The 288,358-nt window shown below is 40.5% G+C and overlaps 1 protein-coding gene and 1 long non-coding RNA gene across 5 annotated transcripts; one reads left to right on the top strand and one right to left on the bottom strand.

The window, feature by feature from the left end:
• Positions 1 to 21,835: 21,835 nt before the first annotated feature.
• Positions 21,836 to 187,723, bottom strand: ASIC1 (acid sensing ion channel subunit 1). Of its 3 annotated transcripts, none has more exons than XM_075199123.1 (12): positions 187,684 to 187,723; positions 181,391 to 181,756; positions 139,285 to 139,480; positions 65,200 to 65,350; positions 64,992 to 65,119; positions 59,735 to 59,885; positions 54,994 to 55,050; positions 52,910 to 53,063; positions 29,121 to 29,212; positions 27,542 to 27,621; positions 27,324 to 27,428; positions 21,836 to 24,437 (listed from the first exon to the last, which is right to left on the bottom strand). In XM_075199123.1, exons 2-12 carry the CDS (start codon positions 181,747 to 181,749, stop codon positions 24,333 to 24,335), a joined length of 1,578 nt encoding a protein of 525 aa, XP_075055224.1. In that variant the 5' UTR covers positions 181,750 to 181,756; positions 187,684 to 187,723; the 3' UTR covers positions 21,836 to 24,332. The 3 variants fall into 3 exon arrangements, with proteins under 3 accessions (XP_075055224.1, XP_075055223.1, XP_075055222.1); XM_075199122.1 differs by lacking the exon at positions 187,684 to 187,723 and adding an exon at positions 187,096 to 187,203; XM_075199121.1 differs by lacking the exon at positions 187,684 to 187,723 and adding an exon at positions 186,560 to 187,071.
• An 8,866-nt stretch (positions 187,724 to 196,589) lies between these two features.
• LOC142140116 (uncharacterized) lies at positions 196,590 to 204,658 on the top strand. 2 transcript variants are annotated; one of them, XR_012688298.1, is made up of 3 exons: positions 196,590 to 196,697; positions 203,045 to 203,219; positions 204,104 to 204,658. It is a non-coding gene; the product is annotated as an uncharacterized LOC142140116 (long non-coding RNA). The 2 variants fall into 2 exon arrangements; XR_012688299.1 differs by lacking the exon at positions 196,590 to 196,697 and adding an exon at positions 198,371 to 198,462.
• The last annotated feature ends 83,700 nt before the right edge of the window (positions 204,659 to 288,358 follow it).

Genomic DNA, 288,358 nt, shown 5'->3' on the forward strand with positions numbered 1-288,358 from the left:
CTGTATTTTGTATAAGGTTTAATATTATTGGAATTGTACAAAAACAGATGCACTTGCTATTTTCAGATAAAGCCACATGTAAAGTCAAGGCCATCTTTAGAATTCACTATAATACTCCATATGTCTTGCTATTATTGTCTGGGAAGTAAAATGTATGCCAGAAAAGGAATATATTTATGATGTTAAGTCTCTATGTTGGAGGTGGTAAAGAGGTGTTCTAACATGCAGCTCCATGAATATGAAGGAAAGGAGACTGTGCCCATGCTGGTGACTCCAACTGATTATGCCATAGGCACTCTGCTCAGGCTAAATAGGCCTATTTCCCCCAAACCAATAGGCCATGTCCCCCTCACATATTACATTAACCCTCTTCCCCCATCCGGAGCTGCACGCTATGTTGTAGGCAGACTCGTCTGTCAACCTCCTTGTTGACTGCAGATGTGGAGCAGTGCCTAAATCATGAAGTTCATGCCGAAAAGAGAAGGTGGGCACACGAAGAGAGGAGGGAAATAGAGGAACGAATCAGGGTGATTCGGGGCCACATACAATAAAATAGATGATCCTAGGGTAGGGTCCAGCCCCAAAAAGCTTGGGTCACCCGTTTCATGGACCGGAGTTTAAAAATTAGGACCACCAGCCTACTGGAAAACTTCAATGAGGTATATAGACAATTCAGCCTTGCAGCCAGCTCAGTTGAGAGCATGATATCACAATAAATGTAATGTTGCTATTGTGATGAGACTGGGTACAGTGCATTACCCTCCCCTATCCTTTTACTGATGACATGTGCCCCACCCCTGTACGAATAAAAGGCTCAGCAGAGACCCCACCCTAAGCTATCACTGAATGACTAGTGGAAGACATGGAAGGTAAGTGCCATAACGTAAAGACAGTTTTAGTGCATGAACTACAAGTTCACAATGCAGGCTTCTGATTGTCTCTGGGTTTATAATATGAAATTACATTTACTAGTTTAAACATTTTGTGATTTTAGAAGAGTTTTTTAATGAACCTGACAAGTTTTTCAAAACTCTTGTTATGTCACTCCTTTCCCCACAATGCACATTCACAGTTCTACCAAATGCACTATCACTCACATTCATGTCTTTTGGAGAACATGTTACGTGGAATTACTGTGATCTATTGTCCCCCAATAATTTTTTTAATATTTTTCTGCCGAGCTCCCTCATTTCTCCCTGACATCCCCACAATCATCAACATTCCCACTGATAATCTATATTCTACTTGTGCCTCTGTGTCTCTGACTACCTTGGCCTCTGTCAGTGGACTGAATCCTCTACTCATTGTGATGGTCACTACCTTGATCTTGAATTTTCTAGACTATGCCCAGTTTCTTATTTCCTTAACACCCCTTTTCCCCTCTTGGATCATCACCTTATCACCTTCAAGCTCTCCTCCAGTACTTTAACCTTACTGCTGTTTACTCTACCAAGCCTCCTCATAATCTTAATTTTATTAAATGTCAGCAGCTTCCTACTTCTCTGTAACAACATCACTCCCCAATTTCTACTCTCCTGATATGACAGAACCTCATCTTCACCAAACCCTAGCAACAGCCCTTGATCAAGTAGCTCCAGCGACTCTTCACACTCCACGTCATCTTTAATGTCAGTCGTGGCACACAAAACTAATACAACATCTTCAAAAACTTCCTCATAACGTAGAATGTCATTAGCGTAAATCTCATACTTCTGTTACAATTCCTAGTAAACTCAGCAAGCAGCCACGGAAGTATAATACAAATGTCTTTATTCCAACAAAATATATAAGCAAGGGTTCAGTTCAATGAACATGCAGGTTTTCATAAACAGGTATAACTCCCAACATAAACATGAACAGGTGTGGCAGGAAGGTACACAGAAATAACAGGTTCCACAGAATGCTAATGTAGTTTGAATGCAGGGATAAGAATGGTGAGTTACCCAGTTCCAGGATGCAAAAGTCTGTCCAGGAAGCAAACAGAGTCCAGGCAAAGTAACTGACAAGCAAATAATCAAGGTCCAGAAGTCAGGTCAAAAGGTCAGGGCAACAGGCAAAACAGCGTGGTCCAAGGTACAGGCAAATGATTCGGGGTCTCAGGCAAGTAGGCAAGGTCCAAGGTACAGGCAGGGATCATACACAGAAGTTCAGTCCAGCAGGTATATATCAAATAACACAGGAGCAGGTTAGCAGCAGCCAGGAACAAACAGGATGAACTGCACAGAGCACAGCTTGAGGCAGGTATTTAAAGCAGTGGGACAGGTGCAGTTCTAATTAGGCCTCAGGCAAGAAGATTAACTCCTTCAGGCATGCTGAAGAGTTTAGGAACAAAACAGCAGCACCTCTGGTGGTATAAGGTACTGCTGCTAGATACAAAACACAGGAAGAGTTGTAACAACTTCTAATGATTTCCTCACACATTTTGCTATCTGTCATCTCTGCTCAGACTTCTTATCCCAAACACCTTTTTAATACATTTAAATCTCATTTCAACTCTTTCATCCCAAAACCTCTGACTATTATCAATGCCCAAGATCTTGCCTCCTACTTCAAGGACAAGATAGATACGCTTTGAGGTGAAATTATCTAATTTTACTCTACAAACAACCTTCTCATTTAATTCTCAGCACCCTCTGGTGCTTTCTCTTCATTTGATCCCACTGTGGCAGCGTGTGAAACTGCCACTTCTGAGGAAAGCGTTAACCTCCTGGGAGTCAGGAGGAAGTCCCACCCATTCTTCAGAGGGGAGGAGCTACTGCCTAATTAACAAGTCAAATTCAGTCTAGGCTTGGCTGGTGTCTGAGGAGGGTGGAATTCTCTCACATCTCCACTGATGGAGCCTGTATATGCTGAACTATCTGCATTGCTTTGTGTTGTTGCTCAACTGCATTGCTATGTTACGATATGGATCCTCAAATAAAGTTACTCTAACCCAACTCAAGACTTTGGCTGGTGACTTGTTGTTAACCCACTACACCCACAAATGAAGATGAAGTATCTACTCAAATCTAATCTTCCTACTCCTTTACCTGTGCTCTTGATCCTATACCCTCACAAGTTAGTTGGTCTCTGTCTTCTGTGACCATCCCAATCTAAACTAAAATATGTAATCTCTCTGTTGGTTTATTTTGTCATTATTCCAGCAAGAAGTAATTATTCCTATTCTGCAAAAAAAAAATTATGACCCAAACACTGTTTCAAAACCTATTGGACCCTTTTCAGTCAGGCTGTCATTCCCAATACTCCACATAGATTGCACTGACTAAGGTGGTCAATGATTTGATCACTGCTAAACACACGTCATTACTCAAACTCAATGTTTCAAAAAGAGACAATAATATTCCCCACATCCAATATGTATCTAAATTGTGTTACAGATATCTAAGAGACATTTCTGTAATACGCACATATCTCACATGAGACACTGCAAAAACTTTGATTCATACACTCATTATCTACTACATTGACTACTGCAATATCGTCCTCACTGGTTTTCCCTGAATCAGACTCTGACCTCTACTCGTCAGTCCTGCACGCAGAGGCTAGACTGACTTTCTTTGCAAAATTTTCTAACACTGCTGCTCTGCTCTCTCAGTCTCTACATTGGTTGCCTGTTTTTTACCAAACCCAATATAAAATAATTCTACTAACTTACAAAGCCATCAACAAAATTGTACCAACATACACCTGTTCACTTGTCTCCCATCTTCTGCACAAAATCTGCATCTCTCATCCACACTCATTTCCTGCTCCCATTCCTGGTTACAGGACTGTTTTGGACTGCACCTATTCTGTGGAATTCCCTCCCTCGCACAACAAGGCTTTCCTCTAGCCTCCAAACCTGCAAACGTTCCCTGAAAACCCACCTCTTCAGACAAGTTTATTATATTCCTTAATCATCCTTTTAACATCACTAGACTATTCTATCACCACCTCACTATACAATTCAGCAACACTGTGTGACTGGATAATATAACCCAATAAGCACCTTTTTACCCTTGTAATCAGGTTGGCCTAATATGCAATATGTAGAACTTAACATCATGTATCAAACTCCTAAGTATGTGTTACGCACAGAAGGCCAAGCACAGGTTGCTTTACTGTGATGTATCCAAAGACCGTGCAAGTAGGCGTGCGTGCTCTATGGCTTTTAGTTAGAGCTGCTGGGTCAGATCTCTCCTGCTGCTGAGAGACCGGAAGGTAATTGGCAGAAACCTGGCGTATATACCGCAGCACAGCTAAAGGGCATGGCATGGGTAATGACATTACAACAAAATATGTTACTATTTCTCTTTTAATTTATAATTGCCTAATTCCATGAATAGTAAATTGACACATTACACTTGTACTGTGCAAAATGTTTTTTTATCTGCAAAAACTGTTAGGGGCATATTCAATTGTCTGCGTTTCTCGCGGCGTTAAAAGTATTATCGGTATTACGGTAATTCTAAGCCAGATTTCAGCTCGCAGCTCCCTGAAAGCCGGAGGTAAAGGTACTGTAATACCGGTAATTACGTGCACTATTACCGTAATAACAGTAATAGTGCGCAAGCCGCGTTACTTTTGCGAGTAACGCCGACAATTGAATATGCCCCTTAAGCTAGCATTTTACCATAGCGTTTCATTGATGCATGGACTACACTAAATAAGTTCTTGAAATTCAGGAAAATAGAGTTCACGGTACTACAATTTACACAATGTGGGTTTGGAGAGTATGTATGTATGTATATAAATAAACTATAACTGACACTTCTCTATCAGTTTGACATAGCTGTAGGCTGTCCATTTCCAGCTCCTGACACAATGTTACCAATCTACTCCCTCCACATCCTGCCTTGCCCTAGGAAATAATCTTGTGAATTCTCAGGAAAAGTTTTACAGCTGAATAATTACAGAAATTGCAAGCAGTCCTCTAGTGAAAAATAACCACACACCAAGACCAGCTTTCTCTGTTTTCCTTTAATTGGTAATCTGATTTTTATGTTCTTTCAGTGAAACATGATCTAGGTGTAATGACATTAAATGATGTAGTGGAAGGAATATAAACTTGTTGCTTCTACTTACATGAATATGTTGTTATTAATGCAGCACCAATATGGGCAGATGGAGATTATATTTCTGCAACATATGTCCTCAGTGTATTAACTAAGGTTTAGGCCAAAAGCCATTCAGGACTAAGACATCTGAAGAAACAGTAAAAAGAAAATGTATGCTCCACTTTAGTATATGTTGTGGGAAGGAATGGTATATATATATATATATATATATATATATATATATATATATATATATATATATATGTGATACTGGCAAGAAAGACTTTATTAGATTCTGGGAATATTGAGGAACACACTAGAGTTAGATCGAGATGGTGATATCACCACATACAGAAGGTTTCATGAGGGAGTAATACTATGTATAGGGCAGTATGGTGGCTTAGTGGTTAGCACTTCTGTCTCACAGCACTGGGATCATGAGTTCAATTCCCGACCATGGGCCTGATTCATTAAGGATCTTAAATAAAGAAGTATTTTATTTAAGTATCCTGGACAAAACCATGTTACAATGTAAGGGGTGAAAATTAGCATTCTGTTTTGCACATAAGTTAAATACTGACTGTTTCATGTAGCACACAAATATCAACTTTAAATTTCAGTGTACAAATAAGCTATCAAGTATTTGTGTGCTACATGAAAAAACAGTCAGTATTTAACTTATGTGCAAAACAGAAAACTAGTTTTCACCCCTTGCATTGTAACATGGTTTTGTCCAGGAGACTTAAATAAGATACTCCTTAATTTAAGATCCTTAATGAACCAGGCACCATGGCCTTATCTGTGTGGAGTTTGTATGTTCTCCCCATGTTTGCGTGGGCTTCCTCCGGGTGCTCCGGATTCCTCCTACACTCCAAAAACATACTAGTAGGTTAATTGGCTGGTATTAAATTCAACTCAGTCTCTCTCAAAATGTTTATGTTAGGGAATTTAGACTGTAAGCTCCAATGGATTGATGGGAGTGAGTTTGCTGTACAGTGCTTCAGACTTAGTGACACTATATAAATAGTTGATGCTGATGATGATTGTAAGCATGCTCTAGAAAATGCAACAGTTTAGAGACAGTCTGGTTAGTGGGGATTCTTACCACGCAGACCCAGATTTACCTAGTCTGAGGCCTTATAGGAGAAAGACTTACTTTCCAATTCACCCAGGTAAATCTGTATCAAAGACTGAGTTTTATTTCATAGTGACTAGCACCGTGTTCCTGTATGTGCACAGCCAAAATACTGTCCACACCATTGTCAGTGACATGTGTTATTAGTCAGACAGCATTACACTGGAGGTGTGTGTGCTATTTCTTTATTCCCCAAAGGGTGTACAAAAATGAAGCTCTAAAAAACCTCACACAAAAATAGGGTATTTAGGCCGACAGGCTGAGGCGTGTGCATCGCAGGATGCTCTGCGTTCTGCGTCAGTAGCATATGTGCCAGGGTTACGTCATGTATACATACAGCCAGATATACTTATACCCACAAATGGATCATAAGCGCAAAGAACGTATTTTAACATTCGTTTTGGTAGTGAAAAAATGCATTTGCTATTTGCTTTGAATTACATACAGCACATATAATATTCCTTCTCGCTTGCAAATGAAATTAGCAAAAAAATGTATTTTAAAATACACTAACAAAGTCATATAACATATACACCGTCAATGAAGAAAGCACCAACCAGAAGTGGCTAGCTAATGCTGGCTACTGCCATCATCATCAGTCTGTATTTGCACCAGCGCTCTGATACCCATAATTGGTAACGGGCAGCATATTGGCTTAATGGTTAGCACTTCTGCCTTACAGCACTGGGGTCATGAGTTCAATTCACGACCATGGCCTTATCTGTGTGGAGTTTGTATGTTCTCCCCGTGTTTGCGTGGGTTTCCTCCGGGTGCTCCGGTTTCCTCCCACACTCCAAAAACTTACTGGTAGGTTAATTGGTTGCTAACAAATTGACCCTAGTCTGTGTGTGTGTTAGGGAATTTAGACTAAGCCCCAATGGGGCAGGGACTGATGTGAGTGAGTTCTCTGTACAGCACTGCGGAATTAGTGGCGCTATATAAATAAATGAATATAAATAAATGGTGATGATGATGATGATGTGTATTTGAACACTTTATGAAGCAAACATTTTTAACTGATGAAAGCTACTGACAGGCATAAATGCATTTCTATGAAGGTCTGCTTCTGTTCGCAATTACACGAGCAAACCCATACTGTACTCTGCCTAGGTTAAATTGCCCATTTACCCTGCAGTCCTGTCTCTATAGTCCCATGCATGCACAAGTGTCAGATGCAAGCTGTATGTGGGCGACTTTGGTGTGGGCGTGCGCGGTACAATTTTCAGATTTTATGCTACACAAATGTCCAACTCAGCATCAGGCCGTAAGTGTCCTAACCAGGATAAGTTTGTGTTCAATAGTATGTTCTTCACTCTTAATTTAAGATTGACTATACAGGGAAAGTTAGTTGTGTTTAATCACAATGCACAGAATGGAGTTTGTTTTACCATATGCTTTCCTTGTAATTGATTAGCAAACTCACCTTTTGCCCACTACTATTTTACCACTATTTTCACGCTATCGCATACATACTTCCCTACAATACATATGCCCTCTTACCTTGTCCTTCCTACACCTGTCTAAATAATCTGTGTATAGCAAGTCAGGTAGGGATCCTCCCATGATGACCCCAGGTGGAATGAAGATATCACTATCTGCTGCAAACCTTTAGAGAAGACCCAGGAAAAGTCAGTGGAGCCACCAGTGTGTGACTTTCAAATGATATTCTATGCCCTTGTAGCAGTAATGTCCAAGGGTTACATAATTAAATTAGACGTACACTTGTACTCTTCTGGGCCTACAATATATCACCATATCAATCAGCTGCTTGAATACAATAGCACTTTGCAACCAGCACTTTGAATACAGTCCCTTACTACTGTAAAGTCTAACTCCACTTTTAATATTAGTATTAAAAAAGCATTACCTACTTACCAGACCGTGGATAATATATTACAAATAAAACAAAAACCATTTAAGGCAATCAAGTCAGATTGAACTATGTTGCAAAGAGATGCCAGGGTGTCAGAGTATCAGGTCCCCTCATGCTCCAGCACTCCAGGTTCTGTTCCTGCTTACTGACTGATCTTCCGGCTTCTGACTCGGCTACTCCCGACCCTGATCTTAGATTCTTACTTGGGCTGTATTTGTCTCTCTTGATATCTGACCCCTGGCTTTCTGATTACTCTTTTGGTTTAACCCCTTGTACATCGCATCCCGCAAGGCTTGACCTCAGGCAGTATGACTACGCCTATTCACCTGCTACTTCATTAGTGGTTGGCATGGTGAATTGCGACCTGCGCGTCTCTTGCAGCAAAACCCATATTCCCTTGTGAGGATCCCTGGCGAAGACCTGAGGTGCGTTAGACTCTGTGCCTCCAAGTTTAGCTGTGTCAATACCAGCAAGTAGCCATCAGTCTAACCAAGCTCATGACAGTATTCTCTGGCCATGTCTATTGATGGTACGGGTGAACCTCCTGCTCACGAACTGCTACTCCATCTAGCCAGCTGTGTTGAGCAACAGGAATCCAACCAGACTCAGCTTCTCCAATGTGTTCAAAGAGCTGTCTCTCACTTAGAATCACTACAGGCTTCTTTAGCGTCTTCCCAGTCCGTGGCCGTCACTTCCTCTGGTGTGAGCCTATCCTCCTCGGTTCCTAAAGCCGCTCCACCCTACATATCCCTCTTCTGGAGAAGTTTGACAGTGACCCTAAGAAATGCCGGGTTTTTTGAACCAATGTACCACCCAGTTTGAGTGCAATCCAGACTCCTTTCCCTCCAAGTGGACTAAGGAGGCATTTATTATCTCTTTACTCTCTGAACAGGCCCTTGCCTGGGCTTCTCTCGTATGGGAACATAATAACCCTCTTCTACAGAATTCCTGGTCATTTATTGAGGCATTTCGAAAGATTTATGACGAGCCCAGACGGGTTTCTTCTGCAGCTTCCAGCCTTTTAAATCTGCATCAAGGTTCTCATTCCATCTGACAATATGCAGTCCAGTTTTGCTCCCTTGCCTCAGAACTAAAGAGGAAGCACTTGTGGTCACCTTCTGGCAGCCCCTGTTTCCAGAACCCTGTGCTATCTCCGGATGAACCAATGCAGATTGGGCGATCCCATCTTTCCCCCGAAGAATGGGAGAGGCAATTTAAGCAGAACCTTTGTTTATTTTCCTGAGATTCCAGCCATCTTTTGTTTATGTGCCCAAAGAGACCGGGAAACGCTTCCTCCTAGCTGTTACTAGGGAGGCCGATTTAGGAGTTAGGATTTCCACTCCTTGTACATTGTCCAAGTCAAACTTCTTGATGTCTGTATCCCTGGATTCTCCTGTCTGCACTTTAGTGACGCAACAAAATGACGCCATTTTTGGAGCCCCGCCCCCTGCACGCCCACCTTCCCCGGCCGGCGAAGGTGGGCGTGCAGGGGGCCGGATCATACTTGCCATAAGTTGGCAAGTATGATTTATATTATGTGTCTGTATGTGAGGGGCCAGTGTATTTATATTATGTGTCTGTGTGTGAGGGGCCAGTGTATTTATATTATGTGTCTGTGTGTGAGGGGCCAGTGTATTTATATTATGTGTGTGTGTGAGGGGCCAGTGTATTTATATTATGTGTCTGTATGTGAGGGGCCAGTGTATTTATATTATGTGTCTGTGTGTGAGGGGCCTGTGTATTTATATTATGTGTGTGTGTGAGGGGCCAGTGTATTTATATTATGTGTCTGTGTGTGAGGGGCCAGTGTATTTATATTATGTGTCTGTGTGTGAGGGGCCAGTGTATATATATGATGTGTGTGTGAGGGGCCAGTGTATATATATTATGTGTGTGTGTGAGGGGCCAGTGTATTTATAATATGTGTCTGTGTGTGAGGGTCCAGTGTATTTATATTATGTGTCTGTGTGTGAGGGTCCAGTGTATTTATTTTATGTGTGTGAGGGGCCAGTGTATTTATATTATGTGTGTGTGTGAGGGGCCAGTGTATTTATATTATGTGTGAGGGAAGGGGGGGGGGTCTTAATATAATGTGGGATGTAGGAAATGTATTTAATGGTGGAGTGCAGGTGGGGGCAAATTATTAAGTGGTACTTTATTTGTAGGGCCATCAATTTAAGATGGGATGATTGGATCTTAAATTTATTGCTGGGGTGGTTTGGGAGCTATTAATTGAATGTGGGGCTGTTTGGGGAAAATGAGGTGTATTCATTAAATTTGATTCCAAATTTTTTAATGTCTGGGATGGTTGTGTGAAATGATTATATATATTAAACGTAAATGATATTTAATTAATTACTGGGGCTGTTTAGAGGGAGGGAAATAGTTTATTTTTTAAATGGGAACACTACTGATTTAATGTAGGAGCTGGTTGGAGGGAACTAGGTCTATTTATTAAATGTGTATGCTATTAATTTAATGTTTGGGCTGGATGAAGGCCTACTTATGAACTGTGGGTTCTATATTGATTTAACTCCGGGGCTGGTTGGAATTTTCTAGTACCCATTTTTTTCCAAATAGGGCCCCCAACATTCTAGCATCCAGACAAGCAGCAACTCATCTAAAGATATCAGAAGCCACAGGTGTTGAAAGTGACGAGAACAGGTAGGAGAAAGCAGCACAGTCTGCCAACTATCCTGAATATGGTGGGATTTATATTATGACTTGTTTAAATGCTGCACTATGGGATTCATGCAGAAGACTGACATGTAAAAGTGCTGGAATGTATTAATCCGTGTTAATATGTTTCTGTAGGTAGAGGGCTGCAATCAGTAACTATAGTGGCGGACAGTCTGTGAAATGGCAGCGATAGGAGACTGCTGTTTTTTATTACTGGGCTTCCTAACCCTGAACTGCAGTTTCTTGACATGTTTATTATGATTAATTCCTAAGTTTAGTTAAAGATAAGGTACAATTTGTGTGAATTGAAAGGTAAGCAGTGGTGGAAGTAGGGTGTATATGGTAGTAGGCCATACCGCTACTTCTCATATTGTCTTCATTGTAGAATTATCAAATTCCATTCACTTGTTTACATTCCCATTACATTTTTCCTACCGTCAGTTCTAAATTTCCACTTCAACCAATGAGCTTAATATTCATCGCATGGAGTATATGATTAGTATAATTAAAAATTCTGCTAAATCCTTTGACAAAATATGGGGTCCATGGTCATTATTGTTTAACTGCCGGGACCACAGTGTGATGCAGTGTAATGATAAAGGAGGGCACAGTGTGATGAGAGGGACAATAATGAGGGGCCACAGTGTGATGCACTCTAATGGTAAAGGAGGGCACAGTGTGATGAGAGGGATAGTAATGAGGGGCCGCAATGTGATGTAGTGTAATGATAAAGGAGGGCACAGTGTGATGAGAGGGACAATAATGAGGGGCCACAGTGTGATGCACTCTAATGGTAAAGGAGGGCACAGTGTGATGAGAGGGATAGTAATGAGGGGCCGCAATGTGATGCAGTGTAATGATAAAGGAGGGCACAGTGTGATGAGAGGGACAGTAAAGAGGAGCCACAGTGTGATGCACTCTAATGGTAAAGGAGGGCACAGTGTGATGAGTGGGATAGTAATGAGGGGCCACAGTGTGATGCAGTGTAATGATAAAGGAGGGCACAGTGTGATGAGCGGGATAGTAATAAGGGGCCGCAGTGTGATGCAGTGTAATAATAAAGGAGGAAACAATGTGATGAGAGGGACAGTAATGAGGGGCCGCAGTGTGATGCAGTGGCCGAAGTGTAATGCAGGGGGAGCAGCATGATGTGCGGCGGCACATATCTTACCCTTCTACTTAACTATAGGAGTATATGCTATGCTAAAAAAATATAGTGCTATAGATAGTTTCAGGGAGGGGGGACCCAAACCAGTATCTTACCTAGGACCCCATGAGGTCTAAATCCGGCTCTGAGCCTAGCAGCCTGGTTGAGAGAATGTTACAAACTAATTAATTAATGCTCTGAAAGAGCTAGGATTTTATTTTCTGTATACTGCATGGTTCCTTGTGTTACAATATATGTAATAAACAGGCCTGAAGCCATCCACCTGTACTTGCAAGTCATCTTTTACCCTGAGGGACTGTGTGATTTACGATCCTTAAACAATGCATTACCCAGAATAAAGAGTCTTTGTCACAGCTGCTCGATGAATAGACATTTCACTCGTCCAAGAAAAAATTCATAAACTCCTTTATACCTACATATGTAGGATATTTTATAAGTTAAAGTGGAAATAAATCTAATATATACTGAATATATACACACGCACACACACATATCTTCAAAAACAACCAAAAGATAATGTGCAGTGTTACAGATTGCATGACAAGAGTTAAGAGTTCGCAACTGAACTGTATCATGAACTCTACAGAGCTGTGTCCTGAGACTGAGCTCTCTACTGAGCCATATCCTCTCTAGTGAACTGTGTCCTGAGCTCTCTACTGAGCTGTATTCTGTGCTCTCTACTGAGCTGTGTCCTGAGCTCTCTACTGAGCTGTGTCCTGAGACTGAGCCATATCCTCTCTAGTGAACTGTGTCCTGAGCTCTCTACTGAGCTGTATCCTGTGCTCTCTACTGAGCTGTGTCCTGAGCTCTCTACTGAGCTGTGTCCTGTGCTCTCTACTGAGCTGTGTCCTGAGCTCTCTACTGTGCTGTGTCCTGAGCTCTCTACTGAGCTGTGTCCTGTGCTCTCTACTGAGCTGTGTCCTGAGCTCTCTACTGTGCTATATCCTGAACTCTCTACTGAGCTCTCTACTGAGCTGTGTCCTGAGCTCTCTACTGAAATATATCCTGATCTCTATACTGAACTGTTCCCTGAGCTCTCTGCTGAGCTGTACTCTGAGCTCTCTACTGAGCTATGTTTGGAGCTCTCTACTGAGCTATCTACTGAACTGTATCTACTGTGTGATAGTAAACATGGTTATCACTCTAGCAAGCTGGATCAGTTGCCTAGCAACAGTGGTCAGCATTCTCTTTCTGTCAGGCAGTAGCGGGTTGCATCTTGATGTGCTATGTGATCACCTCTGCATACCCGATTGAAACCTATGTAATTTGACTATCAAGTGATTATGGATTGCGCTCTATTGTGCCCAAGATCCTTTGATCACCGCTACCTGTCAGATCATATAACCGGCATTGCCTCCTGACACCCGCTTACAGAATGTGCCCTCACATGTTTGTCATGCGGTAGTCTCTGCCGCTGGACCAATCAGATGCTAGCATTCTCCTTGCTAAGAGGCAGTAGTTATGCTAAGATCCGTAAGTCCACCACTGCACTTCAGACTGTTTTTTAACAACCACACTATCGTCATCTCAGCTCATGCACTCGGCGCCTCAGTGATTCAGTTGGTTGCTGTAAATAGCAACCAGCATCTCTTCAGCTCTCAGTCTGGCAGCATCAGCTGTAAAATTACTTTAACACTCATGCAGCTAATAACCATTCAGTTTTGATTGGTGCTCCTGCCTTTATAAACCTCTATCTGTCTTCATTCCAATGCTGGTGATAGTTCCTACATGACCTAGTGTGCCTTGTATCCTGACCTGTTCTGTTATCAGTGTTTGACTCGGATTGTTTAAAAGATTCTGTCTTCTCCAGTTCTGACCCTTGCCTTGCTAAACGGATCTGTATATGTATCTCTACCTGCCTTGACCCCTAGCTTGTTTAAAGGATTCTGCTGTGTTTTCCACTCCTGACCTATGGCTTGTTAAATGGATATGCATATATACAGTATATCTATCTGCCCTGACCACTGGCTTGTTTAAAGGAACTGTTGTCTTCTCTACTCCTGACCTTGGCATGTCTGTTTTTTGCATTAACCCCTGCTTGTATGATTCTGTTTGCAACACTACACCATCTAGTTGCTCACTAGCTCCTACCATGTTCTGTCCACTCCATTGTTAATCAACAACTACTACTTTCTGAACTTAAGTCCTGGGGGCAACTTAGTATTGTGGAATAAATCAAGTTCCTTGGAAAGAAGGCTGCTATCAGTGAACATCTCGAGAAGCAGTTCTAGTAGTTGAGGACCACATATATATTGCCCTTAACACTTTGCTGCATCCTGAGCTTTCTACTGAGCTGTACCCAGAGGTCTTTAAAAATGCTCCTTCTCTATCCCTTCATCTTATTACAATCTTGCCCCACTGAATGCACAGCTCTGCAAAATGAGGAGCATCGATTTTGTCTGGTTGTCAATTGTTCAAGACTCACCTGAAAATCACTTGTGATGTTAAAAATCTCAGGAAACATTATTTTTAACCAATTTTAGGCAACTTTTTGTGAATTTGGGTTTCTATACTGTCTTCAGTCATTGCTAGTGAAGACAAACGTATGAGGATTTTACATAGCAACAGTCCTAATGTTATGGGTGTGGACTTTACAATTTAGGAATGGAGTTTTCATGAGTTCAGGGATATATTGGGTGGATCGATATGTGACCAGTATGGGGGTGTGTTGTAAAATGTCCTGATTTATAAAGCAGGGATATTGCCTTATGAATTCCACCTGGAAAAAAAATGCTCCTCTCCCAATTTTTACACTTATTTTCCAGTTGCAAGACATAACAAGAAGCAATAAGTGGTCAAAACCCCTCTAATTGGTTGAGTGGATATTGGCCACTCCACTTTCACTCATCGTTGTCTTGGCTCCACTAGGAGTATATTGTATACGTCTTGTATGGTTTCTATTTTCTTTCTCTATCGACTTTTTAAGGAAGATGATTTTCTATGGATTTAGGCCTGTAATAAAAAGTTAAACAAGGTGGTTTGGGGGTGTTAGTATTTTTTGTTGTTAACTGGTTAGCTGCATGTTTGTGGTTTTTTAGGTACTATGTAGAACTACATTTTCCAACAGACCTTGGCTTCCAGAACCTAATGACACCTTTTGCTCCACAACCTACAACATTCTCTGTATGCCCCCCCCCCCCATTGCGGTCTCCATTACACTATGAAGCGGGGGGACCTCATGTTTGTTGCCCCCCCTGCTTTAGTATTAACCACCCTGGGTTTTAGTGCTCCGATATTCATTGATATTCTTTTTTTTAACAGTAAAGATATGGAAATCCTTTATTATTTGGTTTGTGATGACTGCTGTGATCTATCTTAAATTGCAACTCAAAATTCACACATAAAATGCACCCAATCATACAAATCTTTGCATGTCCGTTTTGGGTCGCATTTTAATGTATAATTCTATATGAGTCCCTATATGTTTAAGGACTTCCACTCTATTCCTATGACATTGCTCCATTTACAAGGATATCCACAGCACTGCTGTCATTTCAAACCTTTGAACTGTGGTATTTATATGGAATGGAGCCCCTTCAATGTTCACTTGATCAATCATGTCATATAAAAACCCTTTAAAACAGCCTCTTTCCAGGATTCACACAGTCAGGAATTGGACCTCCTTCCTACCTAACAGAAGCAATAAACATTATGCAAGGTTTAATAAATTGACAAACACGCTTTGCATTTGGAGCTGCAAGGGCATGGGTCTCTTATCACATCTGCCTCATCCTAATGGAACACTCATTGACTTTCTGCCCCAGGAGACCAATTCTACATACTGAGTATTGAATGAGTTCTGCTATGCAGCTCAACAGAAGGATTCATCTTAACCCCTTGAATACAAAGGTCTACAGGCTTGTTGGCAAAGGGTCAGCAGTTTTATGTTCTGTTTTCTTGGTACATTATTCCAAATGCTTGATATTATAATGAGAGATAACCCATAAGAATCCATGATTTTTCCTTAAAATGTCACATTTTTGTGATGCATTAGTTACCAATAGTTGCCAATAAGTCATTTTATATCTTTAGTGTGCCATATACGACTATTTGCACAAAGAAGCACAATAATACATCTCACACATGAGAAGGAGCATACCAAAAGTACACCTTTGTAATTTTTTGGGGGGGTTGCAAGTTCAGATGGATAAGTGCAAGGTCAAAAGCGTGAAATTGTCACTTCGAAGTTCATACTACATTAATGTTTTCAGTTTTCTCCTAAAATACTGCTCTGCTTAGCCTCTTTTACATTACTCATGAGAGCAAGGGGACATAGGGACTATATTACATGTAACATGTATCTTTTGTGTGCTTGAATGTTTTTATGATGTTGTTTGTAATGCACCTATAAATGCACTTTTCTGAATACAGTCGTCTGGAAGGTTCGAAATTCATCACATTGAAAGTTGAGGACAATGGTATTATAAAGTAGGAGCACTGTACTTAACTCAAGGTCACAAGCAGTCACACTACAACTGCACTCATTATACCCCCAACCTTAAAGGTAAAACTAGGGCCAAATTTTGACTTTGTTCCCAATACATCCAGCCATGGCCAAATTTTATCAAACCCACATCCTGAGGGCAGCAAAAATCAGGACTATACTATGAAAATCTGCAGATATGCAAAGCACTTACTGTAAAATGGCTATTATAGGGAGAGAATGTCTGGACAAGCGCGGACAAGCATTAGGAAGTTGTCACCAATATTACTGCCATGTTATTCAGGCACATGATCATGTCTTGTGGCCCCTAAGCCTCAACGTTTCATAGCAGGAAAGCATGGGTAAGGACTTTGTTGCTCTCTGAAATTCTAAAATGAGTATTCAATACATCCATATTGAATATTGTAAACTTGTGGTGTAAAACAAACACAGTATTATATTTAACACTTTACAGTGGGAACCTGTAACTGGATATTCTGATGGACCCTGTATATCCCAGTCCAACATTTCACCGGAAACCAGCCATTGTGTTTCTACATTTACAATACGTATTCAATTGGACACTATATTCTATCAATTTGGAGGAAATAGAGAAAATAAATTAGTTCCTGGGCACCATACTGGACCCTTCTCCTAACAGCTAAAGAATAAAACAAATGTTTTTTCAATGGCACTATATCCATATGTACCCACTGGAGTGGGCAAGGTATATGTCTACAAAATGCAGATATATTTGGCAATCATATACAGTTGTGGCCAAAATATTGACATCCTTGCAGTTTTTTCTATCAATACACCATTTTTTAGGACAATTATTGAAATGAAACAATATTTTGGCATCCACATAAGTATTTCTTGGTGTGCAGTGGAACGAAACACAAAAAGCAGAAACATTTTAGTAAGTCATAGCTTTTTCCACATGGAAATCCTTAAATGCACCATACAAAATTATTGCCACTTTTTAGAAGCAGTTAGAAATAATTAGATTTCAAGCAGATGATTCTCTGTCACTTTGGAACTGAACGCACCTGTGGTAAGCAGCTGGTGCCTGCGATCATTCATTAAACAACCTGGAATAGAGAAAAGGACTCATTCTCCTGTGTTGTGTCACTGTGTGTACTGCCATGAGCATTGAGAAGAGAAATAAAGTCAGAGAATTGTCTGAGGAGGTCAGAAAGAAGATTATAGCCAAGCATGGACAATCTCAAGGCTACAGATTAATCTTCAGAGACCTTGAGGTTCCCGTTTCCACCGCATGTAATGTTATTAGGAAGTTTATGGCCCATAGCACTGTAACCAACCGACAGAAAACTTGATAGAACATTACAGTGCAGGATTGTTTGAATGAAGGACAATGCACCTTGATCATCTTCCAAACAGATTCAATATATAATATATTCAAATTATATAGTTTAAAGGCATAGAAAGGCTCCACTGCTGAGAAAAATAGCAAAGTTAAAACACACCTGAACAAAATGTCTGTCTGTCTGTGTGTATATGATAGGGAATTTAAACTTAAGTGGTTAGCACTTTTGCCTTACAGCACTGGGGTCATGAGTTCAATTCCCGATCATGGCCTTTTTTTTCCTCGGGTGCTCCGGTTTCCTCCCACACTCCAAAAACATACTGGTAGGTTAATTGGCTGCTAACAAATTGACTCTAGTGTGTGTTAGGGAATTTAGACTGTAAGCTCCAATGGGGCAGGGACTGATGTGTGTTCTCTGTACAGTGCTGCGGAATTAGTAGCGCTATATAAATACCTGATGATGATAAATTCCTTCTGGGAGAATGTCCTGTGGACAGATGAGTCCACATAAGAGCTTTTTGGTAAAGCACTATATCCCTGTGGTTACAAAAACAAAATTCGACTTTCAAAGACAAACATCTTCTTGTCAGGCGCCATCTCCGCACCTTCCATGGGTGCCGGATTGCACAAGAGTGGACCAAACTATGAGTAGAGAGGTGCAAGAGGCTCATCTATGGCTATAGGAAGCTGCTGATTTTAGTTATTTTGACCAAGGGCTGTGCTACCAACTGTTAAGTCTAAGGTCAATCATTTAAAATAGAAAAACAAAGGTTCTGTAATATTAACAGAGAAAGAATTGTGGAGACCAAATACTGTTGATGAATTCACCTTATGTTTAGAGGAAATTATTAATTATTTGAAAAAATTGTTAGGGTGCCAATATTTTTTGCCACGACTGATATGGTCTTGAGAACTCCTGATCAGCATGTAGATTCATGCGTACACCCTTACATGATTTTACATCATTTACATTTAAATCTGTGCTCTTTATCAACCATCTGCTGAAAAGACTGTGACTCTGTAAACTCTATGGAGATCTGTCGACACTGTTGGTCGTGAATGCGCACACATTGCAGAGTTTGCCCGTCATCGTTCTATCGTTTGTAGAGATTTTTAGTCCGGTTATACAATGAAACGATACGATGTGCGTTGGTACAATAAAACATGATCGTGGGAGTGTACACACTGATCCATTATCGGACCTAACAGTCGTTTATCGTGTGATTGGTACGATAATCAGGTGAAAAACTTGAGTGTGTACCCAGCTTTACTCTTATGTCTCAAAATACTCTCTTCTGGTTTGTTGAACCCTCTGAGCACCTGAAAGCTCTATCTCCTGCAAGGATACTATCAAGGCCCGTACAGAGGGTGTCCAGCTGTGAAACATTAATTCTGGTGGAAACAAAATTAATTAATTTCTCCTGTAAAATGGTGTCTATAATTTTGGAGTATTACAAAGGGACGAATTAAATTAGCCGCAAGCTACCACCGGACATTGCCTCGATGTCCGGCTTCGCACATTGCTGGCCAATGCAGTACAGAATCTCTGCTTATTTTCTCTTCATATCTATATGGTATCTGTGGGAAAATAAGCAGAGAGTTTAGTAAAAATTCAGACGTGATAAGTCTCTGCGGACTGTTCTGGAGACAGACCGCGGCACCTCACGCCGAATTGAAATCCCCCAAAGAGTAGATCCACAAATGTTTCCATCTGAGTAGTTAGGCAGTACCACTGGGGTCATGACCTGTGGTGAACACTCTGCTGGCTAGCCATGGTATAATGGGGATGTTTATACTGGTATCATGGAGCTGTTGTGGCGGCATGAGGTTATACATTGTGGGCAAGGACTGCTGGATATTTGACAGGACTATGTGATAACCACATACCACTCATATTATCATTTGCTTTTTTCACTATATCATAATTGTCCTGTACCTGCATTTGTATCGCCTTGCTGTAAAGATGTCTTGGCTTGCTGCTTATTGGGAGTACTGCATTTACCAGCATTTTGTTAAGGGAAACTAAAAGAAAATATCCTGTGATATTACATATTCGGTAAATAAGATTTCATGTTAATATTTTTCTCTAGGTTTTTGTTCATTTGGATTCACTGTGCGTGCAGCCCCTCTGTCTGTACTAGAGTCTCTCAAAATAGTCAGGTCTCATTTGATGGTATCTTCTGCTGGGGCTCTTCAGAGCTCTCTGAGACACCCCAAATGGGGTCTCCATTGGATGGGAGGACACAAATCCTATTGCTGTCTCGCTGGCATGACCTCATCAGATTTGAAAGTGTCAAAGTAAATAGTATCCTACATGGGACCTTTCATAAAAGAGGGGACCTGGTGGCATAAGTTGAATTGTTCGTTACGGGACAGGGCAGAGCGGACTAGATAATTATTAATGGCCACTTCAGGCTGCATGAGATCAGTTTTGGACATGTGTAAGACATTGGATGAATAATAGAATATGGTAGATACGGCACAGCATCATAAAATGACACAGGCATTCATTAAAACACATTTTTGATACTTTTTAACCTTTTAAATACACTGTGAAACCAATCCAATTGTTTCATTGAAAATCAGTTATTTAACTAATTCTATTTTACCAATAAACATTCTCAAACTTTTATTTGTATGATAGAAGCCCTGTTATGAGGTGTAAGGAAAATACAAATTGTATCTGATACAATGCTGTAATATTCAGCACTTGTCATATATAAAGTTACTTTGAGTAGTACATTTTCTCTTGCACTTTCCTCTAAAGCTTTCTAAGGAGAGTTTTCCTGGGAATCTGCAAGAACAGGCTGGAAGTGACATTCCAAACAAGAGCTGGAGGAGAATAGCAATTCTGTAGGTATATCTGTTACCGTCAGTAAAAGTCAAGTCATGCGTATTACAAAACACAAATATTGTGTTGCTTTGAGAAGGGTCAGCACAATAATATACACACTTTTTTCCATAGTAATATCGTTCTTTATGTCAGTTCTGAGGAGTATACATTGTTTCGCCATTTTGTGCTCTGTATGTAATGTACATATATACCTGTGTAGTTAACATTCTTCACAGGGAAACACGGAGCAGCGCCCCCTAGCCCATCCCGAGATTATATACACTGAATTTTATACATAATATATATACATATACACTGATTTCATCTATTCATATATTTATAAGTGATGGAAAAATATAAAAAAGAATTATAAAATAATGAACTAAAAACAGAGACTCCTCTTTACCCCAAATAACACACTCTGCATAAACACAGACTTATTTGCATTTACACACAGTTTTTCAGGATATGTTTTAGTTAGGCCACGTGAAACAAAAAACATTTTTAACAGCTATTCCTGTACGGTTTTACTGGATGAGGAACAGGATGCATATGTGTGTAGGATGTTGGTTTTGTAGGTGAATCACTGTCTGAGACTCTGCTTTGTCCTGAACTGGATAGTGCATCTCCACTGTACCATGTAGTTTTCAAATGAAATATGTGGGTAAAAGCTCCATTCTTCTTCTTGTCCCAATATAGTGAGAGGTAGAGAAAACAAGTTACTTACACAAGGTGATCCGAATAATGTGGTCTGTTTCGTCTTCATTAACCAGTGTCCATTCCATTATAGAACACTTTCAAAGCAAATCATAAGCTGGACAGTACGTGTTAGGCCTGAGTATACACAGACAGAGAGATGACTAGGGCAAGTCCAAATGGTGGTTGTAGCCTTTGGTAGAACTCACTTACAAAAGGACAGGGGTGTCAATACACTCAGTGCCATATTTAGAGTTGATGTTGGCCTATATCTAAAACTCCTATTTTACTGGGAAGAGGTATTCAAAACCAAGTAGTAATAAAAGGCATTTTTAAAAAAAATAAAGAAAACAAAACTGAAAATTTCAGTGTTCCCCTTAGACATGTCTCTATGTTGTCTAAATGGTAAATATGGGTATACCCCTTGTAAGGGCTGGGTGTTTATGGTAGCATATTAATTAATACATTTGTCTGTTTTACCCAGTTTGTTTATTAGTTTACTATGTTTGTCCCCAATTGTAAAGCGCTACGGAATATGTTGGCGCTATATAAATAAATGATGATGATGATACATATTACTTTTTGAATAAGGATTTATGAAGCAAAACATTTCACACCCCTGCTTCTCGTGACAGTGACAATTAATATTCTTTGGAAACTGAAAATTAAGAGAAAAGTGTAAATAAGGGATTTATTTGTCATCATATGTTGGGTAGCAGAAGCAGGGATGTACTGGGAGTATTCAGAAACTGTGGTCCAAGGCTAATTTTATTAAGAATGAGGATCAAGAACCCATTTTAACAAAAGTTTGGGGGCCCAGACAAGCTCACTTTGACTCTCAGATACAATAGACATGCCAAGTTGCCAGTCTGGGCCTGAGAAAAGAAGCGACTAATGGCACTGATATCACCCAGCCCCTAGATCTACATGTGGATGTACCATGGCCAAAGACCAGCTAGTTTACAGAAGGTATCTGTCATTCCTATTAAATAGATTCAACTAAACTGATGATATATTTGGTGAATCTCAAGGACATTTATTCTGCTCTTATTAGACTATACTATATATGTACATAAAATTGGAATAATTTTAGACATGGCACCAAACCTTGCTTTTACAATCCGTGGCTAACCAACTGTTGAGTTATGTTATGATTTGTAGTTCAATGATGGCTGAAGACCAACAAGTTTTCTTATTCTACACTACAAATATTATTATTAACTAGTGATATGTTGTTATGGGAATACCTATCAATCAGTTGTATGAAGAAAATGTATATAATTGTGTTTGGATTTTCATTTTCTATGGGATGAGGAGGTTCCAGTGATGAGCATGGTATAAAGAAAGGCAAATCGAAGGTTCCTAGTCACAAGAGAAGTCCCAGGCTTCTGAGTAATCAATTCTGAGTCCACTGAGCATCAGCAGTCGAAGGCTGCAGCCGTTGAACCACGTTTCTGATCCCCAGCGTGGTCAGTGTCTTTTCACATTGTGGTCACAGTGATCAATCCTTCGAGGATCAAAGATTCATCTTTCTGGGGTTCATAAGGTCTGGACTCCAGCATGGGTACACACTGACTTCTCATAGTACAATCAATGTGACCATGGATAGTAAACACATATAAAGTTATGTTGGCTCCCAACTTTAAGAGTCCTTTAAAGTACTGAAGTAATAAATCTTTGTAGCACCCCAAGGTCAGGCTCAAAGGCCACCATGTTCAACAATCATCTGCTCTTTCTACAGGAAGGAGAACTGGAAGTGATTGATTCCTCTGGAATCTTGGTATCTCTCCACTCATTCAATCTGCTGTGGTACATGATCTGGGATTATCCTAATCTGACAGTTCACCTTCACAGAGTACTGACAGCCCCATGGATGTCAAAATTCTATGGAGAATGAACTTCCAAGATTAAGGGTCTTTCACTTCCAGAATATAGGGAAATGTATGTTTTCACCGAGTCAGTAAACTGAGAGCAAGGCAAGAGAGAGCGCGAAAATCTCATACAACCACGAGGAGCCAGAATTGGAAAATAACAAGCCCAATAGGCATCGATATCAATCAGCTAGGCGTAATAAGATCATGTCCCTGGTAATAAATTACTATAAGCTATTGCCATCTGTAGAAAAATACTACTATATTGGGATCAGCTAGGCTATCAATTTTGACAGAAACTATCTAAACACAGACTAATAGGGCAAACTTGGCCAATATTGGATGATATCCTATGTAGGTAAATTGTTACAAAGTTTGCTAGTGTTACCTGCTCGCTCTGTTATATTATATATGTAAATAGATTATGCTATTAGCAGTGACTACCAAGTAGACTGCACCTTGGGACTCCCTAAAATTGTCAGATATAAATAATGTTTCATATTTTCTTCTTCCCAAGCGTTAAAGTAATTGTTCTGTTGTGTGTTCTTATTCTTCTGAGAGGCAGTGTTCATAAATCTGAATTCATATCTTATCCCAAACACTAGGCTTTCTCATAGACTGATCCGGATGTAGAGTTATGCCCATTCTCTTCGTATTCCCATGAATTCGGCTCAGTGTGTGTTGCTTAAATGGTTTGTCCCTGTATTACTGATATGGCATCCTGTACTGTTTTATATGTGAACCTGTGCAGTTAACACACCACTTAAGTGGTGCCATCATCTTCTCTAGTTTTAATTCCTTTTGAAGTAACATGACATTAGTGAGACACCTTTTCTATCTTCTTAGTACTTATGACTCTCTTGGATAATGTTGAATTTATGTTATCTTTTGAACACATTCTTCCCTTTTGAATGGTCTCTAGGTTAGGGATGTTTGTATTTTATAAACTTTGAATATGTCTGACTATTAAAGACTAGCTCTCATTAGCTGGATATAATTATATAAGGTTTGAGTATTGCTCAGATTGTTCCTCTTGTCTTTAGCACAACTAGTTTTCTGTGTCACAGGGAGGAGAAGGGTTCGAGTCGGACTCCATCTTTCACTGCTCAAGTTCTCTCACACTCTCAGGGCAGATTCACATTCTCTGTACAGTTTTTCTTGAATAACAATGATGCCGTTTTTGGTTATGTAGATTTTCGTCCAGGCTCTTGTGCTCTCATCTCCACACCTCGTATGCTCTTGTTACTTTCAGTAGTTCATTTTGCTCTCTCAGCTGTTTCAGAATGTGGTCTCAGCATGTGAAGTCTTCAAATGCTCCACGTACCGCATGGTGGGGGAGAATGTTAGCTGTGTAGCTCATTCCTGCTGGGTGCCCTCTCACGCCCTCACACGGAGCCTGTAATGAGAAGACTTAACACTAGAGAAAACATATAAAGCAGTAACGGGGAAAAATGCAAAACTATATCTTCTATACACTGCAATAGTCATTCTATAATACATTTTTTTGTAAAGACTGAACACAGATCTTCCCGGCTGGCAACCTTTATTGAACCATTGTGACACTTAGTACTACAATCCTGTACTAATATCCTTAGCAATCAGAGAGACAGGAACACACATGAAGAAGTGTATAGACTAGTAATGTATGGTTTGTGAGGCAGTTTGACCCTGTTCTGATCTCTATCCCAATGGAATAAAGAGGAATACATTAAGGGTCATGATTACCACGTCTAGATTCACTACCTGTATATACTATCGATCTGCGTAGCATGTTAACAGAAATGATCTTTCTAAAATGAGCGACCTCAAAATAAAAGAGTAAAAAAGTTTAACTAATAAAAGCTCAAATCTGACACTAGGGCTACAAAATGTGTAGTCACGGGATTAAATTGGATGTCACTGATCGCATATAAAAAACCCAGTAAGACCACAAGCAATTGTATGTGATTAGTCACATACAACCTTTTGTTTTCTTCTGTGTTATCAATATATTTCTGTTGGGAGATTGAATATGACAGTGTTATTTTGTTATTTCCCATCATGGGAATGGGGGGGGTCTAATTGCAGGCCATCACTTAATGCTAACAGTGGGTGACTGGAACATTGAGGAAGGGAGGGATGGAGGAGGTGACAAGACCAGTTTGAGTTACAGTAGGTAATAAACCTATTTCTGGTTCTCCAAGAATGGTCCTGCCCTAGATAAGGTTCTAACCTGGCCTCATAGGAAGAATGGTCCTAAGCACACTCCAACTGTGTCAAGTAATCCTACACTGTGACTAAGGAACAGTGTGTTATAGAACAGTGTGTTATAGAACAGTGTGTTATAGAACAGTGTTTACATGGAACAGTGTGTTATAGGTTTTGAAATCTGCAATTAATCAATCGGCTACTAAGATTGAATTTGTACAGCCTATCCCTGAAGGTCTGCTTTAAGGGGCCTGTAATTTTTGTGGAATTGATGCATTTTCAAGTTTCAAGGCTATTTATTAACATAGGATCGTAGTCTCTTCCATTGAAAATCCAGTCCCCATAACCAGGTGCGTAGGAATTAAAATTATCATGGGGTGGGGGGGCAAAAGGCCAAGGAATCCTATAGGGTTAGGAGCTCCTTTTCTCGCGTTTGGTATCTTGTTTTACGACACCTGTAACAGTGACTGCAGATATACAAAGACTCCAAGCTCCCAATCCTATGTTAATTTTTGTCAGTATTTCAGGGGTTGGCCAACCCTAGTTTCAGTGTTTATTTTACTATAAAAAAATATTTATAAATTATTAAATAAATATTATTAACTACCTCTAGTACAATAGCTGTTAGAAAGGTAGATAAATTCAATTTCTCATCTTAATTTTTTTTTATAGTCCTTAACCTAGTTTTTATTCAGATCTCGTTGACAGCCTAATCTCATTTGATTGGGAGTATTTTTAAATATATAGTCACTGCCTCACTGGTTGTGGTATGTGCTATAAATCTAAATTGCTATATCTCATGTTTGTTACTGGAAGCACCACACAAAATTCAGGGTAAACGTAAGTGAATAATTATTCATCATCAAAACAGATTATATATTAAATGTTTATGAACGGAACAGTTAGAGGTTTTTTTTAAATAAATAAACAAATCAATCAATCTGTATTAAATCTATACTATGGCAATCTATATTAAAGAACATTTGGTAGTTGTACTGAGACAATCTAAAATGAAAAAAAGTTTCACAAATTTAGAAAGTAGCATGAAGGCTTTTGTGTAGATGCTCATAGGGGGGGGGGGGCGAAACACAGTCTTTGCCCACCCAACATAAATCATAGGGGTGGCAACTGCCCTCCGGTTCCTACACCCATGCCCATGGGTGTCTATGGGGACTGAAATGTTGCCCTACTTATCAAGCTCTGTAATTCGAAGCTTGACCCCGACAGATAACATAGCGTATCCTATGGGGAGAGCATCGCAAGAGAAGAATCTTCAGATCTCTCCCGCGCAGGCTTCATGCTGCCCCCATGGCAAATTCTGTCTGGCCATAAAAACCTGTTAGTAATGTGATCGTGATTGCAAATAACTTTACTATAGATTATTTGCTGGGACAGGCAGCCGGTGTCCAGCTAATCAATTTTAATAAATTGCCATGTCAATTCATTTCCTATCAATGTGATAAGAAATGATAATTAACATGAGCGATTTGCGATTGCAACATTTAAAAATTGCTGATCTCAGAGGGAACCTTGGGGGTCATATCTGTGTCCCTATATCCGAGAATATAGTATACCAATGAAATGGATTCCACTCAATAGATTTTACATTTTCCAGTCTATTTCTATTGAAGTAGTCTACAGTTCTCACTATTCATTTTTCAAGGGACTATATAACACTTATATTAGAAAAAAGAAAAAGACTATTATATTTAAAAAACTGTTTCAGGGTAAATGTGGTGCAAAATGTAGTAAAAACTGAATGAAAATCTGGGGCACTGAGCCTATGGAAATACATTGGGGAATAAGAGGATGTGGGAGGATGTGTAACTCCAATGAAATATTAAATCCAGAAGAGTTGGGGTCCGAGAGTGGGAGTTGGAGTACAAAGAGGTGGCGTGTACATTGATGTGTGCTGTGTACACCATCCAGGTGCACTGATGTAAAACCGGTAAGTCTCAGGAGTGCCTCATAAATGACCTGAATTGTATAGTTTCATTTGGTCACCTGTGAGATCCTCCAGCTGCTGAGGGTTAGGCAATCAGTTTTATTCATCTATTAATAACACTGGCTTTCCAAAAATGACTTTTTTACTTACGTGACGCTTCACATCATCCATACTTAATGTCACTCCTTTGTCATTGTTATTGCGTTTTGAGTCTTTCCCACATTTTGCACCTCCACACAGCTTGTATTTCAAGATCTGGAAAAAAACATCAGCATTAATTCCTGCATTGCCATAGGAACAAGATATAGATGACTAGCGGAGAAAATAAAGAGCTTTCAGTAAGAGTTTCTGCCAGTCAGTAAGCTTACCTCATAGGCATAGTCAAAGAGTTCTAGAACCGTTAGGATACTTGCTCCAATGAACAGGCCCATCTGTCCCCCTATATCCCCTATAAGAATAAATCATAGCACCGATAAGACGAGAGACAGAACAGGCTGCAGGAGACAACGCTGCAATCATGTCAAAAACATCAGAAAGAAAGGACCCCTGGCTATAAGGGTGAGGAAAGGATTACAGCATGGTACGAGGAACACAAATGCAAGCTCTCTAAAAATGTAAATGAGGAACCGGTGTTGGGGTCAAAGCATTTTGGAAAAATGTAGGGGGAGATGGAATAGTGAATCTAATGTAACAGCGGTCAGGATACGACACATGCAGGTGGAACATATTGCAAATATATTCTATAAAACAGGTGAGAGGAACGGTTCCCATGCTGTTGAACTACATATCCAAGAATGCCCTGCCATTAACAAGTGTGTACCAAGGCTACACATGTGCGCTTGTGTATTGTTTGCACAGAGTTCCTGTCACTCATAGAATCTATGCAATGCAGCTTCTCTCTTAACAGGAGAACCATGCTCATAAAGTTGGCAGGGCATGCTGGGATTTGTTGTTCCACAACGGCTGTAAAGATACAGGTTGCCTAAGCCTGGTCTATGCAGGCAAAAAATTGCATTTTAATTACTACCAAATGTTAGGACTGTAGACGGAAAAACTATACCAGGCGTTTCTATGTAACGCTGCTATAAACATATAGGGCCTCATTTAGAGTTTAACGCATTGATGGATTTTGTGCTCTGGATGTATGCGTAAAAATTCTGTCACAAAAAAACAAACGTGTTTATGGTGAGTTGCGTACAGTATATCTCAAGATATATCTGACCCAATAACCAGGGGTGTACGCAGGGGGGGTTTCTGGGTCTCCAGAAACCCCTCCCCTCCACTAACGAAGTGCCCCACATAGCGGCACTGTACTTTATAGCAGCCGTGGCGCTGTCAAAGAAGCGTCCGCGGCGGTGCTGTATTGTATACAGCACCGCGGCGCTGTCAAAGAAGCATATAGTACAGTGCTGCCAAAACGGAGCTGCTGCGCATCCGCAGCTCTCTCGGTTTTTTTGTTTGTTTTTTTTTGGGTGGGGGGGAAAAAAAATTCTGCGTGCGCCCCTGATAACAGCAGTATTTTTGTGTCAGGCAGCCAAATGTGTATAGTTACGCTCCACTATAGAAATGTGGTGTTATTAATGAATGTGAAACTTGCATTTTTCATAAAAATATATACACAACCACATGTCCACCATTTACCGCTTTATACATGCAATAGGAATATTCTTTCTTGCACTAGTCCAAATAGAAATGACAAAGAAGTATATTGCTTCCAAGTCTCAATAGGTCACATCTCCAGGGGGTGTGCTACACTTGCATAAATGCACCCTTTTTGTGCTCAACTAATGCTCCCCCAAGTCTAAGATACCTTCAAATCAATATATAGATGCATGCGCAGTACAGAAATTCATATATTTACGCCACAAAAATCGATGTATGCCCAACACTAAATGAGACCCATAGAGTGAAGACAAGTTCTGATTTGGTTAGTTGGAGATATCTCACCAAGAAGTCCCGCCACCTCGTAGGCCTTCTTCTGTTCAATAGTTTCATAGTTTAGAGCTTCAAAGAAAATATCCAGAACCAAAATATTCTCCCTAGTAGAGAGAGAGCAGGGTGCTGAAAGAGTGCACTGTGATAGCATAGTGAGAGACAACGGGCCATGTTTAGTAAGTAACACTAGCCACGAGACGTTCTTGCTCAGTGACTTCCCTTGACTGATACAAATGGGCTTGCAGTTTGTTCAGAGTCTGTGTGTGATAGCAGAGAGAGGACCTGTCCTAGCTAGTCAAGCAGTTACAATGGGAGTGAGTGTTGTCTGCAGCAGCTGTTTGGATTGGCTGTGGCTTTTGTCCAATCAGCTGTCACATAATGTACATGCCCACATAGATGGAAGTTTCAACTCTCTCCTCCATGAAATTGATAAGTGATTTTCGTGGAGATAAGAAATAAAATCATCCAGTGCTTATTGCGGCAATGCAGGGTATGATGTTAAACAGCCCCCTTAATCTTGCAGCAAATCATGCTTTATGGGGTAGCATTTCTTAGTCAACATGGCCCAATTTTGTCAAAGTCTGTATGAACAAAGATGTACAGGTTAGTGCAGAAAGACGTAACAAGGGATATGAAAAAGTGATCTCAGATTATTCTAGACAAAAGCAAACAAACCGGGTGTGCAGATACTTGGAGAAATAAATGCTATGGGCAGTTCTGCAAATCAATGATTAACAAGTACTTCATACATTTTATAAAATACACAGTTATTTTACAAATTGTTATATTGTAATCATATAGAAAGCCATCTCCATGAAGCAAATCAATTGATTTATAACACATTGGATGCATTAATCCTCATATTGCTAATCTGTTCTGCTGGATTACCCTGCTCCTTTCATTAATGCACTTGCCTATATTCCACTCTTCACATCAGAACACTGCCTGTGTCACAGGCAGCCTTGTCTAACACAACCACTCCGGCAGGAGTGTAACTAGATATTTGTGGGCCCCATAGCATTAGCCCCGTGTACATGAACCGTTGCAGCCTTAGCACAGGGCCTGCGTGACTGGGGCAGGGGAGAGGTGTATAATACAGGCAGGTTGGTCGGCAGCAGTACCTAGCTGGGAGGGGGAGATAGCAGGGATAAGGAACATTATACAGGAGATTTTGAGATTATATATATATATATATTTATATATATCAGTACTACAGATAGGTAATGAGTGACACTGATGACTCACAGTACCACGCATGTCCACTGCCCAACAAATTCAACATCTACCCTCACCTAAAAACACTGTACCCAAGTAACACTGCAGTTCCCCATCAGCACCAGCCCATCCCACCACTACAGCCACCTCAGATCCAGGGCTCTTCTTCACACATGGCTGGCTGTGCTCTCACACTGCCTCAGTTCTTCCTCCATCTCCTCCCACCAGTACGGAAGTGCACACCAGGGTACAGATCACTGCCTTCCACTAAATCACACTCTCTGTCTACTGGGAATAGTCTGATGATCTGATTGGCTACAGATTGTTTTATATCTGTCCAATTAAAAACTGGGTGCACGCAGATAAACAGGAGATAAAGAGTGATAAAAAGAATGTGCTCAGACCCTAGTCAAACACACCTTAAAAGGAATGCTATAGCTTTGCATTAATTATCTAACAAAGATATGGCTCTCCCACTGCTGTGAAACTACATGTCCCAGCATGTTTGGTCAATCTGCTGGGACTTGTAGTTCCAGAACAGTTGGAGAGCCATAGGTTCACAAGCCTGGCATACATAAATATTTAATTTGATCTAAAAATGTAAACCCCAACACCATAATCTTGGCACTAACAAACCACTCATGATGATGCTGGCACATTCAGAGTCAGATATACTGTACTTGTTTAATTACCTGTAGCTGTGAAGGTTAATGGGAAAGTAGAGCTTAATATATTTTTATTACCAATCACAGCGGTGACCATACAGAGTCAATCTCTCAATGAGCCGGTGATGATGTACCATTACTACGGGTGCTCACTTTACTGCTCAAAACAAAAATTAAATTAGATTTGTATTTTAAAGATCATGTGTCATCTAAACACTGTGGAGGCAGCCATTTTGTGGGTTGTATATTTCATGTTCATAAGAACACAATCTAGTCACAATTGCCTTTGAAATGTCTCATTGAACTAGTAAGTGGAGCGGAAGGTGTGGCATTTACTACTAGAATGCCGATGTTTAATGAATACTGCTGTAAATGCCTCAGTGATGTCATTGGTTCCTAGTGAAAGTATAGGATAAATCCTCATAAATCTGTTCACATACATTTGATACCTCCAGAAAGTCTCATTTACAAAAGTGCAAATCCACAATGGAAATCCTCTTTTCTGACACTACCTTTGTACAAATGTGGACATCTGCATGGGTGTGTGGACCAACACGACAGCTTTCACGTAACGATGAGAGAAGTTGGGCCGATCAGGTGCACCTAAATATGCTCAGATTGGATTCACGAGGGAGCCTAAAGTCATGGCCATAAGTTTTGAGAGTGACACAAATATTATTTTTCACAAAGTCTGCTGCCTCCGTTTTTATGATGGCAATTTGTGTTTACTCCAGAATGTCATGAAGAGTGATCAGAGGAATTGCAATTAATTTTAAAGTCCCTCTGTCACGGTTCCGGAGAGCGGATCCTACAGTTTGCTTAGATTTGCACTACTCAAGTAAGGTGCGGAGTCTAACGAGGAGACAGTATTCACCAGGGACCGCCGCAAGGCAGTTTGGCCTTTGCTGCGTCTATTTCGCAGCAAAGGAGTACGAGCCAAAACCCCTTAGGAGAATCAGCAAAGATGGTCAGCAGTGAGAAGGTTACCACTGGAATGGCAGTGAAGGACTGAGAAGAGTATCAGTTCTGTGGACAACAGGTTACCACTGGAATGGTGGCAGGAACACTTGGAAGTGTCAGCTCTGCAGATGACAATTTACCACTGGAATGGCAGCAGATACACAAAGAAGTGTCAATACTGAAGTCAGCAGGTTACCACTAGAACGGAGGAGAAGCGTAAAGTAAAGCGTCAGCTCTGCAGTCAACAGATTACCACTGAGATGGCGGCAGGTACACTAAGAAGTGTCAATTCTGAAGTCAGCAGGTTACCACTGGAATGGAGGTGAAGCGTAGAGTGTCAGCTCTGTGGACAACAAGTTACCACTGGGATGGCGGAAGGTACACTAGGAAGTGTCAATTCTGAAGTCAGCAGATAGAAAGGAACCACGTTCTAGTACCTAGGAGGTAACTAAAAGAACAGGCACCGAACATCCAGAGGAGGTGCCTTTTAAACTTTGGAGCCAAAATCTCTATCCAATAGGAGAGGAGCAGAGTAAATTAATAGAACGTGTCTGTGCATGCGCAGACCCGAAACGAAGATGAAGGCGGTCAGGACAGAGTGAGCGGTCGGCGGGACCAGGTAAGAGTGCCGGGGTCGGGTGTGCAGTCTGATCACCCACGCGTGACACCCTCTTTGCCATGACAATGAACTTTATCCCGAAAACAACATTTCCACTGCATTTCAGCCTTGCCACAAAAGGACCAGCTGACATCAGGTCAGTGATTCTCTTGTTAACACAGGTGAGTGTGTTGACGAGGACAAGGCTGGAAATCACTCTGTCATGCTGTTTGAGTTAAAATAACAGACTGGAAGATTTAAAAGGAGGGTGGTGCTTGAAATCATTGTTCTTCCTCTGTTAACCATGGTTTTCTGCAAGGAAACATGTGCAGTCATCATTGCTTTGCACAAAAGGGCTTCACAGGCAAGGATATTGCTGCTAGTAAGATTGCACCTCAATCAACCATTTATCGGATCATCAAGAACTTCAAGGAGAGAGGTTCAATAGTTGTACTTCAGGGCGCCCAAGAACATCCAGCAAGCGCCAGGACCGTCTCCTAAAGTTGATTCAGTTGCATGATCGGGGCACCACCAGTGCAGAGCTTACTCAGGAATGGCAACAGGCAGGTGTGAGTGCATCTGCACGCATTGTGAAGTGAAGACTTTTGGAGGATGGCCTGGTGTCAAGAAGTCCAGCAAAGAAGCCACTTCTCTCCAGGAAAAACATCAGGGACAGAGCAATGATTTCAAGTAACACCCTTGTTTTAAAGCTTTCAGTAGCTTTCAGTTTGTTATTCTAACTCAATCAGCATGACAGAGTGATCCTTAGCCCTGTCCTCGTCAACAATCCCACCTGTGTTAATGAGAGAATCACTGACCTGATGTCAGCTGGTCCTTTTGTGGCAGGGCTGAAATGCAGTCGAAATATTGTTTTTGGGGTAAAGTTCATTGTCATGGCAAAGAGGGACTTTGAAACTAATTGCAATTCCTTTGATCACTCTTCATGACATTCTGGAGTATATGCAAATTGCCATCATAAAAACTGAGGCAGCAGACTTTGTGAAAAATAATATTTGTGTAATTCTCAAAACTTTTGGCCATGACTCTACATTATCCAGTGAAAAAAAAGTGGCTTGCAAGTTAAATGCACTAAGCAGACAATTAGGTGCACAAAAGCATTGTAAAATGAGTCCATATGTCACAGATACTACTAAATGAGTGGGGAAAGAGATATATTTAGAAATTTAAAAGTACCTCAAAATGTCCTAGCTTACTACCCAGGTTCTGGAATGTTTTTAGTTCTGACTGTAATAATGCAAAAACATTTTTTTAATTATAATGCACAAAAATCAAGCCATACATTAGTCATTTGTTGTTTTTTTTAATCTTGCTTTTACCTATATTGCTGTAAAGTGTACCAGCCATACAGCTTTCGTACCTGTCATGTAGAGCAAAAGCCTAATTGCAATGTCCAGTGATTAAAGGGGTTCTCCATCATGACAAAACTGGGTACTGGCACTATCAAAAAATGCCCACACACCCCTCTACTGTGAAGTTATAAATATCCGTCTGTTTTTTGTAGTAACCCTTCCCCCTCTGTGTTAAGGTGGGACATTATGTATAGGTTGTATGGACAAGTAGCTACATTCCTACCTTAAAGGAGAGTATTCTTGTGGTCTTAAATAATTGTCTATGTAACTACAAATGTTTGTCAAAGCCTTGCAGTATCATGTGTGGCCACAAGATGCCCTCACACCAGGAAGTTAGTTATATCCCAAATAGCTGATAAGTCCAAGGGGTTTATTTATTATTAATTCCAACATTCTGGTGAGAAATATGATATTTTTCATTGCTGCTTTTTACGGTGATACAGCTGTTTTCTTTAGATTTTTTGTAACATTGTAACTATAAATAGGTCCCAAATTCTTGTTTCTGCACTTTAGTGAAAATCTGGGCACCTAATGCGCACTTAGCAGTGAATGCCCTTGCTCCACCAAACGCCTCCCATCTGCCGATACAAACATTTGCATACAGGAAAAAAAGTCTTCAGTTATTCAATTATGCCATACCTGTCAACATAGTTAAAAAGTCCCCATGAAGTCAAAAGTGTGCGAATCATGTGTGCACTACGTGACCAGACATGTGTGGCCATCCAGGGCCGTCTTTCCGACTGGGCACGATGGGCAGGTGCTCGGGGGCCCAGGGGGAAAGGTGGCCCAAGGCAGGACTCAATGAAAATAAAAAAACCTGCAAAAAACCCCAAAACAAAATAAAAAACAGGGACTACACAAGTTTTTTCAAACAGGAAATAGGAAGCAGGAAGAGCTGTGCGAACGCACACCAGAGTTCGACTGGCACCGCCGCTCTCTCAGTCTGTCTGCTATCATTCACCTTCCAATCGATGTTAAGAACTTACAACAGCTAACTGCAAGTATATTGAAAATCAGCGCGCCCATCTATTCCCCACATCTACAAGCCTTTCACTTGAGTCCCTTTTTTAGAGACTATACTTTTTTCTTTATACCTGGCATGCACAGATATGGATGGTTTTTCTATTCATTAGATAGGAATCCACCTTAGGATATCATTGGACTGTGGTTTATGTTTAAATTATGCTATCTTTATTTTTATATATAATTCAATGTCCTTGATTTTATTTTATTTTCACATGGTTGATTTTTATGTTATTATTACCTTGGGCCTATATCATTGTGCTTATATGAATAAATTGTCATTGTTTATTTTATACTCTTAACATTATTCCTAATAGATTCTGTTATTTAGGAATCATCATGTCACTAAAAAATTTAATTTATCCCCAATTCACACTATATTTTTATCAGCTTACAATTTTCAACCAGCACAATTTTTATTAACGTATAATATTTAGCTTTTTCTATGTTTTAACGCTGGTTTACGTATTGTATATTTGCTATCTGGCAGGTTAAGGTTACCCTGCTCACTACCTAGCCCCTCCATAGATTAGCATTTGGTTAGTGTGCAGTTCTTCCTTTATTTTACAATAAAAAACTGACCTTTTGCGGTCACCTGATCTAATCAGGTGGTCAGGTCAGGTGGTATATATATATATATATATATATATATATATATATATATATATATATATATATATATATATGGGCCCCGGTGCAGTGCTTTGCCTGGGTGCCCATAATGTCGTTAAGATGGCCCTGTGTCCATACTATGTAGTAGTTGTGGTCATGTCACACAGTTGGCCTCCCTCGCCTAGGTATTAACATTCCCCCCCCCTCACCTCTGAAGTAACATATTCATCCCCCTTCACTGCTGTAGTAACAATCCTCCCCACCTCTGTAGTAACGCATTTCTTCCTCCTCTCCTCCTTTAATCCTTTAAAACACCCTACTCCTCAGCTCTGTAGAACACTGTCCCCCCATCACCTCTATAGTAACACTGTCCCCCATCACCTCTATAGAAACACTGCCCCCCCATCACCTCTGTAGTAACACTGTCCCCCCCATCACCTCTATAGTAACACTGTCCCCCATCACCTCTGTAGTAACACTGTCCCCCATCACCTCTATAGAAACACTGCCCCCCCATCACCTCTGTAGTAACACTGTCCCCCCATCACCTCTGTAGTAACACTGTCCCCCCATCACCTCTGTAGTAACACTGTCCCCCCCATCACCTCTATAGTAACACTGTCCCCCCATCACCTCTGTAGTAACACTGTCCCCCATCACCTCTATAGAAACACTGCCCCCATCACCTCTGTAGTAACACTGTCCCCATCACCTCTGTAGTAACACTGTCCCCCATCACCTCTATAGTAACACTGTCCCCCCCATCACCTCTATAGAAACACTGCCCCCCCATCACCTCTGTAGTAACACTGTCCCCCATCACCTCTATAGTAACACTGTCCACCCTATCACCTCTGTAGTAACACTGTCCCCCCCATCACCTCTATAGTAACACTGTCCCCCATCACCTCTGTAGTAACACTGTCCCCCATCACCTCTATAGTAACACTGTCCCCCATCACCTCTATAGTAACACTGTGCCCCCCATCACCTCTGTAGTAACACTGTCCCCCATCACCTCTATAGTAACACTGTCCCCCATCACCTCTATAGAAACACTGTCCATCCTATCACCTCTGTAGTAACACTGTCCCCCCATCACCTCTGTAGTAACACTGTCCCCCCATCACCTCTGTAGTAACACTGTCCCCCATCACCTCTGTAGTAACACTGTCCCCCATCACCTCTGTAGTAACACTGTCCCCCATCACCTCTATAGTAACACTGTCCCCACATCACCTCTATAGTAACATTATACCATCACCTCTATAGTAACACTGTCCTCCATCACCTCTGTAGTAACACATCCCCCCCATCACCTCTATAGTAACACATCCCCCATCACATCTGTAGTAACACTGTACCCACATCACCTCTATAGTAACACTGTACCCACATCAACCTCTATAGTAACACTGCCCCCCATCACCTGTATAGTAACACTGTTCCCCATCTCCACTAAAGTGAAACATCCCCCGCCACCTCTGTAGTAACAGATCCCCCCCATCACCTCTTTAGTAACACTGTCCCCCATTTTTGACAGATCTAGAACATTTCTTCTATTGATAAATAGAGCACTTAGTTCTACAAGGACAGGCTGGCTGTGAAACAGTGAAGCTCATTCATTGTGATACCCCTCAGCCATGATGATAGTGTGACACCTGGTAAAATGCAGGACAGATACAGGCATACTACTGCAACAGTATTACTATCCTGGGTTTCCCTGTAATTGCTTTCAGTGAGCCACAAAAATGATCTTGTAGGCCTTCTGTTGTGCACTCCTGGCTTCGATGGACTGCTAAACACACTGAAAGGTGCATGTCTACTTTATGGGTTTTGTATGTCTCTACAAATTATGAGTGTTCATAGTCTGCAGGGAGGTGGAGAAATCTGAAGAGCCGCACTAGGCAAATTTGTATAAATCACATCAAATTCCAATTTCCTACCACGTTATAACCACCCTGTTATATAAATTTGTCCAAAAAAAATTGCTTGGTTTAGTTTTCTTTATAGTTTATATGAATCATGAGAATGAGGGAATGTCAGGACTATAATAATATATTACATGTGACACCTTTGTGTGCTTGAAGATGTTTCATTTACTTTCTCAAAGCAAAAAGAAACAAGTGTATAGATCAGTCCTGAGTTGGTTCAATAAGCAAGTGTTTTGTGGAGTGACAATGGCTATGTGCCCTTCCACAGAGCAAAAAACACCCCTAAAAATGCACCTTCTTGACCCCTTTTAATAATCACACTCCACAAAATGAAATCTTGCTCTAAAGAGTTGACGTCCTAGTGCACCTCACACACCCAATTCCCCCCGTTGGCTGGTACAGACTGCTGCTCCTTCCACAAATACTATAATCTACTTCCATAAATCTCGCTTCTTAAATGACCGCTTTTATTTGCAGCTATTATTTACACTTCCAATTCCCTGCATCTTACCCTTTTTTCAATAACTGCTCAAGAGTGTGATGAAACTGAACAGAAGAAAGCGTGTTTTAAACAAATAAATAGCTGACCTTTTCCTCTATGCGCTTGATTACATGGAAGCGGAATCTATCTGACCAGAGATGCTGATTTGCCATTCCACATCTACATCTAATAGACATTTATTTTTGTAGGAGAAAGAATTTTACATAGCAATGTCTCCGAATCCTATTATATCAATATTCATGTTTAGTTACACACTAATATATGGGAGACATCACAGTTGTTGGAAAGAAGTATTTTATTGTTGTTATCATCTAAATGCATAAAGTATTAAGGGTCAGGCTTTTTCTAGAAAAAATTGGCCTTTACCTATCAGTCTTTGGAGAAATATTCCCTTTCTCATATCAGAGTATTCCCATCAGTTCATACAGCTCTGACAGCCAGTCTAAAACTCCATGGTGCATAATTCATACTTTGAAGGCTCGTCTGCTGCCCACAGCTATAAGCGAACTATTAGATGGTCCATGGTTGATAAGGCCATTGAGGTAGAGACTAGGTTCGTTATCTGGACATGGGCATCACACAGAAACTTTCATACAAAACGGATCAGCTTCTTCGATTTAAGCGGTTAGTCCCTCTGGACTTCGCAATGAACATTCTCCTTGTAACAATCAGCAGGGGATCTCTGATCAGTAACTGAGGGAGAACGGAATCCCAGGGCAGAAACAAACATGAATAGACACGATGCGTAGGGAGATTATACAGTGAAGGTCTAATAGCAAAGACAGATTTAGCACTCAAGGGTAGGATCATGGTAAGACTATAATGAGATAGGTAAGGGTCAGGATTCCATAGTGGGGACTCATACGACATAGGGTAAAAACCGAAATGGGTATTCAGCCAGACAGGCATCAACACTGTCACTGCAAACATAAACAGGACACAAACAAACTAACTAATATCCAATACACAATTTACATAGGTCTCACTAGTTTTATACCACTAAGCTCTATTATAGTTACTTTAACTTTGCTAACACAACACACAAATTCAACTGAATATAAGACAAATGTATACCATCATGCAGTCTTTGTTAATAGGCACTTCAAATACAGATCACTTCTTGTCTTTCCCAGGTGATTTGATAAAACACGCTCCCTTGTTCATCTTTCCTCCAATTTAACACAAATGCAAAATACAATTACATCCCGCTGCTCTCTCTTATTCTTAGGTATAAGTACACAGTCACTTTAATAAAAGCTGGCTCCTCAACACACAGTGATAGGCTTTCCCACAGATAGCAGATAATGCCAAAGAGCTGCAGTTTCTCTCAGATTTAAACTCAGTCTCTGTCCCCAATCTGTCCCTACATCATCCTTGTTATTATATCACAGTCCCACAAAAGGGTATTATACAATATTCTTCAGGTCTCCCAACCTGTTCCCTACACGATATTCAGTCCAAGCAAATCAATAATAATGCAAACATGGGTTTCTTATCCCCACTACTCCCCAGTATCTGCATCCAAGACGGCTCCTCTCTGTTCAGGTGAAACTCTCCCCCTGGGAAGCCTGTTCCACTCTCCCCTTGCGTCACTCCCTCTCTGGAGTCTCACTGTCACTCAGAGCTCCGTTCAGCTCTCCAGTTATCTTGCTGCAGAGGACTCCCTCAGGATGTCTCCCTCCCTCAGACCCCCTCAGAATTACAACTGCCATTTTTAACTGCTCCTTCACAAGCTCCCCCCTGCATGCTGGGAGATGTAGTTCTTTGCTTTCAGGGGAGAAATCCAAAAGCACATATGCGGCCTGCTTGGGTTGCCAGCGGCACACTACAAATGGAAGGCACAAGACCACAGACTGGGACTAAGACTAAAACAAGATTGAAGCACAGATGAAAAGACACAGGGGAAGTCAGAACATGTTCCAGCCACCTCCAGTGCACTAACATTCCTTATTTACTACTAGTGGTTGCTGGAAACTCACGACAGTTGGGCTTGTTAGAGCTTAGAGGACAGACACAAGAATCCAGTTCCTGTGAGTCCTTGACATTTTCTGTGAGGCTGCAGGAAACTTGCAATGTGCAGAAGAAGACACATTCTACAGAGTGCATTCTATCCCTCTGCCCGTTGCATTCCTATCACTGGGACTGGCCTCACTGTTTACCCTTCATCATTTCCAAAGGAAACTTACGGTTTTCCTTTTATATTGCCATCTTATCTGGGTGCTTTCATTCTGCCTCCATTAAATTCTTAATTGTTCAAACATCTGGGAATGACTTTGGCGCTCAATCTCCCTTCTGTTAATTAGAAATAGATGTTCATTTCCTCTCCTCTATGACGGCCCTGACATGCCTGGCCACCTTCTTCACTTTCTCCAATTCATCAATCCATCTAAACTCCCCAACTTCCTGATACAGATCCCAGTAATCACAGCATCCGCTTCTTGGAACAGAAAGGTTTACAAAAAACAACAACAAAAAAACCCCAAAACAGATAAAAGGAAACCTTCTCACCTTTATTCCTGAGTGTAGGAGAGAAACTTCCACTGAGGTTTGATGGTAGGGAACTCTCAGACTAAAATGAGAGGCCTATAAGAGAGCTAGTATATCTAAATGATATGAAATTGGAATGCTGCTGTAACTTATGTGAACAATTAAACTGGGATCAAGAGAGAAGACTAAATACTAAAAGGTGAATTTGAAAGTTTAGGGAGATTAGAAGAGAGGGAATTATGGATTTGTGGCTGATATTGAATCAGTGTTGATGGGTGAGCGTTAAGAGTTACACAACATCCAAATGGGATCTACAGGTGTCAACATAAACATAGTATATATGATATTATGATACTGATACGTAAGTAAATACACTGTACCGCATGGTTGACCCATATAACTGAAGTTTAATGAATACCCTATTAATGGTTATTTTTATTTTTATGATTATATGTTATATGTTATATGATTGTTCATTAGATATAAATATTCAGTTTGGAATAAAAAAATGCTCTGACTGTTTCATAGCTAACTTCTAACTAACTGTAGTCACACAAAAAAACATGACAGCTACACCATACCAATGACTCATGTGATTTTTTTTATGTAGCATGAATTGTGTTCCTATGGAGACTTGTTCTATTCTATAAATTTAGGTCTCAATGACCTGTGACCTCATTTTGCAAAAAGCAACAACAAAGATACTCACAAACTCTCTTCAGAACTTGACTATATAGTTTACATTTTATACAACATTTTGAATACATGAAAACAAGAGTGATTTGTGATTTATGACTACTCCTTTACTCTGATCATCACCTGCAGGTTACATTGGTAATACAGTACCTCTTAAGATAGTCTGTCCACATGTTTGTCCTCAGACTGTCTCTATAGATTCCATCTTTAAAAAAAACTGAACCTGACTTTTACATATTTGTGTTTCAGTTTTTTTACTAAACAGACTAATGCCTAACCCTAATAGACATAGCAAGAAACAGGCTTGTAATCTGCTTTCAGCAGCCAGAGCAACTATTGCCTAAAATGTCAACAACCCAAAGTACAATCAATTTCTGAATTAAGCAACAAAATCTGGTTCATAGCACAAATGAAAAAATACTGATTTGCTTCATCAAAATGTGTTTAAAAATTTAAATTTTTTTTTAAAAAAGTTAAGATTCCTGGTGTCACTATTTTACGCTGTAGAACTTATTTTTGGAAAACATACTTATTTTGTAACTGTCTTATATTTAATTAATTTCTCTGTTACACAAATGTTATTATCTTGCATATACTGTACGTGCATCATGAAATTGTCATACTAAGCCATTGTGTTAATGGCCTCCTTGCCCTCCCTTTGGCCTCCTCGTCTCATATTTCCACTTCTTCATTGATACATTTTTGGTTTCATTGATCTATATTTTTCCCTATGTTATTAAACTTATTAATATAAATAATATTTCCGTAAAAAAAAAAGTACAAAAATCAAGAAATATGTGTCCTCCAGTAATACATCATGGGCCGGATTCATTAAGGCACGCAAGACTAAATTGCATTTTTTTTTAAATACACATAATTCAGTCGTTTGCACGTCCGTATTCAACAAGGAGCAGATCTGAAGAAACGTCTCTTGTTGAATACAAGTGTAGGTACACTCTGCTCTGTCAGACAAGATATTGCAAACACACACAAAAAATAAAAAAGTATTTAAGTAATGTTACCAGTTAATATAGTCAATAATGGTAAAACCCAGCATAAAATACATTTATTATGATGCTAAGAATGTCTACTGTACATAAAATGCATTTCTACAGTTGCTGCTGATTATAATCACTAGTCATCAGCATGTACACCTGCCCTGTTGTATACCATTATCACTAGTCACCAGCACATACACCTGCCCTGTTGTATACCATTATCACTAATCACCAACACGTACACCTGCCGTGTTGTATACCATTATCACTAGTCACCAGCACATACACCTGCCCTGTTGTATACCATTATGACTAGTCACCAGGGCCGGACTGGCCATCTGGCAGTTCTGGCAAATGCCAGAAGGGCCGATGACCAGATGGGCCGGTTACTAGCTGGCCGACCCCACTGCTCAGCACACAGACTGTCATGACGAATTCCAGCATGACAGCCTGTGCGCTGAGCAATGGGGCCGGCCCTACACTAACTTCCTTGTTGCTGCGCCTCCCCTCCTCCCCTCCTCCCCTATGAAGCTCTCGGCGATCAGTGTCACATGGGATGCGCACAATGTGATCGGTGCCGTCCCATGTGTTAAAGGAGACTACAGAGCGCGCCGCGGAGCAGAGCAAACAAGGTGAGGGAGGGTAGTTTGTGTGACAGTGCATCTAAAGAGTGTTTTATGTGGGACAGTGCATCTAAAGAGTGTTTTATGTGGGACAGTGCATCTAAAGAGTGTTTAATGTGGGACAGTGCATTTAAAGAGTGTTTTATGTGGGACAGTGCATCTAAAGAGTGTTTAATGTGGGACAGTGCATCTAAAGAGTGTTTAATGTGGGACAGTGCATTTAAAGAGTGTTTTATGTGGGACAGTGCATCTAAAGAGTGTTTAATGTGGGACAGTGCATCTAAAGAGTGTTTTATGTGGGACAGTGCATCTAAAGAGTGTTTTATGTGGGACAGTGCATTTAAAGAGTGTTTTATGTGGGACAGTGCATCTAAAGAGTGTTTAATGTGGGACAGTGCATCTAAAGAGTGTTTAATGTGGGACAGTGCATCTAAAGAGTGTTTAATGTGGGACAGTGCATCTAAAGAGTGTTTAATGTGGGACAGTGCATCTAAAGAGTGTTTAATGTGGGACAGTGCATCTAAAGAGTGTTTAATGTGGGACAGTGCATCTAAAGAGTGTTTAATGTGGGACAGTGCATCTAAAGAGTGTTTAATGTGGGACAGTGCATCTAAAGAGTGTTTAATGTGGGACAGTGCATCTAAAGAGTGTTATATGTGGGACAGTGCATCTAAAGTATGTTTTATGTGTGATAGTGTAACTATAGTATGTTTTGTTTGTGACAGGGTATGTTTTGTGTGTGACAGTGTAACTATAGTATGTGTGTGTGTGTGTGGGGGGGGCCGGTGCGACTATAATGTGTGTGTGGGGGCCGGTGTATGACTATAATGTGTGTGTGTGTGGGGGCCGGTGTATGACTATAATGTGTGTGTGTGTGGGAGCCGGTGTATGACTATAATGTGTGTGTGGGGGCCTGGTGTATGACTATAATGTGTGTGTGAGGGCCGGTGTATGACTATAATGTGTGAGTGTCAGGGGGGGGGGTCTTAATATAATGTGAGAGGTAGGCTATTAATCTAATGGTGAATTGCAGGTGGGGGGCTAATTATTGGGTGCTATTTTATTTGTGGGGTGATGGTGGGGCAATTTAATTTAATAGTGGGGCCTATCAATTTAAGATGAATTGGAGTTGATTTTAAATTGATTGGATTTTTAATTTAATGCTGGCGTGGTTTGGGCGCTGTTAATTGAATGTCAATTTCTAGCTTGGGTCGTTTGGAGGGAGGGAAATAGGTTTATTTATTAAATGGGAATATTATTAATTTAATGTCAGGGTTAGTTGGAGGGAAATAGATGAATTTATCAAATGTAAGTACTAGTATTTTAATGTTGAGGCTGGAGGGAGGCCTAATTTTCAAATGTGGGTGCTATATTAATTTAACAGCGGTGCTGGTTGAAGTTTTCTAAATTTAATGTACTCATTTTTTTTCCAAATAGGCCATCCAACATCCCAGGATCCAGACAAGCAGCAACGGATCTAAAGACACCAGCAGCCACAAGTGGTGACCATGACAAGACAGGTAGGAGAGACCAGGACTGTCTGCCAACTGTCCTGAATTTGGTGGGTGACTGTCCCGCTTAGTCAGGATTTGGTCTGACTACAAGAACAGTTGGGAGATATGTCCTGCTTCACACTGTGCTGCTTGTGAAGGTAGAACTCCGTGCACCTAACAGTAGTGCACACAGTATTGCCTATGTATTTGTCGAAAATGTGTCTAATAGCCAAATTGCATCATAGGAGCCCCCCTGCCTTAAGTGTCCTGGCCCCCCGAGCCTTATCCAGTTCTGGTCAGCAGGAGGAATCTGTGCTCCCAGTCCCGGACAGGGCACAGACTGCAGAGCAAGCTGAGGAGCTCTAAGTCTCATGAGATTTATTAATCTCGTGAGACTAAGAGAAAGTTCCCACCCTGACGGATCAGAAGCATAGATAGGTACAGTGGACTGGGGGTGTCATAATGTGTCTGAAGGGGTGGTGTGATGTGAATGGGGAGGGCCTGATATATGTATTGTTTTATTATAATGTATGTATCAACACACCATTTTGACCACGCCCCCAACATAATGTAGCCACGCCCTTGGCGGCGCAGCAGCGCACGTTTTTTTCCCTGCTCATGAACAGAGGTGGGCCTGTGCGATATAAATGCCAGGGCTGATTTTTAGTCCCAGTCCGGCCCTGCTAGTCACCAACACGTACACCTGCCCTGTTGTATACCATTATCACTAGTCACCAGCACGTACACCTGCCCTGTTGTATACCATTATCACTAGTCACCAGCACGTACACCTGCCCTGTTGTATACCATTATGACTAGTTACCAACACGTACACCTGCCCTGTTGTATACCATTATCACTAGTCACCAGCACATACACCTGCCATGATGTATACCATTATGACTAGTCACCAACACGTACACCTACCCTGTTGTATACCATTATCACTAGTCACCAGCACATACACCTGCCATGTTGTATACCATTATCACTAGTCACCAGCACGTACACCTGCCCTGTTGTATACCATTATGACTAGTCACCAACACGTACACCTGCCCTGTTGTATACCATTATCACTAGTCACCAGCACATACACCTGCCCTGTTGTATACCATTATCACTAGTCACCAGCACGTACACCTCCCTGTCGTATACCATTATCACTAGCCACCAGCACGTACATCTGCCCTGTTGTATACCATTATCACTAGTCACCAGCACGTACACCTGCCCTGTTGTATACCATTATCACTAGTCACCAGCACATACACCTGCCCTGTTGTATACCATTATCACTAGTCACCAGCACGTACACCTCCCTGTTGTATACCATTATCACTAGTCACCAGCACGTACATCTGTCCTGTTGTATACCATTATCACTAGTCACCAGCACGTACACCTGCCCTGTTGTATACCATTATCACTAGTCACCAGCACATACACCTGCCCTGTTGTATACCATTATCACTAGTCACCAGCATGTACACCTGCCCTGTTGTACACCATCCTCAAACTAGACACAGATTGATTTTGTTGAAGTAAATCCTTGAACTGTGTAGTGGGTGTGCACTATAAAATGCACTAGCCAGACAATTGTAACCTCTTGCGCACATAAAGGAGCTCTGCGGGTTCACACTTTTGTGATTTGTAAATGACCATTACTGGTGATGTATTTTGCTGTGTTGCATCACAACGTGTAGTGTCCATATTTAGTTTTATCACCCACTCTAATTCAAAAGCAAACTCTACTTTATGGAACAGTCTGCGGAGACACAGTGGCGCATTGTTGAGACTGAAATCTCCACTCATTTTTCCTTGCGTCCCATAGAAGTGCACAGAAAATGAGCGGAGATTCTCTTACCATAATAGGTGCTTCTGCGCCACCTCGCTCCCAACTGAATCTCTCCCTTTGAGCCATAAAAAATGTTAAGTAAAAATATAAAATGTTAATGTTACGTAAGCCTGACAGTTTGAAAAATCTACTAATCATCACTGTTAATAATCCAGGATGGATAGCTGAAGTAGTAACCAATCCTATTAACAACGGGTCATATGCGTTCACACATTTTCTACCTTTGTGACTAATAAGACAATGACATGCATATCAGTCAATTGTGAATGACATTTCCTTATACCTATTAAGTGAATAATACTGCATAAATTCTGTCATATTAATCTATGTAGTGAACCTTGGCTCCACATCTGCTGGCGATCTCCAACAACTGGGGATTATAGAAATTGCAATCTATCAATCGATGGAATGTTGCGGATTTCAATCCCTACATTAACCTGGGAGCAAACAACAGCATTGTTCTTTAATCATGTGTTAATCAGTCTTCTGTGAACTGATGATGTTCCATGGCAAGACACATTAATCTTGCTAATGAATAGACACTATTAAATAATATTAATGAGTTTATGTTTTATTAGTGTTGGCTAAGCACAGTGTGAGTGTCTACTGGGACTGTGCATGAAAAGTTGCTTGTAAGAGAATGTAAACGTATAGTTTATACTTTGTGAAAGATAACTAACCAAAAAATGTGAGCTGCTTCTATAATAGCCAGTATATATTGTATTTTGGCATGTAAACAAATGTATGCGCCTCACCGAAGAGGCAATGCTCCGCAGTGATCCCTTATTTCTTTATCCTGATGGTGACACTATTGTGAATTCTTTGGAAACAAAGGGGCCTATTAATAATACTTCTTGTTATCGAGATGATACTAAGTTGCTACGGTGAAAGATACCCAGAAATGATGTAATGCTGTGGAGACCCCTGTTCTGCACTACTGAGCATGTGAGGGGCTGGTGTATGCGTGAAACTGCCCAGTTTCCATTACTATTGCAAAAAGATAAGGAAACCTTCTTCAGGAAACTTAATGCTGGTGGGCTTATCTCCAGTGCTAATCTTTTTATTATGTAGGGTGAAGCAAAAAGAGCCATTTGCCTTACTAGTGCAGAAAATGAGTTTTCAGGTGCCAATAGGGCTTTTCACCCTTTGATAAATTGGTCCCAATGTATTAATTGAAAACAAAGTAGGTAATTGATGAAGAGCAAACTGGCCAATCTGCAGTGCAAAGTACTTTTTAACTCATTGTAAGCTTTGATTTGTCCAGTTGTGCCAAGATTTTTGTCAGGGTTCATAGCTTTGAGGGCAAGATTGGAGCATTTCTGGATAAGCAGTGTGTACAGGCAGAGGGGGCAAAGTAAAAGAGTTAACTATGGAGTAGGAGCAGTGCAGAAATGAGACTTCAGTTTATAGAACAAGATTACTGAAATGAGATAAAGGATTGGAGGCTGCACACGGCTATTTCTACTACGCAAAAAGACTTGAATTTTGCACCAGCTTAGAGCATTTCCAGGAGCATTGTAATACAACAATGTAATAGAAAAGGCTGTGTGTGCTTTTTCACTCCTTTATTTCATTTTAATAGTTCCATTTTTACACAATCAAACCTTACTCTACCTTGCTCTGCATCTGTATGCCTGCTCTGCGCCTGTATGCCTGCTCTGCATCTGTATACCTGCTCTGCATCTGTATGCCTGTTCTGCACCTGTATCCTTGCTCTTCACCTGTATGCCTGCTCTGCACCTGTATGCTTGCTCTGCACCTCTATGCCTGCTTTGCACCTATATGCCTACTCTGCATCTGTATGCCTGCTCTGCACTTGTATGCCTGCTCTGCATCTGTATGCCTGCTCTGCACCTGTATGCTTGCTCTGCACTTGTATGCCTTCTCTGCATCTGTATGCCTGCTCTGCACCTGTATGCTTGCTCTGCACCTGTATGTTTGCTCTGCACCTGTATGCCTGCTCTGCACCTCTATGCCTGCTCTGCACCTCTATGCTTGCTCTGCACCTATATGCCTGCTCTGCACCTGTATGCTTGCCCTGCAAGGGATGTCCTTACTCCACCCAACTCCTCTCATCAGTGCAAACTTCTGCTACTCTACAAATGCTGCCACCTGGCTCCACAAACTGATGCACTATGGTGGAAATCAAGGCGTAAGTGTGCATATCAAGGGGTGCAGTACCGCCAAAGAGAAGTCTGTGCTGCACCTTTGAGGTTAGTAAATCATCTCTATAATGATGTCTTCCACACAGAGGGCCTGATGCTGAGTTGGACGCATGTTGGACGTAATTTACTTTACAAAACAATCATCAGTAAAAATAGCGTATTTACACCTATAAGCTGCGTCGCATGCATCATAAGATAGACCCAATCCTGCACATGCAGCGTATGCACCAGGTTTACGTCAGGCATATATACTGTGCACCCACATACGCGTACACACAACCAGGTCATAAGCACAAGAAAAGTTTAACATTTTTTTTGACGGAAAGAAACACATCCGCTATTAGGCTTTATATAACCCAGCAGATATAATATTCCTTATCGCATGCAAATGAAAGTAGCAAAAAATGTTTTTCTACATTATGCCCACAAAATCGTATAATATATGCACGATCGGTGGAGAAAGCCCCTATCGGTTTCAGAGGTGATATTGCAATCAGACAATCAGAAGCAGCTAGCTAGTGTAGACGACCATTATAATTATCAGCCTGTACTGGACTCTGCTTCTGTCAAGTGTATAGATTGCAAGCTTGCGAGCGGGACCCTTTTACCTCTCTCTATGTATGTATTACCCAGTATTTTCATTACTGTTTGTTCCCAATTGTTAAGTGCTACGAATCTGCTGGCGCTATATAAATAAATGATGATGATGATTTGGATCTCTGTGCTGGTTTGCCTGAGCTGTATTTACATAAACACACCTGTCACGAACGACCAGCCTGCCTCAGATACAGGAATCTGAAACAGCTGGCATTGACTGGAGTCACCTTAGTCACTTACCAATAAATACACCTTTTCTGCTACCACAAAGCATTTACTATGGAGTCTTTGGGTTCACCAAAACCACTAATTAATATTTCACACTTTAAATTACAAACACATGTAGCATGAGCCTCACTTGGCTTCGTAAATTCACAAAGAATCATGTAGAATATGCTAGATTAAATGTATTTAATCAGAAAAACGTTTCCAATTTTTAAGTATAAAACAGTTAATAACAACACATACAGAATAAGTTGCACAAATAAGTTTCAGAAATAAAATAGGAAATTAAACCAGAGTCACTAACTTAGTAGTTTAAGACCTGGCATGAGAGGAGTACACTTTAAGACAGATGGCACACTCCAACCTAGACTGGTCATCTCATAGAATGAACAAGATTACTGGGTAGGCAGTTGATTTTTAACCTTCTCACATTGCTCTCACCCCCACCTTTGTAAATTACCTCTCCCAATGTCAGAGCAGACTTGTTCCTAGAATAATACAGGGCTTTTGAAATGAGCTATCTCTTTCCTGAGATATAGGTCTGGCATCTCAAAGGGCAGGATTTCTCATCTCTGCTCTGCCCGGCTGGCCGTACTGTTTACACAAACTCCGAAAAGTCTCAGAGATCTTATCTGTCTGGTCTGGTTACTTCCTAAAGACTCTTGACACTTGCAAAGGTCAAACTTATGTCATTCAGCAAAGCTCACTGACATTATTTTACAAGTTTAGCATTAAGGTTACATACAAAGTACACATGGTCATACATGTAACAGTGATTAGGTGCAATACATAATCGCCACAACACCCTTACTGTACTCGGCATACGTTACCCACCCCATCCCTCCTCTGTTCTGCCTATCCAGTCGTAAGGAGGTATCAGATGATGCCATTCTGCATGCACGTATATTTAGGCGCTCTCGTTGTGTGCTTGCAAGCTTCAAATTTTCATAATTTATGCTACAAAAAAGGGTGCACAGCCAACTCAGAATCAGGCACGGAGTATTTAAATTGTCCATTCCTCAGCTAGTTATCTGATAGAATTACTTACGCTTATGAGTTTATTGAATAGAACTGAAGCTTTGCTTCACTGTTCCACTAGCTCTGCGCATCTGCCCACAATAAAAGCACAAGAACAATGTAATGCCTATTTTATAACGTATAAAAGCATTATTAATTGAAAGACCATTTCTGCCACTGAGAGCAAACTCGCATTCTTTTATAGTCAATGGTTTATCAACTGACAATATGGTAGTCATGGAGAATTAATATTCTGCGCTGAGTACATAAGGTAACTACGCACTCTGTACGGTACATTGTCTACAGATGATAGAAATCTCCTATACGGTGATTCTTTAGTGCCAGGTTAATAATTGCCTGCTTCTTTCAGCTTTAGGCAGAACAAGGTTTATGTAGTTCTGGCTGGCCACAAAAAATGCCAATCTTAATGCGAGGCAATGTAAGCATAATAATTATAACTTGTCAATCAAACTTATGATCCATACTGTAGAGAATAATCCCTCTGCTAGCTTTAAAAAATCCAGAGAGGAACGTTATGATCTATAATAAAGTGTGACTGCTCTGCATGAGAACAGATTTCAGACATAAGTGGCCATTAGTATGTTAATTCTCTGAAGGGGTTAAAGATACATTAAAGTAAACCATTATAAATTAAAATAAACAACATGATAAAACAGTAAATAGACCAAATGGCGCTTAGTGAAATAATGTGCAAAAAAAGGGTGTACAATAAAGAAAACAACACATACAGTAGGCTGCTGCTTCACGTCTATTAGCAACTATTTGCAGATGAAAACCTAAAAGCAAAAATAAAAAACAGAAGAGCCAAACAAAGTGTGAAATTGTAAAACAACCAATATATGTAAACGTGAATGTGGTTGGCCACGTACCAAAAAAGAAAATTTATGAGGCTTATCTTATAATAGGGTAGGAGAACATCACCAACTTCCCAGGCAATGATCTATAAAGGGGAAGTCCATATGATTACTCAAACAGATGGAAATCCCATAGTGTATTACTTAAATCAGAAGCCAGGAATATCTCAAATATAAAATAGTACATCAAGTATAAAGAAGAAAGTTTATCTGGAAACAAAATGTCAGCTGCAAAAGGATAAGAACTCCACATCCAGCTGATGAACGCCAAACTTCCAGAGAATGCCCTTGATGCGTTTCTTCTGAAGACTTTATCAAACGGGTTGTAAGTTATAAGCACAAAACTAGCAATTAGGAAGGACATTCAAATCAAATGCACTGATCACACCCAGGTGTAACCTGTTCCTAATCACCCTGGACTATAAGGAGGGTATTCAATTGTTAGCGTTAACGGAAAAAAACGAGCGCTCAAAAAATATTACCGTTTATACGGTAATATTGTGCGAGAAAAGCGTTAATACGGTAGTTTACTCGCGAGCTGAAATTCCGCGAGTAATTACCGTATTAACGCTAAGATTTTTTGAGCGCTCGTTTTTTTCCGTTAACGCTAACAATTGAATACCCCCCTAAGAATTTGGAGTGGACATTTTACAATCATTCCTTGAAAAAGTCCAGTCATGGACGAAACATGTCGGAAGACATCAAAGTAGCTGCTTTACTAAGAGACAGACATCTACGATCTGCAGTCCTACCACTATTATACCCATACCTGTTTATATCTATCAAAGTGTAAGTGCAACATTGAGGGCCTGATCCATTAAAGAAAGTAAAACAAAAACAAAAAAAAAGAGTAACTTTGCACCTTGGTAAAACCATGTTGCATTGGAGGGTGAGCTAAATTTAAAATATGAGAACAGTTTTATAGTTGGGATGGGGTATGTCTTAGACCAACTTTAAAATTCAGTGCAAATATAAAGCTATCAAGTATTTGTGTGCTACATGAAAAAACAGACATTATATATTTTATGTGCAAAATAATAAACTAATTTGCTCCCCTTGCATTGTAACCTGGTTTTGTCCAGGAGAAAATCTACTATTTTGTTTTGCTTTGCTCTCCTTAAAAAATCAGGCTCTGAATGTTTAAATAAAACAAGTGCTGTACAAACTTCACTATGTAGCATATCTTTTACTTGAGCCGGTTATCCACGCATGCTTGAGCAGCATTACTCGGGATAGGAGAAACATACTTCTCCTACATCTGAACGCGCCCATCATCCCTCCTGATCGGGAAACCACAGACCGACACATCAAGCCTCCCACAGGCATATGTGTAGAGCACGATCTACGCAGACCGCAACAAGTAACAGAGCCAGGGACTGGAGCCAGACATCTCGCACAACTGCGCTCAGAAACACTGACAAGTGCGTACACCATACTGTCCAGGTAAATGCATACCCCTCACAGCATACAGGATTATCCATTAAAGCGTGAATGCCAAACCGGCCACTCACCGAAACCACACAATTGTTCTGTTCTAATACAAGCAACACTTATATACAGCATTTTGCTTAGATGAATTGTTATTTGATATTTGCTATTGGTTATGTTTACTGAATTCACTCTAACCTCTATGCACGAAAATGAAACTCATACATCTGCATACCTTTCATCAGTTTATAACCATATACCCCAGGTGATAAATCATCAAGATTGCTTTTGTCCTAAAGGTCATTTACATCCCAATACAACTGAAACACAAGGTAGTTGAAAGTGCCCACAGTTATAGGGAGATTTGCATTACATCTATCCACATTTAGAACACCTGACCGCATTAGAGCACTGAGTGTAATTTATACATACTCGTGTACTGGAATGCTTGAACACTTACGCTATATACTGCTCGCTTTTGTTATACTTCTTGGCCAGATATCGTGCTGAAGCTTTGCTGGGGATTTTCACCATGGACAGCTCCTTCCCATATCGTGTCATGTTACAAGGAGTCTCGCATACACAGTAGTCATTATCCTTTTCCACCAGGAAATCTGAGGCAGTGGAGAGGAGAGCAATAGAAAAGAATTAAGAGCAAAAGAAAGCTAAATAAGCACATTCAATGAGAGATAAAAAAGAAAAAATGTTCAGAGGATAGCAACACTAGAAGCAGGATGCCAGCAGTTGAACTACTAATGATGATAATAAATAAAAAAAAAAAGTAATCATTTAACATTTAACATTTTATAGTTTATTTTAATTGCTTTTGTTTTTTTTACAGCGAGCTGTGAAGTTGGAGCAGTGAATTCAGATAGGGCATTCATGATTATACTGCCCCAATTTTGAGGCCCTTAGACTTTCCAAATTTGCTAGAACTTCAAATCAGTTGGAATAATTTGATTATTTCTATAGGGTCATTTACAAACTGTAAAATCTGCATACCTGCAATGCTTCTTTATGTGTGAATCTACTCGTCCACCAAGCGAATTTTAAAGTGCACACCCACATGACGGATTTTGGAAACATGCCCTGTAAAATCAATCTGCCCCTAGTTTTCTGGGTCGGCAGATGCTTCGCAAAAATGCGCAGGATGAAAAGAGTAAAAACGTATAAAGTTTAAACCAACTATCAATTTAGGATCTGCCTCTTAAGCCTTTTAAATTATGTGTTTTACTCCTAACATAATGCTGGGTTTAGCTTCTTCCATATGGGGGGCATCATGGTGTCTTATTACATCTGCTAGTTCTGTGTGTTTGAAGCGTCTTATTACATTGGTGAAAGTAGTGCCAGCAATGTGCTTTCCTGTAGAAGTGCAACTGTTAGTGCACACATTGAAGTATAAGGACAAGACCTGATCTCCGGCACCTCAGAGGTGAAGGGGAATTTGATTTATGTTGAATTTGGGAATTCCCCTGTAAATGCATTTGAACAATCCTTCATCAAAATTAATTCTCACTTCTGCATTTCAGTGCAAAACTAGTAGGATCTGTGTGCCTAATCTTCTTTTATCAGGGACTACCTTGATCTGCCCGACTAATCCTATCAGGAGGTGCAAAGTTTTGCAGCCCCTGGAAATATGCCCACAAAATCATATAACAAATGCACTTTCGATTAAGAAAGAACATATGATCTTCAGAGGTGAATTTGTAATCAGAAGCAGTTAGCTAGCGCTGTAGCGTGTATTTGGACCAGCCCTCATGCACCCCCAATTGATATGGCTACTGACAGGGGTACTTGTGGCTCTGCGCGGGTCTGCCTCAGTTCCCACACTCTTACTGTACTCGTTCTACATTTACATGATCCTTCCCCCCACCATCCCATCTCTACAAGCATAAGACACAAGTACCAAATCTGCATGTGGACGTAGTGACGTGTTATTATTTGTGAACATGTGCGGTACAAATTTGCGTATTATACGCTGAGCTTACACCCAACTCAGCATGCACCCCAAAGGGGTCTATTTAACAAACTACAATAGCCCAATAAAGATTGGCTGTCACAGGTCTTCACTCGATTTCTGAAGGGGTTAACACAGAAGAAACTGGAGCTCTATGGGGATTGCGATGCTAGGGATCTAGCAAGCAGTGCATTGCTTTGCTGTATACTAATGCCATCTCAGGATGGCAGTAGCCTACCTCCTCCTATGGGGTCCAGTGAAGGCAGAAAGCTTCACTTGATTCCCGGCCTGGTAAAATTCATTGCTCATGCACAGACTTTAGCTAATTATTATCTGTACTTGCTTTGTCTATCATTGCTGCATTCGAATTTTTACTTTTAGTCCATTTGAATAGACTACAAATTTTTAAAGAGATAAACTATTCATGTTTCACATCTGCCTGTGCTCCAATGCTGCATGTGCACCTCTATGAACATGTTTTTAACAAGGATATAATAATAACTGCTGAGGACACTACACAGACTCTTCTCTGCATATAACAATCAATACATGGCAAAAAACTGAGTAGAAATTGAAACACAACTTACCCAATGCCGGGTCTGCACATTCCTTGTATAGCTCTGGGGTGCAATATGCAGCATCTCCTGAGTAAAATAAATACAGACAGTCACACTTCTGTATATACTATATGGAATGGTACACTACCGATCTATATCATACAGAGGTGCCGGGATAGGCCAACCACATTATAAAGCAGTTTATGTGTGAAAGTGTTATTACCAGCTAAATAGTAAATGATGTCAAATGTTACATTTTGAAATAGTTAATGGCATTTACAACACTGATGGCTTCTTTCATGCCTAATTTCTACTCTCAACACCTCAACTTAATCTCAGTCAACCTGGTCTGTGGGAGCCAGTTTTGGTATAGGGTGATCTTCTCTCCCTACGGCCATACTGTGCAGTGACGTCAGCTAACTCAAGAGAAGAGGGCATAATAAAACCCGTCATCTCTGCCACCAGCAGAACTTCCACAGATCAGAACAATAAAGGAATTTATATATAGCATAGTCTGTATATTTTATACTGACAAAAAAAACAGCCGTTCGCGGACAAAGGGGAATGTGAAGTGTCCCGGGACACTGGCTCAGATGGTCGGCTAAATGAGGTTCAGAATAGGAAGATAATGCGAGTAGAATTTAGATATGTGGGGAGATATATTTAAAACAGGATAGAAATCTAAACACTGGCATTTATAATGCGCGTGGGAACACAGGCTAGTATAATGTCTGGGGACACAGACTAATGTTATGACTATGGGCACAGGCTAATATAATGTGTACGGGATAAATATGTCCAGACAAAGGCTGGATGTTATAAAGTTTGTGGGGACAGAATGCCATAATGTATAGGGGCATAAGCTGATATCAAACACGAGGAGAACAAGCAAACTCTACACAGATAGCACCCTGGTTGGAATTGAACCGATGACCCAAGCGCTGTGAGGCAGCAATGCTAACCACTGAGTCACCATACTGCAAGGTCAACTCCAAGCATTGAGTAGACAGATCTAGGTCCAATTTGGTGCCACATGTGAAAAGAATTGTCTCTTTTGTCTCAAATGTTGGGAGATCCTACAGGAACACCATAGTAATGAGGATTATCAGTCCGACTGCATTTTTAACACCCAGAGGTAAATTTACTAGGAATCGTGTTTGGTGGCGGTGTAAACCGCCACACACATCGCCGGCGGTTTAAGTGCTCCAAACCGACATATTTACTATAGGGCGGTTTGATGCTGCTACGTAAAATGCCTGGCGATGTGAGGTGGATTGAAAACAGCTAAACCTCCGGTGGTTTAGCAAAACCACCATCACAACCGCCAGGAAACAGACAGGTTTTTCTGTTACTTCTTCTTCGGATTGACTTGGTAGCTCAAGCATGCTGTCTGAGTTATCTTAAATTGAGAACATAAGATGAAGCCCCATTGACATATAAATTATGTGGCCAATCATTATTTATTGATTAAAGCACAAAATTAATTTATGATTAACATATGTGAGCAAATTTTATTTTTCATTATATTAAGGGAACAGTATTACTGTATTATTATATCATGGGGGCACATGTGTACATCATAAATAATTACTGCCCCCATTAGCATCAAATAGTATTGTCCAATTATTATAATTATATATTCATACTTCCCCCTTAATTTAACATAACAACATAGTTGATGAGTTTGAAAAAAGACAGCAGTCCATCAAGTTCAACCTATTTTGGGACTCCTGAGATCCCTCTCTTATATTTGAAATTGATCCAGATGACGCAATCGCCAATCTGTTTCAGTCCAGTAAAATCCCTCCTGACCCAATATTGCAGACCTATTGCTCCCTGGATCTACCACTTTCCTTCATTTTAATTAACGGTCGTAACCCTGGATACCCTTTTCTGTTAAAAATGTGTTTAACCCTTTCTTATACATTTCAATTTGCATAATACATATCAATTTTCATAATACAATAACTCTTTTCCATAATATAATGAAAAATAAAATTTACACCATAAGTTAATTATAAATGAATTTTGCCCCTAATCAATAATGATTGCTCCTAATTTATAATTTATATGATTTCGGCAGCATGGTGGCTAAGTGGTTAGCAGTTCTGCCTTACAGCGCAGGGGTCATGAGTTCAATTCCCGACCATGGCCTTATCTGTGAGGAGTTTGTATGTTCTCCCCGTGTTTGCGTGGGTTTCCTCCGGGTGCTCCAGTTTCCTCCCACACTCCAAAAACATACTGGTAGGTTAATTGGCTGCTAAAAAATTGACCCTAGTCTGTGTGTGTGTGTGTATGTGTGTGTTAGGGAATTTAGACTGTAAGTCCCAATGGGGCAGGGACTGTAGTGAGTGAGTTCTCTGTACAGCGCTGCAGAATTAGTGGCGCTATATAATAAATGGTGATGATGATATGTCAATGGTGCTTCATCTTATGTTCTGAATGGTAAAATACCTCAAACAGCAGCAGTTTGGGCAATATCGCCTCTCCCAACCACCTCTTTTATTTTGTCTGTTTGTATGGCGGTTTTGCAAACCCCAACTTAGTAAATCCGTCTGTTTGTATGTTCATCATTGTTAAAATCGGGACGGCGATCTGTAAAGTGGTGGTTGTTAAAAATGTTCATTCTGGCCGTTTTAATGGCGGTTTGGCCTTTATTGAATCCGGCGGTTTTAAAATGTCTACAAATTGGTGGTTTCATCAAGCCGCCCTTTAGTAAATCTAGCCTCCAGTCTCAATTAATATCTGGGGGTAAATGTATTAATCTCCAGATTCTTGAACTCCTGCGAGTTCAGCGTTTTCAGCGCTTAAATTTAAAGCGGCGCTGCCTTGTAAAGGGAAGTTTCCCTTTACAAGGCAGGGCCGCTTTAAATTTAAGCGCTGAAGACGCCGAACTCGCGGGAGTTCAAGAATCCGGAGATTAATACATTTACCCCCTGATCTCAATGATGGCACAATATATGTTGGTAAAGTTTATGTATGTTTGCCCAGAGTACGTTCATCGTGGGTAAACCTGTTTGAGCCATAAAAACTGTAGACCAAACACAGGGTAACAATAACAGCAATTGCTACCAATAATGATATTTTGATAATGACTTGACTTAAATGCTGTCTGACAGTTCCCATAGCAGTGCACTAGAATATCTTATTGCTGCCGGCTCATATCACAGCAGTGGTTCTTTATACCTCTGACACTGACAGAGTATTATTGCGGCATAATTAAACGTTTATAGCATAGCTGCCAATTTAGGAATCCATGAGGTTTTGCAGTGGAGGAGCTTTTCTTTAAAATTTGGAGGTTGCAATGTTTAGTGTGATCCCTGGTTTTAAGGGATGATCAGGGACGAGCAGCTGTTGCTAAATAAAGCAATCCTGCTATGTCCATCTTAGAAAACTGTGATAGACTGTTCATCTGCTGATGCTGGACAGCAGGATAAAAAGTATAAAACAATAGAAAAAAATAAACAGCAAATTAGCTCTCTCGTCACAGCACTGGTCCTTATTTTAAAAAAACAATGCTGCTAAAAATAAACAGCCCCCTACATATTTTAAAAATCCAGCCCCAGTGCTAGTCAGCCTGGGCTCACTTATTACTACACCGGAGCAGTGGCACAGTGGTTAGCATTGCTGTCTCATAGCACAGGGGTGATGGGTTTGATTCTGTTCTAAAGCATGGGCTGATGACAATGATTAAATATTCTCTGTAAAGCGCTATATAATAAACTGCTTTGAAATTATTTTGCTACATTCGAACAGACATAAATATAGTGAATTTTTACCCTTAATGCATAACCTCTTTAATCAGTTTGTGGTTTACAATGAAATTCATTTAATAATTATTTAGTACAAATCAGAAAATGCAGTTATATTGAGTGTATATGTAATAAGTGTACATAATTGTACCAGAATTATAGTCTGTAGAATATGTAGCTATTACATTACATTTTGTATAACTTGTTTGTTAGAACAGCTCAAATCTATAATTAGTAAATATTAATCTCATCATTAAGCTGCCAAGATGACTGCACGCTTGTTCTTCTATTTATTCACTTGCAGTTCTTTATTCCAAATTCTATTCTTATAATTCAAGAAATTGCTATATTCAGAATATTTCTCTGCTGCTTGCAAACGTTTTTTTCATTAGATCCCTAAGCTCCTGCTATGACTTCTTAACAGGCAGGAAAGAGCCACATTTTCCTTCTTAACAGCCTCCATAAAACAAAGCTTCATTTGTAATGTGGATTATTTTAAATTTAAGATTTACCTTCCATCCCATAAAACTACTACCTATCAGGTGCAACTCCTGATTAGCTAACAACTTACTATATCTCTGGAAGACCCGAAATGGACCTGATGAATGGGGCCCGCCCTTCTCTCTCCATTCATAATCCCAGGGACCCTTATAACTGCTTTCGCTACAGCTGAATACACTCTTTTGCAAGCTCCTTCGCAAACACAAACAATCTCCCTGGGGTTTTAAAACTAAATTATTAAATTATATTAAATCTATGGCAGCCATTACATTCTAGCACCCTGTCAGTGTTATTGTGTGCTAAAGGATGTGAGAAGATGTAATTATTGATATTTCAGAATCATATAGTAGTAAGATCATCCATTTTGATATGTGAAGGTAATCGTTGCAGTGTAGTAATTTTATCTAATTGATGAACAAATATGATGACGACAATGAAAAACATAAATTGTTGTGTAGAGACCCTGAACCAACACCTTGTATTATTAATGGAGAAGACTACAATAAAGCATAGATTACCTGGCATATGCACCATGCGACAGTTACAGTTCTCCACCAGGTAACGTGTTTCGCAGTCGATCCGACATGCAGAAATACTGTATGTGTCAAAGAATTCAGAGTCCATGGTACTAGATTTGCAGTCTCCCCAGGGTGGGGGCAGGTATGTGAGCTAGAACAATCACAAGTAGGACAGACAGAGTGAGAGGAAGGAAAGAAAAGTAAACATTGAACATGCTTCTAGCTGTGATAATTTTTATGCTTATTAATTGTGTCTATGTCTACGATGAATGTAATACAACATTTGCTCTGCTACATGACATAAAAGCAGGGGGTGAGCAAGCGATGTTAAGTCACATATATACAGTTATGGGTTCAGGGGTAGGCAATAGGACACATGCCCCCCGAACGGTCATTACTTTCCGTTGGCTTGCGCACTCCTTCTCACTGATAATTGGGCATGATGCCATCATCACATCCCTGATGCACACAAAGAGGAGCAGCTGCCAGAAGTAAAGAAGACCACAGGAAGGTAAGCGGAGAATGGGATAAGAAGGGAGCTCAGTGTGGGGATGAAAAGGGGACATAGTGTGGTGAAGAAGAAGAGGGCACAGTGTGGTTAAGAAGAAGGGGGCACAGTGTGGTAATGAACAAGTGAGAACAGTGTGATGGAGGGGGAGCAGTGTGAAGGAGGGAGAGCAGTGTGATGAAGGAGGAAGAGCAGTGTGATGAAGGAGGGAGAGCAGTGTGATGAAGGAGGGAGAAGAGTGTGATGAAGGAGGGGGAGCAGTGTGATGAAGGAGGGAGAGCAGTGTGATGAAGGAGGGGGAGCAGTGTGATGAAGGAGGGGGAGCAGTGTGATGAAGGAGGGAGAGCAGTGTGATGAAGGAGGAAGAGCAGTGTGATGAAGGAGGGAGAACAGTGTGATGAAGGAGGGGGAGCAGTGTGATGAAGGAGGGAGAGCAGTGTGATGAAGGAGGGGGAGCAGTGTGAAGGAGGGAGAGCAGTGTGATGAAGGAGGGGGAGCAGTGTGATGAAGGAGGGAGAGCAGTGTGATGAAGGAGGAAGAGCAGTGTGATGAAGGAGGAAGAACAGTGTGATGAAGGAGGGGGAGCAGTGTGATGAAGGAGGGAGAGCAGTGTGATGAAGGAGGGGGAGCAGTGTGAAGGAGGGAGAGCAGTGTGATGAAGGAGGGGGAGCAGTGTGATGAAGGAGGGAGAGCAGTGTGATGAAGGAGGGGGAGCAGTGTGATGAAGGATGGGAACAGTGGCATGAAGAAGGGGGATAAGCATGATGAAGGAGATGGAGCAGTGTGGTCATAATGACAGGGGCACAGTGTGGTTATAATGATGGGGGCACAATGTGGTGAAGAAGAAGGGGGCACAGTATGGTTAAGAAGAAGATGGCACAGTGTGGTTAAGAAGAAGAGGGCACAGTGCAGTAATAAACAAGGATGGACATTGTGATGGAGGGGGAGCAGTGTGAAGAAGAGGGAGCATTGTGATGAAGGAGGGGGAGCAGTGTGATGAAGGAGGGGGAGCAGTGTGATGAAGGAGGGGGAGCAGTGTGATGAAGGAGGGGAGCAGTGTGATGAAGGAGGGGGAGCAGTGTGATGAAGGAGGGGAGCAGTGTGATGAAGGAGGGGGAGCAGTGTGAAGGAGGGAGAGCAGTGTGATGAAGGAGGGGGAGCAGTGTGAAGGAGGGAGAGCAGTGTGATGAAGGAGGGGGAGCAGTGTGATGAAGGAGGAAGAGCAGTGTGATGAAGGAGGGAGAGCAGTGTGATGAAGGAGGGAGAGCAGTGTGATGAAGGAGGGGGAGCAGTGTGATGAAGGATGGGAACAGTGGGATGAAGAAGGGGGATAAGCATGATGAAGGAGATGGAGCAGTGTGGTCATAATGACAGGGGCACAGTGTGGTTATAATGATGGGGGCACAATGTGGTGAAGAAGAAGGGGGCACAGTGTGGTTAAGAAGAAGAGGGCACAGTGCAGTAATAAACAAGGATGGACATTGTGATGGAGGGGGAGCAGTGTGAAGAAGAGGGAGCATTGTGATGAAGGAGGGGGAGCAGTGTGATGAAGGAGGGGGAGCAGTGTGATGAAGGAGGGGGAGCAGTGTGATGAAGGAGGGGAGCAGTGTGATAAAGGAGGGGGAGCAGTGTGATGAAGGAGGGGAGCAGTGTGATGAAGTAGGGGGAGCAGTGTGATGAAGGAGGGGAGCAGTGTGATGAAGGAGGGGGAGCAGTGTGATGAAGGAGGGGAGCAGTGTGATGAAGGAGGGGGAGCAGTGTGATGAAGGAGAAGAGCAGTATGATGAACAAGGGGTAGCAGTGTGAAGGAGGGGAGCAGTGTGATGAAGGAGGGGAGCAGTGTGATGAAGTAGAGGGAGCCGTGTGATGAAGGTGGGGAGCAGTGTGATGAAGGAGGGGGAGCAGTGTGATGGAGGGGGAGCAGTGTGATGAAGGAGGGGAGCAGTGTGATGAAGGAGGGGAAGCAGTGTGATGAAGGAGGGGGAGCAGTGTGATGAAGGAGAGGAGCAGTGTGATGAAGGAGGGGGAGCAGTGTGATGAAAGAGGGGGAGCAGTTTGATGAAGTAGAGGGAGCAGTGTGATGAAGGAGGGGGGAGCAGTGTGATGAAGGAGGGAGAACAGTGTGATGAAGGAGGGGAGCAGTGTGATGAAGGAGGGGAGCAGTGTGATGAACGAGGGGGAGCAGTGTGAAGGATGGGGAGCAGTGTAATGAAGTAGCGTAGCAGTGTCCACAGTGTGATGGGGGGCAGTGTGATGAAGGGGGACCAGTGTGATGAAGTTGGGGGGACAGTGTGATGCTCTTACCTGCACCAGACTACATACAGTATTGGGTGTAAAAAATTTAGAAAAGTAAGATTTCTTTCACACCTACAGTGTGGTTAAGAAGAAGAGGGCACAGTGCGTTAATAAACAAGGATGGACATTGTGATGGAGGGGGAGCAGTGTGAAGAAGAGGGAGCAGTGTGATGAAGGAGGAGAGCAGTGTGATGAACGAGGGGGAGCAGTGTGATGAAGGAGGGGAGCAGTGTGATGAAGGAGGGGGAGCAGTGTGATGAAGGAGAGGAGCAGTGTGATGAAGGAGGGGGAGCAGTTTGATGAAGGAGAGGGAGCAGTGTGATGAAGGAGGGGGGAGCAGTGTGATGAAGGAGGGGGAGTAGTGTGATGAAGGAGGGGGAGCAGTGTGAGGAAAGAGGGGGAGCAGTTTGATGAAGTAGAGGGAGCAGTGTGATGAAGGAGGGGGGAGCATTTTGATGAAGGAGAGGGAGCAGTGTTATGAAGGAGGGGAGCAGTGTGATGAAGGAGGGGAGCAGTGTGATGAACAAGGGGGAGCAGTGTGATGAACGAGGGGGAGCAGTGTGAAGGATGGGGTGCAGTGTGATGAAGGAGGGGGAGCAGTGTGGTGAAAGAGGGGGAGCAGTGTGATGAAGGAGGGGGAGCAGTTTGATGAAGGAGAGGGAGCTGTGTGATGAAGGAGGGGGGAGCAGTGTGATGAACGAGGGGGAGCAGTGTGATGAAGCAGAGGGAGCTGTGTGATGAAGGAGGGGGGAGCAGTGTGATGAAGGAGGGGGAGCAGTGTGATGAAGGAGGGGGAGCAGTGTGATGAAAGAGGGGGAGCAGTTTGATGAAGTAGAGGGAGCAGTGTGATGAAGGAGGGGGGAGCAGTTTGATGAAGGAGAGGGAGCAGTGTGGTGAAGGAGGGGGGAGCAGTGTGATGAAGGAGGGGAGCAGTGTGATGAACGAGGGGGAGCAGTGTGATGAACGAGGGGGAGCAGTGTGAAGGATGGGGAGCAGTGTAATGAAGTAGAGTACCAGTGTCCACAGTGTGATGGGGGGCAGTGTGATGAAGGGGGACCAGTGTGATGAAGTTGGAGGGACAGTGTGATGCCCTTACCTGCACCAAACTACATACAGTATTGGGGGTAAAAAATTTAGAAAAGTAAGATTTCTTTCACTTACTAAATTAGATTTTAAATAGCATTATCTATATAGTATTATTTAGAAATGAAATAAAGAAATAAAAATATAGCTTATCCTCACCCTAACCTAGAAGGCCCTCTTCACTCCACTGCCCCATATATCTCCAACCTCCTATCCATTCACACTCCCACCCGTTCACTGCGATCGGCCAATGACCATCACCTCACCTCCGCTCTGATCACCTCTTCCCACTCCAGAATTTCTTCCGGGCTGCCCCCCTCCACTGGAATGACCTCCCACCTTCTATCCGACTGTCCCCCAATCTGTGCACCTTCAAATGGGCACATAAAACTCATCTGTTCTTCAAAACCTACCAGCCATCCACCTAACCATCTCTCCGCGCTTGATCTCCTCACCTCTCTCTTCTTCTGTCCCCTTACTAGCTCCACTTGCACTTGATCCCCTCCACTGACTCTCCATATTGCCTGCTGTCTGTTTGCCCTCCCTTTACAATGTAAGTTCTTACGAGCAGAGTCCTCTTCCCTCCTGTCTTTACACCTATTCTTCTGCTCCATATTCTCTGTACTAGCTATGCTTGGAGCATTTACAGTCTTGGCATTATTTATTTATTGTTCTGGAATGTTTCACCCTGTATGGTCTACTGTTTGTACTTGAACGACGCTGCAGAAATCTTGTGGCACCATATAAATAAAGGATAATAATAATAATATTAATAATAATACTGCATTAGTCTCACTTATCAATAGCTCTATACAGCATAATAAAGTCAATATTGAGGCTCCCATTCATTAAAGTGCAGTCATCACACACTGCTACATGGATGAATATTGGTAATGTTGCTAATGATTTTGAAATAAAATCTATTTTCGATGCGTTATAACTTATTAAAATGCACAGTTTTACATTTCTTTACTTCTCAGAAAATCCTTATTAACGTAGAAATTCAAGTCTCTGACTTGAGCTGAATTCATCAATACTCTTGCTGCTGTCTGGTGATAATCTTCAAGTTTATGCTACAACAGATACTATCACTTGTATCTAGCTTCTGAAAATCAGAGTAAGCACAGTCACCATAGACAGGAACTGCTGAGTTTTCTGTTGCCCCTAATCCTATAAATACTTACTATTAATTACACTTTGTTACTTAAGGTCCCAATACATGCCACAATTTTGCTGAACAAATGGAAAGCATGAAAGTCTATAAAATTAAACGTTCTGCTGCTTTAAAAACTATAGATGCATTCCTTATTTCTGTGAGTTTAGATAACAATCTAGTTTTTCAAAGTAAGAATTCAAAATACATATACTCACTCGCTGCTCCTGGCAGGACACAAAAGTCTGGAATCCAGGTGCCACCCCAAATCCGAGCTGGTCAATGAAGGGAGGTTCATCTTGACTATGAATCTGAACCTTGATTCCTGCTTCAAATGAGGTCTCATCTAGAGTATAAATAATAAACAGTAAGTCAACTGTCTCAATGTGAATTGAGGTAAATGGGAGAAAAAGTAAATTTACCAACCGGTTTCTCCCCAGACCGGCAAATATTCATCTTGTTGAATATCCAGCATTAGCTCCAAGCCATTTCCTGTGCCACCTTTAGTAGTAATAAAGGGAGTTCGTCCATTCTGACCAGAGTTAAAAGTGTAACACTTGCCATATCTTGTAAAAACCTGTTAGGAAAGTAAGACAGAAAAAAAGGTTCCAATGAGTGATTTTGTGTGTGTGCCTTAATGAAAAAGAATAAACACTTGGGATTTTGTCATAGTGTCTACAAATTAAATCAGTGAAATATATTTTTTAACAAAGATCATGAATTTACTGTCCTTTCAAGTTTAATAATCCACAGCCCACCTCACGACACAGAGAAAATAGATTAGTCACTCTTTCACCAGACAATGAAAATCTAGACTACAAAGTAATTGGAAAGGATGTGAGATAGAGGCCTACAAAATCATAAATGTCATATATAACAGTGAATATTGGCTTATCATCCCACAATTCATATGCTACAAGCCAAGTGGACAAGCAATTACATTTTTATTTGAGCATACGGATCTCGTCATAGAAATTTTTAGGCATAATCAACTTTTCCTGTAGAGTTAACACTTTATATCAGCCTTGGAGGCATATGAAGATAAAGTGACTAGTCCAGGTGCACGAAGAGAGCCGAGCCACATTATCAGACCCAAATAAAAGAGAACACGTCTTTACTGTTTGTGTTCAGTTAATCCATTGTATTCATTACCAGTGCTTATTGTGACTGAAGAGGTCATTAAGGGGTTTTAAATAGAATTAGACATATCCTTGCAGTCAAGTGCATAAATAGCTGTTAGTAAGATGGAAGAAGTCCAATCTTCATTCTGGAGACTGTGCACAATTCCCAATATTTGTAATATAAACAGGGTTAAATTGCTCCATACATACTGTTTCACACATAACTTTCAAAGCTAACACTTTAAAAGGACATTAAAGTAATAAAAAACACTTTGAATTGCAATACACTCAAATGAAATTACTCCCATATGCTGTCCTCATATAATGTTTCTATTGTATGGAAGAAAAAAATACTTGACCTTCAGCTTGTTTCCTGACATTGAACCTGTGTTACACATCCTGTTCTGTGTCTCTGACAGTGACTTGTGGCAGGGCCACCTTAACTACATTATGGCCCCCAGGTAATGCAGTGGTGCATCGGGACCCCTAAATATAAATATATATATATATATATATATATATATATATAAAATCACTTTTTTTTTTACACACATATATAGGGGCCCCCTTAACTTACCTTAAGTCCGATCCCCTTCTCTTCTTTTTTCCGCGCTGAGTCTCTCTGTTCTGCGATCCTCCGTGCTGTGCTTGCAGTGAATGTTGGGCGTGACATCACGCCCAACATTCACTGCGAGCACAGCACGGAAGAGGGGACCAGGGAGGGAGCCAGATCGCCACCTGACTGCAAAAGGTAAGTTTTTTGTTTTTTTTGTTTTTTTTTTACACAGGATTTTTTTTTTTTTTTACAGCAGTCCTGTCTTGCTGCCTTGGGCCCCCTTTCCTTCTGGGCCCCCGAGCACCTGCCCATCGTGCCCAGTCGGAAAGACGGCCCTGCTTTTTGGTGTCCCTACGCTCAGTTCATCACCCTCTTACACAGCCTCTGGTGAAGATCAGACACTCATTTAGATTTTGTGCGTCAGGTGAATCATCCACTAGCAACACAGTGGGTCCACTCTTAGGGCCTGTTTCATCAAGGCACATACCCCGAGCGCAACCCGGATTTAGTATTATACACATGTATTTAGGCTTTGAGTACTCCCAAACTCAACAAGGCACGGATCTCAAGATATGTGCACTGTTGAAATCAGGTGTAGGTCTGCTGTGCTCTACTGCACAAGATGCTGCAGGATACATCCAATAACTATGAGGATCATAAATTCACAAAAGACCGCACAGAACATTAAGGAAAGTTAAGTAAAAATTTGAGTATATAGTCTCCTGGACAAAACCATGTTACAATGCCAGGGGTGCAAATTAGTTTTCTATATTGCACATAAGTTTAATACTGCTTTGTTTTTTTCATGTAGTAATACTTGATATCTTATTTGTGCACTAAATTTAAGGTTGATATTTGTGCTACATGAAAAAACAGACAGTATTTCACTTAGAAAACTAATTTTCACCCCTTGCATTATAACATGGTTTTGTCCAGGAGACGACTTACTCAATTTTTAACTTTTTTTTAACTTTCCTTAATGAATTAGGCCCATAGGCATTAATGATAAAACAATTTAAAAAAAAATGTTGTTTTTTTTTTTTTTTAAATAATAAGATTTGTTTTAAATAGATTTATTAGGATGTTGTCAATGTTTACTGAGCATAAAATACACGTTTACAGTTGCACGTGATTGCAAACAGATGTTATAGCATGCATACGAGACTGTCATCACTACTGACCAGGCTTAGACTAGTCCTATAGCTGGAGTAAGAGATATGGCAGAAAAACAGGCAACTAGGCCGTAGTAGGTGACCTTTACATCCGGAGACGCAGCGGTCAGAGTGCGTTCACTGATGTATCTCCCGATTCTGTTCATGCGCAGAGTGATTTTGCGTACGATACGCTCAAAATGGGCAGACTTTGCCTTGAAGAATCAGGCCTGCAGCCTTTTGACCTCTCCTATAGTTCATTTGCTCAGGCCATGGACACTACTGAAATTCTGTTGCCTAATTCTGATAATCAAGGACTCTCCAAGCACGTGAAGAAACATGAGTGAAGCGAAACCACATTATTCAGTTTTTTTCAAGGTCTGTCTACTTGGATTTCCTTCAAGCATCTATTGTTACTTGTATAGCAGTTTTATATGTTACTTCTGTTCCTGCAGCTGTCATGCCAGTCTCTGTACAGTCCTTCCCTCCCCACCTTATTACAATGGGGATACTGAGGCCTGTGGGGATTTCTTCAACCAGTGTATATTATTATTAGTACTATAATGCATACTTGCCAACTCTCCCGGATTGTCCGGGAGACTCCCGCATTTTGCAAGAGTCTCCCGTACGAGTGTGGCAATCTCCCTGATAGGAAGGGGGAAAAATTTAGTTTAAACGCCGCGATTCACCCGGAATCGCGGCGTTTAGCCCCGCCCCCACTGTAAAATGACGCGATTTGCGTCATTCCGTCATGGGGGCGGGGCCAAAATGACGCGATTTCGCAGCCCCGCCCCCTGCACGCCCACGTCCCAGCCGGCATCTCCCGGAAAAAGAAAAAAAAATGTTGGCAAGTATGCTATAATGTGAAAGCTGTATCCTGTGAACTTTGTCTTTAACATGCCAAAGTGGTTTATATAATTTACCATCTTTCTGTAGAGACTCAACCCTAATCCTGAGTCTTAACCCTATAGAAAATCAACACTCCTATCCTGCACATTTTACTTGTTACACAAATGTATTGTTTCTCTCCAAATCTCCAGAAACCACCTTATTCTTCTTCTGAAGACCCGATGCTAAGGTAATTGTGCTCATCTCACCACAGATGAAAGCTCCTGCAGATGGTCTTGGAGTGTAGGTGCTTTGGCAGCAGGTGTCATTTTATCCACCAATGTCCCCTGAAGCCACAAAATCTTCAGTCTGCAGAGAGGTTGAACCTTTGTCATTCCACTTTTATGTGTTTTACTTTATCCTCACCTATTACCACGGGCCCAAAATGTTGAAGCTAATACTATTTCTCCATCCTTTGACCTACTGGTCCAAGAAAATTAACAGTAACCATCACCTTCTCTCATTGTAGTTCCCACCTACACTTTGAACATTCCCGCTGCAGAAACATTTCTTGCTGCTGATCTAACAAAAACTCCTTTTCATTGTCTCAGGTACTCATCCTAAACTTTCATTTACAGTTTCCTATTCTTCTGAAGTCCTTTCCATGGATACTGCAATCTCTTTAGGTCTCTATTTGTAACAAAGCATTCAACAACATCTTTGGCCATCTCCTCTTTTGCAGCCAGAAGATTTGGCTCTAAATCATCAGACTTAATGAGCCTGAATCATCAAAGCACGTATCTGCAGATATTGAGTGTATTGTATGCAAAATCCCTCTGCGATTGCCCAGAATCGGGAGATACTTCAGTGAACGCAGCCCTTACCGTTACATCTTTGAAAGCAAAGGACACTTACTTCAGCATATGATTTTGGAGAGTGAATGGGGTAGGGTATGGGCATTTTACCGTAGTTAATATACAGTAGGGGCATGCCAAAACTCAAGCGCACGCAGCCAGGTCTGAATCAAGCTCTGAGCGTCTAGAAGTTACTTGTCTTTCTGCCGTATATCTTGCTCCTGCTAAGTACTAATCCGTAGTGATGGCAGTCTTGTATGTATGCTATAACATATGTTTGCAATCAGAAGCAACTGATTGCAAACATATTTATTGTTAAGTAGATAGTAAGAACATTCTAATAAATGTCTTTCATGAGTAAAAAAACTTTTTTTTTTCCTATTTGATCATCTTTTTTTTTATCATTAACAGGTAGCATTATTTATATATGTTTTTTCTGTGCGTCTTTGGCAAATTTATATTCCACATAGGTATTGGACATATCATGCAGTGTCTTGTGTAGTAGAGCACAGTAGACCTACACCCGAATTCAACAGCGCATGTATCTTGAGATCTGTGCCTTAATGAATTCGGGAGTGCACAAAGCAAAAACAAGTGTGTTTAATACCAAACACAGGTTGCGCTCAGTATGTGTACCTTGATGAATCACGTCCAATGTATCTTCCCTTGTAATTGAACCATACAATGTTTTTGAATATGTTAACCTTGTTTTATTTTCAGTTGAGGTTATGCATCCCTAATTTCTGTAGATCACCCATAAATTTGAAAGGGAGTATTTGTCACATATTGCCAAACTCAGCAATATCCCTTAAAGTGGCTTTCATCATCATCATCATCATCATTTATTTGTATAGCGCCACTGATTCTGCAGTGCTGTACAGGGAACTTATTCACATCAGTCCCTGCCCCATTAGAGCTTACAATCTAAATTTTCTAACATACACACACAGAGAGACAGAGCGAGAGAGCGAGAGACTAGGGTCAATTTTGATAGCAGCCAATTAACGTTTTTGGAGTGTGGGAGGAAACTGGAGCACCCGGAGGAAACCCACGCAAACACAGGGAGAACATACAAACTCCACACAGATAAGGCCATGGGCCATGGTCGGGAATTGAACTCATGACCCCAGAGCTGTGAGTTGAAGTGCTAGCCACTTAACCACCGTGCTGCCGGCTTTGCTCCTGGTGTGGGGGTACTCACATTCTGCTTAGGCACTTCCACACCTTTGTCCTTCTATCTACAGGGCCAGACGTGAGGCTTGATATCTATAGCAGGAGCCAGGTTAAATAATGTATTCAGCGCACTGAGCAACAGGCTATTTTGGCTTTAATGAACTAGTCTGAATTATTGCTTTGTTCTCCAAGTTTCTGACCCAGCTTGTCTTGTGACCATCCCTGTCTGCCTGTGACATGACCTTCATCTCATTTCCTGACATTGAATTTGTTATTCCCACCTTAACCATTTGGCCTCTTTCCGACTATGTTTGTGTCTTGTTCCTTTACATCTGGGGGTAAATGTATCAAGCTGAGAGTTCTCCAATGGGTTTGAAAAGTGGAGATGTTGCCTATAGCAACCAATCAGATTCTAGCTGTCATTTTGTAGAATGTACTAACTAAATGACAAATAGAATCTTTTCAAACCCGCCGGAAAACTCTCAGCTTGATACATTTATCCCCTGGTCTTTTTTGTGGCAACAGCTGCCTAGCTGGGAGTACAGGCCATCACATGCTTAAAGCGCTATGGAATTTTTCTCAATTAATCATCATCATCAGCTATTTTATATAGCGCCACTAATTCCACAGCACTGTACAGAGAACTCACATCAGTCCCTGCCCTATTGAAGCTTACAGTCTAAATTCCCTAACACACATAGAGAGAGACTAAGGTCAATTTCATAGCAGTGTGGGAGGATAAGGCCATGGTTGGGAATCAAACTCATGACTCGGGGCCCAAATGGGGGCCCAGTGCTGTGAGGCAGAAGTGCTAACCACTAAGCCACCGTGCTGCCCTTATAACTGACATCCTTTCAAAACATAGAAGAGTATGGTATAGGTATAATATCTGTCAGTTAGTTTAAGAATTACCCAAATATAGTACTATATGTTTGGAACTAAGGGAATTCTATAATAGCCTTGCAGAAAAAGTTTTACTTACAATTGTTCAGTACTAAATGAATAAAATCTAATATCACACACTATTATCAATCCTATACCAACATATTTCAACATTTGGAAATTATTCTCTAGAAATGCTATTTGTTTAATAACATCTCTACCTCCCTTTGTACATTTCAGTAATATAGAATCATTCTCATTTATGACACAACAGGTAATTAGATTACTTCCACAGAATGCACTGAATGTATGAGGCCCCATACTGTTAGCACAACTTAATAAAAGGAGAAGTCCTGAGCAAAGCCTGAAATATTCTCCCATAATTATACCAGAGGATAAATAAATGTTTTATGGCAATAAATCCTCAGACAAAGACTTTCACTGTGCTCACTCTATCAATGTTTGTCCCTTGGTGTTGAGGTTTTGTCAAGCAAGAGGCCTTCAATACTGCAATAATATTATCACATATTTTGAAATTCTAAAAAATAATATTACAAATTCAGTACATCCCGAGCAAAGTTTGAAATGAGAGAATATGATTCAGGGAAATATAATTCTATAATCTTACACTCTTAACAGGAGAACAAGTGAAAAAAAAGGTAAAAATGTATCTACGCTTTTTGTTCTGCTCATTATATGTCCATTGGAAAGTAAGTACTACCTTACCGGGATAAAGTAATCATAGTCACAGTCTCTTCCTTGGAATTTGCAGCCCAGCAGCATTTCGCTGAGCTGATGAGAGGACCGGTCAGTGATCTCCAACAAATCAAATGGTCCAGACCTAGATTTCAAAGACGGATCAAGAGAAAGTTCTGCCTCCCCATCCTCTGGTTGGCCTAAGAGAGGAGCCAGGTAGAGTAACTCAGAGCTGGAAAGCTGAGAAGATCGGAAGCGATTGCAATTGCATAAAGTAATTGCCGGGAAGGGCATTGTGTTGACAACCATCTCATCGACTATGGTCAGATGTGGGTATGATCTATAGTAAGCCACACGCTCCCAAACCTGAGACAGGAAGAGAAAGAGGGAGAGCAGAAAGGCTACAGCCCAAACAGTACGGCGAGCTCCCCAGGGTCCTTCAGTGATGATGTGATTCAGTCCGTGGAGAGTGCAACTGCTGGCAAAGGCAGCAGCCTCTATCACAACACCATCCTCCTCAACTAAGTTTATCTCTTCGGATTCCACTTCAGCTTCTCTCTTACTGCTAGGCTCTTTGTCTGTAGACACAGAAATTGTACAAAATATCTGGACTGGCATTCTTTAGCTTTGGGTATGTGAGAAACCGTTGTCCCAGCTTGAGATAAAAAAAAAGTGACTCTGCTATTAACACTGTAGAAAACAGATGAAAAGATTACGCTCAGTACACCAGTTTTTTTCTGTCCAAGAGTAGATCTACATTCTCTGCGCTCTGCAAGCAGACATCTCTTCCTGGCACTTAGAGTTTTAATAGTTGTTTCATCCTCTGAAAGCAGATCTTGATCAGTTCTTGCCACATTGGATTATCAGTATATATCCCATCTGAACCTAACTGACCTTAGAAGCCATTTAGAATGGAAGCACGTTTTTTATATCTCATTGTGGTAAGACGAGAGACATACAACTCTATACTGACTCTGTCTGAATCATAGTCCAGCACTGCCTCTGCGAGAGGCAGCAAACTGATCCAAGAGAGTAGTCATCAATAATATATGAAGATCCCAGCAGCAAGGGAGGTACAAAGTGGGACTGAAATTGACAAGGGCATAAGAGTTTTGAATGGTAAAAACATTTATGTGGTACTGTATATCCCTGTAAAAATGCCAATGCTCTGTCTGGGTAACATCATATTTTACATCATTGGCGAGAAATGACCTCAAGGGCAAATGCATTTCTCCCTTTCCTCCCTTTAGCAGGCAGCTTAATGTAAGTTGTGAAGGTCCTATGGGTCATTTTACACAGGCCCCTGGGACTGATCAAATCTCATCATTGTTGCCGCATTTGTAAGGCTAAATCTCTAGTATCTGAGCAGTGGAAATGCATGCACAGCAACCCTTATAGAATTATCAAAGATAAAGGGCTGTGTAAAAGATAGGCGGATGAGAATACAAAAAGCTGCAGAGTTTAGCTCTTTCTGTTCACAAATAGAAGCCATTGTAAGCAGTGGTCGGTCTGAGAGAAAAGTAGGCCGGACGTTCATGGGCTAAACCAATATCCACAAGAACGCACCCATATAGTTCACTATGGACCTGTGACATCGCTTAAATAAGTAGCTCCTCATTATTGGCATTGGCTCCTAATGATTTAATAGGCCTATAAATATTGGTCCAGCCCACAAAATGTCTGAATCAACGGTGTGTAAATAAGGATGCACTTTAAGGAGTGTGTTAAGCCTGCAGGACACTAGAATCTAGGTACCAGTTACTAATCATTTCTATTATAATATTTAAGCTGTGGACAGTTGTGGAAATTATTTCACAGCCACTTATCTTTTCAGTTGGTGAGAAAAACAATTCTTTGTGTCTTTGGGAAATAAAATATATTTCCATTTAAAAAAAAAAAAAAAAAAGAGCTTTCATACCCAGCACTAGCTTACATCTACTACACTTGGTTGGGTGCTGCTAAACTTACTAAAGTGGTCCACACCAGATAACTTTATACAAAGGAATTAGTGCTCCAAAATCAAAAAACCAGAGACGAGATATAAAATGCTGCCAAAGGACCTTCTGAATAGCGAACGTCCAGCTCTATAATTATTGTACCTCACGTATGAATAAGAGGTCCGGCGCAAGGGAGTATCAGGCAGAAAAGACCAGTGAGAAAACCAAATACAAAAAAATGTAAAGACAGTCAAGGCTACAACTTTGTAATCATATATTTATAAGGAGTTACAGTTTCTGCCCCTTGATAGGGCTACCTTTTATCTTGTATATGTATAGTGAGTTATTTATATAGTTACAATCACATTGCCACCACAGATGCTCAAAAATACAATGTATATGTATTAATGATATAGGGCCTGATTCGCTAGTGATCTTATCTTGTGCAAAAGTTAAGATGCTTATTTTTAAGAAGAAACGGGGAGATAAGAGTGAAATTAAGATGGATTTTCATCTTAACTTAAGAAATTCTTCACTTACGCAGTGGATTTTGCTTCTTATCTCCCTTTTCTGAGCATGCACAGAGTGGATTTGCTTAACATAAGCAAAAAACGGCATATAAGAACACTAATGAATCAGGCCCATAATGTTTACTGAACATTACAAAACAAATGGAAGGAATCGCGGTGAAAGCAGTTGACCACTACACGTGCTTCGGGGACACACAAATCACTTTGACATTGTATGTTTCACTATACTGACTTGTTCTTTCCAATGAATGATTTCATAATTTTGTGATCTGCTCTCACAATATTGATATGTTGATTACAGAACAGGCATTGTGGTGGTAGAAGAACTGCAGCGATACTTGTTAGATAGCAAAGAGGGTTAGCACCGGCGTTTGCCATTCCCTGGAAAATGATGACCCTGAAAATGTACCTAATTGTGAATAATGAATGCACAATAAAATGTATCTTATTCTGTCTGTTGAATGCAATTCACACTACTCACTGGGCTTCATATATTTTTTATTAGAGTATAAAACATTTTAAACCCAGAAACCTAATGAATTTCAGTGAACAGATCATCATCAGTTATTTATATAGCGCCACTAATTCTGTAGTGCTGTACAGAGAACTCACTCACATCAGTCCCTGCCCCATTGGAGCTTACAGTCTAAATTCCCTAAGATACACACACAGACAGAGAGACTAGGGTCAATTTTTGATAATAGCCAATTAATTAACTTACTAGTATGTTTATTGGAGTGTGGGAGGAAACTGGAGCACCTGGAGGAAACCCACGCAAACACGGGGAGAACATACAAACTACACACAGATAAGGCCATGGTCGGGAATCAAACTCATGACCCCAGTGCTGTCAGGCAGAAGTGCTAACCACTAAGCCACCGTGCTGCCCATGATGTGGATTGTAGTGCACCAAGATCTGCTTAGACTATACCACGTGTTACATGTTTAGAAGCAAAGTATAGCTTTAAATTATTTAAACATTTTGGCACGTATGTACTTAATGACTGAATCTGATTTATTGCTATGGGTTACACTACATTTTTCCTGTGCACCAGTTTTCATAAATGTGCCTTTAACATGAAGAATGTAACACTCTGCTCGGCCAATGACTGCTGCCTCACTACTTCGTCTTCCCACTCCCGCCTCCAGGACTGTGCCCGGGCTGCTCCCCAGCTATGGAACAATCTCCCACGCCAGGTTAGCCTCTACTCTCAAAGGCTTCAAGTGTGCCCTTTAGACTAATTTCTTTATTCAAGCCTATCAACCTTCCTCCTAACTCACTTGTCTTGGCTTTCACGTCTCTTCCCCCAATTGATACCACTCTATATGTGTCACCCCCTTCCCTTTAGGATGTAAGCTCTAACAAGCAGGGCCCTCTTTCCTCTGTTCACCTTCTACTATTCCGTCACCCTCTGTACCTCTAGGCCTGATTCCCTAGCTCTGTTTTCTTAAGCTTAGGACGTCTCGCTGGTCACTACCATCACTTTTACTCACTGGCCTGCCAATAATATCTGTATATTTGTTTATACAGTATGTCTGGTCTTTATATGTTATCATTCATGTACACATGTATTGTGTAATGAATCACTGCATTCTGAATATATAATGTACGGCTCTGCGGACCTTCTGTGGTGCCTTATCAGAGCCGGATTTAGACCTGATGGGGCCTTAGGCAAGATACTGGTTTGGGGTCCCCTTCCTGAAAAAATCCATAGCATTATAGTTTTTAGCATAACATATACCCCTATTCAGGGGCTGGCTGGCAGACTTTAGCCCAGGGGGGCAAGCACATAGCACTGTCCCATAAGTAGCAGCCCATTTTTAAAGGTTGGTCTCACCACCGGCCCTGGGAGGGCCCTCTGGGGACCGCTGGGCCCTAGGCAATTGCCTAGGTTGCCTAGTGGTAAATCCGGCACTGCGCCTTATAAATAAAATCTAATTATAATGATAAATAATAATAATATTAAAAGACATTTTAGGAAACAAAATAGAAATGTACATTGAATTTTCACAGTAAAAGATATATTTGCAATAGATCAGGATGTACAGACTGCTTAGTTCCAGATGAATTCTGTCTGTAGGGTGTTAGGCAGTGGGGTGTTCTGTAATGATTGTAATAAAAAGTGTGTCCTGATTAATTGGGATTTTTTTAGACTGGGAGATGAGCCATTTGGGTGATGTGAAATTCTAGCTGAATGTTTGAATTTGATATGTGTGGTTGCTGTTCTCATTTATCCTCCAGGGAGCATTGGAAGAATGCCACCCTTGCATAAAAAAAGCTATATTATTCGTTATAAGAACCTGTGAGTGGGGGCAGGGTCACTGCATTCTGATAGAAATCCTTGGATTTCACCAGCTACGGTTCCGGTGGGTTGCTAGGGCGACAGGCCTTAAAATGCTTATCGTTATCAGCAACTTGAAATTTCCCAACAAAAAGTTATAAAATATAGATTTTATTAAATGTTTTTTTTTTCTCGGATTAAGCACTTCTTTCTCTGACAGACCAGCATTTCCACCACAGGCATCTTACATGCAACATCACATACATGCAAATGGTTGACATTTCCACTATAACACACAGTGTACACCCGCATACATTCTCTGATTATTTTTAAATTAACTCTTACTGAGATGAAATCAGGAAGTTCTCTTCTCTCTAGAGTCCAAGAGTAAATCTATAGCTCTGCAGGGAAGGGGTTAATGGGCTGCATCTTTAGGCTGAGACTGCAGAGCCAAATTAAATGTACCTTCCCTCTCCTTTTCCTCTCAGTTACATGCTTTAAAACCGCCGCTGTCAGCACTAGAAAGAGGAGACAAGGCTCATATACACACATAAACATTTCCCCAAGGATCCGGTCCATTCCTATATGCTGACATCTATACATCCAAGCTTTACAACCTCAGCTATTTGGGGGCTCCTCAAGAAGGTTTGAATGCCAGAATGCTATAATTATTTAGACACCTTAGAGAAATGTAACCCTGTAGGTGAAGATCTGGCAGACAGATATCTAAGTGACCAGAATTACCCTTTATGAAAAATTAATTGAATTGCCTCGCAGCATAGAATCATAAGTATTATGTCTAGCCAGTCCACGCCGATAATTAGAAACAAGCAAATCTCTTGTGGGTAGCACTCTAAAACGTGAATTTCATTTGAACCACTGACAACTGGTTTGATCCATTGGAATATTCACACTGCCATAGACTCGTTTTGGTGCTTAAGGTACAGGCCCCCAATCCAAACACTTTTTTGTGTGTTTGAATATGTATTTAATATCCACTACAGACTACTTTTGAATTGACGTCTTTGTTAGACTATATAACTAGCTCCTCACACCAAGTATATTGATGAATACGGTAAGCTTTATACACTTAAGTATTCTACAATGAGCAGCAAGAGCGAGTCCCCAGTTCATTTTAACTCTTACCAAGGTCATACTTGTACAACTGATTGTGAATGGGAAATTCCCAGATGCCCTTATTATCACATGGCTCTATTTCGAACCAATAACTTTTTGGTAATTTTGATGCCAATTTTTCTGAATCAACGTGATTCGGCAATGGAGGGGGGGGGGGGGGGGGGTCAGACAGAACCAGTCTATATTTCCCTGGACTAATACAGTACCTTACATTGGTAAGACAGACCCATCATCGTTATAAGAACCTGTGAGTGAGGACAGACAGAACTAGTCTATATTTCACTGGACTATTACATTGGTAAGACGGACCATTCATTGTTATAAGAACCTATGAGTAGGGGCAGACAGAACTAGTCTATATGTCACTGGACTATTACAGTACCTTACATTGGTAAGACGGACTCTTCATCGTTATGAGAACCTGTGAGTGGGGGCAGACAGCACTAGTGTATATTTCACTGGACTATTACAGTACCTTACATTGGTAAGACGGACCCTTCATCGTTATAAGAACCTGTGAGTGGGGGCAGACAGAACTTGTCTATATTTCACTGGACTATTACAGTACCTTACATTGGTAAGACGGACCCTTCATCATTATAAGAACCTGTGAGTGGGGGCAGACAGAACTTGTCTATATTTCACTGGACTATTACAGTATCTTACATTGGTAAGACGGACCCTTCATCGTTATAAGAACCTGTGAGTAGGGGCAGACAGAACTAGTCTATATTTCACTGGACTATTACAGTACCTTACATTGGTAAGACGGACCCTTCATCGTTATAAGAACCTGTGAGTGGGGGCAGACAGAACTTGTCTATATTTCACTGGACTATTACAGTACCTTACATTGGTAAGACGGACCCTTCATCATTATAAGAACCTGTGAGTGGGGGCAGACAGAACTAGTCTATATTTCACTGGACTATTACAGTACCTTACATTGGTAAGACGGACCCTTCATCGTTATAAGAACCTGTGAGTGGGGGCAGACAGAACTAGTCTATATTTCACTGGACTATTACAGTACCTTACATTGGTAAGACGGACCCTTCATCGTTATAAGAACCTGTGAGTGGGGGCAGACAGAACTAGTCTATATTTCACTGGACTGTTACAGTACCTTACATTGGTAAGACGGACCCTTCATCGTTATAAGAACCTGTGAGTGGGGGCAGACAGAACTAGTCTATATTTCACTGGACTATTACAGTACCTTACATTGGTAAGACGGACCCTTCATCGTTATAAGAACCTGTGAGTGGGGGCAGACAGAACTTGTCTATATTTCACTGGACTATTACAGTACCTTACATTGGTAAGACGGACCCTTCATCATTATAAGAACCTGTGAGTGGGGGCAGACAGAACTAGTCTATATTTCACTGGACTATTACAGTACCTTACATTGGTAAGACGGACCCTTCATCGTTATAAGAACCTGTGAGTGGGGGCAGACAGAACTAGTCTATATTTCACTGGACTATTACAGTACCTTACATTGGTAAGACGGACCCTTCATCTTTATAAGAACCTGTGAGTGGGGGCAGACAGAACTTGTCTATATTTCACTGGACTATTACAGTACCTTACATTGGTAAGACGGACCCTTCATCGTTATAAGAACCTGTGAGTGGGGGCAGACAGAACTAGTCTATATTTCACTGGACTATTACAGTACCTTACATTGGTAAGACGAACCCTTAATCATTATGAGAACCTGTGAGTAGGGGCAGGGTCACTGCATTCTGATAGAATTCTGATAATGCACTGTCAAGTGAGCATTAGGATTTTTATTGTTTGCACCATGGTGGATGGGGGTAGATTCAGTACAGTCACTGCTTCTGCACAGTGCTGCAGTTATAAATCCAATAATCTTATTATACATGTACATTCTCCTTAATTGTTATTTATCCATTATTCAAGTATCATACAGAAAAGGATGAGGATAATACCAAAAAGATAAAAGAATAAGAATTAATGTCCCAGAGTGTGGGTCTTCCAGAGTTTGATACACGGTCAGATGGAGTCATATTCTGATGTATGAAATGCATGCTAACCAATAAAATCTGCAATATGCAACTTTTTTTAATGCCTCACTGAGCTTTTGTACTTTAACACTGAACACTCCATTAAAAGCACTGTAATTTAAATCTCATGCAATTTTCTCATGCAAACCACATGACACCCAAATAGGGGCTAAAGCAGAGTTTTGTGCAAAATGGGCTTAATTTAAGTTAAAAAAAGCAAACAAAAGCATATATATTCCAGAGCGACAAAGAACGCACTAATTCGCTTCAGCAGAGCAATCTAAAGTAGGCTCTAGCGCTAGTGGTTCACTAGTACCAGAGACTGTCAATGACTGCCAATGGCCCAGGAGGAAAAAAATTGGCTTTGTAAATATATTTGGAACAATAATGGCCAAGTCATGAATCTACCCAGACCATGGCCCTGACCTAATTTTCCATGTACCTGATCCACCAAGTGATGTTTTCAATTCGTAGGGGCCGTGTCCCTTCTGGCAGCTCATGATCCCCTCGCTTGATGAAAGTCTTGCAAAAAACTGGACTTTTGGGCAGTATAGATAAAGACAAAGTGAGAACAAATTTGGAACCGACCAGAGAATTTTACTTAAATTTCATAGGTGTATTTATGGGGGATTACCGGTGTTAGGAATTCCCATGCCCAGATATATTGTCAAAAAGGAAAAAAGTTAAAAATTATTCAAACTGTATAGTTATTGTGCACTGCAGATTGTAGTCTATACTAATACTGGCTCACGTGTACCATACACATTTCATGTGCATTTGACATTTAAATATTTGTTAATTATATTTATACAATGTATGTGTCAATAATGTATCATTTCAGAAAAAGCAAGCGTAGATTGCTGCCCCATTAAATCCTGCATTTAATATATGTAATCTGCTATACCTTTTACATTTCAGATCCCTCCCTTCAAAATCCTGCACTTACACCTCATCATCTGCTCTGGGCTGAGTTATTACAGTGCCTAATATTGCTAAGAGATCCTGGCCTTACAACCATCAGCACAATAGTACACGTGCAGTGGTTTCTACTTTAGAGTGGTTAAACTGTACACCTCACTCCTGGTATGAGTGCAGACCTGGTCACTGGTTTGCACTAAGCTGCAGAATTCAGTCTATACTTGCCAGGTCTTTGATGTTCCCCTCTGGAAGTTGGGTGAGGGGTATGGAAGGTGGGGGGGGGGGGGGGGGGGGCTTGGTGAATCCCATCATTTTGACCCGGCCCCTTGTGATATAGAGATGCTTACGCATTATTTTACAGTGGGGGGGCAAAATTACACTATTTCCAGGTGGCTCTAATCCTGCCTACTTTAATAGGAAGTGGGCAGATGCGGGAGGATGCCTTATTCTACTAGGAGTCTGGGAGACCTACCTGGAGTTTGGGAGCCTCCCGAACATTCCGGGTGAGTTGGCAACTATGATTTAGTCAACAATATGATTATCAATTATTATTATTGCTGTCATTATTTTATTATTATCCTTTATTTATATAGCATCAATATATTATGCAGCACTTTACAGAAAACATTTAATCATTCACATCAAGTCCCTGCCCCACATAAGCACACACATAGTCATTTTGTCAGATGCCAATTAACCTTCCAATATGGTTTAGGACTGTGGGAGGAAGCAGTAAGGTCCGGAGGAAACCCACACAACCATAGGGGAACATACAGGTTCCACACAGATGGTGCCCTTGTCGGGAGGGAGCGCATGGTCCAAGTGTTTTGAGGAATCATTGCTTACATGGGCGCTCTGCCCCAACCTCCCTAAACATATACTTTGATACATAATACATGATATGGAAAAGGAAGGGAGAGAGAATAAGACAGGATGATAGTAATTAATGATTAGGATGGCACAGTAGCAGGGGTCACTTCCCCTCTGTTTATCAGATGTAATGTAGTTGTAAACTTGTCAATGCCAATAATATCATGTTACCTACATATGTAGCACAGTGCTTCACTGCCAGTAATATGTGAGGCTGCGTTGGGTGAAAGAGAATATATTTTAGTGCTACCAATCTTTTATTTCTTGTGGTCATTCACTCTTCTGTAAATGGATACCTATTTATCCAAGGACAGATATGGATTATACTGGTCCCGCATGATTCACTATGTGAATAAATGTGATAGTGAGACTAAATGAGAGGGGGATAAAGGCCGGGTATAACTCTTGGGTATCTATTTAAACTGTACAGTGTTATTTTACTGGAAATTATATGAACACTGTTTTTGGCTATTTCTAAACTTTTGCTGGAGGCTTTTCTTGACCAATACCAAACAAGTATTTGTTTAAATTGAAATTATGGAGGGACATTTCACCTTTTTTTTTTTAAAGTGTGGAGTGTTTTTAATATCTCATTAACAGGGAGGCATGGTTGCACGGCGGTTAGTATCGCTGTCTCATAGTGTTGGGCCGTGGGTTCCATTCCGACTAGTGCTTTCCGATCTGTGTGGAGTTTGTAAGTTCTCCATCATTTAATGCTGATAAATTTCACCTGCTCAGTCCAGATGTTATCCATTAATTTCTATGGGGAAGATACTATCATTGAAGTCAATAGATACCGATTCTAGGGGACTGTCCAGACTTTTCTTGTGCGCACAGCAATGTAGGGGTGGTTTTAGAAGAGGAAGGGGGTTGGTTCAGAAGTGCTAGGTATGGCACAATATGATGAAATCCCCCTAATGATACGAGCATGTGTGATACCCCACAAACAGGGACTTACTCACCTCTATGCTGCTGAATATTGCAGAGTCCACAGCAGCCAGCTTCTTACAGCAGTTTCCCGGCCACACTATTAAGAAGCAGCATCTATCATTTCTGTTAGCCTGGAGGATCCAGACACTTTTATGCAGTTCTCCAACTGTCCATGGGAGGTCACCAGTGTAAACTGATGGACTATTCTTGGAAAAGAGGGGAGTTAATTGGCAAAAGAGGAGGGAGGTCGTCTCCCATCTTGTGAAAGGAGAAGAAAGAGTGCAAAAGAGAAAGTGGAGCAGAAAGAGATTCTGTAAGTAGCTATAGGACAGCTAGATCAGCCTGCAGGTAAAACCCCATTACAGAGACCTGCGCACTGAGTTAAAAGGATCAAAGCTAAGAATAACAAAGTGAGAAAGATACAAGCAGAAAAAGTTCCCCACACAGCATTTAAATAGAATACTAAAGGAACAGGTAAAAAAGAGTCACAGCAGCAGAGTGTGCAAAATAGGAAAAGTCTAATCCGCCATCTTGTATTAATGTTTATGTGATCCTTGTAAATATTATATGAATTGATTGATGACCTATGATTGTATTTCTGAAAGCTATATGCAAGGGTCACAGTCTGACAAGTAAAACATTGCTTGGTTTATAGCACCACTTTTGCCTCAGTCCTGTTTCTGTTCAGGGTGACCCTTTCCCCTCGGAGGCGGTGAGTCTGCACAGAGATAGGCTAAGAGGTTAGTGCCGGAGTCACACCACTTAGGATAATCCCACCTATCCAGTGCTATTACATCCTGTATTCCAAATGTGCGGCCACATTCCTGAGTACCACACAAACTTTTGTCCCAAATAACAAAATTAAAATGTTGGGAGGTATGGATATAGAACTGACATTAAAGTCAATGGAACAATTCACATAATTCTTTCTTCTTTACATTTTTCTATTTAATATTTTATTTTTATGAATGTTGAAAACCGGGGCTGTGTGACCTGACGGAGTGAGTGTGTGAGCAGGAGGTCCAATCACAAGCCGTATCCTTTGCCATGTCATGGAAACTGGTGCTAAATACCCATCTATCTAGAAGTCAAGAAAACTGTCCCCAGACAATGCATGCATTTATCCCTGAAGAGAAGATAGAAAAGGTAAGACTGGTGTTCTTATATAAGCAGTATATCATTTCCAGAGAAAGGAGCATTACTTGTTCCACTAGTCACAGAACATGTTTCCTTGCTTGTGTCCCCATATCTGAACTGCTTGTCAGAAGAAAACATGTTGGGCAGCACGGTGGCTTAGTGGTTAGCACTTCTGCCTCACAGCACTGGGGTCATGAGTTTGATTCCCGACCATGGCCTTATCTGTGTGGAGTTTGTATGTTCTCCCTGTGTTTGCGTGGGTTTCCTCTCACACTCCAAAAACATACCAGTAGGTTAATTGGCTGCTATCAAAATTGACCCTAGTCTCTCTCTCTCTCTGTCTGTGTATATTAGGAAGTTTAGACTGTAAGCTCCAATGGGGGCAGGGACTGATGTGAATGAGTTCTCTGTACAGCGCTACTGAATCAGTGGCACTATATAAATAAATGGTGATGATGATGATGTTTGAGTCCGGGGAGTGTTCTCTGTTACTCCTAAGACTGATTGATACCATAACAGTGAATATCTGAAAGCAACCCATAAGAGCCATCACTGGGAGGGGGCATTTCTTTTTGATGAAGGACAGCACAAGGCCAGTGTATTTATCAACCTACCTGTTGGCATTTTATGGGCAGAAAGTGCTCTTTCCCAGAGCCCACAGTGACATGGGCCCACCATCAGACTTCCTGGTAATGGAGCCAGGATGAAGGACCGCTCTAAAAGAGTCTCTATCTCAGTCCCCTATTATACAGGAAGAAAATATATCCATCTTTTAAAAGATGGGGGTTTCCTATGTGAAATAATACTTAGCAATGTATTTATGTAAATGTATAAAAGTGTGCTGTAGCTGGACCAGTTTACTTAACTGCTTTCATCATTGTAGTCTGTAAGCACAAAGCCTCTGGTGGCCTAAGCTCTGCCTCATTTACTAGCCACACTTCTTTCAGAAAGAACATTCTGGGCCTGATCCATCAAGGCACGTATCTGCCCATTCTCAGCGTATCGTACGCAAAATGACTGCGCATGCCCGGAACCGGGACATACGCCAGTAAACGCAGTCAAGTCCGCTCAGTCTTTGTACACAAAGGACACTTACTACAGCCTACGATTTCGGGCAGTGAACGAGGCAGGGAAAGGGGCGTTCGACGGTAATCAATATACAGCAAGGGCACGCCAAACTGAAGCGCATGCAGCCATGTCTGAATCCCTTCTGGGCTTCACAAAGTTACTTGTTTATCTGCCGTGTCTCTTGTTACAGCTACAGGGCTAGTCTAAGTCCTGATCAGTAGTGATGTCAGTATCGTATGCATGCTCTAACATGTGTCTGCAATCAGGAGCAACTTTAAAAATGTATTTTATGTTCAGTAAACATTAAGAACTTCCTAATAAATGTATTTCATTAAAGCCTATACTATTAACAGGTGACATTAATTCAGTAATATTCTTTTTTTCTCTGTGCGTTCTTTTGCAAATTTATAATCCACATAGGTACTGGACGTATCCTGCAGCGTCTTGTTTAGTAGAGAACAGCAAATTACATCCGAATTCATCAGTGTACGTATCTGCACATCGGTCTCCCTGCTTGAATGCGGGAGTGCACAAAGCCCATTTACGTGTGTTTTAAAACAAACGCACATAGCGCTCAGTATGCGTGCCTTGATGAATTAGGGCCTCTGTGTCGCAAATGGTCCTGTCACAGAGCAGTGAATAGTTGCACTACCCTACACCATTCATCCTTTTCTCATCTAAACCAAATGATTATTCCTTAAGTTATTTTCTTTCTTTGAATTTAAATATAGAAAGCTTTTTACCTTATAGAAATGCCAAACTGAGACAAAATAAACTCTTCTTTTGATCCACCCAAACTCTGGTTCATGCACGTTCATAAAGGCCACACCCACTATGCGATAATCCATACTTGCCTACTTTTGCAGGCAGCTTTCCAGAAGGGGGTCCGTTGAGGGGGGCGTGGCCATGCGTGGGGCACCGTTAGGCTCCGCCCCTGTCAATCTCAGGCAATTTTAGCCAATCGCAGCAGGGAACGGGGCCACGATGACGCGTTTAGCCTTGCCCCCCGCCATCTTCAACAACGCCAAAAACCGGAACCGGGATTTTTGCCTGCTCTCTCGGGAGTCCGGGAGAACTCCTAAAAATTCGGGAGTCTCCCGGACATTCCGGGAGAGTAGGCAACAATGCGATAATCCCCACCCATATTTCCAATATTGGCAGGTCATACGGGTCATACATTCCATTCAGTATTGTGGACAATCCCAGAAATATACGTCAAAATCCACTGATGATTTCGTAGGTTAAGAAACATTTTCCGACATCCAAGGTACGGTAGTATAACTTGTCCAGTCACATAAATTATTAAAATAAACATTTGCCTTTAGAAACATGTCTGCTTATCACACAGGAGGGGGAAGATGCAGTCTCTGATAGTGAAATTTATGCAGCAATGTTATTTCAGTACAGTTCAAAATGAATGAATCAAGATCTGATACGATTGGGTTTCAGTAATTCTTCATAACATCTATCCTCCTCTTATTTGATTGTGTCTTAAATTGGAATGGAAGATGTAAAACAATATGTATGAGGAGGAATATATTGTAATAACATTTACAAACTTGCAGTAGCTGTCTTTCAAGCTGTTAGGGAGGGTGTAGTCAACTCTGTCAAGGATTGGAAATAACACAGTTTAATTTTAAAATGTATGAGTGTATTTATCTAAATCTCCTGTCTTCAAATGTGAATCCATATTTAAACCCCGCACAGTAGTTATTTGTCTTATAAGTCTCCTGCAGTTTTTGCATTTATTACTTTTCTTATTTTTCTAGCATGAAGCCACACATAGCAATGTGTCTATGTAGGGAGATTTAAAGTGGAACTAAGCCCTAAAAATGAAATCACTTATTTTAAACAGGGCTGGAAGAGACATCTGTTCATACACATAAAAGGCACAGGGGCCTATTCATGTGTGTAAACAGATAAGGCATGGGGCCTTAAACCATGAACAAACTGCTTTTACGCATAGTTTAGGCATTTTTAACTATAGTCACAATTTAAGAAAAGCGTAACGGGGATATCTCCTACATAAGGCAAAGTACCGCACAATTCCGCAGTCCCCATAATACTCAAGGGGGTCTGAGATGTGGGCAAATTTATCAAGCTCCAAGAAGCTTAGCTTGTTGGAGCTTGACCCTGATGGCGGTAGCCATTCAAACCTGTGAGGAGAGCATTGAAAGAAAGGAATCCCTCTCCGGCAGCCATTTTGCTCTCCCCTGCATTAATTAATGGGAATGACCTTGGGTCGCACATGCGGGTTAGAACCCGAAACTTTCAATCAAACAGAGTCATCGCCGGGACAGCCTCCTCTCGGAAGCGCTGTCACAATATGACTTTAATAGTAAATTGCTCTGTTTAGTCATCTGTCGTCTCTGCGATGATATGATTATTAATGGGAAAAAAGTGTGAATCATGGTAAATAGGCCCAATAAACTTGTGATATACACTGCTCATACCTATATTATGAGTTATGTTGGCTTCTATGATGATGTTTCTTAAAGTTGGTGGTACCAGATCAAAGAAAGTGCATGTTTTTGGAACTGCTATAACTTTTTTAAAGTGTGATATATAGATAAAACGTCTGAATCATTTATTGCCAAGTCAAGACAAATATAAGTTTACCATTATTTTTGCACTTAGTCCATCCCACTGCTGATGTAAGGGTTCTTTGCAATATTCCAGGAGACTCCCAGAATACTGGCAGATTCCCAGATTCCTGGAAAGGTCCCACTGTGCTACAAGAAAATGGCCACCGCTGTCCAGCACACAGAAAAGGTAAGATACAAGAAAATGGCCACCGCTCTCCAGCACACAGAATAGGTAAGATACAAGAAAAAGGCCACCGCTCTCCAGCACACAGAACAGGTATGATACAAGAAAAAGGCCAACGCTCTCCAGCACACAGAACAGGTATTATACAAGAAAATGGCCACTGCTCTTCAGCACACAGAACAGGTATGATACAAGAAAATGGCCACCGCTCTCCAGCACACAGAACAGGTAAGATACAAGAAAATGACCACCGCTCTCCAGCACACAGTACAGGTAAGATACAAGAAAAAGGCCACCGCTCTCCAGCACACAGAACAGGTATTATACAAAAAAATGGCTACCCCTCTCCAGCACACAGAAAGAGGTGTGCTACAAGAAAATGGCCACCACTCTCCAAAGAGGTGTGCTACAAGATAATGGCCACCACTCTTTAGCACACAGTAAGAGGTTCGCTACAAGAAAATGGCCTCTGCTCTTCAGCACACAGAAAGAGGTGCGATACAAAAAAAATGGCCACCACTCTTCTCTACACTAAGGACTGATGTCACAAAATATCTATAATATTGTGAGACCTCCTGGGATGCCATGGTGAAGAAGGAGGGTTTCATAAAGTTGGCTGATAAAAATTGATAAATAAACCATTCAGTAACTTCAGAAAGACAGAATTTTGCATCATTTACACTCTCTCCCTGGAACTAGGTAAATCATTAGCACCAGATACTTCAGGAATTAATCATCAGATATGACCATGGAGTTCAGATGCCTTTCTAAAAAATATTTTTAAAATTCTTGTAAGTATTTACTATTAGAAAATCCTGAAATCAATAATAAAGAGAAGAAAGGTTGGTCATGCTTAACCTCTCACTGTCAAAGGACAACATAAATCTTTCGACATTGGCAAAGATACAAACCTACTGAAGAAAATGCTACGAGTGGCATCATTTATCTCTGATATCAAATGTCAACCAGGCTGAGGTGGAAACGAACATTCCTTGGGTGTGATCTGATTAGTAAGGTTCATCAGATGGAAATTCATCAAATATCAACTGGCCAGACACTGACAAATGGACCGGCATAGACTCTACGGGACATTGGGTATCACTGATGGTCACAGGTCAGATATTAATAGTCTCTGTGTTTCAGTACAAATGTCTCTTACTGAGTGGCCCTTTTATTGATTAAATAAGCAATGCTGGTATATAAATATGCCTTATAACTGGTTTGTTTGTGGCCACTAAAAAGTGGACCACTTATTTAGGATACACTTTGGGGTTTCTACATATCCAGATAACAGGAAATCTCCTCCCACTGAGTACTATTTAAAATGCCAGCATTTAAGAATGGTTTATTGGTCCCCCTTACTGCAATAAACATTATTAGGACCAACTACCAATCCATTCCTAACCAGTGTCTATATCAGTTTTTAAAAAAATCTCTATAGGTAAAAATCAATGGCTCCATAAATATTGCTGAAATATTATAAGTTATAGATAAATAATTACTGGCAGCCATAGAGAAACTATGAAATCAATGATTAATTAAAAAAATCTATCAAAATTGTTAACGGAAGTTTAAGTTGCATATAAACAGTTCATTAATAATAAGGAAACCTTGGAGAAATACATATTCATTCTATGAGTTTCATGTGGGGAGACATAAGGGCCAGGATGCTAAATGATTCTAACCTACTACTACAACCAGGGAAGGCAAATTGTAGCCGTCTGCCCCCCAGCCCAGCCTGCCCCTGACTACAACCCAGTTCTAGCTGGCTGCTGATAATCTGACATGAAGATCTCCCTGGAATGCTTTGCTTTAAGACTTCTTTAGCCAATGATAATTGAATCATCAACTAAGGAACAAAAGTGAACAAAAGTGTATTATATGATCAATGTTTCAGTTGCAGTGACTATCATCAGGACAGCGATACACAACAAGTATAGCCCCTCAATATATAACCGGCAACAGTATTGAAACTGCGAATATGTGTAACATTATTTAAACAATAAAAAAAAATTATAGCCTAATATCACGTCATGATCTATCGCCTGTAAATTCTAGGTTCATGGGGATAGATACTATTAGTTTGGGCTTATTTTGCATGGCTGTCACAGAGACTAAAAGAAACCTTTTTTTCTGTAGAGAGAGAGAAAATGCTCAAAAATTTCACTTCAAAGTCCTTCCTACATCCACTTTAGTACTGTCCCCTCATTAACGTAAATGGTTAGGTTTTTATTCTAGCCTGACTTATAAGTACAACAATCTGTGAAACAGGATAGACTGGGACCTTATTTAATACCTGTGTTGCTAGCTTGTTTTTAATACATTGCCTGATATCTTTGATGGCAGAAAAAGGCTCTGAAGCCCCTCGCTGAGCGAACACTCTCTCCACCCCTTTAAACTCGTTTAAATATCTAGTTCTGCAATACAAAACCTTGAGATTAAATTTTGCAGAGCAAGATTATTGAAATGAGATAAAGCGGGAGAGAGCGATTATTTTTAGTGCCGTTCCTAGCTGTGGCTTAAGGGTGCCACTGTGGGCGGTCAGTCATTAACGTAAGTTTAAGGAACTCTGATTGGTCATTGGCAATATATAATGGTCACCAAATTGGGTCACTAGTCACCAGAGGATGACATCTCTTGCTAGGTGAAATGTATTGCTGGATAGCATGCTTTATAATATGCTGTTAATTGGGGCTGTATAATATCCTGAAGGGTATATGTATACATGAACACTTACTGTAAGAAAAATAACCACTCATTAAACCACACCTGCTAATTTGCATGTATCCATACCGTGAAAAGTGCTGAGTAACATGTGACACAGTGGTCAGCATTGCTAACTCACAGCACAAGGTCATAATCAGCAACATTTATTTATATAGCACCAGCAAATTCTGTAGCGCTTTACAATTGGGAACAAACATTTATAAGACAATACTGGGTAATACATACAGAGAGGTAAGAGGGCCCTGCTCGCAAGCTTACAATCTATGGGATTTGATGCCCTGGATTTGATGCAGACTAGGGTACTATCTATGTTAAGTTTGTATGTTATTGCCGTTGTTTGCGTGAGTTTCCTTCTGGTGCTCCGGTTTCCTCCCACACCCAAGAAACATACAGGTAATTTCATACTCTGATGAAATTAACCCTAGTGTGTGTGTGTGCTCGTGTGGTAGGGAAGATAGATTGTAAGCTCCATTTTGGCAGGGACTGGTGCGGATGATTAAATGTTCTCTGCAAAGCTCTGTGTAACATATAGATAATTATAAATAAAGGTTAATAATAATAATAATAATAATAATAATAATATCCTGCCTGCCTTCCTTTTCTTTACACCTTACTTGGCAGATACATTGTTGACACCACAACAACAGCATCTTAGCCTGCAGAGCCATCTGACTATAAACCTAAGCTTTTACATACAAATTGCCACATTTTTAAAGCTTCCTAAATTGCCATTAATAAATGTATCCTTATCTAACCAATTGCATAGTTATCTTTGCTGCCACTGCAGCAAATCATCCACACATAGATTAAGAAGAGTATACATTTAAAAAGGTTTTTTTTTTTTATCTTCTGTGATTTATTTCTATTTTTCTTTAAGCTCTATGGCCAACGCTGGCATTGGTCCTGGGACAGTATCACTCACACTGCATGATGCTAATACATTCAGCAGGTAGCACAGAGCTGAATAGATAAACCCATTTCCTGTGTCGGTATTAGAATTCAGTAGGGATGAAGGTGGGGTGGGGGCTGGAGACTTCAATGCTCTGATTGGCAGCTTATACTGTGGTTCTTTACTGCTGTGCTAAACCATTACCAGAGCAGTAGCTTGTCTGAGCCCTACCTGCAACAATTTAACCCTTACTATACTCTCAATGCTCCTTGCGGCAGTCTGTAGCACAGCTTTTTGTAGCTGTCCCAGAAGCTCGTCTATGGGGACTCTAACCACTGAGCTGCAATATCAGTTTTTCACTGAGGCACCTTTAGAAGAGACATCAGAGTAGAACGGAGAAGCATTACAAAGAAATAAACCCGAAACACACAAAAATGCAATAATAAGCGTTATAAATACAGGACTGGGATTTTGTAAAAGAAAGAAAAAACACCTTATGATGACTTAAATATTTATAGTAAATAAACAGTAGTTTTACCTACTGTGAGTCCTACCCAGTCATGTGTTTTGAGTTCATAATTAGGAAAAATGAAATTGTACCCATTATACCAGAGGAAGTCATTTTATAAGCTGTATACCAATATTCATGAGAATGTAGCCTTTCAATTCACTAATAACCAGTGACATCACTAAGGCATACAGTGACGTCACACTGCACGGTTTTTGTGCTGGTGCTGCTAGATTTCCGCAAGGCGCATGGGTTTGCAGGCATGGCCGTCTTTCCCATTGGGCACAATGGGCAGGTGCCCGGGGGCCCTGCAGCCCAGGGGGGCCGTCGGAGGCAGAAAAAAAAAAAAAAAAACCTGGAAAAAAGAAGAAGAAAATACTTACCTTGCGGTCAGCTGGCGATCCGACTCCCTCCATGGTCTCCTCCTCCGTGCGGTGCTCGCAGTGCATGTCGGGCGTGACGTCATCACGCCCGCCCGACATCCATTGCGGAGAGCGACAGAGGAGGAGACCATGGAGGGAGCCGGATCGCCAGCTGACCGCAAGGTAAGTATTGTCTTTTTTTTTTTCCAGGTTTTTTTTTTGCTGCCTCCGGCGGGCCCCCCTGGGCTGCAGGGCCCATATATATAATAATTTTTTATTATATATAGGGGCCCCGGTGCACTGCTGTGCCCGGGGGCCCAAGATGTTCTTAAGAGGGCCCTGTTTGCAGAGCAGGATTGTGGTGTTTATTGAAGTTTAAATGATTAAAATGAGATAATGGGGTGGAGAGGGCACATGATAATGGCATTATTTGGTTTGTAGAAAGGTGCATTATAACGCCCAGTGTCGGACTGGGGCATGAAGGGCCCAATGGGGGACTGCAACGCTAGGGGCCCACCAGTGGGGGTGTGGCCGGCCATCATAGAGGCGGGACCAGACACTAGAGGGGGAGTGGTCAGCTCACGAAGGACAGCTAGTACCATAGTGTAGTATATAAAGAATGCAGTGTGTATATAGAGTACGCAGTCTTGACCTGCCCCTTAGATTGGGAAGAACAGTCACCAAAAATTGGGATTGTTCCAGTAAACCAGGCTTGGCTAACCTGTGGCACTCCAGGTGTTGTGAAACTACAAGCCCTAGCATGCTTTGCCAATATATAGCAGCTTATTGCTGGAAGGGTATGCTGGAACTTGTAGTTTCACAACACCTGGAGTGCCACAGGTTAGCTAAGCCTGCACTAGACTCAGAACATTTGACAGACTGTCCTACCTGTTGTTGTCACTTTTACCACCTGTGGCTTCTGGTTTCTTTAGTTGCGGCTTGTCTGTATCCTGGAATGTTGAGGGTCCTATTTGGAAAAAATAATGGATACATTTAGAAAACACCAACCATCCCCGCTATTAAATCAACAGCACCCACATTTAATAAATAGGCCCCTCTCCAGCCCCAACATTAAAGTAATAGTACTCACATTTGATAAATAGATCTATTTCCCTTCAACCGACCCCAACATTAAAATAATACTATTCCCATTTAATAAATAAACTATTACCCTCCCTCCAAACAGCTCCAGCAAGAAATTAATAGCATTTACGTTTAATTCATCCATTTCCCACATTAAATATTAATATTCACATTTAATAGATAGCCCTCCTCCCCACACTCAGCCCTACATTCAATTATAGACCCAAACCACCCCAGCATTAAATTAAAGGTCCCATCACCCCCTCCCTATAGTGTTCTCTGTACAGCCCCATCCCTATAGTTTAGCAAAGGCAGCCCCCTCTAATTATAGTTTAGCATAGGCAGCCCCCCCCTCACTATAGTTTAGTATAGATAGGCAGCCCCCGTATGCCACATAGTAGTGCCCCCAAAACAATATTATGCCACACAGTAGTGCCCCAAACAAACAATGTTACTCCACACAGTAGTGCCCCAAACAATGTTATGACACACAGTAGTACCCGAATTTCACATATGCCACGTAATACTGTCCCCAATTCATATTATGCCAACAATAGTGTCCCCAATTCAAATTATACCCTCAATAGTGCCCCCCAATTCACATATGCCATGGAATAGTGCTCTCTCAATTTGCGCACACACTAATATATATATATATATATATATATATATATATATATATATATATATATATATATATATATATTCTCTGCAGTAAGCCTCTGCTTACCCAGTAGCTAGAGAACAGATGGAGGATATATATATATATATATATAAGATAATTCTGTGTCAAGTGAAAGTCCTGGAATTTGGATGAAATTATAAGACATATCCAATAATATTAAATAAAAATAAGAAAATCTACTTACCCATATTTTGATTGATGCAGCCTCTGCTCCTTAGTCCTTCAGCGGCGGCAGGAGCATAAGACAGTCAGCTGACAGGAGGAGGAGGGGGCAGGTCACATGATCGCAGCTGCGATCACATTTGAAAGATGACTGCAGCCAGTCATCTGTAGCAGCAGGGACACAGTTCACCAGGTGAGCTGACCCCCCCCTTTGATCCAGAACGTGGCTCCTGGCTGGATGACAGGATACGTATGTTCAGCAGCCATTCATTAATTCCTAGTTTAAGTTAAATATTCTACGAGTATTCCCTTTATTATTCCGCTCACGCTCAGACAGTTTGTGTGTAACACACTTACTGACAAGAAGTCTGATGTGCGTAGGGGGAACTGTTCCCTGTGGTCAAACCTTATCTGGAAATATCTGACAAGAATCCCTGGACCTGGTCTCCCAGCAGGCACACGCTCCTCTGTCTAACACGCTGGTAGGATCTGGGCACACGTACTGCGTGTAACACGGGTGATATCAGGATGGTGATTGGGGAACTCTCCACACCAGGCCGGCAGTGAGAATGATTACAAAGGTTTATCACAAGCAGACGAGATGAACTCTGTACACACAGCAGCAGGGACGCCGGGGAGGGCAGCAGGGATACCGAACATGTGAGCTGAATGGGCTCCACCCACTTCTAGAAGGGGGTGTGGCCGTAAGGCAGAGGGGCCTACCGGTGATTTTTCCGGTAGTCCTGTGGGCCAGTCCGACAATGATAACGCCACAATAACACTCGAATCTTTAAAAGGACACTTCCACATCCCAGGTGCACCTTGGCAGAGAAGCTCCTTTCCAACATCATACTTGGCCACTTTTCAAAACCTTGCCTCCGGGAGATCATGTGATAAGTGCTGGAGGGGGCCCCGCCCCTGCTATAAAATGCAGAGTTGAATTGCATGCCGGGGGGAGTGGCTTGATGTCACCAATGTCGTCATTAAGCCCCGCCTCCACCAAGACCCGGGAGGATGTCTATTCTTCCGGTAGTCCGGGAGAGTGGGCAAGTATGGCTAACATTGCAAAAAGCTTCAAATACACAAAAGTGTCACATGCATTAAAAAGTCAGTCCTGATGGCACCTCCCTCTCATGATCAATTTAAGCCATAAATACTAAACTGGGCAGAATTGTAGGAGTAAAAAGACAGAGTTTAATGAAATTAAAGCGGTGGCTCTAAAGTGGTAGAAGGTTGTACTTTTGCTCGTTTTCACACATTAGACACATTTGCGGAGGTATCTCCAAAATCCAGGAGGTAGTTGTGCACCTTGCAGTGTGCTGGATGGACCCTATAAGAGCACTGAGGATATAACAAGTGATTTGCAGTGCGGATCCAGCGTGCTTCGTGCTTGGACTGTGGATAAGTGGCAGTTGCAGATTAAGAAATCTTTCCAAAATAATCAGATTGTGATGCTTGTAAATAGCTTGGCGTCTTACCTATTAAGCAGCCAGGAAACTTGGATAATTCACCCCATGTTGTGTGCTAATTATATAACTACAGGGATTCTGCATCATTTCCCTCATAATGATACCGTCACTATGGAATGTGCTGCCCGGTCCTCCTGGGCCTCTGGTGTGGGATATCTCTAATCAACAGGTAATTAACAAATACTTTATTTTCCACTGAGCAAAATGCTTAGGTATGTATTTCCCTAAAAACCTAGGCTGTCAGCAAAACAGAGATGACAGGAGCTGTGCACCCCTGCTGTACTTGATGAATACGAAGCACTGGAAAAGAAAGAAAATAATTGTAGATAATTAACACGCAGGATTAAGGAATGATAAACACTGTGCACTGGTGTATGAAGAATGACAAACCCATTACAACATGAGGCAGTACTTGTGTTTAATAGGATTTTTCGAAAGTTTACATAAAGCCTACATGCTGACATTTTGTGGTCTGATCCAATATGTATGACAATGTAGTCATTTATTTCACCGGGACATCATTGAACCCCAAAGGCAACCATTTTGTGGCCTTAAGTAATGTGCAAGAGAAAGCAAACTCTATTTCACTAGGACCCAGTGACATCACAGGCAGGAGATCTTGATGAACTGACAGACTACATTCCAATGTCTAATAAATAACAAAATGGCTGCCTCCACTGGAAGTGATTTATGAAGTACGCCTGAGGCGTAAAAGTGCACCTCGCTGTATGGAGAGGTGGACAAATGTTTAGGAGAAAAGTATAAACATCACATGAAAGTCCAGGCTATTATCCCTTTAGTACTACTCCTGCCATTTGAATAAAAATGTCCATTTTTCTCCTACAGTACTGCTTGGTGTACCCTTATTGATGGCTTAAATAAATCACAAAAGTGAGGGCACATCAGGACTGTTTTTATTACATGTCATGTTATGTGTGAAGCTTTTTCTTACGTTGGTAGGAGTGTAGCTACACGTCCATCAATAGGCCTATACTTGTAATGGGATCTGTTTGGCGGAGAAGCATATTGCCAGACGCACTCCCCACCTGTAAGAAATCAAACCTCATGCAGTGTCCTGCTTCAATGAAAATAAATTCATTATTAAAAAATGAGCAGCATGTCCGCTCCCTTCTAATCCTCAATCAGCCCGGAGGTTAGGCAACTTGCCTGGCTTCCACTATAACAGGAGGTCACAAGCATGGGGTCATTCAGCTGTAGTAAAATGCAGCTCCAGTCTGGCTGGTGTAGAGCTGGTGCTTTGGGGGGAGGGTGTCACAAAAAGCAGCATGAACCCTCTCGAACATTACCAGCCTTGCAAAGTGCTAGGGCTTTTCCCGACCCCCTGGGCTGTGGATGCAGAGGTAATTAACAAAAAGTGGTCCTATATATTGGACAGGGGTTTCTAAGACCCCTACCAGTTATACTAAGAGAACCCAGGGCTGACCAGCCTGGGCCAGGTTCTCGCTATAGCGCGGGGGCCACCATTCTTTTGTCCTACCTATCATAGTGGTAATCAACCAGACTGTCTAGGACTGGGGCTGGTTGAGGATCTAAGGGGCACTCTGCCAGTTTTATTTATTAATATTTTATCTTTTTTTTTACTATGTGTGTTTTGTCTCAGTAAAAGTATAGGATAAGAACCAACATTGTCAAGTTCTGAACTGGTGCAGAACTTAAGTCCTTTTGCAGAGAGGGATGGACATGCAAGGGGTGCTCCTGAAAATGCGCCATCTCCACCCTGTTATCTTATTAGAATAATAGTACACCACCAATTCTGCACTGCTCTGCAAAATAGTGCATTAGTGCCCCTACTCCATAGAAAGGCCGTCGCTCTACTCAAATCTGCCTTCGGAATCTTCTACATCTCTGCAAATGCAGCCATCCTAGTCCAATAAACTATACACCACGGTGGAAATCTAGACCCATTTGCGCAGATTGAGGCAGCTCCAAAGCTGTATTTTCGCTGCGGAGCATTTTTTCCTTCATAAATACCTCCTCTGTGTGTAAGGAACAAGTACTCTTTAGTCAATTCAAGAATATTATCTTGTAGAAAGCAAAGGTTACATTGCCTTGAAATTATATTGCCTTGAAATTATCCAAATTAAATCTAAAGATTTGCAAGCAACTTAGTGTCTAGAGACAAGTGGTATTTTGCCCTCTGTGTCAAAATAATCAAATTTAAATGAATGGCTGACTTCATTGAGAGTCAGCTGAGGTATTTTAGAAGCTTATTTAACTATGAATGAGACTGACAACACAGCTGACAGCCAATGCGAGTGCATGGATGATGAATACAGTGGACAATGCACAGTCATAAGTGAAATTCTGTATGGAATGTTATTGCTACATGGTCGGTTTTTACACATATTCTCCCACTCCTAAAACTTCAACCACCACCCTTGCACTCTCCATTCTAAATTACTCACATGAAGGGTGCTTGTGTCTTAAAATGTTACTACCATGATGGTATATAAGGATAATCTGAAAGTCAGTAATGCCTAGTGGATGCTCTGTAAGGATCCATTTAACATCAGCTTGTCAAGGCAATAACCGTCCCGATTTAGGAGGGACAGTCCCGATGAGTGTGATGTTGGGAGGCAGTGGTGAATGGGTGTCAATTGGCAATACAGTCTTGTTTTCAGGGGAGGTGGGGGGGAGGGGGTGATAGGGGCAGCCTAGCTCTTCCAGAGTTCATGACTGGACCCTGCTCCCTTTTTCGGGTAGTCTGTGTCCTGATTTGCAAAAGGGAATTGTTAAGATGTATGTAGGAGGGCTATGAAGGTACAGTGCAGGAGTAAGGCTAATAAAATATAACTTGTGCGATTTTATGGTGTTTAGCTGGGCAGCATAGCAGTTAGGATTAGTTGTATACATATGTTTACAGTAGTCAGGTTTGAGGAGGTGACATATATAGTTTTTATGTGTAGAGAGGCAGATCGGAGGACAAAAGGGGTGGACTAGCATAGCCCGTGTACAGTTGATGCTCCTTACGTACTACGTAGAGTAGCAAGCAGCCAAAGATACTCCTCTCAGGAGGCTTATCAGTTGTGGCTGCTTCCCCCCTAGTGCAAGATCCGTGCTATTGCTGATCTTTTCCTGTCTTTTTAAAATTAATTATAATTAAAAAAAGAGCAGGACTCCCTCTAAAAAGTAAAACCAGCTATTCAAAGTGTGGGATCCTCCTGAAAATGTGAATACGATCACTAGGTTTTGCCACCCAGGGAAACCTGCAGTGTGGGGTTCCCCTGTCATAATACCAACTAAATGTTAATTTAATTTTGTCTGTGATGCACTATAGATTCCAGCATATCCAGGCTGCCTTTAAGTGGTTGGACATGCTGGCGTTTGTAGTACTACAAGAGGCAGAATACTCATAGTGGCCTGTGCATGACTGACCCACTGGAACCTGTAAGCCCCAGGGAAAATGTAAATAACAACATACACACTGAATTTAAAATAAGTTTAACTGAAATAAAAAAACCACCACACAACCCTCTTTAAGCCTCTTTATTTCCTCATCTAAGTCAGAAGACTGACACCTGTGGCATATTCTTGAAACAATCTGGTCTTGGCAAAATAAGAAACCCTCAGAAGACGCTGCAGTACCAGCTCCATTAAGAGCTTTGCCGCAAATGTGCTCTTAGCGCCAGTGCATTAATATTTATAATTGTGAAGTTCCCATGATCTGACACTGAACAAAATCATGAGGCTGTAAGCGCACATTAACCTGCATTGCAGAAAGGGGCGTTTGAGCCCCTGAAAAAAGTGCAGACAGTACACACAAGTGTTGAAGGTTAACACAGGATGTTACAGGCAATAGGACATGCCACATGCAAATCCATTCAGGGTCTGGCTGGGCTGCGGGGGCATAGCCCATTGTGGGCTACCTTGTGCTGGGTCACTGGGATACCTGCATTTTAACGATTTGTGTCAATACACAATTTTGCTAGTGTTTCAGTGATAAAAAAGACAACTCTCTTTAGAGATACGGGTAAGGCACACAAGCATTGCTAAGTACTCATGGTGGTTGTACATTGTATTTAAAAAGGACAAAATATAATCGTAGAACAAATTAAGGATCAATAAATATAAATAGCATATACAAAACAGGGACAGGAAAAATTTGGCCACCTAATTTTTTGCTTTAGATATTACTTTTTCAACAGAAACAACTTTAGCTCCAATAAGATGTCTATTTGAAGATATGGCTTCTGAAGTCCGCTCGCTCAGGGGTCTGGAATGAGTAATGCTTGAGCTCCAATGGAGCTTGTAAGTAAGAATAATTAAGAATGCACTGGAAAGGTAATTACTCATGAATGTTCTATTCACTCCTTAGGTATCCTCACTCAGATATACGATAATGTTATCCTCAGGGAGTTGTCACTATGGCCATTTCTAATAATAATGGACCCAGCATGCTGCAAAGAGTGAGTACAGTTTGCAGGAACTCATCTTTTATGGTCAGTGGATCTAAACTGTTCACATGCAAATGTGAACATCTATTAACTAAAATAAGCCAAAAATCTGGAGAAAACAGCTGTTTTCTCACAGCCAGCCTTTATAATGTAATGCCATCTCAAGATAGGACTCCCATCGTCCCTGGAGAAGGAGCTCCTCATCTATTGTCGGGGTCCACTACTATGCGCATGTGCAACCTTAGCTGCACATGCGCTATAGCCACACGGGTCAGAGTCTCCATTCACCAGCAGTGATGCCACATGAATTCTTTTGTATAATTTGCTTCGCTATTTCATTAAGACAACAAAGGTTATATTCACTGTGGTGCTATACAATAACAAACAATGCTGCTGCTCCTGAAGTACCAGTACCAGACTTACAGAACCTCCTCCTGAAGTATGAGTACCAGACGTACAGGATTTCCTCCTGAAGTACCGGTACCAGATATACAGGACCTCCTCCTGAAGTACCAGTAGAAGAAATACAGGACCTCCTCCTGAAGTACCAGTACCAGACATACAGGATCTACTCCTGAAGTACCAGTACCAGACATACAGGATCTACTCCTGAGGTACCAGTACCAGACATACAGGACCTCCTCCTGAAGTACCAGTACCAGAAATACAGGACCTCCTCCTGAAGTACCAGTACCAGACATACAGGATCTCCTCCTGAAGTACCAGTACCAGACATACAGGATCTACTCCTGAGGTACCAGTACCAGACATACAGGATCTCCTCCTGAAGTACCAGTACCAGACATACAGGACCTCCTCCTGAAGTACCAGTACCAGACATTCAGGATTTCCTCCTGTCCTCCTGAAGTACCACTACCAGACATACAGGATCTCCTCCTGAAGTACCAGTACCAGACATACAGGATCTACTCCTGAAGTACCAGTACCAGACATACAGGATCTACTCCTGAGGTACCAGTACCAGACATACAGGACATCCTCCTGAAGTACCAGTACCAGAAATACACGACCTCCTCCTGAAGTACCAGTACCAGACATACAGGATCTCCTCCTGAAGTACCAGTACCAGACATACAGGATCTCCTCCTGAGGTACCAGTACCAGACATACAGGATCTACTCCTGAAGTACCAGTACCAGACATACAGGATTTCCTCCTGAAGTACCACTACCAGACATTCAGGATTTCCTCCTGTCCTCCTGAAGTACCACTACCAGACATACAGGATCTCCTCCTGAAGTACCAATGCCAGACATACATGATCTCCTTCTCAAGTACCACTACCAGACATACAGGATCTACTCCTGAAGTACCAGTACCAAACATACAGGATCTACTCCTGAGGTACCAGTACCAGACATACAGGATCTCCTCCTGAAGTACCAGTACCAGACATACAGGATCTACTCCTGAGGTACCAGTACCAGACATACAGGATCTCCTCCTGAAGTACCAGTACCAGACATACAGGATCTACTCCTGAGGTACCAGTACCAGACATACAGGATCTCCTCCTGAAGTACCAGTACCAGACATACAGGACCTCCTCCTGAAGTACCAGTACCAGACATACAGGATTTCCTCCTGAAGTACCACTACCAGACATTCAGGATTTTCTCCTGTCCTCCTGAAGTACCACTACCAGACATACAGGATCTCCTCCTGAGGTACCAGTACCAGACATACAGGATCTACTCCTGAAGTACCAGTACCAGACATACAGGATTTCCTCCTGAAGTACCACTACCAGACATTCAGGATTTTCTCCTGTCCTCCTGAAGTACCACTACCAGACATACAGGATCTCCTCCTGAAGTACCAATGCCAGACATACATGATCTCCTTCTCAAGTACCACTACCAGACATACAGGATCTACTCCTGAAGTACCAGTACCAAACATACAGGATCTCCTCCTGAAGTACCAGTACCAGACATACAGGACCTCCTCCTGAAGTACCAGTATCAGACATACAGGACCTCCTCCTGAAGTACCAATACTAGACATACAGGATCTCCTCCTGAAGTACCAGTACCAGACATACAGGATCTCCTCCTGAAGTACCAATAACAGACATACAGGATCTCCTTCTGAAATACCAGTACCAGACATACAGGATCTCCTCCTGAAGTACCAGTACCAGACATAGAGGATCTCCTCCTGAAATACCAGTACCAGACATACAGGATCTCCACCTGAAGTACCAGTACCAGACATACAGGATCTCCTCCTGAAGTACCAGTACCAGACATACAGGATCTCCTCCTGAAGTACCAGTACCAGACATACAGGATCTACTCCTGAAGTGCCAGTACCAGACATACAGGATCTCCTCCTGAAGTACCAGTACCAGACATAGAGGATCTACTCCTGAAGTACCAGTACCAGACATACAGGATCTCCGCCTGAAGTACCAGTACCAGACATACAGGACCTACTCCTAAAGTATCAGTATCAGACATACAGGACCTACTCCTAAAGTACCAGTACCAGACATAGAGGATGTTCTCCAACTTTGAAATAGAAATGCCAAGACCCTTTTTCACCATTAAGTAACTCAAACCTATTGCCAGAGTCCTCAATTGAGACTAACGTTTTGTATACACAGGCATCCTCTCTTTACCCACATTCGGACTGAACTGCGTATACCACACTTGGTCAGCATAGCTCAATGGCACTGCCAATAAGAACCTTTGAACCCTATAAAGAGGTGCAGGCACTGAATAGAACATCAGTGGGGTATGCATAGGGCGCGTTTTATGTACAGACGCCGGTGATGGTGCTTTCCTCATAGGGATCAATGACCCTAGTGTGTAGCGTCTTTCGTTTGTTTACTGTTAGAAAAAACAGACAAAGCATGTTCACATTCTCCTGTCTTATGAAAAACTCCAGTCCCTGGAAACTACACACAACTAACAAGATATAAACGTAGGACATAACACAGATGCCATATATTGTATGATAAATACTCACCTAGACCACATAAGAACTCCAGGAGCAGGCAGAATAAGAAGAGCTAATGAGAACTGTGTACTGCATACAGAAGATAGTATTATGCAGCTGATCGAGATTACAAATCCTGCCCAAGTCATTAAAAACTGGAAGTGTCCCTGGAAATTAGGATATATTTAATATGGGTCTGTCCAAGTAGCAAACGGTTAAAGGAGAACAGAAGTGAGAGCTGTTGCAGCTCATAGAGATTACCCAGCCAGCCCCTGTTAGAGCAAACGTGAGCTACACACAGAGGACGCAATTAGTTTAAGTCTGATAAATCCTAGTTTTAGATCATACAACTCGTCTCTGAGACACACACAGAATGCACAGCCATATCCATACCGCTGCACGCACACACTCACTCAGAGGCCTCTGTAACCTTGCCGGAAAGTTATTTGTATTTGGACTGCATTTGATGCATGGCCTCAATTTCCTCAGTCACACCTGCAGGCGGGAACTGTATCAGCTCCGAGCTGATTGGGGGAAATTACCAGTCATCCATCAAAAGGGAGACACACTAAGAAAGAGACATGCAAGTTCTGCACGAGACAAACACAGAGAAGAGTCAACCTAAAACGAAATGTGTACTGGTTACCCAAATGAGAGCACACATTTCAAATTTCATATCGCAACTTGTTTCATTCGTACAAAATTCTTGCTAGGATGTCTTTACAATGTTAGCAGAAAGTCTTTGCCGTATTACCATGGAAATTTACATAAAAAAATAATCCATAATACCATTTCCTTAACATCTCTATGGTTGCTACGGGTTACAGCCCCATTTTATTTTTTTTATTGCCCCAGCTTTAACACCTATACCCGATAGTACCTGTATTTACATGACTGCACAAAGACTTGCATGACCAGACTTTGTTTTATTTTTTTTCATTCAGGATAACAGATTGGGGCAAGAAATGAGAGGCTGCATTTGGCACCAATAACCGGTATGACAAGAGTTAGGAGTCTATTTATCTTTGACGGGCGAAAGTATCATTTGGTATAGAAGTCACTTGTATTTACCACGCATGGATTAACGCTGCTGACGAATGGCGGTACTGACCCCTGCATGGCGCGTGAGTGCGCAATAGCCATACAGTGACAGAAAGTTGTGTAATAAGCATCATCATCATCATTTATTTTATATAGTGCCACTGATTCCGCAGCGCTGTACATAGAACTTATTCACATCAGTCCCTGCCCCATTGGAGCTTACAGTCTAAATTCCCTAACACACACACACACACACACACACACACACACACACAGAGACGAGAGCCAATTAACCTATTAGTATGTTTTTGGAGTGTGGGAGGAAACTGGAACACCCGGAGGAAACCCACGCAAACACAGTGAGAACATATAAACTCCACACAGATAAGGCCATGGTCAGGAATTGAACTCATGACCCCAGCTCTGTAAGGCAGAAGTGCTAACCACCACGCCACCGTACTGCCCAAAAAGGTAACGAATCAAAGCATGGTAGAGAATTAGCCCTATCGCTGCTCTTTAATAAATAGACCCTTAATATACCTGTGCACTATGTAACTGATCGTTGCCCATGTGCATCATGAGGCTTACTTATATAATTCCCATCTAAAAAATATGCTGCACCATACTTTTTATTTTGGTCATATAAGACCCCCAGTAGTCTCTCTTAACCCCGCTAATAGTAATCATGACAGATAGCTAAAGTTTGAATAAAATAGAAAACCTCCTATTTCAGTAAAGACACATAACAGCGTGAGTAATGTGCACAGATTTAGAAATACAATAAACATCATTAAAATAAATGACTGCTGGATTTCGGGCTGAGGAATTACTGCAATCTGTGGATGATTTATGAGTGAAGAAGTACTGTTTTGTGTGCATTTTTCCGGGTGAGGAATCAATGATTTGTGAGCACATTTTCTGGGTGAGAAAGTAGTATTTTGTGCTCAACGCTTGTCATAGGTGAGCTACCATGTATAAATCAGGGATGATATCAATGCATTATTTGTTTTCAATGAGACACAAAATAACTTCTCAACATTAGCACCACATTGGACTGTTTGCTCAAAAATTAAACGTGTGACAGAAACATCAGGACAATGGTGGACTGGTCAGGTTTGTAAACAGCTTTATTTAAACTATTTTGAATAACATAAAATTCTGTACAAATTAGTAGCATTTTTTTTTAACATCATGCTAATTATTTGCCTGTCACTTAGGGTCAGTGCAGTTGAATATAACATTATCATCAAAATAATGACAAATATTACATTTTGGAATATTGATCATTTTAATTAAATACTGAAGGGGTCATTTCTGAACCACAGAATGAACAGGTATGTAATGCAGCTAAATTTACATGATTCGGCTATCTCATACCTCCCAACCGTCCTGATTTCAGCAGGACAGTCCTAAATTTATGGCTCCTCATCGTGATGTGTCCACGGCCCCCCGTCCTGCTGGTTGGGAGGTACACTATTTGTCTACCATGTGTATAACAAAGAGCACACCCACAAAATGTCTCCATTCCACACTTTGGGACAGACCTGTAAAACCGCTCTTAACGGAATTTTCTGTGTTGGCGGGTATGGCTGGAATGGCACATGGTGGAAAGAGTAGAAATAACCTGCTTATTACCACTTTGGGACCACCACCTTCATTAACTTTATATTTTTCATCCTAGGTTTAGCCTATTGAAAATCTTAAATGAATTATGCGAGTAAAGATACATCAAATTTGTCTTTATTACATGTATCAGACAATTGTACATTTCAATGTCTGTATGTATTACACTGGTAGAAATGCGCCAAAAAAGTGATTTCAAATTGAGGCTGGAAGGTACATCAAGATAAATAGTCTGAGGACTGGTTTCCACCTCCTCAGGAGAGTCCTTTTGCTGGGGCGTGGGGATGTACCACTACCTGTAAGGCAAGGAATGTCCCCTATAAATATGCTTCTTCCACCCCTTTAATATTTAGTATCATCCTGCAAATAATATAGAAATTGGGGGGGGGGGGGCAGATCTACCAAAGGACAATGTTCCAAACTTTATTTAAAATATATCAAAACCTCTAGAAATCACTAAAAAAATGTTATTCTTTATTAATTCATTGTCCCTCTCTATAATCTATGAAGCAGATTTCCATTGATTAATTAGTAATTCATTTATTAAATCAATGTTTCATAGAATCCCCTATGCTTGTCACTGAGACATTGCTAATTCCAGTGATTGTCTACCAATTTTTGATGTTTTAAAAAATTTGTAATTTATAGACTGATTTGCATTTAGTAGAATGGGTGATTAGAATGGATGCGATCGGCCAATGACCGTCGCCTCTGCTCCACCCTGATCCCTTCATCCCACTCTAGAATCCAAGACTTCTCCCGGGCTGCCCCTCTCCATTTATAATGACCTCCCTCGCTCTATTCAACTGTCCCCTAATTTAGGCTCCTTCAAAACTCAAAACTCATCTTTTTCTCAAAGCCTAACAGCCATCCACATAATCTTCTATCCATACTTGATTACCTTACCCTCTCCCTACCCCTCTCTTGTGCTCGATCCCCTCCTCTAACTCCCTTTGTGCCTCCTGTATATTTACCCTCCCTCTAGGATGTAAGCTCTTATGAGTAGGACCCTCTTCCCTCATTTCTCTACCTATTCTTCAGCTCCTAGTCACTATAAAAGCTATGTTTGGAGTGTCTGAAGTCCTGGTAGTATTTGTTTAATGTTTGGTACTGTATCTACCCTGTATGGTCTTTTGTCTGTCTCTGTACGGCGCTGCGGAAATTTTGTGCCGCCCTATAAATAAAGGCTAATAACAATAATTAGGAAATATACCTGTATCTCCAATTCAATACTCACAGTATCTTCCATTCCATCAAGCTGAGTATTTTTAATGTAAAAGTTATGTTTTTGATGAATGAATCACTTCTAGGCTGTTGTTACCTTTTTGTTCTGCCTTATTTAAGGAGAATGTATAGTTGCCTATACTGAGAATCATTTACAATGTGCACTGGATACGCACTGCACAGTGCCTTGGGTTTGCACCCCTTGGCAGAACTATCGCCACTGCAGAGGGAGGAGAGGGGGATCCGGCAATACCAGACCTCCCTTGGCATGCGCTGTGCTCTTCTGAGCATGCGCAGCCAAGTCCTGGGAGGATGGGCTTAGAAGAGCCCCAGGAGTGTGGACTGGCATGGCGTGTTCTGGGCCTGTTTACACTGATATGTCAGGATGGTCTGCCTAGTGCGGAAAAGTAGATATACACCTTGGACATTCATCAAGGAAAGGAAAGGAAAAAAAAGAGTGAATTTTCTCCTGGACAAACCATGGTACAATGCAGGGGTGCAAATTAGTCTATTATTTTGCACATAAGTTAAATTCTGCCTGTTTTTTTCATGTAGCACACTAATACTTGATTTTATTTACACTGAAATGTAAAGTTGATTTAGCACATTTTAAGTGTACCTTTCCCTCCAATACAACATGATTTTGCCAAGGTGCAAAGGTACTCATTTTTTTGCTTTACCTTACTTAGTGAATCCGGGGTCGCAGTGTTATAGGTGCCTTTTAAACCTTGGCACCCTAGGTTGCTTAGTGCAACATGGGCCCCTCCATACAGAAAGGAACCCTTCTAAAACTGCACCCATCCACTCTCCACAATTATCTTGTTTCAATAATTTCGCTTCACAAAATGAAATGTAATGTTTGCATTGCTCCGCAAAATGATACGCTCCTGGGCAATTACTCTGTACTTAGCAGGAAACCCCCCCACACTCTCCAGAACCCCTTACCTCAGCGTATGCTCCTCCGCAAAAGCCATTATCTTGCGCTACAACCCAAGTGCTTGTGCGAATTGAGGCGCATTGCAGCATAAAAGCAGATTTTGTGTTGCATTTTGCACTTCAAAAGTGACAGCCTTTGCGCTATTTTGTATTGTTAGTGGTTTTGTGTTTTTCTGCTTCACTGCATTAAAAATTACTCTGCCCTATTTTTCTAGATTTCCCTAACGCCTCATCTCAGAAAATTCCAATATGATATAACCAGTTAACGGAACATCTTCTTTCAGGCATAACCAAGTATCATTACCAGCAGCCCAGACTGAAGAGATATCAGGCGGCTCTTCACACACAAGGTTCTCATTTAGAATGTGTACTTGGCAGCAGCTGTGTTCACGTCCACGCTATGTGTGGATTTCCTGGAATCGATGTGTACATGTCAGTGCTACTTGAGCGGTAAAATATCAAAACAAATAAATAGACAACACAGAAGCAGGGTGAGAAGTCGCTGGAAAACATGCAGGGATTTTAGCCCAGATATAATTTGTGCAACAGATGAGAGACTGAAAGATCACACAGCGTGATGTGTGTAAGATGACTGTAATTAGGATCCATTTCAAAATGGAAAAACAAAGCCAAGGTTGGATTTATCACTAGGAATCAGGGCAGCAAGAGATGAGGGGCCAACGGGACAGCAGCAGGTGTGGTGTGCAGAAAGAGGTGCATGGGCAGCACGGTGGCTAAGTGGTTAGCACTTCTGCCTTACAGGACTGGGGTCATGAGTTCAATTCCCGACCATGGTCTTAACTGTGAAGAGTTTGTATATTCTCCCCGTGTTTGCGTGGGTTTTCTCCAGGTGCTCTGTTTTCCTACCACACTCTAAAAACATACTGCTAGGTTAATTGACTGCTAGTCTGTGTGTGTGTGTGTGTTAGGGAATTTAGACTGTAAGCTCCAATGGAGCAGGGACTGATGTGAGTGAGTTCTCTGTACAGCTGTGACGAAACGAGTTTGATACGCTAATCAATCTGTTTCTCGTTTGTCACATAATGTGGATTATAGCAAATACTTTTTATAGCCCTTGCTTTTGTTCCCCAGCTCACCAGACTACAACTGCATTGTCCAATTACATGTGGCTAAGGGGACATTGTAGTTCAGTGTAAAAATGTATATTGTGTATTGTATATTGATGACTTGCAGTAAGGTTGCTATTCATTGTCTTTAAAGTGAAGCCAGGGGGATTGTGGGTTGGGATCAGGTTGCCATATGCTGGAGTAGGAAAACTAATTAGTGTCCATTGTTCTCACCAGGCTAGTTCAGACAGGCCATCTAACAGGGGAGGTTCTCTGGAAGGACAGCTCATCTTCACTCCCCTGTCCAACCCCCCCTAGTCCACCAATGACCAATGGTTAAGTAGAATAGACCCAGGGGTTTGCCCAGGGAGGGGAAAGACTGTGGAAATTAGACTTGTGATATAAGGAACAACTCCAGGGGGGAAGGGTGTTCATTCTGGGATTTCATTCATGAAGACTGCAAGATCGAGTTTTGAGTTGTCGTTCTCTAACTATAGTCTATATATGCAGCTTAGAGAAGTCTGGACAGCCAGATGACTATAATTCCTTAAGCTAGTGGGGTAAGGGAAGGATGATGTGGTAAACCTGCCTGGCTTTTTTTTTACTGTGTGTACCTAATATTCTAGTGTTGTTTGTATGACAATAAATATACTGTTGTATTTTTATAACTGCCTTTGCCTGACTGACTTTACGAATCCTAGAAGGTACTGGGTAGACTTCCCTGGCATAGGAATGCACCCGTGGGTGGCCAGCCAGCGTGAAGTGGGTAGCATTGGGCCAGATAAACCCGGTATCTTCACATTTTTGGTGGCAAGCAGTGGAGTCACTTAGTCCCAGGTCCTCTCTGGGTAGAGCTGCAGGGGAACTGTATTGTGATACATTCCAGGGCTCTGCAAAGCAGTTAGCACTAGAAACCAATTACCACATTATCCTGAACTTACTCCTAAAGGCTTTAAGGTAGAAAGTGTCACGAAAAGTGTTGTGGGCTTTAGGCGAGGGAAGATGCCGCCTAAGTGCCGATTTGATAAGGGGAAGCGCACCCCGCCAGAGGAGAGCGGAAGATGGAACCGTGTCTCAAAGAGGGGAAATCACAGTGAGGTGATCCCTGGAAGTAAAATGGGTGTGAGCTCTAGGAACAAGAGAGCAGATCACAGCCCAGTATTGAAAAAGTTCACAAAGGAAGGGATGAAGCAGTCCAGTACAACCAAGAGAAAGGTGTACTGGGAAGAAGGACTGTGGGAGTGTCTGCAGGATGGGGATATGGATGTGTTGCACCAACCCACCACAATGCAGCACATTTTGGATTATTGGGATGAGGAGTGCCCAAAGATTATTATGTGGGAAGGAGCCAGTCTACAGGAGAAATTGGAGAACCTGTTGGATGTGTTCCTAATGTTGAAAGAGGAAGCAAGTGACTGTAATTTTCGGGAGGAACCAGAATGGGATGATTTTACACATAAAGTTATTTGTACTATGCAGAATCTGGCCAAGGGAAAATCCAGTTACAACAATTTTCAGCAGTACAAACAAGATGGAAATGGACTATTACAGCACAGGGACATGCCTGATGAATCCCCTGCAAATGTACTAATAAAATCTGTCCCATTAGCTGATTCTAAAGATCCACTAGAGACAATGAGTATGGAGGAGCTAATAGTGGAATGCCAGATCCGGGGTGTACCTTACCTGTACTGAACGCACAGGGATATCCTCAAACGTCTTTTAAAAGATCAGGAGAATCCCATCAATGCCTTCAGTGTCTACAGGAAAGGGATGCTAACTTTAGGTCCCCATATACCTCTCTGGGAACAAATGCAATATCTGCAACAGAGTTTTGAAGAAGCAGAGGATGAGGTATGGCGACAAGGACTTGCTGACGCTGAAATGTGGCTGAATCAGTGTTATCGATTGAATACTGAAAAATGCCAATTGCAATATCTTTTGTCACACTCTAAAAAAATGGCTGCTCAGTCTGTTAATCAGGGGGAGGTCCATCCCAGTGGATTATACACAGTTGCCCAAGCTACTATCTTGGGGGAGACTGGAGAAGAACTGCTTGGTGAGGATGTTGTACCTCTGACTACTCAGAAAAGATTAGGAGAAATCCTCCCATTTGGTGACTTGGATGGAAAAAAGCTACCAAGTAAGTACCATGTAGTAGCATCTTCTGATAATTTGCCAGTGTTATTGGCACCTGAGACTGTGTCTGAGTTAGAACAGAATTACAGAAAAGGCCAGTTATCCACCCCTGTTGTGCCTGAAAATGTTTTATTTAATGACGTAACGCAGGATACTGCATGTGTGCTCTCCTGTGCAAGTGATGTACAGCTGTACCCAATTGTGGCAGAAGAGAATCATAAACTTGCTCAACATATGATCTCAGCAAAAATCATGATTACAGACTGTATGACAGAATTAATGGGAGAGGGTAAAGGAATTGTCATGTCAATTGTCATGTCAGAGGCTACTACCATGCGGCCCTGGGAAAACTACACTTATATGTTTCCCTATGCAGAATTGGCAGATGAGGAGATGTTGACTGAGTGGGTGTCTGAGAGGGCACCAGCACAGCAAGATTCACCAGCCCCACAAGCTTTGAAGCATCGCACTCCAGCTCCAAATCTGGGAATCCAGGACCCAATGCCAGAGGCCTGCACTGGACCATCAACTTTGTTTTGCTGCCAGGAGGACAAGTCTGTGTCCAATGAGGATTCACACTACCCCCGATGCGCCAGAGGCGAGGGAAGTAGTGCAACAGTTGGATGTGGTGGCAGGGGAGTTGCACACCAACATACTTACAGGGGCACCCACATGTGGTTTGGGAGGTGGACAGAGGATTCCCCATAAGCAAAGAATTAATGGAGCCACCACATTTGCCTGCCACTGGGCAATTGTCCCTTGAGTGTTTGGGGGAGGGGGGATTGGATCTTTGCCAGAAACAAATGGACAAGGAGCCAGAAAGTTTTCTTGCCACTTGGCAGTTTTCCCTCGAATATGTGGGGGAGGGGAGCATGGCCTCCAGAAACAGAGGACAGGCCAAGGGACTATTTGCAGCTGGGCAATTAAGGGTAAACAAGGCACCCAAGGGATGTTGGACTACAACTCTCCTTCCATGGATGGGTGCACCGGAGTGGCCCAGTTTTATTGTTGACTCATCTTATGACACAGGGCAGCATAAACCCCCACTCCAGCTGGGTGGGAAGATATGCTGGCAGCCATGGGACCCTGGTGGGAGATTGAGGAACTGTGTACTGCTGTCTACCTTGCCATCAGACCCAGGAGAAACCACAGCAGGCCAGAGACTTTGGACTTGGGAGAAAGGTTTACTTGGGGCTAGGAAGCCACTGGGGAACAAGGGCTAAAAAAGTGGGGGAGGTATATGTGACGAAACGAGTTTGATACGCTAATCATTCTGTTTCTCGTTTCTCACATAATGTGGATTACAGCAAATACTTTTTATAGCCCTTGCTTTTGTTCCCCAGCTCACCAGACTACAACTGCATTGTCCAATTACATGTGGCTAAGGGGACATTGTAGTTCAGTGTAAATATGTATATTGTGTATTGTATATTGATGACTTGCAGTAAGGTTGCTATTCATTGTCTTTAAAGTGAAGCCAGGGGGATTGTGGGTAGGGATCAGGTTGCCCACACCTGGAGTAGGAAAACTAATTAGTGTCCATTGTTCTCACCAGGCTAGTTCAGACAGGCCATCTAACAGGGGAGGTTCTCTGGAAGGACAGCTCATCTTCACTCCCCTGTCCAACCCCCCTAGTCCAGCACTGACCAATGGCTAAGTAGAATAGACCCAGGGGTTTGCCCAGGGAGGGGAAAGTGTAACGGACTTACCTGATCCCCGCCGCTCCGTCCGGAAGCCGCACTTCCGCATCCAGGACCACGTGACCGCACCCGGAGGCGGTCACATGACCGCAACCCAGAGGCGGGGATTTTCAATCCCCTTCAGCATAAAAACCTCACTCTGACACTCGCTGAGTGTCAGAGCAACACTTACCTGTTCCTGGCTCCTGTTCTTCGTGGATTGCAGTGTCTTCCAGTTTCCAGTGTCTTCCTGTGTGCTGATCTCTGCCTGTTTGACTTCCCTGGCTCTCCTATCCCTGTGTACCGACACAGCTTGCTGACCATTCTCCTATTCTTGTGACCCGTGTACCGAACCTGGCTTGTTGAATCCGAGTTGCCTTCTGATTCTGCCTGACTCCATTCCTGTGTACCGAACCAGCTTGTTTGACTCCGCTACCTCCGCTTCACTCCGCTGTACTACATCTTGGGGCGAACCTGGGGACCACGACCTGCGACTCCTGGCAGCGAAGCCCACCCCGCCTCGCGGCGTTTCTTGGTGAACACCGGGGAGATCGTTAGACTCCGCACCTCAGGTAAGCCAGCACTAATCAAGATTAGTAATAGAACTTTCCAGAATCTGTTACAGAAAGACTGTGGAAATTAGACCTGTGATATAAGGAACAACTCCAGGGGGGAAGGGTGTTCATTCTGGGATTTCATTCAAGAAGACTTCAAGATCGAGTTTTGAGTTGTCGTTCTCCAACTATAGTCTATATATGCAGCTGAGATAGATCCACGGGTCGTGAAGTCTGGACAGCCAGATGACTATAATTCCTTAAGCTAGTGGGGTAAGGGACGGATGATGTGGTAAACCTGCCTGGTATTTATTTACTGTGTGTACCTAATATTCTAGTGTTGTTTGTATGACAATAAATATACTGTTGTATTTTTATAATTGCCTTTGCCTGAGTGACTTTACGAATTCTAGAAGGTACTGGGTAGACTTCCCTGGCATAGGAAGGCACCCGTGGGTGGCCAGCCAGCGTGAAGTGGGTAGCATTGGGCCAGATAAACCCGGTATCTTCACAACAGCGCTGCGGAATTAGTGGCGCTTTATAAATAAATGGTGATGATGATTATTAGTGACATCCTTAACTTCGTGTTCCATGTTGTACAGTATGTGACGGTACAGCGACAGCAGTGTAGGAATAACGCGGCGCAAATTGTATTACCATTAATATGGTCATTTTGACCTGGAATTTTGCTTGCGGCCCTCTGGGCTGCGAGCAACATTCTACGTTAAAATTACCGTACTAACGGTAATACTGAGCACTATTACAATAGTAACAGAATAATGCGCAAATTGAATCGGCCCCTTAGAGGTCTATTTATTAAGACCGCCCGATAAGTAGACTTTCTGTTGCTGCGTATAGCGCAATTTCTTAAGAAAATGTAACCAGCGCAGCTGAGGGATACTCAGCTCTCCGATGGTACTGGCCGCCAGCGGTAAAAGGTGTCTTACCACTTGCCAAGCCAGTAATGGCACCCTATGCGTATGCTTGAGCCGGCATGCCAGCTAGGGCATGTGAACTGGGAGCCTGACTTGGACTTCCAGTTACAGATTCTACCAAAAAAAACCAATTAAATTTAAAGAAGAAAATAAATATTAGAAAACATTTCAAAAAACAATTAAAAATAAGCCCAGAGAAATGTTTTATTTAATAATAAAGCATTTATTCATGTAGGCACCCCCTGGTAACACCATCCTGAGATGACTCTAGCCATCAGAGGACAGCAGCGGTACTTGGTATCCGTGCTCTGCATGGGGAAGCATCGCAGGAGGGCTTTGGTAAATAGGAAGAAGATCTTAATCCTGTGGAATAAATAGACCTATTAATAATATGTAGACGTCAATGGATAACTTCATCCTTTCAGATCGTCACATCAGACACAGAAGAGGGACAATTTGCCAGGTAAAAATTACAGGGCAGTTTGCGTTCTGGAAAGATGATGTCATTTGTTTTGGAGGAACAGTTGATGTGAATGAAGGTAAGCTAAAAGAAATAACACAGACCTATGAAAAGAGATTTAAAGGCATATTTATCAATGGTCTAAAGTTCGCATGTGACAGAGCTTGTTATTGCCGGGAATAACCCCGCCACCAGCAATTTCCATAAGGAAACGTATTTAACACATATCGTGGCAGTACTTGTACCGCCACAATGCCTATCCTGTTATTGCCACCTTAGGATGGCGATAACGGTCAGAATCATTTTAAAACAAAATAAGGACACATATTTATTTTTACAAATTTCAATAGTACTTAAAAATATTAATTTACAATTTTGAAATAAATTCAGTTTAATTCTTTTTCATTAATAGTAGAACTGAAGCCCAAATATGAACCTTCATTTCCACTGCACATCTTCAAAGACTGCCCTGATGAAGCGCTAAGTTACCCCTTACCTCTCGGCCAGCATTGCAGGGGTAGCTGAGTATTGTTAGCAAATGCAGCAATACTCAACTTTTATACTGAAGCTACAAGTGTTAGAGAAAAAAAAAATCAAACTAATTGCTACTACGATGCTCCCTTATAACTATTTAATCACTTACGAGATCTAAATCTGGCCATCTCCAGCAGTCAAAATCAGTGATATAACTGCTAGTAATTAAATGATCTTTTTGTCGTTTGTTCTGAAATCAGTCACACAGTTGTAAGGATTGACTACCTCATTTTCGTAGTACATAATTTTCCTACTATAGCTTAAGGCTATAACTTCACAATGTACTGTAAATATTCATTTAAATGAAATATCATTTCATATTACACACTCTTGTAAAATCAATATTTAGTATAGAAGAATCACTAGCACTGTTATTATTGGCTGTGGATAAAATTCATGTTGATTTTACGCTTAACATGTGATTATTCATTTTATATTTTTGCCACGTGTGACAAACTGGCAGCTTTATCTGTGTAGAACGTTCCTGCACCATATATAAATTAATAGTTTCCATTTTATCTGTCCAACCTCAAGGCAGTAACAACTTGAACAAATAACAATCGTCTGGGGCGCTGTAGAAATGATGTTATCTCTTTCAACACTGCAATATGAATGATATCTGTATATAAAACCTGTATAGCCATCTCAACCAATATCTCAAATGTCCAAAGAGGGACACTTACGATCAGTGCAAAAATACACTTATGTTGGGAGTAATGTTCGCTAAATGATTTATCTGTGTTGTTTCAGTTGATAATTTTCACTCGAGAACAGAGCAATAACTATCTGCTATGCTGTTTTAAGTGCAGGGCTTAGAGGTAACCTTGGGCTCCCAGTCTTGAAGGACTCCAACAGATCTTAATGCAAAAATATGATCTTTTTTCAGCCAATAATAATATTTTATCTTTAATACGTACCTCTCTCCTGTACATGGTGGAGGCAGCCATTTTGTGAGCTGATCCTATAGTAATGAGAATGCACCTATCAATTCACTAGGAACAAGAGACCTTACTGAGGCACTCTATCACCAGATATTTTTGAGGCACCGGTTACAAGTGGCCATACTGAGGCACTCTATCACCAGATATTTTTGAGGCATTGGTTACAAGTAAACTTACAGGCTGTGTTGTCATGAAAATTGCTTCAGCGAACAAAATGGCTTCATCTACCAGGGGATGATCAACCAATAGGCTGATCCAGCTGCAGCCTGGGGCGCTGGGTCCTCGGGGGGGCGCAGCTTAGGACACACTTTAACAATTTATTTTCTCTAAATGCCGGCAATTGCTTCCTCCGTTATCGGGGCCACTTCTGGTCTCAAGGGAGTGGCCCTGACTGCCACTGTATCCAATTAGGCTGAGGCAAGCAGCGAATAGCAAATCTGTTGCTGTTAGCTGCCCTCCAGTGTGTCTGTGGTACACTGCTTAGTGTGGTCTTGTGAGATGATCACATGTCACGTGACTACACTAACCACACAGAGCGCGCCTGTACTGACAGGGCAGCTAACAGCAACCAGTGCATTAGCCTAGGGTGGGTGGAACCCTTAATCAGGCTCTGGCCTCTGCTGTACTATATCTAATAATACTGTATATTTGAGCCTAAGAGATTAGTTTGTTTTGTCCTTTGATTTTTGAAGGCATATAATGATAGGGATGAGGTCTTGGAAAAATGTATATTACACTAGCACATCTAATGGGGATTTTGACAGTGGACTAATTTGTCAGGTAGAAAAGCACTTACAAGCAATTCTAGCCTCAAGTGGCAAAAGATTGTTACATATGTTCAGACAAATCACATAAAAACAAGCACACACACCAGAGGACACTCCAGACTCTGCTCTAGATTAAATATGAATCATATATTTGAATTCTGCAAGTTATATTGAAATGATAATATATTAAACATGTCTTTTCCAAAGTTACAATTTTGCCTCAAACAAGAAGCCACATTTAATATGTTTTTTTATGTGTCATAGCTCACTATGAAAAGAGGTGGTGTAGAACCAAATTACAAGATAACTACTTTGGAATCAGAAGAACACAGGCACAATGTCTTGTAATAGAATCTGCCTTCCTAAAACTGTCAGTTTGGTTGATTTACATATTATGCACAATTTTTTTTTTATCTTACAGTTCACCTGTTGCCTACAGTGAAGGCAGTTCATATTAAGTAAATTATAAGCTGAACTAGTATTCATGGTTTTGTTTTCTATTGAAGCTACCTAAATTGTAAAAGTTGAGAGGTTTGTTTTTGTGTGTGTGTGTGTACACGTGTGTGTGTACGTACGTGTGTGTACGTGTGTGTACATGTGTGTGTGCATGTGTGTACATGTGTGTACGTACATGTGTACGTGTGTGCACATGTGTGTGCATGTGTGTACGTGTGTGTGTGTGTGTATTTCTTCTCTGTTACACCTACCTATTAACCTACATTTGTAACACTTATGTACCACTTCACAATACAGCACAGTTCACTTAGCTAATTTGGACAGTACAGTTATTTGACACAAGAGCTGACATTCTCATGTTGTACCCACTGGGATACCAGTTTTCAGGTCAATTGTGACACTAGTAAGTGCAATCTCACATTAGTCTCTCAGAGCGAACAGTCACACTCATACTACTTAACTGGCAGACAGGCTTGGTTAGGAGCCTCCTGCCCCTGCAGTACTCTAGAGACTGTATTCCTGGCTCTCAGTATCACCACTGGTTTCTCCCTTGCTCTACATTCCAGAGTCTTTCTCTTAGAACTCAGACACACTCGAGCAATGGCAGCATCGGTCTGGAGCTCACATAGCAGACAGGCTTACTCAGCATTTATTGATAATTTAGGGATGAAGGGGAACAATATTCTAAATTATTTTCTTCCCTCATTTTTTCCCCAGGCTCAGAGGTCTTTTATTTCCCAGGAACCCAAGTCCCTCTTTTAAACACTCATGTCCTGCAGGCACTCACTACATGCCCTTTAAGACATCAGCCATGCACTCACATTACAAGAGACGTGACACTCTCAGGGGGGGCATTACATTGAAATTGTACCCATCTATTGTGCTGTACCTGTTCTTCCTGTTAAGTATTTCTTACATTGTACCCAAAGTAGTCTCGAGAGTCACTCTGCTGTAGAATGGTGATTGTCAGTTATAGTAAATATACCCTACCTAAATGTATATATTTTTTAAATACTGCATCTCCAAATTATTTGCAAATAATTGTTAATACTTTTATGCTGCCTAATGGTGGAAATAAAGCACTAACTAAAGCTGTTTATAGCACTTCTGTTGGTCTACAGGTAAATCAAGTGAATTTGAGACTAGTAGGGTTGTTGCAACCCAACTTCCTTGACATGCATTACTTTACAAACCAGTCTTTATAACCCACGTCACCATTGTTGCTTTCCAATACAAATTTAATTCTAAGTGCCACTGACTCTTCTACATTTAAATGCTGTATTTCACCTCTTAGGAGCTCATACACAAAAGTGTTGGAAAACAAAACATGTTAAAAGTGTAGACAAAACTTTAAGAGTGCTTTAAGCATGTTCTCAAAGCCCCCCTGCAACATAGAGTACCGGGATCCGGGATACCGGGATAATGAGTGCTCCTATACAGAGTCATCAATGGTAATTCTGGCGACCTGGTTCTGCTGCTTCTTGGGCCTCCCCAGGAAGTGCACAATTTAAGCAAAAATAGGAAGGTGTTGATCTACACAATAACTTGGCATAGCCTTTAACGTAGCTCAGATGAGGCCATGGACACACGAATGGGGGCAGAGGAGGTGAATGTCATCCAAACGTGATACGTACCCACTGCACTAACTAAAAACCAGTGATCAATAAAAATCCCTCAGAAGTCTAAATGACCCATAAATCAACTCCTGGGACACAGAAACATTTTATATACCTGTATATTAAAGGGATATTCCATCAGGAAGTGGTCCACAGATTCCAAATTCCTCACACATTACTCCTAAAGACAGTTATGGTCTTTCATCTTATTTTATATTTTTAAATATCCCAGTAGGGGATTTTGTCATCATCATCATCATTATTTATTTATATAGCGCCACTAATTCCGCAGCGCTGTACAGAGAACTCATTCACATCAGTCCCTGCCCCATTGGAGCTTACAGTCTAAATTGCCTAATATAGACACACACTCACAGACAGACAGACAGACAGAGAGGGAGACAGACAGAGAGGGAGAGACTAGGGTCAATTTTTGATAGCAGCCAATTAACCTACTAGTATGTTTTTGGAGTGTGGGAGGAAACCGGAGCACCTGGAGGAAACCGATGCAAACACATATAAACTCCACACAGATAAGGCCATGGTCGGGAATCGAACTCATGACCCCAGTGTTGTGAGGCAGAAGTGCTAGCCACTAGGCCACTGTGCTGTCATGAAACTCACATATCCCTGTTCCAGTGCTGTCTCTGTTTCACCTTTAAAGCTGCACTTCCGGGTATTGGAAGTCACATGACTGCAACTCGGGGAAGGGGGGGGGGGAAGGAGGATTTGAATTTACTGTGTATTTAAACCTCGCTCTGACACTTATCCGGTGTCAGAGCAACTTGCAGGTTACTGACTCCTGCTGCAGAATTTGCCTTGTGCTCTTCCTGTGCCTTTGTTGATTCCTGTGTACCAGACTCTTTGTTTTGCTGACAATTTCCTGCTCTTCAGACCCCAGTGTACCATTGTTGGCTCGCACCTATCTCCATTATCCTGTTTACCAGATCCGGCTTGTCCTGACCTTGTCTCTGCCAGCTGATTCTCTACTTTGCTACCAGCCAGTATAACAGACCCGGCTTGACCAGACCTTGTCACCGACTGCTGATTCTGTACTTAGCTACCTGCCAGTGTACCAGACCCGGCATGTTTGACTTCGCTACCTGTCTCTTGTTTCCTTCTGCGTGTACTCTCTATCTCCACCCGCAGTGTTACACTTAGGGGCAGACCTGTGAACCGCGACCCACCCCAGCTTGTGGTGGTTCTTGATGAACACCAGAGAGTTCGTTAGGCTCCACACCTCTGGCTGGCCAGTGTCAATCTAGGTTAGCACGAAGTGGAATCAATTCAGTTACAGATTCTTGAAGAGTTGACTAACATGAATCCTGTTTTCAATACCTAGTCTGGGCAACTCTTAGGGCTAGTGGATCACAGAAATGAGCACCCAAGATTTCCCTGTCCAATAGTTTCCTGGGCAGACTTAGTTTTACTTACTGTCACTTGTCACTACCTCAGAGCTTTCAGGCTCAAGGCAACATAAAGCTCTTCACTAAATCACCATTTACCCAATCCCAGAAAAGGGAATGCCTGGGCTCAGAAACCGTTTACCCACAAAGGAGAATTTCTCTAAAAAGTGGATACTTAAATTGTATTTAACAAAAATGTTTTTGCATTGAACAAGACAGGATTGATCATTTACAATTGACAGGTTTCATGCTAGATTTTCTTACCATCTCTTCTAGTCGCAAGTCCAACTATAAGTGCCATAGTCCTCTATCTCTCTGATAGGTTTCTGCAACACTCACAGACATTGACAGCATAAAGTGATCAGTAAACTGTGATCAGTCCCAGAGATGATGTCACCGAGTCCATTAACATAAAATCTGTCTATCAAAGGGCTACCAGTTATTCTACACAGTGTGAACCTAGTGTGGTCTGGGAAGTACTTATTATGCACATCAACCAACCTAGGGGCTGCACCTAACCATGCAATGTAGACATATACTGTCATCCTGCAACTGGCCTCCAGTACCTCTCCTGCCTTTGGTACCTAGTGGTTAAAGTTACCACCGATTATCACCTAATTATTCCTATTTTTATGTTAATAAAATGAATTATCTTCACTTTCACCATAGCATCAATGATCATACACCTATCCACACCTATCCTCACAACTCCATAGCTCCTACTGGTGATCCTCTCTTTAGCGTTTATCCTATGGAATGGTAATTTACAGTAGTATTATTGGGTCCATGAGGATTGGTTCAGAGCCCCTCAGAAATACAAGCCCTATTTATTAAGTGAATTAATGAAATGTATCTGTTCCCACAGCTTCTATTTCCCACAGGAAATCAGTATATTTCACAAATATCAGAACATATACAAGAACCTACTGATTTACAGCATCACTGTGGCTTTAAATTCCAGAGTCCAACGAGTTGTGGTGTTTATTGGTCCATAATGTGTTAATCTGGCTCATATGCCATCGATCACATCCTAGTTGACCTGTTACATTATATCCACAACTGGAAGAAAGATATGTTGTTTACAACATTTCCATTACTGATCACAGCATCTAGTTCTGTGCAAAAGAAACATCTATTGCTCTCTGTTCTCATTTGACACATACGATGTGAAGAGTACGTTCGATTGCGGCTGTGATCAATTATCCCAATTTTGCCACCCACGTTTCTTCTGACCACATGCAGCCTGTTATATAACATTTAAGTGGGGGCGATATGCCTGTGTGAATAAGTCCTATGGATTTAACTCACTAGACTTAAATACTTTGCTATGCTGATATTAGTAGAGCTAGAAGGAGGAGAACTATCAGCTTCCTATGGGAATTGGTAAGATGTTAAAAGTGATTCCAGAACTCTGCTGATTAGTCTAAATTACATTGTATTCCATTTCTCTAAAGCAGAAAGTAAAAGTGCTTTACTCCAGGGAGTAAGGGAGGCGCCTCTCTGAGTGAGTAGGTGTATGTATATTGTATGTATTCAACAAACAGCACAGCATAGCGATACATTTACATAGCTAAAAGTTATTAAGTAGAGGGAATAATTTACAATACAAAAGAATAAATAGTTTATGAGGTAGCCCTCAGGTCTGACGGTGGTGCTAAATGTGTGGTAGCTAAGAGTCCTGAGACACCCATAAATGGGAGAGCAAGTTTAAATTAAGTTTGATGTTCAACCACTGCAAGGGAACCCCTCACCTTGGTGAGACAATAAGCCAGAGAAATAATCACAGCTATGTTATTGAATAATCGCTCTACTGAAAAAAGATTCTCAATAACAGAGTAACAATGCACCAAATACATAGACAACAATGCAATGCATACAGTTAGGGACACCCGCTTGTTGTCACCGCTTATATGCACCCCCAGTGTGCATGCGTCCTGGGCTAGGGATAGCTCTAGATAAAGGCCTGTAATAGAACTGGGTTCTATGTGATGTTGAATACTTTTGTGTCAAAAAAGACAAAAGTATTATAGGAGTGATACCTTTATTGGCTAACCAAAATAATTTTTTATATTTGCTAGGTTTTAGAACACAGAGGCCCCTTCATCAGGCAGTGTTTGCAAATGAATGACTGAGAAAAGGGCACAACATTTAAGAGATGTTACATCAAGCAATTTGTACGGGGGGCGGGAATACATGATTAAGATAAACTAAAGTAGTAAATAAATAAATAAAAAATAAATAAAAATAAATAATTAAAGGAGGTTTTCGATACGGATGGAAGAGTGAAAGTCCTAGGAGTTCGGAGATCTGTCCAAAGGCTTCTTTGTTGTGTGTCTGTGTAGATTCATCTTGGATTGCTGTTTCTGCTTGGTCTCTCCAATGTAGATTGTCACGAACAGCTGGCCATGACTGGCGTCACCTTAGTCACTTAGCAATGAATACACCTTTTCTGCCACCACAAATGAGTTATTATGGTGTCCTTACGTTCACCAAAACCACTTATTAAAGTTTCACACTTAAATCACATACACATGTAGCATGAGCCTGCCTGGGCTTCGTAAATTCACAAAGAATCACGGAGAAATACGCTAGATTAAATATGTTTAATCTGAAAAATATTTTCCAAGGCTTATTTACAAAAATGAATAACAAGACATACAAAATCTTGCGCAAATGAATTTCAGAAAATAAAATAGTAAATAAAATCAGAGTTACTACTTACTAGTTAAGACCTGATGTATGAGGGAACACAGTTGGGAAATATAGGACATTTCAGTCTTGATAGACTCCCTCAAAAACTGGGTTATAATAGTCGTGACCATAAGATGGAGACCTTCCATTAATGCCTGTGCTACACTTGCATCACATGAACTGCCCTAGGAGATGGCTTCTGCTGCAATATCATCTGGAATGCAGCTTTGTCAGCGTACAGGATCAGGCTAATAGTGATGATAAAAGATGCAATTATTATACCATACTTGTCTACATTGAAAACAGAGGGGAGGCCAGGTGGCGAGTGCTGGGAATTCTTTAAGCCCCACCTTCAATAGTGAAGTGGGTGGGATCCAGGAGTGAGGCCTCATCTTCTGGGAATATGGGAGACTCCCCAAATTTCTCCAGGATATTCCTAAAGAGTAGGCAAGTATGAATAATATTCTTATACAAAGGGTATTTACCTATACCCACTACAGGGCTCTGTTTCTGGACTAAATACTGGCCTACTAACCTAACTATCTCCAATAATTATAGTAACCCAATACCTACTCCCTTCCTGCTAGGAAGGTCTATACTATGCAGAGACTAAAGCTGATGCACTAGCTGATCCGGCTGTGCTTGGTCTGAACATCCTCATCTACTACAGTAGTTTGGACAGGCAATGACCACACACAAGATCTGATATGGTCATTGTTCATCCATCTTGTTCAGCATCTGATGGCTTTCCATCAGAAGTAAATTGGGATAAGGTTTTTTTGGATTTCTACATATCTTCATGTCTAAAATAGCCTCATTAGCTGTTGAGAGTTACAGCTGTACCTGTTAGCCATACAGATTCACTGAGACCCACAGATTACAATTTTATTTAACTTCTTGTACACCTAGATGTAATTTCCTGGGTGTCTAGCATGGTTGACCACCTGCTAATTTCCAAAAATGGCTAAAATAGTATTGGAGATCCTTAATACTTTGTGAAAAGACTCTGTACCTTTCATATCAGAAATTCATCCCTGTTTACTCCTGAATCACACTATAGACTAGCCTAATGGTCACCTATGCAAGTGCTTGCATTGGTGGTCATTGAAATCAGTGATTCCTCCCCATACAAGCGAGCCCATGTCAGGACACTTCCCTTCTACGTGCCTCCCACTTAGTGACCTATCAGTCGACTTTACACTATTTTACCAAGTTAGTAAAAGGGAGCCATAGGAGTGAGGTGTCCATGCAAGTGTTTGTACACGTTGAAGGGGCTCAGAGGCCTTTCTATTACAGGAAATTAGATATGAAAGTCAATGTCAAATTATATAGCACATAGTGCAGGGAAGGTAATTAATGGTTTCAGTAAGTAAAAGATTCTTGATGGTTTTCAGAGTGTGGAGGGTGAATCTGTAGGATTTTTATTGTGGTGAAGTCTTCCTAGTAGTCATCCCATGATAGGCCAGTATGTAGTTGGCTTGCAGGACATACTGGAACTTGTAGTTACACAACAGCTAAGCTACTGGTTTCCTACCTTTAAACTATGCTATTATGAAAACATAACATAGCACCATATATAATTGTACAAGGTTTTTACACTCAAATTTTTACACTCCAATTTGTGACTATACGTCAATTGCAATTCATTAAATTTCATCTGGTTTTTTTTTTCAAAATAGAACCCTAATGACAATTATGATTCCTGTGTCTACGTTGGTAAAATTAATCAGCTTTGATGAAACAGTTCTAATTAAAGAATTTATTACTGACGACAAATTACTAGGTTTCTGGTTAAATGTATAATTCCTGGTATTTAAATCTACTAAGAACATAAACGGTCTGTTTAAGCACTGTATATGTAATTATTCAAAGCAATAATTTAGCTCTTATAATACAGTCAGAAATTAACAGGAGGTTTAATTGTCTCAGTCCCTCTCAATGGGACAGTGATTGCCTGCTAAATATTTATGCAGTAGTCCATTGTCCTGTCTGTTATCATTTGGTCAATCAAAGCCAAACTACAGGAAACTGGTAAAATACTACTGAAAACTGGGTATTAACCTTCCCACACAAGCAGCGATTGTGGTGGACAATTTGGCCATTGTAGAACAAACTGGCGTTAAATCATGTTTTCTGTGGGCCAAAAATGATTGCCAAGTCTAACCACCTACTCATTGGTATCGATCAGATGTCAACCTGAAGAGTCGGAAAATCAGGTAGATCAGTGAGCAGGGTCTGACATAGTCCAACTGCACTAATTGGGCCCCAATGATCCAAATGGCTACATCTGTGAAATGTGGATGCACACGTGTGTGGACAAACTGAGCACGGAACCAGGTGTTGGGGCCAAGCAGCTGGATCTGACAATGTATGGTTCTCTTAGAAGGCATCTTGTTTTGTATTTGAAACAGATAAATGAGGACCACAAACTCTTTACTACCAATCTCAATCTATGCTTAAAGGGCTATAAGGTAAAGAAACTTGGGGCTAGATTTACTAAACTGCGGGTTTGGAAAAGTGGAGATGTTGCCTATAGCATCCAATCAGATTCTAGCTACCATTTATTTAGTGCATTCTACAAAATGACAGCTAGAATCTGATTGGTTGCTATAGGCAACATCTCCACTTTTCTCCACTTGGTGTCTGCAAAGTAATCACCCCTGTAATCTCAGGAACAGTTCATACATCTGCCAAAGCAGCCGATTGGCGTTGTGCCTCATGGACTGCTGGGAGATGAGTATCTTACAAATAGCGGTCTCCAACCCCAAGGTTTGGTTAGTAAGGGGAGGCTATTTAGTTTTAAAAAAAAGTATGTCAGGGTAGAGCTCTTCTCTTCCTAAGCTCACTGTACTAAAAACAAAGACATTTCAATGACATTACTCTTGATATTGTTTTCTTGTGAACTGAAAACACATAAAACAGAATTGCTGAGGCATATACTTAAGGTTCTAACTGGGCAATTTGTGAATTCATCCCAATTTAGTGTCTGAGTGGAGAACACGTAGTAAGATATTGACCATGCAGAGGTAGAACTAATGATTTTATGAATAAAAAAACACAACATGAAAGCACAGAAAAGGTATAACGTCCGGGAAAAATGTTATTATTTTTCTTAAAGATACCAGTGAGACCTTTACATTGTTTTCTCAGGAGACATAGGGCTTTCTTCTGGTAGCAAATTGGGACAAATATGATGTTTTACTTAACAATAGGGAAAATTTCACTTTTTCACTATTTTGACTCTTGTAACTGTTAGGCCATGTACGCATGGACATTATTTTAATACTTTTTTTGCTTTCTGAAAGTCTATTTAAACGTGTGCTGATGCTGATAGTCCAAAACATATTTTGTAAGCCGAATGGACCGGAGGCACCTCACGCGGTTATTTTAACAGTTGAATACATGAGCAGGTTTGAATTTTTAGTGTAATCTGAAGTTTGAAAATTTATTGCAAATGATTGAACTGGTTTGTGGACCACTTTAAAACAATTTTGAGCCTATCAAGGGCCTTATTCATTAAGGCACGTAAATGCCAATACTGGCCATATTTTGCATAAAATCCCTCTGCACATGCCCAGAAATGAGCCTTACGCCAGAGAAAACAGAAACGTCCAATTCATTTTCAAGCGCAAAGGACCCTTATTACAGTCTATGATTTTAGGGACGGAAAGGGGGGAGGGGCGTATGCACGTAGTCAATGTACAGTAAGGGCGTGCCGAGCTGAAGCCCACACAGTAGCGTCCGATTCAAGCTTTGAGCATCTCAAAAGGTACGTGATTTTTAGTCTTATCCCTTGCACCCCCTACAGGTCTGGTGTAAGTGCCGATTACTAGTGATGACGGCTGTATGTATGCTAGAACATGTGTTTGCAATTAGGAGCTATTGTAAAAAAAACTTTTTGGTAGAGTAAACATTATTAACATCCTAATAAATGTGTTTTTAATTGAAAACAAACATTAAAAATATACTTTTTACATTTTTTAATGGTTTGTGGTTAATGATTATGGGCCTTATTCATTAAGGAACTTAGGCGGGAAATTTCTTACTTAAGTCTCCTGGACAAAACCATGTTAAAATGCAAGGGGTGAAAATTACGTAAAAAATACTGTTTGTTTTTTCACGTAGCACACAAATACTTGATAGCTTATTTCTACACTTAAAATTAAAGTTGATATTTGTGTGCTACATGAAAAAACAGTCAGTATTTAACTTATGTGCAAAATAGAAAACTAATTTTCACCCCTTGCATTTTAACATGGTTTTGTTTTGTACAGGAGACTTAAGTAAGACATTTCTTGCCTAAGTTTCTTAATGAATCAGGCCCTATGTTATTAACAAGCGACATTAATTTAATAGTTTGTTATTATTTTCTGTGCGTTCTTTTGTGACTTTATATTTGACATATGTATTGGACGTTTCCTGCAGTGCCTTGTATTTTAGAGCAGAGCGGACTTAGACCCCTATTCATCACCAAACGTATCTTCAGATTTGCTCCTTGTTGTTTACGAACTTGTGTATACCCGATATATGTGCATTTAAAAAAAACAAAAAAAGGACTATATGTTAGTTTTGCGGTCCTTGATGAATCAGGCGCCTGGTGTACAAGCCCTTATGCAGTTAATTCAAGCCAATTAATTTACTTAAACATGTTATCAGCTAGATTGCTGGAATTAGAAAAAGGTATAGGTGAACCAATAATATGTATGCTCTTTATTCAATAATACAATATATTATGCTATAATGTAGAGGGGAAGTAATCTCATTGTGAATGTGCATCTCTTTTTGATGTTACCATAGAAAAACAGATAATCTTCTTCCATTACGTCTTTTGAAGACTGCAATGTATTTGCCACTGAAAACTGCACAAAGGAAACTGCTGTACTGCTGTAAGTGCTTGTAGACAGCAGACTCTGCAGCAATGGTGAATGTCAGTAGCCACAAACAGAGTTATGCCTATAATCAGAGAAGATTAAGAGGCAGCTGTCTTAAGCAGCTAAATAAAGGATATTAGTTAGAAAAATGTCTTCATACAAAAGTATACATATGTGATAGCTATTATCTATCATGCTTGTGATTCTATATTCTGGATAAAGGGTTTTTCCATAATTTGGAGCGTCATCTTTAAACTATTTTAAAATACCCCATTCTGCCCCTGCCATTTCCTTCCTAGTTATTTGGCAGCAGTCCTCATAGTGACCTTAGGGGGAGACGCCTGGCGATCATATCTATGAATATGATATCCTTACTGAATAGCAGCTATGCAATCCTTTTTTTTTTTTCTTTTTTTGGATAGTGGGTTTCCAGATATAAGACCCGATACCTGTGTATGCCTCATAAGTAGCTCTATTAATTATTAATACATATATCTTGCACAAAACCCATATTGAAATGTTTATGTTACTTTATGTGATGAAAAGAGTGCCATTGTCATAGCAGACATGCCAGATACACCTTGGTTAAACTGGCAAATAAGAGATGAACATTTACAAATACAATAAACAACAGAGACTTTTATAAATATAATTTTGCCCCTACACCAATTGGCATTTTTAGTAAAACCTCACCTTGCTATTTCATGCAACACTACTTATAATAACTCCCAATAGAATGCTTTAAGAGGAGAAAAAAAATTAATAGTTCTCTTTCCTATTGTCGAAAAATAATGGCGAGGACAATATAATTACCATATGCAGTCACATTCCAGTTTACAGGCATGTTTCCTTACAATAGCTGCTCATACTGCTTACAGCACACATGAAAAGCACTGTGATTAGATGACAGAAAGTGTTTTTACATTCAGAGAAAGGACAGTGCTTTGAAGGTTGACGGTAACAAGTACATTAATTAAGAAATACAGTAGTTTAAGAAATCATTGGACACTTCTCTCATTGTGACAATTAAAGTACTCTTTAGTGTATTTAAATACACTAAAGAGTTTGATTAATTAGCCAGCCTGCTAATAACTGGGAGGTCAGAAAGGATTTTTTACTACTTCTATTTTCTTCCTAATCAAGATAGCATTCATTCTAAATCATATAGATAATATACTGTCCTAATTTAATATGGCTATGTAGTATATTTGTCTTTTTACATGTTTGCATACAGGTTTTGCAGAAAGGTCACCTAGGTACAGTAGTAGGATTGCAGAGCACCAGACTGCCCTCGGTTTCATCATCTTACATTATTTTTAAAATATTTTGTTAAATTTGTTGACTTGAAATTACTTTCATACATATTATATATGTACCTGTACATTGCGGAGGGTGCAAAATGGATACCGTTCTTGAGAAAGAACCCACTAATGAAGCCACATACCCGTAAAATGCGTTTGGGACGACTACTGACCCTTTTTATATTTCCTCTTCTACTACTAGTTATATTATCATTGTGCTTTTTTAATTTATTATTATTATCATTCATTATTATATTAATTGACTATTTTCACTATTGCTATATCCACATTTCATCTTTCCACATCCTTTCTAAATCTGTCCAAACAATTTCTCCTGTAATACCATCTTTCTCTAATTGCTACAACTTCTGCACATCTCACATTTTAATATGCTATCCACATTACACATCTGTAACACATAACCTCTATCACAGCCATTTACTATCTCTACTTCCCACACACTTTACCCCAGTCTACCATCTAACCGTTTCTATTCTAATACCTATTTACCAAGATATAATACTATTATAATACCTGTGTATTTAATACATATCTCTCTCGTCTGTCACTAATATATTTTATTTGTATTATTATTAATTATTATTATTATTATGTTATTATTAGTGTCTTTTGAATAAAAATTAACCTTAATTTATATGTAGATACCTACTTTACATAGAATTACTACAATACCCTTATAATTTCTCACCTACTAATACCCTGCCCTATCACTACCACCCCAACTCTCTTCCCTGCCTCCAACACCCTTCTAATATCCTGACCCCCCCCCTATTTTCCATCTAAAATCTCCCGACTTGTCCACATCCCTCCCTAACCCACTCCCACTGTACACCTATCCCTACCCCCCTCCCATCCTCCTCTTATACACTCAGTCTATCACTTAACTCCACTCATTCCACATTTACCGTAATCCATATAGTCCACAAATTATCCTTTTTTCTGCTGTCCTACAGTTCTGTCTCACTCACCCGCTAGCTCTTCATACCTGGAACCACCTACTTCCACTGCCAACTCATCCACCAACTATGGACCACGGCTCCTGTACAACACTACCAGGACAACCTCCTACATGCATAGGTAAACCAGCATCCCCGCCAACATAAATGGTTATTTTAAATGCCATAGAAACCATTTATTCCTTTCCCATAGATGATACATGGTGAAGGTTATATACACACACAACTTGGACAACTTAAAATGGGGATAAAACACCATTATAATTAAATTCATTAAACGTGACATGATGGGGATTGTAGAGCTTTAAGGTTTGCTGAGACAGTATCACACATATTATGCTCAGATGCACCGGCTCAGCAACAAAGTGTCCTTAGAAATGACTTTAAAATGTTAGCGACTATCTACACCCCAAATTGTAGAGCCACAGAGGATTTGTGACTTGGACTCAATTACTCACTTGTTGCAGACACTGACTGAATCCTTGTCAACGCAGCTTATTGGACAAACCACGTCCAATCAGCTTACTGATCAGCAATGTAATGGCAAGTTTACTTTCAAAAGTATTTTGGTGGTAACTATGGGAGAAGTGCTTGTCCAACCTCAGCAGGGAAGAGTAACTTCCATTCCCCGGACCACACTATGTTACTAATTAGATTTAATAAAATCCCCAGGCAATGGGGCTTATTGTTAACACACTCACTGATCATCCTTGCCTATGAAAAGCCAAGGTACATAAGTTACTATTAGTAAGTCATCTAGGAGACAGCCTCTCAGCTATGCTAAGAGGCAACCTTGTGCTCCCTTACCCTGTATCATCATATACTATGCTGCAATTAACAAGTGCCCACCCAAAAGATTGTAAGCTTGTGAGCAGGGGCCCTGTCTGTCTGTATCACCCAGTATTGTTTAATTACTGTGCTGGTCCAAAATTGTAAGAATATGTTGGCCCTATATAAATAAATGTTCATAATGATGATGTCCTATGACTTTGTGGGGCTGATTTATCAATAACTGAAACGCCCTATTGCTGATGAAAACAGACTTTATCTTGCTTCGTTTGGGAACAGCCCAAAGCATCATGGTGCCATTGTTCTGGGATCGAGAAAGATACAGTTCCTAATAAAATATATTGACAATTCTAACCCTGCTTGTGATCCAGACCTAAAAGTTTCATACAGTACCTCTGCCTTAGACCAACATAAGAATTTGTGCTAGTGTAATATACCAAAATATTGTTACTTTAATCATTATTATGTCTTCCATAAAGATAGAAATTCATGCTAATTTATTCTAGCCTACATTTTTAAGTTTATTTGATACATTCAGTTGCCTGAGACACCTGATTTAGGCTGCCCCAGTTTAAGCGCACCCCTGTTGTTTGTGAACTTATATAGGAAGTTAGTGTGTCCCTATTACAATGCATATGTAAATATTTCAAATAAATATATTAATAGTATTGTTAATAGTGTAGGCTTAGTTTGACGGGCTTGAGTATATAAGTGAAGCGATAAGTTGAATTTCAGCATCTGGGGCCTGATTCATTAAGGATCTTAACTCAAGAAACTTCTTATTTCAGTCTCCTGTACAAAACCATGTTACAATGCAAGGGGTGCAAATTAGTATTCTGTTTTGCACATAAGTTAAATACTGACTGTTTTTTCATGTAGCACACAAATATCAACTTTAAATTTCAGTGTACAAATAAGCTATCAAGTATTTGTGTGTTACATGAAAAAACAGTCAGTATTTAACTTATGTGCAAAACAGAATGCTAATTTGCACCCCTTGCATTGTAACATGGTTTTGTCCAGGAGACTGAAATAAGAAGTTCCTTAAGTAAAGATCCTTAATGAATCAGGCCCCGGTTCTCTGCGCCTATATACTCTAGTAGCTGATTGCAGATAAAGTACCATCAGTCTGCCTATGTGTGCACGTACAGTGCAGCTCCAGCGCTCATTACGCTTCAAGCTTAAGTCTGTTTGTCCTAATCTACAGTTTTCCCTGGTGTCTGTCCAAAGCATTACTGAATTATTTTGTAGTGTCAGCTCAGGAGTCCTTTTCTCAGAGAACACGTTCTTTCTCATGGCTCCCTCGAGTCCAAATTCTTCAACTTTCTTACAGCACTTGTGGTTTATTATCTTATTTCTTATACAGGGAAATGATCCTTCCATTTGGACAAGCTAGATGTTGATTTACTCTGCTTTGCTTACCGGTGCTGCCTTAAATGTTCTTCTAATGAGTGTTGTGAGGAAGAAGGTGTCATTATGTTTATTTGTAATATCTCTGCCCTGTATTTGAGAAAGTACCACGGGGCAAATGTATCAAACAATTTACCCGCTTCCCAGTTCTCCATCTAATGATACTTCTCTATCAATTAGTTCCCCTTCTATGCACTTTATCATCAGTTGCTGATTTAGGGATTTTAACTAAAGGGAGTTTAGTCTGTATCAGAGGTGGTGTAAAAATCCCATGTCAGTCATTTACTTCCAATGAAGGAATGACTTAGCTAGTTGAGCTTTCTGTAGCTTATTAATTATGAATGACAAGACTTAATCACATACTACAGAAGCAAATGAAAGGTGAATCACAGAAAGACACACACCCCATGCCATGGATTTGGTGCCATGTATGTAAAGCTATATACAGACTGTACATATTCTGCTGATTGAGACCACAGCCTCTGTCACCAGTTACACCATTGATAGGCAACCTGATACATTCAGGCTCCGCATGGGCCGCCCTCTAAGCTTTAAAAGGGACATTACTCTTATTCTCTGTAATAACTTAAAACAATACATTTAATTAAAGAGACACCTCTCTGTAATAACATCAGCAGGCATTTTAAACACGTGTTACAAGCTTTAACAAACAAATCTGACAATAAAGCAGGGATAATCTTGGGGCCACAAGTAAAGTATTGGAGTGCAAATGTGGCCCCAGGGCCGTCTATTTACAATCACTGACTTTTTTTAGTGTATGCCAATGAATCATAAGAGAGAGGATAATTATAATTTCTAAATTCCTTCTACCTTCTACCTTCCATATCCCAAAGTCATTAACTACATTAACTTCATGTATATATCACATGTCAATAACGTGATTTTTATCTCACTAAATTTATCAAACTCATGTATCATCATTTATTTATACAGAGCGCCCTTATCTGCAGTGCTGAATATCCTTGTATCTGACTTGGCTATTACAGGAAAAAAGTTGATAAAAAAAATCCCTTAGCCATGATTTCATATTTTTATGCAGTTAGTGGAACCGCACAAATATATTATTAAATTATGTTTAATATCATACTTGCCTACACTCCCGGAATTTTCCTGCAAGACTCCCGGAAGAGTAGGCACCCTCGCAGAACTTGTGGGAGGTGGGGCTAAATGGTGTCATTAAGCTTCGCCTCTGCTATGCTATGCTACAAAGTTAGGCATTCCATAGCAGTGGAGGAGCTATGGTGACCACGCCCCCTCATGCACTTGTCACATGACCTCCCCTCCGTGATTTTAAAAGTGGGCAAGTATGTCTAATACGTGTACTTATCTTTACTATGCAGACTTTATTCACTGATAAGTACTATAGTAAATGTTACAAATTCTATGTCTTTTTAACTCCCTAAAGGAAGAGATTACATTTTTAATGATTTTTAAGTTTTAATACAGTTGTTTGTATTAGTTATGTCCTATCTGTATTTGTACAACCTGCATACTGTTTGAGCTATACTACCTGTCAGAGTTAATACAAACAACATGCATTTCCATGCAATACATTAGCTTAGATGTCAGTGACAAATGCTGGCAGATTACACAAGGACATTACTCTATTCCATGGTGCGCAAAGCTTCAGCCCATCAGGGGATAAAATAAGTTGCAAATCATTGTTATTTTAACTTTTCTTTTGCCTTCTGCTGGGAAAATTATTATGTATTACAGGTGTGTGTGTTATGAAATCATTTTTAGATTACTTGCGCTACTTCCCTCTCCTGTGCCTCCCTTGCACCTGATGTCAGTCACCAGCATGTTCCTCTTGCAGGCACTGCGTGTCACCATGCGCTTCCTCCTGGGGCGGGGAGGCCATTTGTAACTGGACAACTAGGAAACGGCAGAGGGAGGGCAAGGGCAGCTAACATGGTATATTGGATATAAATGCTCCGACCAACGTGATCACTTTGTGGGGCTACGATAAGCTTGTGGCTGTTACTGTGGGTATAGATTCACATCTTATATAGGAGTAACCTGAAAATACAGATCCAACTCTACCTTTCTGGAGCTTGCAGTACAGCATTTTTGAGTATTAAACAACCCGTGCAGTGAAATGCAATGTTTTACTTGCTCCTTATTTCTAACACTGTAGCAATTTAAGAACAACAAGCATAGTTCTGCTTTAGATAAACTTCTACCAGGCATATTTCTGGATCTTTGCAGCATTTAATACATACAGCTTGTTATGTTCAGTCATCTGTGAATTCATAGCATGCTGCCTGCACGGCAATAAACATAACCTATTGCTTATATTTACTTTGTGATTGCTCATTATATTAGACTGAATCAGAGTGTAAAAGCTTGTTGGCAGAAAATAAATTATGAAAGCATGTTAAAATTCACAAAAACTATTTTACATTATCCAATTTTCTACTAGGTATTAAAATGTTTGCACTATGGGAACAAAATGATTGTGCCCCTGCACCTAAAGAGGCCTGACCCATTGCTGTATAGCACTTGGCCCCATGCCGGTGGGTACCAGGGTAATTATCTACTTGTGCCCCCAAATGCTGAGTAGCACTAGGCTGGTAGAGAATGCAAGCCCCCCCCCTCCCCCCCGAGGCTACCCCCACCCCCCTTTACTTATTGCCACTCTGACAGGTAAGATAGCTCAAACAGTATGCAGTTTGTACAAATACAAATAGGACATAGCTAATACCGTAATCAAAATCACATATACATGAGACAGGTATGCTTAAGTAGCACAGGTGAGTGGAAGTAAAACTCACACAGACATGACAAGGACATATGAGAAAGACGGACAGTAGACAGACATGAGACAATGGGTAGAGAGGGCTCTGCCTGTGAGAGCTTACATTCTAGAGGTTAGTAAATCTTCCCCTAAGCCTCTTCTGAGCATGAGTGTTCCAGCACATAGGCCACTCAGATAAACACTTTTCCCTGCTCTTTTCAGAGTAGAGATGGGGCCTCTGGCCTCTTTACACAGTGGTGTAACTAGTGGTGGAACTACCATTGGTGTTGCAGGTGCAGTGCACCGGGGCCCACGGAGATAATGGGTTAAGCTGAATGGCAGATGAAGAGGGTTGGGCCCCGGTTTCCTCCACTCTGCCTCCTTGCGTCGGGGCCCACAGTTTGCTAGTTCTGCCTCTGGTTGTAACTACAGTGGGTGCTTGGGGTGGAGCCACTTTAAGGGCCTCGGAGGGGACTTCCGGCCCCGTAGATGACCCACTCATTGCACCTATGGCAGTTCTGCCACTGGTGGGGTCCCCAACCAAGTCACATTAAAGTCTGGACAAATTAACTTAGCGGACCAATAACTTTCGATCGGTCAGTGTGGTCACACCCTTCCTAGGCTGTGGGCTTGGGTCCAAGAAGCAGCAGCACCAGGGCCGGAGAATATTCGCAGTGGACCTGGTCATAAAGACCGTATTCTTTCCATATCTGTCTAAACAGACTTATCCCATCTCCCATAGGATAACTACTTAACAAAACTTTGCACATGTCAATCAAAGTTATGTGCATATTTAAAGTCGTAGTCATTATACGCAATTTCTTTCCCTATTGATTTATGTGTATAAGATGATCACCCCTAAGTGATCTCATATAATCAGAACCACAGTGCTTTCTTCTGTGTGTTTAATGAGATGCAGAATAAAATAAATAATAGCAACTGTGACAAGTTTCTTGTTTTGGGGTTTCTAGTTTTTATGGGTTTTCATTATCCATAATTACAATATGGTTGATTTTGTAGATTATAATCTGGATTCTACTGTTCCATAAAATCTTTCAAAGTTTCAATTCCCCAGCTGCCAAATTGTCTGAGCGAGGAAGATGTTTCATGTTTGATGACAATTAGTCTTGCCATTTCTTTAACAATAAACAACTGCTGAACTTTCTGTTAGAGATGATACATTGATAAAAGACAATTTCTCTGTTCTCTGTAATGAGAAATAATCATCAACATCTACAGTCTATTCCTATAAAGCATAAAGCCCACTATTGTTCTCAAGAGGGAATTTTACTCTCCTCTCCCTCAAATCTGCCCAAGCTCTCAAATAACTACTGTAATATTATTTGATAATGGAACAAAAACCGATTGAGCCCTATCAAATGTTGTTAACATCCTTGGAATTTAAAAACATCACATGTTGAAATGGAAAGATCCTAAGGCAGTGAGACATTGCCTTGTGTTAATTACTCTACTGGGTGGATGTCCCCCCTTCATGACCAGGCTAAGTTATATAAGACAATTTAGGGAAAAAATTAATCCACCATGGGTCGTCCTATAGTTACTTCTCTTAATGCTAGCCCAAATATTTACCCCAAAACATAATCTCTCAAGTGTATGGACAGCAAATATCAGTTTATTATATAAGGTTTATACACGTTTTAGTGTATAATACAAAATTACTGATGTGGTTTTATTAAGCTGGGGAGAGGGTAGTCAGTTTTTTTAAACTCCTTTTATTGTATTTTTTTTAAATTACTAGGGTCTGATGGATTTTGCAAGTAAACTATTGGGCCTCCACCGCACCGCTAATGGATTCTCCATGTCTAAAGACACCCTGACGATACCACAGTGATGTCATATGGCTTATATCCCCTTAGATTGTATGCTCCTTTGAGCAGGGTCACCTCTCCTTCTGTCTCACCACTGTTAACTCTGCTCTCCAGCAACCTTGTCGTCCTCCTCGAGGACCCTCTTCCCCCTGTCCCCTCCCGCTCCCTCCTCTCCCCCCCTGGGGGTCTCCCTATAATCCGTGCCCTCCCTCTTGGGCTCCGTCGTATGCAGACCTTCCCCTCTCCCCTCCCCCGCCCTTGCTGTGCTTTGAGCTCACGGAGTTACTGTGCTTATTGTTTACTGTACTGTGCTGTCTCTCCTTGTATTGTAATTTCGTTTGTCCCTGTACGGCGCTACGGACACCTAGTGGCGCCCTATAAATAAAAATTAATAATAATAATAATAATAATAATAATGGCTTCAAGCAATCACGCTGTACTAAATGCGGACACATTACTCACATTGAATTCCTGCGACTGGAGAGGCAGGAAACACACTATTCGTTTTCTACCCACCCACTGAACCAGCCTGATTCCTTCACCATATGTTGATATCACTAATATAGATACACAGCAGACGTAACTGGATTTATTGAAGATAAAAGATGGATATTATACATTATTTTCTCTTTTGCATAAACAAAAGAAAGTGGAGAGATATGCATTCAAGTGTTCCCTTTATATGTGACTTTGCTGTAATTTCCAATAACTTGTCTCTTACGGTATCTCTGCTTGTGTATTCAGATGGCTGTCTAGAGATCTGTCACTGCGAGATATATGGTGACCTTTTCACTCATTCCCAGGAAACATGGGACTAGTATAAGGAGACAAGTAGCAAGAGAATGGAATAAAGGCTGCTACTAATTGCATAAGGATATTCTTGTGTTTTCTACACCAGTGGAGAGTTATTATATAAGAACTGTAGAGAGCATTACACAAAAATGCTAGTAATTTAAAACAATATGTGTTTTTCAGAGCACTTGTTGAACTAAACAAAAGGTAAGACCATATCCAGCTAAAGGGTGTAAATGTAATAGTTATGCATGCAGGGAACATACATAAACAAATATGGGCAGCTTTATTTTAAACTACAACTATGTCCCTCTCCCAACTCTACTTCTGTCTGCACATGTAAAATGTGCCCCGCCTGCAGCAAAACATGTTTTTTCCAAGGTGTAAAAATGCAACTTGTAGCCAGATATACTCGGCTCAAAGTCATCAGAACTAATTTCTTGGTTAGGCTGAGGGGTCTATTTATGATTGGGAGAGAAGCCCTTTCCCACCTGATTTAGGTCTTCTCCTTAAGCCTCGGGTCAATGAAGACTATTGCCGGTGATAGCTATCAATGGGGGTCTCCGAAAATAGCTTCCCAATGCAAAGATGGGGAGGCTCATTCACCAAGCACAGTGGCGGTACCACTGCCAGCCAGTACTGCTGGAGAGCTGGGTATCAGCAAAATTATATTGTTAAATTAAGCTGATATAAAATATTCTATCGCTATGACAAGCAGAGATATAAAATAGTCAATATCGCCGGGTAATTCTAAATAGCGGCCTAAGTGAGCATTCTTCTGTTTTTCATGACATTTGCCCACTATGGACTCTGTTCCAGTGGACTCTGTGACCGAATGTAATTTAATCTCAGCCAACCAGTCATCCGCAAAGATATAGAAGAATTATGTTTTGTCTTTGTGTAAAATGTGTTACTAAACACTAAATTAGCCATTCTTTTCCTTTGGCTGTATGTTTTTAGTAACGGGAGTTTATTTACACAAGGGGAGGACATGTAACTAAACAGTATGGATGTTCTAACCCAGAAATTGGAATGTTTTAAAACATAACATGTCCCTCTACCCAAGTTTCTTCAGACACCTAGCAAGCCCATCGCCTTAACTGTACTAAAATCCACAGCAAGTAACGTAACATAGTTCATCATAATTTTAAATCAATACAACACAGTACACACAATACACACAACAGCAAAAGACTCTCTGAAACCGTGGAATACACTGCAATCCCCTCAACAAAATGTCACTATTAGTCTTGCACAAACAATGTACATTCTTGGACCACTATGGCGCTTTGCCATAGGCTGCATTTTCAGCTACAACAGCTCTAGCATCCACACAGTTCTCGTAATGACACACTGAAGTGATGGGGGGATGATCTTACCCTTTCACATGGGTGCGATCACACTCAGAAAATATTACATTGCTTCTTAAGGGCTTAATCAATCTATTGGGATGGATCCTTCACTTCAACTTGTCCCCCGGAAGCAATAATAGCCATAAACATAGACATCTATGCAGAATCTAAAAACAGTTGTAGTGCAACAACACAATCATCAATAAATGAAAAAATCAGCATCTTACTGGAACAAAGTTGTCAGGGCCACATTCTTCTCCACGGAATTTGCAGCTCAGGAGCATCTCACGGATGTCATGTCCAGTTCGGTCATAGAACTCTTTCATATTAAACGGCTTTGGTTTAAAGTTGCGGAAGTTGGCTTTATCTTGTAGGACTTCCATGACTTTCTCATCTGCAAGGTGAGAGTCTGGAAGCTCGTAGCTGGGAAGAAATATTAAAGGCCATATTTAATAAGAGAAAACAAGAAAAGACTACAGAAGATAGATATCTGTGTTCTCAGGTCCCCCCCCCCACATACACACACTCTCATAGGCCATGTTGTCAAAATTTCCCTCTGTAAAATAGATTAAATCGTATGTGCATGATTAGGAAAATCATTGCAACATGACGTGTACTGGTCACAAACATATTAAACACACGTTATCTGAACAAATAACATGAATATACATATCTTACATTTATCGTTTGTTGCAGCTATTATATTCAGTTTGTTATTATATTCAGTTTTTTTTATTATAATTAGTTTTTATATGCCTAACTGAAGTTCATTGGTAAGAGCCATCTTCTAGACAGATATCCAATATTCATGTGTAAAGCAATCATCCCAGCACGGAGTAGCTTAAGGCCAGCTGTGCCTCCAATCCTACAGCTAAGGACTGGAGAGTAACAGCCCTGAAGGCCCTCCCAACAGCTCTTGAAGTCTTCAAGAGGGGGTGGTACTAGGGTGACAAAGCTGTGAATGTAAATTTGGGTGAAATTACATGAATCCCAGCACAGTTAAAGGCGTGCATGTGACATGAGAGGGCTTCTAGCTGCATCTGGGCAGGGGGGAGATACCCCCACTGCCACTAGTTAATATGAAATATCTAGACTGATCCTTGTGGACCAAGACGGGGCAGCCTGGATTAAATTGGTTTGATGAACCAACCCACAGACCTGTGAGTAAAACTGTATAAATGGAGGGCTAGTAGTCCAAATAAACTGTACATTCTTGTGGCATATGACATACACGTGGAAGCACTGTACATTCTTGTGGCATATGACATACACGTGGAAGCACTGTACATTCTTGTGGCATATGACATACACGTGAAAACGGTACATTCTTGTGGCATATGACATACACGTGAAAACGGTACATTCTTGTGGCATATGACATACACATGGAAGCACTGTACATTCTTGTGGCATATGACATACACGTGGAACCACTGTACATTCTTGTGGCATATGACATACACGTGGAACCACTGTACATTCTTGTGGCATATGACATACACGTGAAAACGGTACATTCTTGTGGCATATGACATACACATGGAAGCACTGTACATTCTTGTGGCATATGACATACACGTGGAACCACTGTACATTTTTGTGGCATATGACATACACGTGGAAGCACTGTACATTCTTGTGGCATATGACATACACGTGAAAACGGTACATTCTTGTGGCATATGACATACACATGGAAGCACTGTACATTCTTGTGGCATATGACATACACGTGGAACCACTGTACATTCTTGTGGCATATGACATACACGTGGAACCACTGTACATTCTCGTGGCATATGACATACACGTGGAACCACTGTACATTCTCGTGGCATGTGACATACACGTGGAACCACTCAATTACTATCAAAAACACAATTACTATATAAGATCCTGATTGCCCAATGTGATGACACTTGTTCCTGTATAATAGGTTAAAGCTCAAACTAATTCATTCCTTGACCATCCTGTATTGTTTGGCATTTCCGAGTCAACGCTCTACCAGCTGGCCATAATGTAATCTTGATCAACAGTAAACGGTCTGGCAATACTCAGCCAGAGCAACCAGCAAAGAGGTGCTGCAGCAGCCACATGTTGCATACGAAGTGTGAGTGGTTCCAGGAGCCTGGTGGTGGCCGGGATTACCCTACAATACCTGGGGACACCACGGTGTATATTTGATACAGTGGCTGGTTTAGCCAAGCGGCACCAATAGGATTACTTAGCGATGACTAATTGTTGAAACCCGTGACATCGCCTGTGCTAATATTAGCTCAGCACCGAGTAGCCAAAAGCCTGGTCACTGTGATTCTGGGGGATCATATCATGTGGATCTTGCAAAAAGTGGTGGCAAAATTTTCAGGTCTTAGAGATCTGACTGCCATAGCCACCAGTGGGTCTAGGTTTAACTTTTTAGTTCTGGGGAAGATGTAATTAGTAGGTTGACTAATGTTGGTTATGGAATTAAAAAGGAGTATTGCCACCCCTGGCTCATGAAACCAAGGGACCAAGGAGAGTTGGAGTAGTTGCTACATTTTGATGAGTGGGGGTGTTTGTTTAGCTAGCCACCACTGGTTCATCTCATTTAAAATATCTACAAAATCCTGGCACAGATCTCCTTGTCTATTGCACCATGCTACTATATGATTATAGGTGACTAAATGTAACCCCACAGCTCTATGGTGGTGGTATAAGTGCCAATTCTCGGGGCCTTATTATTATTAAGCATCCTTGTAACAGGCTCCAGAAACTCTACACTTCTTCAGTTCATTCACATTGAGTATTGAAGGGAGCAGCCAACAACCTCTAGTTTAAAACATATGAGGGAGGGGTGTTTTCACATCAACAGGGATGTGAGAAGGGGTGGCATTGCCCAGCTTTTTAGAAGAGGGTCACACTTATGTTAAGTGTAATTTCAATGTAAAAAGTTGAAATTAAAACAATCCTATTAAATAATCCTATTACATTTTTAAAGAGAGAGAAAAAAACAGGAGACTAATTTGGGAAAAAAATAATTAATGCATAGTTAGGGGTCTATTTATAATTAGATGGCAATATGGAAGATTTTTTTCTCGCCAAAATCTGCAGCGATAGGAAATCTTCCTTAGCACTATTTAGCTATATATTTTTGCAGAGGCAGCTAAGTAAGGTTTAGTTCCCCCGCGATACTGGCTTGCACTGTTAAGGCCAATGTTACTGCTTAGCCAGGCCAGTGTGCATGCGTGAACTGGCTTGCCGGGACTTGGGCTCCAAGTTCCAGTTTCCATACAAATTAAAAATAGGGTGAAGAAATGATAAAAAAAAATAAAAAATCACACAGTTAAACTAAGAAAAAATGCTTTAATTACATAAGCTTAAAAAAACACAGGAAATTGGACTTCTAAGATTGCAATCAAAATGAACTGGTCCCACCCCTGAGGATCTTCTGATGCCATTCTACATTAAATTACATGAGAAATTACATTATTAACTATGTCACTGATGACATCACATACAAAATTACAAACATTATACCACATATATATCATGCAACATCCCCTATGACATTAAAATTACATCAGCAATCACCTTGACAAAATATTATGTGTCTATGAGCCCTAAATCAAAAGTTGAAAAAAATATGCATAACTGTACCTTTAAACGTAACTGTGATTCAATATTTTCATATAGTCTAGATTTTAGTAACGTGAACAGAAAATTCCTTAAAAAAATCACTACCCCATACAAAACTGTCATGTCAATTAATACCCAGGAAGGATCATTGTCAGCATGTATGTAAGTGTGTGTGGTATATATACCACTGTGGTTTTGGGTTTTCTGTCCCACTAATGCGTACAAAAACTATACCTAAAATTAGAAAAATAAATGTTTAAACATTAATTCATTAAAAAATGCTTTCTCCTAAAAGTGAAGCTTTTTTAATGATTTTGTTCTGAACTACGGATGTATTTTTGCTTGTTAAATAGGCTTCTTTATACAAAGCCATGGGAAATTTTAACACTACAAAGGTTATCTCTGGCAGTCATATTGGTATCAATGGAGCACAATACGTCATTTAGCATACCTTAATAAATCAGGCCCTGGATTTGTTAATATGTGTTAAAGCACTTTTTTTCTAAGCATGAGCACACAGAGGAAACCCACACGGATACAGGCAGACCATACAAACTCCACATAGATAGAACCAAACCCATGACCCATGTGCTGTGAGGCAGCAATGCTAACCCCTGAGCCACCATGTTACCTCAATCATCATACTCTAATCATCTAAAACCCACCTTTTAAAAACCCACCTTTTCCTTAAAGCCTTCCAGTCTCATGCCTAAACTCCCACCGGTCGGCTACCTCTCTTTCTCATCCCTTCTTCCCTTCTCCCCCTTCCTCGACTCCGTCTCCGTTTCTCCCGTCTCTCCGTCTCATCCATGTGTCTGTCTGTCTTCCCCTCCCTTTAGATTGTACGCTCCTTTGAGCAGGGCTCTCCTACCTTCTGTTTCCATCACTTTTAACTGCGCTCTCCAGCTACTCAGCTCACCTCCTCTCAGTCCCTCTGCCCTCTGTCTCCTCTCGCTTCTCTCCGCTCCCCTCAGTGACTCTCAACCTGTCATCCGTGCCCACCCTCTTGGGCCATAGTTACCTGCCTATACTCACTTTTCCCCTCCCTCCCTCTCTTTCATGCTGTGCCTGAGCCCCCAGAGTTATAGTGCTTACTGTTACTTGTACTGTGCTGTTTCACCTTGTACTGTGCCATTGTTTGTCCTTGTACGGCGCTACGGATACTTTGTGGCGCCCTATAAATAAAAATTAATAATAATAATAATAATAATCTATTCACAGTAATAGAACTATTAAGCATCTTTTAAGGAGTATATCAGCAAGTGTTTGTAAATGCTACATCTCAGTTGTACCAACCTAAAAGAATGTTTTTTGTGTTTTTTTAAACAACTTTTTTAATAAAGGGCCATATGGGAAACATATATTGTTATTTACTTTAAGGCAGGAAGTAATGTATTTTACTTTATGCATTCAAATTAGCGTTTATGCATCTATAGACCATAGTTTACTTTTAGAGATATGCTAGGTGTCTCCTTCCATCTGCTTATCTATCTTATTGATAACCAATAGGGACAAGGGTGACAACCAGCAAGAGAGTGATACAGTAGACATTAATAATCATGATGAACGTATTTTATGTGGAAAAAATATATATATTTTTTTTAATGTTTTTACATTAATGGTTATATTATTAATAGGGGACAATAACTGAATACTTTTTTTTACTTTTGGGACTTTATATTCCACATATGTATTGGACGTCTCCTGCATATTCAACAAGCGATGTTTCCTCAGATCGGCTTCTACGAACGTGCGCATGCCCGAGTTATATAGCATGTATCACAATATGTTTAGTTTGTGTGCCTTAATGAATCAGGCTCTTAATGTCCAAACTAACTAAAATAATGCTGGTGTTAGACACTTTTATATCTTAAATCCAAATCAAAGTTCTCTTTATTATGGGTTTATGTATTTGAAGCTTTTTATTAACTAATGTGCTTTCCCACAGATGTGCAACTGGAATATGCACAATGTCTCCCATTATAAGTATAAGGAACACCCGATTGGCTAGATACACCATCCATTACCATCTGATGGTGCAAATGTTTATTGGCTCTAGTGTACTATGTTTATTTAGATTTTAGATCTAATGCTCTAGGGAAATTAAATGACCTGTGTTTGCAGTTTCCTGATGTGAAGCACTCGGTGGGTAACTACAAACCAAATTTTAATATTTTTTATTTTAAGTGGAGAGATTAGCATTGATTTTGTAGAGTAATTACTTTTGTAAGATGTTCAAATGTATGTGGAGGGGGTTAATATCAATATGAGGAATTTCCATTAATGTACAGCTTACTTTATACCCCATATTTTCTTTATTTAATATTTTATTACATTTATATATTTTTACTTTATTTTACTTTTGTAATTCTAGTTTTCACATCTGACTACCGCACTGCTGCCTAGTTTGTGATCAGCATGTTTTTCTAAATTGTTTTGCTATACTGTACATATGGGCATGTACATGCACAGTATGCCTAATATCTGCCCTGGGGCCCTTGTACTGTACACCCTGCTCTGGTTCTACCACTTAATGAGATACTGCTGCTTGTTTCACGCTCTGTGTTCCTCCCCTCGTCCCCGCTATAAAGTGGTAAACACAGGATGTGAGGGTGTTTGTTTTAAATTACATTTTATATATCGAAAAATGCAATTTAAATTTTTTTCTTAAACATTCTTTTTATTGATTTTCAACAATTTTAGAAACCGTTGAACAAGAAAGGGCCACAGAGAAGACAAAAAAGGGGAGGGGAAAGTTAGAAATCAGGTCACATATAAATAGATAACACAAAAACATTTGTAATATTGTATCGTTCATGAGTCAACAAAAGAGGAAAATACTTTAGTGTAAAAATGAAGAGTGGATGGTAATATAATGTATACTGTCAATAAAAAAATGAAAGCATGAAGGTTGTGTGTGAGAGAAGGGGAACAATGAGGAGGGTAATAGGGCACACTTACCAACTTTTTACTCAGGCTGTCCAGCTGTCTCCTCAGTTTGGCAATTTAGGAAGCAGGAGACTGGCCTGCTCTCCCGGGAGTCTGGAAGACCCACCCGGAATTTGGGAGTCTCCCGGATATTGCAGGAGAGTGGGCAAGTATATAATAGGGGTGAAGTAGAAGTCACTATTGGTATATATGAAACATGATTGTAGAAAATCAGTTTAATCTTGCAGAGGAAGGGTGGCCTGTGGTGTTCAGTCCAGAAATTCCAAGGGCAGGAAAATTTATTTGAAATATTATGGATAATACTACGGATGAATTCCATTCGGTAGGAAATGGTAGGTTTGCCAGGTTGATAATTAAAAGTATGGAAGGCGGTTCTGGGTTCTTGTAGTACAATGTGATGTGGCATTTTGTGGCATTTTTATATGAGTTACTAGCTTAAGTACCCTAAGCCCCCCTAAAACCTGGCCACGATCCAACTATACCACCCCACATTGGTTTCATCCCAATCGGTGCAGGGGTGTCCAGATGCAGGCTTAGAATCGTCTCCCCGGGTAAAAGTTCTGCCCAGTGTACACCAATGGGAAGTCCGATCAGGACCCTAACCCCTCTAACAACTGGCCAGGATCCAACTGGCCACCTTGTGTTAGTTTCATTCCAGTGCAAGGGTGTCCGAATGCAGAACAGGAGAGATAAACAGACCAATCATTTGTATTTGATTATAGCTTGTTGAAATAAAAACAATTCAAATATTTACTTGGCTGTATAAAACCATGTCCCATTAGACAAACCAGGACCACATGTTTTTAAACATAACATCTGATTTTCTTTGGCCCCTTTGTTTCAAATAATCTTAGGGGCAGATTCAATTGGCTGCGATGTTCCTCAGAACATTGCGGCCGCGCTTTGTTACGGTTACTGTGGTAAACAGTAACGCAAAGCAAAAATCAGCATTAACTCTGTCAGAAAATATCCGCGAGAGGTATCTCGCAGCCGTTCCAGAGGCACCTCACGCTGAATTTTCTGAATTTAATCTGCACCTTAATGTTTTGATGTAATCTGTGCAATCCCACATAGATTATTTTTTAAACAGCAAGTTTTACATCTGATAATATTTTTTTCTAGGTTATCCTTCTACTACTTCTTCCCTTTGCAAAGTCTCTCTGTGGGGGATATTTATATGGTTGCCGATTACATTTCCGCATATAAGCTCTTTGCTGATGAGTCAGAACTCTTCAATCATGTCAGAGGAAGGATGCGGGGGGGGGGGGTAATTTTGCTGTGAACAAGCATGCTGAGAAACGGGATGCTCCATAGCCTCTCTATTCACTACATAATGCCATGTGACTGTGGTTGCCATGGTAGTTGCACAACACGTAGCAAACTAAATTATTCATAGCCACTTTAAAAGTAAGGAAAAAAGCCTACCGTGTTTCTTCATACAGTAAGTGACTTATGCTAATAAAATACACAATATTTTACTTTGAATTGCAGCTTTAAATTAGTCAAACTATTAGTAATTACCTGAAGTTACAATTCATTGCATCTCCACAAGAGCTATTCAGCCATGAAAAATCAATTCATCACTGTTACAAAAACAAATGTTTAAAATGCAGAACAGTACACCACTATTCCATTCTGTAAACATGATAAGCTGGAGATTGTAGTAATCCAAAAGGGCTGCTGAGACAATATCACATGTAACCTGCATAGTAGTATTGGCTCAATGGCAAAGTGCAAAGTCTTTAAAATATTTTAAAATGTTGGCAGCTATGCTAACACCTATGCAGGGAATTGTAGGTATGAGTATCAGATGTTGTAGCCAAAAAGTGCTTTATTTATTTATTCTTCACTCCATGGTGTCAACCCAGCTTCAAACTGTAAGGAACATCACAGTACTTTTCCTGGTGCCCAAAGCTAGTGATTCCATTACACACATTACACCTGCTTGTTCTACCCTGCCTCTAGCCTGTCACTTAATACTGTCTTGTGGCCCGCTGGGGATGTGATGTGACAGTGATTCTCTATGACACCTGACCCCGCTTCCACAACTTTACCAGCGCCAGAAAAACAACCCCTTTGCCAGCCTGATGGGGGCCCTGAACTCCTCGGAAAACAGCAATATGTCAACACCCATCCATAGCAATGAATGCAAATAAACAATGTTCTCGGTGTATAATAACATATGCCCTAATGTTTTACATAATCAGTGAAAACAAATCATAATTATAAATTAGTATAAGCAGTGCTTGAAGTGGAAACTTAGACTCATCAGTATGGAAAATGTAAGTGGATGATATTCGATTGTTTTACAATGAAAGCAGTAGGAGAAGTGGCGGTATAGGATACCACTGTATACCGGGCCACTTCAAGAGCTAAGTATAAATATGTATTACACAATAATTGAGTTAATATTTAAACATTATGGTGATCTTAACATATAGCCTGTGGTGTTTTATTAACACTAAAGATTAGAATTCTAATACTATGGTAATTTGCCTTGTTATCATGGTAATGCTCATATTTTTCGCAAAGGAAACCATAATTGAATAGATTTTTTCTGTATATAGAAACATAGTTCCAGCCCCCAAGAAGCGCAGTCTGTCAGAAAACTCAGGGGGCCTCTCATGTAGAGCGGGACATCAGTAATTGCTCATGCGCTCCACAGATGCCTATGCAGACGTCTCTATAAGGATTCGGCAGCATGTTACACACAGAGGGGCAGAACGGGGGAGTGATGGGGTGGGCAAAGTTGGGCAAGTACAGTAAGGGCGTGTTCATGTAATTGTGACTCAATCAAAGGTGGACACATCCGTAGATATCAGCAGGCGCATCTCTCGCTGGTACTCGACCCTTGGTACAAAGATGATGATCATCAGCACAGACCTTGGCAGTGTAAAATCAAAATCAAATAGATAGTTAAAAAGCGTCTGCCCCTCCTAAAGTTACCAGCACTCACAGTCTGGGCTGGATGTCGTTAGCATGGGGGGTGTGTGTGCTAACCTTAATGTTTTCTTTATTCCCTTTGGATAAAAATTAATACAAAAGAAGATAATCTATTTGGAATGATATGTGTAATAAATTGGTGAATGAAGGATTGGGGGGTATTTATTTAAGTTAAGTATTTATTCTATGCTGTGTTTCTTTACAGTATTTTCCTATGTGGCACTGCAGGTTCCATAGGGCTTTGGGAGCCATGGCTGCTGGAACTTGTAGTTCTACAAGCACTAGCATGTCTAAGAAGTTTATAGCTGCAAGGGCTTGCTGGGACAAAAATGCTATTTTTCCCCACATAAAAACATTAATACCCCAAGGCCCATTGGCTAGAGCTGTTAGGAGGAATCCCCGTGCTATCAGCAGGGAGCTGATTGTTCCCAGAGAGGGGCCCCATGCTGCAGTATTCTCTGTTATAGTGTGACCAGTTTAGCCGGCCATAGCATGGTGCTGGATGTGACTGTTGCTGGGAGACCCTGCGCTGTTTGTCCATCCGCATTAACGGCATCAATCCCAGGCTATGGGCGCTGGTGCTTAGATCACTTTTGGATGAGGCATGTCTTTTATTTCTTTAAAAACATACATTAAAACATCATCATCATCAAATTGTTGTTGATGATGATGATAACCAGCGTCTCTACAATAAGCACATATATGTTTGCAGTGTGCATTTTATGTGTAAGGTTTGGATGCCAATGCGCGAGGCCCAGAGTATTACCGCTACTGCCTCTTTACCTGCTCACTGTTATGCTTTTATTTAGTTACAGACCTTGACACTTCTAGTGATGTTACTATTAATTTGTTACAGAATTATCTGAAAAACTGAATAGAGTCTTCTGGAAGAAGATGAGCTGCTAATTACTTAAGAGGAGAGAAACAAGGGCAACTGTACTAAAGGAAGAGCTCCCAAGCAAACTTTCTAATACCTTCATGAAAATTAGAAAAATCCTATAACAAGGCTGTTTTATAAATCATCCCTTTAATATTTATATGGCACAAATACAGAGGGAATATAAAAAATTAAGTGTTTTTAAGGAAAGGATCTCATGATTGTGTGTGTGCTACCTAAGCAGAGGTCTAACACATTAAGCTAAACTACATGGAAGATTTTGAGCAGTTGGTAAAATAGCAAATGACTGGTGTCTTAATGATGTAACACATGACTTTGTATGGGCCCACTGACATGTGTTACATACGAGTTTCTCGTTTAGAGAGTTTGGCAGTTGGCAGTATAATACAATGATCATTGTCTTTGTCATTGTCAAATGGCTGCAAGTCAGTGATGGCTGCATAGTTAGTGTGTATAGCTCTAAGTGTATAGTTACAAGTGTAAAAATTTAAATAGCAGAATTCTGAGTTATACCAGAGTTAAACAGGAGGAAACAGGAGAAGAACATTCTGCCTATTATCACAGCTACACAAGAAGAACAGCCCGTATTCACCTGAAACTCCATAATCTACTCCTGATGTTTCTATCTCTCCCTGGCTATAAGCTTCACACCAAGAGAAGACTGTTTTGGACTCTGCTCTTATTTTCTACTCAGTTAATGAAAGCTTGTTTTATCTGTCAGTTTATTTTCCATGCAAAATCCCCTCTCTTTAATCAGACTGCTGTACTACTTGCTCAGCCACTCCCTACCCATGCTACAGCTACTTCAGTCCCCTATCTCATCATTGTACTTACAATTCTACTCGAGGCTTTGCCTGCCATCACAAGTATAAAGAAATGATACTGACTTTGAACCACTCTCCTCTCTCATGACTCTGCAAGAACTCAGCTACTCCATCACCTGTTCTTTATTACTCTCCATTCAACACTCCCATACATGGCTCCCTACATCATAAGTCCATGTTATCTAGACATTCAGAAATAAACTACATATACTGCAGCCTCACTCTGCACTACTTCTCTGATTACACAGGACATTGCAATTAGGCAATTCTTTATATTCCCTAATTTTTTGCTATTTTACTCATACATCTCAATGCTTACCAAAATATTTTTCTTTCTCTCTCTTCATGGCATTATCTTAAGGACTATATCATCTCTCACCCATCCTGCAACACACACCTCTGTCCACATTGCCCCTTCATTACTTCAATCCACTCTAGTTAACACTCATGAACTCTTTTCCTATTTAAATTCAATAACTTTAACAGCCTCACCCTGTCGCCAGAAACTAAAAGGACACACATCTTACAATTATCTTTCCTACCTTTCTTCCTCCTTGCTTCTATTACCTGGTGATATATCACCTAATCCAGGTCCCCCTCACTTCTCCCACACGCATATATCTCAACACTACAGAAATCCAGAAAATCTCAAATGCATCACCTGTCTCCCCTCTCTTCCAAAGTCCTTTAAATGTGCCCTTTGGAATGCACCCTCTATTTGTAACAAACTTACCTCCATACACAAGCTCTTCCTCTCAAACAACCAAAACCTTCTAGTAATAACAGAAACATGACTCACGCAATCAGACACTGCCTCACCTGCAGCTCTTTCATGGTGGTCTCCATTTCACCCACACCCCAAGACCAGGAGGCAGACAAGGAGGTGGGGTTGGACTACTTCTCTCCCCACAGTGCATATTCACAGTTCTACCAAATGTCCTATCACTCACATTCACATCTTTTGAAGTACATACTGTTAGGATTTTTAACCTATTCTCTATGTGTGTTGCTGTCATATATCGCCCCCCTGGACCACACCAACAATTTCTTGAACACTTCTCAGCATGGCTCCCTCACTTCTTATCCTCTGATATCCCCACCATCATCATAGGTGATTTCAACATCCCTATTGCTAAATCACGTTCCAATGCTGCTTCAAAACTACTCTCTCTAACCTCCTCACTTGACCTCTCCCAATGGATTGAATCCATGACTCAGGAGGGCCACTGTCTTGATCTTGTTTTCTCTAGACTATGCTCAGTTTCTGATTTCCTTAAAACTCCTTTCCCCCTCTTGGATCATCACCTTATTAGCTGCTCGCTCACCCCCATTTTTTTTAACCTCCCCAGTGTCAAACTCTTCCAAGCCTCCTCACAACCGCAAGAGTATCAACTCTATTGATCTTCAACAGTTTTCCACCTCTCTCCAACACCTTCTCTACCCAATTTCTACATTCTCCTCCCCTGATCAGGCAGTACCCCCTTTTCACCAAACCCTAGCAACTGCCCTTGATCAAGTGGTTCCAGTGACACTACAAACTCCACGTACACTCCGTTGCCAACCATGCCACACTAAAGTAACATGAACTCTACAAAAACTTTCTCGTAAAGCAGAATGTCACTGGCGTAAATCTTGTACCTCTAATGATTTCATCACATATACTGGTATCTACCACTTATACAGAAATTCCCTGGACACTGCAAAACAAACATACTTTCAATCTCTCATCTATGCTCAGGCTTCTAACCCCAAATGCCTTTTTAACACATTTAAATCTCCTCTCAATCCTCCCACCCCAAATCCTCTGACTACCATCAGTGCCCAGGATCTTGCTTCCTATTTCAAGGATAAAATAAATAAGATCAGACTTGAAATGGTATCATCTCCCTCGACAAGCAATCAGCCCAATTCCTTTGTAGCACCCCCTGACACTTTCTCTTCATTTGATCTCACAAATGGAGAGGAAGTTTCTACTCTCTTCTCATCTTCCTATTCTACCTCCTGTTCTCTTGATCCCATTCCCTCACAAATTAGTAAGTCCATGTCTCCTGTGCCCATTCCACCCCTAAAATTTAGAAATCTAAAGTCTGTAATCTATCTCTTTCTACTGGTATTTTTCCATCACTATTTAAGCATGCAGTGATTACTCCTATTTTAAAAAAAGTAAATTCTGACCTAATTTCTCTCAAATTACCGCCCCATCTCTCAGTTCCCATGCCCCCTCCAAGCTTCTCGAGAGAATTGCCTACACTCGCCTCACACACTTTCTTACAGCAAACAACCTACTGGATCCTCTTCAGTCAGGCTTTCGCTCTCAACACTCCACAGAGACTGCGCTGACCAAGGTTGTCAATGATTTGATCACAGCCAAAAGAAAAAGCCATTACTCTCTTCTAATTCTCCTGGATTTCTCTGCTGCATTTGACACTGTTGACCACTCTCTCCTCATACAAACGCTACAATCCCGAGGTCTTGAACGCACTGTCCTATCCTGGTTCTCATCCTACCTATCTAATCGCTCTTTCAGTGTTAATTTCTCTGGATTCACCTCTGCTCAGCTTCCTTTATCAGTTGGAGTACCGCAAGGCTCAGTCCTAGGTCCTCTGCTATTCTCTATCTACACCACTTCTCCTGGAAAACTAATAAGCTCCTTTGGATTTCAGTATCATCTCTGTGTCTATGTGAATGATACACAATGTCTTGCGTTACTGACTGTCTTTCTGCCATTTCATCTTGGATGTCTTGTCGCCAACTCAAACTCAACCTTTCAAAAACTGAATTAATAATATTCCCACCCAAAAACAGAAGCTTCCTGCCTGGCATTTCTATTTCTGTTGATAACATGACCATAAATCCCACTCCGCAAGCTTGCTGCCTAGGTGTAATCCTTGACTCACAACTATTGTTTATTCCCCACATCAACTCTATATCTAAATCATGTTACATACATCGAAAGAATATTTCCAGAATACGCACATATCTCACACAAGACACCGCAAAAACCTAAATTCATGTACTCATCATCTCCCACGTCGACTATTGCAATTCCCTCCTTACTGGTCTTCCCAAAATTAGACTTGAACTCCTACAATCTATTTTGCACGCAACGGCTAGATTGATTTTCCTTGCAATTCGTTTTACATCTGTCAGTCTCTACATTGGTCGCCTGTTGTTTTTTAATGAATCCAATATAAAATTCTTCTATTAACATACAAGGCCATCAACAAAATTGCACCAACATACATCTCCTCACTTGTCTCAAAATATCTCCCTACTCGACACCTCCGTTCTGCACAAGATCTGCGTCTCTCTTCCACTCTCATCACATCCTCCCATTCCCGGTTACAGGACTTTTTTCGGGCTGCACCCACTTTGTGGAATTCCCTCCCTCGCACAGGACTTTCCTCTAGACTCCAAACCTTCAAGCGTTCTCTGAAAACCCACCTCTTCAGACTAATTTATGATATTCCTCAACCAGAATAATAATCTCCCTAGATTACCCTATTATCACCCTCTACACAGCTAACACAAGACAACAACCCTCTGTCCAACATTGGTACACACACAGCCCACTCAATACTTTTACCTTTGCATTCTAGCTGGTCCAGTGTGCAATATGATGTAGCACATGCCCTTGTGTTTCAAACTCCCATTGTCCCATAGATTGTAATCTTGCGAGCAGGGTTCTCTTACCTCTCTGTCTGTATGTATTACCCAGTATTGTTTTATTAATGCTTGTTCCCAATTGTAAACGCTACGGAATTTGTTGGCGCTATATAAATAAATGTTGATGATGATGATGATGATGATGATGATGAATGATCAAAGGCAGGCATTAACATTAAATTATCAGCACCCAGAATAGGGGCTCTTTATTACAAGGGCTCTTTATTACATGTGTCACTTTACTGTGGGTTGAATTACACCTAGAAATTCACTTTGCTGCAAAAGTGCATATGGATGAGACTTTCATCATCATCATCATCACCATTTATTTATATAGCGCCACTAATTCCGCAGCGCTGTACAGAGAGCTCACATCAGTCCCTGCCCCATTGGAGCTTACAGTTTAAATTTCCTAACATACACACACACAGACAGACAGAGAGAGACTTGGGTCAATTTGATAGCAGCCAATTAACCTACCAATATTTCTTTGGAGTGTGGAAGGAAACCTGAGCTCCCGGAGGAAACCCACGCAAATACAAGGTAAATATATCAAGTTGCGAGTTTCTGGCAGTTTTAAAAAAATGGAGATGCTGCTTATAGCAACCAATCAGATTCTAGCTGTCATTTTTTAGAATGTATTAAATAAATGATAACTAAAATCTGATCTCCAAACCTGCCAGAAAGTTGCAGCTTGATACATTTACCCCCTTGTCTCTAACATCTCTGAGTAAAGTCAGTGAAAAGGGTTGGGTTGTACTTCCTCTAGCAAACCAGGGAAAGCCAATACAAATGCTTCTTCAACACCCATTTATCTCATTTAAATAGCCTTGTCCCAAAAAATAAATCTCCTGTCATGTCATGCATCTATTTTTGAGCAACTGCAGTCAGTTTTACGGTGAACTGCATACATGTATGCAGTAGCCACCTCTTTGCACGCAAATTTATGCACTTTACCATAAACCTGACTGCAATTTCACAAACGTAGGTACATGCCATGACTCTTGGGGTTATATTTACTAAACTGCGGGTTTTAAAAAGTGGAGCTGTTGCCTATAGCAACCAATCAGATTTTAGCTGTCATTTTGTACAATGTACTAAATAAATGATAACTGGAATCTGATTGGTTGCTATAGGCAACATCTCCTGCAGTTTAGCAGATATATCTCTTGAAGTTGCTAAGCCTTTAAAAGTTCCCTCTTTCGCCAATCATACAACCTTTTCAATCTTGTTTCATCCATCTAATCAGTTAGAATATTTCCAGTGTGCAGTGCACACACTACAGTTCATTTACACTATGACTCATTTACACTGTGATTCATTTACACTATTACTTATTTCCATGGCATTTATGTGCAAAATTTTCACTGAACCAAAGTAACATTGATGTGTCTAGTGCAAGTTAACAATGAAAGTATGTGTCTGGCTGATCACTGTGGTTTACTGCAAAATATTAAGCTGAATGCAGTATACTTCACCTCTTGTTTCTATCCATTTCTTTTAAATTATAAACTCTTCTGGCCAGGTTATAAACCCTATTGTGTCTTATGGTTGTGTAAGTGCTTTATGTAATTGTATATTGCTCTGTACTTTGTACAGCACTGCGGAAAATGTTGGTGCTTCATAAGTCAATAATAATAATATTGATTAATTGTAATAAGCTAAGTGGGCAGACTAAATAGTGCCGATCTGTCATTACCATCCTATATTCCTCGTATAGAATGTGTCTGCAGAGTCAATGTAAGAAGATGTTGGGGGTGAGGGGATGTCTGCGGAGGCCTGGACACACAGTGATAGAGTGGTCCATTAATTAAACTGAACATTTGGAAATGCAAAGCCAGATGAAAAATGGATACAATTTGATGTGATAAAAATCAAACAGGTTTTGCTATATTCATTTACAAACTAAGTAAAATGATTGCCGTAAAAAATATCTAATTGGCATGCACTTTTCACATCAATTATATTTGAAGCCTCCTCCAGGCAAGTCAATTTGTTGATTTCTATCTTCCCTTCCTCACTCTCTTTTTCTCTGTGGTATCTACGCTCTTCTGCTGCTCTTTGAATAATGAATTGTGGCAGGACTTTCCCTTGCAGTTTACTGTGTATCATGCGAGCGCCTTTCATCTTACACATAAAAGGGCTGATTTAAAGCTGAACGTAAAGTTGCCCATTTGCATTTGAGAAAAGATGCATCTGTACACTTGCGTGTCCACATCTGTATTTTTAATTGCATGCACCTTAAGACACGCGCAACCTTAAAGCTATCGTATTGATGTGTCCTAAGCAATGAAACAACAATCGTCATGAACTCCTAAACTTGGACCCTGTTATTGTTTCTGCAAAAAAAATTCCATCTCATAATTAATTAATTTAAATGTGCAACAAAAAGATGCATCTCAAAGAGGTGTGCTTAACTTGCATCTGCGTAGCATTACTGCACTTGTACATTAACGCCCCTGATCCAGCCCTTCAAGTGCAAGAGTCCATAAGTGCAAGTTACCTGCAACTCTAAATATGGACACAATTGTGCGCATGCACAAAGCCACTATTGTGGGACAAGATTTATTTTTTGGATGAACAAACGCATTTACATGCAAATATAAATCAGGCCCAAACATGCACATCAATATTTACACTGCCAAAAAGTAAGATGCTGCAATTTTTGTTAAACATTTTGTAAGATGCAGACTGGAAATCTGTTAAAGGTCAGCTTACATCAGCACTGTGGCCACAGCTGGTTATCTTTACCAAAACTGCATAAAACTCAGTGTAAAATTCCATTGTCTTAGAGACCACTGATCCCAAAGACATTCTTTCCTGCGTGTTACATCTAAAAGCGCATTCAAATAGAACATGTGTAATATGCTTCATGCAACATTCACAACATATTAAACTTACCTTGCATCTAGCTATAAACAGTCAAAAACAGTTTTCTTAAACTGGGTAAAATGAAATTCCAGTGATACCATTTGAAATGTAATTGTGTTTATGTGCAGTAGTAACGAGTAGTTGCCTTTACAGTTGGGGGAATGGGACAATGGAGGGCACTCTACTCGACCTCCATGCATTCACTTGCAGACGCTTCCAACCACAAGTGCAAATGCTACTGGGAGGATGGGTCACTGCAACCAATGGGTCCCTGTCCCAAACCCTTTTACATACATTTAGCTTTAAAAAAATGTGACTAAATGCATGTATCCATCATCATTATCATTTATTTATATAGCGCCAGCAGATTCCATAGCGCTTTACAATTGGGAACAAACATTAATAAAAACAATACTGGGTAATACATACAGACAGAGAGGTAAGAGGGCCCTGCTCGCAAGTTTACAATCTATGGGACAATGGGAGTTTGAAACACAAGGACATGTGCTACATCATATTGCACACTGGACCAGCTAGAATGCAAAGGTAAAAGTATTGAGTGGGCTGTGTGATCAGTCACACAGCAATGTTGGTCAGAGGGTTGTTGTCTTGTGTTAGCTGTGTAGAGGGTGATAATAGGGTAACCTAGGGAGATTAAGATGCTGGTTGAGGAATATCATAAGCTTGTCTGGAGAGGTGGGTTTTCAGATAACTCTTGAAAGTTTGAAGACTAGTGGAAAGTCTTACTGTGCGAGGGAGGGAATTCCACAAAGTGGGTGCAGCCCTAAAAATGTCCTGTAACCGAGAATGGGAAAATGTGATGAGAGTGGAAGAGAGACGTAGATCTTGTGCAGAACGGAGTTGTCGAGTTGGGAGATATTTTGAGACAAGTGAGGAGATGTATGTCGGTTCAATTTTGTTGACGACCTTTTATGTTAGTAGATTAATTTTATATTGGATTTGTTGAAAAACAGGCAACCAATGTAGAGACTGACATTGGCTTAGCAGAGGAAGAACGATTTGCAAGGAAAATCAATCTATCCGCTGCATGCAAAATAGATTGTAGGGCTTCAAATCTGATTTTGGGAAGACCAGTAAGGAGGGAATTGCAATTGTCGATGCGGGAGATGATGAGAGCATGAATTAAGGTTTTTGCAGTGTCTTGTGTGAGATATGTGCGTATTCTGGAAATATTCTTTAGATGTATGTAACATGATTTAGATATAGAGTTGATGTGGGGAATAAATGACAGTTGTGAGTCAAGGATTACACCTAGGCAACGAGCTTGTGGGGTGGGATTTATGGTCATGTTGTCAACAGAAATAGAAATGTCAGGCAGGAAGCTTCTGTTTTTGGGTGGGAATATTATTAATTCAGTTCTTGAAAGATTGAGTTTGAGTTAACGAGAGACATCCAAGATGAAATGGCAGAAAGACAGTCAGTAACGCGAGACAACACAGATGGTGAAAGATCAGGAGGGGATAGATAGATTTGTGTATCATCCGCATAGAGATGATACTGAAATAAAAAGGAGCTTATTAGTTTTCCAAGAGAAGTGGTGTAGATAGAGAATAGCAGAGTACCCAGGACTGTGTCTTGTGGTACTCCAACTGATAAAGGAAGTGGAGCAGAGGTGGATCCAGAGAAATTAACACTCTAAGAGCGATTAGATAGGTAGGATGACAAGCAGGATAGGACAGTGCCTTCAAGACCTAGGGATTGTAGCGTTTGCATCTCTAGCCTTCTGCATATCACACAGAATTTTAAGACAGTTAGGCCACAGTTAAAGCATTGTGGTCACAACTGTGATAAAAATGGACTTTCAAGGAAAATTATCACCAGTTAGTTACTTAAAATCATGTATAGCATTAAAAAGTGTAAAAAATAAATGTTATATGTTAATTGTCTGTATTTTATTTATTGGTTTCTTCTATTGTTTTTTCTATTGTTTTTTTTTCTTTAGTATGTTGCAATGGAAGGAAATAATTTAGTCACTGTTTATATTTTTTTCTCAATGTTTTTAATATGAGAGAATTAATTTATAATAGTGTCAGATTCTGCCAATAGAGACTTGGATGTGCTGAGTGCTAATAAAATAGTAAAGCTGATTTACTAGCCTACAATATGTGGTGGTGAAATATATTTATATTTGCACATATGACTCAATCACACCCACAAGGACTCAGGAATTGGCCATATAACAGCACTCACTGCAAGTTTTCAGGTCCATGTGAAAAGGCCACGGTGTAAATAGTAACATCACCTTAAAGTCTGTCCTATTACAATATTAGGACCACCGCCATCATAAAGTCCAACTTTCAGGCATTCCAGTTAAGGTAAAAGCTGTGGCTGGCTCTCCACCATCGCTAAGTACATGTACAATCAATCTTACTGGAAGGTAAATGTTTCCAGCCCCCACTCGCATGGAACAAATCTTACTATTATAACTTTGTCCTAGAAAACGTAATGGACTTTGACATGTGGGTGCTCAGTTCAGGTCTTTAGCTTGCACTCAGCACGGAACTCCACACTCTGCCCAGCTCCACCCAACAGAAGATGCTATATTTTTTACCCACCGGACAGCGACAACCACAAACTGCCCTGTAAAAACTGATGCATTTGCACAAAAAGGTGTTTGTGCTCCAGGTCAGCACTTTTATGCTCTTGCAAAGAGAGATGTTCCAATCCTAATCTCCACACTGACAAGTCTGGCTTGTCAGTGCAAAACTGTCAGCAGATATGATTTGTCTCATTTTGAAGAAATCTGACTTATGCATAAAGTGAAAAACACATTTATGTATTTATGTGTATTGTGTATTTATATATATAGAGGTAGAAGTACTCAGGCATAGGAGGTCTGTCTATAGGAGGCATTGCTTCAAATCTACAGAGGAACTTGATGTAGCCCAGTGACCCAGCTCAAGGTAGTCCACGATGGGACTGGCCCGGGGGGCAGTTGTTCCCCTACCCAGACAGCCCCTGACTGAGGCTATGACAAGCTGCCATTACTGCCTTATGAACATCACCCCCATTGTACTGTTCTGACCAGTACCTGGCATAACGGCAGCTGCTGATAAAGCTTTATGCACGTGTGTGGTGGTGTTCACCATTTGACTGAGATACATGTAGGGCTTATGCTATTGTCAGGAGAAGCTTCTGCCAGCTTTGGACAGAGCAGAGCTGTCTCTGATCCTAGGGGGCGGGGCTGGATTTGTGCAGAAAGAAGAGTGTAGCTCAATAGATAACATGACTGAGGAGAGAAACACTGGGTCTGGGAAAGTCATTGACGACCTGGGGGTAATGAGAATCGCTGGTGGCTGATAAGACTTCTATGCAGAGTTTAGGGTGGGACACATGAAGAAGTGTTACAGATGGAAGTTTGATAAGAAAAAGTGTTACTTCTATAGTTATATGTCTGCATTACATAACTATTCTTTTGTGCTTCTTTATATCCTTTACTACAACTATAGTGGCAGCATTATATATTTAGAGTTATCCTTAGTTTTTTTAACTGGGTGAAATTAATACATATAATGGCTCTGATATTTTTTTTAAAACTTTGTGAACTTGTTGTATTGTTTCTACATTGTGCTATTCATTAGTGAATGTTACATATATTATCTGCTCATATTTTGAGTACTATACGTTAGTGGGAGAATGATAATTATTGTGGTAATTTGTATATGCTGCAGCTCTGACACAGAAAGAAAAATAAATGATTAAATGGTTATATAAAAATGCCTTAAAGCAGGCAAAATGTAATAGAATCCAGGAGCCAGCCAATCAAATGCAGCAAGATCTTCCAAGGAGTCTTGGGAAAGATGCATTAATTGTTGTCAATAAAAAGGGCTTAAGATGTAGGTGCCAGCAGTCATTTGTAGACTCATTGTGTATCTGGCTTCTGTCCAGTCCTGGTTTAACATTCTACCTCCACAGTGGTAATTTAGTCATTAGTTGGCCAGTCAGTGTAGTTGAGTTTTAGGAGACCCGGGCCAGTGTGCAGACATTTGAACCTATACACTACATTAACTAGTAGTATAGTAGGTTTAGTAATCAATATTTGGATGACACAGTGTGACATGTTGGGCACGGTTCATTATGTGCCACTGTTGTGTCCAATATTTATGGTTTGGAAGCCGGGAATCTGCAGTGCATTAATTGTAAAAATTGAAAATGTTACCACTAAGCCCTCATAAATCAAATTTGGCTTCGCTCCATCATTAAATTCAAAGTTCACGTATCGCTCCCAAAATACTGGTCAGTTGACCCCATTCATATTTTTATAGAACTCTGGAAACAAGAGGACTTTAGGGCTGCCTTCATTTTAAGCGCCTAGCGCCTTAATTCTGTATCATGTATATAGGTTTACGTCTATATATATATATATATATATATATATATATATATATATATATATATATATATATATATATCTATATATATACAAATTGTGACTTATACAATTTGTATATATTGTGGAGCAGCAATTACAATAATATGAATAGTGGCGTTTCTCCATCTCCACGGGGGTGAATATATCTGGTAATTGTGTGTGGATTACAAGTCTTGGAGTTTCTGGGAAGAACCATGGATATTTTCTATCTATACACCAACTAGTTCACTCAAATATTTGATTCTATAAAATAAGCCCTTATTTTAGTCTTTATCAATGATGCTTATAGCATGCTGTCTCATTGCACCTATCGCAGAACAATAAGGATCCAACCATTGTGCTGTGCAAAATAAACTTGTTCTGTATTTCTCTGCAGTTTCATTGAAAAAAATAGGTTTATAGATCTGCATTAGACTTTTGGGACAACACACCAATGCACTGGTATTTGTAAGTCACGCTTACTGTCTGTAGGGAAAAGTATGAGACACTCTATATTATCAGTTATATTAAGCGGGTACTCAGGGGTTTCAATTAAAAAACATTATCCAACAGAGAAGTGTTGAACTGATACTACTACTCCACACCACTAGGTCAAGGGGTATTCCAGCCACCACTAACTATTGTACTAAGTAAAGTGTAAAGAACAGAAATATATTCCTAACACATCACCTCCATATGACAAGGGGCTGTTTGTTAACCTTCCACCCAGATTAGAAAATTGCATTGCTGACCACTACATTAAGGGTAGGTATATCCTTTGCCTACATCACCATAACTAGCCTTCACTTGGTATGGGTTGCTTTAATAGACTCCATGTCACACGAGTGTCCCCGTATTCTATTACCAGGACCTAGGAGCTGTAACGATGCTATCCATTTGTTTAAAAAGTTTATTTTTTATTTTTATTTCCTATATTTGCTGTCTCGTCCATTTGCTATGTTTTCAGGTGCTGTCTGCTGTCAGTGATTTTCTATGCAAATAAGAGAGCAAAGTGAGATTAAGTGGGTATTTTAGTGGCATAAACAGAAAATTTCTTCCAAACCTGACTATTTGATACCGGAAAAGAACAGTAATTGCAAGTCCACTTTCTATCATACAATTTACTTAATAACATGTTGCATTAAAGACACCACTGGGGTTTTACGTAGGAATGACAGTTCCATTTTAAATGCTCATTAGTAAGTAATGTAATTCATAAGGATAATGGGACATTTTCCAAGACTGTAATTTTTTTTTTCCAAATATTATTCCCTTTAGGGTAGGCTTAAGTCATTTCACATTTTCTATTTCTACTCACTGCATGCAGCAGTAGTGGAAAAAGTACATGATTGGAAGTCACAGGGCATGCTGGGAAACAATTGTCACAGGACAAAACTATTAAAAAACATCACGCCAAAATATGTTGCATGGAAATGAAGTTACTGGTCATTAAATAAACTGGATACCTTAAGACTGATACACATTTTAAAAAGTGAATGATGTAAAAAGTGGCCTGACCTAACTGTGGCCTTTTGCTTGATGTTAATAGTGTACACAAAATTCCAGACACCGATGACTTGATGAACAGTTTTGCAATATTTTTAATGTTTCTGTATTTGAAGCTTTAATTTGCAAAATGTTGTTACCGTGTTGCTATTGAATGGTGGATATAACATTATGGAACGAAATGTCTTCCTGTTGGTCTTTTCACCGATCACAGAGGAAGTAATGTTACATGACATGTTACAATACAACACAGAGTAATGAAGAAGATATAAACACCAACATTGTGTTAGCTTGAACCAAAAATATATTTATACAGTTGATTTAAATCCCCCCTCCCATCCTATACCCGCAACCCCCCTACTCCTAAACAAATGGAAAACAAAAACAAGAATGTAATGAACGTGACAATATTAATGGCTATATATAGGATTCCTTTATATTCCACTTGCAATAGCTGCTTGTGGTCACATAGGCTGCGTCTAGTCTCCCAGGACCGCAGCATATATAATGTGTTGTCTAATGATAGAAAAGCTGTTGAGCATTTCCGCCATTACTGATCAGCCGCATCAGGCTTTTCTTCCTGTGATGATTTGTGGAAATGGTGAACGAGATGACAATTTTACTGTGGTGAGTTCTAAAAGTATTGAAGGGTGGCTAGTGTTTCTTAACAGACTGCCTAAGGGACAAAGAAAAATATATCTGGATTGGTCCTTTGCAACTTGGAAAATCCCATATAGAGATGAAATTAATTATTATGGCAGAAGGACTAAGGGGCATATTTATCAAAGGGTCCTATGGCCAGTGAAAACAGACTTTTTTTTAAGCTGAACTGAAAGCCCAGATGTGAAAGTCAGGTAACGCATTTTATTTATTTATTTGCTCATATAGCGCCACCAATTATGCAGTGCTGTATAGAGAAAATTTGCCATTCACATATTCCCCATGGGCGCTTACAATCTAAATTCCCTATCACAAACACACACAGACACAGACAAAATAGTGATCATTTTGTGAGCAGTCAATTAACCTACCAGTATGTTTTTTGGAGTGTGGGAGGAAACCGGAGTACCCGGGAAAAACCTGCACAAACACGGGGGGAGAGCATGCAAACTCCCCTGGTCAGGAACTCATTACCACAGCTGCAGAAATTGGCCCTGCAAAACACTTATCGGTCTGGACCAGTATCACGAGGGCATCTGAGTATTGATCTGCTGCCCTGACAATATTTTATTGATAAATTGTGGTGATAAGTGATAAAAAAATCATTCCTATATTACCAGTCAGGAGGCTGCTTCACCATGGAATTTATGACTTTCCTGGAAAAGTATCTAATGCTGGAGTGTGCTCAGTGTGGTTTTCTTCTTTTCAGCCAGCCCTATGCTTCTCCCATACCCCCAGCTGCAGTAGACATGACAATTAGTGGACTATTTTATCCTATGCCTAAGATAAAAATATTACCATAGCATTGACGCTGTAGTTGTGTTATTGTTTCCATTTGTACCGATCTAGCTTGTTTGTGACTTCATTGATTTCTCTGCTCTCAGACCACAGCTTATTTTATCCTATGCCTAAGATAGACATATTGTGCTATTTGCTGTATGCTTCTGGATTTTGGAACTTCTGGTGCTATTTCCCCTGGACCATCTGCTTGTTCTTTACTACACCAAAATATTATCCCTGTGTTCCTAGTGGTTGTGGAACAGCATTATCAGATCCAGTGTCCTGTGTCATGTGTCTGGGATGTATTGTTACCTACTCATCCTCTGCACTGTTCCATGGATACCCTGTCTGTGCGTTCACCAATAGGTATTTTTCATGCAATCGTCCAGTTTCTGCCTGAATTCCGTGATACAGGTTTTCAAATAGCACAGAGGTAGTGATCCCATTAACTGGTTAAGGAAATTCATGGTGTTAAATGCACCTCTAACTTGTTTGTTTGAGAGACCACCAGTGTCATTATTAAGGTCTCATTCATAATAGCCTACATTTTGGATTTGGCAGGTCTAAGGAAGAAGTGCACAGCAATGCGATTTGCCTTAGCAAGGCCCTGCCCCAAAGACTTACAAAGAAAATTTAGTTTGATCCAAGATGGCGGCCTACTCTCCTAATAGTGCAGGAGTCATCCGGACATTCCGTGAGACTAGGCAAGTATGGTCTGATTGCATAGTAAATATTTGATGGAGTTCTAATAGAATCATGGTGAATCATTGGAATCTCTTAATATTGATCTTGACTGATATTATTATTTGTGTTAAACTATTGATTGTGTACCAGTAACTATTGATTGAGGGCCAGAAAAAAATGGGTAAGATATGCTGGTCACTTGATTTGTTGTGCACCGGAATGGACAATTGTTTGTCATGATGTGTTATGTCAAGTAGTGAATGATTATTTGTATAAAAAAACACAGATGGAGACAAACTCAACTCCATTTTGCACAGAGATGGGGGATGTGGATGTGGAGGTGAGCATAGGCAAACCGAGGGGGGGGTTTCCTAGTGCCTGGTGCCGGCTCTGCTTGCAAATGAAGAGCTGTATGCACCTAATAGTAGTGCACACAGCATTGCCCATGTATATTATGGGGATAGGAGGAGCCAAGAACTGTCTAAAATCATAGCCATGCCCCCATGCATGCTGGTCACGCCCACTGGCGGCAGGTGTGGAAACCCCCTCTACAATTGCTGCATTTGCCCCTGGTGAGAAAGTCAGCAGTAGGGATAGTGAATGGAAATGGTTGGTGAGGTAGGAGGTAAGCCATGCGAGAGCAGTGTAGTGTATGCTGATGGAGTGGACGGATGCAAGAGAGAGAGTGATCAACGTTTTTGAATGCTGCAGAGTGGTCTAGAAGGATGAATAAGGAGAAATCACCCTTAGATTTGGCAGTGAGGAGGTCAGTGAGTGGAGTATACCGAAAAGTCCTGTCATTGGGAGCAGGTAATGAGTATGGACGAGAGACTGGGAATTTTGGAAGAGCGGACAGGACGAGTGTGGAGATATTTGAGATATTTTGAGACAAGTGAAGAGATATATGTGCAGTTTTGTTAGTGGCTTTATATGCTGGTAGAAGTATTTTATATTATATACTGTAAAATACAGGGAAACATTCTTCTACCGCCGTTCTACTCTGCCAGTCCCCGCATTGTTTGCCTGTACCAGATATCTACCTCGCCACACACCTAAGGCACTTGCTATCAGTATGGGACTGGGGCATGAGGGGCCCACCGGGGGACTGCAACGGTAGGGGCCCACCATAGTGGGTGTGGTCAATTACCATAGAGGCGAGAACAGACACTAGAGGGGGAGTGGTCAGCCCATGACAAAAATACTGCCATTATATTTTATTCAACCAATATTGAGACATATAGAAGAATTATAGGTACATTGTTGTGGGTGTGCGCACAAATCTGCTGTTACTTGAATAGTGATCCAGTGATGGTGAGTTCTCATAAGGAAGAGAATGTATGTCCACTTATAACAATAGGACACAACCTTTTGATACTGGTTTCAGATAGAGTTCACCATAAAAATTAACTTTAGTGCAGTAACCAACCACCACCACAAATGTTCCCTATTGGCTAAACTCTGATGGATGGAAAGTGTAGGCTGTAGAAAGATGGTAGGTAACCCATACTCTATAAAATGTTGGACATACAGAGAATTTTATTAGTTTTGACATGTAAAAAAATAACATGGTTTACTGAAAAAAGTATAATGGCATTGCAGAAGAACTGTACAAGTCCTGCCTGGCGACAGATCTGTGCTGCAATCTCATTATGGGGGAGACCTGCAGCAGAGAAGATGGGGATTTTCTGGCCACGAGCGATACTATTCATGCCACTGATGGCCGGGATTACCGTCTGGATCATCTCCTCAGGATAGGATAGGTATGTCTATCAAGACCATGTGGGTTTGAATATTACTTTAAAAAAAAATTCTATTGGGCAATTTATCAATAAAAGGTTGATGATCCGTGGCGATAATTCTGGGTCCCTCTGCCCAAGAACCTTCCCAAACCTTGTTATACAGGCTCCTGAAAGCTATCACTGGCGAATGTAGGCGCATCTCAGTCTACCGGCTACGATAGCAGCTCTGTTTTTACCGGCCGTTGACCGCTTGATAGATAGGATGTGGCACCAGTATAACACACGCTTGCTCCGGAGATTCTACTTTTCACCCTTTAGCACATAGAGCCCTAAGACTGAACACTGCATTTTGAATCTCTAAAACTCATCTATGAATATTTCTCTTTTCGGGTAAATGCGTCCTTAAATATGACAAGCTAGATTTAATTTCAGAACATTGGGCCTGATTCATCAAGGTACGCAAACTCATGTTTCATACTTTGAGTGACGCAAACCCTTATTTTTGCGTTGGAGTTTGAGATTGAGTTGACTTTGAGTGCCGTATCTGATCTGTTTGCGCTGCGTATGTGGTGTTTTACGTAGCTCAAGTCCCGTTTAGCAGATGCGTATGAGTTTGCGTACCTTGATGAATCAGGCCCATTATTATTATCTTGCCTTATACTTCCCACTTTCCCACTTTTCTCCTGGATGATTTTTTTTTTTTTTGGAGACAGATAGAAGACAAGACAATAATAGTCCCCGGGACCCATCTTCTGCATCGCCGACTGGTGTGTATATCTGTGTGTATGTATATATCTCTTTCTGCCAATGTAGCTCTCTATTATAGTCATTTATTGCATGGATAAGGAAACGTGGGGTCTGGTGTTTGCTAGTCTTTCTCTTTCATCCAGTCTGGGGGACACTGCTTACCATGGGTTGTGGAGGGAGCTTGGGGCAGTTGGCACCTAACTAGTTAACTTTAGTACTGCCGACAGACCCCTCCCCTCTACAATCCCCCTGCCCCCTCTTGTTCAGTTTTTTTTAGGTGCCCACGGAGTTTAATTTACCAAAAAGAAAATGAAAAACAGCAGTTTTATTTGATGGGTAATTACACGTGTTTAAATCCTGACTACCGCGTACGGTACATTACATTAGAGGGCTGTAGAGAGATGATTTGTGCGATTCACCCAGAAAATATTTCATAAAGATTAAATACACATTATACAAACACACACACTTACCTTGTCGGGCTTCCTGCAGTGCACACATGGGACGGCACCTGTCACATGGTGCGCGTCCCATGTGACTCCTGAATGTAATAAGCTACACACAAGGAGGGGGGGGTCACCCGCTGCTCGCTCGCTGGCCCCTCCCTCTTCAAAAATGGGGTGTGGCCTTAAAGCGTCGGGGCCTACCGGTGATTCTTACGGTATCCCGGTGGGCCGGTCCGACGCTGCTTGCAATCCTTTATTGGCAGAAGCCCCAGATTGAGCTCCTTCACGGAGAAGTAAGCCACAGCTATCTAAAATACCCACAAAAAGCACCTACATCGGGGAATACTGTTTAGTTCCTACTGGGCAGATGGATCAGGACCCACTCTTCCCTCTTAGATTAGCATTACTTTCAATTGATATTGCCCTTTCAGGCATCAGTGCAGACATTCTTTTGGGAAAGGGACAACGATCAGATGAGTCAGGGAGGATTCTATGGAGACACGAAGCACATAGTACCAGCGGTATAGCACCTTATAAATGTTCTATTTAATTCTAACACAGATAGAACTAGAGGCAGCATTCTCGTATACCTCAGACCATTCCTCATTTAACAGCTCTTCACCAAGGTCCCGCTCCCAGGCTAATTAATGGGGGGCTCTAAGATTTGAGGTGGGAGAAGCAAGCTCATAATAGAGCGTGGAGATTAGATATTTTTTTGAGGATTGGCGTAAGCTGAGGTATTCAAAGGTAGAGAGGGGGCAGGATGAAAGGCAGTCTTTGACAACACTATGAAAATGACGTAGTTGCAGAAACTGGTAAGTGTTTTGAGGGAATGTGGAAATGTGACTGAATATTTGAGAATTGAGGAAAAGTTGCAGAAGTGGTTAGATGATTGAGATAACTGATTCCCTGCGAGTGCCATGGCTGAATTGAGCTAGGATGAATTCCTGGGAGAAAATCCGGGGAATAAAATAACGGTATAACCGGGGAGGGATGAGGCGACAGGCCAAATATTTGAGATGATGAGTCCCAAATTGATAAAGAATGTGATATAACTGGATGGAGTAAAAAGCGTTTGGGGCGATGAGATCTTGGGAGCCATAGGAGAGAACATAATGAGAGCAGCCCCAGACCTTAGGCCTCTATTTTAGACCAAACTCTAGCTTCTATCTGACCAGACCATAAACCACATTGAGCAAGATGGGCGGAGAGGTAGTATCTTCGGAAGTCAGGAATCTCCAAGCCCCCTCCCCGCGGTGATCTCTGAAGAACCTTAAGTCGAACTTGGGGCCGTCTACCCGACCAGATAAATCTGGTAACTTGGAATTGGAGGAATTTAAAGATATAGGGTGGGATACGAATAGGAAGAGTCTGGAAGAATAAAAGCAATCTGGGAAGGATATTAAACTTGACAGCATAAATGTGGCCAATCCAACTGATCTAGAGACCAGGCTATAAGGTCTGATTTTATTTGGTCAAGGAGGCGGGGAAAATTAGCTTGGAAAAGCTATCGATAATTCTTCGTAATAAAAACATTCTTGTGGAGACCCCATTGAAAGGGAAAGAATCTTGTCTGTGTCAGGAACGTTAAAGTCCAAGACCTCTGTCTTTTCTGGTTTGACCTTATAGCCCGAAAAATGGCCATATAGGTCTAACTCAACCAAGAGAGGAGGCACCGAAGCATTGGGGTGAGTAATGGAGAGCAAAACATCATCCGCATAAAGCGCAATCTTATGAGTAGAGGGGCTCACCAGTATACTCAATATCCAACGGTTATCTCAGATCCTAGCAGCCAATGGCTCAATAACAAGAGCAAATATAAGTGGGGAGAGGGGGCAGCCTTGGCGAGTGGCATTTATAATCGGGAAAGGTGCCGAGTTCAAACCATTAGCAGAAGCAGTGGCCGACGGTGAAAGATAGAGGGCTCATATACCTGTCAGAAATCGGTTTGTGAACCGCATTGCTCGAAGCACCCCCTCCATAAACAACCAGACCAGAGCGCCATGAGGAGGGAAAAAAGATTATTGTTGTGTATTGTATGAATTAAGTCGATAATCATTTGAGTATTATCAGGGGCTTGACGCCCTGGAATGAAGCCCACCTGGTCAGAATGGATGAGGGCAAGGAGGAACGGGTTCAACCTAGAAGCCAAAATCTTTGCAAATATTTTCAGGTCTACATTAAGTAGCGAAATCGGCCTATAACTGGCACAAAGAGAGTGGTCTTTTCCCTGTTTGGGAATAACGATTATGTTGGCCCTAGTGGTGGCGGAGTCAAAGGAAGCCCCATCAAGCACTTCATTAAAGAATTTTGTCAGGTGAGAACCGAGAACCTCAGCAAACTTTTTATAGTACTAGGGGGTGAGGCCATCCGGACCCGAAGGAGTATTTCAGTGATTTAACCGCCGCTATGACCTCTGACAAAGTAATGTCTGCATTTAGCGTAGATTGCTGTGTCGGGTTAACTTTTGGGAGGGGTGTAGATGAGATATAGTAGTCAAGGTGGGGGTCAGGGGATCTCGACGAGGGGGGGTGTATCAAAGTTATAAAGGTAAGAGTAAACCCTCCCTCCCTTAAATTCACTAACAATCGCTGCTGGGTCATACGTTATATCGCCTGAGGGATACTGATGTATTTTATCGATGATGCAGGGCTAATTTTTTCAAAAATTTCTAGCTAAGACAAAGTCAGCTTTATCTGCTTTATCATAGTGACGCTGTTGGAGTTTCTGCATAGTGGTAGCCGCTCTTTGGAAAAGAAGGGTATTTAGTTGACCCTTCAATGAGGCAATCTTGGGAAGCAGGGCCGGGTCATGGTGAGTTTGGTGCTGCGTGAGGAGTGAAGTTAGTCTAAGTTCCAAAGAGGATATTTCCTTGGCCGCTTTTTTTCTGACAGCCGCTGACTGACTAATCAATTGACCCCATATGGTGGCTTTATGGGCCTCCTAAACAATTCATGGAGTTACTTCAGGGGTTGAATTATCTAAAAAGTAGTTGGTGATGGAGGTCTTAATTTCTAGGCATGTAGATCTATTAAGTAGTAGAGAATCGTCTAAACGCCATCTACAACGCTGGGTAGGTGGTTTAAGGAGATCTAGAATGAGAGATACGCCCGAGTGGTCAGTCCAGGAGGGGGGGTTATATCTGCCTGTATCACATGATGAGTGAGTGAATGTGAAACGTGCAGCATAACTATGCGTGTGTATAGTTGATGAGGGACAGAAAAGTGGGTATAATCCTTAGCGTCCGCATTACAGAGCCTCTATGAGTCATATAGACGATGGTGTAAAAGTAGTGTGGAGAAGCAGGTGAAATCTGGGGAAGAAGAGGTACCCTGCCGGGAGGAGGAAGGAGGAGACCTGTCAAGGACCGGATCGAGGGTAACATTAAAATCATCACCGATGATAACATGGCCCTGCGCCAACCGTTCAATATGCTTTAAAATTTTTGGTAAAGAAAGGCTTTTGTCTCTGATTCGCAGCATAGACTGAAATCAGAGTGACGGGCAGAGCGGAGAGTGCCGTTCACTAACAGAAAGCGGCCTTCCGGATCTGCATAGGCCTTGGAATGAAGAAAGGGGACTTTACTATGGATCAAAATAGCAACGCCCTGTTTCTTGCAATCCGCCGAGGCAAAGAAGGTCTGGGAAATCTGCTTACACTGAAGTTGTGTATGGACTCCAGTGAGATGAGTTTCTTGGAGAAATACAATATCTGCTTTTTCTCTCCTACAGGCACCCAAAAGAATCGTACACTTACAAGGGAAGTTGAGGCCGTCACATTGACGAAAAAATACCTTCAAAGCTATGGCAGCAGCGGGGAGCCAATCTCCAATGATAACACTAGACATTTACAAGGAGGACATAACCAGTTAGTTTGTGGGTGAGACAGAAGCTTAAGGAACAAGTAAAAAGGTGGATCGTAGTCACAAAGGAAGGAAGGGGGAAAGAAAGAGAGAAGCAGCCCGATTGGGCGAAAACCCTGAATGAAAGGAATCCCGTAAGGATTCAAAGACATTATCAAAAACCAAAACACAGTAAAGTTAACAATGTCTAAGGGTGCGTGGGGGGTGGTCCTTGGTCTTGCACAGCGTTAGGGGCCGCTAAAACCTGAGGAGACCCAAAGAAAAAAATTGTTACATAAAAAAATCAATTCTAACTGTGTAATAGTGTGCAGAGAAAATATAATATGTACATTAACCACTTAAAACAACTTAGAGGGAGGAGGGAAGGAAAGAGGAGAGGACCAGGATAAGATAGGGGGGGGGGGAGAGGCAGGGTATCGTAGCCCATTAGGAGAAGAGGCAGGGAGGGAAGACTAAGATAGTTTAGACCACGGAGCATTAGCTGGACCAATACACAATAATAAGAAAGTGGACAACAATTGTACTCAGTGGTGAAGCAGTGTGTTATGAAAAGCAAATATTTTAGTTAATAAACGTATAAGAACTTAACACAAGGGGGGACAGGAGGGATAGGGGGAGAGGGGGGAAAGGGAGAGAGAAGGGGGAGAGGAGAGGGGAAGAGACATTAGCTCTCCAGGCCAACGGTTCAAAGAACAGCATAGTGCAAACAAAACCACAAAACATCAAATAGTTCCATTGGTTATGAGAAGGTTAAGAGTTTTAAAGAGTTGGAGACTAAACAAATCTGACAAATAAATGAACATTTTTGCCATACTGAGCAATATACTTGAAACTTTTAGGAAACTAAAGAAACCTAAGATCGGCAGGGAGGGTAATGAGTTCCAGCTGGCGTTGATAGTCCACCTGAAAGGGGAGGTCATAAAGAGAAAAACTTTGCACTAAAATAGACATATCTGGGAGGATCTGCATCCCGAAGACGTCATCTAGAAGACCGGGACCACTTGGGTTGAAGGGGGTCCCGGAATCCTAGTAACTGACTGAAGGTCCCTCTGTTTTTGTATCGTAGAAGGAGCAAGGTCCTGAAATAGTTGAATATCCATGTCCCGAAATGAGACCACGGGTTGGTCCCTGGTAGCTTTATGAATGCGGTCACTGGTTCGGAAATAATGCAAAGGGACAATGATGTCCCAAGGAGGTTGTCCATTAGAAGGTTTAGCTCTCAAGGCACGATGAGCCCGGTACATAAGACAATCAGTCTGAGAGATATCTGGAAGAAGGTGAAGGAAGAGGGCCTTAAGGAAAGCTTGAAGATCCACAGCGCCGACATCTTCAGAGACATTTCTGATGTGGATATTATTACGGCGGGATCAATTTTCAGAATCTTCTTGTCTATCTTTCGGAGACAGGAGAGTTCCTTATCAATAACAGAGTTGGATCAGCAGATATCTCCGGTTTTTGATTCCAGGGCATCCGTCCTGTTCCCCAACGTATTCAACTCTGTTTTGAACTCATTGACCACTTTTGTCAGCTCCTGATAGAAAGTCGTCTTCACCCCTTCCAGGAGGCTATTCATTACTGCTTGAATCTGACGGTCAAGCTCAACTTCAGCAGGGGAGGAGCCCGGTGCCTCCTGCCGATCAGCTTGGGGGGGAGAGCGTTTCACTTTTGAAGATTTCATTTCGGACAGCTGTGTCAGATCACGTAGAGATATGGTCTCAGGCAATAAACGACCACTGGTAGAAATAGGGAGTGTTTAGCACATAAAGGGATGGGCTCTTAGATTCCAGTATTCAGCACTAGTCTTTTCCAGATATCACTGAACCCACTACGCTTTCATCTCTTAGGTAGTAAAAAGAAGTGAAAAGAAAGGGGGGAGTACGAGGGGTTTTTGGTCCCAATAATAAGTTTTTTCATATATGAGCTATAAGGGCACAGTACAGTAAGGTTCATATATATCTGGAAACAAATATGGATTCCCAGGCGGAACAAATGAAGTGTAGATGACAAATCTAATATACACTATATGGACAAAAGTATTTGGACACTTGACCATTATACCAACAGGGACTGTAATGACATTGTACTCAAATATATATATTTTAATATGGAGTTGGTACCCCTTTTGCAGTGATAACAGCTTCAACTCTTCTTGGAAGGCTTTCCACAAGATGTTGGAGTATGTCTTTGGGAATTTGTGCCCATTCATTCTGTAGAGCATTTATGAAGTCAGGCACTGTTGTTAGACAAGAAGGCCTGGCTCGCAATCTCCGTTCCAATTCACCACCAAGTTGATCGATGAGGTGGAGGTCATAGCTCTGTGCGCCAGTCAAGTTCTTCCACACCAAACTCAACCATGTCTTTGTAGTCCTTGCTTTGTGCCCTGGGACACAGTCATGTTGGAATAGAAAAGGGCCTTCCCCAAACTGTTGCCACAAAGTTGGAAGCATAGCATTGTCCAAAATGACTTAGAATGTTGAAGCATTAAGATTGCCCTTCACTGGAGATAAGGGGCCTATCCCAAACCCTGAAAATCAGCCCTATATTATTATCCCTCCTCCACCAAACTTCCCAGTTGGCATAATGCAATCAGACAGGTAACGTTCTCCCAGCATCTGCCAAACCCAGACTCGCCCATCTCAAACAGAGAAGCGTGATTCATCACTGCACAGAACACGTTTCCACTGCTCCACAGTCCAGTGTCGGTGTGCTTTACACCACTCCATCCAACGCTTGGCATCGGTCTTGGTGATGTGAGGCTTGCATGCAGCTGCTTGACCATGGAAACCCATTCCATTAAGCTCCAGTCGCACAGTTTTTGTGCTTGAATTAATGTCGGTAGAAGTTCGGAAGTCTTCAGCTATGGAATCAGCAAATCATTGGCTACTTTTACATACCATGCTCCTTAGCAGTAGTTGACCTCGCTCTGATATTTTATGTGGTCTTCCGCTTTGTGGCTGAGTTACTGTTGTTCCTAGAGGCTTCCACTTTCTAATAATATCACTTACAGTTGAGCGTGGAATATCCAGCAGGGTGAAATTGTACAAACCGTCTTATTGCAAAGGTGGCATCCTATCACAGTACCACGCTTGAAGTCATTGAGATCTTCAGAATGACCCATTTTGTATGACAAATGTTTGCAACTGGAGACTGCATGGCTAGGTGCTTGATTTTTAGACACCTCTGGCAACGGGTCTGATTGAAACACCTCAACTCAATAATTAACAGGTGTGGACAAATACTTTTGTCTATATAGTGAATATAAATAAGGTATGGTATTTCTTAGTGAAGTTGAGTATATGGATATGTAATAGTATAGTACCTTAGATAGTCAATAAATTTACAATATTTATTAAAGCAAGTAAAGTAGTTCTCATAAAACAAACATAGTGGTCCGGACCGGGATCAATTCAATCAATAAGGTACAGAGTTCAAAAAGGCAATACATACATAATGATATTTTCCAATAGTATTCCTTCAATGATAAGTTAAGTATTGATGTAGCAGATATAGGAAATAAAAGTTCAAATGAATCTCCTATCAATGTTAGAATATATTAATTCCAAAAACAGAACAATGCAATAATCAATAATGGACGTCCATAAACCGTCTCTAATCAGCAGTCTCTCCCAGAACAGAGTGTGGAAAAGAGTCACTTTTATTTCAAAAATTACAGAAAAGTCTATGGGGAGTAAATCACCCGTGGATCTGTGCAGGCAACTGTAGTGGGTAATGAAAATGTGCGGTCCTACCAGATACAAATGCAGAGCAGAGTAAACATAAAAACCCTGTAGGTGAAATCCCCGGAATGCCGGTCCCCTATGCTGCTCCTTTCTACACCTAATGACGGATAGATAAGAGTCTTCACACATGCAACGGCGATGATGCCGGGGTTTGCAACAGTTCTCGGGTGCTCTCGTTCCTTCCTGCGCATGCGCATATGCGTCTGATGGATTCACAGTAGTGGAACGAGTTAAATTAGGAGTCTTTTGGAATATGTATTGTAGTTTAAGACAAACACGTTTCGCCCATAGGACTTCCTCAGGGATTGTTAGTATGTAAGATGAGTTTGAAATGAATGGCCTCTGCTCTTCATACATCACTTAGGTAATTCATCACCTATTACCATCACCATTATAGGTGATGGTAATACGTGATTGGGTCTGAGGGCATGATTGATGGATGACATGCATTATTACAAAATAGGATATCTTTGTGCGGCACAGAAAATAGGAGGCCCGGATAAACGGAGGCAGCTATTTAGCATCACAAAATATATATATATATATATATATATATATATATATATATATATAAATAAAAAATATGTTTCTTCCCTTGGCCACAAAATAGAACAAATTAAACAAATTCCCAGATCGCAAATGCATATGTAGAAAAAAGTTTGCAGATGGACTTGCAAGAGAGTGTTAAACTCATAATCTATGTTTAAATCGCTTGGTACCAGGTTTTAAGGTTGTAAATCCATCTGGTTTCTTCATGGGATATTTTCATGATGAAATCTCCCACCACCCTGCCAAGATCTGATGACCTTACAAATCCCCATGAATTTCAGCTTAGAGGGTGTTCATGATGCTTAAGGAAATGTCCAGGGACAGTATTGGTTTCCATCTTGTTCTTAATAATTCTCTGGTGTTCTGCAATTCTTGTGGACAATTTTCTGATTGTTCTTCCTACATACTGCAACCCACAGGGGCATTCCAATAAATAGATTACCCCTGTGGTGTTGCATGAAATTCTGATCTTTATACCATATACTTTTCCGGTAGCATTAGATCGAAATTCTTTCACAGGTTTGGTGTTTCTACATTGACTGGTTCTGCAGCCAACACATCTTTTGCATAGTAGAAACCCTTGGTGTTTTCATTCAACCGGGTACTGTTATTTTCTGCCCTTTGTGGGGGTATGGTACTCTTCACAAGTCTAGCTCTTAAGTTGTCTGCTCTTTTGTAAATAAATTTTGGTGCGAATGGGAGGATCTTGTTCAGTTCCTTACCCCGAACAAAATACCCAAATGTTTTCTAATGATTCTTTCCATTCTTTTTGAGTCTTTACTAAACCTGGTAATAAAATGGAGTCTGAACCGATGCCCCTTTTGCTTTCTCAGATAAGGAGCTCATCCCTTCCAGTTTCTCTAAGTTCTGTATAGCCCTTGTCTATAAATTTCACATTATAGTTTTTCTCCCTAAACCTCTTCTTAAGTATGACAGCCTGTTCCTCACATTATTTTATATCCAAACAATTACAATGTAATCTTGTAAATTGTCCCTTTGGGATACTACTAAGCCAGTTTCTGTGGTGGCTCTTGGAAGCTGGTATATACGAATTGCAGTCAACCTGCTTTAAATGGGTTTTGGTGGCAAGCTCACCACCATTGACATAGCTCTCAAGATCCAAAAATGAAATTTTTTGGCTACTTATGCTGGTGGTAAATTAGATGTTTAAATTATTGGTATTAATGTAATCAATAAACTGGGTCAGTTCTTCTAACTCCCCTGTCCAAATGCACAGCACGTTGTCTATAAAACGACACCATCTATAGATGTGGATTGTTGTTTCAAATGTATGACTCCTCCCAGTGTGCCATAAACACGTTCACGTAATAGGGCACGAATTTCGCGCCCATGGCTGTCCCGCAAACCTGTCTATAGTGCTTTTCACTGGACTAGAAGTAGTCGTGCTCTAAGACGAAGGTGATGCTGTCAAGTATGAAATTGATCTGTACCTGTGGGAGACTGAACTACACTCTCAAGGATGACCCTCATGTGATTACATCTCGCATGGTGGTCTATTATGGTAGAGAGGGACGTGACATCACTTGTCATTAGGATATAATCGGACTTCCATTCCACCTTCTTAAGAATCTCGAGTACATGGCTAGTATCCCTCAAATAGCTTTTTTGCTGTAAAACGATGGGCTGTAGATAATAATCAATGTAACAAGAGAGGTTTGTGGTAAGTGAGCCGATTGCCGAAACTATCGGGCTCCCTGGTGAATTTTCTGTGGACTTATGTATTTTTGGTAGATGGAAGATTACTCAAAAAACTCCACCAGCCTCCCTTTTATTATCAGGTTTAGTAAAGACTCAAAAAGAATGTAAAGAATCATTAGAAAATATTTGGGTATTCAGGGTTTTCATCTTTACCTTGTTCCGCATTTCTATCTGGTAGGACCGCTACTTTTCATTACCCATTACAGTGGCCTGCATAGACCCACTCTCCATAGACTTATCTCTAACTTTGGAAATAAAAGTGACTCTTTTCCAAATTCCGTTCTGGGAGAGACTGCTTATTAGAAATGGTTTATGGACGTCCACTATTGATTATTGCATCATTCTGTTTTTGGAACTAGTATATTCTAACATTGATAGGAAATTGATTGGAACGTTTATTTCCTATATCTGCTACATCATTACTTAACTTATCATTGAGGGAATACTATTGCAAATATATTATTATGCATGTATTGCCTTTTTGAACTCTGTACCTTATTGATTGTACTTATCCTGGTCCGGACCTACTATGTTTTTTTTTTATGAGAACCACGTTACTTACTTTAATAAATATTGTAAATTTATTGACTATCTAAGGTACTATACTATTACATATCCATATGCTCAACCTCACTAAGAAATACCATACCTTATTTATATAGATTAGATTTGCCCCCTACACTTCCTTTGTTGCGCCTGGGAATTCATATTTGTTCGTCTGTTCCTTGGAGGTTAGGGGACTCCCCTCTATACACACATTAACGTCACGGCAGCACGTTCACATTTAACATATAGAGGGAAGCATGTTTTTTTCCTTTTCATTGTCTATCATATATATTTGGACACTGACACAATTTATGTTATTTTAGCTGTTTACCAACACATATTCCAGTTACAATTATATAATGAATATAGACCTGAAGTGCAGACTTTCAGCTTTAATTTCAGGGTATTCACATCCAAAATGGAATAAGGGTTTAGGATTTACAGCTGTTTAATTTGTAGCCCCCTCTTTTTCAAGGGACCAAAGTAATTTGCAAATGACTCAAAAGCTGTTTCATGGACAACTGTGGGCTATTCCATCATTATTTCTGTATAAATTAAGCAGGCAAAAGGGTCTGGAATTGATACCTAGAGTGGCATTTGCATTTGGAAGCTGTTTCTGTGAACCATCAAGATGCAGTCAAAGGAGCTCTCAATGCAAGTGAAACAGGGAAACCTTAGGCTGCAAAAACTTAGGAGATGCCAAATCAACAGTTTGGTACATTCTGAGAAAAAAAGAACGCACTGGTGAGCTCAGCAACACAAAAAGGCCTGGGCGTCCACAGAAGACAACAGTGGTGGATGATCTTATGTTACTTTCTATGGTAAAGAAAAACCCCTTCACCACACCCAGCCAAGTGAAGAACACTCTCCAGGAGTAGACATATCATTATCCAAGTCTGATGCACTTAAATTGCATATCCATTGCTTCATTTCAACTACATTGAGGTGGCGTACAGAGCAAAAATTATGATAATTGTGTCACTGTCCAAATATTTCTGTACATTGTTCAATATTATTCTGACATCCCTCTGCAGTTCTCTTAGAAATTATTATCTCTCCACGGTATTACAGACAGCAGACGCTGCTCCCAAAACATTAGGACAGTGTCCTAATGAGATCTGATACAGGTTAAAAGGCTCAGACTGCAGTCATTTGAGCTACTGTGACATCACCGACCCTGCTCCTGTATATGAGTCAAACACTCCACACAGAGCACTTCTGCAAAGCAAGTCTGGAAATATGAATTTGTGAAGGGTATTGGTTGCACGTGCCAAAATTCCTTGGTTTGGTTTTGATGCACCTAGATTGTCCACCCAAGTTACACATCTACACTCCACCCTCGTGAGATGCCTTCGCAAACTAGAAAATGAATGTGCTCACTCCACCACTTTATTTGGTTTCAATAATCACCATCTGCATAGATTATATCTAATCATCAAAGCGACTCCCATCAGCTGATGCAATCTTCTGCTCCTCTGCAAATGTTGCCATCTTGCACCTTAAGTCCATGCGCTTTGGTAGAAATATAGGTGTGCCTGTGCACATGGAGGCGCATAACACAACCGAACAGAATTTTGTGCTGAGTTGCGGCTATTTTACGCTCTGTGAATGAGGCCCTCCTGGACACCAGCTGCAGAGGAGCGCAGCAGAGTATGGACAACATATGTAACAGTACGTTGTTTGGTGTGTATTATTCAGCTCAGTAACACAGCTTTTAATTATTTTTTTGTCAAATGTTGGCTTTACTTGCCCTGTGGGTAAATGGTGAGTACCCTTCCTTTCATTATTGTGGCCACTAAAAGACACTGTCAGTATTGCTGTTTATGAAACAGACAGTATTGAGGCTCCCTTTCATATTTATGGATGCTGTGAAGACAAGCTAACAGTATACAACAAGCTATGCCAATATGCTTTACTCTCCACGGAATGCAACATAAACACGGTATATCTGTATGTGTTTTTCTGATAGGATATTGTAAGTGTGGCACATCTTTTAATCACGCTCGGTTCCTTTCAGCTCTTACATTTTGTCATCAGTGGATATTTGTCTCTCTCGTTCTAAGACTGAATTTCTCTATTTATCTCCAGGTGTTTTTCTTTGTGTTATAATATTGTCCCCCAGGAGATATATTGATTTTGTGCCTTGACTTCATGAGCACATTAAAGCAGTTATTATTATGAGCTATTCATTTGTTACGTTGCAGGCTTGTTGCTTTTTTTTCTCCATTAATTGCATTCCTTTCAATTAATTTACTGTTGCAGACATACATAATGGGGAAAGTATCCTGCAGGTGCCGGTAAGGGTCAGAATCTTCCTAATAATATTTAGTGAAAACTGTCAGTAAATAGCTATATTCTTCATTGGCCAATAGGTGTCGGATACTGCTATAAAAAAACAAGATGAAATGTAGGGTTAACTGAAAAGGGGGTGGGGAGCGGTCCCTCCGTGTCAGATAGGTAAACAAATAGGCACGAATCCTAACCGGGTCTGTTCATTTGGCACATCACAGAACATGGCAGACAGGCAACGTCTGTCAGTGGTACTGGCATTTTTGTGGCATTGACTTTCAACAAACTCAAGATAAAATGGTGAATACAGTGAAAAAAATGAGTGTGTAAATCTGATAGAACATGATTAGATCTCACACAAACAAGCTGACTACTCTTATTTCCTTGAACTATATAAGTAACTGAAATAATAAATGTTCTGATGCCTCATTTTTTTCAGATTTTCCACTCAAAGAAAATAATGTTCATAGTAACATGTACGGTTATGTAGCAAAAACAACCTAATTTCTCTGCTGAGATAAAGTTAAATACTATCCATTCACCCCCAATGCAACAATGCCCCTAGTGGTCATGGTATCATGAAACATGTTACTATACCTGCATGTTATTATGAAGCAATACAGAACCTTCTGAACAAAACACCCGAGAGTCGGGAATCCCTGTACTTTACTCAACAGGAAGAGTCACACAAATTAACAATAATTTTAAAATAATTCTAAAAAAGCTAACAAATCAAGTGAAGGCCATGAGAGACACAAGCATCTCGTCTTCCCTGAATAATTCCGATACAATAGTGATATTTGAAATGTATGTAGACAACATTCTCTATTATGTAGGATAGAAGGTGTGTGTGCGTTTGCACTGGCATATGAGAAAATGACTCCTGACTGTAAAGTAAGCTGATAATGACTCGAGGATAGACTCTCACCGGTTGTTGAGCAGGCTCAGTAGCTCCCCCGCATGGTAAAGGTCATTCTTTGTCACTCGGCTGAAGCGGAACTCATTGAGGTTACAGAAGGTCACAGCTGGAAAGGTCATCCTAGCAGCTGCAATCTCATCCAGTTTGGTGACGTGTGGGTAATCAAAGTAATAGACGATCCTCTCGGTGCACACAAACAGCAGAAGCGACATGGATCCCAGGAAACACAGTATCCAGATCATCCGCCGGCATGAGAAGCGCTCATAGGAGAAGATGTGAGCGATGCCATGCAGTGTGGAGCCACTTGCAAAGGCCTGAAGTGTGACTGGCTGGGGGCTGCCCAGCTCCTCTGCTTCCTTCGCATCCATGCGGGTACTGAAAGACAGGAATTGTTGTTTAGAAGGACACATAGAAATAGTTCTATCTTTCTGGCTTATATTTTCCCATTTTGCCTATAAGAATACTTTTCCCTCCTTATCTTTAAGATCTGGCGACATGTATCATCCAGCTTGTGTGCCCTGCGGCTGCCAAGCCCAAGATACACTTTAACATGTAGCTTTACATCAACCGGAGAGCCAACAAGTACACGTTGTTACTGTTCAGGTTCAAATAGTCAAAACATGAGCAATTTAGCCTAGATGAACACTTGTATACTACAATTTCCAGCATGATATGTGTGGCACTTTGGGGTCTATTTAACTAGTGGTGAAGAGCAAAAATATACAGGTGTAAATGCCTGGGAAAGACTCTTTAACAGCCTTTTGTTAATTAGCAAAGGGTTAATGTTGGAAAAGTCAAAGATTTCTCCGGCCTTAACCTAATTAGCAGATGTTACCGCTGTTCCCATCCACATAGACCACTATAGGGGCAGCGGTATGTCAATTTATTAAGCTGCAAAAAACCCCCCATCTCAGACGCCAGTTGTCTATTTCAACGGGATTCAGCTGAAGCCTCTCCTGCTTCGTTGTAAAGGGGATCGGTCTGCGCTTGTACTCCAACGGTAGTCCTGGCTTTGTAAATTGCAGCGGTACTTCATTACGTATCGCAACAATACATATTGATGGTTACTGCACTGGGGTTATAAATAGACCATTCTGTTTTTATGAAATTCTTATGCATTTCAAATGCTTCTCTTTAATAATTAATATAAACAAATCGGCCCAGTCAACAAGAATATCTTGAGAAATTAGGGACATTTCCAGGGACAGGACTGTAAAACACTGGACTATTCCTTGACGTTAGGGACAATGGCAACGTTCCCCATAGGCTCTCTCAGCCTTGCTTTAGGCTCCACGCTGTTCAGACTTCTCTATTCTGTTCTGCGATTGAAAACATTCTTTTTCCAGATTAAGAGGAGATGGTTATTATAATGATAAGAGAAGGCATAAGAACAAACACACCAATACAGATATAATAACCTCTGTGACAAACAAATCCCTTTTTATAGGAAAGTGACAATAGCTAATAGTATGCAAGACAAGATGGTCCACAACCATATCCTCACAAGAGATGGTAATTGTATACGCTCTTCCAGATATGCCTGTTTATACGTATTAAGTTAGTTTGTATCTGTCTAGACCCATCTACAACTTCTACCAATTGTACATAGCTAAAATAAATGTTTAGTTTATAATAAATAAAGACAACAACAAAAATAACAATGCATATTGGGCAGTCCAAGATCATTTGATATTTTTTTATGTGAAACCAGAAAAAAATAATATACTATGGGGTACATTTACTAAACTGCCGGGTTTGAAAAAGTGGAGATGCTGCCTATAGCAACCAATCAGATTTTAGCTGTCATTTTGTAGAATGTACTAAATAAATGATAACTAGAATCTGATTGGTTGCTATAGGCAACATCTCTACTTTTTCAAACCCCTATGTTGTGATGAGGGTAATCTGCCCATTCTTATTTTTCCTTGCATGCCATTTACTTAATCAGAAATCATTGAGTTGCTCACTTGTTGCTGTCATATTTCTGTGAATATGTGTACTCAGTGGGGGTTATTTCCATAGTTGCATGGTCTTTTTATGAAGACTCTGCCAAACATTTTGTGGATATTTGATTGGAGAGTGAAATGTGCCTATCTACAAATGTAACAAATTCATCCCAAAGAACAGCCTACTGTCACATTTAAGTCAAACACGTTTTCTGCTTAAATACCGCTCCTTTAACACTGAATTATGTTTCAAGTAAACTACACTGAGCATCTCATTGAAAGTAGTGACAAAATTCTGATTCCCTAAATCACCAAGGTGCTGTGAAAATCTGATAATTGTGGACAGTTATAGTTAATGCTAAAACAACTTTTCCGACTACTGCTACATCAGGAACAAACGCTTTAAAGCTCATTAGAATAGTTTGAATTAAATTGTGGGATCATGTTTTAGCAATAAAACAAGAGCATTAATGCGGTGATCCCATGTTTCATAAGTAAGTTCCATTCTGTCTATGAAGCGCACCATTCACATTGAACAATAATTTGCTTGTCCCACAATCTGTACAATTTTGTTACCTTGATTAGTACACCAATATGTGGCAACAGGCGCAACTGTAGAAAAATATGTGCATCTATCACAGGGGACAGAACAGTTTTAGTACTTTTATTTTGCCACACTCTAACTTGCATGAATAAACTGTCCTTTTAGACGTAATGGATGCATGCTTATATATTAGAATTTTTTACTATAGGTATGATATAATTTTTCAGACTTTGATCAGTTTCCATATTCAGTAATAGCAAACAGGATTGCAGGATAAGCTGTTACAGCAATATGTTTATTCTCCCTAATTCAACAGAAGGACACATTTTCTTTTCTTTCAGAAAAGTCACATGTGTCTAATGGCATATCATATGTTAGGCTGATAAGGGCCTAATGAAATCAATACTCACATATCTGCTATACACAAACCACATAATACACCTAAACTAATCTTAGTTACAAACACTTTGAACGAGTGCATGGACCAAAGTAAAATCTCTAGTAATCTAGTATAGTAGGAACACATTGTCACCTTATTTCAAGGTCTGATGGGATTTATGGAGCAATAATTAAACTTCAAATATAAAATATGCCATAAAGTTTCCCTGTTAATACCACATGTTTTGAGATTAAATGCTAATGTATTTAAACCGGCTTCAGCCTAAAAAAAACACAATTCTACATGTGTAAATAAAAAGCAAATAGAATTTTCTTACAATGACTAAAAAAACTGATATATAGACAGAGAAATACAAGTCTGCTGTAAGGACACCGATTTCTGCTAGCAAAGCAGTTTATTTATTGATTTGTGTGGGATGCAGGGACAGATATCCACAGAATTATGGCACTGAACAGACCCACATTAAAGCATATCAATATTTGCTGAAGTTCCACTTTTATTTGGTCCATATATTAATCAATTGTGCAACATCTGACTGTCTATAAAGGCCACTTACTGTTATAAGGATATACACTTGTATGACACTCTATTGTTTCTGTAAGTCATTTTTTTTAAAGATTATCCAAGTTTATTTTATTTTATTCCATATCCTTTAAGAGTAGCCACTGTCTGTATCTACATGCCAGTAGGAGCTAACCCCTAGCATGCAAATTGCCCACACAATATTACATGTACGTGGCTAAAGACTCCTACATGAGTGAGGAAAGACTTGGCACAATGAATAGCAGACGATTAAACTACAGGTGATTCAGTGATAAGAACTGGCTCTGGCGGAAAGAATCTGCAACTGTACAGTTAACTGACAAAATATATATATTTTCCTTATGAAAGTGCTAGATAGCTACATATAACAAAAACATTTTATTCATTTTAGGTTTCTCTTAAAAATATTCCCAGTTCTGTCAAGGGCAATATGTTAAATTGACTGACAAACTGAATTCAATATCAAGAAAAATAACATTCAGAACATAGTTCAATACCCAGTCCCACAAAATCCTGCCCTCATATGAATACACCACTGCACACAAATGTATATAAATAAATACCTATATAGTGCACTATATAGGTATATATTTACATACATAGAGTCTTGCAACAGTAAAGTACACAAAGTAAGTGAAGAACATTTAGTAAATTAAGTGTTATAGTAGAGTAGCAAAATATGACTCAGACAAACATAACCACACAATTGTACAAAGAAGGTTGAAGACATTTACAAGATAAGAAGCTTATAAAGACACAAACAATAAAAAAAAAAAAAAAGAAAAGAAAAATAGTGAAGCTGCATTAAAACATATATATATATATATATATATATATATATATATATATATATATATATATATATATAGTGAAATGAGTTTATACACCAAGAATATGCAGACAATTTTCATAAAGAAGTATACCCTTAGTCCCCAAAAGTGACTGGTCCAGCAGACCTCAGCTTGTGCATTACAGATACAACTGTATGACAAGGAAGAAGATAGCAATGATGTGGATGGGACACTTTTTCCTTTATACAATTGCTGCCTCTATTTGGCCATTTAATTGCCTTTAAGACGCACCTACCCACATTCACAATTCTACATCCAAACGCCAGTATTACATAAATGAGACACGTATAGGAGTATCCCAGAAAATACCCTGCCTCCCCTACTCAGGAGAAAACAGTCCCATATATAGTTAGCAATGAACACATTACACTTTACAAATAGCACCTTTAGAATATTTTTCATACACACTGCCACCCCACAGTCAGAGATGTTCACATATATAGAGCCCAAATGAATGGAACAACATTCACAAATGCACACTCATCACTGTTTCTATGTAGTTATTAAAAGTACTGTATCTATGCAGTCTATAAGCTTTACAATTATTATTAACGTTATATATATGTATATGTATAAAATACGTGTGTCTGTGTGTGTATGCAGCCACCTGCACTTATACAAATACAGCCAAAAGTGTGTGCATCAATTAGAGGGAGATGATGATGAATGCATGTTACCAATGGTTCTCTCACATACACATATGCAGATGTTTTGCTCACATACATTCAGTATGGTATGTGTTAGGCACGTATACATGCCGTTACATGCAAGGATAGACATTATGATTTATGCAGATAGATAAAAAGACCACTTTGCCCTGGGGTGGGGGGCAATCAATGCTGAACATACATGCACTGTGTTGCTAGACGTTATTGCTGAGAGCACAGCACTCACCTGCAGGCAGGGCCAGTCTGATCACACTGTGCACTGAGGAGACAGATCGCATATAGCAGTACTCCCCCCGCACCGCAGAGACAACACAGGACCCCCACACCTTACCGCAGAGTCACACACAACACACCGCTGCAGACACATACAGGGGTCCAAGGCACAAAGGCAGGCGGTGATGTCCCCTTTGCTCAGCACAGAGAAGAACTGTCAGGCACGCACTGCCTCTCAGTAACACAGTGTATGTGTGTGTGTATCAGAGTGTGTGTGTGTGTGTGTGTGTGTGTGTGTGCAGGAGAAAGGCAGCCCCTCTGTCTATCACTATTGCTGTGTGTGTGTATATATGTCTGTCCCCTCTGTGTGTGTATGCGTCTATCTCCTCAGTACGGTGTGTGCATGTCTATGTGACCAGCTCCCTTCCCCCAAAACCAGCTGCTCCCCTATAGCTACAGCTTCAGGAATCAGCTAGGACCAATACAGGAGATATTAACCCTTTTCAGACTTGCAAAATGAGCCTGATCCTTCAGCATCAGCGCCCGTACCCTTATAGAGAGACCTGCACAGCACCAGCTCCGTCATCCATGCCTCAGACCGGCTTCAGTCATCCAGAGACACAACTCGCACAGAGCCCCTTCTGTCTGTCATACCCCCATGCAGCATTGCTTCTATATTTCATACTAGAATAAAAAGATAAGTGTACATAGTTGCCAACGTTTTAAGATCATTCCCTGATGACAGGTGTATGTACAGTACTTTGTCGACGTCTGTGCACTGAAATCACGACAAGCTTACTAAACATTATAATGTGTTTTTTCTGCATTATAAATGCTCCTCGTCAATGAATATTAACTTTTTAAAACCCAGATAACAAGAACAGATAATGAGAACTGCATTCATTATGCAGAATAATAAGTGCTGCACTGAGCAGTTGGTCAGAATTCAAAAACAGGGACAAAAAGTTCCATGGACAGATCCTTAAACCCTGCTATGGAAATTAGGGGCATTTGGTAACTATGATGCATAGCATCACGTGTTACATTAATACTGCTATTAACCTGTGTATCATCAGTCTGTAACTTGTGGACAGGTTTCCTCCATGGGTAGGACATAGTAACTGAATGGTCACTCACCTGTGGTGATGCAGTTTCTTCTGCCTTGTCCGGGCATACAGCAGCAGTAGATGACGTCTTCACCCACCAGGGGTCAACCCGGGAGAACCCCAGCCCTACTCGCCCAGACACAAATAGTGAATACATAGAAATGCGGAAGGGGGGGTCAGTGTGACATGTTTATTACCAGGGAATAACAAGTGTTTATGGCTTAGGATAAGATAGATTTTACAAATAAAATAGTCACACTATTCAGTGCACTTGGCAAACACAATGACATTGGTGGCAAATGATAATTCTATAAATGCAATCTATTTGATTAAGAGGGATTAGGCTACAAATCTCATTCACACTCTGGGATTATGTTGCCAGCATCTAACAATGCAATACATGATTAATGGTGCAGCCATTCTATAGGTGGAGCACTTTGTTAAAGTTGTGTCCCTCAGTTAGTCATAGAACTCATTCAGTGGTGGAACTACCATTGGTGCAGCAGGTGAGGTGCACCGGGTCCCATAGAGAAAATGTTGCCCACTGCACAGGTAACTAGCGAGCTGTGGGCCCCGGTTCCCTCCTCCTAGCTTCACTGCACTGGGTCCCACAGCTCACTAGTTCTTCCTGAGAACTCAGTAACTCAGTTTTTGATTTGGGTATATCCTGGTATAAGATGATAATGAGATACTCAATAATACTTAAGGGCACATTTATCATTTATCGTTGAAATAGAGAAATGGTTTTCAACCCTTATCGGACGGATAAGTATTGATTAATTTCTCAAATTTATCAAAACCGGAGCACAGAAACAGCAGTCCCAAAAATCTGCTGTTTCTGTGAAAAAAAATAATCATACTTACCCCGCCTCTTCGGAAGCGCTGTATTCCGATCTCCTCCTCCTCTTTTTTTTTTCATTTGTAGATGCAACTGCGCATGTGCAGTCTAGAGACCTCCAGGCTGTGCACAGACACGAGACTAGTGTTTCTGCATCTGTAGTCTGAAATGAGATCAGATGACAGGGAGGGATCACAAGACCACTCCCTGCACATGCGCTGTCCAGCTCTTCTCTCCGTAGCAGAGCTGGACATACCGAGGAAGAAGGGATTCTGTAACAGTTCCGATGAAGTACGCCAGCTTCAGCATTACATTTACATTACAAGTTTCCGAAAAATTAATTTTTTCGGAACTTGTTAAATGCCGGCCCCGAGCAGTCACCATACTGTTGTATGGTGACTGCTAGAAAAAACGAAGTGCAGAGAAAATTAATGGTTTTCGAGATTGAACAGTCCGATGGAGCTTTCATAAATATCAATTTGAGACTTCCATTACCTAATTACACGGTAAGTGCACGATAGTGCAATACCGTCAATTGTTAAATATGCCCCTATGTCTTTTAACACTGATAATAGATTTATTAGATCTATTTAAGCAGCTAAATAATAGTAGGCTTAGTATTGACTCAGTCTCTGAAATAACCCTAGCTCAACTCTGACTCAGTCTCTTGGACGGGTTTCAGCACTAGAACACTGGTCTCACAATTCAGTGGTATGCATGTTATGTTCACTGATCCTATGATCCTAACCACCAGCTTTCCTCAATGTTCTGTACCACTGCAGGTTGCCACAGGCCGGTGTCTCTTGTTTGTAATGTGTTCTACCAGCCTCTTCTTGTGATGCTTGTCCTGCCTGAGAGAAAGCAGCCACTCTGCAGAAACATTTATGCCCGGTCTTGGATCATTTTCTGTCTCCTGGAGATGTTTTCTCAATAGCTATTAAAACAGGATTGAAACAGAACTTCTGAGCTACCAAAGGGATGCTTGTAAATCCCAGCTCCAATCAAGAGGAACAGGTAAAGCAGCCAGAGATACAACTCCTACCATTCATACTCCATAGGAGAACATTCACAACATTTCTCCTGTCAAATGGAAACACCAATGCAAAGTCACTGAATAGGCATTGGGTCAACATGTGTGACCAGTTTGGCCTATGTGCATGTTCACCATGGCATGGAGTCTACCATCGTCTGGAATTGTGTAGAAGGTATGCAGCTCCATTCTTACACAAGAAAGTCACAGTTCTGACGTGTGATTGATGGTGATAGATAATGCTGTTTCAGAATATCCCATAAATAGGGTTCAGATCTGGTGACTGAGAAGGCTATGACATATGGGTAACATCAGTGTCATGCTCATCATGCCTGTCACGAACACGCTCCCAGCTGCCGTGACTCTGGGGGTGTTTTCTGTATGAGGTCACACGATTCCAGCCCGCAGTCTCTCTTTACCTATCACACAGGTTATAGACCTACTGAATCGCCCCCAAACAGCACTCACACCTCACACACTTCAGGTTTGCCACCACCTATTGAACACGGGCAATAGGACTCCAATATACTGTCCCACACTGGCACACAATGATTCTAGCTATCCACAGACTAGCAAGACCCAAACCAGCAAGCAAAGCGTTAACTCTTCACACCTACAGGCTGTTACACAAATGTAAATGTAAGCACACACAGCTTGTTAATCAAATGTATCAACAAATCACACACTGGCATTCAAAGGGTTAACTTGACCGAGCTATTTTTCTTCTTAACAGGCTAATGGATTCGTTAGAGTATCAAGGATGCAACATATTAAATTATAGATTTAATATACAAAAGTACAGGGCATATAGATATAAAAAAAATAATTAATAAACAATTAATAGATTGAGATAACACACAAGCAAAACAGTTTAAAATAAAAAGGGGTTACAGTCAGAATAGCACTTACTTGAATTGCATAATCTGTGCCATGGGAAATTGGCTAGGAAGATTGACAGCATATTAATGTGAATTGATTTCCCACAAAAGTCTGACCCCTCGCTATACCTGGTCTCAGCCTTTTAAAGACACTTCCACACCTCTTTCTAACCCCAGGGGGTTGTGGCCTGTGACACTTTTTTCAATCAGCATTTGCATGTTGCCTGATTTACTAACCAATTCTACTATGTGATCTAACTCTTCTGTAGAGCGTCACATCGATCCAATTATATCATTAATAAATCCCCTATGTCTCTGTCCATCTTTTGATACCAAACATGATGAAATTTTGACAATGTGACATGTGATTCTAACTGCTCCTGCATACCACCCTTACCTGTCAATCACAACCCTGGTGTGATTTCTGATGTGAATCCGGGTGTATGGAGTACACCCGGATTCCCCAAAATATGAAGTATGAAGACATTTTCCTTTGAAGCTCATATTTCTATATACCTGTATAGGCCTTCAAAATGCTGCCTTGGGCTACAAGGATGTCCAGCTTTGACCGGCCCGACAAAGTCTATTCAGGAGTCCAAAAACATTGTGTCAGGATATATCTCACATCAAGAACTCTTTGAAGCTGCCACAGGTGACACTCCTATCTTCTCACAATGGAATGTGCAAAGCCATCAAATACATTTGCATCAGACTTTCTGTCTTCACATTTTACACTTTTGTAGCTGAACTTATCAATGGAATCATTTTATATAACATATTTACACTGCAGTTATGATTCATCCCTTATAAATAACGGTAAGTTCCCTATGTTCACGACAGTGCCCAAAACCATTGGGCAACCACATAGCCTCTGTGGATGGGGACATTGCCACCCTAGAAGAAAACTCTCCCATTAGGAGAGAAATTATGCAACTTGGGATGAAGATGAACACTCAGTACCTTGCCTTCTAAGGGAAAGACTGTATAGAGACCATGCCAGGAAAATACACCCTACAACATTACAGAGCCACCAGAACCATTCACTGTTGGAAACAAGCACACAGGACTTGTCCCGAACTGCTTCCGACTACACTGCAGCATCTTCTCCATAGATGCTGCATTGTCTTCTGCAGATCCTGTCTACAAGGGGATTAACTCCTCATCACTGAATGTGGATCCCAATCACCTGTGGCTGGCCTTTAAGAGACTGCCTTTTCCTGCAATCTGAACCAGTTCATCAAGTGTCTTTGCTTGTCTCTTTGAGAAACTACTGTGTTCTGATCCTGACTGACTTCCTGATCAACTCTCATGTCTGGTATTCAGCTCCAAGCTTCTGAGCTTACCAGGACCTCTGTGCTACTTGTTCTTGCAGACTATTGCTACTACCTGCTATCCAGCTCCAAGCTCCCAAGCTTACCTGGGCCTCCATGCTACCTGTGACTGCAGACTATCACAACTGTATGGTATCCCGCTCATAAGCATCCCAGCTTAACCTGGACATTCGGACTCTCTGTACCTACAGATCACCTCATCTGCCTGGAAAGCCAGATTCTTCAGCTTCTCAGCCAATCCTGCGTACTCTGACTATCTAGTACTTGTGTTATCTGCCTTTCCTTGCTACATACCTGTATGTTCCATGCATAAATAAACCACCTTGTTTCATTTAGATTTCTTTCCATGGTGTCCATACAAGGAATCCTGACAGGGCTATAGACTTCTTTAGAATGGCACCACACTTGTATGAATCCTTTTTTTTGAAAAACATGGTGAAGGATGATTCACCTGACCATATCCCCTTCCTCCAGTGCTTGGTATTCCATTGCCTGTGCTCTTTGCACCACTGAACTGGTAAATGTTCATTGGCAGGTCTGATGAGTGGTTTATACACTGCAACCCAATTATGATATCTTGCTCTTTGATAAAACTGACTGCCTATGCCAGTTGATGAAATTAGCCATCAACTGGTCTGGTTTTGCTCACCTGTTTTGCTTTGCAATTTTAATTAGTGCATGGATAGCATAATCCTGAAGTATTTGCTTTCGCCCACTGGTGCCTTTCCCTCAGTCCCATGCTGACCTCACATGCTCGAAACAATAGAAGCTGAGCTTTTTTGGTCAGTGAAGCTAAAAAATACCTGTAGCAAAACATTCACAACCAGGAAGCCAGAGGAAAATTGCAAAAAAGTAATTCATCTATGATGAACGGTCTTTACAAGTATGAAAAAAGAAAGGCTGTCTCCATTCCTTGTCTAATAAGGTGAAAATAATTTGTGATTTTAATTCTGGTTTCTTGCCACTAAACAGTAAGGGCCTGAGTCATTATGGAAAGTAAGGCAAAAAAAAGAAATAAATGTTCTCCGGGACAAACCATGTTACAATGCAAGGGGTGCAAATTAGTTTATTATTTTAATACTGGCTGTTTTTTCATCTAGCACACAAATACTTAATAGCTGTATTTAGGGCCTGAGTCATTAAGGAGAGCAAACCATAACAATGAGTAACTTTGCATCTGGGCAAAACCATGTTGCATTGGGGACAGATTTATAGTTGGGGTAGAGCATGTCCTAGATCAGGGGTGGGCAAACCTGTCCTCAAGGGCCATATCCAGTTCATGTTTTTAGGATTTCTGTCTGTAGAAACAGGTGGGATAATTACTGACCCAGCCAAATAGATTAACTCAGCTGTACATGATTAAAGAAATCCTAAAAACATGAACTGGATATGGCCCTTGAGGACAGGTTTGCCCACCCCTGTCCTAGATCAACTTTAAATTTCAGTGTAAAAATAAAGCTATCAAGTATTTGTGTGCTACATGAAAAGAAGGCAGTATTTAATGTCACACGCCGGTCCTATAGTCAGGTCCCGGCTCTGTGACTTTCCCTTTAAGAACCATGATTCTGCTTGCTTCTCTTTCAGAGACATTACTTTCACAGGTGTTCCTAGCTACTGTGATCTGGAGGACTCCCTAAACCTCATTGGTCCTGGAGCACTATATGAACTTCCCAATGTTATGGGCTCATTGCCTGATCTTTGTGTTACTCAGTCTACCTTGGTCTTGGTTAAATCTGCTGCTGCTGTTACCTGTGTGCTGGACTTCTACATCTACAAACCACGATACCTGGTACTTGTAGTTCCACACTGCTTACTGAATCTCCTACGGCTGTTACCGGTGTACTGGACTTCTACATCTGCACACTGAACTGGCTCGAGAGTTGCCTATTACATCTGCACTCATATTGATTGGCTCAACTACCTTTCTGCTTGGCTGCCTGTATTCTTTACGAACTTCAATCAAGTTACCTTGTCATCTGTGGTTCTATGTTTGGCACGACTATTATTGTTACTCTGCTAATTATTAGTTGCTGGACTGTTATCAAGAATATATTGCCAAGCTAGTAGCCAGTTCCGTTATTCAAGTAATGTGCGTTCAATCTTCATGCCGTTGTTATTGGTTACCAACTGAACTTCTTTTGGGATTTCATTGTATTTTGTGAACTGCCGTGTACTCAGCTTGCTGAGTTGTACATATCTTATACTGTTGCTGTTATACCATCTATTAATATACTATATTGCAACGCTACTAACATCTTCTGTGTTTTGTTCAACCTCCACCATCCACTGCTATAACATCTAGTAGTGGCAAAAGGGATCCATAAAATACCCTGAGCCGTGACATTTAACTTATGTATAAAATAATAAACTAATTAGCACCCCTTGTATTGTAACATGGTTTACCCAGGAGCAAATTTACTCCTTTCTGTTTTGCTTTGCTTTCCTTAATGACTCAGGCCCTAAATGTGAATCTTTATTATATGTAATTTTTACTATTGTTACAAGTGGAAGAGAGCCATTTACTTGAATGCACCTGGCAGTTTTTCTGTGTCAGACCTGGCTTACAAAGAAGCATTGCACAATTGTACCCCTTCATCCTAAGGTACTTTTAGTCAATGATACTTCTGCAAATTCACCAAAAATCACCTCTCTTTAAAAGTCACTGAGTTCTTCGCTTGCAGCCATGCTAGCCATAATTATAGGCATCCAGGGCAATCCTGTATTTTAAAACATGATCCTGACCATACAGGGATGTTATTTACTATTAATTAACTCTTGAGCTTCACATTGCTTTAAATAATCTTGTTATCTGTCATTTATCCAGGTGTTTTATCATGCTTCCATAGAAATACTTAGTTTATTTTATTCATACCCCGATAGAAAGATCTGCAGAGTATCACTTATGTCATAGAAACACCTGCACAGTATCACTTCTATCATTGATACTCTCATAGAAACACCTGCATAGTATCCCTTCTGTCATTCATACTGTCATAGGTAGGCTGCCTATATAAAAAAATGCATAGCAGTATACTCCTAGGGAAGCACTGCTCAGCAGCATTATTCATTTATTATCATAGAAAAGCGTGCACTTTTTATACATGTGTTCTTATATACCATTTATTCTCATCTACTATTCTGACCAGTATTTCCATTGAAGAGGGATTTATGCAGTGTCGTCACAAGTACTTTGTACACAACATTCATCTTACACCTTAGCAGAGAGACTCTCGCACATAGTCTGAGCTTGGCTATGGTCTGATGGACAGGCACTGTAATAGTGATTTAATCCATTACACGATAGAGAGATTTACAGTGCCACTTTATTAGTTTCCCTGCAGAGCATCACTGTCAGTCCTTGTTCTCAAAACTCTGCAGAATATTTTACACCATTAGAGATTTGCTGACCAGTCGTCAGTTTGCTAATTATTTCTACCTTGTGCTTCTATTCAACACTAAAACAAAGAAAGAGAAAAGTTTGGGCGCTCAAAGTATTAAATGCAAAGCGGCAGCTGGAACAAATAGTTTGCTAAGCTCTAGTAGAACTAGACAAAAAAAGGGTAAAAAACAACACCAATCCTAAAGCATTTAGGGGGGTATTCAATTGTTCCTCCGGGCGCCGCCGGAACGAGCGTGTTAAAACTATTACCGTTTATACGGTAATTACTCGCTCAATTTCAGCTCGCAGCTCCCTGAGCAGCGAGCTGAAATTGAGCGAGTAAATTACCGTATGAACGGTAATTATGCGCAATATTACTGTATAAACGGTAATAGTTTTAACGCGCTCGTTCCGGCGGCGCCCGGAGGAACAATTGAATACCCCCCTTAGAATCAATCACAAATTGGTTATATAGAATATTTAGTTAGTAATATATCAAATCCACCTTCTAATCTAAAAAAATCTGTTTATGCTGCAAACACAACTGAAAGAAATAACATTATTAAAATATGAAACAGATTTAACCCCACATTGTACACTGTTAAAATTACATAAAACTATTACTCCAAATATTTAGCACCTATTCAGGGTCTAACAACAAAACAATGTATCACTACTGAATAAAATACACACACTGCAGAATACTAAACAAAAGCACTGGGCTATGGGAATTCAATTGATATAATAGAACTCTATTTAACAATGCACTATTTATAAGGTGCCACATGGGTTCTGTAGAGCCATACAAGGGGGATAGTATACACAACAAAGTAACAAAGTTACATAAGTACAAAAGCAGAATAATAAATGCATGGATACTATTAACGGAACAATTATCACGGCATACAGAAATAAATTCAGCATAGGACATGACCGATAAATACGAAAAAGACGAAGAGTGGACAGACAAGAGATATATGGTAGAGGACCCTGCCCTTGAGAGCTTGCAATCTAGTAGAAGGGTTAATGAGAGACAATAGGAACAAAAGGGTCATTGAGTATAATTCATTACAGCATGTTTTGATTCCTTGAGTGGTATTTCGGGCATAAAGAAAGTGCTAAGCTTTATAGTTTTTTCCCCCATTGTGATTTAAATAAGAAAAAAAAATCTTTAGTAACACTATTTAAAAACAAAACAAAAAAAACCCATAGGTTACAAAAACATTGGATGAAAATACAGCACTGAGTCCCTTGCTGTAATGCATAACAAGGGTAGCGAACACTTGTTGAGGCATCTTAGACAACTCCTCCATGCAGAACATTTCCAGTTCCTTGATATTTTTGAGTCATTGCTTGTGAACTGCCCTCTGCAATACACACCACAGGTTTTCAATTGGGTTTAAATCTGGAGACTGAGAGGGACATTGCAAAACTTTGATTCTGTGTTCCCGCAACCATTTCTGTGTTTATTTTGAAGGTGGAAGCTGCATCTAGTTGGCCGGAAGAGACAAGCGGCCGTCCACGAGCAGAGAGGAGACCTGCAGGGACAGCGCCTGACACCATCTATGACCCACCTCCACATTTCAACAGTGAGTATCAGGTGCCTTGTTTGTATACAAAACTTTTTTTTTTCCTCAAAATTTCTCCAAAGTTACATTTTATTCTGTCCACATCACATGATTCCATTACTAATTCCAATGACATTTTGGAAAGCTTAGGTGCTCCATTTAGTGTCTTGCTGTTAGGAAAGGCTTCTTTCGAGGAACTCTTCCAAAAAGCATCTGGTCAGGGAGGTGGTGTCTGACAGTGGATTCTGAAATTTGAAAACCCCAATATTCAACTAAACTGTGATCTGTGGGTTCATCTTTGTCTCTCTTACCATCTTCCTTACTGCACATGTTCATGACCCCTCTTCCTGGGAATTTATCATTTGTTCTATGCTTTTCTTGCTTTTTTATAAGCACCCTGATTGTGCTTAATGGTTTTTCAACTGACTTATTTTTCTTTTGTAAAATATAGTTTTTATTGAAAGCCATTCTTGTAACATACAAAGTGAAATCATAACACTAAGTGGATAATCATTGAAGAAATCACATTCAACTATAAAAGTACAATGTACAAAGTAGGTAGTAGAGAATTACACTTTAGATTTATATTCAATATAATCAGTTCAACTTTTATAACAGTACATAGGAACCCGTTAGAACAATCACCAGCGAACTCTGGGGAATAGAAGTGGCTCATAGACATCTACTGCAAGAATCCACCAAATATCATGAGTGATAGAAAATTAAGGGCATTAAAAAATGAGGCTAAAACATTTGGAATCAGGCAGGACGGAATGAGTATTGGTAGGGAAAACTCTGGATTTGAGGCCTCAGCAATCTTATCTTAGGGCCCTGTATAGTCAAATCTAGACATATCTAGTGAGCAAGAGCTTGCTAGGGGCTAACAAGAACCAGCCACCAATTGAATTAGTTGGGATCTGGATCCAAAGCTAATGGGTAGGGTACAGTGGGAGATTTTGGAAGGAGGGTGAAGGAAAGACGGAGGAAGAAAGATAAATAGCACAACAAATTATTAGCTAAAGTGTCAACAATAAATCATCTATAGAACCGTTCCAGAAGACTGGGAAAAAGCTCAAGCTCAGGAAAAAACTTAGTGTAAAAGATTTCGTATTTACGCCTTAATAGTGCACACTAACGTTTTTATACTGCTCCTGGATATGCTTGTTACATCACCATAGACTTTCCCGAGATTTCCCATAGATTTCCCAATCTATGTGTAGGTACAACACTCACCCACAATGACCTCTTAACTTCCAATAATATCACTTAACAATAATCACAAACAATGTAAAGACATCTATTTCAAATCTTCCTATTGCAGCTCCTATTGTTTATAGCTTTACCATTACAACACTACCACTAAACAGTGTACATCTCCTATAGTCTATAGTTTTACCATTAAAACACTATGGAAATATATTTCACCATTATCTATTCCCTCATGTTCAAATATTACCACCGCTTGTTAGGGCCCATGTGAAATCCTTGCATAGTCTCCAGATTAGGGCTACAGATGTTTCTCCTTGAGTTTCCAGTTAGCAAGAAACTTTTTGTTTTCACAAAGGTTAATTACACTAGGGGTAGGAAGACCAACCATCCTGACATATATCTCTACATGACTGTAAGCTGCTACATTTAAAATATTGATCTTGTCGTCTCCATAAACCTATATTTTTTTTGTTTTATAGGGCCTGGTGTGAGGTTTAGTAAAGTGTGTAAGAAGAGTAGTAAGTAGGTGTGGGCTCTCTCATCTCTCATTAGTTGCTTGTGAGGACCGTACGTCCTGGTGAGTTCTTTCAAAAAGCCTGAGATATTACAACTTAAAAATATATACAAGTTTAAATATGATCTGCAAATATTGGGAACCAAAGAGCTAGAAAAAGTATGTTTTTATAGTCTACACTTTGTGAGAAATAAGGTGCATACTGGATAAGGTGATATTAGTACCTCGTTCCACCACATTCCTCCCCCACTTTTTTAGCCCTGGTTCCTGGGTATTTGTGGCTTGCCCATGTAAACTACCTAAGTCTCTGGCCTAAGCCACTGAATTGATCTGCTGGGATGTCCCCTTGGTCTGGGTCTATAGTTTCTGACTTCCCCACCAGTGTCCCAGGGAATTGGGAAAAACAAATCCCATGGTAGAAGGGGCTGCTTGATTGGAAAAGTGGCAAGGGAAACAGCATATGTCAATAAGTCCAATTGCACTACACAATGACACTACACAATGACACTACACAAGCCAGTGCAGTCCCTGAGCAGTACAGTGGCAAACTATAATAGCCCCATTTCTTTCTCCACTGGTCTGAGTCCAGGGAACTAACAACCCACAGTAAATCTATATGGGGAAACAGGGATACCAATCTGCATGCTCCATTGGCCATTGCAGAGAAGGGACTATAGGCAGGCAAAATTGTATTTCTCGGGGATCATCATCATCATCATCATCATCACCATTTATTTATATAGCGCCACTGATTCCGCAGCGCTGTATAGAGAACTCACTCACATCAGTCCCTGCCCCATTGGAGCTTACAGTCTAAATTCCCTAACATACACATACACATACACAGACAGACAGAGAGCGAGACTAGGGTCAATTTTCAAAGCAACCAATTAACCTAGCAGTATGTTTTTGGAGTTTTTGGAGCCGGGGATTGCTACGGATCTGCTGAAGTCCCATTACCCACTGTATCCACAGACTGACCTTACATGGATAATCCAGTCAAGACCTGGGACTCCTTGTCTGGCTCCTTTTTCTTGAAACTCAACGCCCCCCTCCCCAAACATCCAACAAAATTCTGCTCAGCTATAGTAATGTGTATCCCACATCCTCTGTATATCCCACTTCTGTTACCTCTGGTACATCAGGATAGTCTGTACCTTCCACCTCCGCCTTGTTAGGAACTTACCTCTCCTCGTTCCTGCTCGCGATCACAGCAGATGCCCAGTGCTTCCAGGCAGTGTGCGGCTGCAGTCAGGTGACTTGAAAGGCGGGGAATTTGAAATCTCCTGTGTCAGAGCAACGTGTTACTACTTGGCGTCTGGCTCCCCTCTGTGTACTTGATGTTACTGATTTCCCTGTGTATGACCTCTGCTTATTTGACCATTCTGCTGTCTGTGTCCACTGTGTATCCGACCCGGCTATCTTTTGACCATTCTGCTGCCCGCTCCCTGGTGTATCCGACCCGACTGAATTACTGTGTATCCAACCCAGCTATCCATTTTGACCATTCTGCTGCTCATTCCCTGGTGTATCCGACCCGACTGAATTACTGTGTATCCAACCCAGCTATCCATTTTGACCATTCTGCTGCTCATTCCCTGGTGTATTCGACCTGGCTGAATTACTGTGTATCCGACCCGGCTATTTCTATACTCTTCTCAGCTACCCGTGTTCCCATGTATCTAACCCGGCTGTGCTCCTGGGTACCCAACCCTGCGACTTTCCTATCTGTGATTAGCTTCAGGGTATCCGACCCGGAAACTCACTGAGACGCGCCAGGACTCCTCATTCTGTGCTGTTACTCTCAGCTAATTATCCTGCCCAGCTTTACCACGACAGAGTCTGTCCGCTGGATCTCCCTTTTACTGGTCTCTCATCTATTATGTCAGGGGACTAACCTGGGGGTCGTGACCTGCAGTCCTTCGGCGGCAAAACCCATCCCACCTTGCGACGGATCTTTGTGAAGACCGGGAGGTTCGTTAGACTCCACGCCCTGGGAAAGCCTGTGTCAACACTAACTAATAGAACTCTCCCACGAGACGTAACACACCCCTTATAAACTTAAAAGCTGTTCAAAGGCTTGCAAATGTTGGTGGTCAAGGTTGTCTGTTGGCGCTGATCTGTCCTCGCTTGAAGCTCCCTCAGGTATCTTGAAGACAATGGGGTTGGCTGTGGCCTCTGTGAACTCCACCATCTTGTTAGTGCTGTGGAGCTGTAGATCAGTCAGGGAGATCCTAACAACTTGGTTGGAACAGGTAGCTGTGTTGGCAGGGATGGCATCAACTCCTCTCCCGGAACAAATTGCATGCCCTCCTTAGACCTTCTTTCTTTTGCATCAACCACTCCTAATGGTGGTATCACTTCCTCCAGGGTTGAGATATGAAGCTGGTGCAGACGGTGCCTCCTGGCATCCACCTGTTTGATGTCTGGTTCACCCAGTGTAACATGCAGGGCAGCCGGTGATTGGTATTCACTTGGCAAGTCCTCATCCTCCAAACACGCAAATGGCCAGAGGTAATACAGTTTGGACTGGCCGGAAAAGTCTGCAGTGTGACTTTCCGTCTGCTCATTGACATCTCATGCCAATAGCAATGTCTCTCAACGTACCAGTGTTTCTATTGACCACCACCTTGAGCTTTAGCCTGCCCTAGGCATCTAAGGAAGGCATCCGTTAGTTTCAACATCTGCTCCCACTTATCTGGCCAACCTTTGAGTTGGTTGTCTTCTCAAGCGGCTTCAAAGGACTCCCAACGGTATGCAATCCACTCCATCTCTTAAGCAACTCTCTGATTGGCTGTAACTATTATCTCTGCACTTCAGAAAACTCCAAGAATATATACATATGTTGAACATTAATATTGTAAATTCATATCTGCAGGTCTTTTGTGAATAATCTATCTGTGCAAAACAATTTTTTTTTTAATAAAAGAGAGCTGTATGTATAAACAGCTGTGAAATATATCCTTATTTTTGTCACTGTCTGACATCCTTTAACATCAGATATAACAATATCTTTCACTAAGGTGGCTATTTTAGGACATTTTTTATCCTTGCCAGAGAGTGACAAAGATAATATTCTTCACAATTGCTCAAACATTGTGTTTGAACAATACCTACATCTTATCTGCTTCATTTCTTTCTTCCGCCTTATAAATTACCTTAGCCACAGATTACACTGCTCACAACATAGGCAATACCAGCCACACCTCAGTACCTGCCCCTCACAGCAGTCTGTCATAGGATCCTGTGACAAGAGACAGCTGTGTGAGAGCTTTCCTTTCACTTTTTTTTTAAAATAAAGCTAAAAAATAGTCAAATTACAAGTTAAGTAAACCAAGATAAATTGCCAAAGGAATATTTAAATGTTAAAATTAAATACAAAATGATTTTCTTTGTCAAAAAGAACTACTGATACATTATGAGCAACAATCCCCTACATAATATAAGAATATTAGACATCACCTGTGAGATTTGTGCCCTATGTAAAAGAATTCAGCCTGTGCCCTAATGCTCTTATATGGGCATGGTATTCCCCCTTGAATTTCAACATCTTTATATTTTACTGTAGGGTTTGCATTGCCCCATACATAATTGATAGATTCTGTTGTTCTGACATTATACACGTACAAAATGGGATAATTTACCTGGGATACTTGGGTCTTGGTGTCGTAACCCTGGACCTAATTAATCACCTCCAATGTAACGCCTAGATAACACAAAGGCATCCATTATTACACAGTTGATGACAGCAAGGCATATGGCATTGAGCACATGGTTAGAGTATAATCTAAATCTAGTGTGTTATTTTCTTCTTTCTGATATAAAGCTAACAACTCCTTGTATTTATGTACAGTTATTTAGCCTTACACAGAGTGCTTATTCAGTCATCTTCAGGGCTTAACAACAATGTATATGACACATAGCTTCTTAGCAAAAAGGGCAATTTCAGCATATACATAACCTCAGCGATATTTTAAATATTTTTCTCTTTCAACTCCTATTATATATAGGGTGTTTTTCTACAAACCTTATAAGTACATTTTGTAGTTGTATATCACAACAATAATATGCTGCCCATCATGTACCCCACTTACCCTTTTTCCTTTATCTGAATAATAAGGAAAAATAAAATAATAATAATAATAATATGATTAGCTATTCACTGAAATTCTTGCCCAGTTAGTCAAACGTGTGCTCAAGCTTATTTATGACTGAAAGTACACATGATATTAAAATTAATACATATTACATTTCTTAATATGCTACTATATTAATTATTGATCATGATCTGTCAGTTCCTCCTGTTTTAAGTAAAACCACGATTATTATGATGAACACAAACCTTTTAATAAGTTTCTCAATCCTATGTGAGCATTCATGTTTTGAGAACATAATTAGAAGTCTTATTTTACACTCTTAAAATTCCGTTGCCCAGCCAAATGAACACTTCAATAAATAGTAAAAACACAAGCTGCTGTAAATATTGCCTGCATGCACAAATAATTCCCAACAGGGAACCTAAATCACAATTATTTGTTTCTCTTAATTTGTTCACCTCTTTCTGAATGGTATTGTGTTCTACATTACATGTATATTATATCTTAGGTATTGTTTGGTATGGATGTACAATAATCTTGTCATTTAGCAGTGCACACCTGATGGTCTGGCAGCTGGCATCTTCCTCCCTTCTCTATTTGCAATGAATGTCATTGCAAACGGAGCAGTGAGGAGGGTACGGAGAGGAGCCAGCCAGGACCGAAGACAGAAGAAGAGAACTTGAAGAAAAGAAGACAGAAGAGAAGAAAGAAGGCAATAGAAAGGTTAAGGGGAGCATCATAAATGGGCGCAGCAAGCAATAAAGGGGAGACACAAAGGGGAGAAAAAGCATCATAGAGGGGCGCAGCATAAAAGGGGAGACACAAAGGGGATAAAAACAGTATGATGGGTCGCAGCGTGATGATGAAGGGGACACAGTGTGGTGATGAAGGGCACAGTGTACTGAAATGTTATTAGCTGCAATGTTAAATTTATCACATAAAAAATAACAATTAAATTTGTAATTCCTGCATTTTCTGTATATTTTGCCATTGGTGTGCAGCGGAATTCTGGGAAGGGCTTAGGTGTGGGGCGAGAAAAGGTCGAGGAGCACTGCTATTAGCACACACCTTTCCTCTTTATAGGCTACTAGGAAATATAAAGCCATTCTATTTGTATTGTTACTGCACTAATGGCGCTAATGTCTTCTGTTATTTTTCTAGGTGGCAGATTCATAAACTATTTTATTTAAAATATTAGATATATTAGACAACACATATGTCCCCTCCGTGGCTAGGTAAACTCCAGAGTAAGACATAATTTCCTAACTGCTCCTTCCTGTAATTTCTAATCATACCTTGAGATAAGGTAGTAATGTCTTCTGCATACATAAAAGTAGTGAGCATTTCACAACTTGGGATCTTAATAAAGTAGCACAAATACAACATAGCTAAAGAAGTAACAATAATTGTTTAACTATTTCAGGAATTGACAATTAATCTTTGAATATCAAACTGACTGCATGTATTAGTTCTTTCCTTGCTAAACAAACTGGATGTTAACAAATACATGTGAGTAGGATTGTTCCTCAATATTATTACAATGATTGAACACCTTTCTTTTCATAATATTTTAATACTAATATTGTCTTTTACTTTATCTGTTTCAGGAACATATAGAATGACTATCATAGTGATCTCTCTCTCTGTATGAACAGGAACATGTACACATACCAATCAATTTGGCAACCTAGCATATTGCTTAGTCATCATAAATAAAATATTATCATACAATGAAAAATAATAGAAAAGTGGAGAATAAACAAAAGTACAGCCGAACAGTGAGGGTCTATCGCATGCTTTTTTGGAGACATACACTTATTGTTTCAGAGGCAGATACACTCTGACAGTTGATCATATTCTCTTGAAGAAGTGAAATCGAGTGATTAGATGAAAGACAGATAAATTCTTGTTCAAATAAGCTTTTAGAAAACGATGAACACCGGGAGGCTGATACTGTCGTTGATCATATGAAGAATAGCCTGAGATGTATTTCTTGTAAAATTGTTCAATAGACAACATTATTTGAATCTTCATGGAATGTGTCAAACCCATAGTGTAGTAACTAGTAGCGATATCAATTATCAGACATTTCAGGGAGTTCTTGTTTTAATCAATTGACAGCGATCAATAGTTACAGCTTTTGGAAAATTATCACAATCAGTTTTCCTCTGAACTAACAAATTTGGAAAACAATTTTTCAGTTCATTGTGAACTTTTTCCCTATTTATGGATGAAATTGGTTCCATGGTATGACATCCCTTGAGACTAGTATCACACGTTGGTGCCAGTATAACGGAATAAACCTAAGAGCTTTTGTTACACCAAACAACAATATACACCGTAACACCTATTATTTCTAAAATATCAATCCCAATGACTGTCATGTCAGTTTCAGGATTAGCCTTTAGCAAAAAACTCAGTGTCTCTCAAAGCAATATTTTGAAATAATAATTTAGTAAATAACAGAAGCAGATGAAGGGTCGAACGCCTTCTCTGACTGGTACCTGCACTCAGTCAATGGTGGCCATTACCCTGGAGTATGCTCTGCCCTCTCCCTCTGGTTCTCTGCAATCCGGTATTACCAGTATTAAAGGCAAAAACTATATTGAGCCTAGTGTTTGGCTGTAACATGTCTACCTTTAATAATCTTCTGTACAGCTTGTTCCAAATTATCTGCAACTTGAGCTGCAATTAACTTGATTGAGTTGTCTAATACAGATATTGTTTGCACAAATTGTTAAATCATAGAAATGTTATCCTCTTCAGTCTAACCATCTTCAAATCAAATCTTAAATCTGCTGCTTCTAACAATAACTTTCACTAACAAAGCAGATATTATAAACACTAGCAATAAAAATATTTTCTCTTTTTTTCTGCACAGAAATGTGCATATTGCATTCAATTCAATAAAAATAAGTATAATACAGGTGGGTCAAATTCTCAGTGTGGAGAGATGTAAACCAGGACTAGAGTCTCTGGTCTGGAAACCAAGCAAATATGGTGCAGGGAGGTTTAACATTTATGGAGCACTTCTGTGCTATAATAGAATATGACCCTTTACAATATCATCATCATCAATATGCTGAATTGCAAGATAATGTTTCAGAGAAAGAGATGTTTAATGGACAAAAATAAAATAAATGAAGAAATAAATAAATAAATGTATAAATAAATAAATTAAAAGTTTGGTCTGTGGCTAGACTGGACTATATGTCTGTGGAACAGTTTTGTCATATAACAGGTCATATGCAGGGGCAAAGGAATTAAAATTTTCATGGGGAGGGCAAAAAACCAAGTACTTGGAGCCCCTTTTTCTCACCTTTTGGTATCTCATTTTACGACAGTTGTAACAATGACTGTAGATATACAAAGACTCCCAATCCTATGTTAATTTTTGTCAGTCTTTCAGGGGTTGGCTAACCCCAATTTCATTGTTTATTTTACTATAAACATTTGTTATTTATACACTATTAAATACTTTTTATTATTAATATTAACTACCAATTAGTTCAATAGCTGTTAGAAAGATAGAAAAATTGTTCATCTTAAAATTGTCATTTTTCATAGTCATTAATCTAGTTTTTATTCAGATTTCGTTGACAGTCTAATCTCATTTGATTGGGAATATGTTTAAATATATAGTCACTACCACACTGGTTGTGGTATGTGCTATAAATTTAAATTGCTATATCTCATGCTTATTACTGGACGCACCACACAAAATTCAGGGTAAAAGTAAAGTGAATAGTTGTTCATCATCAGTACAGGTTACTTAGTAAATGTTTATGAACAGAATACTTAGAGTTCTTTAAATAAACAGATCAATCAATCTGCATTAAATCTATACTAAGGCAGTCTAAATTAAAGAACATTTGGTAGTTACACTAAGACAATCTATAATTCAGGCCAGTGTCTCTTCAACAGCATCAGCACTTGGCACATTTCCGGAGCAAACATGAAGAGAACTTCATTTTTGGTAAACAGAATCGACAACATTTGGCGAGTTCAAATGAAGCTATAATCGCTTTATCCCCATTTACATTTGTGTAGAATTTCATGGGGGGTGGGGCAAAGCACAGTCTTTGCTTACCCAATGGAGATCATGGGAGTAAACTGTCCCCGCTGCCCCCCTGGTTCCTACGTCCCTGGTCATATGAATGAGTTCGGCATGAAAGTATGTTGTTCAAGTATGCTTGAAAAATAAATATGCGGCTTAAAGCAGCAGCATGATGGAAATGCAAACATTCAGGAGCAAACTATTGAAATGTTACTCAATTACCTGTTCTCCTTAAAAAAGTCATGTGGACAACAGGAAAAAATGAACAAGATTGCAAAACAGACCTTAAAAGAGTGTCTGGAAGAAAGAGAGTGGGAAATTAAGGCTCTTAACAGTGGGAAGTCATTGTTCTCAAGAAACTGCCAAGGAAAAATGTGTGTCTGCCAAAACTTTCAGCATATGCAGATCAGTTTGATGATGAGTTGTCAGCCAGTGAGAGTCTCCAAAAGGAAATGACAAAGAAATCTATATTAAGATGAACCAGGTGGGAGGCCCAGAAAGCTCTGGAGGACAATATCGCTGGGTACTAGGGTGTGTTTATGGGGATATAGAGAAAAAGGTGGAGAGTAAGGCTGGTGTACAGACTACAGAACATTTCTCCTGATGTGATATCGATTTTACCAACGACTGAAAAATAAAAAATCCTGATTAGCATGTCTATTGGTGTGCACACACTAAACACGATTTGCAAGATTTACCTTCAGATCTGTACTCTTCATCTGTCATAACCATCGGCTGAAAAGATTGTGACTCTGTACACTCCATAGAGATCTATGGATGCTGCTGGTAGTGAGTGCAAACACACTGCAGAATCAGGACGACATTGTTTCATTGTTGAACTAGATTTTTAGTTCGGTCTAAAAATCAACTTAAACGATACAATGTGCTTTGGAACGATAATCCTTCATTGTTGGAGCGTTCACACTAATGCGATATTGGCCCTGAACGGTCTTTTATCATGTGATTGGCTTAATATTTAGCTGAAAACCCTGCAGCATGTACCCAGCTTAAGAAGAATGGCCAAGCTTGCAATTTAGTAAAAAATAAAGTGTTTCATTCGTCTATGAACGAGGTTGATAACCTCTTTACTTCTCGTCATGGATGTTAAATACAGGTTGCAACAACCATAAAGAAAGAAGCTGCTAATTGGAAAGCAGAAAAGAGAGAAGAACTAGACAAAGTCTGTTCAACAGAACAAAACAAAGAGGCTTCATAACCAGATGGAGAAATCAGGAAGAAAGTTACAGAGATATATTAACATGGATCTCTGGTGCAATTGTGTTGGGTAATGAAAAGAGGATCTGCAAAATGAGAGAAGACATTGGAGTGGCATAATGTAGGCTAACGTTTGCCTCACTATCACCATGGAGATAAGGTGAAAAGGATCGTAAAGGAGAGATGTAGAAACTCTGCGAGTAACTCTGCATGTAAACCATGGAGAATGACATCTAGCTGACTGTGACCCTGGACAGTAAAGTTCAGACAAAAGCTCCAGAGCCAGAATTAACAGGCTCTAGAGCTGAAGCTAAAAGCTCCAGAGCCGGAGTTAAAAGATCATGACATTTGCTAATACTGGAAAAACCAGTTTAGATTGAAAGAATACTGTTCTACAGTCAGTTGGGCTCAGTTGATACAAATCTGTAAAGACAAAGGATGTGGAAAATGAGACCACCAGATGAGAGGATGGTCTTAAAAAGTGTGGAAAGACAATGGTAAAGAGACGGAAAAGACTTTGGAATAAATGGCCTTGTCCTGAAGTCTCTCCCTCTTAGAGGTTGTGAGCTGGGCATTGGGAAATGTGGTTACAGGCTAGGCAGTGCTAGGTGAACCCCTGTTCTGGCCTAAGAGTCCAAGATCCCCCCAGAAGATATAAAGGGTGTGTGAGACCACACATAAGTGCAGTCCAGCACAGAGCCCAAGCAGGAGGCCTGAGAAGAGGGTCAGCCAGGCGTGAGGAGATGGCTGAGTGGAGGGCTGTGACCCAGCACAAACTTGTAGGAAACAGAGAAGAGCTTAGGAGAGGGCATAGTGAGGACTATGTATGTCTGCAGACAGCAGAGACTGAGAGACAAGAGGCCAACGACAGGCTGGTTGCACCTATGTTAGTAAGAAGTGAGTCAGTGCCATGTGTGAGAACTAGGTGTTTTTGTTTTGTTTAAAGTGACACCTAAACACTGCACCACTGACTAAGACTACAAGACTACTACCAGAGCTAATTTCCATGGCCATTCCTATCACAAGTCAGGTCTACTTCCATGTCGACCCAGATTCTGCTGCATAATATTTTAGAAGGTCAGAGACTTCAAGTCTGCCTTCCTCTGGGTGTTTATATAGGATGCACAAGTGTACACTTGGTCTTTCACCTGAGCTGATAAATTTGGAGATCATCCCAACTCATCAGATTAGGTTTTTAAGAACCGCCGGTGGAGCTTGAAGAGAACCATTCTGAAAGAGAAATAAAAGCTTTCAAAGTGTATTCATTTTCACAGCTGTGATTCATTTATGGTGATACAACAGTTTGTCCTAGTTAGTTAGGTCCTTTTTGATAGTCTCTATTAAGGTTGGAAAATTTGGTGAATACAGTTAACTATAGGCAATGGTCAAGTAAAGACAAGTACTTCATTTTCCAGATCTAATAAGTCGATTTGCCCACAGTAATTTTAGCAACTTGCTATGTGTGTTTAGGTCCCTGTGGAGATTAGGGAGGGCTATGGTAAGCAGAGTGTCATCTGCATGGAGAGCTATCTTATGCTCTTCAGGATCAGCTCTTACCCCAAAACATCTGGTTTATTGTGAATTCTTGCACCTAATGGTTTCATGACCAAAGAAAATATCAGGGACAAAAATGGGCAGCACCCTCTACTGTGTATATTGAATGAGGAGGATATAAAGATGTTGGCAAGTACCGACACTGAGGGGTTGTGGTATGGTGCTGCAATGCCTTGTATGAAGTGTCTGGTTATACCAATACTAGAGGCAGGTTGGAGAATCTTTGACCACCACCAGGGCTGGAACTGCAAATTTTCTGGTGGTATCAGTAAGGTCTATTGCTCTCCTGTTGATATCAGGACGACCAAGTGCTACTAGTTTCATAACAAACAATGCAAGTCTGTTTGCTAAGATTCTTATTAATAATTTAAGGTTGATGTTAAGCAGAGATATCAGTTTGTATTTAGTGTGCGCACTAGGATTGTGACCTTCCTTGGGTATGACTACTGTCTCTGATCCGGAGTTGGCCTTCTTGAATTTTGAACTCTGCAAAACAGAGCTGCATAGGTCTAAAAACATGACAGAGAGTGCTGCTGCAATTGTTTTGTAATAATGTGTAGTGAAATCATTTGGACCTGATGAAGCAGAATTTTAAAACCATGTTTGAGCGTTTTAATGGTTTGAGAGAATTCCTCAAAGGAAATCTCTTGTTAAGGTAAATGGTCTGTGATTGGGTTAGGTGTAGTAGGTGACACATTTTCAGGAAAAATTATATTTTAAATTTATGATTAGATCAGGGCGCTACCCTTTTCTTGGGTTTGGTCAGGAGAAGGCATGGGACGAAGTGCTTAGTGTGTCTGGTTTTGTTTTAGGTCTAGAAGGATTTGGTACAAGTTGTTGAAAGAGTACTTCCAAATACTTTGGGAAAGCCTCATTGGACACAAATTCAGGAACATTCTTGATACTAATATTATTCCTCCACCAATAGTTATGTAAATCTTCCATGTGTTCTTTAAGAGAGTCAGAGGACAGAGGTTTCTTGTCCTTCAACTTTTTGATACTTGCAGAAGTCATCTGTTTTTTGATCAAGGATGCCTATTTGAGTATCCAACACATTTATTTCTGACCTTAAGTTGTATATTATAGCCCACATTTCCAATTGTGTAGTAGTGTTTACTCAGCTCTGGAGCCGATGATTGCTCTGGTCTGAGTCAGGAGTAGGAGACTCTCACAAGTAGTGGGTTCCTCCTTAAAAAAAAAAAACCAGAAAAGAATATTTCAGGTATCCAACTTTTTATTTTTTATGCTGGTGCCACTTGCTTGACAATTAGTGGGGAAAAATAAAGACAAAGCAAAGTAGTGTTCTGTTTAGGGATAACTGCATGCTGCTTAAAACATCAAATGGCAGAGAATAATGATATGTGGGCGTTTAAGTGCATTTTCTCAAAAGAGTAGGAGCACCAACAGACTTGAGGAGTTGATATTATTTTCTGAGCTTTTAAATTTCTTTATTGGTGCATGCAGTAAAATATATATAATTGCTGAGTGGTTGAGGTGAAGCAAGTTGACCCTTTATAAGCTGCATTTTAGCTTATAAAGGGTTGTTTGTTTTTAATGTTGTTTTTAACTTTTCAAACAGTGTGTGCGGTGGGGGGGGGGAGTGGTAGAAGACAGTGGAGGGGGGAAGAGGGAAGAGAGGACTTGAGGGGAATGTGGGAGTGAGAAGAAGGATGTTCACACATCAAATAGAAGGGAATAGTCTAACCTGGCGGACCCATTCCAGGCCTGGAGCAAAGGTTGGTTGTGGTAAGAAGCCCATGGGGACCAAACTTTAGAGAAGTAGACGGAGGAGCCCCTCAGTATACTGGTTATGTGCTCCATCTGGTAGATATGCCAAACTCAACCACAGCCCATTTGAGTGTCAGGTGTGGGAGTTTTCCCGGAGCCAGCTATTTGACAAGAAGCCACGCTAATATTATGCCGGTGGAGCTTGTGGGCATGCTTGGGAAGGTCTGGGAGAGGCAGAAGTAGTAATACGTGCTTAGGATCGGAAGGTATTGGGGTTTTGAGGATCGCTGAAGCTAGTGTAAGGACTGCTGTCCAGTATGGGAGTATCTTGGGACAATCCTAACATATATGCATGAATGTTCCATTCTGGCTACAATCTCTCCAACAATCGGCACTTGTTTGTGGATACATAACGTCTAGTCTAAAGGGGACATAATACCATCTATGGAGTAATTTGTTGGCATTTTCCTTAAATCGGACATTTATGGAGCAACGCGTTGTCCATTCATAAATGTCTGACTACTCTTCATGGTCTAGTGTTGTCCCCAAGTCTGTTTACGACTGCGTATGGAAGCGATCCTTCAAATCTGTGGTGATGTGGAGTAAGGCATTATACAGTATAGAGATGAGACCTTTTGAGGATGGTCCTAAAAGACATAGATTCTCAAACACAGTGGGTGACCTGGATGACAGTTGGGCTTTGACCGTTTGGTGGTAAATATTCGTGGAACTGTCCCATTGAAAACTCACACCGGTCTACCAAGTGTGAAAACTGCGGGAATATTGGAGTCCTGGTAATGTGGTTCAGTAGTTGTAATGTGTACTCACCTGCCCACTTTGTGTGCATGAAGCGTGAGAGTCCGGGAGTGAAGGCAAGATTGGACCAAAGGGATATAAGAATCAAGGGGGAGAGAGAGTTACCATTCTATCACATCAGAACAAAATTGAAAGGGAGAGGGCCATTACTGGGTGGGTTCGTACATGGGCAGGGCGTTGTGTAGCTGGGAGCCAAAGCATAGAACAGATCAGCGATCCACCCAGTAGATCTGATTCTATATCAACACAGGCCCTGGTTCCAGGAAGGGAATGCCATTGCACACATTGGGCTAGTCGCGCCGCGTAATAATAGTTGCCAAGGTTGGGGATGTCGAGGCCACCTGCCATGGGTGGGCGTTGCAAGATGCGGGAGGAGATCCTCTGTCTTTAGTTTGTCCAAATGAATCGCATTATTGAGGTTTGCAACATTTTTAAGGTTGAAGGGGGACTCTAATAGGAAGGGTGTGAAAAAGGTATAGTAACATAGGAAGCAAATTCATTTTCACTGATGTGATCCATCCTACCCAAGATATCATGAGTTTGTCTCAGGATATCATGTCTTTTTTAACATAAGCTAAGAGCGGGGGATAGTTTGCTCGATAGAGATTTTCCACTTTTCTAGTGAGCACTATACCCAGATATCTGATGTGGTTGGAGTTCCAGTGAAAAGAAAATTCAGCTCCAAGAGCTGTTTTATTTTAGGAGGGATATGAAAATCTTGGATATCTGTTTTAGCCGTGTTGATTTTAAATTTAATATGCCAAAGAAAGTATCAAGTTCTTGAAATAGGTTAGGTAGCAAAGTTAGAGGGTTGGGGATGGTGAGAAGGATATTGTCTGCATAGATGGCAATCTTGTGGGTGCTAGAGGGCAGATGTATACCGGTGATATTAGGGTTCAGGCGTATTTTCATGGCAAGGGTTCTATAACCAGCACAAACAGGAGAGGGGAAAGGGGACAGCCCTGCCAGGTCCTGTATTGGATAGGAAAAGGAGGAGAAGAACATCCGTTTACTTGGACAGAGGCAGTGGGGTTGAAGTACAATGCTGACACCCCTTTGAGAAAGCAGTCTTGGAAACCGTAAGCAGTAAGAGCTTCCATCATGAAAGACCAGCCAATGCTGTTAAATGCCTTCTCGGCATTCTAGGATGAAAGGAGGAAGGACTGTTCACATTCTTTAATATATTGGATGAGGTCTATGATCCGCCTGGTGTTGTCAGGGGCCTGTCTGCCTGGGACAAGTCAGACCTGGTAGGGGTGTACTAGTTTCGGTAGTACATAATTTACTCTATTCGTGAGGACTTTGGCGTATATTTTCAGAGCTACGTTTAGTAATGATATGGGGCGATAGAGGGTCTTTGTCCTCTTTCCTGATCCAGGCTCAGGTTGTGGCTGGGTCAAAGGGTGTCCCATCAAAGATAGAGTTAAACCAGGTGGAAAGCTTTGGACTAAGGACTCCAGCAAACTTTTTGTAATATTTAGCAGGGAAGCCATCCGGGCCCGGACCAGAGGTCACCTTCATACTATGCAGGGCAGTAATAGTTCCTTCCTCCGTTATATCAGAGCTATGGAATTGGATCTCCGATTCAGAAAGCTGTGGGAGGTGGCAGGAGTGTAGATAATCACTTATTCTTGTTGTACTGTGGGTGGAGGGGCAAATGTGAAATGTGTGGACAGTTTTATTTTGTGTGCTACCTGTCAGTAAACATGGGTATAATCAGTGAAAGTTTAGAATTGTCAATATGGAACATGTAAATCAATGACATTTTATAGGTTTACAATCAAAGCAGTAGAAGTTGTTGTATGGCATATAATTGTATACCAGCCCACTTTTTGTCGCTGGGTATAATGTATCCTTAAATTTAATTAATTTTTGTTAATGATTAACTTATGAAACCAAAAGAGAATGAAAAAATAGTTGAGTCCATTATCCAGAATAATAGTAAAAGTACTGAACAACCAATCACAGAGCAGGTCGTTTCTTTTAACTTAGAATGACAGAAAGATTTCAAAAGCCTACCGCCTGCTGTCTGTGTGCTGGTAATTAGCACACATTACTACGGCAGAGACTACAAAGGCTTGGATGCCTTAAAAAGCAGTAAGAGAGGGAGCTCATTCCACCATCTCAGTGACCAGGCCCCCAGGCCCGTCTTCCTCCACAGAGAGACTGGTGCTCATTAGAGCATTGAAATGAGACTGTCTCAGACAGATAATGAGAATGACACAGCTATGCTTTTGGCATAAAACCCCCAATCCGACTGAGAACACTGGTAAATGAGGGGTTAACATGCTACTGTGTTCATCAGCTTGGAGCAATGAGTTTCCAACCTTCAGCCTAAATGTGGCATATACTAACTAATGATTACATGCAACAGCAGTTTATAATACTTTTAAAGCTAAATAATTTACTTGCGAAAGCTGTTATATGAATTAGAAAAAAAGGACATTATACATGTAGCCCTTTCTGAACTTTATGCAACAAAATCAAATATATATTAACTTTGTGTTAGCATCAGTGGTCAAAGTGGTAGTTTAGAAGTGGCGGTATGAAAAATGTAACAAGAATGTAAGCGAATGAAATGTGCTACAATCAGGGCCCTCTTAACAACATTTGGGGCCGCCCTGGAAAAGCAGTGCACCGGGGCCCCTATATATATATATTAAAAAAAAAAAAATGATTATATATATGGGCCCTGCAGCCCAGGGGGCCCGTCAGAGGCAGCTAAAAAAACAAAAGTTCCTGAAAAAAAGAAGAAGAAAATACTTACTTTGCTCTCAGCTGGTGATTCGGCTCCCTCCCTGGTCTCCTCCTCCGTGCTGCGCTCCGCAATGGATGTTGGGCGGGCGTGATGATGTCACGCCCAACATGCACTGCGAGCGCGGTACGGAGGAGGAGACCAGGGAGGGAGCCGGATCGCCAGCTGAGAGCAAGGTAAGTATTTTCTTCTTCTTTTTTTCAGGAACTTTTTTTTTTTAGCTGCCTCTGACGGGACCCCTGGGCTGCAGGGCCCTCGAGCACCTGCCCATCGTGCCCTATGAAAGAGACGGCCCTGGCTACAATGAAGGCAGTAGGAGAGGTGGTGGTATGGCACACTACAGTGTCCCGGACCACAGATTAGCATTATTTGCAATAATGCTAATCGATTGTTTTAACTGGTGTGTAGTTCCCATTTAACCTACTGCAAAACTCTGACCATTCAGTGGTGGGCCAGTTTCTTTAATCTGCAAGGGAAACCCTATTAGTACCTCCCAGTAATGGCCTGATACACAAGAAAAGGAACCATCCTTTTCTGCACAAAGGTTCAACTGCTCTCCACTTCTTCGGTAATCCACCCCCCCTCTTCTGCAGCTTCTTAATTTATATGCAATCTGTGGGTAGAAGAAATAATAGGTATTATGTCAGAAACAGGCTACAAATATTCATAGGCTGTCAATGGCCTGGGGCCTGATTCATTAAGGATCTTAACTTGAGAAACTTCTTATTTCAGTCTCCTGGACAAAACCATGTTACAATGCAAGGGGTGAAAATTAGATTTCTGTTTTGCACATAAGTTAAATACTGACTGTTTTTTCATGTAGCACACAAATATCAACCTTAAATTTCAGTGTACAAATAAGCTATCAAGTATTTGTGTGCTACATGAAAAAACAGTCAGTATTTAACTTATGTGCAAAACAGAAAACTAATTTGCACCCCTTGCATTGTAACATGGTTTTGTCCAGGAGACTGAAATAAGAAGTTTCTCAAGTTAAGATCCTTAATGAATCAGGCCCCTGGTGTGTGATACCCAGTAACATCTTTTTCTCTGCTGCTTCTACCTATGTGTTAATAAGAAGTACCAGTGATGAGGGGACAGCGAATTAATTGCAGGTGTAGGTAGTGGGGAAAAATAAGATACAATTAAGATACAATATATTTATCTATATCTATCTATCTATCTATCTATCTATCTATCTATCTATCCATCTATTGATCTATATATATATATATATATATATATATATATATATATATGTTAAGGCAAATGTCATAAAATTGTTGTGTTTCCGACATTGGTTACAATATTCTGTAACTCATGTGAATAAATTAAAATATAAAAATGCAGTAGTAATTCATGTGTATCTGCGCTCTGTCTCCAATGTGACTTCTTAACCTGACCATCATCAGCATGGTCTTTGCTTATTGAAGGTTTGTCACATTTATTTAAATGACAAACTTACTTATTTGTTAAAAATTAGGTTCTCCAGTTATTGTTTTTTTCATTGAAATGACAACATATATAAACAATATTCCATAAAGAAAAGCCGATCTTTACTAAACAGACAAACCATTGTCAGTGCGTAATCACAAATATTTTAAAGTTACATAGATGGTTTCAGGTCCTGTGCTAGTACCAAAAGCTTTTTTAATATAACACGGCTTCTCTGTCACCACCAACCAATGAAAGTAGAAATCTGGTACTTCTGTACTTGAACTGCGATTTCTGGGATGCAGAAGTGCAGCCTCTGCACACTGAGTCACAGGCTCAGTTAAGGACCTACTGCACTTTTTCATTATCACTTTATCTGTATAGAACTGCATCAGGGAATCGCCTAATGATATGCTGCTGTTAATGTTTTACCAGCACCTGAGGCTTGTAACCACAGTTTCGGACCTATAGCAGCAGCTTCCTCTGAACAGTACATAGTCAGTTTACTGAGCTTGTCTGTGTGAACCACCATTCTGTTTATTGGCTCTCAGCTGTAAAGCTTTGCAGATGTGGACCTATTTTCTGGACTTGCAATCACTTGAGTCCTCATACTCACCCTCTGTACTTAAAGGTACAGCACACCTTTTCTTACTTGGGGGCATATTCATATTAGATCCAGTGATCGCTCCAGAACGGCCATCGCAGGTACTACACATTACTAGAATAACGTGGATCTCCCTTCGCCCCCCCATAGGGTTGCAAAGGTAAATCCACATTGTAGTACCATATAACCTAATATAATGTGCAGCGCCTTGTAACCACAATCTCTGGACCTAATTGAATCCCCCTCAAAGACTGTTCCTGCCATTGGAATCCACAATATGTACCTGCCATACAAAGACCACCAATTAATACCTACCATACAAAGCTAGATGAGTAGGATTATTAGGGTCGAATGCGCGAGGTAAAGAGAAAAGGGGAAAGAAGTGCCAATCTCAAATGTCAACAATAATATATGCAGTTTAAAGTGTATATTGGACTTGTATATTTCAATATTAAAGGTATGCACAATGTGGTATAATTACTCAAGAAAATTGTTAATAAAAAGAAACTGAGTCATTTTCGTGTAGAACTAAGAGGGGAAATAAATGTAAAGTTTCCTAAACAGAATAACATTTGTTCTCCTTGTTACTGCAACGTCATTTTCTCGACAGAAGCAATAAACCAATTTGCATTTCTTAGATGCTGGAGGAGAGGCGGACATGGACCCTTCCAATATTTAGCCATAGCTGATTTAGCTACATTTAAAATATGACAAGCAAGTTTACTAGAGTAAACTCCAAAACCTAGAATCAGAGGCCATTAAAGAGCAGACCAAGGAAAAAGTTTAAATTTCATTTCAAATCTATATTTTATTTTATACCGCCCAGTATATATTTCTATGAATTTTCTTTCATCAGAGTTTTATATGCCCATTTCTATGTCTATGAGGGGACCTTGGACCTTCTCTCAATCAAGCTTGTGTTTAAACAATAATTTAGCTAGATGTGCAGAGCAGGCTAGAAGGTAGATATTACTGTGAAACTGTCCAAGAAAATTCCCCTTGTTACCTTTGATTATAAGGATGTTTCTTTGAGTAATTTTTTATCTTAATTTATGAGCTAATAATTTATTAGCCATATCCCTATTTTCAAAAAATCTCTGGTTCAGCCATCTCAGAGCTCCCTCCCTACCAGAAGACAAGATAGCATTTAACCCTCCTCTTTGTTTAAACTGCTCAGAGGGAGTTTGCTTAGAAATTGTCGATTTATGTTGGGCTTCTAGTTTCTAAAGTTGATTGGGCAATTTAGAATTGTTTTTTATTGTGCTTACGCTTGAAGCAAGATTAAATCTGTATCAAGTGTCTTCTTATAAGTGCCTTATGGGCATTCCATAATGTCATATTGCTAGTGTCAGGATTCAGAATTAAGGAAAAGTATTCATCCAGCAATTGGGTGAGCCAGAGTTTTGTTTTATATCAGGATGCTGTAAGAGTGTCTCATAAAATTGTCATGAAAATGAGGTCTTAAAAAGGGAGAATACACTTAGTTTGACCTCTACAGGGGTATGGTCAGACCAAATGAATTAGTATATATGTGTATTTATGATTTTGGAAGTAGTCATGTGGTAGATGAAAGGAGATTTTGCCCTTTCCCTTTATTTTCTTATTTTAAATTTTAGATAGGGAATGTTATCATACTAGCCACTTGATTTGCTATACAAATAAAGGAAGGAAGAGAAAGTAGTGGCTTTCCTCTGATGATGCACAAGGTTATTTTTCCATATAAAATCTTTTGTATGTATTCATATGTTCTAAAATAATTTACTTTGAGAATGTCCCCAACAATGTAAAATTATAGCAAGAGAGGTGTAAAAGGATAGAAAAAGAAGTGAATACAATACTGTGTAATAATTGCAATTATTTTCTGTTATTTTATCAAATATATCAATTTTATTTCTCAATTTAAATTTTTAGCAAATATTATTAAATAGCGTAAACTTCAATGATATTATTATGAAATATGTTTAAGGACTAGGGGCCTGATTCATTAAGGATCTTAACTTAAGAAACTTCTTATTTAAGTCTCCTGGAGAAAACCATGTTACAATGCAAGGGGTGCAAATTAGTATTCTGTTTTGCACATAAGTTAAATACTGACTGTTTTTTCATGTAGCACACAAATATCAACTTTAAATTTCAGTGTACAAAGAAGTCATCAAGTATTTGTGTGCTACATGAAAAAACAGTCAGTATTTAACTTATGTGCAAAACAGAATACTAATTTGCACCCCTTGCATTGTAACATGGTTTTGTCCAAGAGACTTAAATAAGAAGTTTCTTAAGTTAAGATCTTAATGAATCAGGCACTAGGGGTCTGAATCATTAAGGAGAGTAAAGCATAAAATAGGAGTAATTTTGTACCTGGGCAAAACCATATTGCATTGGAGGGGGAGGTAAATTTAAAATGTGGGGACAGATTTATAGTTGAAATAGGCCATGTCATAAATCAACTTTAAATTTCAGTGTTAAAACAAAGCTATCAATTATTTGGGTGCTACATGACAAAACAGACAGTAGTTAACTTATGTGCAAAATAATAAACTGATTTATTTTGCACCCCTTGCATTGTAACATGGTTTGTGCAGGAGAAGACTTACTCCTTTTTTTCCTTTGCTCTCCTTAATGTCTCAGGCCCTATGGCTCTAATGGGACCACCACTGTTTAGTATTAATAATCACACTGTTGATAAATAGCTTTTTCTAACTTCCTTGCTTGCATTTACAGTCCTTTATATTTTAATACATGATATGATCCGATAGCCATATTCCGAATTAATTCCACTCTTGATAATGTTATTGGTTTCAGATTGTCAATGGCTATCTGATTGCTAGAGAATGCTGTCAAATATCAACACAGTTAGGAAATGGTTGAAGTGGGTATGCCCATATAAGGTGGTATGCTATACTGCCACTTCTCCTACTGGTTTATATTGTGAAATTCTATTCACTTACATTTCCATTACATTTTCCATACTACAACTTCTAAATATCCATATGCCCACTTCGCCCTCTGCAGGTATGCTACAGGAGTGATTGCATTAATTTAGTAAACGTTATCTGGTATACTACTATATACTGTCACAATTATGTTGGAAAAATTATAGTATCCATATAGTAGGCAAGAGTATTTCTGAGTCTCACACATAATATGAAAGTCACAGTCCATATTATTGTGGTTTGTGCTGATTTCAAATCCCTATGCACCTTGACTCGTTTGTATTTAATCAGTCTCCCCGAATAACTATAGGATATTCCATGCATAGCGTTATCTATTTTCTTTCAACATATTAAACTGAAGTAACTGACCCAATTCAGGGTAGTGTTTATCCACATATATTGTACTTGAAGAGTAATGAAATCTAACTATGGGGTACTTATGTTCACATAAACAATAGTTTGATTCTTCATATTCAGCTTATCAGATTCACTTTGCCTTCTCTTCCTCCTTTTGCCTTTCACAATAGACCTCTCTCCCCACCCACTGTCTTGGTCACTCCCTTGAACTTGTCACATTAATATGCTCTTTCTGACTTCTCCAACGCTTCCTTCCCAATCTCTGACCACCATCTCCTCTCCTTCACTATTTCCTACACCCTTCCCCAAGCCCAAATATCATGCTCTTGATCTTGCTAGTTTCTCTTTTTCGCTTGAAACTCTCCGCTCTGCCCCAACTAGGCAGCCTCCGTCTACAACCACACCCTCACCACTGCTTTGACTCTGCCCCCCCCCCCGCCTCTTGTGTCTATATTTGTTGCTCTTGTGCAGGCGAACACCACTGGAGAAAATCTCATTACATGGCAGACTTCGTTCATTTTAAGGTCATTCTCTCATTCTACAGTTCCGTCTCTCCCTCGTTCAACAATCATTCTTCAAGTCTCTTACCTAATTGATTTTTTCCATTTGGAGTGCTGCAGGATAGTAGATTACCATTTGATTTTTTAAGGGGAAATCAACAGAAGTTTGTACATGAATACATAGAACATGGTAAATGCAAAAGTCGTATTTCTTAACAATAGGGTTCATTCATTAATAATAGTGTCAATAAACACCATTCTCTCTTGTGAATATTATTATTATATTTTATTACATTATTAAATAATCATTACTAAACAATCACTCTTCAAGTTTCATATTTCTTCACAGTTCTCCAATCCTCGCTGTCTTTTTGCCACTTTCAACACACTCTTTTGCCCCCTCTTCTCCCTTCCTATTCTTTCTCACTTTGCCTCTTTTTTCACTTCCAAAATTGAGCCTGTCAGACAAAAAATTTTCTCCTCCTATCACTCTTATGCCACACACACCACTTCACCCTCCACGTCCTCCAGCCACCACCTCTTGTGCTCCTTCTGTCCCACTACGGGTAACAAAGTCCATTCTCTTAAAATATCCTCTCATCTTCTTCGCTCCCTTTCCCCTGCTGCCTGCTCACAGTTTGCTTACCCCTTCAATCTGTCCCTTTCCACTGGACTTTTCACCTATCCTTTAAACATGCTCTTGTTTAACCCATTCTTAAAAAATCCAATCTGAACCCCATCTCACTCTCTAACTACCGCCTCATTTCATTCTCCCTATTGCCTTCAAAATAGTGGCTTGTATAACTACCTATTATTATTATTATTAATTTTTATTTATAGGGTGCCACTAGGTATCCGTAGCGCCGTACAGGGACAGACAGAAACACGATACAGGGTGAGACAGCACAGTACAGTTAACAGAAATCACAGTAACTCAGAAGCTCAATGAACAGCTAGATTAGAGGTGAGAGCCCCCAGCGGGGTAGAGACAGGGGCCGGAGGACCTCGCGGAGGAGACAAGGAGCTGGAGAGCAGAGTTAAGGTGGTGGAGAACAGAAGGAGAGGAGGCCCTGCTCGGAGGAGCGTACAATCTAAGGGGAGGGTAGGACGGACAGAGACACAATGGTAGGAGGAGGGAATGGGGATGACGGAGGCAGGGACGGAGGGGGGGGGAGAGGAGAATGAAAAGGAGGGAAGTAGGAGGGGGACAGGAGAGGGAGGGGGGTAGGGGGAGACTGGGAGGAGGTCAATGGGTGGGGGACTGAAGGGCTTTAAGGAAGAGGTGGGTTTTTAAGGCCCGTTTGAAGCTGGACAAGTTGGGGGAAGTTCTGATGGAGTGGGGGAGCTGGTTCCAGTGGAGGGGGGCAGCGCGGGAGAAGTCTTGGATGCGAGCATGGGAGGAGGTAACCAGGGGGGAAGAGAGGCGGCGGTCGTTAGCCGAACGAAGAGGGCGGGATGGAGCGTGAATGGAGATGAGGTTGGAGATGTAGGGAGCAGTGGAGTTGGAGAGGGCCTTAAAAGTAAGAGTGAGGAGCTTGAACACGATTCTGTAGGGGATGGGGAGCCAGTGGAGGGATTGGTAGAGGGGGGAGACAGAAGAGGAGCGGCGAGAAAGGAAAATGAGCCGAGCGGCTGCATTGAGTACGGAGCGAAGGGAAGCGAGATGAGAGCGGGGGAGGCCAGTAAGGAGGAGGTTACAGTAGTCCAAGCGGGAGATAATAAGAGAGTGGACAAGGGCTTTGGTGGCATCTTGGGAGAGGAAGGGCCGAATGCGTGCGATGTTGCGCAGCTGGAAGCGGCAGGATTTGGCGAGAGAGAGGATGTGAGGGACAAAGGAGAGAGAGAGGAGTCCAGGGTGACCCCGAGGCAGCGAAGTTGAGAAACAGGGGAAATAGAGGGGTTGAGAGCGGTGATAGAAAGGTCGGAAGGGCAGGGGGAGTGAGTGGGGGGAAAGACAATAAGTTCGGTTTTTGTGAGATTGAGTTTGAGGAATCTAGAGGACATCCAGGAGGTGATGGCGGAGAGGCAGGCGGACACCCTGGAGAGGAGGGAGGGAGAGAGATCGGGAGAGGAAAGGTAGAGTTGGGTGTCATCCGCATAGAGGTGGTACTTGAGACCAAAGGAGCTGATGAGTTCACCGAGGGAAGAGGTGTAAAGGGAGAACAGTAGGGGTCTGAAAACAGAGCCTTGGGGAACCCCTACTGGAAGACCCCTACTGACATATTCCTCCTTGATCCTCTCCACTCGGGCTTCGGCCCCTTCCACTACACAGAAACCGCCTTGACCAAAGTCATCGATGTTCTTCTCTTAGCCAAATCCAGGGGCCATTTCTCCCTTCTTATGTTCCTAGACTTCTCTGCAGTTCTAACACTGTGATCACCCTCTCCTACTCCACACCCTTCACACCATTGGCTTTTCCGACTCCGTCCTTTTGTGGTTCACCTTCTACCTCGCCAAGCACTCATTCTTTGTCTCTACCTCTGCCTCCTCCTCTCCCCATCCATCCTTCCCATGGGAGTCCCACAGGGTTGTGTCTTGGCCCTCTGTTTTTTTGCTCTTTTCTCTGTACACATCTCTCTGGGTGAACTTATCAGTAAATTTGGCATCCAGTACCACCACCTTGCAGGCAACACTCAACTCTACCTCTCATCTCCTGATATCTCCCCTTTTGTCCTTTCTCAGGTGTACCAACAAGGGGGTACACTAGCAGCAAGAGTTACTCAAAAGGACGCGGTTCTAGGTGCTATCTCCTTCTGAATGTCGTTAGCCTTTCTCAAACTTAACATGTTCAAAACTGAACTCACCTCCATCATGAGTCTCCTCCTCTCCCAACCTCTCTATTACTGTTGACAACACCACTATCTTCTCTGTTCCCCAACTCTGCTGCCTGGTGTCATTCTTCACCCCTCCCACTCCTTCACCCCTCATTCAATCTCTTGCCCAATTTTGTCGCTTCCAGCTCCACAGCATCACTCTTATCAGACTCTTCCTCTCTCAGGATGTCACCAAAACTCTTATCCACTCACTGATCATTTTTCATCTTGACTACTGCATGCAACCTTTTCCTTATTGACTCCTTTGATCAATACTTTATGCTGAAGCTAGACATACCTGTCTCTCTTCTCACAGCTCCACATCTGCCTCCCCACTCTGCCAAGTTTTATTCTGGCTCTCTTTCCCCTACAGAATCCTCTTCAAGCTCCTCACCATCACATACAAAGTCCTCTCCTATACCCTACAAGTCCAACCTCATCTCCATACATATTTCCTCCCGCCCACTCCGGTCAGTCAATAACCATCGCCTCACCTCCCCCTCTGATAAGCTCTGTTTAGAAAAGCCTACCAGTCCTCCACGTAACTATTTCACAATGTAGTATACCTCACCCTCTTTCATCCTTCATCTCGCTCACCTTACATTGGCTCACCCCCATGAAGTGTCAATCGTTTGTCTGTCCCCTTCCCTTTAGATTGTAAGCTCTAGTGAGCAAGGCCCACTATCCTCCTGTTCTCAATAGCTATAACTTTTGCTGACCAGCTACACTGCATGCCTCCTCCTAGAGCTCTTTGCCCATTGACTCCACTCCGTCATTGTCCTTGCACCTCTTTCAGTGGCTCTAAACTTGTTAGTTGCATCCTTGCTAATGGGCACAAGTTTCAGCCTACGCTGAATATACCCCTTGCACCCCAGTAGCTGTGTTGAGAGTTGTAGTGTTATTTTTTTACTGTATTGTACTGTTATACCATGTACTGTGCTGTTGTTTGCCCTCTGTACGGCACTGTGGACCTCATGTGGCGCCCTATAAATAAAGGCTAATAATAATAATAATAATAATAATAATAATAATAGGGAGAGCATCGCAGGAGAGGGAATTTTGAATCCTTTCCTGGCAGCTTGGACTCTCCACCCCTCAGTTCTCTGCCCATGTGCTGACCTAAGGTTGTACTTGTGCGATAAAGGCCCCCAGGTCAGAACCTGGAGTTTTCAGTACCAGATAGTCATCAACAGGACTGCCTCTTATTGGATGCACTGTCCCGGCATTTCTTTTTATTAAATTGGCACAAAACTTCATCTCTTATTGCTGCGAAAAAGCAGCGATATAGGGTAATTTTGGTGGACATGTTGAAGTGAGTCATAAATAGAACCCTAAGTCTATTAGTAGATAAGTTTTCATTCATCAAAGGGAATCCAAGTACTGCTTTACATACTTTGTGCTCATCCTAAATTCAGCAATCAATTAACTATGTGTCTTCCGATTCTGAAGTCTAGATTGTATTTGTTGTCAAAACTCAAGATTTTTGTTGTCAAGAGGTATTTGAGTGAAGACTAATTTTGACGATTCCTTTTTGGTCCCCTGTGGATTTATAAGAAAGACATATCATATATCAGATATCCGCCTTGAAAAAGAAACTATTGAAATAGAAACACGTTGGTGAATATAGGGGTGATCTCTCCTACCTGTATTTTAATATCTGTCAAGTTGGTGAGGTGTAAAAAATACCCAGAATTGTGAAACATCTCTTGGCCGCTCACTTATGCTTAGCATCTGTTATAGAAAATATCCACTATTATTATGGAACTTCAGTTATATTCTATCTGCTTATTTTAAACATGTAAATGTGAGTGATTTTATTTGTTTTATGAATTTAACTAATAAAAAGGGTAATATACAAGATCTTCTTTCTTTCCTTTACTTTGGGGTGAATATTTTGTGGAGTGCTACTGGTTTGCTAGTAGGGAAACGTGTAGAAGATATTACGAGGACATGCACTGAAACTGGAGGGAAGTAGATTCAGAGGAAATTTTAGGAAAAACTACTTCACAGAAAGGGCAGTGGATAAGTGGAATAGCCTCCCATCAAAGGTGGTAGAGGCTAATACAGTTGAGAAATTGAAACATGCTTGGGATAGACATAAGGATATCCTTACAAAGACTTAAGGATCTAATAGGGTTTGAGGTTACCATAGGTTAAAACATGAGTAGACTAGATGGGCCAAGTGGTTCTTATATGCCGTCAAGTTCTATGTTTCTATATTTATATGGGAAGTAGTCATATTTCCGACGGAAGAAATACCTACACTTATCCTGCCGACATGAAAATGCCGATAGGCTAAATGCCGGTATTTAAATTTCCCCCAACACAGATAAAATACCGTCATTGTGATTGCCAAAAGTGAATGTGCCAACAGTCACAGAGGGAGAAGACACATAACACAGTTATTTTTTTTTGTAGACACATTAGGCATATTATGGTACCATAAATTGTTATACTGTCTGGACATGGTTTAGGTGATTTTAAACTCAGTTTTGGACAAATTTCATTGAGGATGACAACTAGGCTTCCATGAAAAAGGCTCAAAGAGCCTGTTGCTCAGTAGTGTTTTTCTTGGATAATTCTATCAGTTGTCCTGTGGATTTAGGGCTAGATTTACTAAGCTGCGGGTTTGAAAAAGTGGGGATGTTGCCTATAGCAACCAGATTCTAGCTATCATTTTGTAGAAGGTACTAAATAAATGAAAGCTAGAATCTGATTGGTTGCTATAGGCAACATCCCCACTTTTTCAAACCCGCAGCTTAGTAAATCTAGCCCTTAGTGTCAAATGCTCAGTGTTGATAACTGAGCCCAAATTATTTATTACATCAAACGTATGATTAAGTGCGCAGAGAGAAGACAAGAAAACCTAGCTCTGAGCATTGAAGTACCGCTGCAGACAAGGAGAGACATGGAGAGGATTTGTTGCCACTAGACAGAGAGAGTGTGGTTGGATAACCGTAAAACCTCAAGGGGCATCTTTGATACACATCTGAATCAGAATATGCCGGCCAACAGCGGCAATAGCCGTTGTTAGGTCCAAAGGATAAAGGATTTAGACATCTGTTTGCCACTTTGCAGAAGATGCTCAGAATGCTGTCATTGAAGACAGGGGAACTATTTTCCAGACTGATGGTTTTGCCTCTGGTACCAATTGCCAAAACACATCTCCCTGTATCTATAAGTGTTCTAGTAGCAAATGACCTGTAGCTACGATCAGGGACATATGTTATAAAATCAGAAAACCCCCTAACCGTACATTCTGCTATAACAAAGAGCCAGTCAGAGGTAGAGCTGCTCACTCAGATGATTCATAGTGATCTCTGTAATTTATTTGTAAAGGAAATAATAGAACCTTAATTCTGCATATCAATATCAAGATGTAATTACCTTGGAATATATCTAGTTGTGATGATGAGCGTGAAATTGAAAAGCGAAGTTACACTTGTTACAAAGCTGTCTTATTGCATCAAGGAGACAGTATTCCACTTTCTATAGTGTCCCTGCCTCAGCACTTTCCTAGGTTAATCTGTTTTTCTTACGAAAAATATTCAAACATTTAGGTGACTGACAGGTAAAAGTGCAGCTGGATTAGACACAGTTGGCCTGATTCACTAAGGCACGTAGATGCCGATGCCGTATGTTGCGTAAAGTAGCTCTGCACATGCCCAGTAACAAACCATATGACAAAAAATGCAGCAACGCCCAAATTCATCTTCAAGCGCAAAGTACCTTACTGTAGCCTACGTGATTTTCAGACGTATTACTTGCACTAAGTCCGGTGTAAGGGCCGATTACTAGTGATGCCGGATGAGTATGCGAGCTAGAACATGTGTTTGCAATCAGGTGCAGCTGTAAAAACCTATTTTATATACAGAAGACATTAATAACATCCTAATAAATGTATTTTATATACAGTAGACATTACATAACATCCTCATAAATTTATATTATGAGAAAAGAAAACCTCTTTTTTTAATGTTTTGTTATTAATGACTATATTTATTAACATTTGACATTAATTTAATTTTTTTTTCCATTTGTTCTTTTGTGACTTGATATTCCACATATGTGTTAAACATATCCTGCAGTGTCTTGTCTGTGAGAACAGAGCGGACCTACACCCGTATTAATCAACAGACGTATCGTCACATCAGCTCCTTGTGAATACGGACGTGCGTATACCCGATATATGTGCGTTTTAAAAAAAATACATTAGTTTTGCGTTGCTTGATGAACCAGGCCCTTGTCTTATTACTCTTTCTTTATATCCATGCTGATGCTTATGGAATTAATTTATTGAACACAGTAGAGGCAGCAATTTAACATGCTGGACCAAATCAAATACGATTGCAGCCTTTGTACGTCATGGCCTCAGTGATGTCATTCCCTGCCACAAGGGGTGTGGTCGGGTCAGTGCATGGCTTATTTTGTTCCTATGTTCTGAATCTTGGGAGGTACATGGCAGGTGCACTTTGAGTGTTACATACTGATATGCTTTCTGAGGACATATTAGCTTTTGTACATCATATAAGCTGTTTCCATGACAATAAGAAAAGCTTCATGTAAACCTTTCTCTCATTATCATCCAGTCTCTGTGTGGTTTTGCAATCATCATGTTCCTGTGTGACAACAATAAAAGAAGAATGATGGATTCTTGATCCTACCAAGAATTAGTATTCAATGCTGTCATAGAAAACAAAAATAACAACAATTTTAAACTGCATATTTGTTAAAAGCAGTACCAGAAAAATCAATGATGCTGATGCTAGTCTCACTATGAATAGGGGGTGAATTAGACACAGAAAGTACAACTGCCAAGGACTGGCTGATATTATTCCAGGGATGAGATTGAGAGGAAAGCTAGAGGTCAGTGTCACATAATGTGGGGTATAAAGGATAAATCAAGTCGGGATCATAAGCCATGATGCAGGTAGGAGAAGCTAAATTAGGGTCAAGAAGGAGGACATAGCTCACATCAGAGACAGACAATACAGGCCATGGAAAATAACTTAATGTAGAACTTCATGTCACATAAAGGAGTACTATAGTCACAGTATTACCCTGCAGAGCCAGTCTGGAGTGACAACATTTTCAGGTATCCTTAAGATTCTTTACGAAAGATCAAAACTGCAGACCTGTAGCACAGATGTAGTATTGTGGCGTATGTGTCAATATATGTGTATCAGCTTTCTGAGGAGGAGAATGGATTTGCAGCCAATTTTGCATCCTCTGACTGAGGAACCTTTGTCGATCAGGGCATCTTTGCTGAGAACAAATTAGATGCATGAATGTACCTAGTTATGCAGACACGTGCAAACATAGAGAAAAGGAGATTAAAGGGGTGGAGAAGGTGCTTTTGGGGACACTTATCTTGTGTGGTAGGGGGCAGCAGAGCATTTTTTCTCACCACAAAAAGACTTGTATTTTGCACATCTTTGGTCTATACCTTAAATGGCATGTACCTTCAGGTGTACATTCAGGTGTGCTTTATGCTGAAAGCACATCAGTAGCAAGCATTCACTAATGTAGTCAAAACACACAAGTGACACATGTACTACATGTATAAATACAGTCCCGTTGTCCCCTCTCTCCCATAATCAAGTTAAGACATTAACAGATCTAAACTGGCTAATATTTTAGGAGAAAATTGAGAAGTTGAAATTAATGAGGGACGTGGTCTTCGATATAGTTATCTCTTTTGTGTACAGAATATTGTATTTTGTCAGTACAAAAACGTGACAGTTTACAGTTAATTGTTGGAACTGGAATGAGCTGTTACATAAATAACGTGAAGATGTGCATATTGGAGGTGGCAAAACATCCACTGCTTTGTGCAAAGTCAGCTTTGGACCGGTCACACCTTCCCACTAAAGCGCATTGGTTTCCAGGGCAGGAGGGTGCGTGTATGGGTGGAGGAGCAGCAGTTTGCACAGGCTGAATGGAGGAGTTGGGTGTATCTCCCAGAGGGAAAGAGTAAAAAGTTGGTAAGTATTGGCAGTGCTTAGATATGACTTTGCAGAGAAGACACACTTGCATATAATTACATCACCTGGGCTAATAGATCAGTAACGTCTCTGCTTTTCTGAGAATTTCAGTACATCTGCACTTAGTTAATCATCCTCTTCATTTTCTATTCAAATCTAGTGCTGGCTACTTATATTAAATATATTGCAATAGTAGTTCTGGCAGCTACTGCTTCCTTTTTGCATTGTTCTGTGTACATAAATATTTTGGCACACATTAAATAGCTGAATATTTCACTAAAGGGATTGATATATGACAATTATCCAAAATGATATTGTGCACCAAGAGGCTCATGTAGAATTTGCAAAAAGGAACTTAACTTAAGAAACTTCTTATTTCAGTCTCCTGGACAAAACCATGTTACAATGCGAGGGGTGAAAATTAGTATTCTGTTTTGCACATAAGTTAAATGCTGACTGTTTTTTCATGTAGCACACAAATACTTGATAGCTTATTTGTACACTGAAATTTAAAGTTGATATTTGTGTGCTACATGAAAAAACAGTCAGTATTTAACTTATGTGCAAAACAGAAATCTAATTTTCACCCCTTGCATCCTTAGTTAAAGTTAAGATCCTTAATGAATCAGGCCCTAAATTCCCTAACACACACACACACAGATGTAGAGAGACTCTCCGCTCTCCAGACATGCCTCTGAGGAGACATAGGTCCAGTTGGTATCAAAGGCCTGATCCAAATATATGCAATGATGATGACCATCAGCAACACCATATAGCTGTTTCTGATTGGCTGTTTCTGTATTGACCCCTCCAGCTGGTTGTACTTATCATTATATTATATCAAGTCATGTGCATCTATTTGCACTAATTACTTTTTTGTCATTTGCATTTGAACTACTGCAGAAAGATTCCCATTTAATTTTTACACCGGTAAACAGTGCATGTGGAATGTTTGTATTTAATTACAGTTTATATAGAAAAGGCGACTTTCACATTTATTAAAGACTGTAAAGACACTATTTTCTCAGGTGTATATGACACTTTACTACATAATTATATTGTACACAAATAGGGTAAAGCTATTTAGCATTTAGTACTAACACTGTCAAGCTGCATCTCTGCACCATTGTTTATACAGGGTGATTCAAAAGTCGCAGTACACCCTTTTATTTCAAAAACTCTACAGGAAATTGGGAAACCTGAATACTCCAGTAAGGTATGGGTGACGTGGTCTATCTTTTACGGTATGTACCAAACATGGGCGCCATCTTGAAATCGGCCCATTTCCTGTAGAGTTTTTTAAATAAAAGGGTGTACTGCGACTTTTGAATCACCCTGTACTGTAAATATACACTCTTATTATCCATGACATATGTCTAGCACAAATACCGCTGTTTATGATTTGGATGCATCTTTAAATACGTGTGACCCAATAGACACGCTATAATAAATTTTTGGCAACAAAATTTTTCACGCTGATAATCGGACCACAAATTTAAATGAGGCCTACTGTTGTCTGTTGTTTCAAAAATTGACTTACTTTGAAGTTAATCACTCTGCAAACTTTTACACAGAACCCATCCATTTTAGACAATACAGATTTGCTTTAATGTATGGACAATTACTCACCTGCAATTGATTGTGAGATAAAGAACAATTGCCTGATGAAATGTTTTGCTTAAAAACTTTAATGTGTTTCCTGTATCCCGATATGTTCTACTGGCTCTTCCCACGACCATACCCTCCTCTCACTATGCAGCCACACTAACTCACTAACCTTCCAACACAACCAAATGCTAACCTATACCTTAAATGATATTACTATTAACCTAACTGTGAATACTAACCCTAAAGGTAAGACTGTTGGTGAAACATTCCCCTAATAATCCCAGCAAGCAATAGTTCGGCAAGCAATTATCTTGCTATGACCAATTGTACTCACTAGCAAATGCCTTGCGGAGAATGGATAGCACACAACATTTACTTGGAAACATCTACCGCACACCTTAAGGATTCAATGTACTCTACATTCCATTCTACGTTTGAAAACAATCCCCTTCTAATCACTCAGCGTAAGAAACTGTCATCACTCACTTGCCCTGTGCTTCCGACGCCCACTGAATGTTACTGTGTGACAGCAGTCTTGGAAGCAGTCCAGGATAAACCATCTTAAGCGTTCTCCCTGCAGGACACAGGTAATTTAACACAGTGCAGTCATCCGGGAGATCTGCTGAAGTTTAAACTTAACTCTCTTGGGATCATCCTTAAGATATCTTCTACTAAAATACTGGAACAAAGCAGAGACGCCAAATAAACTCCTGTGTAAAAACATGTTTTGTTTGTCTGCTTAGGTAAAATACTTGATAGTGAAAAAATATTATAATATTGGGAATTCAATCTAAAGAAATTAGGTACTCTAAGATAAGAAATGAAGCTTAATTACTGCTCTGTGATAGACAATTGTAATTTTACATTTGCATAGGATAAATCGTGAGGTTTAATATTACTCAGATAACCATATTCAATGAGCAAAATACAACCGAGATCTCGGATTTTAGCACTGAAATAACATAAGAGGATATACTTGCATATTGTAGATAATAAATTCTGGTCCACAAACATATTTACAAGGGCAACATATATAGCAAATACATTGTAATATGCATCAAAGACTGGAATTAGGGCTTCTGGACAGTCCAGGATTTACACCTTTTGCCACCCTAGGTGCTTGGAATATACCACCTCCCCCTCCGCAGTAGAATTCATGGCTCCAACTTCTACCATGTCCCATCATCATCATCATCATCATCATCATGATCATCATCATCACCATGATGTGAGGCAGAAGTGCTAACCACTAAGCCACCGTGTCCCATATGTATAAATTAAGTAAACGTTTTTTTTTTACCAGTAATTGAAGATGATCATGGATTTTTTTATGCTTGCGGGCTTGTCTGTGCCAAACACACCTGCGCCCCTGCACTCTGCAAATTTACACGTACAAATAAAATAAGCATATTAAAGGTCATTGACGAAGCTTTAAAATTGCACACCTCCCAATTTTGGGAAGTGTCTTCATGCTGACTGTGTCTATGACAATTTGCAGGATTGTGAGCCAAATGTGCATTCTGGCAAATAACTTCATGCCTGATTTCCACCACCATTGGTAAGGTGGCGGAGGTGGTCGTTGTGGGATTTCTGTGGTCCCATACTAAACTGGCTATGTTCCAACCATCAGTCTTTCTGTGCTCAGCAAGGAAAACATTGATCTACACAGATACAATCTATCAAGTGAAATCCTAATACAAGTTGTCCTTCTGAAGCTAACGGAAAAATAAAGTAGCTCCCAAAGACAATACATAAAAAGATGCAGTGTTTATAAGTGCAGATAGGTGCTGCCCATCCGCCTAGGATGCAGCTGTACCAATTCACATACAGCAAAGCAATTACACGTCCTCAAGATTTATGTATCAGAACAGAAAGTTTTACCACATTTAAAGTTGAATGTAAACTTGCCTTGTTAGGGTAATGTTCATCACAGCACCAGGAAAGAATCGGATCTATTTTCTAAAGTCACAGTACAAATTTGTTCCTCCCCTGGGCACTGAGAACAGTTTGCAATTTTCTTTAATCAAGCCTTGCAGTTTGTCTTTTCCTGGTTTAACAATATTCTACACAGAGCAGCATAACCAGAAATGTGTTAGCCCCATAGCAACATTGTAAAGGTGCTCTCGGAAAGTCATACCCACCACAAAGTCTGCTTCATCCTCAGCAGGGGAGGACTGGCAAACTTTACCTCAGGGGCAAGACTTGACTCAGCAAAAAAATGCAGGTGGCCCAGTGACCCAGCCAAGGTAGCCGACTATGGGACTGGCCCGGTGGGCAGATGCCCCCCTGTCCCCCAGCCCAGCCTGTCCCTGGTCCTCAGCCATTACCCAATAGGGTAGAGTACTATTTGCATTAGTGGCAATTTGGCACATTAGTTTGAATGATATTTTTCCTCTGTAACAGACCCTCCTGTCACTGGAGGAATATGCAAACACTGGCTGATACAATATTCTTAGACTTCGATCTGCTCTTCTGGGCATGCGGGGGCGGGCACTGGGCCATAGTATGGAGCTTCACAGTGTATGTGCTTGGCCCACTCATACTCAGAAGAACCCCCACTCTTCTCTTCTTAGTAGGGGCCTTGTATTTGCATTCCTGAGCCCCCCTCACCTCCGGTCCCTGTAACAGCTGCACCCTGTATAATGGGGGTAGTTCCGCTACTGCCCCCTGTGGTGCAATTTCATGGTCTGCTATGGCCATAGTTATGCCCTTGCAGCACTTATTGCAGATTTGTAAGTAAAGTACACCCAGGGCCGGACTGGGACTAAAAATCAGCCCTGGCATTTAAAGCACACAGGCCCACGTGTTGTGGGCTTCATGCACTATATTGTTGCACACTGATGCTGGCGTAGTGCGCGTTGCTGTGCAGTACAACATGATGTAGTATGAGTGTAAGTGAGTGGGGGGGTATTTATTTCTCCTAATGACCCTCAACATTACATTGTTAGAACCCATATTACATCAATAAATACCATGACAATACATTATTTGTACCAAAATTACAGCAGTAAAAAACCCCCCACACACACTCATACTACATCAATACCCACCCCCATTACAGCAACCAGCATCACTCCCACATTACAGCAACCATTGTCACCACCCACATTACAGCAACCAGAATTACCCCCCCCCCCCCCCACATTACAGCAACTGGCATCACCCCCACATTACAGCAACCGTCGTCACCCCCCACATTACAGCAATACTCTCTCCTACTTATTAGCAATACTAAGCCCCAAACACACTACAACATTGCCACCACCACGTCACCCCATATTACAGCAATACCACCAATTATACAGGCGCCATTGTAGGAAACCAATGTTTTGCTATTTTCAAATCTCCCACAAAATAGCAACAACAGAGTACTTACACACACATATAGGTAACAGGTACCCTTTTCCCTCAATTAAATAGTAATGGCAGAATTTTCATGAATCATTCCACATGAAATAAAACTCTAACAAATATATCAGAAAAAACATAACTATTGAACGATCACTTGAACACACACGGCCACATTAAAAGTATTTCTATCTACAGCAAAATGTCAGAGAAAAATATTTTTTTTCCTACAGTAACTGGATATGCATCTTTTCTAGTCATTTTAAATAACACAGTATATAAATTAAGGGGGGTAAAGGAGGTGGGTGAGAGATAATTGGATGTGATCCATCAGTTTGATTAGATAGGAAACATTTAGATTATTTACCCGGAGACGTCTACCCCCTTGACTCACAGGCAGGGCCGACATGAGGAATTTTGGGCCCCGGTACAGCAACTTCTTTGGGCTCCCGTCATATTCAACAATGAGAGACTTGCCTTTGGCAGAAGTTCATATTATGCCACACCATAGTGCCCCCAGCTCATAATATGTCACATCGCAGTGCCCTCAGGTCATATTATGCCACATAATATTACCCTCAATTCATATTTGGCCATGCAGTAGTACCCACAAATCATATTATGCCACAATTGTACCCACAAATCATATTATGCCACAATAGTGCCCACAAATTACATTATGCCATACAGTAGTGCCCCCAAATAACAGTATGCCATACAGTAGTGCCCCCAAATAGCAGTATGCCATAGTAGTGCCGAAAATCAATAGTAGTGACCAGACAAAAACTCATTCACAAATAAAAATTGGTACAGCATATCAGATACTGAGAGTGTGAGTCCCAGGAGCAGCTTAATACCCCATTTACAATGCAAAGAAAATAGATATATTGACACAATCACAGATAAAATGTATGACAAGCAGCGTTTTTTCCTCTTAATTAAAAATCTCTGTACAGATAAATATGCAAGAAACATTACAGCGCAATAATGAGCAATACATAGTGTTTTAAACATCATTGGATACACAGCAGTGCCCGCAGTTCAAGAAAGGATGGTGAAAAACACATTGGACACGAGAAAATATATGAACTTACCCGATTATGGCATCCTGTGTTCTGTTCTTCTACTGGGCGCGCTGGGCGAGGAGGGATCAGCAGCTGTCAGCTCACACAGCCAGTCGGGAGCAGCGGCCGAGGGCAGTGGTCGAAGTGGAAATTTATAGAAAATATACCTCAATGGAGTATGAAGGCTTGAGTTTTTTTATTATTTTTTTTAACACTTGTCCCCTCTGTGCATTCCCATTCTTCATTACTACTTGTGTTTTATGATTGCTGCATCCCTGACATTCCCATTCTTAAGATGTCTCTCTCTTTACACTTTCTTTTAGCTATGCCCCTGCACCATCTTATCCTTTGTCCCTCTCACCCCTCTTCCTGCACCCCCTTCCCCCTGGCTCTGTCACCCCTCTTCCAGCACCCCTTTTCCCCCTGGCTCTGTCACCCATCTTCCAGCACCCCCTTTCTCCCTGGGTCTCTCACCCCTCTTCCTGCACCCCCTTTCCCCCTGGCTCTGTCACTCCTCTTCCAGTACCCCTTTTCCCCCTGGCTCTGTCACCCCTCTTCCAGCACCCCTTTTCCCCCTGGCTCTCTCACCCCACTTCCAGCACCCCCTTTTCCCCCTGGCTCTGTCACCCCTTTTCCCCCTGGCTCTGTCACCCCTCTTCCAGCACCCCTTTTCCCCCTGGCTCCCACCCCACTTCCAGCACCCCTTTTCCCCCTGGCTCTGTCACCCTTCTTCCAGCACCCCTTTTCCCCCTGGCTCTGTCACCCCTCTTCCAGCACCCCTTTTCCCCCTGGCTCTCACCCCACTTCCATCTCCCCTTTTCCCCCTGGCTCTGTCACCCCACTTCCAGCACCCCTTTTTCCCCTGGCTCTGTCACCCCACTTCCAGCACCCCTTTTCCCCCTGGCTCTCCGTCCTCTTCCTGCACTCATTCCACCCTGGCTCTCTCAGACTCCTGACAACTCCCCCCCCTTGCAAAATTCGCGGCACGCCCCCCCCAAAAAAAATCACGGCACCCCCATGCGATCCCCTCCCTCATTCAGAAAAATAAAAATCTGCAAACTGTGTCCACATTACAGGGCACATTGCAGAGTGAGGAGCCAGCCATCAGAAAGCCAGGGGAAGTGTCGGCCGGCCCATCTAGCCACCGGCCCTTCTGGCATTTGCCAGAAGTGCCAGATGGCCAGTCCGGCCCTGAGTACACCTATCCTGTATATACAGTGGGGCAGTCATTTCTTTGAAGATCTCCCAGCATGCTGTAATAAATACACTCAGCTGCTGGTTGGCAATGTATTCTGACAACTGTAGTTCTAACCTAGCTTCAGAGTAACACATAGCCTTAACCCATAATTAATCATACAGAGCATGCACAAAGCTTTTCAATCAGGCAGTAGTATTAAAGACAAGTATAATTGAGACAGTCGTTTCTGCCTTTCAGAGGTCAGTAGATATTTTGGGCCATATTTCAGATTTTTTTTCACAGATCTTCATAAAATAAAATACTGTTTAGTTAATTACAGGCAAATGAATTCCTCGATAACTCAAATTTTTAAAATCTATTTATTGTATGGCTTCTACCATTAAACGAGGAAGAAAAATAGAAGAAGCAAAAAATCTTACTTGAAGTACTGCTAAGTTATCAGCAATGCAGCAGATACTTCTGTGGAAAAACAGCAGCGAGACTAATCAGCAGTATAATTAAATGTCATCACTAGAAATGGTATGTAAATGACACTGCCATGGTTCCTTAACCCCTTCACAGCTCTTGACACATTCATCTGCATTGGATTTTTTTTTTACAGTTTCCAGAATAACACTTTCAGAACTACTATGCTGTCATAGAAAACCACAGAAGGAGGCCACAGTATGACCACAAGCAGTGTTGTACTATAATACAAAAACCAGTGAGCAGTGGCTGCATCCAGTATGTAGAGAACACTGTACTTATTATATAAACAAAATTTACATTTATATTAATGTAATACTTTATGCACATAGAACCACTATATTTCATAGGTAGTGAGATACAAAGTAACGTGTACAAACAGGAAAATACATTTTACAGGATCTTTGGTTAGGGAGTTCTGCAATCTAATAGCATGGGAGGAGGGTGTTTGGCAGGAGTATTGGTAGAGATTGGGGAGGAGAATGAGTCTACAGCTGGAAGTGTAGTAAGCAGCCCTAGTATTATATCTGAAAATGAAAATCATATTAATCTGTAGATGTTATGAAAATGTCAGTAGTGATGGAAGAGCACAAAGGTTCATACATTAAGCTGTCCATACATATTGTGATATTGCCATCATCACAACCAATTACCAACCAGAACAGTCAGCAATTAGGACTTATATTTGTGGGGACAAACAGGATCACCAAGAGAATTTTTGGACTCCGGTACAGCAACTTCGTGGGGCCCCTTCTATAGCTGCTGAAGGGGGTGTGGTCACATCAGGTTGGTGGCTCCTCCCACTACACAGGCAATCCAGGGCCCCAAGCAGTCCCAGTGTCACGAAGCCTGAGTTTGGAATAGGCCTTAAACCCTACGCTAGATAGACTTCCCCCCTGAGAGGTACAGAGTCTACGGTAGAGACATATTCACCAGAGATCCCAGCAAGGGAATATGGACTTAGCTGCTCTCTGGCTGCAGGTCGCAGTCCTCTAAGGGGGGTTAGAGCAGGATGAGAAGGAAGCATGGAGTGGATCAGGACTGCTGGATGATAAATGCAGAAGCTCATGTGAATGTCAGTGAGCTGAAGCGTTGAGGTCTTTAGAAAGTAATTTTTTTAATTTTTTTTTTTAAAAAAAAAGGTGAGAACAGGACTGATTATGAGGCACGAAGTTCCAGCAACAATACTGCAGGTCTTGATTGTGGAACAGGTAACACAGGATACCAACTGAGAGGTGGTAAACTGCAGAGAACTGATGCACTAAGATCCCTTTAAAGCAAATAGCTTGAGCACGGGACCAATGATTAGTCACAAGGTTCTTGCAATAATACCACAGATCTTGATCGTGGAACGGGTACAACTGAGAGGTGGTGAACTGCAGAGAATTAATGCACTGAGATCCTTGGAAAGCGAATAGCTTGAGTACGGGACCGATGATGAGGCACAAGGTTCTTGTAATAATACCACAGGTCTTGATCGTGGAACAGGTAACATAGGATACCAATGTGCAGACGGGAGTCAGAGAGAACAGCGTCCTAACAGAAGATCTGGCAACTTAGTAGAGAAGCAGGTGCTTTAAATAGACAGAGCTGACAGACAATTAGCCAATCAAGAGAATGCAGGAAGTTTTGAAAAGACCAGGTGTGCGCATGCTTAGTTCAGACCAGCAAGTGAACACAGGGAGTGAGAACCAAGGGAAACAGGTAAGAACAGTGACCAATATTCAGGTTAGCTGGTGCAATGTGTGACACCAGGTGCTTTGCATCCACCCCTACCCTTCTCTCAGTGCCCCTGGGGACAAATTGCACTTGTCAGAATGTTCAGACCCTGTTCTGTACAACCAGTTTCAGTTTATAATAAAAGCATTTGGGATAGTAGCCTGGGGTCCATGTCAAAAAATGAGCCTAGAACTTCCCTATTCAAACTTAAAATTAAACATATTGACATGAGGCAAAGGGAGTTTGATTTGAGGTATTTGCTGTACATTTCAGTGAACGTGGGGGATCTGGAAATTATAGGAAAAAAGTATAAATGTTTAAGTGGGTGATTAAGCATGTAAATAACATGGGGAATGTAAGCCACCACTGCGTAAACCGAATTGCAATTCACTCCAGTTTCCACTACCAGAGGATCTGTAAATTTAAGAAGTCAGTACATGAGCATCTGTCGGTCCAGCCCTCTATGCCAAAGATTTCTCCTGTTCAACTCCTTTTACCTACTTGTCCATTTCCTGTGCTAATGGTTTCTTTTATCTCTGACCTGGGATCCTAAATGTCCACAAATTCTGTAACTCATTGTTCTTTGGTAGATTATGCCTTTATGTTTGCTGAAGAGAGTAGCATAGAATACAGAGCCTGAAGATATCTGTTCTACTGTCTCCAGGGAGAAATTTCATTTTGAATATTGTGACATCTTGTCTGAGGGTGGGCCATATTTTTCAGTAACTACTTTTGAAAATATCTCATATAGAGGAGAATCTAGCCACTCCAAGATGTAACTAAGATTGTTTAACCTGTACAGATTCAGAATAATTGGAAAATTCACTTATTTTTGGGTACTTTTTTCAGTATGTAGTTTTAAACATTTTTTTCAGATGCACATTACAGAATGGGAAAAGAACATGTGCAATACATATTGAGACGCCTTATGGCGCCTTATAAATAAAAATATATAATAATAAAAATAATAATAATATATAAACAAATAGGATCAGCATTCAATTAGTACTATTGTAGCATCTTGCATAATTGTGAGCAGGGCCATCTTTTCCATTGGGCACGATGGGCAGGTGCCTGGGGGCCCCACGGGCAAGGGGGCCCCATAGTCAGGGCTCCTAATTAGAATAAATAATCCTGCAAAAGAAAAAACCTGCAAAAAAACCCTTCAATGGTCACTGAGCAAGTACATCTATCTTTATCTCTATATATCTATATCTGTATCTCTATACATCTATATCCATATATATATATATATATATATATATATATGTAGGGGCCACAGTGCACTGCTTTGCCCGGGGGCCCATAATGTTGTTAAGATGGCCCTGATTGTGAGTACTTTATTATTATATATTTTTTTTTTTATTATTATTATTATTATTATTATTATTACTATTATTCTTAACATTGTAGATTTGTAAGGCACCACAGTTCTCCACAGCTCCGTACAGTAGGGGAAACAGGACATACATAAAACAGGGACATTCAAGGTAAACAAAATAAATGGAGACATGAAAGCAAAGGGTATGAAGGACCCTGCTCACTAGAGAGTTTACATTCTAAGTAGAAGAGAGCCCAGCTGAAATAAGAGGAGCGAGTGTAGCTTAGAGTGGAGATTGACATTGTTTTGAGGGAGTATTAGTGTGGATAGTATTATCAGGGAAATGTTAAGCTCTAAAAAAGAGATGGGTTTTCAGAGAAAGTGTAAATATTTGAAGGCTGTGGAAAAGTCTGACTGTGCATGGTAGAGAATTCCAAAAACATACTAGTAGGTTAATTGGCTGCTATCAAAATTGACCCTAGTCTCTCTGTCTGTCTGTGTGTGTGTATGTTAGGGAATTTAGACTGTAAGCTCCAATAGGGCAGGGACTGATGTGAATGAGTTCTCTGTACAGCGCTGTGGAATCAGTGGCACTATATAAATAAATGATGATGATGAGGATAAGTGGGGAGCAGCACGGGAGAAGTCTTGTAAGTGGGAGGTGGTTACCAGAGATAAGACAAAGCGCAGGTCAGAGCTAGATCTAAGAGGGTGGGAAGGAGAGAATTTTGAAATGAGATATATGAAGGGGTGGTGTTATTGAGGGCTTTGTAGGTAAGGGGGAGGAATTTTAATTGGATTCTCGAAGACACAGGGAGCCAGTGTAGGGATTTGAAAAGTGGTGCAGCAGATGGAGAGCAGTGAGAGAGGAAGATCAGTCTTGCAGCAGCATTTAGGATAGATTGAAGTGTGGATATATGGGTGTCAGGAATGCCAGATAGCAGAAGATTGTAATAGTCAAGACGGGAGATGATGAGAGAATGGTTAAGAGTTTTGGTAGCATGTTGAGTAAGAAAAGGGCGTATTCTTGCAATATTTTTAAGGTGGAGTCGACAGGACTGGGAGAGAGTCTGGATGTGAGGAACAAGGCAGAGGGCAGAATCAAGTGTGACACCAAGGCAGCGGGCCTGGGAGACTGAGGAAATTGTGGTGTTATTGACAGTGAGGGAGATTTGAGGGCAGGTAGTGACTCTGGCAGAAGGAAAGATAATAAGCTCTGTTTTGGACATGTTGAGCTTTAGGTAGTGCTGGGACATGCATGTGGAAATAGCTGAAAGACAGTTGGTTACACGATAGTGCAGAAGGGTAGAGGACAGGGGAAGAGATATAGATTTGGGTGTAATCAGCATAGAGGTGATACTGGAGGCCGAATGAGCAAATTAGTGCCCCAAGAGAAGAGGTGTGCAATGAAAAAAGTCAAGGGCCAAGAACAGAGCCTTGTGGGACCCGACAAGATATTGGGAGTGAAGGGGAGAGTGTGCCAGAGGTATAAACACTGAAGGACCAGTTCAATAGGTAGGAATGAAACAGGAAAGAATGTGTCACGAAGGTCAATGGAGTGAAGGGTGTGTAGGAGAAGAGGATGATCAACAGTATCAAAAGCATTAGAGAGGTCCAGGAGAATAAGTATGGAGAAATAGTCTTAGCCGTTGCAGTAAGTAGATCAACGATCACTTTTGTGAGAGCAGTGAAATGTTGGGGATGGAGTGAATCGCTTAAGTAGTTTAGAGGCAAAGAGGAGGAGAGTAATAGGGTGCTAGTTGGAGAGAGAGGTTGGATCGCCAGATGCTGTCTTTACAAAAAGTGAGATAAGTGCATGTATAAAAGATGATGGAAATGAGCTAATGTAGAGAGACAGGTTGAAGAGGTGAGCTAGAGTTGGGCATGCATTGGAGGAGAGGTAGTGGAGAAGCTGGAACGAAATAGATTTGAGGGGACAGGCTGTAGGGTGAGATAATGAGATCAGTGCAGAGACTTCGGCTTCAGTTACTGGACAGAATAAATTAAGGGTGCATTGGGTATGTTGGTGAAGGTGGATAGAATGGGTGGAGTGTGTGGAATTTGGCATGAGGGAATATGTTGTTGAATGGTGTCGATTTTGTCTTTGAAGCAGGTGGCAAGATCATGGGCTATGAGGGAAGGAATGGGGAGGACTTACAGATGGGCCTAGAAGGGAGTTCAAAGAGGCAGTGTGGGTTAGAAGACTGGGTGGATAGAGATTTAAAGAATGTTTGGCATTTGAAAGGGCAGTGTTTGAAGATGAAAGGATGATTTTTTATTAGAGGAAATCTGGATTAGCAACAAGATTTCCTCCAGTGGCCCTCTGGAGCACTTTTGCAGGTAGTTGGTCTGTTTGGAGTGCCATGGTTGGGGTGTGGATTGTCGTAGACTGTACGTGGTAGTTGGAGCTGCAATGTCTAGGGCTGAAGTGATTGTTTTGTTGTAGAAAGAGGCGGCCTGATTAGGGCAGGACAATGCAGACATAGGAGAAAATACTTGTTTAAGTGAAAATGAGATGTGGATTGGGTTAAGAGTATTTAGGTATCACTGTGTATGTGTGGATTTGAGTGCAGGTAAGTTGAGGCTGAAGGAAAGGAAGTTGTGGTCAGAGAGTGGGAAGGCTAAGTTGGTGAAACTAGAGATGGAGCAGTAGTGGGAGAAGATAAGGTCAAGGAAGTGTCAATCACAGTGGGTGGGAGTTGACGTTCCCTGGGAGAGACCAAAGGAGGAAGTAAATGAAAAAAATGTAGTGGTTGAAGAGACAGTGGTATGAGAGTAGGTTGAGAGTAGGCAAGTCAAAGGATAGGAAATACGTGAGCCAAGCCGCAAAGTTGTCAACAAATTGGGAAAATGGACCTGGGTGTGGTGGGGGGGGGAATCGGTGTGCAATAAATGACAACAACATGAAGTTGGAAAGGATAAAATAGATTTAGAAATGAATAAATCCTGAATGGATGCAAGTTTGTTACAAACAGATCTGGCAGTCCATAGTGCTCAGGAGAAGTGAAGAGAGGGAAGTGAACATATGTGAATAAGGTTGGCGGGATTACAAGTAAGGGATGGATGGAAAGGTTTGGGATTGGGAGTGAGCAGAGAATGGGGATTGTATGGGGTCCAGGGTTAGGTGAGATGTCACCAGCAGACAAGATACTTAACTCCATGATCAATTATCCATTATTATTATACTTATCTATTTAACTCCATTATCAAGTCTACAGTCTACTGAGTAGATTGATGAGAACCTGTCTAACACATATGTGTATATGTGGAAGATTCAGTAATACCTGATATTGTCAGGCCTCTTAAGCTGAAGAACATTATGAAGAACAAGTACACTCAATCCCACAGACCCTTGTCTTCTTGGCAGGCAGCCATTTCACAGTTTGTGTTACTATAAGACTAACCATTCAGAAGATGCATATATGTGTTTCGTTGAGACATAGTACATGATAGTACATGATCTCTATTTGCCTGACAACTGTACAACAAAATAATACATTACAGAGAGAGCTTATCATAGCAATCTTCCATTTTTTGCAATTCATAACACCAAAGGGATGATTTCCAAAGACAAAATATGGATTCACAGGAACCGGCACAGTTTTTCTTGAGAATATCTGTGTCTGATCCTAAGAGGCCTAATAGAGACTTGCTATCTTAAAGTAAAGGAGACTCTGCATTTGAAGAAGCAGAGGACTTTACAGCTGCAAGCCGAGATATAGCAATGCTACATGCCCAAATGAAAACAAAAGTACCATCCATCTGGAATTTCAAAATCAAGTTGGCCTGCTGAATTCAGAAAGAGCAAACCTGGGAGGTTGAGTAAAGTAGAGGAAATGGCAACTTGCCAACAAACTGTGTAGCAATACCTCTACTAAATACCGAATGATTGATCCACTTTGAACATCAAGATTTGGAAAAATAATCTCCACTTGAAAGGAATGCTGTAGACCATGGAATCTACAGATCTGGACATGTACCTCACCAAATCATTCCAAGCCCTAGTCCCAGAAATGGATCCCTACTGTCATGGGCAAAGCTTACAGGGCCATTAGGAAATTGAATTCCTCTGGACACTTCTTTGAAAGGAATTATAATCTACTATATGGAGAACACATTTTGCTCTCTGCAGACTGTGCATTTCCTCCTTCTAACATAATCTACCAGTTAAACTCTACAAAACCTTCAACAGTTTTGCTACTATAACTTTGGTGATCAGTTAATATATCAGCAACTCTATCTACATATCTCCAACTCTTCTATGTCCTAGTTTATTGACTCAACCAATGAATGTACAATTACTATGCACTCAGTGTAGGTCAAATATTGTAATTGTTTATCTATGTGTTAAAAGATTGTATTACTGTGATACGGCTTTGTTTATGTTGTTAATACCTGTAATACTCCTTAATAACTCTTTCCTACTCAAACCTCCATTATATGTATTATATGTACTGTATCTCATCTTATCTTTATCTTTTTATCCCTACTGATGTATGCTCCACCTCTGCAGATGTAGAAACATCTACCTTTCTTTTAGACCTGTTTTTAAGACGTTTAGACTACCAATATAACCTATGACATCCTGTATACCCTCTTTCCAAGCTCCTTACCGTTAGGTTTAAATATCTAGGTATTTCATCCCAAGTCAGTCCTCACTGACCACTGCTAGGGGAGAAATATTAAAACAGACAAATAGATCTGTTACATCTCAAAACTGATATAACATATAAATATTGTGCTGACATCAAGTCTCCCTTAAGAAGACAAGAAATCTGCCATTAGGGCCAATCTAGGGATCCCAGTGTATCCCTCTATTACTCTTCTATAGAAGATTTTCACTAATTTCACTAATCATTTTGAATGTTAATTCTCACAATGTTGTCCTTGACTACATCCAATTTCCTCATCCTCTGTGCACAGGGTCCCCTTCACTTCATGGCACTGTGTGTCTGAATTCTTTACCTGTTTTATATATGTGTTTATATGTACCTTAATCTTGTAGGTGTGTGTGTATATTTATGTATTCCAGATTCCATTACAATTCCCATTAAAGCTCTCGTTCTGCACTACAGTACTACAATTCTCATAATTAATAACTTACAACATACTGGTTTACTAGTGCAGAAATGCACCTATGTCACTCCATAAATGCAACCAAATAATTATATATTATCTTATAAACACTGTATGCTAATCATCATAACACATATTTCACAAACTCTCATATATGAAATATAAACCATAGCACTAAGAAACACGCAGTCTACATAACATCACTATATGTATATCTCAGCACAAACTAACTACAACATGATACCCATGCTGCTATGTGTATGTCCCAGCATTAGCCACATAGTGTCCCAGCGTGTCCCCATATGCTGTATGCTCCCAGTATGTCTCATCATGGTCCTATAAGTCCCATATGGACTGTCCCATGCCATACTGCTGTATCTTTTACTTACACAACAATGCTACAATATAGAGGAAACAATACCAGTGAGAAAGACAAAGACCATGGGTCTGATGCTGAATTGGAAATATGCATGTTTGAGTAGTATACAGTCTTCAAATCTCTACTGTGCATGCCCACAAAACAAGTAACAGAGTTGAACGTACCTACGCTTGTGATTCCTTACATTTAGAGTATCGAATGGGGAGGTAAGTGGTCAGTCTAATGTATAGTAATGGTATGTTAACCCAAAATCAGCAGAGATGCATATGTGCCTGTAATGAGCCGTAACCTTTACACCTTTGTTAGAGAGTGATAATGACAATCGTCAGTACTGGCTGGATACTTCTAGTTGGCTGATTGCGACTAAAATTCTGTAGCTTTCTTCATTGACCATTGTACCCCAGAAGGAATACTATATCTGCTGTATTGTTATTTTTCATTATTAAAACAAATGTTATCATTCCTTTCTTGTGACCGGGTAGTGTGTTTGCATATCTGGGTGTATATAAGCCTGACAAACCCTTGCATATATGACACAGAGCTGGCCACATATTGAGAGTTCTTTCACTCATATGGGCTTAAATACGCATTTTGAGATACTAGACTGCTGTCTACCGAGGAGCCATGGTCTGAAAACTACATATAGTAAAATACATATAATATACTAATATACAGTGCTAGTTGAAAACCCATCAAAATGGCGGAAAAAAATTAAAAGTAAGCTCATATTGGAGCCTTTTTTGGTAATGGTCAATCATTTATCACACTAATGTGGAATCAACTACCGGCTCCGAAAGAAAAAAGAACTACACACAAGTTCTATTTCACAAATAGGAGATCGCCGTACTCTGGATTTTTCCACATAATGTTGACCATGACTAAAATCAGGATCAAGTAAATATATCCACACTTCTTCTAATGTTTGTCCTTAAAACTTATTGATGGTCATGGCAAATGCTAGTTTCATTGGACATTGTTTATGTCTCAACATACATGAAAGGTCTGTATTTCTTGGTGCTAAGTCCATGCGTGGAATAAAGACAGTCTGATTTTCTGCAGTTCCTGTTAAAACTTGTGCAGATTTTCCAGGGAGCAAACTTTGTGCTGCTGCTTCTCTATGCAAGTGATCCATGAGGCCGGTATTTTTTTCTGTTCTCTATTGTTTTTGATTTTGTTGTATATAATATAATTAAGCCAATTGGCTTTAGTTTTCACATAAGCATTAACTAAATATTAGGATAAAAATCCTTGATCCTTGAAAAAGTTCATTATTGGATGAAACGCGTTGGATGACTTATTGAACCTTCACAGCCACCGTAGTTTTTTTCCCTTGGAATCTGAACTTTCACATTAGATGTGTAGCGGGACGCCGCTAACACATCCTACACGGAGGGAAGACTACATCGTTCACGGAGGACACAAATGCACCGAGTCCCGGGACTTCTCTAGGGTTTTGTAGGGTAAGAGAATATTATATATTTTTTTTTTGTTTGGCTTATCGGCATTTGCAAACTGAAAACTGCCCGTGTGCATCCTGTATCACCTGCTCATGAAAGAGCTATAAACATCATACTCAGTCACTGTATATTTGCGCCCTCTCCATTGTTGTAATTAACTAAATATTGTTGAGTCAGTTTACCGGCAGATAGAAAAGAATTAAGCTGGTTAGGGATTGATAGTCTATAAACCAAACAAGAAACAAGAAATGAGGAAAATCTGCACAGCAAGAAGCAGCAAAAAGACAAAGGGTGGAGCGGGATAAAGCACGGCGACAAATTATGACTGATGACCAAAGAAAACGTGATCGTTATCACCATGCAAATCTGCTTGTCCCAGAAAAAATAATCAAAGTGCGAACAGGACAGAGGTAACATCATGTCCATGCCTACAAAATCAGCGAATAAGATTCCACGCCATTCTTGATGTCGGTAACTTTGAAGAAACAAACATTATTGCTTATAACTGTAGTCCCATGAACAGTTGTGCCCGGGGAAGCATCGAATAAGTACCTCAGCACTAAAGGATTAAAGATGTATTAAAGGATATATTTATTAATTTAAATATAAATATTTAACGGATAAAGAAAAGGGGGTGGTGGCAAGGCAAGCCCAGCCAGTCCCTATCAACATAACAGACAGAGTGGCATAGGCAGTCCATCCTGTCACAACAGTATTTATGAATTTTGCCACACTAAGGGCTAGATTTACTAAGCTGCGGGTTTGAAAATGTGGGGATGTTGCCTATAGCAACCAATCAGATTCTAGCTTCCATTTATTTAGTACCTTCTACAAAATGACAGCTAGAATCTGATTGGTTGCTATAGGCAACATCCCCACTTTTTCAAACCCGCAGCTTAGTAAATATACCCCTAAGCATTTTGCAGCTGAGCAGCCATTTGACAAACAATTCAATCCATGCTTCCACAAGGGTAAAGTCAAATTGGCTGCATCTTATTTTTTTAAGTTATTTGGCGGGCTTTTAACTAGTGTGAAAATAAATAATTAAAAATAGAAAAACCCTTTCAGATTCTCCTCTGTCTGATGTTATTTCATATTTATTTGTTCATGGTGTTCATGCACAATATGAATTCTGTGGGACACAGGTGAATGTGGGCCCACCCCACAGACAGGATTGGAATATGACAACTTAAAATCACTAGGACTAACACTAGGAAATCCTAGTGTTAAGTGTCAATTTCAGCTGTGTTTCAATCTATTAGTGATCACCTAAATTTAGAAGGCTGTCAGGAAATTATTACTTATGTAACATAAAGGTGTCCATCATCAAGACTGCAGCAAAACAAGGCCCACTCATTTGCTGATTTCCCACTCCTGTTTTTTCTACCAGTTGCTGACTGCACATTGTTGTGTTTTATGATGATACAGTTTATTCACCTCATCTTGTAGCTTTCTTCCCTTGGTTTTGTCCACCATGTAACATCAGGGCAAAGTCCAGGGGGTATATTTACTAAACTGCGGGTTTGAAAAAGTGGAGATGTTGCCTATAGCAACCAATCAGATTCTAGCTGTCATTTTGTAGAATGTATTAAATAAATGATAACTAGAATCTGATTGGTTGCTATAGGCAACATCTCCACTTTTTCAAACCTGCAGTTTAGTAAATATACCCCCTGTTGTCTAGTCACCCTAATTGAAGCAGATTCCACAACCCTGATGGAAACAGTTATGATTTTAAATCAAGTCTTGCAGTGAGAGGGCATGGATGTATTCTGAGATCCACAGCCTGGCACAAGAGTCATTGGGGTAAATGTATCAAGCTGAGAGTTTTCCGGTGGGTTTGAAAAGTGGAGATGTTGCCAGTATCAACCAATCAGATACTAGCTATCATTTGCAGAATGTACTAAATTAATAATAGCTACAATCTGATTGTTTTTTCAAACCCTGCAGAAAACTCTCAGCTTGATACATTTACCCCCTGGTTTATAGACTCTTGTGGATGCCAATATAATGCACAGGTACAGCTAACTCTCTGTTTCTTTGATGAACTATGGCCACCATAAAATTCAAATTATATTAGCATATTTAAAAAAATCCAATTGCAACATTTCCAGTAAGAACATTATGGAAATGGCACAATAGCCTTTTATCTGAATCCATTAAATGTTTAATGATAGTTAAACTTAAACAATGATGAATCAAATAGCACGGAGCATGGGTCCCTGTGACCTGGAATATAACTGCATGAGGCAGCAGGCTGGAATCGTTCTGCACTCCCTAAGGACAGCGTGAAAATATAGAGAAAAGTAATTGCTGTAAAAGAAAGTCAACCTGCATTGCTGTTCTTCAGATGAAATACAATGAAATCATTGATGTGTTCACATATCCTTGACCTAAAAGATAGGCAGAAAAAAGTTAAGGTTTTATAGAGTAATCTAGCGCACAGCATTTATCAGCCAGTGAAGCATGCCCCAAAGGAATGTCTTTATTTACATATTTATAACATGTTTGCCATGTATAACAGGGACATTTCATAGCAAAGGGCAATGTGAAAATAGTGTATTGAAGCCAGTGTGGGACTTATTTATCAAAATATACTGACTGCAGAGCTTATGCACACGCCTGCATAAAGAGATTTGGCATTATTGAAGAATAATGAATAGGGGAGAGGACGGGGAGCTAACAACATTCATGTCTCTGGTGCTGATCAAGTGTCAGGTTCAATTCCTGTGCTAGCTCTCTCCAAAATGTGCTCAGCCTCTGACATGCTAAAATTGTACAAGTGGAATACAGCCAAAAAGGTTATTTTATTCACATGCTGTTGTAGAGGGTGAGTTTCACAATGGTTGTCAGGACAGCTCTGTTTACTGTATATTCAGGAAATAATATATTCACTGCTTAGTGGATGCAACCAGATATTAGTGAATGGGATGCTCTCATCACGTCACTTGACATGAATAAATAATTTACTGACCCACCTTCTCTAAACTGTTATTTATTTCAATCTTTGTAAACACTTTTACACATATGTAACACATTGTGATTGTGAAAATATTTTAGTTTTAAAAGGAATAAAATATTCAATATTCCATGGGGTGGAACCCTTGGTTGTTGGTAGCAATATAAGCAAATACAGATTACATTGATTCCTTCCCCTGCTTATACGTACGATTTTCTTACAATTTTCCTTACTGTACATGCTACACACTGTATATACATAACATTGTTTCCCACTTTGAGAGAGATTATTTATTTGTATTGGGTCACCATATTAGGCAGCGCTGTATAGAGAATATTGAGCAGTTCACCTCAGTCCCCGCCCCATTGGAGCTCACAGTCTAAATTTCTTACCACACAAGCTCACATTAGGATCCATTTTGTCAGAAGCCAATTAACCTACCAGTATGTTTGTGGACTGGGGGAGAAAATCAGAGCACCTGGAGGAATCCCTTGCTCACATACATTAAATAGTCCACACAGATGGTGCCCTGGTTGGACTGGAACCTAAGGGCACAGCACTGTGAGGCAGCACTGCCAGCTCCCACTTATATATTATGGAGAAGCAGGGTCACTGCCGGTGGATGTGAATGCTTGTGTCCTTTTATTATTCATTGACGACAGGTATAATTGGAGTAGCTATGTAAGATAAGTGAGGGAATACGTCCCCCTGAAACATTTATTTTTAAAGTACCCCAGAATCCTGGACAATCCACCAAACGTGGCCGAACGAAAGCCTTTCATATACTCTATTCCCTTATCTCTGTACAATGCTGTGTGAGAGCAGGAGCTGAGTTCAGGCCTCCCTGCTAAATACTATGCAACGTTCCATTATATATATAGAGACCAGTACTTGTACCAGTGCATCTTGACTAATCATTGCTGCTTGGAGCTTCTGGTCAAAGAATGAGATTGTAAAACTGATATAAGTCAGGATATATATATCACTCACTTATTACATATGAATGAAGACAGATCATCTATTAGGCTCCCAAAAAACTTAATTGGGTGCTTATTTCAATACACTGCCAATTAACAATGTAAAATAGGTACAGAAAAGTAGCTTCCAAATAAGGAGAACTGGACTTCCTAAAATATCTGCAAACACAAATACAACAAGGAGTGTGTCATCCGCCGAGGTATCGGGCAGCTCACACGACCCCCGGCAAACTTACCTGCCTCCGGCGGTCCGCTCCGTCCCGGGTGCCGCCATCTTGGATTCACAGACCCGCAACTTATGAATACTATGGCTGCTCTCCTATTGGCCAGGCAATCCTGGCGCCTAATACAAAAAGGCACTTCCTGCAAACCTTCAGTGCCTGTTCCTCAGTTGCCTTTGGGTACCTAAGAAGTGGCTGCTATTCTATTCTACTCATCTGCAAAGCTGACACTCCATTCAAGTACCTGCTATTCTACTCGTCTGCAAAGCTGACACTCTACCCAGGTACCAACTATTCTATTCTACTCGTCTGCAAAGCTGACACTCTACCCAGGTACCAACTATTCTATTCTACTCGTCTGCAAAGCTGACACTTTATTTAAGTACCTGCTACCCTACTTGTCTGCAAAGCTGACGCTCCACTCAGGTACCGACTACTCTATTGTACTCGTCTGCAAGCTGACACTCTATTCAAGTACCTGCTACTTTATTGTCTACAAGGCTGACATTCCTATCTAGTCCCTTCTACTCTCCTGCCTCTCTAAGAGGGTCTCGCTCAGTACTCTGGCAGGGGCCGCGACCTGCGAGCAGACGCAGCTAAAACCATACTGCCTTGCGGCAGTTCCTGGTGAACACCATCTGCTCGCTAGACTCCGTGCCCTGTTAGTGTAAACGCTAACTGTGCAGATCCTAGGATTCGCATCGTAAAGACCCGGAATCTATTGAGACCGTGACAGAGTGCTAGACCACCTATGAATAAAAATATTTTTGTTAATCAAACAATAAAATAACCATTAATTTTAAAATTAGGCAAAGGATATTATAGCGCTTATCTCTCATTAGGAAGATTTTTTCTTTAATAAACCTAGAGTTTAGATGTCCTTAGGAAATGTGAAATATTAGCCCAATCCTGAGAACACATAGCCCAAGGCAATGATAGTTATCTGGAACTTTTTTTGTTCCATCACAATAAGTACAGCCTACACTTTCCGTCAGGACGACACCAGGCAACCTATCAATGGCTAGACATAAACCTCCTGTCTAGACACCGACCACTTTCTGGCATCAGTCGCAATGCACAAATGCATAGTACAGGATTTTATAGTTGATCCTCCCACAGCCCTGGCTTGATAGACAGGTGACACTCCCACCTTGCCTTTAAAAGGAGTTCCCTGCAGATGCTCTGTAATCACTCTTGAATGCAGACAAACCTTGTCAGCTCTGCTGTTAGCTGTGGAAAACACACTGTGAAAGCATGCAAGTAAAATCACACTTTATACTACACAAATTGCAGCGATGCATAATAACATACCGTTGTAATTTGCCACGCCAAGGCTGCTCTGGGAGCTCCTATAAAGCACTTCTCCTCCACAAACTCTTTTTCTATTTACAGGTGGAAGCAATGCATTTGTAGTGTCCTTTACATATAAACATTTGTCAGAGATATAGCCATATTTATTATTAGGTAAAAGGTATACTATAGTAGTTAATTGTGAGGTTGCACAAATGTATTAAAAAAAAAAGAACTTTCACTGATGTACTGTATAAATGCCCAACATACCGTATGTATATTTTAGAAGATGAACCTCTATTAATCTACATTATTTCTGTACTGTTGGTGCAGAGCACCTCAATACATAGTTAGAGAAACAAAATGGAGACAGAGAAAGACACGTGGGGGGATTATTGAAGTTGACGCAGACACAAGCAGTAAGATAGACAAACATGGAGAAGAGGAAAGAATTTGGGATGTGCAATACATTGAGCATCAGAGACCCATTCAGAAGGAGTCAGCACCACTCTGATTATAACTGCTCCTCACTCTACATTCCCCCTTTTTTTAGCCTCATTTGAGCAAATTACTTTTTTTTTACTAGTACTGGGCATATATAAAAGCCATTAGTGGCTCCTCCGATAGATGTTGGCTGGACTGTTCTTTAGAAGGAACATTTCTCCACATATGGTGGGGATGTCCAAAGCTCTCTCGTCTCTAGATATCAAGAATCTGATTTTTGAAGTACTTCTACCCACTATTCCCTTACAACCTACATTTTTCCTCTTACCACTTACTGTACCCACCACCACACATCAGCAAAGTAAACTTATCCAGCACACCTGTCTATCCCTTCCACCATCTGATCCATTATTAGTAGCAGACGGCACATTCAACACCTGGAATTCATAACTAGTATCCTTAAGAACTCATCCAATTCCTTCGACAAGGTTTGGAGTCCTTGGTTATCCTTCTTCCACACTCCTTCTCCTTTTACTTAACTTTCGGGCTTTTCTACTCCCTCTTCTCCCCAGTTTGTTATCTTCTTTAACGGTTCTAGCCCCGCCGTTTCTCTTCCTTCCCTTTTTTCCTGTCTATTCGCTTTTATATATCCAAAAATAGGTCATTTAACACATAATTTCTCTGTTATTCTCAAAAGTCGTACTTACTTTGTTTATGTCTGTAAAGTTGATTTATTGATGTAATACTACTGTCTGTTGTATTGTTTTGCACTGACCCTCAATAAACTTATGATTTAAAAAAAAAAAAGAAAATGTACTAGGAACACACAATTGTATGTTTATAAATTCCAAGAACTTGTGAGAATGAAAGATGCTTGAAGCTTGACATAAAGTAACGTGTGTTTCATGGAATACTTTCTATGCACAAATAATCTATTTATTCAGATACGGAATCATGAATTGTAAGTCTACAGAAGCACATAGGATGGAGTCACTAACAGCCATTCATTATGATTATAGAAAGCAATTGCTAGGACTCAGCTAGCTAAATTCACTCATGTTAAAGTGAGTTTTACAGAATATTACAAAATCCTTTTTCTTATTAGATCAATTTGCACTACAGACTACAATAATCAAAAAAACATTTTCATAAAATATGACTACAATATATAAGTGTAGCCCTCTAGTCTCCTGCAAAAGAAAAAATCTGCAAAAAAAACCTTCAAGGGTCACTGAGCAAGTACATCTATCTATCTCTATCTCTATATATCTATATCTGTATCTCTATACATCTATATATATATATATATATATATATATATATATATATATGTATATATATATGTATGTGTAGGGACCCCGATGCAAAGCTTTGCCCGGGGGCCCATAATGTTGTTAAGATGGCCCTGATTTAAAGTGAACAGGTGACACTGCACATGCAGGCTTAGTAACAAGTTAGTTGGTGAGCTGTGGTCACAGGTGTAGTCGCACAGTACAAAGTTAATAAAAGGAATGGCCACAGGAATATCTCTCTGGATGAAATAAATGAACTTTTATTACAACTTGTTTTTTTTTCTTCTGCACATTTCCTGGTTACAATACACATTAAGTCAGTGGATCACACAGATGTTGTGAAGAACTGACTCTCTCTCTCCCTCAGGACTGTGTCTCTGTCTCTCAAACCCATTTAATACTCAGCATGGGGTATCGGTTATCAATATGACAGATAAGCAGATGGAAGGAGACACCAAGCAAATCTCTAAAAGTAAACTATAGTCTATAGGTGCATAAAAGCTTAAGATAATTTGAATGCATAAAATAATACATTAATTCCTGCCTTAATGTAAATAACAATATATGTATCCCATATGGACCTTTATTAAAAAAGTTGTTTGAAAAAGCACAAAAAAACATTCTTTTAGGTTGGTACAACTGAGATGTAGCATTTCCAAACACTTGCTGATATACTCCTTCAAAGATGCTTAATAGTTCTATTACTGTGAATAGGTGATTAGAGTATGTTGATTGAGGTAACATGGTGGCTCAGTGGTTAGTATTGCTGCCTCACAGCACATGGGTCATGGGTTTGGTTCTGTCCAGGGCCCTATCTATGTGGAGTTTGTATGTTCTGCCTGTGTCTGTGTGGGTTTCCTCTGTGTGCTCATGCATAGAAAAAAAGTGCAGTAACACATATTAACAAATCCAGGGCCTGATTCATTAAGGTATGCAAGATGTTTTGTGCATTTTTTAAAAAAAAATATGCACGTAAATCGGACTTACACATGTCAATATTCAGCACAGAGTGGATCTAACGACCCGTTGGTTGATGAATACGGGTCTAGGTCTGCTCTGCTCTAACAGACAATACACTCAGATACGTCTAATACATATGTAGAATATAAAGTCACAAAAGAACATACAGAAAAACAACCTGTTAATAATATAATTATTAATGATACAATTATTAGGATGTTCTGTATGCCTGATTGCAAACACATGTCGTAGCATATGCGATCTGTCATCACTATCATTCGACACTTACACCAGAACTGGTGCAAGTGATACGACAGAAAAACACATACCTGGGCGTGAGCAGAGCGATTTCACGCAAAATACTGCACAAATTCTCTTTTATGTTCCTTAATGAATTAGTCCCCAAATGTCTACATTCATTTTGGAAACTCCACTACGAAAATGACAGAATCTGATTGATTGTTATGAGTTACAGTACCTTTTATCCTGTTGACCAGTTTTCATACATATCCCTCAATATTGTTTCTTAACTCACTGAATAACATACATACCAATGTTTCCAATTACAAAATTGGGATAATTTAAGCCATAACCTGATTTGCCCAAACCTTGTTCCAATCTGTGCAAACCACGCCACTTCTCAGCAAGGCGGCACCCTTTTTCATAATACAAAACCGAAGCAGAGCTGACCTGTATCAGAGATGACCGAGAATTTTGGAGCACAGAGAAGGAAATAAATTGGTGCCTCCTGCCACATGGTAATGATTATTCTCATTATCATATTTCCACACTCTTGCTCCACACAACTCCTCCTCCGGGGACACAAGTGACTGAGAGGAGGCAAATATGGTGGATATTGTGGAAATGTGTGTCTTCCATATTTGCTTTAATACATAGTCCCCATTGATCCTACATAACTAGGTAAAAATGCACCTCTATGCGTTATTCCAGCAAAAACTGAAGATCCTGGGACTCTTTACACAGTACACTGCAATGTACTTTTTAAAATAATTTTAAATCTTTTGATCTATGAATAGGGTGTAGTGGCACTCAGAAGTCTATTTAGGCAGCAATACATAGAAAGCGCTTATAAGGGGTATTTTACAAAGTTTAGTCTATTTATTCCACAATCTACTTTCATTGAAAAGCATCCATGTTTCTTCATAGAGAAAAAAGAAGGCAATTTGTGGAGGAAGTGTTTAACACTGAACAAGATTCACATCATTTTATAGATGAAGATCTAGAAGGAGCAATAGGTAAAGCTGGGTAGACACTACAGAAATTTCAACCAACTTTTTATGCCGAGCGATTTTACATGCGATCGATGTTCCGATCGCTCGGTCCATGGACTGCATACACACTAGCCTTGTTTAGGACGATAAAGGGAAGAGCAGACGTCCCTTAAGCGATTTTTTACAGCCATGTTGTCGTGAGCAATGACTGTAATTTCGTACTCACTGTTGTGGATCGGTCGGAAGTTTATACACACTACACAGCGGAAACGAGATTGGAACGAAAATATTAAACGGTACAACCAACCAAATGAGGCGACAATAGTCCATTTGGGCAGACTTTTGACCATCGTGTCACTGCACACACTGACCCGACTTTTGAACGAGCGGTCGTATGTCGGCTGATTTAGCCGATTATTGGATGAAACTGTGTAGTGTGTACCCAGCTTTAGAAACACTTTTGATAAAAGAGAACAGGATATGGTGGGAAATTGTTACAATGAAGCATTATATAGCAAATCAAATCAGTCCATTAGGGTTGAAAATTAAAAAATTTGCCACCATTGGAAATAATAGAAGAAAATTTGAAGAGGACTGGTCAAACATTTTGGATATTTGTTCTTTTTCTCTAATGAAACTGATAGTTGAAGGGAGAAGAATAAACTTAAGAAAGTTAGAAGAAGAGATAAACACACTTCAAACATCAATAAAACCATTATCAGATTTAGAAGATTATCAAAGGTCTAAGATAAATACAAAATTAGAAAAGGAGGATAGGTTATTTCAAAATAAAAAAACAATAGGAATAGCTGAGAGATAAAAATATTGTAAAAGGCTCTATACATAATGGTCAGGATAATATTTTCAACAAAAGAGAGGGAAATGTCACAGATAATCTGGAGAACGTATGAATATGTTCTGGGAATTAGGAACATTGGATTTGAATTGAGAATAATAAAAGGAATAAAAAAATTGAATAATAGAAACTACCCTAAAATGACGAACGTAGATTATCAATATTAAACAAAATAACAATTGTGTCTTTGAAGGACACAAAAGAAGAATAAATAATGAATTTATCTCTAGAGAAGAAAGAACCAAAATTGATTTGAATGAGGTTCCTGCTCATTCCTCCAATAAAAGATATTATCCTTCAAATAGAGATCAAAAGAATTATGAATATTTCTTAGAATACAGAGAAAGGAGAATAAGAAAGAGGTAGTTTTAGCGAATAAACTCCAAGCTTATAAGAAATGAGGGAAAAGAGGGGGAAACAGATTCATAATAAAAACATTGTACAAACGAAAAAAAACAAAATAGTGAAATTAGCACAAATGAGTAATAAAATAGGGGATGACAATGCTAGGCTCATATACACTATCTAAAGAGAAAGATTTATTGTTAAGAAAGGATTTTAAATTTTCCCCTATGAATAGTGTAAATCCTCTTTCATTTTTTGCAGATTTACAAAAATGTCTGGGGAAATTGTCCCTAAAAAATTTTTTTCTTCAGAAACAAAACATATAAGAGGAAGACGATCAAAATCAAATCAATAAATTAAAAAATAAATCAACATTCAATCCCACCTTTATGAAGAAAGGTCAGATTGAAATGTTTGGAAAAACTGTATTAGACAATGTTGAGTCTTGGAATAATCCAAGAAGGAACCAAAATAATCTTACAAAACAAAAAAAGTCTGGCATTAGATTCCCTGAAAGAGAATCAATATACAATTATAAAGCCAGCAGATAAGGGTGGTGCCATAGTCTTTATGAGCAAATTAAACTACAGTACTGAAATAAACCATCAGCTAAATGACGGATATACTTATCAGAAAATGTGAGGAAATCCAACTAACAGAATTGAAAGAGAGTTTATAGAAGTATTTGAGAAACATAGGAAAAAGGGAACAATAAATGATGAAACGGCAGAATTTCTAATAATAATAACCAACAGTACTCTCAATATATTTTCTTCCAAAAAATCATAAGGACCAGAATACACTAACTGGCAAGTCTATTATTGCAGGTGTGAATTCAATCACATCTAATTTATCTTTGTTTACAGATCATTTGTTACAGCCACATGTTACGGAACTTAGGTCCTATTTAAAGGACACTTGAGATATTTTAAATAAGTTGAATGTCTTACAATGGCAAGAAGATTGGTACATTATTACAGCTGATGTATTATCTCTATATACAATTATTGAGAATAAACAAGGCATAGAAGCTATAAAAGTTATACTAAAAACCAATAATGTCAATCAAGCTCATTATAAAAAACAATAAGTTTTATTTTGAAGAATGTTATTATTTACAGAAAATTAGGACGGCTATGAGCACCATGTTTCCCCCCTGCTACGCTAACATGATTTATGATCATATGGGAAGATCTGTATATTTGGAAGCATGAGTGGTAGGGGGCAGATCTGGGGGTCAATGTATCAAGCTGCGAGTTTGCAACTCCAGCGATTTTCTCAGGAGAGTTGAAACTAGCCGATGTATGAAGCTGAGATTTCATGCAAAATCGCCAGAGTTGTGCTTCTGTCAAAATCGCTGTTTGCAAAATCGCCAGTGATCAAACTCCCGACTGTTTGCCACTGCAGCTATACAGCTCTCAAATGTATGAAGCTGCGAGTAAGCAAACTCAGGAGAGTTTGCTTCAAAACACGCCAGATACAACACGCTGCTTGATAGCAGCGTGTTGTACAAACACATCACTGTTACACTCCTCTGGCAGTGTTAAAACTGTAAAGAATAGATACCAGCACTAGGCAAACCAGCCAGGGTTGGCGGCACTATAGCAGGGGGACGCACGGCAGGGGTCCCCCTGCCATAATGACTAACCAACCCTGCTTGTATGACTACAAGCACCAGCATACCCACGGCAGCCAGGGCATGTTGGCACTTGGAGAACCACAAGTGCCAACATGCCCTGACATCCCTGGCTTGCTGGGCCCTGTAGTTCCACAAAGAAAATTGGTGTCAGTTTGTTTTTTTTACTACTTTACGCCGTATTACCCTACTACCCACAGCCCAGGGGTGGTAGGAAGAGCCCTAGTGCTATCAGCACTGGGCTGGTTCTTTCTAGGGGGGGGGCCCGCTCATTTTTGTCAGCGGACCCCACTCCCTAGGGAATCCAGCCCAGCGCTGTCTAGGGTTGGTTAGTCATTATGGCAGGGGGACCCCTGCTGCGCATCTCCCTGCTATAGTGCCGCCAACCCTGGCTGGTTTGCCTAGTGCTGGTAAAGTGAAAATCGGGGGAACCCCACGCAAAATTTTTCCCCGATTTTCACGGGACCAGCACTAGTCAGGCAGCACTAGGGTTAAGCATTAATAGTGGGGGGACCTCACGTTTTTTTTTTTTCAACTTTCATCTGTTCTTTAACATTTACCCGCGATTTGCAGCGATTTAAACACGCTGGCAAACTCGTACTTTGATACATTTACCCCCTGATGTCCTTGCTTCGATACATTGATGACATTGTCTTTGCGTGGAAATAGATGAGAGAAAGTTTAGACAATTTTTGTGAATACTTGAACCAAAACCCCTATAATATAAAACTAATATTTGACATTAGTCAGGAAAGTGTAAACTTCCTTGATTTAACAATATATATTAAGAATAAGAAATTCATACTAAGACATACAATAAACCAACTGATAGCAATTCTTACATCAAGGCAACTAGCCATTATCATAAAAACTTGCTAGAAAATATGCCAGTGGGCCAGTTTTTGAAGGTCAAAAGAATTTGCACAGGAAAAAGGGTTTGTGAGGAACAACTAGAAACTATGAAAAATCATGTCTTACAAGAAGAATATTCACTTTTTTTTTATAGAGTATGAACATATGAAGGTTAAGAGAATAGAGAGATCATCTCTTTTGAAACTAAAGAACAGCAAAAAAAAGGACAGATGTGTAATCTTGCATTTATCACATAATATAATAGACAACATAAACAATATGAAAATATTGTAACTAAATATTGGAAGATATTAAACAGTTATCCAGTACTGAAAAACATCTTGCCAGATAGACTGAGATTCATCGGAAAGTCCCTAGTTTGAAGAATAAACTGGTTTGAAAAGTATACCTAGGAACAACAAAGTAAATTATAAAAAGACATGTGGGTTGTCTACCATGTAGTTCTATAAGAAGTGAACAGACCAAAATCGCAAAATATAGATCTACTATGAATGGGTGAAAGTATAAAATGAAAGATTTTATAACATGTAACTTGAAAAATGTAATGTATCTGTTAGAGTGTACATGTGGTAAACAATATATTGGAAAGACCTGTCGAGCATTGAAAATTTGACTTAATGAACATACAGGTAATATAAAAAAAGGAATTGCAACTGATTCAGTATCAGCCCATTTTGCAGAAAACCACAAATGCACTGTCAGTTCTTTTAAGTTAAAGTTAAAGTATTAAAAGATCATTGGAGACGTAATGATATTAAGATTAGATTAGCAAAAGCAGAATTGGATAGTATTTATAATCTCAAAACGTTATCTCCCGATGGACACAATATAGAATTCAAGTTAAAATGGTTTATTTAGTTTGTAATGTTGAAAATATTTTTTTGCTCCTCAATTCCATTTCTAGAGAGAGTATCTCCACTATAAGGGAACATATGATATTAGATAGATTGTTGAAACATGGATTCCACAGAATAAGATAGCTGATTTGTCATGGACAATTTATGTATAGGATGTGAAGAAGGTATTAACGTTACAATAAGCTCATGGTTCATTGCAAATTACTTGGTTCACCTATATTGGGATAATGGACAATACCTAAGATTATTATGATTTGAGACCCTATGTGTTTATTCACAGTAAATTGTTTGCAAAATATTTATTTATTTCTCTATTATAAGGTAGATAAACATATTTGGATGCACTCTTTTTCATCCCCATGCATTTGGCCTGCAATGCAATGTAATGTCTGTAAAACATGTATCTACTTTTCCAATATAATGGGAAAACAATATATGAGATATATGAGTGAAATGAATATACAAGATTACTCTTGAATTATTGCTGTTCTTGTTAAGACATACACACATCTCATTCAGTTGACTAGATAGACAATGCTGTTTTGGACATTTCCCTGATCAGGTGTAGAGAAGTCAGATAAGTTCACAGTTATTGCAGGTACTGCATAGTATTTCTCTAATATCTACATATAACTAGAGATGTGCACTGACCCCCATGTTTTGGTTTTGGATCTGGATTAATTTCGTGTTTTGGTTTTGGCAAAATCGCCCTTGTGTGTTAAGGTTTTGGCTTTGATTTTGGATCCCTATTTTTTTCTAAAATCCCTTTTTTTTTAAAAATCACATAATTTGGCTCTTCTTTTGTTCCTACATTATTAATAACCTCAATAACATTAATTTCCAGTCAATTTTTGTCAAGTGACAAGAACACTTCTACCCGTTCTATTTCTGTATGAGCAATGGCACTGGAGACTGGAGAGTGACAAGAACACTGCTACTCATGTTTCTTGTTTCAGCAATGGCACTGAGCAATGGCACTGGAGAAGGGAGAGTGACAAGAACACTGCTACTCATGTTTCTGTGTCAGGAATGGCGCTGGATCTCCTGGGGAGGGAGGTACTTATGGAATCCAAAACCTGCGAGATTCGACAATGCAACAATGACGTTTTGTCTCGATTCAGATCCAAGGACGCTTGAAAGTACTGAGTCGACTCGTGAGCCTACTCGGATCCCCTAAGTTCGGGTGGGCTCGGTTTTCAGAAATCTCTAGCATCTCTAGATATAACATCATTAGATTAATAATTAAATCTTGTTATATCACAATCTCCGTATTTTACATCATTTTTGTAAGATCGTTAAGCCCTAAAATTGTGAATGGAAAGTTTAAAGTTGAAACACTAAAGATTGTAATGGAGTGGTCATAGGAGCCATAAAACAGTGATCCACTTTACATATGTGCAACATAACAGAAGATATAAGAGGTGTAGAAAGTTCATTATAGCGTCCAATATAATAGACAGTAAATCCATCTAATATATGAAGTATGGAATTAGAGTCTTATATCATTTAAATATTATATATCTACTGTGGAAGTATGGAATATATTGCACAGTGTTACAATATTCTGATTCCTGAAGATTTGTTAAAGCAGTATTAATTGCGGCGTGTTGAAGCTCACTCTTTAGCATGTGTGGTTCAAGCGGTAACACAACTTGTGAGAGCAGGTGCTATGTGAATGTATGAATGTGTGTTTACGATAGCAGAGACAGTGCGCTTAATTGGATGCGCTTAGGGTAAGTAGCAGTTCCGAGTCTCAGATGTATCTGGCAGTGTGATCCACACGCTTATTATAGATGTAGTACACATCAATTTGTTAAGAGCTATGGATAGAAAAATGTCCTTATATATCGGAACTTGACTAATGGAATTAAATAACTTATAAAATAAAGGATTAGTATTGTTTAAATCAACTCAGGGGTTTGAAATGAAAAATCAGTGATACATCGTCCAGGGTTTAGATGGCTAATTAAACCTGATGATAACTATTAAAGAGTCAAATTTTTTTTTTTTCCATTGGTAGAATGGAAAGCTGTGGGGCCTGGTGCAGGGAAGCAGGGAGCAGACAACTCGCTATTTCCCCATGCAGCAGTCCCCATTATCCCCATGGACCTCTGTGCACCGCAGCTGCTGCACCAATGGTATATTCATCACTGACTGTATGACATTGTTTAACATCAGTGTATCAACAGATTTTTTTAATTTTGTCAATTCACTTGTTGACTGGGTGGGGGCTATATAAAACTATGGTGGGCCGCAACAATCTGTATTCCTTGAGAAAGACCCCAGGATGTGGGTTGAAACGCGTTGGACAAAACCTACACAACGAAAGAATGAAGAACTATAAAAACTCTACTGCTCCATTTGAAAGACGATTGTCAATGATTGTAACCTGGGACATAACATCTAATAAGCTGAGCTCTCCAGATAACTCTGTTTGGAGTACATTTACATAGTTCCTCTGAGGATTTTATATGTTTTATTTGTGTATTTTATATGCCAGTTCATCATACATATTGTGAGTGTTACTTCATAAATGGTATTAAAATACAGAATTCTTTTAAGGGTATTGCACCAGATCCTGTTTTGTCTCTCCCCACTTTATATGCTCGAATTATCTAATAGCAAAGAAGTAACTTAGGAGAATAGACTTTACAGCTGAACAACCATACTTGCCGACTTTAGAAAGTTGGCCTCCGGGAGATCCGAGGCAGGTGGGCATGTGGAGGCGGGGCTCGGGACATCGTGTCATTTTACCCTCACCCCGCAACGGGAGTGTAGTGGCACTCAGAAGTGTATTTAGACAGCAATACAGAGGAAGCTCTTATATGGAGCATTTTTACAAAGCTTAGTGGGTTTTTTAAACAGGTGAATAATTCTGAAATTAATTGCGGTAAAATTATGCGGAGACACTACAATCTTTCAGAAATTGACCTATATACATGAATCTTCTATCAACCCTCTAACAATACAATGTATTTATGCTTTTCTTTTATTATGCCTTTTAAATGTTGGATATGTAAACGGGAAAACTAAAAATTGAAAAAATAATGCTGCAATTTACTTACTATTTAAGTGAACTGGTGTGGGTGGGACGTTGGCAGAAATATGTGGCTCTGATATAAGACAAAAAGCTCAAATAAACATTACATGTCAGTTACGTTTTTGTTGCATCAGAGGATAATCCACCAGTCTGCATCTATTCTATACAGAACATTTCTGTTACCCAGGAGATTAGCAAGCAAATAACACAATCAAACAACATTCTGGATCTTCATTGTCTCGTGGTGATGCAATAGAGAGAAGAAAGTAGTTGTTTGGAAATGTGAGCTTTATCTGAAGAAAACAACAGAGAGCATGCTGGACGGAATTAATTATGTATGAACACACCAAATAATAGCTCCGTAATGCACAGGATTTACTATATATTAATACCCTGTTAGAGCTGTTTGACTATTGCAGTTGAATGGAAAACATCTCACTCTGAAGGAACGTGGGCTGAATTCCTATGGTCACACACATAAGAGACCAAGCTACTAACTACTGCATAATACCCCCAGCTTTTCTCTGTCATGATAGATAATATAAAGCCAAAGAGCTGCTAAAGACAAGTGGCTGGAAGATAAATTCACATTTTTTTTTTAACATAAATGCAACATACACTACATCTAAAAATAGTTTTGTTAGAGGCTCCCTTTAATCTAAGTGTAACAAAACTAACAGTAAAACACCATAGAATTGAATGGTGCTAATATACACAATCACATATGAAGTAGTTAGTGTCTCAGTAGGGTTTCTTGGTGCTAATTAGTGGTGAAATGTTTTCCCACAGGACTTCTCAGTTTGGTTCACTCCTTCTTACAACAGAACTGTTGTTTGTCAGATCTAAATCTGTAAGAAAATGCAGAGAAGAAGGTGCCCATACAAGTGAACACGTAGATTAATTATGGCTTTATACTTAAATAATTATATAGCCTTGTACCAATAAAATAAATATAAAAAGATCCCTCTAATCACAGACTTGATCCCAAACAGAGGGATCGCTTTCATTGGTGGTTCCCACTGCAGCCCTGAAGTGCAGTGCAGAACATACAGTGGATGTAAAAAGGTCTATAATCCATTATTGAGATTGCAGATGTTTGTGATGTAAAGAACAAAACAAAACACAAATAGAAAAAATCTGAAACCTTGTAATGTTAGCTTCATTCAAACTTTAGAGCAGGATAATATGCAAATAAATGTATTGAACTAAATAACACACATTATTTATCATTATTATTATTATTCTTTATTTATAAGGCTTCACAATTGATCCGTAGCGCCCTACAGAGAGCAAATAACAAAACAGTACATGGTATTACAAGACAATACAGAAAACAAATAATAATAAAACTCTCATCACAGCTAATAATAGCTTAAATGGGCAATAGGATGCAAGGGGTATATTTAGCGCAAGTTGAAACCTGTGCTCATGAGGGTGGGCATGACTAGAAATCAGAGCCACCGATAGGAGTGTGAAGACAATGGAAGAGTGAAGTCAAGGGGCAGAGAGCCCAAGGAGGAGATGCAAAGTGTAGTTGGTAAGCAGAAGTCATAGGTAATGAAAAGAGGAGGAACAGGAGAGAAGAGGGTCCTGATCAAGAGAGCTTACAATCTAAAGGGAAAGTGACAAACAAACAGTTGCCACATGGGGGTGTAAAGGGATCTAGAAATCAGAAAGGAGGGGTTGAAGCAAGAGTGGCTTAGAAGAAGGATGAAAGATGGTGAGATATAGTTAATAGGGAATGGTTAAACAGTGGAGTGGTAGACTTTAATGAACAGATGGGTTTTCAAGGAGCAATTAAAGCGCTACAGGCTAGGCGATAGTCTGATAGAATGAGGGAGATTGTTTCAGTGGTGGGGGCAGCATGGAAAAAATCTTGGACTTGGGAGTGAGAGGTGGTTACCAGAGGGGGAGGTGAGACGATGGTCATTGGCCGACTGGAGAGGGTTGGAGGGAGTATGTATGGAGATGATGTTGGAGTTGTAGGGAACAGTGGAGTTGGACAGGGCTTTGTATGTGATGGTGAGGTGTTTAAAGAGGATTCTGTAAGGCGATGGGAGCTAATGTAAGACTTGGCAGAGAGGGGATGCAGATGTGGAACAGCGAGAGAAGAAAATAAGTATAGATCAAAGAGAAGTGAGATGTGAGCAGGGAAGGCCAGTAAGGAGAGGGTTACAGTAGTCGAGGCGAGAAATAACAATTTCTCCTCAGTTTATGATTTCGAGCTTTTTATAAATAGTTTGTGGATTTGGGGGAGTCTTCAAGTCCTCGTCTTTTAAAAGTATATGCCAATGTTTACTAGGCATTTTCCTGAAACGTGAGGTATCACTGTTTTATTTTGTAATGACGCTCACAGTTCTTTTTTCCCCTTATCTTCCTTAGTCAACACTTTTTCTATGTCCAGTTTTTAATGCACTCACATTATGTTTTCAGTTCAGTCATGTTTCCTCTCCCTTAATTTATCACCCAACATTTCCCCTTATTTAAGAAAACTCCTAGATCCAAACAGTTCCTCTTAATTCTTTTTACTTGTTCGTGGTTGCTAGTATAGGTTTTAAAGTTATTGCAGTCTACAAGTTTTTGGTAATTATGTTTATAGACTTTTCCATCTTCTATATATATTTCCAGGTGCAAATATGTGACTTTCTGCTTACTGATCTCAGCCATAAATATATAGTTCAGGTAATTTATGTCAATATATTTGTTGAATCCTCTTAGAGCCTATTCTATGTCCTTCCAGATAAAGAGGATGTAATCTATATTCCTGATGCAACCTTCCAGGTCTTTTTCGCAAGGTTTGGTAGTCCAAATTAAATCCAGTTCCTGTTTGTAAATTATTAAATTCAAAAACTAGGTGGAAATGTTGTGTCCAATTTCCTTCAAACCAGCAAAAAAATATGTTTTAAAATTAACTCTATCCCATCAAAAATAAAATCCGCTTGTGAGATATTAATATTTGGTAAGTATTCTAAAACAAAAACGCACATGTAAACACTTTTGTGCTGTGAAGCCTGAAATAAAAAACACTGTATCTTAATTAAAACTTCTTGTTTTACCCCATAACACATGTAATATTAAAAAAGCTGTTGTCAGTACAATGTATTTTAACCCTAAGAAATTATGAATATCCTATGATATTTTCCATTAAAAAAAAATGTAGGTAACTATTTGCATCTGCAGATTTGATACAGTTTTTATCTGCCACTTGGTCACATTTTTTCAATGAGTATTTCTTAATGCCAAATCCAAAAATATAATCTTTTTGGAAGTTTACGATTTAAATCATTATTGGAAATTAAAATAATAAAATCCATTAATTGTTTTGGAGTACTGTGCGAGACAAAGATCTTCAATCTACCTTTTAAGGTATAAAGTAAAAAATCAGGATAATAAGATTGAACACAAATATAAAATTATATTTAAAACATTTAAGACTTCTTCATTAACATTCTCTCTAAGTAAGTGTCAAAGTCGTATAATTGGATGAAAGAAAGTATATTGATTAATATTGTTTTACCGTGCGATTGCGATCAGTACGCCAAGTGTTACGTGTCATGGAGCGATCGCACGTTAAAATACGCATGCATACACTCGCACTTTCACATACATTTATTTATATATTTTATATTCATAATAGTTCCATTCCACAGTCGTTTATGAGCAGATGGTATTTGGTTTATAGTTATATATATTATAAGGTTATATGTACTAGAGATGAGCACACTCGGATTTCCTGAATCCGAGCCCACCCAAACGTTGCCGATCCGAGTCGGATCCGAGACAGATCCGGGTATTGGCGCCAAATGAAAAATTGAAACCGAGGCTCGGAGTCATAATCCCCCTGTCGGATCTCGCAATACTCGGAATCTATAAATTCCCCACTAGTCGCCGCCATCTTCACTCGGGCATTGATCAGGGTAGAGGGAGGGTGTGTTAGGTGGTCCTCTGTTCTGGTAGATCTTGTGCTGTGCTGTTTAGTTCTGTGCTGTGCTGTGTTCTGCAGTATCAGTCCAGTGGTGCTGTGTGCTGTGCTCTGTCAATTTTGAGTTCAGTGGTGCTGCTGGGTCCTGTGTGCTGTGTCCTGTTCAGTCCAGTGGTCCTGTGTCCTGTGCTCTGTGCTTCTAAGGGCATAGTTATTTCCCCAATATTCCCAACTGTTTAAAAAATTTAAAAAAAGTTAATAAAAAAAATATACAAAAAACTAATTAACATTTTTTTTAATTACAACAAAATTTGCCAAACCAATCCTGCAGTATAAGCCCATTGGTACTGCAATATTACCAAGTTCACACATTCAGCAGTAAAAGTCCAGTGGTACTGCTGCAATATTACAAAGTTCACACATTCTGCAGTATCAGTCCAGTGGTGCTGTGTGCTGTGCTCTGTCAATTTTGAGTTCAGTGGTGCTGCTGGGTCCTGTGTGCTGTGTCCTGTTCAGTCCAGTGGTCCTGTGTCCCGTGCTCTGTGCTTCTAAGGGCATAGTTATTTCCCCAATATTCCCAACTGTTTAAAAAATTAAAAAAAATATTAAAAAAACTAATTAATTTTTTTTTTAATTACAACAAAATTTGCCAAACCAATCCTGCAGTATAAGTCCATTGGTACTGCAATATTACCAAGTTCACACATTCAGCAGTAAAAGTCCAGTGGTACTGCTGCAATATTACAAAGTTCACACATTCTGCAGTATCAGTCCAGTGGTGCTGTGTGCTGTGCTCTGTCAATTTTGAGTTCAGTGGTGCTGCTGGGTCCTGTGTGCTGTGTCCTGTTCAGTCCAGTGGTCCTGTGTCCCGTGCTCTGTGCTTCTAAGGGCATAGTTATTTCCCCAATATTCCCAAGTGTTTAAAAAATTAAAAAAAAGTTATAAAAAAAAATAATTAAAAAAAAATGTAATTACAATAAAATTTGCAAAACCAATCCTGCAGTATAAGCCCATTGGTACTGCAATATTACCAAGTTCACACATTCTGCAGTGTCTTGTGCTACATATAATGGAGAGCAAAAATTTGGAGGATAAAGTAGGGAAAGATCAAGACCCACTTCCTCCTAATGCTGAAGCTGCTGCCACTAGTCATGACATAGACGATGAAATGCCATCAACGTCGTCTTCCAAGCCCGATGCCTAATCTCCTAGTACAGGGCATGTAAAATCCAAAAAGCCCAAGTTCTCAAAAAAAAGCAAAAACAGAAACTTAAAATCATCTGAGGAGAAACGTAAAGTTGGCAATATGCCATTTACGACACGTAGTGGCAAGGAATGGCTTAGGCCCTGGCCCGTGTTCATGACTAGTGGTCCATCTTCACCCAAGGATCTTAGCCCTCCTCCTCCTCCCCCCCCCTACAAAAAATTGAAGAGAGTTATGCTGTCAGCAACAAAACAGCAAACAACTCTGCCTTCTAAAGAGAAATTATCACAAATCCCCAAGGCGAGTCCAAGGGTGTTGGTGGTTGTCAAGCCTGACCTTCCCATCACTGTACGGGAAGAGGTGGCTCGGGAGGAGGCTATTGATGATGTAGCTGGCGCTGTGGAGGAACTTCATGATGAGGATGGTGATGTGGTTATTGTAAATGAGGCACCAGGGGGGGAAACAGCTGATGTTCATGGGATGAAAAAGCCCATCGTCATGCCTGGTCAGAAGACCAAAAAATGCACCTCTTCGGTCTGGAGTTATTTTTATCCAAATCCGGACAACCAATGTATGGCCATATGTAGCTTATGTAAAGCTCAAATAAGCAGGGGTAAGGATCTTGCCCACCTAGGGACATCCTCCCTTATACGTCACCTGAATAACCTTCATAGTTCAGTGATTAGTTCAGGAACTGGGGCTAGGACCGTCATCGGTACAGGGACACCTAAATCCCGTGGTCCAGTTGGATACACACCAGCAACACCCTCCTCGTCAACTTCCTCCACGATCTCCATCAGATTCAGTCCTGCAGCCCAAGTCAGCAGCCAGACTGAGTCCTCTCCAATACGGGATTCATCCGAGGAATCCTGCAGCGGTACGCCTACTACTGCCACTGCTGCTGTTGCTGTTGTTAGTCGGTCATCTTCCCAGAGGGGAAGTCGTAAGGCCGCTAAGTCTTTCACAAAACAATTGACCGTCCAACAGTCGTTTGCCATGACCACAAAATACGATAGTAGTCACCCTATTGCAAAGCGTATAACTCCGGCTGTAACTGCAATGTTGGTGTTAGATGTGCGCCCGGTGTCCGCCATCAGTGGAGTGGGATTTAGAGGGTTAATGGAGGTATTGTGTCCCCGGTACCAAATCCCGTCGAGATTCCACTTCACTTGGCAGGCGATACCAAAAATGTACAGAGAAGTACGATCAAGTGTCCTCAGTGCTCTGAAAAATGCGGTTGTACCCACTGTCCACTTAACCACGGACATGTGGACAAATGGTTCTGGGCAAACGAAGGACTATATGACTGTGACAGCCCACTGGGTAGATGCATCGCCTTCCGCAGCAACAGCAACAGCTGCATCAGTAGCAGCATCTACAAAATGGCTGCTCGTGCAAAGGCAGGCAACATTGTGTATTACAGGCTTTAATAAGAGGCACAACGCCGACAACATATTAGAGAAACTGAGGGAAATTATCTCCCAGTGCCTTACCCCACTTAGACTCTCATGGGGATTTGTGGTGTCAGACAATACCAGTAACATTGTGCGGGCATTAAATATGGGCAATTTCCAGCACGTCCCATGTTTTGCCCACACCATTAATTTGGTGGTGCAGCATTACCTCAAGAGTGACAGGGAGATGCTTGCGGTGGCGCGCAAAATTGCTGGACACTTTCGGCATTCAGCCAGTGCCTACCGCAGACTAGAGGCACATCAAAAAAGCATGAACCTGCCCTGCCATCACCTCAAACAAGAGGTTGTGACGCGCTGGAACTCCACCCTCTATATGCTGCAGAGGATGGAGGAGCAGCAAAAGGCCATTCAGGCCTACACAGCCAGCTACGACATAGGCAAAGGAGTGGGGATGCGCCTGAGTCAAACGCAGTGGAGACTGATTTCCGTGTTGTGCAAGGTTCTCCAGCCGTTTGAACTTGCCACACGAGAAGTCAGTTCCGACACTGCCAGCTTGAGTCAGGTCATTCCCCTGATCAGGCTGTTGCAGAAGCAGCTGGAGAAAGTGAGGGAGGAGCTGGTAAACCATTGCGATTACACCAAGCATGTAGCTCTTGTGGATGTAGCCCTTCGTACGCTTTGCCAGGATCCGAGGGTGGTCACTCTTTTAAAGTCAGAGGAATACATTCTGGCCACTGTGCTCGATCCTCAGTTTAAAGCGTATGTTGTGTCTCTGTTTCCGGCGGACACAAATCTACAGCGGTGCAAAGACCTTCTGGTCAGGAGATTGTCCTCTGAAGAGGACCGTGACATGCCAACAGCTCCACCCTCATTTTCTTCCACATCTATGGCTGCGAGGAAAAAGCTCAGTTTTCCTAAAAGAGCCGCTGGCGGGGATGCTGATAACATCTGGTCTGGACTGAAGGACCTGCCAACCATTGCAGACATGTCTACTGTCGCTGCATTGGATGCTGTCACAATTGAAAAAATGGTGGAGGATTATTTTGCTGACACCATCTAAATAGACATGTCAGACAGTCCATATTGTTACTGGCAGGAAAAAAAGGCAGTTTGGAAGCCCATGTACAAACTGGCTCTATTTTACCTGAGTTGTCCCCCCTCCAGTGTGTACTCGGAAAGAGTTTTTAGTGCAGCGGGGAACCTGGTCAGTGAGCGGAGAAGGAGGTTGCTTCCTCACAACGTTGAAAAAATGATGTTTATAAAAATGAATAATCAATTCCTCAATGAAGTACAGCACTGCCCTCCAGATAGTACAGAGGGACCTGTGGTTGTGGAGTCCAGCAGGGACGAATTGATAATGTGTGAGGAGGAGGAAGTACACACTGTAGGGGGAGAGGAATCAGAGGTTGAGGATGAGGACGGCATCTTTCCTCAGTAGAGCCTGTTTAGTTTGTACAGGGAGAGATGAATTGTTTTTTTGGTGTGGGGGCCCAAACAAACCAATCATTTCAGCCACAGTTGTTTGGTAGGCCCTGTCGCTGAAATGATTGATTTGTTAAAGTGTGCATGTCCTATTTCAACAACATAAGGGTGGGTGGGAGGGCCAAAGGACAATTCCATCTTGCAACTATTTTTTTGCCATTATGTGACCATTCAACAGTCGTTTGCCATGTTCAAAAAATAAAAGAAAATGTCAACAAATTCAAAAAATTTAATCAAAAGTTAAATGCCCTATCATTATTTAAAACAAGAGGTATTGACGAGCTAGAATTAGTGTAGTGTTAATATGTTATAAACACTACACTTGGAACTTGGAGGAGGTATTGTGGCCCGGTATCAAATTTAGTACCGGGGCCACCCCACTACGCAGTCCAGATACTTGTTTGGTGGAATTCTGACCAGTTGAGGGTGTAACTATTTATTATATTGTGGCCCCGGTATCAAATTTAGTACCGGGGCCACCCCACTACGCAGTCCAGATACTTGTTTGGTGGAATTCTGACCAGTTGAGGGTGTAACTATTTATTATATTGAGGCCCCGGTATCAAATTTAGTACCGGGGCCACCCCACTACGCAGTCCAGAATTTTTTTTTGGGAAATTCAGAGCCGTGGAGGGTTTTTTATTAATTATATTGTGGTGACCACTCCTCTACGCAGTCCAGGTACATTTTTTGGTGCGAATCATACAAGTTCAGGGTTTTTAATTTATATTGTGGTGACCACTCCTCTACGCAGTCCAGGTACATTTTTTGGTGCGATTCATACCAGTTGATGGTTTTCTTATTATATTGTGGTGACCACTCCTCTACGCAGTCCAGATACATTTATTGGTGCAAGTCATACAAGTTCAGGGTTTTTAAATTATATTGTGGTGACCCACTCCTCTACGCAGTCCAGGTACATTATTCGGTGCGATTCAGACCAGTTGATGGTTTTCTTATTATATATATTGTGGTGACCACTCCTCTACGCAGTCCAGAAAGATACCTCGTTGAAACATTTTGGACTATATTGTGAGGTGTTCAGAATACACTGTAAATTAGTGGAAATGCTTGTTATTGAATGTTATTGAGGTTAATAATAGCGTAGGAGTGAAAATAAGCCCAAAAACTTGATTTTTGAACTTTTTATGCTTTTTTCAGAAAAAATCCGAATCCAAAACCTTAAATCCGAACCAAAACCTTTCGGCAGGTGTTTTGCGAAACAAATCCGAACCTAAAACATCACGAAAATCCGAATCCAAAACACAAAACACGAGACACCAAAAGTCGCCGGTGCACATCCCTAATATGTACACTTTAGTGATATTTAAGGTTCAGGTTACAGGAAATAGATATCATGTTTAGTATCATTTTAATCCCCAATTTATTTGCAGACATCCGGAGCAATCGCCAAACAGAACGCACATTGCGCTCTGTAGTTATAGATTGTAGGGAATAAATGATTATAATATATTGTCTGTGTAGTGTGAATAGACTAGTTTAAACTGGATTATGGGCGGGAAAATCGGACTGCTGGAGAGCTGACCCCCACCTTTGGATATTTTCATTTGAACTGGCCTATGACCTGCATTACACTGGACCCTCCTGAAGCCTGGACCTATAGAAGTAAGCCACATCATCTGTATTGTTTTCTCTGTATCACTGAGTGTATATATACAGCTCCCTGGGACCAGCGGAGCGCAGCGGGACGCGGCGTATGTATGTATTTGGTATCGGCTGTATTGTACTTGTTTATTGAACTGCTTATCTTTTGCTTTTTGCTAAATAAATTGCTTGTGCTTTGGAACCACATAAATCGCTTAGACAATGCTTATTGAAAAACGATGAAATTACTTTAATGTAAGGTTTCTAATTTCCCTACCAGTTCAATAGTGGGGACATTGGTTGATGTTATGAAGGAGGATACATCTCCTGCAGTCTTTAAGCTTCTTTTTTGTTGCTGGCTCTGTTCATAATAACAATAACCCAACCCGTATCTGCCTATTTAACAGCAATATCTTTATTATCAATTTAGCTCTTTTGGTCATAGAAAGTTAAGTAACTTTTATATTTAGCATTGGTTTGGAATTGGGGAACCCTTCCTAACTTTCATGAAATAAATCCAAACTAAATTTACAGCTGAAATAGTAGTAAAGATTTCGTAGTGAATTTAATAGTGAAGATTTCAAAGACACTTCCTAACACAAAATAAGTTCTGGTTCGATAACTTAAAAAAATCTGTACTTTATTGCTAACTTATTGAGACAAGTTGTAAATTAATGTCTTGCAAACATTCCCTAATCTGCTGGTAGAATTGATGTTTCAATTAAAACAAGACTTTCAAGGAATCAAATAGCATTTAGTTCGACAAGATCTCTCTGTTTGTCTTAACTACCATGTACAGTATTAGAAATAACAATTTCTCCTCAGGCAAAGGATTAAAATCTACGTCTAAGACTGCAGAGTGTACATTTACTGTGTCTTGAAGGGTTTTCAGGTTTGCTCACAGGACGCTGAGAAATGTATATTTTGTTTCAATTGGTTTCGGTGTATTTAAGTTCCCACTCAGGTGTCATTATTGTTAGGAAGCAGTTAAATATTCTGGACTCCTATCACAAGAGCCATATCTAAGATATAATCACTGTCCCTTTTTGCCACAGTCATCGAGCAATTTTTGTTATTATCGTCCTGCTTTCTGGCTCTCACACTATTCTCTGATCCCTGGGTTTAATGCTAATCACCTTTTCAGGTTTCTGTCTCTACATTTTGCTTGCTTCCCAAGTAATCATACTTGCTCACAGCATTCCTAAACACTTTTCATCTCATCACTATGGCAACCCTGAAACGCTCAAATTAAAATGGATCAAATTTAATAAACCCACTCCAAAGGAGTAATAGATTTACCAGGCTCTGACAGAGTAAAGCTTTTTGAAAAACTACACAAACATCCCCACATTGCACCAGGGAACCTCTACGAAACTTTAAAAATCATAACTCCTACCACTCCTTTCGGCAGCAAGAGAATCCCACCGACACATAGAAACAAGCACAGATCGTCTAACCAGCTGTATTCACCTGTAAGAACGTTCCTCCTAGACCATCTTCTGCTCGACCCACTCCACCAAATTGAACCACACTAAGCCATTCAGAGAAGAATAACTGAAGGATCTCGACTCCACAAGCAAATTGGAAAGCCCAATAGAACAGAATCTCTGCATGCAATTCCATCAGATTAATGAACTTCCTCATCACAGAAAAAAAACAATGGTGGGACCACTAAATTATGAATAAATACTTAAATAATCTCAGAGAAGTATCAGAGTCTACAAAAGACCAAGCTTTACACCAAACAACACAGACTTCGAGAAAGAATGTAACAATATCCTAGAAAACTGCTCATATAAACTTATTAACCTGATCATAGAGGAAAGGAAACATTCACTGGAAAAAATAGAAAAGGAAATCCACCAGATCCAAATCGTTTTGAAACCAATAGAAGACATGAAGGATTACATGAACCAAAAGAAACTCACACAAATCAAATTTAACATAACAGAAGATGCCATCATAACCACTAAAAATAATAAATTCCATAGAGATCTTAAAGTCAAAGAACCTGATTAAGGCACACACACTGAGTACAATGTGCGTTTGTTTTAAAACACACCTAAATTGGACATATATATGCCCGAATTCAACAAGGAGTGGAAGTGAAAATACGTTTGGTGATGAATAAGGGTCTAGGTCCGCTCTGCTCTGCTAGACAAGACACTGCTGGATGTGTCCAACACATATGTGGAATATAAAATCACAAAAGAGCACATTTGTTTTCCAATGAAATACATTTATTAGTATGTTATGAATGTGTACGCTGTATAAAATCTATTTTACAGTTGCTCCTGATTGAAAGCACATGTAATAGCATACATACACAGCCGTCATCACTGGTTATCGGCACTTAGATCTGGAGCAAGAGTAAGGCTGAAAAATAAGTACCTGTGCGATTCCCAGACCTCGAATCGGACACTGCTGCGTAAGCTCGTGATTGGCACTCCCTTATTGTATGGGCAAATGCCCTTTCCCCACCCTGCTCTCTCCCTGTGTCATGATCTGCCTACAGTTTGCTGCTCTGTATTGGCAGCCCCTGCCTCAAGGACTATTGGACTTTATTATTGTGTTCATTGTATATTTTATGGCAGTATCTCTAATTCACCAGAGGTGCTGCTATTGTGCTTTATCCTTCTCACTACTAGGGGTTAACCTGTTGGACTAATCATCTCTTACACCTGGTGGTTCCCTACTTATACCTGCCTCCCTCTATTTCCTGTGCTGGTCATTGTTGTTTTGTTTCCCTTCCTATGGTTTTGTTCTCCTGCTGCTTCTGTACCCTCGGATCCTCAAATTTGCTGCTAACACCACTTCTCTGGATCTTGCTCCACTTACCTTGCTACCTGTGTCTGTAGTCTTATCAGAAATTCCTGTGCAGTTTCAGCTATATTTGGTTTGTACTATTTATTTGTATTTTCTAAGCAATAAACACCTTATGCTTCATCACATCCCGGACTCCATAGCTGTGATTTACTTTGAAGCGTGACCGTATAACCAGCCAAAAAGACAGCTTTGGAGCCATGTGAAAGTTTTTGCTTCAGATTTTCTCCTGGGACTCTTTCTGCAATTGATTTTCATTTGTCTCCTCTTGAAACATGTCTGCCTCACAAATTACTGAACTACCTATGCTACAGACTCTACAAACAGAGATAATTTTACTACACTCTCAGTTGACTCAATATTCTGCCTTACTTATGGCCCCACTCTGGAGATTGTCAGATTGTGTCTATCCCAGTTCTGATGCTGTTGATTTGTCTTATCCAATGTTCTTTGCTGCTGAATCAGCGCAAACATCATCTCTTAATAGTGCTACTACAAATTTACTGTTTGCCCACAACAATGATGTAACAAACTCCAGGTTCAGTGTCGGACTGGGATATGGATATGGACAGGATATGTGCCCCCTACTTCTCGACAACGGAGACTGGACTACTCGCACCAGTACACACTATAAAAAGGCAGTACCACCACCTTTAATTCCCATCCCTGACAAAGTCCTATAACCAGGACTAACCGCGATGGTTACCACTTACCTGCACCCTCAGAACACAGGGAAGCCAGACCAGGAAACAGGCGTCTTCTCCATGGGAACTCATTTCCTGCAAACTGCTAAAGGAAGACCCACCGCAAACTGAACCCATCCCTCCTGCACTTCCATGTGCAAACACACAGGCCCTTCTAAGGGCTGGGTATCTACATTCATATCTGAATAGTACTACCTGCTCCAGTACTTACCACAACACCACTTCCTATTTTTCCACCCAAGTATCTATTACTGAGCTTAAAACATCACACACTGCTACACTGCAGTGACCTTGCATAGTTATAAATATCCCACTCATAAAAAAGTGCTATCGACCCCCAAATATCTAGAAACATTTATGGTATGAACACGTAAAAATGCTAACACCCACTGCGTTTCTAAGAGCAGTCTCCCACACATAAGTGCTATAAACCCAACAACAATAAGGTAAGCACCTCCTCAATTCCCTATCTCCATCCCCCAACCCTTTTATTTTCATTTCTGTACACAGATAAACAAAACCCACTGGCCTTAGGCAACGTAATGACCTTAACTTCGCAAACAACCAACACGGTAAAGGAACATTACACGAACATCACCGAATTGCGCCAGGTAACCTATACAATACTTTAAAAATCAGGACTGGAATTCCTACCACTCTTTTCAGCAGCAAGAGAATCTCACAGACACATAGAAACAAGTGCAGGTGGCCTAACCCACACTATTCTCCCCTGATTTTTCTATTTATATTTACTATATGATAATTATGACTCATTTTTTGAAGGTTCTTCTTTTTTCCATAAAATAGTGTTTTTATAATACCTTATGGGATCTATTTTAAAAATATAAAATATTTTTAAGATCTGTGAATATTTTGTATGGTTTTATATTGGTGCAAGTGATATGGAGCACATTTAATAAGGAGAATTGTTTAACATCATTATGATATGCTTTTATTTTATTTTTAACTTATTTATAAGCTTTTTAATGTTTTTATTATTTAAATTGTTCATTATTTGCAACTGCTGCACTGCTTTGTAATGCTGCAGCAATTTTCATTGGATCTTAGCATTTGGTTAATTAATATAGAATAGAAAGCTTCCTACTTGGCTGATGGGGCTTTAAATTGAGACTGTCCCTCTGCTGAAACTATACTTCTGATTAAATTCCTGGTTATATGATGAAATACACCAAGCCATTTACCAAGTTGCCTGTTAGCATGGAGACATTATAATATTTCACTGCACACACTAGGACTAGAGTTGAACGTATGCATCATTTTTTAATTCAAAATATGCTTTTCCATAACACGCATGGACACAATGAAGACTTACACTTCAGTCCGTATGCAAATTTGTCGCATCTTACACTGATGACTCCTTTGGTTTAGAGAGGAGAACTGGGGGAGCAATGGGACAGGCAAGCATATGTCAAATACAGTCAGAGCATGTTCTCATAAATGCGATTGAGCCAGACATATATGCTTGTCTTGTGGTGTATCACCAGAGGCTGCTGGAGGGCTGGCGGGCTGGCGATTAGCTACTGATGATGATTGGCTAGACGTTTCTCATTGTCTGCCTTATGATTGGCTGATTGTGGAGTGCCCTCTCCAGCTGATTGTACTTCAATCATTTATTTTATGTTGTAGCTATATGATATGTGTCTGTTCAAATCTGACTCTTAAGCTGTCCAAAGCATCCAAATCTGGAGTAGGACAGAAAGGTGCACATGATTGATTGTTTGATTGAAGTGTGGTAAGTGATGAATTAATTGTAATTTCATAACACAAAGTACACAATTCTAGAGTACTGCAGAAAAGTGTGCATAATTGAAGATTTGATTGAGGTGTGTATACATAACATTGTGTATGGAAACATTAAATACATAAGGGACAATATTGCATCAAGTCTGAGCTAGATTCTAAGAGCTATCATTACTGATAAATATGGCATATGCTGTGTGGCATAATCCCTGCTCTGAATCTTCACACACTCATATCTAGACCTGACCTCGTATGCAGAATTGGACGCAAATACGCAAATACGTTTAATGTATGCCTGATGTCAACCTATGGCAAATGAGACATCCAACTCAGGGGTATATTTACTAAACTGCGGGTTTAAAAAAGTGGAAATATTGATTATAGCAGCCAATCAGATTCTAGCTGTCATTTTGTAGAACGCACTAAATAAATGAAAGCTAGGATATGATTGGTTGCTATAGGCAATATCTCCACTTTTCCAAACTCGCAGTTTAGTAAATCTAGTCCTCAGTCTTTTCTTGAAAATATTTTTTATGTAAAATGCGTGCAAATCTACATTAAGCCCACAGTTTTGCTGGACATTTGATATTTTGCTGCTCCAGGAACATATATAAATATAAGGTGTTTATACGTTACCATTGTTTGTGATTGCATTCCCTGAAGTCTATGATTATATGAAGATGCCTGAGAACGGAAATGACCTTGAACAACTCAGTGGTGAGATCTATAGTCATCGCTACTTTCTTTTTCAAGATTCAATTATATTATCTGAGATCATCTCAGATGTTGTATGGGATTAGACGTGGATCCACAGTGTATATTTTGTGATCACTACATTTATGCTGGATCCATTTGCAACATATTGGTAACACTCTTATTATGGCATTGTTCCTAATTGGAGTGGACTTTATTATTATTATTATTATTATTATCATTTATTTGGTAGGCGCCACAAGGTATCCGCAGCGCCGCACACAGTACTAACAGTAGACTATACAGGGTGAAACCATACAGAACAATGAACAAAAAGTTCAATACTTCAGAAACTACAGCCAGTCGTATGCAGTAAAGACGGAGCGGAAGAACAGGTATGGAGACAGGAGGGGAGGGGGCCCTGCTCATACGAGCTTACATCCTAAGGGAGGGTAAACAGACCAGGCACAAGAGGAGCCAGTTGAGGCAATGGGAGAGAAAGGGAGGAGATGGGGGTTAAGTAGATGGTTGGTAGGCTTTGAGGAAGAGGTGAGTTTTGAGTGCACGTTTGAAGGAGCACAGAGTAGGAGAGAGACGGATGGAACGAGGGAGGTCATTCCAGAGAAGGGGGCCTGCACGGGAAAAGACTTTATTATGATTTAATTTTTTTATTATGAGTTCAGTGACTGCTTTCTGTATTATTCTGAATTTAGAGTAGATTACTCCTATACACATTTATTTGATACATCTATATTTCCAATTGGAGCCAATGCTTGGTTTATCTACGCAGTGATAGTTTATATTGTGTCTATAACCAGAGCTATTTACTGCAACCACATTTGAATCCAGCTTATTTCAATTATTGGATCTGTGTTTAGTGATTCATTTATGTATAGTCCTCTATGCATGATTTTTCGCACAGATTGTTAACAAAATATATATTTGATGTTATCAATAAATGTTGTGGGCCTGATTTATTAGGGATCGCAAATGTTGTGTATAATGTGCACAATTACTCTGCGCATTGCCAAGAACAGGGCCACATGTAAAATCGTTATGCATATGCCCAGAAACAAATCATATGCCAGAGAATGCAGTACTGCCCAAGTCATCTTTGACCACAATGAACACTTACTTCAGCCTACGCTTTCAGAGGTGGAGCAGGCAGGGGACTGTGCGCTTGTATGCAGTCAATGTACAGTAAGGGCGTGCCAAGCTCGAGCACATGCTGATTCAATCTTTGGGCATCTCAAAGGTACATGATTTTTAGTCATAACACATGCAACAGCTACAGGTGTGGTGTAATTGCTGATTACCAGTGATGACGATCATACTAGAACAATCAGGAGCAACTGTAAAAATGTATTTAATGTACAGTAGACATTAAGAATATCCTAATACATGTATTTTATGGGGGAGGAGAAATGAAAAAATTTTATTTTTTATTTTTAATACTTTGTCATTAATGACTGTATTATTAGCAGGTGACATTAATTGAATATTTTTTTTTTCTGTGCGTCCTTTTGTGAATTAATATTCCACATATGTGTTGGACGTATCCTGCAGTGTATTAGCTGTTAGAGCAGAGCGGACCTAGACCCATATTCACCAACACAGATGATCAGATCCGTTCCTTGTTGAATATAAGCAATGTATATGCGTTTTTAAAATAACGCACATTAAGTTAGTTTTCGTTTGTTACTGAATCAGGCCCTGTGTGTTTATGGTAAAGGGAATTAAGCCAATTTTATTGTTCTGATATTCACCATAAAGTATTAACAGTATAAACAGTCGACTTAGAGATACATGAATATAACATAACAAATACATGAATACACATAAATATAAGGACAAATACAATTAAGCATAGTAACAGACGTGTAGTAAAAAAAATAAGTAAATAATAGGGGCGCTATCAACAAAATTGTTTTAATTTTTATTTATAGCCACTACAGGGAAAAGGATGATGAATGCATACATATAGCATTCTCATTCTTAGAATGAAGTGTATTAATATATTAATGCTTAAATAAAAATTGTAAATAATTTTTATCTATTTTGTGTAGCTACAATGTTGCTAATTGTTTACTGTTATAAAAATGTTCTTAGAAGTATAGATAACATGTATAAATTTTGATACTAAAGATACCCTTTAAGATTGGTCTTCGTTTTAAACTTTTCCTGGACAAATGTGTTAATAAAATTGGCAATTTCTTGATAGAGAAGGATTTATAAATATCATCTTCTCATATTGTTTTGTAGGGCAGTTTTCTATTTCCAGTAAGTTAAGGCTAATTTGAAAATTAGCACACAGAAAGAGTTCATTGTTTAAATAACATTAGCTTATAACTATATTCACAAAATATAACAGCCAAAAACACTGAAGCAAAACATCATTGGAAACTTCACAGTGACACAGAGTATTTCATGATATGTGTGTGCTGATTTTGGTGGAGGTAGTAACCAGGGCCGGTGCTCGCATGTCTGGCGCCCATCTGCAAAAAATAAATGTGCGCCCTCCTCTTTTATAAATTATTTGTTCATTCAATAATGCTTTTCTTTTTTTAATGCAGATCATGTTATAAACTTTCAGAAAGAAGCTAATACAAGTAAATACATTAAACGAAGAATATGTATTATTTGCAATAAAATTTTACATTTTTAGCACATTAATTTGGTAAGAAGTATAGAAGATAAAAAAATGCCCCTTCATCACACTGTGCCCCCTCTTTCATCACACTTTTGTCTCTTCATCCCACTGTGCCCTACTCCATCACCCCACTGTGCCCTCCAGCATCACTCAATTTCACCCCTGCAGCATCACCTTCCCACACTGTTTCACCCCTACAGCATCCCCCCTCCTCACTGTTTCACCCCTGCAGCATCCCCCCTCCTCACTGTTTCACCCCTGCAGCACCCCCCCTCCTCACTGTTTCACCCCTGCAGCATCCCCCCATCCTCACTGTTTCACCCCTACAGCATCCCCCCTCCTCACTGTTTCACCCCTGCAGCATCCCCCCTCCTCACTGTTTCACCCCTGCAACATCACCCTCCCTTCACTGTTTCACCCCTGCAGCTCTCCCCTCTCCACACTGTTTCACTCCATTCCCTCACTGTTTCACCACTCAGCATCAACCCCTTCACTGTTTCACCACTCCAGCATCCCTTCACTGTTTCATCCATCTGCATCTCCCCTCCTCACTATTTCACCACTGCAGCATCACCCTCCCCTCACTGTTTCACCCTTGCAGCTCTCCCCCTCCACATTGTTTCACTCCTGCAGCATTCCCCCTCCTCACTGTTTCTCCCCCGCAGCATCCCCCCCCTGAATCTTCAAACTGTCCCCTCTGTTTTTCTTACCTTTATGGTATTTTCCTCTTCTCATCCTCTTCTGTCTTCTTCTCTTTGGCTCCCTTTTCTGTGCGGCTCCTCACTGACAGTGTCGGAGCGTGATGATGTCACCCCCAACACTGTGAGTGAGCAGGGAGCACAGAGGGGATGCTTAGCGCCGCAGCAAGGGATTTGTTTTTTTATTTATTTTTTGTAGTAGGGCCGGTGGACAGTGGGGAAGGCGGGGGGGAGGGGAAGCGCCTCTCTGGCTTGCCCCCCCCTGCCTTGTTTACCCTGCTTACTGCGTTCCACCGGCCCTGGTAGTAACCTTGTCACTTGTATGAATAAGGGAATGCACGGCTGCATGGGAAAAGCAGTGTTGTGATGTGAGCGGTTTGATATGATCCATAATCCAAGGTGTGGCCATATCAGGGGAGAGCTGACAAATTTTATCCCGGGGGGCAATTCTCGACTCAGCAGCCTATTAGGTACATTTAAAAAGTAAAAAAATGCAGGTGGCCCAGTGACCCAGCCCAAGGTAGTCCACTATGATACCAGTCTGGGTGGTAGATGCACCCCTGCCCCCAAACCCAATCTGCCCCTAAGTCATATGCGCTTTTGTAAACAGCCAAATCCAAATAAAAATTATGCTTATAAAACATACAGTAAAATATGCTAGTATCATGGTTCAGTGGGCAGGTTGTGTAATAATATGGTGGTGTAATATCAGATGTCCACTTTATTTCATATGACTTAGCTGCAAAGTATCCTTGAAAAGTGCTGTACATTAGTAGAGTAAAGCTGGGCACATCTGTCCTGATGGTCACATACAGAAAGGATAATTCTGCAAAGATCCAATCACTTAGAGTCGAGTTCAAACAACCACATTCATTCTGATCAGCTAATAATCACTCCCAGCAACGTGATCATCAGCTCACCAGGGGGTAAATGTATCAACCTGAGAGTTTTCCAGCGGGTTTGAAAAACCAATCAGATTCCAGCTATAATTTATTTAGTGCACTCTACAAAATGAAAGCTAGAATCTGATTGGTTGCTATAGGCAACATCTCCACTTTTCAAACCTGCCGGAAAACTCTCAGCTTGATACATTTACCCCCAGGTCTTTGAACCTGCTTGGTTAAATGAAATCAGGACTGTTTAGGACTGCTGGCAGTACATGGGACATGTAGTTTCACAACTGTGGGACTCGCAGCCATGTTGGCATCGACTTATAGCTGCATTTGAAGAAGGGGTGTGTATTGCAAACCATGAAACTGTTACACAGAGCTCTGCTTCTGTCACTATAAAATGCAGCTTTATTACAGAAAGGGAATGAAATACAATCAGGTCTTTGATGCACTGACTCTACCCTCTAGGGATGCCACTGAAAGACAGCAAGGTCACTTGCTGGCACATTGATTTTTTTTATTCTTATATTGTTGAGGACTTTTATTCATAATTCATGGTAAATCAACATTAATATTCAAGTCCACTCCAAGAAATGTGCATTTTTTTATGGTAAGAAAATGTTATAAACACAGGTATTTAAAAAACGCATGATGAATTAACTTGTTTTTAAGAACTACTGTTATAAGGACATAGGAAAGATGGTCAACCTTCAGCATTAAGCATCATTATGCTGCTTTGCATCATGGGAGATGTAGTTTTGCAGCAGCAAAAAACTCAAGGTTACCCATCCCTGTTCTTCTGTTCTTTAAATTCCAGATTTAGACTTCTGTCGTCCCTTGTGATTTGTGTGAGCATAAAATTGGAAAATAATGAAAACATTTATGCAAATAAACTCATGACATTGCCCGACTGTTGCTAATTTCCATGCACATTCCTATGTTTTAAACACGTTTTTTCCTAGAAGTTTTGTCTGTGGGAAAAGTCCATATTTCTCCATAAAGACCAGGGGGTAAATGTATCAAGCTGAGAGTTTTCTGGCGGGTTTAAAAAGCCAATCAGATTCTAGCTATTATTTACTTAGTACATTCTACAAAATGACAGCTAGAACCTGATTGGTTGCTATAGGCAACATCTCCACTTTTCAAACCCGCCGGAAAACTCTCAGTTTGATACATTTACCCCCAGATGTACAGTATGATTTCTTTTATTGTGTTTTTAAGTCTCAATTGCCTTCATTAATTTTAGTTTCTTGGCTTTATAATGTAATCATTTTTAAAAATACAAAAAATTACTTTTAACAATGTTCAGTGAACATATTGGGCCTCAGTCATTAAGTTACATATCTCCAAAAACTTCACACAAATAGGCTCTACGTACACCTGTAGTAAACATGAAAATAATCTCAAGATATGTTCCTTGTTGACTACAGGTGTATTTCAACACCCCTCTCTGCTCTACTACACAGAACGCTGCAGGATACATACACACATTTCAGTTTCTGCAGCCGGCTACGGGTCAGACGGAATTACAACCACCAGACCAGCTGGCTCAATACAGTGTAAAAATAAATAATTAAATATTTTAAAAAAGTGTGGGGTCCCTCCTCCAAATGATAAATACCCTTGTACTGCTTAGAGCTGGTCAGAGCAAAATCAGGGGCAAAAAGCATGGGGTCCCCTCCGATTTTATTCCAACCAGCATTAGGCAAGCCAGTGGTGACTGTTGACATTGTAGCAGGGGAACCTGCAGCGTGAGGTCCCCCTGCCATAGTGTCAAACTAGCCCCGGACTGGTTAGCACATGGCTGGATTCCTCAGGGAGTTGGGGCCAGCAAAAAAAGTGCGCACCCCCCTTAGGGATACCCAGCCCTTGTGGGTATCCCTAAGAGCCTCTGTGCTCTTCCCACACCCCTGGGTGGTGGGTATGGGGTAATAAAGTGAATAATTTAAGTATAATCACTATTTTAGTTTGTGGAACTACAGTTCAGAGCTTGCCCAGGCTGCCATTAACAGTCTGAGCATGCTGGTGCTTTTTAAATAAACCACACTCCTAGTTCATACTACATCTTTTTATTAAAAATTTTAAAAAAACCTGATACACTTACCAACATCTGTGTTCTTCATCTGTAAGCGATCCAATCTTGTAAGCTTTTAATCCAATAGGCTTGTGTCCATAATGAAGCCCAATACATTCCAGGTCCTGTACCTGTTCCCAAAAAAACAAGAAACACATCCAGGGTCCTGGAGTTGTCCATAAAAATTAACCGGCCCAAAAAATATTGCACTGGTGAAGGAAATAATCTTAATTTTCTTGAAGCTTGAGGAACCCCAATCAATCCACTGGAACCAGCTTTGCAAAAAAGAAAACCCCCAGCACAGACGATAAGAACTTTGTTCCTGTATGCAGGAATACATGCCGCATAATGCAATATGAAAGACACAAAGTCTATTTATAACCTAATGGCTTTCCCACGTTGTCAGTGAGAACGCCCCCATACGTTTTATAAATGTCATTGTTTATTTTTACATTGACTAGTAGTGCCGAGTCCGGCAACTGTAATGCCACCAGACCAGACGCAGCACTTAGACTAGACTCCTTGCTGGTGCAGGAGATACAGATGAGATTCAGCGCACTTAGAGGTGTGCTGGAAACTGGCTTGTGGATCCCTGCACGGGATTGCTCTTACTGTACATTGCCTACGTTATCTGCCCCTTCCCTGCCCTGTTTACTCCCCTAAAACTTAGGCTGTAGTAAGCCTTTTTTTTAAACCCAAAAACAGTCAGTTCTGCACATGAACAGAAAGATTTTGTGGAGGATACGTTGACTAAGGCCCATTAAGTTCAGTGGCTGCTAGAGACTGCCCAGCGTATGGCGCCTTTAGATTCACGTGCTCGGCAGCAAAGTGTTGGTAACTATGATATAAGGCCTGCCTAGTGCAACACTAACAGATCTACAGTTTTTTGAGAATTCTATATTACAAATATTCTAAATTGTCCAACCATTAAAGGTAACATGTGGAGTTCTGAAAAAAAGCTCTAAAGCTCTGCTCTGGCTATAATTGCAGTAAAAAAAAATCAGAAGGTATTTATAACTGTATATAATAGAATTACCGGTACCTCTTAAAATAAAAAAAAAATTGATTTTAATCTTCACTTAAATAATTATGGTTATGTCACAGTTGTCAGATTTGGATCCTAGGTTTGCCCAGATAGCACTACTCCAGTGAGGAACAAAGTCTAACGGGGAGACGATGTTCACCAGGGACCACCGCAAGGTGGTTTGGTCTTAGCTGCGCGTTTCCAGCAGGTCGCGACCTTCACTAAAATACCAGGTGAAACCATACAGGGGGAGTATGCAGAGATGATCAGCAAAATCAAACAGTTCAAAGAGAGAGGAACTTGCTGGCAGGGGAGGTACGATTACCACTGGAATAGTGGAGAGCACACGGAGTATGCAGTACAGGAACATAGGAACAGCTGACTGCTAAGTGTAGTCTGCACACTGCAGCGTTACCACGGGAATGGTGGAGGTGACACAGAGTGGGCAGTACAGGAACACAGGAACAGCTGATAACTAAATGTAATCTGCGGACTGCAGCGTTACCACTGGAATGGGGGAAGTGACACGGAGTGTGCAGTACAGGAACAGCTGATAGCATAAAGCAGTAGGGAGCCAGATCCAGCACCTAAAGGTAGATGACTAAAAGAACAGGCACCAAATGTTTGGAGGAGGTGAATTTAAATTTTGGAGCCAAAAACGATCAGCCAATAGGAAGGAGACAGAGGAAATAGATCGGATCTACGCTTGAGCAGACCCAACATGAAGATGGCGGCGGCCTGGACGGAGTGACCTGTCAGCGGGGACCAGGTAAGTGCTCTGGGCATCGCGTGTGCAGCCCGACTGCCCGGCGTGTGACAGGATACAGACATGTAAACTGATCTTCATAAATCTTGTTGGCCAACTATGCATCCAGATCTAGTGATTAACAGGTCGGATAAAGCCAGCTATGGAGAGCTGTATATTCATCTTGCATAAGGTAGCTTTAATCTTATTAGATTTCATCAGTGCAAGATATGGAACCATGGCTTCTGGATTTGTGAGCACACAGGGACCGATTTGTGTATCTCTGCTGTAAAAAAATCCATGAACCTCCATACAGCAAAGAAATTAGACTTTTTTGTCAGTTGTTGAAGAAATAAAATATCCACCTGTTGTTACTCAGAAATTGCAGACTGTCTTCCTATAAGTATTTATACCCAATCATCGCTGTAACACATTTGTTAATCACCCCCACTGGGGCTTGCCTGGCAATTTAGCGTGTGAAACAGTACATTAAAACATCATTATCAGCCAAAAGCTTGATATATTACAGCTCTCAAGATTGGCAACTGACAAATATGCAAATCGCAAATTAAACTCCCAATGGGTTATTTACAGATACTAACTATCTAACTATATATAAATGTGATACCCCAAAACCTGAGTACCCTGAGGTGTATCTATATATGAATATATGTTTGTACTCATGGCTATGTTCATGTACCTGCCTGTTTAGATGTGGTTACATTTGTTAATTGTTATAAGTGTCTGGATAAACTGAGAGCGAAAAGATAGGGACAGGATGAAAATCGGACAAAGGGATATATAA

The sequence above is a fragment of the Mixophyes fleayi genome, chromosome 2 (genome assembly GCF_038048845.1).
Source record: "Mixophyes fleayi isolate aMixFle1 chromosome 2, aMixFle1.hap1, whole genome shotgun sequence".
Taxonomy (NCBI): Eukaryota; Metazoa; Chordata; class Amphibia; order Anura; family Limnodynastidae; genus Mixophyes; species Mixophyes fleayi.

Coding starts and splice junctions, on each gene's coding strand:
- ASIC1 (XM_075199123.1), bottom strand. CDS start 181,749: ATGGATGCGAAGGAAGCAGAGGAGCTGGGCAGCCCCCAGCCAGTCACA. Junction 139,481..181,390: donor CTGAGCCTGCTCAACAACCG/GTGAGAGTCTAT, acceptor ATTTCTTCCCAG/CTACGAGCTTCCAGACTCTC. Junction 24,438..27,323: donor TGGATGATGTGAAGCGTCAC/GTAAGTAAAAAA, acceptor TTCTCATTACAG/GCTCCGTGTGAGGGCGTGAG.